At 39.7% G+C, this 288358-nt stretch overlaps 7 protein-coding genes across 9 annotated transcripts; 4 read left to right on the forward strand and 3 right to left on the reverse strand.

Annotated features, from left to right (window-relative positions):
• Positions 1 to 1478: 1478 nt before the first annotated feature.
• LOC137675977 (parvalbumin, thymic) lies at positions 1479 to 6823 on the reverse strand. Its single transcript, XM_068422366.1, has 5 exons — positions 6743 to 6823; positions 4925 to 4992; positions 4009 to 4141; positions 3671 to 3780; positions 1479 to 2366 (listed from the first exon to the last, which is right to left on the reverse strand). The coding sequence occupies exons 2-5, from the start codon at positions 4983 to 4985 to the stop codon at positions 2341 to 2343; spliced, it is 330 nt and encodes a 109-aa protein (XP_068278467.1). The 5' UTR covers positions 4986 to 4992; positions 6743 to 6823; the 3' UTR covers positions 1479 to 2340.
• Positions 6824 to 39342: 32519 nt separating this feature from the next.
• LMTK2 (lemur tyrosine kinase 2) lies at positions 39343 to 82167 on the forward strand. Its single transcript, XM_068422311.1, has 14 exons — positions 39343 to 39677; positions 53814 to 53938; positions 54764 to 54908; positions 56827 to 56900; positions 57430 to 57548; positions 58683 to 58770; positions 66616 to 66749; positions 69828 to 69912; positions 70525 to 70646; positions 71291 to 71440; positions 71701 to 74617; positions 76202 to 76337; positions 76738 to 76986; positions 78120 to 82167. Exons 1-14 carry the CDS (start codon positions 39527 to 39529, stop codon positions 78146 to 78148), a joined length of 4524 nt encoding a protein of 1507 aa, XP_068278412.1. The 5' UTR covers positions 39343 to 39526; the 3' UTR covers positions 78149 to 82167.
• Positions 82168 to 86149: 3982 nt separating this feature from the next.
• Positions 86150 to 86650, forward strand: BHLHA15 (basic helix-loop-helix family member a15). Its single transcript, XM_068422980.1, has one exon. The coding sequence runs from the start codon at positions 86150 to 86152 to the stop codon at positions 86648 to 86650; it is 501 nt and encodes a 166-aa protein (XP_068279081.1).
• A 3995-nt stretch (positions 86651 to 90645) lies between these two features.
• On the reverse strand, positions 90646 to 116289 carry TECPR1 (tectonin beta-propeller repeat containing 1). 3 transcript variants are annotated; one of them, XM_068422314.1, is made up of 25 exons: positions 116264 to 116289; positions 112813 to 113045; positions 110816 to 110998; positions 110178 to 110300; positions 109364 to 109486; positions 107675 to 107849; positions 107478 to 107578; positions 105932 to 106033; positions 105390 to 105535; positions 103998 to 104524; positions 103006 to 103106; positions 101893 to 102048; positions 101206 to 101355; positions 100416 to 100573; positions 99000 to 99127; positions 98607 to 98709; positions 97835 to 97931; positions 97353 to 97432; positions 96968 to 97024; positions 95650 to 95824; positions 94447 to 94582; positions 94001 to 94093; positions 93164 to 93270; positions 92599 to 92718; positions 90646 to 92355 (listed from the first exon to the last, which is right to left on the reverse strand). In XM_068422314.1, exons 2-25 carry the CDS (start codon positions 113041 to 113043, stop codon positions 92314 to 92316), a joined length of 3414 nt encoding a protein of 1137 aa, XP_068278415.1. In that variant the 5' UTR covers positions 113044 to 113045; positions 116264 to 116289; the 3' UTR covers positions 90646 to 92313. The 3 variants fall into 3 exon arrangements, with proteins under 3 accessions (XP_068278415.1, XP_068278413.1, XP_068278414.1); XM_068422312.1 differs by having other exon boundaries at positions 103006 to 103145; XM_068422313.1 differs by lacking the exon at positions 116264 to 116289 and adding an exon at positions 116083 to 116178 and having other exon boundaries at positions 103006 to 103145.
• A 4132-nt stretch (positions 116290 to 120421) lies between these two features.
• Positions 120422 to 135527, forward strand: BRI3 (brain protein I3). The gene is made up of 3 exons (XM_068423270.1): positions 120422 to 120743; positions 122383 to 122497; positions 135139 to 135527. Exons 1-3 carry the CDS (start codon positions 120578 to 120580, stop codon positions 135269 to 135271), a joined length of 414 nt encoding a protein of 137 aa, XP_068279371.1. The 5' UTR covers positions 120422 to 120577; the 3' UTR covers positions 135272 to 135527.
• Positions 135528 to 136938: 1411 nt separating this feature from the next.
• On the reverse strand, positions 136939 to 180009 carry BAIAP2L1 (BAR/IMD domain containing adaptor protein 2 like 1). Its single transcript, XM_068422697.1, has 14 exons — positions 179771 to 180009; positions 170868 to 170943; positions 167233 to 167319; positions 149281 to 149342; positions 149109 to 149180; positions 148638 to 148775; positions 147138 to 147290; positions 146512 to 146679; positions 145594 to 145741; positions 144200 to 144407; positions 143815 to 143892; positions 143298 to 143463; positions 138081 to 138121; positions 136939 to 137542 (listed from the first exon to the last, which is right to left on the reverse strand). Exons 1-14 carry the CDS (start codon positions 179819 to 179821, stop codon positions 137467 to 137469), a joined length of 1524 nt encoding a protein of 507 aa, XP_068278798.1. The 5' UTR covers positions 179822 to 180009; the 3' UTR covers positions 136939 to 137466.
• Positions 180010 to 227260: 47251 nt separating this feature from the next.
• On the forward strand, positions 227261 to 238278 carry NPTX2 (neuronal pentraxin 2). Its single transcript, XM_068423330.1, is given in 6 exon segments — positions 227261 to 227500; positions 227502 to 227714; positions 229175 to 229391; positions 233034 to 233278; positions 234740 to 234919; positions 236833 to 238278. Coding segments are annotated over 6 exon segments (1323 nt in total). The 3' UTR covers positions 237061 to 238278.
• Positions 238279 to 288358: the final 50080 nt, after the last annotated feature.

Raw genomic sequence — 288358 nt, forward strand, 5'->3', positions numbered from 1 at the left:
AAGGCTGCCACTGGCTGAACTTAAATTCATTGAAATGAACCTTCCAAGAAAACTTTACATGTTTGGAATTTGTTTCATTTAGGTGGAAAATATTCTCTTCTAGTTTGGTTAGCTCTAAAAATGTTGATCCTAGTGCCAGCAGAAGACTTAATAGGGACTAGGCATTGTTTTTGCTGAACAGTCTATGGGCTTTTTTTGAAAATGGGGATTTTTTTGAGTTTTATTGTAATTCCTTCTAATGAAATGGCTGGATGATTTTAATAAGATTTAAAGCTCATCTTCTTGCCACGAGTTACTGTTTAAGAAGAACAGATTTTCTTATAAACAAAATTCTCTAAGTTTTATGTAAAGTTGCAACATACACAAGAATTGCCTGATTCTCAGAAGTACTTAATCCCCCCTTGTGGCAACAGAAGGTAGTGATGCGCAGTTGTTTAGCATCTCTGGAATACAGGATAGGCTACTATGTAGTCTTGCATTTCTTGCATTCCACATGAGACTTTCAGATGTGTAAGGAATGCAGTATCAGATCTGTCACTTGTGGTATTGTGTGTGCCATCTGCTTCTAGTGACATGATATTTTAGTGATTAGCAGTGTGAAGAGCTAATGTATATATTACAACTGTATATTGCTGCAGATCTGGATTGCTCTGGATTTTTTTCTTCAGCAGATAGGAAAATGAATAAGGTAAAAGGAATCAACAGAGTCTCATCATTATGCAAAATATTTCAGTGCTGCGATTAACAGCAGCTATAGTTTAAGCCCAGATTTAACATCAAAGGCGGTGGGGATAGAATTAGGATTTATATTCATAATAATTCTGCCAAAGCTTCAGTGAGTCTGATTGCTAGAATTCCTCTTTTGCATTAGCCATCTTAAATCTGCCAAACAGCTCTCTTACATGCCTGGGTATGAGTGAGCTGTACTTGCCTCACATAATCATCTTGCAATTCATGGAAATGCCAACATTGAGTGTTACATAAAAGTTCCAGAAAGCTTTGTTTCTGCTCTTCTTTGAAACAGCTGCCAAATTATGTTATAATTATCATCCAGTTTCAGCAGGGAGTATTAAAATGACAGTCTACTTGTGAGCTGGAACCATGTCATGGTAGATGGGAAAGGAGACAATTAAATGTTGGTGGGAAATTTCCAACCCACTCAGCCAGAAATGCACAACATCTTCTCAGTCTATTGAGCTCTGCATTTAACCATGAACATTATTTACTTTGTCCATTAATGAAGACAATGCTATAACTAGCTCTATATCCTGTAAGACACTTATCAAAGGAAAGACTAGTTCTTAGTGATTTTCAGACTTAAGAAAAGTGCTAATATTATGGATTATATAAATGATTATTCATTATAATAAATGAAAGTACTGAGTAATGGCCATTATTTAGCAACATAACAGAGCCTTAAAGCAATCAAAACAGGAAGACTGGCTGTTGTTTCACCTGTAGAAAACAGAAATTCACAATTGTGGCAAAATATTATTGTTTTGTACATATTAAGAGATAATAATCAACATGTTCATGATTCACAAAAAAACCTCCAGGGCTGTTGCCCGTGTTGCCAGGGGACTGTGACTTGTGACAGTGTCAGAGCTGGGATTAGACCCTTCTCCTCTATCTCACAGCTGCCTTAGATTTCATGAAAGATAAATCTTCTTAAGGCAGAGTTACATTGTAGGCCATAAACACTTTCTGATGATACATGCTGTAGCCTAGTACTTCATTTTGTAAAATTACCCACAAACTTATTCCATACTTTGAGCAGTGTGTCAACTCCTCTTAAATTTTTTACTCTTATTCTCAGGGTTGGGACTTTATATAGATTATTTTTGCTATCTTGTTAGCACTGCTGTTCCTCAAGGATCAGAGAATTAAGCAGAAATAAAACTCCATGAAATCAGTACAATTAAGCCTTAAAAGATGTCATATTGTTTAAGATCATCAAAACTCTGTCTGGCGGGTCAGCATGGTCAAGTATGAGGATGGAAAACCTAAACAAAATTTTAAAAGCAGCTTTCCCCCCCCCCAGCTGTTTTGTTTTGTTTTTTTTTAAACTTTTGTCCTCCCCTCTTGCAGCCACAAGTTCAACATTGAGTGGTTGAAAATCACAAAGTGCCTTCTTTACAATGGAACTGTAACAATACCACATGACCAAAACATCTGTACATTGCAAGATTTCTCAGCAATCCGGTGTGTGAAGTTGATGTATGGGGAATTGTTAATGCCTGAAACAATATAAAAATGTACAAACACATGCTGAGTGCGAAGTGCTTGTTGGACGAGGTAATTGGAAGAGTCAGTCCAAGGTTGCCTTTGGTCTAACGCTGTTTATGCCTTCACCAGAGATTGGAATTCTGTCAAGGAAGAAAATGACAAAATGAGAAAACTAGATAAAAGTGGTTTTTAACATCTTTAGAAAAGACAGATAAAAATGACTTAAACTCCTAGCCATGGAGGGCTCCCAAAGTTATTATAACACTGCTCAAGCTACTGCTAAACTGAGATTCTGGAGGCGTAACAGATTTTTCACTCCTTAAAAAGAGTAAGTGCAGAGAGGAGGAGTGCATCTGTAAATTGATATTTGTGGGAAATCCTGAGTTAAAGGTAAACTGTCTTTAACCCACTACAAACTCTGATAATAGCCAAGGAAGCAGGGAGTGAATTAGGTCGAGCCTGTAGCTTTCAGTATGAGAGATTTTTTGGTTTTGTAATTCCAAAGAAAAAAATATCAGTAGAGATGTGATTTCACAATGGGAGACTCAATGGGTAAGGGCTAAGATCTGCATAATATAATGCCCTATTTGGGGCTCATAAACAGAAGCTGCAAAAGCTGCTGCTAAAGCAAATTCCTCCAACAGGGTATATCTCTCTCCTCCCAAACTCTGGCTAAGATTAGCACGTGTGTCTGTTAAAGTTATTGCCACCTGTCCTAGTTCAGCTGAGACAGCCCTGTTTTCAGTGACTTCATCTCTAATATATGATGCATAATGTCCTATTTTCCTCTGCTGCAATTTCTAAAAGAAATAGCCTGGCCAGTTCACATCATCCCTATGAGGTTTTCTTTAGGAATTTGATGTAGTTTCTCATACAAGGACTGCCCAGTGAAATTTGCACTTACCAGATAATTCTCTAGCACAAAATTCTTTGTTGCATTGCAGCAGTTCTAGCCTTGAAAAACAACACCAGTCTTACTTTATGTTACTGAATTAACCACTCAGTAACATTGGCCAACCTTTGATAGTGGTAAATGAAAAAATAAGTTTATGTAGGTGAAAGTGTGTTTAAAAATGGAAGTGTGGCCAGAAGCGCAGAGCATCCACTGCTGAAACGGAAGTTCAAAGAATGAATAGATGTTCAGGATGTTTTAAAAATATGGCACATTGAGTCTATTGATTGGACACACGGCAGAATTAACCCCAAAGCTGTTATTATTGGTTGGAAGAAGAGGCTCTACATTGGGCCTAAATATGCTGTTGCTGCAACAGAGAACAAATGGGAATAAAACCAAGAAAATAAAGGAGTATTCGCTAGTATAAAAATTGTGGCAGAAGGTACCAGGCCAAAGTACTTGGATGTTTTCTTCATGCCACAGTTTAAATGCAGCCCTAAATGCATGCATTTTAAAACACAAATTTTACGAAGTTTCCAAAAGTCTTACCTTCCACTCCAATTTTGCCATCACCATCAGTGTCACCTGCAGCCATAAAAGCCTTGGTCTCTGCGGAGGTGAGGACTCTGGCTTTCGAAGAGAAATTCTTCAGAAACAGCCTGAAACAGAACAGGGTAGAGTACTGTGCTTGAATTTTATTCTCTGAAATGTCCTTGGTATACTGCTATTTCTGTTTTTCTTAAACCCATGCCAAAAAACCCATAATGTAATGCCTGCTCTTAATATCTGAGGAAATCCACACAGATTCAAGGAAAGACAAGGAATTGTGCTTTATTTTAAAATTAACAGCAAGTTCAAAGGTTTACATTGTTTAAAGAAATACTTACTGAAGCTCCTCTTCTTCAATGAAACCACTCTTGTCCTGATCAAGGATTCCAAAAACTTTCTTTATCTGATCAGGAGTTTTGGTGGATAAACCAACCGTGGAGAAGAAAGACTTGTAGTTGAAGGAATCATCAGCTGGAAGAAACAGAAGTTGTTTAAATATTTTCCATTGAAGTTGCTACTACTGTATGTATTCCTTGGGAATATGTATGTCTGTTTTTTTTTAAGCATCAACCTCCTCTTTGTCTTGTTCCCTGGTGTAGCAAAAAAGAAGATACAGTTGATAATTTCCCTTTTTAATCACTCTGTGCCTGTGGTCATACATCACATTCTGCTAAATCAGGATTTATGCAATGTGTCACATGCAATTAATAATGAATATTTAGAGGGTGCTACTGTGGCTTATGGACCAACTCCTATAATTCTTACTTTATCTTCACTTCGTCCTTACTTTGGTGAAGAATTTGGTAGAAAAGTAAGTAATTCACAGTCTTAAACTACCTATTTGAGCATTTGGAAAATTGGCTTGATCCTGCCAAGGAACTCTAACAGAACTGAGACTGGTCATTGCTTCACAGATGACCCTTCGATTCTGCAAGCTGAGGCTTTTTTTTGACATTTTGAAGGAAAAGGCTGAATATTTAAATGCAAGTCTTTAACAGGTTTAAAAATAGACAGAGTTTAGAGTTAAGCCAGCCCTAACTAAAACTGTGGCACTTTTAATTGCTGCTCTGTATTTCAGGGGATGTTACCCACCAAATAACCACTTGTGAGACTTTCTGAATTCAAGGGGCTATACTGTAAAGTAGCTAGAAAGAGATCTCACGGGGAAGGAATCTAAGGGGAAAATGATAGGCATGTCATATTAAGACATAAAAATGATATGCATCTTCTGGCTTCAGAGAGACCATTCCTTACCCTGGCAGCTGGAGAGAGCAGATTCAATATCTTTAGCAGAAAGGATGTCAGTGATGGCCATTGTTGAACTGTAAAATAAATTAAATGTGAGCTACTTAGTCATTAAAATGACTTCTCTACCTCTTTCATGGCTCTATTTGAAGTTGCTGCTGTGACAGTATATGATAGGGGAGACATTATTCATCTAATTGTAAGCGGAGCGTACTGTAACAGATGTCTGCAGCAGGTGCTTCCACTTAAAGCTGGGTAATGAGGGAGGAATTCTGCATGCGGGAGTGTGGGGCTTCAGGAAGATCTGATGCCTGTACTGCACGGGGAGAGCGGATCCGAGGTGTCTGGCACCACAAAATTTCATGACTTTTGTGTGGGTTTTCCTGGAAGTGGATTATTACTCAATTAAAATCAGCATATATTTACAGCATACATGTCCCCTAGAACTATATCTGGAATAAAAGTAATTGGAATTGAAAAAATCTAGTATTATTATCAATAAATGTAGTGATCTTTTCAAAGAATGAAAATAATAGTGTAGAATAAGTAATAATAATTTTACTCATTTCAAGGAAATCTAAATTTGGAGAGTAAGTTCCTCCTCTGTTCAGTTGCAACAATAAATGTAACTACACTATAAATTTGGCTTGCTGGGCTGCTGCATCATTAAAAGACTACATTTCATGATAACTTTATAAAAAAGTTTTCTTCAGTATGTTGTGGGGTTTTTTTTATTCCATAAATAAACCAGATTTTTATCCAGATTCTGGCATTGCAGTATAGTGATACGCTTAGAACAGAGGTATTGAGACTTAACATTCATTCATAGTAGAGTGGAGGAGGTGTTTTCTTCTGATACACCGGCATCGGACAAAAGATACTCTTTGTCCCATTCAGCTACCAACAGCTGCAATAGTTTGCCAACGTAATATATATTGCTTAAGAAAATGCTACAAGGCCTGAATTTCTAGTCAGTTTTTTAGTGTGACCATAGCATCGATGCATTTACAGTTCGGTAAACTGCACACACCAGTGCAGACTGGTTACAATTTAAAACTTGCGACATTACTGTAAAGTAGCTTCATGTTAATGAAGGAAGGGGAACTAAGGCATAGAAAAGTTATTATTGAAAGCCACAAAAGAACAGAAATATCTTTTCGTGAATCCCTAACTGATCTTCAGCAACATCATTCTTCCTGTCTAGGCATGGAAAAAAGCATTCACGAGAAGGAAACCAACACTGGTAACCATTTATAGTCTGTGTGCTGGTTTGAGATGTACACACAGGTTTAAACTTTGCCTAAAATATGAAACGGCTGCCTCCGTACCTGTTGGTTTGCAGCAGAGGAAATTCTCAATTATTTCAGTTCCTTTCTGAATATCTCCAAAGGTGTAAGGAGACAATGGGACAAATTCATGCCGATGGCAATGGGTACTTCTCCAGCTAAAGCAGATGAGTTACTCTGGTTTTGCTAGCAATTATTTTATCCCAGTGGCTTCTTGTGCAAAGTACTTCCCCCACTCAGCACTAGGCGAGATAATTTGGAGCTCTGCCATTCACCTAATTCTCACTGCTGACAGGATTAAAAATGGGGAAGAGTTGAAGAAAAACCTAAAAATTGCAGCATTTGTTCCAAGGGGCATCATTTCTGTCTTTTTCCATCCTGTGATCTGAATGCTGATTCTATTCTATGCTAGCTTGTAAAGATCCGGCATACTGGAAGCCAATATAATCACAGATATTTTAATAGCATAGGTGCTTTTCATTTGAGGAGCATTTTGCTTTTGTGATTCTTTTTCTGAAAGCAGAGGATCTAATCAGCTTACCTTTGTGGTCTTCTTGACTGGATAAGGAAGCAGTCTGGTTGGGAGGAACGTGCTTGCTGTGTGGCTCCAGCAGAGCTGAGCTTGCATATATATACTTTAAGTTGTATACCATATACAGATTTTAGATTTCAGCGTCACGAAGGGGGAATGGTGTCAAATGAACTTGCCTAACTAATCATCTTGCACTATTTTTATCTCAAGAGAATACATATGATATTTGCAAACGAAACAAGATAAGTGGCCAGATAGGCGAAAAGGACAGAGTCCTATTAAATTTCTTCTGATTTAAGCAGAAAATACCAACTTCTCCGGCAGGAAAAAACCCCCACTATCTGATAGGCTTGATCCAAGGAGTCAGATGAAACGAAGCACTACTAACTTCTGAAGAGATGCCTTTAATAAATGTTTAAATGTGATAACTTGTTACCTTATCTGTAGACACTACATGTGATAGTTTCATCATTAGAGCACTAAACAAAAAAAAAATCCTGTTCAAATATTGTTTGTGTAGCAAACCATTTAGGGAAAATAATAGTCATGTTGTCTCTCAGAATGTCTGGTCTGTTGTTGTTCTGAAAAGAAAACCACACAGTGAATTTGTTGCTACAGGAGGTAAAATAATATTATGTCAATCCATCGGAACAGTTGGTTGGGGGAGGGTATTTCGTCTGGTATGTTTCCAGAGAAAATCTTAGAATTCTGCAAGGTTCTGACATCCTGTTTAGTCGCGTATGTATGAAGCAAAGGGGTTGTGATCTACCCAGCTGTCTCTGAGACAAAAGCCCCTGAGCCCTACATGAAAGATCTTTGCTTTCAAAATAGAGAGAAAAATTTCAATAGCAGCATCACTGCAGGGAACAATGTGTGAGGAGTGTCTTTGCAATTCTGTAGCCTACCTTCTGATGTCTTTTAGATAAGTGATTATTTTAAAATTTTTTTTGGCCAGTGCTGTTTCCAAGTGTTCCTTTGTGCTAGTTACCTTTTTTTTTTTTTAAAAAAAAGCATAGAAACAATTTGATCATCTCAGTTTTCTTTCCTGAATGTCGTAGCCTAACTGGGTGAGGAGCCTGTCAGCTTGGATCTCACTTGTGGCTTGAGGCAGCAGAACAATGAAAGACAAGTCATATGGGTGACAGCACAAGATGGCATTATGGCCTGGGGTAAGGGATGGCAAGGGATGACAGTGCAATTGGCATCACAGCTTGAGGTGGTGGCATAGTAACAGATGACAGTGCAGAGACTGTCTTAATGGGCGAACGAGTATCAATGCATCTTTTTTCAGAAGCATTTCCCTCTAAGATGGAAGGCAAACGTAGCCAAGCAGTGAAGCCAACGACTAATAAATCCTAGTGTGAGGCTGAAAAAGCAGCAAGTGGGGTACCTATGAGACCTTAGTGCATCCAACGTTTACAGCAGATGATGAAAAAGCAATGAAAGACTACTGCAAAAGATACTGTGTGTGGAGGGGGTGTTATTTCACGTACTGCATATAAACGTAAGAAAATATATTGCTACAGAGTTTTTTTCTTTTTAGAAATTCTGCATGTCTGTCCTTCGTGAAAAAGTTTCAGACACAGATAATTCTTGTGAGGGGAAGAACCATTGCTTAAGAATGGCTGTGGAAGACTTCAGCTTTCCCAGTTTTCTGAATGGGTTGTTGACCAGCTGACGCTGAAAAATTTCAAGAAGAATTTGATGGACAGATATTTAATACTGGCTCTTGTTGCCACTGGTGACATCTGGTAGAAGGGATACAAATATCACCTTCCCCTCTCAAACTCTTCTAAGAAATGACTTTTATTCTACATGGGAAAAGATTTCCTCTCCCTTGTGCACACACCACCCTTTTCTCCCCCTCCAATTCGGAAAATTGCCTACATAGTGCCAACAACTGATGTGAAGTAAGTAGGGCATCCAACATAAAAACTGATGGCATGATATGACCTAATGAAGCTAAGTTAAGAGGAAGGCCAAATTCTGTTGAAACTCTTGGACTGCAGGAGTCTACATGGGAATTTGGGCTCTGGTGTCTATTTCAGAGAATGCATTTGATTTTAGATGCAATGGCTTCTCATTTTGCCCAGAGCTAATTCCACATATGTTAACCCCTCGCCCCCACTCTTCCCTTTAAAAATAGCATTGATTGCTGTTATTTCCCTTAATGCCTGTGGACTGTTGCCATTAGTTTGAACTTTTGTATGTGAATCACATAAGGATGCAGTCTTTAAAAGTGTGCTTTGTTTTCTAAGAGGTTTCAACAAGATAATTCCTTTTGTTCTCTGAAATTCTAAGGATAAAGCATGAATGTCAAATGATTTATGGCTTTAGTCTGTTGCGCTGCATTCAGACTCCAGCGAATTTTGGAGTCACTTTTGCAGTGGGATTGGAGGCACTAGAGATCCAGAACACATGCACTGGCTGGCAGGATGAAATGCACAAGGATCATGTAACTCTATTTACAACCAGCCGCCAACAACCATTTTATTTTCAAGCCCTACATTAGAGATTGCAAAAACATCTGCCTGGTCATTTTTACTTTCTTAAATCAAACACTGTTAGTAACTTTCCAGCTGCTATCCAACTTGTCAGGGAGAGGAACTGGAGACGTATTAAAAAGTAAGGAGAAGATATCCCTTGCAGATTGTCAGGTTACCACTAAAAGCAGTTTTAAACCTCGGGACTTGAGCATTTCATTTTGCTCGAGTCTCATTGCCTTCTAGAGGACTCTTTAATGGAATGCTCCTCTCTTCTTGTTTTATTCTTCCCATTTTTGATCTTAACTCTTCTAACACCTGAAGTTACCTCCCCAGCTTGAAAAGCTGTATTTTAGGTCATCATAAGTTCTGTGATTGTTCTATAGTATGTTCTTGTCATTCTTTGAGGGCTGACGTGAATCATGTGTGCAATAGAATAACACAAATACTAAACAGTTGTGAATGCCTGCTTTAGTTTAAGTAAGTGTGGTTTGCTGCCTTTGTATATGTCTGAGATCATTTTTCCTGAATGCTTATGATAGGGATATCCATAGTCACCAGTCAAGGAATAGAAATCCCCTTATATAATGTGTTTAACCTATTGTTAAATGACATGTGAATAGTGAAAGTGGAATAGTCATTCAGCTTGTAATTTGCTTTGGGAATATATGAGATGAAAGAAATTGTATGAATGTAATTTAGTGTAATTGCATTAATGCATCATGCTTCTATCGTATGAGGAACGTAACTCTGAGTGATTTGGAAATACTTGTGAGTGGTTTTAGGTTTATATTACTTAATCTAATATCTGTAGACACCTTGTAACTACCCCCCAGTAAAATGCTGAAAAAGAAAAACACTAGAACAGTTGCTATGGGGTGAAGAAGCTGTACATGGGAAATATACCAAATAACATCTGTTTTATTTTTGCAAACTTGAATGAATCACAAAAATTAAGTAATTTATTTTTCACCAGCTATCATTCTAGTGTCAAGTGGCATCAACCTCTGAGGTAGACTTTCAGAGATTCTAAGAATTTACAATGTAACTTTTCAACTTTAAGTGACCTTTAAAGTGCTAATTTACAAAATTTCTTTAGTTGTATTTTTCTTACGTATGTAAAGCATAATTTTAAAGCCAATTGGATTGTTTCCATAAAGACAATTTCTGTCCTGCATATCTGAAATTTGCAAGTGTTCCAATTCTGATTCCAAAATTTGAAAATAATATGGTTCAGATGTGAAATCTATGTGATTTCTCAAGCTGTAGCTTGAGATTTTTGTTTCTGAATTCAAACTTTTCAGTTCACTTTTCTGTTTCTTTCTAAAAATGTTCATGCATTGATGCAGAAAGAAAAAGGCTTTTTTTTTGAAGAAAGAAATTCACATAGTATGATTTCTGAAATGATAGATTCCTGGGTCTATTAAATCTGATACAATCATTCATAAATGGACAAAACACTTGAACCTCCAGATGACTCTATCCATAGTTTAAGAATAACATGCAGCAAGTGTCAGAAAACCTATAGAATAAATAATTTTCCTGCTTTAATTCTGAAGCAATAAGCTTACTATTTTTGGAAGTATCCTAATAAAATTGCCAATAAAAAGGTATGTGTGGGATACTCATGTTTTTTGAGTAGAAAAGAAAATCAGTTCTGTCAAGGCAGTCTTCTCTAAGTTGGAAGTGAAGATATATGCTGAAAACAGTTCTATTTAATATTTCATCTACTATATTCTGTTCTTGAGCTATGTTCTTCAGCTGTCATCTGATAACATCCCTCAAGAGGGTCCTAGTTACAGGAATTGGAACTTTAGTCTGTGTATTGACACTGCGTAGCCCACTGCAGTCCTGCTTCATGGCTGTGGTTTATAAGCACTATAAATAATCATTAGTTGCAGCAGGCTTTCAAATATAGATATGTTTGAAATTAACTCAGATGTTTTTGAGCCTGTCTGTAGATTCTTGTATAGTCCTTGTCACACTGTGTAAACCGAAACAACTCCTTGCAGTTATGTGATTGCAGGAGCGTGAAATAAGAATTGGGCCATTATTCATGCGTGTACTAATGTAGTACTGATGTTGCTGAATAAAGCAGTGCTTTCTATTTTTCTGGCAGAGTTGCTTGCTAACGATATATCTATTTCAAGGCTATATAGGTTTCAAAAAACCCAAATGCTAACGGACATAAAATTGACTCTTAGAGATGTTTTTCCTGTTCACAAAGCCCATACCCAGTCTGATTTATAGGTGCCCAGTGAGGTGTGACTTAACTCCCTGCTTCTCCATTTGCTGAGACCAGGAACTGGTCAAAACTTGTCACAGCTCCAATCCAGCCTGTGTGCTTGGGCTTCTTTTCTATGGAAACTAAAGTGTAGTAAGGGGCTGGTGTGTGTTTGGGTATTGTCCAAATGGGGAGTTCATGTCTCAAGGGCACGCACCCGGACTGAGGAACTCAGAAGCATTCCTTCATCCCTCGTTAGACATTGCCAACAAACAGCAAAGCACTGACAATAATTAGAATGAGGACTATAGAAAAGTAAGCTGAATTAATATGGAAATTTATACTAGAAACATAATGGCATCGGATATGAAACCATTAAGTCTTTACAAACAAGAATTCATTGAGCATTTGAGAGCTAAGCCTGGTTTAATGAAATGGTGCATCAATAAAGTGATTCCACAGTTCAAATATTTAAAGGATCAGTGGGATGAAAAGACAGAAGCAGGCATTGTTCTTCCTATACAGTGCTGCATTTGTGCTGCATCTCCCAAGTGATACCAGTGTCCAGATAGTCCAGTAATTTCAAGCTTTATTGTATAGTATGGAACAACACAGAGAGAAAATGTGAGTTGTTGTTATTCTTTTATGGACAAACTGCATTATATTAATTATGGATCCTATTAGCAAATTGCTGCAGTCAGGTGTAAAGTATTGTATTCTAGTGATAAATTCATGTAACAGTCTTTCCTTGAATTGTAATGGCCTCCATCTAAGCTGGATTATAGCACTGATTGCACTTTACTAAAAGGATACATTTTTAAAGGATTTTTTTTTAAACTGGAAACTTCAGGAGGAAAAGACTAAATGAAGCTCTAGGGCAGGGGGCTTGTCTCCTTCTTAAGAGAAATTCAAGTCTGGCTGTGACTGGTTAGCTGTTAGAGCAGAAAATGACCTTGAACTGTTCAGAAATCGACCATGAGCTCTTGCTCACACAAGATGAGACCTGCCAGCAGTACATGGGGAGATGTTTGACTGCATCTATTATTCTCTGAGACAACTCACAGAGCACCATTATAATACATAGACAACAAACAGGCGAACAAAATTCTTGAGATTCTCAGATCAATCTTACAATTTTTGAAGGATTTGACTCATTATTTTTTAACTTTTGCATCTGGATATACTGTATAGCAACCTCTGAAAATCCAGAAGGTGAGAGCAGAAGAGATCTTGCTGATTCCTGAATTCCCCATATTGGCTTGTCCTTTTCTGAGTAGAGGTGGATGGAAGCAGGTGTTAAGTAGAATATATGCTTAAGTGCTTTGCTGAATTCAAAAAGTAAGACCATTTTGCAAATGTATTATATGTCCTACAGCTGGGCTGTACAAGCTGTAGTTCTGGGCAAAATTTGGCACTTAAATTTTTTGCTGGAATGTTAATTACTTCTGTGCACAATGTGATGTTACTGAAATTGGATTACCATATGAAATGTGAAACATTTACTAAGCAGTGCTCCAAAGCTATTATCTCAGAATACCATGGTAAGGTAATTTCAGAATACCAAATCCCAGCTATTTCCTGAAAGTTACAGCTATATGAAACTTTACTTAACAACGATGTTGAAAAATGCGTGCTAATCAGTGCAGAAGATCTTCCCCATCACAGAACCTTATAATTGATGGTGTCATCAACAGCAGAGACAGTCATTTAAATTATGAATGCTTCTGGTTATGAATGATGGAATTTTTTGGCATAGGAATTAAAGTGTATGCATTATTAGAAATAGCAGAAGAATTCGAGTCATGCTTTGGAGAAAAGTACAAAGTTAGACATGGTTTAACGTTCATGAATATTTGGATAACCAAGCATATTTTTCTATTAAATGTATAGGTATTACAAAACAGACAGAGAAGTATCCATTGAATAATATTTGAAAGTTGTTGTAAGCCTTGTTGAAGCTGGTATATAAGGCCACCACTCTGAAATTAAAATATCTATAAGCAGTGATGTCAGTGCCTTTAAGGATGCAGGCAGCTGAAATGAGCAGCTTAATCTTTGTCAATCTGTTCCGTTTTGAACTCTAGGGAGCTTTCTGATGAGCAGTGACTCTGATGGATCTGAGGGAGAGTGACTTCCTACATAGGGGTGACCTGCTCATCTGGGGCATTTGCCTGAACATCTATAATCACCTTTATTTGCAGAATACACTTCTATTTAGACCCTGGGTGTATGGACAGCATTTAGCTAAGTGTTATTAACAAAACAAAGAAAAACATGGGACCTCATCTTCTGCTGATATGGCCAGCAGGTCGCCTTCCAAAAGGAGGATTTCCTTTGGGTGAGTGGAATTGGATTTCATCCAGTTTTAAAACTAGGAGTATGAAAAACATGATCTGATAATCAGGCATCACTTTCACTGTATCTTGGTGTCCTAATTCTGCCAGTTCTTCAGCAACACCCTAGAGTTTTCCAAGGAAAACTGTGTAAACAGCAACAATGGCAAAAATAGCAAGACAGCTATTAGAGAAACAACACCAATCAGTAAAATGGAAGATAAAAGTGCAATCTTTAGAGGTTAAAATGCTGTAACTCCCTTTCCACAATTGCTTTTTTGCTACTCTGTTGAGGGAAACATCCATAAACCTCCTGGAGACTGCACTCTGGAGTATCCCCTGTGTAAGGATATTGCCTGTGAGGTGGGATTTGAGAGTGCTGACTCTGGGGTGAGGCCATGGTGCTTTGGCCATTGTTATCTCAGCTTCTCCAGTAAGCCTGGTTAGAGCCCATGGCAGCTTGTGGAGATTGCAGCTGGCTCTGGGCAGCGCAGAAGCCATCATTACACAGCCTAACTCAGCTGTGCAGTGTGCCTCTAGGAAGAAAAATAGCCTGAAATTCAGATTTCTCAAACGAGCAAAATCTGTTTTGAGATACTGTCTCATTACCTATAATCGAGGAGAGTTTGAGTTTTTTCTTGTTTATATAAAATAATCTGGGTAAGCCCCATTGAAATAGAGCAGTGATTTGTTTTGCTGAAGTGATCTTACAGTGCGTACTTGAAAGTGCAAGCAGTGGACTGTAGGCCAGTTGCTACAACAATTCTACAGCCCTGCTATAAGCAGTAGGAGTAAGACTAAATATTCTAACCTACTTGCTTGTAATAACATGGGCTTGATGTAAGAAATTCAGAAGTGAGCTAATATAGTTACTAAACTGTCTGTGTGTGTCCAGGGAATGCTGAACACATGCGGAGCAGATGGAAGAGATTAAAAAAGCATAGAATTATAGATGAGAAATGTTCACAATTAAAGTGACAAACATGAGATTTCTATGTGTGTCTCTTTCCTAATTATTTTGAAGGGTGTTAGGGTGAAAAAGGCTTAACATACAGAAATTATTGTTAACTCCACTTAGAATCAAATTAATTTGACTCAGTGCTTTTCAAAATGATCTTTGTTTCCCTGCACTCCAGCCTAGCAAAAGCAAATCAGTATGTTTAACTCCACCACTTAATTTAGGACCATTTTAAGTTGTCTGATGAATTTGATAATTCAGCTTGTCCTCTACTGTTTCAGCTACTAAGGAAATTCCAGTTAGGATCTCCTGGATCAGATATCCTGTGTCTCAGCTGACCCAAAATCCCCATGATGGCTTTAGCACCGTTCTTAAGAGAACCATGCAGACTTAGTGACTAACAGACTTGTTTACCTGATCATGGCAGAGGATTTAATTTAAAAGATAATGGCATCAATATTAGAAAACCCAGAATTAAAGGACGGTGTCTTGAATATTCTTAATTTTCACTGCTATTTAGTGCAATTCATTAATAACAATGAATTAAGTAGAAAATAAAAGAAGCTTAATGGATCCCTCTTCTTGTTGGGAAATTCTCTCCACCAAAATTTTAAGTGAAAAGCAGAAATCTTTCTAGGAGCCTTAAATGTTTTTTTTTCAAACTCTTCTCTAATGATCATGTATATTACTCCCACTGTGCTTATACTGAGCAAAGCTGAATAATACTGTAGTAAAAACTATCTAGCTTGCACTGCTGCTCACAACACTAATGGTGTGGTCTTGGTGCAAAACCAGCACAAAATTGAAAAAGACCATGAGTATTACTCCAGCCCTAGGATTTTCTAAAAGGACAGACTCTGAGCAAGCTAAACAGACCTAGTTCATGTTAAGACTGTTTTTACGGATCCCTGACAGGGTGTAAAATTACAGACTGGTCAATGCAGATAAAGCTGACACATGCTTTCAAGCATAGCGAGAGTTTAGGGCTATATTTAACAAAAACAGCGAGTTCTGTGTTTGGGTAATACACTCTGCCTCCATACCCAAAAGAGTCACTGGAATCCAAATTCTCTCTAGCTTCTCCTGTTGATTACATCCCACATACTGGTTTCAAATTTTAGCAGATTGTGCTTGTTTGGGGAAAGAGGTATGGTTTTGAAGTAAATACATGGAAGACACTTTCTTTAAATGCATCCAATTTTTAACCCTCAAGGACTTAGTCTCTTCTCTCCATACTGTTGGTAAAAATACAGCATTGTTATTTCCTTTCTTTTCATACAGGTGAAAAAGTGCAATGTTGACAAACTAGGGAGAAGGGACTTGTTTTCTGGTGATGCCTAGAGGACACCTTTGCAACAGAGCTAAAAGTGTGTCTCCTGCACAATGTGGACAAAACATCTATTTTTGCCTTTATCTCCTAGTTGATAACATGAGACTACTGGAGTTAGGTTTTCGAAAGAGCTGCGTATTGAATGCTGAGTTTTGAAAATCTGTCTGTAAATATCATAAGTAGAAGCTACTGGTACAGTGGAAAACCTGGGCAAAGTGACTCTTCTGAACCCTGAAAATTAGGCCCACTCCCCAACGAATGTAATGCACCGTCTGTATTGTGCCGGCTTTTAAATATATGCAATTAATGTTCTAAAGTCCATTTCTTTGAATCATATGTGACACGAATCTTTCCCTGGTGGTAACGGCTATTTCTGTTCTGAGGAACGCTGAGCACTTTCCAGATCTTTCTGAGACAGTTTGCATCATCTGACATTTCTGCAGGCAACGTTTGCTCAGTGGTGAATTGGATTGTAAATTCTACAGCTGTGAAGTTATAGCAAACAGGAGCCTGGGCAAATTTCTAAACAGAGCTCTGGTAAGAAGTGAGTGGGAATTTAATGAATACAGACTGTGGAATCAATATCCTAATTTGTTTTGATTAGGGTAAACTGCCTATATAATAGGGTTTTTTTGTATTGCATTAGTAAATATGACAACACTGAAATTTATTACCTGCTTCTATTTATATTATTTTTCTTTGCTTTGAGATTCTCAGCACTGGGATTGTGGCCTCTTAACTTAGTGTTTGTATTTAACTCCTTCCAGCTGAACAGCTTACAAAGAAATGATCTTTTGAAGTCAGTAGCACTTGGAAAGGATATTCCCCTGTGCATGGAAAGACAGGCTCTGTACGTGTGTGGTAGCTATGTCAGACCTTTCTTTATGATTTGTTGTATTTATAGCTTTATAAGGAAAAGACGCTCAGAGATTTGCACTTTATAGCAACTGTTAGTAATCAGGTAGTTTTATCCAGCATTAAGGAATCCCTCTGACCAGAAACAGTTTTTCTGGGTGAATGAATCTAGTTAAAATGTCAGTGCGTCTTGCCCTGGGTATCCCCATACTCTGTCTGAGACCAGCAATATGCCTGTGTCCTGCCTCTTTAGTCTTGCTGGTTCATATAGCACAGTGACAGGCACTTTGGCTGATGAGAGCTGGACATAGCTCTTTCAGAGGCTGCTGCTGTCATTTCTGTATTGGCCAGAGAACAGAAGAGATTGTGGAATGAAATTAACTTTCCTTTACAAAAATAAATACAATACACAGCCTACAGTGTTCCTGGGTCCAAGACAAGGAAATTCCATGGCTTTTTACAGGGACTGGAGTAAGATTCAGTCTTCCAAGCAGAGCAATCATTTATAAATTATAGGGACAAACATAGGGTATTTATAAATGCCTACTATACAGAGATTTCCTGTTTCCATTTAAGTCAGTGGCAGAATTCCCATTGACTTCAGTGCCAGCAGAATCTGGACTGCAGTAAGACAAATGTTTCCCATTAAAATTATGATATAATTAGCGTTGGGAAGCTGCTTAATGAGGTGGATCTGATAGCTACAGAAGCTGTGGATCGTTAGTATGAATGTAATCTTTATTTGTTTCTCTACTACTTTAATTTAAAATTAAATAGTGTCCTTGTTTTTGCCAAGCTCTATAAATTTTTCATCCTGTACCTCACCATGGTTGAAGCCATTGTAGTATTATTATCAGTACTACTTTGTGTACTCTGTCAAAACAAATGGAAGTTTCTGTTAAGGTGATGTGGTCATTATCAGTCATATTCTTCAGAATATTAGCCGTATTCTTAAAATTACTTTCCAGTCAAAAGAGGAACATTTCAACATATGGTCAAAGATGGTAATTTTCAGTGTAAGGGGGAAACAGACACTCTTGAGACAGCAGCAGTTGCAGGATCCCCAGGCATGGCAGCAGGTTGGTATTTGGCTGAACAGTTCACATGAGCTGAGCTTAGGAGTAAGGATCTACTCTGTTAGGGATGAACAAGTACACGACTGGGCCCTGCTACTGTACATTCTGTAGTTCTCCCAACAGGTAACTTCTGTCTTTATATTTAAATCATTTACACTTAGCAGAGAGACATGCCCCAAACCCAGGATGGGATATCTGAATTCTTGTTCTCATGCTGGCATTGAGCCTCCCTGTGGCCCTGGACAGTTATTATTTATTGTGCCCCTTGTGTCAGCACCTCCCTGTGCCGTCTGTCACACATGCATTTGAGTGATAGGCTTTGTCCCTAAAACAGGGTCAAAGAAAGAGGTCAAAGCCAAAAGGGCAAATTGTGATATTGCCTCAGTGTATGTTGAATAGATTCTTGTGCTACAAACTGCTTCATCGCAAGACAGGTGAACTAGGAATCAGATCCTACTCAGTGTTAAGTGTATCACAAAGTTGTTCCTATATGTTATTTAAGATTCTATTTCCCCATGGTTAATCTCTTTAATGACTTAGAAGGGTGTTGTATGAACTTGCTAGTTACCATTAATTGATTCTGGAGATGAAAAATTATACTTAAGTACAGGCCAGTCCTTTTATTTTTAGGTTTTCTGTAAGTTCTTCATTCTGGTAAAAACAGAATTCGGTTTACATTAGTCCCAAGTCCTTGTTTACCCCTGTATTGACAAAGCTTCTACTGGAAGTCAGTTGAACTTTTGCTTGAATTAGGGCTGATTTATGATGGATTTTGTCCATGTATGAGTTTTCCCAGTTATCAAGATGATAGGTGTTTTATTTTAAACTGGAATAGTCCCATCTGATCTGATATGCAAGCCAGTAACAAATAGCAAAATACTCAATTCAGAAAAATAAAATTACTGGTATTTTTTTCTGTATTTCATTTTGTGCTGTACAGTTCATCTTGGGTTGGGGAGTGAAACAAATATTGTTATGGAGAGCAAAGAAACAGTGCAAATATATTTATGTATTTCTAATTTTGTCTTTGGGTGTTGAATTGCCCTGGGTTAAGTTGCATAATGATAAGTAAAGCAACTGGACACAATCCAGTGCAAAGTGATGCATGAAACCAGCACTTTTCCCCCCTAGTGTGTGAAAATTTGTATCAGCAAGAAACAGATAGTCTAACTTGTATGTAGTTGGAGAACTGCCTGCATTTTGATACCTACGTTCTTTTAAAATGAATCATTCTTCGGTGCAGACACAAGATCCCCAGCTTGCTGAAGCTAAGAAGTGACATGCTGACACTGGGCTACATTAACCCTCCATCTTCACTAACTTCTGTGTACTAATGTGACCCTCCTAAGTGGTGACCAAAGAGGAGCTGTGGTCGACGCTGCGGCAAAAGCGGTTATTGTGCAGTGTTACAGCACAATCCCGTAATTTGCAAATCCATACTGGAGCCAGGGTTAGATCTGAAATCCGCTAACACCTTGTCACAAACCCAGTACGCTGAGCTCCTCATCGCTGGTACTTCAGCGTATCATTGCTTGGAGCGGCCTGGCTGCAAAACTCGCCATCCTGTTCAGCCACTTTTTGTCCAGAAGATGGGGCAAGGTGCTTCCTTTTTAATGAAGGGGCCAGTCATTGCTTTTCTACTGGTAATGAGATGTATCAGTCGTTACAGGCTCAACAATTATCATAAATGTAAATGCTTATGGTAGTGGTTTTGTTCTTTAAGCATCTTTCAGCCCAAAAACCTAACATGTGACTTTCTACCAACTATGTACCAGGGAACCCTCATGTATAAAAAAAGCCTTTGGTGTTAAAAGGAAATTACATTTTTTAATAAATAACTTACTTTTAAAACAACCCTCCAGCATCAGATAGAGAGTAATCAGAGAGTAATTTATCTGTTTTGCCTTTTTTTTAAAAAGTAAAAAATTTAAAGCTTTCTATTTTTAGGCAGCTGCCCAACAGCTACTTTTATACAGCATATAATAACAGTATTTGTGTGAAAGAAAGAGGGAAGGGTTCAATTCGAGAATGAAGGTCCTATTTGGATCTAGTTTTGTTTTGTTTTGTTTTTGTTTTTTTCAAAATGCACATTCTCTGGGCGGTAGCTGTTGTACTGGGATTTGGAGCAGTGAAAGAATGAATATGTAAATAAGTCAGATTAGTCTCAGGAGCAGGGAATATTTTAAGTAATGTTACAGACTAAGCCAGTGTAAAAATGTGGGTAAAGATCATGCAGATTTTGACTGTTGCTCAATCAGTCAATGAGCAATTCTGCACTTACGTTTTTCTGAGGGTGTCTCCTTTAAATAAGGCACAAACTTATAAACACATTCCAGATTTATTTTACTTTGGTAGCTGAAGATCTGGAGCCTAATTGTAATTAAAAGTAGCTGTTTGTGGCTGGTTTATAGACCTCCCAAAGCTGAAACTAGCAATGGGAAAGCGAGCACATCTTTGCTGTGATAGATACTGCTGTCTATTGAATGCATGGCAAGCCTTTTCAAAACTGCTGTGATTTATTAATAACTTTGATTGTTTTGATTGACAAAGGGGCAACTGAGCAAATGGTAAATCATCATGGATATGGTAATGCACCTCTGATCTCTGAATGGCATTTAAAGATTCAGGACTTGTTCCCAAGTGACTGAAGCAGTGGGGTGGGAATTGAGGTCTTCCAGCTTTTTGTAGCAGATGCGCAGTACTCTGCTTTTGGATGAGGTATAACTTAAACTGTGCTGTTGGAGCAGTCACCTGTGGAGTATTCTGCTCTTACAATGGTCAAAGGAATGCTGTATGTTGGATAATCATTGCTGGAGCCATAGAGGGATCAGGCTGGGCGAATTGACTGGTCTAACTCAAACCGAAGCGGAAGGATAATTACTGTCTCCTGTGGGTTAGCCGATACATTCAGCAGTGGCTCAAAGCTGTCTCACCAGGGCCAGCAGACGCTTTTTAATGGCTCTGATGTTGCTGTGGTGCTCCTGGAGGTGATGTGGAGCAACAGCAGCGGATTTTTGTTTACCCCAAACATGCACCTTGCACTCCATTACGCTTTCTAGGTATGTAACAGTCAACAACCATGGAACTAGTCTTTGCAATGGCTGTGGCCACTGTGTGTAGACTCATTAAATTCTACACCCACTTGGCAGTCAGTCCTTGCTGATTAGATTATTTTTGGAGTCTGCTGTGATCACAGAGCGGGCAGGATTTGCCTAAGAGGAAATGTCATAAGAATAGGATGGAAAAGAAGAGTGAATTCTGTTGCTTAAAGGCTGGTGCTGGAAGAATAGAAGACATAATGCACTAATCAAATTCTGACAAGGTATTAAGGAGGAAAGAAGGGAAAGCATTCTTGAGCTGCCAGCACTAAAGCTGGATGCCTGAAAAATAAAGCAGTTATTATGCATAAACGTAATTTTGATTTAGCTGGCATAACCGAGGGATAAGTCATACAACTTTAGCAGCCATAGACGTTAATGCATGCGAGAATGGGCCTCACACATGCTGGTGATGCCAAGAAATCAGGGAGACCACCTGTTCTGAGATAAAGGACAATGCAAATAAATACAGATCGCTAATCTTGCCCAGCTAGTATCAACACAGGTAGCACACGTTGCATGTGATGCACATTGACATGATTATATGAATAAAGCATGTAAAAGCAGGCCTGACCTGCTTTTATCAGAGAAATATAGGTAACGGGGTGTGATCATAATCAAGAACTGTTTAGGGACAGCTTTTCATTGTGATCAGCGAGGTCTAGTTGTCTTTCCTTCACTGTGATATTTATGTAAATATAAGTTCTTTAAACAGAAGCCGATTCTTAGACTACAGTGAAAGGCAGGTGATCCACCTCTGAATTGCACTCTGCAGTATGGCTCTGGTGCAGCCATGGTGGCAGAGATGGGGAGATCAAAGCTTTGTACATGTCAGTCAGGGACTGGCTTGCCGAGTCCTCTTCCGATATGTTTTCTGAGAGACTACAGAGTAGAAGCAGAGAATGGAGACTGAAGAGAAATAAATAGGCAGGGAGAAGGGAATGACCAAGAGACAGGAAAATAACAACGAGTGAAAATGTGAACAAGACCTTGTCTTGTACTACACATCTTAGGCGATCTTCTTTTCTCCTTTTTGCTTCCATTGTCTGAGCTTGGCAGGAAGAGTAGGACAAGTGTGGTAAGCCTGGAAATACTAAGTTACAAGCTCTAGCAGGATTGACATCAGTATGTTAAGATGTCTCTTGACTCCTCCAATTTTCTTTCCCGTCATATCTTACCTTAATATGTTTGTTATACTTCATAAGACTTCTTAAAATGTAAAGTCTTTAGATGTGTAGGATTTGCAAACATTGATGTAGAAAACACTTGTTCAAGGACCAAGTGTGTGAAGTACTGACCCGGCTTGGCTCCCAGGCACGAGACTGTCTCTAGCCCAGCTCAGCATCTCTCCCGTTTGCCATGTGCAGGCTCAGAGCATGCACAGAGGTTAATGAGCACCACCTCGTGGCTCCTTGGCTGTGGACAAGGTCCCTGGGGTTGCTGGGGAAGGGGTGATGAGTGGTTCTTCAGTGCCAGGAGGCTGCAGGATCAGGTTGAGAGTTAACTGTGTTCCCACAGAACATAATGTCCTGTTGGCATGCTGTTGGGTTCTACAATGTGTGTGCAAGCTACACAGACAAGCTGAGGCCGTAAGTACATAAAAAATCAAGCCTGTAAAAACACTTGTAATCATATTTTATGAAAAAGGCTACCCCTCTTACACTGCTGAGTTAGCTGGCAGGTTGACTATGAGGATTTATTGATAGGTGGCTAAATCCTGCCCTGCAGTGCAAAAATCGAGAGACAAAATGTCAGCAGCAAAGTCAAGGAAGTTTCCAGCGCTGCCCCTTCCAGCCCCTCTGTTGTTTTGTGTCCCCTCTGTGACTCCTCTGGTTCCCACAGGTGAGCATAGAGCTGCTCTGAGATGACCCAAACCCCTTGCATCCTGCCAGGGTATCTTGTACATGAGCCTTCATCCCGCTGCCATCTTTCCTAGTGCACTTCTCCACAGTGGAGGTTCAGTTCTCTGGAAAGATCTTCCCCTATAGTCTTAGTTACCTCATCAAGCTATGAATAGGTCCCATTGGCATCGCTGCCTGAATCATATCCACCCATGCTAAACCTTATGTAGATGCCTTCTATCATGTAGAAACCTCAGAAAGTGGATCCTCAAATGAATAAAGGATGCAATTTCAAACAAAGCAGTCCTTTGGGATTTGAAATATCCTGCAGTGCTCTATCCATTGGGACACAGGAGTCTCTAAGTGCACAGTCAGAGCCTATTAGAATTATGCTTATTCTAAGAGAATAAACCAGTTTATCCTGACAGGCTACAAGTTACAGAGGATTTTGTGACTAAATCAGAGTTATTCATACCAATTTAATATTTTCAAAAATACAGAAAAATAAGAAAAGATTTCACGTGATGGACAACCTGAGTGGGCTGTGTGAGAGCTCTAGAGACAGATTATGATACCATCGGGAAAAAGCTTAAAAGGAACATAGCAGAGTGAGTTCAAACCATGGTAAATGTGGTGGTGTTGTTACTGTTATTAATACTATTCCCACAAATGTGTGAGATGTCGTAGGTATTTCTCAGACATACAAGAAAGGATTGTATTTGGCCAGCTAGTTCACAGTGGGATATGAGCTTTTTTTCATTTTGACATGGAAACAAATAAAATAAACACAATATCGGCAATTTGTTTCCTGTTGAGAACTTGTTATGTAACTATTCTGGCTTTCTTTCCTCATAAAACAGGGTGGGGAAGATGATAGCTGTAGAGAAAAGAATAATATAAAAACATTCAGCCATCCTGCAGTAGTTCAGAGAATCACCTTCAGCAGGTACAGAAGTGACGTCCTTGAACATATATAGCGTCACAGCAAAAGTTCTTTATCACATACCATACTTTGATAAAAGAGAGAAGAATCAATAAAGCCGAGAATGTAGATGGAACAGCTGATGCTGCATAGAGTTCTTAGGAGGCAAAGGGTATTTGAAAAGAATATAATAAGCAATCCAAGTTTCCCAAGTCCTCTATAATAAGCCATGTTCAATTTCAGTTACCAAGGGTGGGCCTACAGGAGGGTTACTCCTGATTTATACCAAGATAAGTAAGAATAGAAAATGCAAGCACTTAAGGAATGAAAATTTAGCTGTAAGGTTGTAGAGGATGAAATGTCAACCAATAATTACTTTAGGCAATGGAAGAAAGTGTATTAACGTTTGAAAAGGGAGAGTCAAACTACACTATTAGGTGACGTGCTACTGCGCTGGAGCCAGTGCAGCACAAGGGGACTGGAGAGGAGGAGCTGGTCCAGTGAGGTCCCATCATGTGTGTCCTCCCACACATCAGGATGGCCAAATACAAATCACAGCTGTCTGGGATGAGAAGTAGAACATTTAGCTATGTCTCACCCAATGCAACATGCACTGCCCAGGCAGATGTCTTCTTTCAGAGGTGAAACTGAACAATTGGCAAAGCTCCAGCGTTTCACAGAATTGTAGAAAAAACCTCCGAAGCCAACTCTGTGCAGCAATGGGGATGTGCTGGGAGGAACCCACTGGTTCCCTGCTGGCGGAACCCTTTGGCAATCAGAAAGCTCTGTGAAGCATGGGATCCATACACAATAAATAGAGAGGAAGAGAGATCTAGTCTTGTTTCAAACCTCTTTAGGTATATCCAAAACATTTATTGACCACAGAATAATTTTCTTACTTAGTTATACAACTCTTCCATGGGTATATCAGTTCCATCTTAAAACTATTCAAGTTCCTTGCCCTTACTGCTCTCTTTGAAAGATCATGCCAACGTGTGATCTCCTTGTATAGTTAGAAAGATTTGCTTTAGTTTTCAGTCTAAACATAGTGCCGATCAGATTAGAAAAATTTGATCTCACAGTCATGTTAATCTTTAACTTAGTTCTCTTTCCATGCTATTTATCTCAAAATCTATGTATAAAGGACTTGCATATTGTTTCTCCACTGTCACACTGAACAAACTATGCTCTTTTTATCTCCCCCTAAGACTGATATTTCTGTAATCATTATAATAGTCAGTCTGCACTGATTCCAGTTTAAGCTAATCTTTTTTCAACACTGTTGACTGGAATTGTGTAAGTATTTCACACAAAATCCTACCAGTGCCTCATCTAAAAGTCCCAATATTTCCTTCTCTACTAAAAATCTCACCTAACCCATCTGAACATTACATTATTTGTTTCCACAGCTGTGTCTTACAGGCAGCTCAAGCACACTGACAGTCTATCAGAACACTCAGATCTTTTTCCTTCTCTGTTGCTTCCAGCCGGTGAATCCCAAGAACATGACTTTGCAGTTCATGCTATTAAATTTCTATCACTGCAGGCAAGAAGGTCATCTAATTTCAGTGTGATGAGCTGGTCCTTCTCAGTATTGGCAATCCCTTCCAGCCTTGTATCACATGTAAACTTTTTGAGGCTGGTCCTGATCATTATTTCTAGTTCATGGAAGTATACATTAAATGGTATTGCTCCAAAGGCTGATCCCTGGGGGACACCATAGGGTAATTTGCTCCATTCTTATAACTCCTTTTTTATTATAACCTGTTGATCCTTGTTCACATTGCTTTTGTATTAATCCCTATCATCTCCACTTTCAGTAATGATTTCCTATGGAGCACTGCATCAAACGATCTCTTTCAACTTCCACAGACTGAGTTCACTGCATTATTCAATTCTAAAAAGACAATTATCTTACTCAAAATATACTAGCTCAGTTTGACATCCTATACTTTGGTAAACCATGTATTTTTTCTCATATTCTCTTTGCCTCCCTACAATTAATTGTTCTTTCTTTCAAAATTTGTTCTAAGACTTAGCATTATACTCAATTTAAAAAATACATTTTAGAATATGTATACTTTCTAAAAATACATTTTAGAATATAAACATTGTATTTGCTATACTGAAGTCCTAGGCAAGCTTTCATTCAAATTCATTAAACACTGGCTGCTTTTACTTCTAATTTCATATACCAGTTATTTCAATGTGCTAGGGAAGAGATTCTATGTACCCTTCAATGGTTTTTGCATTAAGAAATACAATTTGTTTCTCCTAAGGTAGTGATATTTCTGTTATCCTACTGCTGTTATTTCCTTTATATATCATTCCCCTCTGTCATCAGCCTTATGTAAATCAAAGCAAAGGTCCTCATTGCTCACTCTGAAGTAACACCATCTCTTGTTAATTAATTGATTATTAAAGAAATCTATCTTTTACCATCTCTGTGTCTTTGATGGAGCTCTGCCATCATTGGTGGCATTTATTTTCTGCATTATGTCTGGGAAGTTAAATTTGTCCATAAAGAAGGAATTATTTTCCTGTAATTTTACATCCCTTATAATTTATTTAAAAGTTTGAATAAAGGAAGGAGGCTGTAAAAGAACTTCAGCACTATCCTTCTGGGACAGTTTGTCTCTTGTCCCAGTAATTTCCACTGAAACAGAACCTATTTCATTTGTCTGATCACAGGAGATTTCTTCACACTCAGCCATTTCTTTAAAGTTCAGTGACACCCTTCCTCCTCTGCTCTCATTTCTGTCTTTCCTAAGCAGCTCCCTACATAGTGCATTAGTGGGAATATTCTGGCCCCAGCTGAAGTGCAGGAGGCATCTCCATGCTCCAGCAGAGTTGTATATAGACCTTGGAGCTTCTGATTTCCAGTACTGCCTTTGGCATTGCCATTCTGTCCATGCAAGGCAGTTTTCTAAAGAGACGGGGCACGTCTGATGCATGCAGAAGAGAGGCTGTGTGCTGCCAGTGGTTAGCTGGTAAGTGAATACTTTTCACAGTCAAAGATGGTCAGAAACAGACATTTGATAATAATTTAGTTGTCTGTCTGAACACCCTGACTCCGTAGGTCCTCAGGCCCTGACTGTCCACTCAGGATTATCAGAGAGAAGTATTAATATGAAGTCAGAGTACAGAAACACTGTTTCATGCGTACTGATTTGTTCCCCTGTGGATGTAGTTTTTTCAGTATTTCTTTGGCACCCAGAGCCAATGAGAATAGTCAGGGCATTTCCTACACAGAGATCTGTTTGAGCTAACGAGTCATCTTCGTGTCTTATTTGCTTTTCACTTCTTCAGAGAAATTACTTTAGCCACATCATGAAGGCATTCACTGAAATTATAAATTTCAACAGGGCCAGAGGCCAGGGGAGAAATGCACTCCCACATACCTGATCCCCTGAATCCACCAGAGATTTGCTTCTCGACAGCGTGTGCAACATCAAACAAAAAATAAAGGACTTGTAGAGAAACAACATTGCTGAAGTTCTTTTCACCCCAGTCACTGGTGGCTGCACACACCCAGCTGCTGTTGTTGGGAGTGCCTCCAGACAGACCTGGATGGCGCAAAGCATTTTTCAAATGTTTGCACAATGAAGAATTGCCATCACAGGGTCAGGAGCAACTGTTTTCAGAAAGTAAATATTGTGCATTTCTGTGTTGGATAACATCTAAGGGCAACACGCATTGTAGCTGGAGCCTGAAGGGAAAGCATGGCAGTGAGTGGAAAGAGATATTCTTGTCTCCTGAATCAGGATGAGACTTCTGCCGGGCCGTTCAAGTAATGCTTTCCCTTTCATCTGTTACTACTGCTGCAATGCATCATGCTTAATTTTTCAGAGATGTAAAATTAAATTAGAAAGGGGGAGAGCAGCAAAAGGTTCAGTGAATTGGAGCAAGAGTAATAATTTTGTATCTGACTCATCTTCAAACCATTACATCAGATCAAAAATAGCTCAACTCCTCTTCAAAGATAAGTGCCAGCAACAGCATCCCAGCAGTTTCACAATGTTCACAGTTTAGCAGCTCTGGTCAAGACTTCTGCATTTCTCCAGGTAGCAAGAACAGCCTTCTTTAACTGCAATGTTATTAATTCAGATACAATAACTCTCCTGCCTGTGTCTGATAACACTTTTTGACCATGTTTCACTACCGCTGTTCTCATACCTTTCCATTGTAGTATGTTACCTACAGAAAGGACTGGCACTTACCTGGCATATTGTATCTGCAGAAGGTTTTAATAGGTCTTAATTAGTGGTTCTCAGAGCATATTAGGAGGTCATTTCTCAATAGAAAGTATAGGAACAGCAAGTTTAGTATTGGAATGTCCCACTGATATTTCTGTGGGCTCTGTTTGATGTTCAGAATGGTTTTTGAACATATGTTTGGTCAGAGTCATGTCTTTTGAGGAGTTTGGGGATTGACTACTGCAAAAGGACAGTATGGCTTAAAGACGTAGGAGCAGTGCAATAGTGTTTCTAAAACGATAGAACGGTTTGTAAAACAGTTCTGGCCTGATGGTAACAAATTTTATATGCCTTCCTCCCACTAGCTGAATGGCAGGAAACTGTCTGAAGTTTCTTGTCTTCTTGGCAAGGCACCAGATAGTCTGCATGAGGCTCTAAGAGTGAACATCTAGAATGAAGACAACAGGAAACACAGGCACAAGGACATAGAATGAGTTGAGGAGAGCTGAGCATGGAGCTAACTGGATAGTGCTAATATTTGTTACATTGCATGGTGTCATCCTTAGCTTGCTTCTGGCTGGAAGGGACAGCCAAAGGGAAATTTATACTTCCAGTGAATGAGATTGGAGGTGATGTCGATATGAAATGGTTAACTTGAGGAAGTGATGGAATCCATCTAGAATAGGACAAAGCCAGCATCCTTCCTTAACCTCAGGAGTGGCTTGACTGCTAACAGATGTGCAGCACACGTGAAGTCCTTGGTTTGCCTTCTGCCTAACTTCATTAGGAACCAAAACATCTTTTGCCTGTGGCAACTCCATTGAAGTCAACAGATTTGCATGCAAGAGTTTGGAGCAGAGTCTGGTACGCTGTCTGTTGCCATTTCTTTTTGCATGCCTCTACAGATAGGTGGGTGAGACAGGAGTGTTGTTTCACATGGGGGAAGAATTACAGGTGGGAAATGATAGCTGAAATAAACACTTGATCTTCTGCCGACAATTTTAGGATGGGGAGTGAACATGAGTCTTACCTAAGGTTGGTGAGCAGATCCAGCTTGTGTGATTCATATTGAGTAATTCCATGCAGTTTGTATAGTGCTACTTGGGTTGTAAGCTCCATTGAGTAGATAGGATTTTGCCCACAACTTCAGCTCTTAGGCAGTATGTCACTGCAAATACTACCATAATTAAATGCTGATGAAGAAAATTGGGCAAATGTGTGCTCTGTTTCTGAACATCATCTTTCAGCTCCAACTCAGGTGGAGTTTTGTACATGCAGCAGTATGTGTGATGGCTTAACTCTGACAAAACAAACCTGAAACATTTATTATTCTATGGGCACAACTACATGCTATGTATCATGTTTCTTAAAGATACCAGTGCAAGTATATGATAGTTTTAATGGTACTATCATTAATACTATTTGTATTTTAATAATACCTAACTCCCAATATATGTCCCAGGTCCAATTAGGGATGACTGAATGGTTTGGAAAAACAAGTAGTTTTGGTGCCTTCACAGTCAAGGCAGTTACCAGTTCAGCTATTTATAGCCTACAGCATCAGTCCAGGTCTTTCCAAAGCATTATACTCACATCATGTTTTCAACAAAAAACTTTGCAATGGGAACTTTCATTCTGATTTTAACTCTTTCAGGCAGTATTACCAAATCAGGACTGTGATCCTGTAAGATGCACGTAAGTCAACGTTGGGACCCATATATAGTTGAAGTTCTGACTGCAGAATCTAAGTGCAAAGACTCAATTGACTTCTGGGATAGAGAAGCCTTATTCAGTATCTCACATCTTGTTCTATAATCTGAAGATACATAATGTGAGTTTCCAGCAGATGTTTGCTTGAGGGTTGAGCAGAAGGCTAACATCCTAGCCTGTTACTTTATTTCACCATAGATTCATTAGCAGTTAGGAAAAATGTTTTATAAGTGATTTCATATTTGTTTGTTCAAAACTGTATTGTAATGTGAATTACATGCCAGTGAAAATACAGAATAATCTTTCCTGTTTACAGAACCAAAGCTGCACAGTCTAGACCTCAATGTCCCCAGAGTCTGTGGTATTTATTTAAAGCTTCAGTTTTGACCTAGATCCAGTTCTCATCTCTGAAAGCTACATAAAGTTCTGACTTGCAGCAATTTTCTTCGTAAGGTCATTAATGTATATGTATGTAAAACCAAGAATTCCAGCCTCTTATCACATGAACTATATGATCTTTTCAAGAAGAGTCATTGTTTCTGCATAAAGATATGCACAGGACATTGCATGCAGGGGAAAAAAAGTGTGTTCCATATATATTTCTTATTAACTGCTTTAACTTGACTTATCTGGTTTTATAAGCAGCATTGTCAGGAGAATTAATTGCATCAGAGTCAGTGGAGAGAAAAATCAAGGAAGAATTCTACTCACAACAAATTAAGCTTTAATACTGCAAAGTTGTCATTAAGGGTATCAAAGGCTGTTGAAAGTCATGTTGCTGGGAGTAACTAGGGGGCTTGTTAATGCCGTCATGAGCATCTTTCTGACAGAAGCTCACTTTTGGGAAATGCGATATGAACTTCTCCTTAGGTTCTCATCTCATTCCCATACTGTGTTTATTTCACTCTTAGTGTGCTTCCTCTTTAATTTCTCAGTTAGGAACTCATTTTTCAGCATCTACAAAATTATATAATGAATGATGAGCAAATCTGAAAGGAGTCTTAATTGAATGCAAGTTACATCTTCTTTTCCTATTTTTGGAAATGGTAGATTCCTCGACTAATTTGAGTTGAGGCCCTTGTATAAATAAGGTCATATTGTGCTTCTAAGCATAGTCACAACACAAGGCAGATCCCTAATTTCTGCTTCTTGTAGTTCCATTTTGAAAGACGCTGTTTTCTTCCTAGCATGTCATTTTTTAGGAGAGTAAGCCCTAAGTGGGTGTATTTCTTCCTTTCCAGTAATCTCTACAACATCTTATCAGTCTCTTAGGGGCTGACCCTTCATTCTGTGAATGGCTGGAACTGCTACTGAAGTCTGTGGCAGTTAAAAATAAGTGCAGAATCAAAGAGATATTCTGCTGGCAGCTTAAAGGCTTACAGAATTTGTAGCACTAACGTAGACATTGTTTCTTTGGGATTTTACATGCATTCGTATGTATGTCTATCACATGCAAATCTACCTGTGGAATTCCTTTTCTGTCCTTCCTCAATAATTCTTTTTTTTTTAAGATTGGGCAGGAGCCTGAGCTCTTTAGCCAAATGCAGTAACATGAAGCAAAAAGCAAAAGCATATCAATAATAATGCATTAAGCAGAACACATGAATGCCTGTTCTACTTCAAATCCATTTGACTACGTCTCATTTATGCTAAGATCGCTATACACTGATCATGCAGAAAACAATCAGACCCAGCAGAAGAGTCTCTTTTCTTTTCCAGAGTGGTGTAAATAAACCTGGCTATAAATAATAGCTGTTCCCAGTATTTCCTGGGCCAGATGATAAATTGGACTCAAAATTACATACACAAAATGCACGACCAATTGCATATTTTAATTTATAATTATCACAAGTGCATATGCTAGTTGCTTGTTAAGCAGTAGTAGTAAAATAAAAAAAACTGTTTCAGTTTTTGTTGTTCGTGCATTTGCAGCATACAACAACTAATTTATTGGTCCTCTGAATGTAATGAATATTCTTTCTCTATGTGAATGATCTATATATATCTATATCTATAAATCATTAAATGCAAGATTCTTTCCACATGGGGTCGGCAAATCCGTAAGTTATTATGTACCTGCTGTGTTCCAAACAGTGACCTTCATATCTATGTCTTACTTAGCGGGCTGAGCATTTCTCTGATACTCTGTAATGTCTTGCAATTCTATAAAGCAGTACAAAACTGCTGTATAGAAGGTAGCAAATTAAAGGTAGCAAATATTCAGAGCCATCTGGAGATGTACTTAATTTCTCAGTGGTGGACAAAACTGTATTTCAGACAAGGACAGGAATGACAGAGCAGAAAAGCAGTTAGAGCACATATGGGAAGCAATATCCACAGGCGAGCTCTTTGGGCACTAAACCAATCCATGGCAGAGCTCCTGTGTGTTTCTCACTCAGAGTTTACTCTAACTATAAGGAGAACTGTCTACATTAATTGAGCCACCTGCATAAGTGCTGCAGCACCAGAGCCTAGAGAGAAGGTTAGCCTGGGTTCAAGCTTTAACTTGTGCTGTTCAGATCTCTGTGGGAGTCACTGGCAGGTGACGGTGGGGCACAGACAGCATCGCCCCCCTTTCAGTGATCATCTTGATGTTCTAGAGACCTTCTTTCTCCACGTTCTCTCCTATTAGCACCTCCTCTACAGGATGAGGCTCCCAATAGACAAGACCAGGAATCCTCAACGTGGATATTTCCTCTCCGGTGGGTCTGTGCAGGCAGGGAATCTACATCAGCACGGAGAATGTTAATAGATTGTGGCCAGGCTTGTGTTTGCCAGCTGGAGCAAAGCACATTGCAGCAAGGACATGTGTACAAGCCTGTTCCCAGCGGTGGGACCAGCTAATTGTTCAACACTGCCAGTGAAGAGGAAAGCTCTTGTTAGGATTCTGAGCTCCAACAACTGTAATCAAATACTAGGCAGAGGAAAAATCAGACATGATACACTGATGTTTCTCCTTATGCACAAAGAGCAGTGGAAGATTTTCATATAAGACAGGAGTATTTAACATGTGTAGGAATGTAACATGAGCTGTGTTAATTTGCTTGATAAAAATAACATTTTCTGTTACCTACATTCAGTGATTCAGCATTTTTGAGACACGTCTTTGACAAAAATAAATGCATCTAGAGGTTTGTGTGGGATGAAGATTATATTTGGGTCAAATTAAAAAGTGGTTCATACTGTGTTGGATGGTTAAGCTGTAAAATTAAAGGGTAAAAGTGAAAATCTTGCTTTTACCAGCTCAGCAGTAAACAGAGCAGGTGCAAGCCATGTTTCATCCGTGACCTCTGGGAAATGGTGATGTTAATTCCTGTTGTCTTCCTGTGCCAGATGCCAGACTCTCTGAATTTCTAATTGAGAGCACTAGCTAGAAAGACTGAAAAGGCACAACTGAGCATCTGGGTCGCATCAAAATGAGAATAGCTCTGTTAACTGCTGCATATTGTAATATCTCACTGTAGGCAACACCTGTGGTATGACTTTATAAATAGATAACCTGAGCTGTGTTCACACAAGGTTAATTCAGAAGTTGTCAGCTTGTTAGGCAGCTTTCCAGCCATGTGCTGATGGCACATGCTCATACACAAGAGGAAATCATGCTTTATGTTTAATGTTTATATGGTACATTATGACATAAAGTGGTTTTTTTTCCTTATCTTTAAAATTCCTAGTCTGCTTCTGCATTAAAAGGAAGTTTCAAGTAGACGTGATTTTAACATTTTCTAGTGTCTTGGAGTAGGTATGTCACCTGCCATGTTCTACAAACATTTGGATGGTCAAAATTACTTAGCACTGGTAGCATGCACTTGCAGAAGAATTAAAATTTTGGCAAAGGTGCTGTTAGCTGTTTTCTCACCTAGTTTAATCTATTATGATGTTTTTTCTCAGTTTACAGTGATAGTCACTGTACCCCATGGAGTTTACAGTGCTGAAACAGCACATCCTTTTGGTATTGTGTATGGACCTGAGTAAGTGATCCTCTTGCTGAACATCCTACAGCCCTTGGATTTTGATTAGCTTTGGATCTTTAGATTGAATTTCCTTCATGTTCAAATAATTTACATTTGGAAATTATGAAGAAAAAAATGCAACTTGTCAGCCACCACTTCATCCTATTTACTTGGTGTATATAGAGGTTGATTCATGAGATTCATAAATAGTCAGCAGTTTATCATCAAACCCCTTGGTACTGTTCAGAAATCATTTAGATTCTGTGTTGTCTGATAGACCATTAACATCCTACTAAAGCATATTTATTGGTTTCTACATGACTTTGATAGCAAAAGAAAACACCAGTTCTCCATAAGGCTAAATGCATTTTTTTATTTGGACATATTTTTCCTTTCCTGGATTGGAGAGGAAAATTATAACTACTGACATTTATTGAATGAAATTAGACCTTTTCAGTTTAGTCAAAGGTTTGAAAAGTGGCAAAGAGGTGAGCATTTTGAAAAATGTCTTTTGTGCTCAGATAGCTACTGCTCATACAAGATGGGATTATTCCCTGCATTTTCCTAGAGTTCATCCGTAAAAATATGAGACATATTTCTGCATATCCTGGCACACGAGTGATATCAATCACATAAGCAGCCCTACTCCCTTGTAGGATATAGCCAAAACAATATAGTGCAGCATTAAAGGACATGCAATAGTTCTATGAAACTGTAATGAGGGGGGAAAAGAATATCCCACATGGTGAGTTGAGGTCATTAAGTTGTTAGTATTGAAGATGAAAAAGCAGTTGCAGTAAGTATGATCCTCACTTAAATTTCCACTATCTTTTTATCTGTCTGTATTTTATAATCCTACTAGCAAAGCAACTTCGCCGGTAAGACTCCAAACTTTCAAATAATTTTGTAAACCTGTTTTCTGTTGGATTAGTTTTATTTAAAAGATGAGGAAGGGATTGTGGAAGATAGGAGGTCTTTGATTCTTGGATGATCTTTAGACTCTCAGACTGCAAGGATAAGGCAAATAAGCTACATATTTTAGGTCTGTTTGTTTTTTGTAAGTAACCAGTTAAAATTAATAAGTAAACTTTTAAAAAGAGACACTGTCCTTGATAGTGCTGAGGTTTTTTAAAATGCGTCTGCAATTTGTAGTGAGTTGTTCCTTGTCTGCAGCATAAGCTTTGCTCATTGGTTTTCGTTGCTTTCTCTGTAACAAATTCTCATTGAGGTATTTGTCCCTGCCCATGGCAGGGGGGTTGGAACTAGATGATCTTTAAGGTCCCTTCCAACCCAAACCATTCTATGATTCTATAATTCTATAATTCTATGATTTTACACCTCTTTCCGTTCTGATTACCAAATAGTGCAGAAATTTATGTCCAGTTACTACATTTGATGAATGGTTCTTGTTCTGAATTTTGTCTTTTGAACTCATAACTATTAAAAATAAAAGTATCAAAAATTATATTTTCCAGTGTACATGTGCTGGATATATTGGTTTGTTCTCCTTGCTCAACTGGCGAGATTCTTTGTGATCCTGCTTAATTTCTCTTGATTCACCTCTCACAAAAATTCATTCTTTTGATTAGCTCCATTGATTCCATAGGATGGTTCAGTGGACTAAAGTGAAATTAATTTGATCTAATAAAGTAAAGTAAATTTAAATGAATTGAATAAGACACATTTACAATTATGATCCCTCTTCGTATTTTAATGTTAAAACCTCTTCAAAGTACACCTGTTTGAAGCCAAAGTAGGTAGTGCCCTTCCAGATCAGGCCCATCAAAATATAGTAGGTATTCCTGAGTCAACAGAAATTAAATTTGTACTAAATTTTCCAGGACATTAGGGGCAGAGGCAAATCCAAATATAAACTATTTCTCAAGAAGAATGTAATTCCTTAATGAATTTACAAAGAGTGGATTAACAAGAGCTGCTGGATCTTTATTTAACACATTTTAAAATTAATATAAACTGAATTTTCTACCAGCAATACAAAATATGCCCTGCCATATTTTTCAGAGGTTCATTTCTCCATATGCAAGCTTAAGCATTTGTGGGAAGAAGTCAGAGAGTTCTGTTCTAAGCCCATTTTAGAGTGACAGACAGAAACTAAGGGGAAAACATTTGACTCAAATAAGCAAATTTCCTTTTCTGATTGTTTTAAACCCAGTTTTCTTTAGTCAATTTTCCTTGGGAGCTATGTAAAATCATTTTGGATGCTGTAGTATTGGAACTGAGAAAGATGCCTCCAGTTATACAAAACCACTATTAGGTCACTTAGGACTGAAAGTGGAGGTTAGAATCAGTGATATTTATTTTGTCTTTATCAGGTGGAGAAGCAGATCACTTCGTTAAATATAAAAGACAACACTGAGGGGAAAGAAAAGGTTTTATATGAAAGCATGAGAGATTTTTGTTTTGGGGGGAGGGAGAGCAGGGTTGTGTGTCTCAACATTCATACATACAGAAACTAATCTTTATGTGTAAAACAGTGACCTGGAATAGAGACCTTGGTCCTATAATCAGCTCTGTTCCTGATGCTCAGTGATTCTCTGTCCTGTAGTAAGCAAATTGTGAATCTTTGGGGGCTTTATTCACAGTTACACTGAAGACCTTTAACACCCCTCTGGCAACTTGCTCAGTCTGCTAGACAATATTCCTTCCACACCAATAACATTATCAAAAATATTGAAAAAAAACAACTGAAAATAAAACTATCAACATCCTTTAGTTGATCCAATTATCTGTCTCTAAAAAAAGGTTTTAACACCTCCCACACGCAACAGCAGCTTCAGTAATTTGGCAATGATAACAGCGCATAATCAAGAAACATGAGGCTGTGATATGTGGTAATACATCCCATTTTGTGTACAGGAAGAGTTTTGTTTAAGTAAATATATTTTCTTTTTAAGTACCTTTTGGATTACTTGGTATTAGGTTGCTCATCCCATTAGTCTCATCACGTTACTACAAATGTTTAACTGCAGAAATTGTAAACAGGTGAATTGTAACATTCCTGATGATGGCAGATAGGAGATTAGGCTTTGCATCTTTGTTTTTCTGTGATGTTCGTGGTGTATTTGAAGATAGGGAGTAACTGTGACTAACATGTAGAACAAAGGATTGGAAGGTTTGGTTATTTAGCTTCTACCAGTGACTAATGCACAGCTAACCTTACATGTACCATCGTTATAAAATAGTGGTCTGACAAGTCCTTTTAATGATATGCTGCCATAACTTCCCAGATGATATTACGACATGATGTTTTATCAGCAAATTACATCAAAGGCCTAACATTCAATTATGATAGGGTGGGTTGGGAAATAAAGCAGTCTGCTGTGTTTAAAATGCAATTAATTGGTTTCACTATTGAAATGAGAACACCCTTGCATTGTAAACCGGCTGATAGGCTACAAATGAAGTTTTAAACTTTATGTCTGTAGCTGCTATGAAGCTCAAAATTATTTACATATGGAATTTGCATGAAGTCAGTGACAGATGTCAGAAGTACCTTAGACCATAGACACTGCAGTGATAGGTACACTACATTTGCCCATGGAGTTATACCACAGTATAGTGTAGTTTGAATAACCATCATTAAAAAATGTGGCTATCATGTCAACTAGAAGGAGACACATTCATATCCAGAGGCCCCAGCCCTGGTGTCTGTACTCAGTGGAGGGAGATTTGATAGAGTGAAGAATGACGGACTAGCCTTAAAGTTTCCACTGGATATTTATAATATACATAGAGAAAGACCTGGCTGCATGCTTGTCACCAGTATCAGTTTTCCATCAGTCCAGAGCTATTTAAATTGAGATGGTGGTTGTTTGTGCATGAAAAAAAATTAATGTGTTACATATCACTGATTTTAAAGGGAAAGGACCACATTTTGCCTTCCCAGTCCATAAAATCTACAGACAGCCAGACAAGGAATACTTTGGGACTATTTATTGGTTTATATTGCTTTTAAAAAATAATTCACAATAAGCAGCTTAATGCATTAATAATAGTTTACTAAAACAACAAAAGAGGAGATTGTCTTCCATATCATTGTTCAAGTAAAATATTTCCCTTGGAAGAAAAACTTAATTAGAACATTTCAAAAAATATGGGTCATTTGGTAGTAGTTAGTGTCTTCAAGCCAGAGAGAGGATATCTAGGGGGTAGACACAGACTTGGTAAGAGGAGAGAAGTTTGATTTTAAGTACATTGCTGTGGTGGGAGAAAAATTACCCCAGAAAAAATTCTTAGCGACAGAGAGGGATTTAGGTTTGTGTTGTATCTTCCTAGACATCGTGTTCCAAGTACCACTTTGAGCACAAAACTTTCCTTTTGTGAAGTCCCAGGGGTGGACTCGCTGTACATTTCTTTGGACAATCTGTGCTCCCAAAGCCATTATATAATCTTGACATAATTAGCCTTTTTGCTAAATTATTTGGAAAATGGAAATCTAGTTTATTAGTCCTATGGTATTTCTCTATTTCCTCACTACATAGAGCCCCCGATTCCTTAGAATTAACACTTCCATTTATGCTACTTAAAACTGTCACCTCCTTTCCATGTCCTCTAAATTCAGCAGAATTACAAACCTAAACCTAAACCAGAATAATCATTATTTCTGAATCCTGCTTGTATCATTGATTTAACAAGGTCATTTCTAGTCTTGGACACGCACAGGCGGCAGAGGGTAGTTTACGCCCATCCTTGGGTCTAACTTGACGCTCAGTATCTCCCCTTCTGCAGGGGAGCAGGCCCGGCCCAGGCCCGGCCCAGGCCCGCAGTCCGAGGGAGCCGTACGGAGCAGCACGGAGGGGCCGTGTGCCCGCTCCCGCAGCCCGGGGACCGTGGCTGCTCAGGGGATGCTCTGCTGGAGGGCTCCGGGGCTTCTGAAGGAACCAGGCTCTGCCTTTTACAGCTTGAGTTTCCTTGCTCGGCCCCCGGCGCAGAGCCGAGCTGCGGGTGCACCGAGGGGACAGCGGAGCACGGACTGCCCCGGCAGAGAGCGCGGCCGCGACCCAGCGCCGGCTCAGTCCCCGCGGGGGTCCCCAGGCCCAGGCTGGCCTGGCAGAGCAGGACACCGCCGGGGTCCCGGAGACGCGAGGGCCTGTGCTCCTCCGTGCGGGGGATCCCCGCTGAGGGGCCTGTGCCTGCGGAATGGCCCGCCGTGACCTGGCCGTGCCGAGGGACCCAGGGCGCGTTAAGCACGTCCTCGGCGAGGCCCCCGCGCGCACTGCGGAGGGGCGCCGCGCCTCCAGGCGGCGCTCTTCCCGCTCCTGCCGCGTGTCCTGCGCACGGGCTCACCCAAGCCCCTCCTCCTGCTCCCGCCCCCGGGAACGGCGCCGCCAGCCGGTTGGCGAAGCGCGCCTTCAATCCGGGGGAAGCTCCACCCTCCTGTCGCGGGTGTGCGGCTTGATTGGCAAACGCGCTCCGCCGTTCTCGCGCCGCAGCCTTCGCTCGCCTTGGCTCGCCCTGTGCGGAGCGACTGGCTGATCTGGCTGTCAATCACAGATTAGCCCCGTCCCAGCCAGTGGTCCCGCCTCCTGAGCGTGAGGCACCGGTTGATTGGCGCATTGGGCTATCAATCAGCGACGCGCCCCACGCCCTCCCGGTCAGGTAGCCCGGAAGATGGCGGCGGCGTCCGCAGAGGCTGGTGGGGTTCTGTGAGGGGAGCGGGGCCGCCGGGTCCGATGCCGCGGGCAGCCGCGCCGCGGAGGCGGGGGGCAGCGGCTGCCGCGGGGGCTCGCCGGAGACGCTGAGAACCTCGAGCCCCTCGTTCGGCACCGAAGCCTCGGGCCAGGAGCGGAGGGCATGCAGCAGGGCGGGGGGCTCGGCGGGGCTGCCGGGCGGCGGGGCCGTAGCCCGCTGCCCCTCGGACCCCGGTGCCCGCTCGGGCTCGTTCTCCTGCTGTCGCTTCTCTTGGGGAGCGGCGAGGCGGTTCCGCTTCCGCGAGCAGGTGCAGGTGAGGCGCGGGAGGCGGCGGAGTGAAGCGGGGCTGGGGGAGCGGCTCCGCGGGGGGGGGGGCCTGCGAGGGGCAGCCTGGGAGCGGGGCAGCGACCGGGGCCGCGGTGCGAGGTGCCGCCGGTTGGCGCCCGGGGCTGCGGAGGCGCGGTGGTGGTGGTGGAGCGAGGGGGCTGCGGGTGGCCAGCCCGCCGTCCCTCCCCCGTGCTGCGGGCAGGGCTCCCCGCCGCGCTGGGCGCTCTCCCCTCGCCGAAGCGTCGGGAAGGGCGCGGCGGGTGGATGGGGCTCCCGTCTTGTAGGTCACGTCTTGTGCTTGTGGCACTGAGCCACATCCCGCTGGAGATACCTCAGTCTATAGACTGAACTACGTGCTTGTTCTGTGTGTGTGTGTGTGTACCCACATACAGTGTTTCTATAGTGGTTACCGTTCTAGCCTATACGGACCTGAGCCTGATTTTTCTTTTTCTTTGGCTGTGAATCACCGGGGCTCCCGTTCCTGGGTGGAGGCTCTTCAGGGCAGACGGTGCTTCCCTCCTTTCCGGTCAGCTTAGACGGATCCCCCCCTGGCCCCCCCGGCCCAGTCTCTCTAAATAGTTATGTAGTTCACGTTTATTTGTCACTTATGTTAGGTAACGCTAACTTCCTCGATTTTCTTGCTTATTTTCCTGTTTGTCTTAAAAGCACAAACTAAAAAATAAGTTCTCTCAGTCGTATGAGTTACTGGTCAGAGGTTTATTACTACTGATAGGTAACAACCATCTCTCTGATTCGTGTTTTTTTTTTTTTGTATTCCATTGGGGCTTGCAAACATAACATTGTATTGGGACTGAATTTTGTTAGGTTTGGTTTGAATGTGTACTGAGATTCATTTCTAGCCATGAAGAGTTGAACAGCTGAAGTAGACAATATGTTCAGAGAGGAGGAGGAGCAGTGGGGAGGGAGAGATCTGAAACACAGAGATTAGGTAATTTGTCTGCTATTTCACAGAAAGTGTCAAAACTGGGAGTGGAACCCATACTTCCCATATTGTTGAACCTATGCCTCTTCCCAATTTTCTTCTTCCCAAGAATATTTCTGAATTGTTTATAAGTTACACCCTCCATCAGCCTTCTTTGAGGTCTTTCTTACTTTCTATAAAAATAAACTTCTGAAAAAGAGAAGGCCGTCAGTCAAATCTGTATTTCCTTTGAGACTAAATGATAGTTTTCTCATTTATGTAATACTGGAAGTTTGTCCAAATAATATTAACTTGTCATCAAGCCATAAGATAAGACAGCAGAATCGGGTCTGTGTGGAGGTCTTTTCTGCCTTTTCTGTGTCTCACTTTTCCTAAAATGTGGTTAATTTTTCTATTTAAAGGTAGATGTCAGAGTGTCTGCATCAAGTGTTCTCTTTATTTTTTTTTAAGTAAAAATTCCTCTTTACTGTCAAGACGATGCTATGTGCCTTACAAGGCTGGGAGATCAAAACATAACTTCTGTGGTACTGGTAAAAAGCTTCATTCTCAGACTGAAAAGTTGATTGGACAAAATGCAGGAGATACTATTAAAGTGTGATTTTTAAAAAAATTATTATTTTGTTTTTTTAAAAGGCTGGATCAAGTATGTTGGGTGCATTACTGCTAAGAGAAGTGCTTATGATGTTACAATATTGGACTAATTCAAAATTAATGAGATATCGTAATTTTGTATGTTGTCTTTGGTTATAATTTTAGCCCAAAGTATGTGTACATGGGGTGTTATCTGAAGTTTAGCAAAGTGTGCCAAAGCCTGCCATGGAAAACCCAATGAACTCTGGGAAATGAAACTGCTGCTCTCTACAGTATCTTTGCCCGTGTAGTAAGATGCTGTATTTGGATTGTTTTCTTGACAGATATTTAGTATTTAAACCTTTAGGGCCTCAAGAGGAACCTTTTACAGTTTCACTGGCATCACTGTTGCTGGGAAGACTGAATGAAATAATGTGTGCAAATGGGTTTGCGCGCTACAGATTCTTAGTCTGCAACACGTCCTGTATCATCACTACAGCAGTAACCAGCAGTAACCAGTTAGAGAGCTACAAGGATTTTTTTTCACCTTCCTTTGAATAGCTTTCCAGTGGATGACAATGAGACTGTTTTGTCTTGAGCCTTCTCTGTCATACTAGGCAAATTTTATAACCTGTCTAGAAGACAAACATGTGACTTTATTTTGCTGGGTTAAGAATTACGAGTTTTGTTTAAAACAACTTCAGCCTTATTGTGAACTTCTCTCACATCCCATGACAGGTTGCTCTGATTTCCTGTATTGGGACTGGCGATCACTGATGGTCTACATTCGGGGCCTTGGCAGTTTTTGAAGTTCACCCTAACGCTCACTCTGATCCATACGAGTTGTAAACTTGTGGGCTTTTCATAAAGTAATTAGTAACTGCTTTCAGGATTATTTCAGGATCCCACAATTATTCACCTAGCAAGAAGGGTTGCTGCCTTGACAATGGAGAAACATATTGATGTGTGTTGCCCTGAGCTTCTTACAGGAAAGGTGGGAATCCACAGAAAAAGGAGGAAAGTGTCTGTAGTTGTAGAGAACTTTGCAGAGTTGTTCATGGAATATACCCGTAATAACTTACTTCTCTTGGGGAGGAAGCTGGAAAGCAGGAAGTGCTGATGGACAGGTTCTAGCAAGACTCGATTGGATTCCTTGTTCAAAAATGCTCCATTTTGTGGAACTGCTGTGGAAGGACACCAGACTGTTTGGCGGGGGAACTGTCAAGTTCCCGGGGCCTTGATTGAAATGAATGATGCCACTCTTCTTAAGTACAGCTTCATAGTGTTTTCAGTTGAAGGCATGCATGGATGATGTGTTCTATATTTGTCTTGTGTTCTTGAGGTTATATTTCTAAACTCATTTAATTTTTTTTTCTTTTCAACAATAAGGAGAGGAGGTAAAGGGAATAAGGCTTTAACTGTTCCTCTGGTAGGGTTCATAGCAATTATTGTAGCATATAGGAAAAACAAGGTGTTGAAGATGCTACTAGCTAAAAATACTTTGACCAACTTAGATTTAATTTATTCTGTGAATGGAAAAAGAGGATACTGATATGTACTGCGATAGTTCTGAATTTAAGGTTTCAGTTTATACTGGAGGTGAAAGCTGCGGGCAAGTCTACTGGAAAGTAGTTCATAGGATGAAGTGCTGTAGTTGTTTTGAGCCTGTGGAGTATTAGTGATTTTGCCTGAATGCATCAGGCTAAGATGACTTCCACTTCTAGTACTGTGTGGCTGAAGTAAGGGCATTTGGGAACTACTCTTTTGCAGCAGCAGCATTTTGCAGCCAAACATAATGTGTTATAATCTGACATGTCTGCTATACTGTGCTAAAGCTTTACATTGACATTCAGACTCTCTTTCTGTTCTTCTGAATTGGATTTCCATACTTGACCTTAATTCAGCTGCCTCTCCAAGAAAGCTGAGAATCTGAATCAAGGGTATGTGTGTGATGGCAGACAAAGTATTTCTATCATCTCTGTGCTGTATGAAGTCTTTGCAAATACAAAGTAACAGGGACTCAAAAATATTCTTATTTTCCTGTAAAACTTGAATAGGTGGTAGCATCTTTAGCAGGTGTATTCAGTTTTACATTTGAGATGAATTACGTAGTTTGTTCAGTTGAATTGAGGCAGCTGGACTGGTGCCTACATGCTTTCTTGGTTTGTGCTGAGAACCTCAGCCTTGGGACTTCCCGCCTAGACCAGTTGAATGTCATGGCAGTGAGTCCTTGCTGCTGAGCTTGGTCATGTACAATCCAGGAAAAGACACTTAGAAAGTGGTGTATAGTATACAGAGACATACATCTGCAGTGTCTAGATGTTCATGCAGCTATATCTAGTATAGTCAGCTGGCTGTAGATGACAAGTTAAAATTTTGAGATTAAGTCACTTTATAAATTTGTTAGGATGAGTTCTGCAGCATATATATACTCTTGGGAAAATTGTTGCTTTTGAGTTGCCTTGGCTTGATGTTTCACTTCGAGTTCTGTCAGACTGGGGCCCCGTTGTGGTTGTGGCTAGTGGTTTGGTACAACGTAAAATGTATGTGGCACTTGCACATAATAAGAAAAGCAATTTTCTAAGCATATGCAAGTGAGTGACGCGGATCACTTGAAGTTAAAAAAATCTTGCTTGTAAAGTGGGAATTTTAATTAGTGGTATATACTTTTCTTGGGAGTGGTCTATCTTTCCTCCCCCTTTCAAGCACTAAACTTGTTTACTTCTCCCTATATTTCTTTTTCTAGCTTCTGTCTCAGACGCCTAATAATTGTAGAGCTAGAGCTGCTAAGTTTTCTTTTATCTTTTGTTTCTATCTGTGAGTTTGTGACTGAGGTAAGGAGCCAGCCCTGACTCTTTGGCCTGCAGGGATGTTCCATGCAAGGCTTAGTTCACAGGCTTGGTCTACTTTCTCTGCCTCTGGCTGTAAAGTGTCTGGACTTTGCTATGACTAAAGCAGTCCTTATAGGAGGAGGTCGTTTTCTGAGGTCGGTTCTCACATCTTGAATGCTTGGGTGTACTTGATAATTCCTCAGGTGTCGTTGCAGCATATTAAGATAGCACTTATCAGAGACAGTCTAAAGGTATGTTGTCATAGCATCAGGCACAGGTCATTGGTTTGAAAGGACCCATTAGTTAGTGACGATTTTGCCCCAGATCCTGTATAAAAAAGGAATTTGTGTTCCATGGTGAAATCCAGCATTCAATTTGAAAAGCACAAAAGACAAAGTTATATTTTGGGGGCTACTGAGCAACTGTCAGGCAAATTTGAATACAAGTAATTTTCTGGGCATTTGCTGTAGTCTGGTTTCAGTCACTATCTATGCATGGTTTACATGCACTGCATAGAGACCCTTGGTCAGTATAATGCCAGATGCTGCAAAAATCGTCATTCTCTGTTTCAGTCCTAGTGCTCCCATTCTGCAGCAGGAGGACAGCACATGGAGTACTGGAGTCTTAGATTTTACTTTGTGTCTGCCTTTCTATTTGGTGTGTGCATCTAGTATCTGGAGCTTGATATGGTTCTGGATACAATTTGCAATAGCTTCCATGCTTTTCTTGCTCTGTATAAACTCTTTATTTTCATTGTGCTTTGTTTTCACAGACACTTGTATAATCAGGAATGTACAAAGTGTGTCAGGATGGCTGTTTCGGTCTGCGTGTGTAGTCCAAGCACAACCTGTAGCAAGGTGTTGTGCCACATATAGCTTAGGCAAGGTGATGGTGTGAAGCAAGCAATGTCAGTGAATTGTCTTCAGAGGGATTTTCAGTATGAAATGCTGGTACAAAGTAACACCTTGTCCAACACTACTACACTTGGAAAAGTGTCCTTAGTGGTAAGGAAACATCACTGCAATGACTTAACAGTGACGTGACTTTTTTTAGGACTGCCTTTGCACCCTGAGACTTCTCTGGTGTGAAAGAGGTGTAGAAAATTTTAACAGTAGACTTCTGAGTGCTGGCTTTTAAGCTTTCAGCCTGTAGACCAGATCCAGTTCTCAAAAATCAGTCATTCATCTTATGGCCTGTTCTTCTTCCTAGGGATCCTTCAGCTGTAAATAGGGATGAGAAACAGAGCTTAATAAGCCCTTTTGGCAAAATGCTGCTGCTTGTTTTCTTTCCCACATTTCTTAACCCAGTCGTACATCAGAGTTGGAAATGCATCTACTGTAAAAGATACTAGAAAATCTCATCAAGATTCTAGAAAATCTCATCACATCAAAGTTGCATGTATGGATTCCTTTCACGTGAACAGAATTAAATTAGTCTCTTCAAAACCAGTATATCTTAATAGGATGTATTCCTGTCAAATGGTGGGAGAAAGAGATACTGATATTTTTGTTTTCATGCTGCTGGTACTTTTGATGGTTTGAAATACCATGATGTGTAATCTTCTTATGCTTCCTTAAGTGATTGTGGTCTACCCCGTTTAAAAAAAATCTATGGCTGCTGTGCCTCACTGTTGGAGAAATGGTATAGCAGATGAAAACATACTGTACTTGAGCAGGAGTTAATTGTCAAAACCAACATCTAGCAGTATAGAATAAAGTGCGCTCTGCAGGATTTTGAATTTATATATACACACACACACTTAAAAATAAGATGGTACCTTTGCAAGATAATGCTGCTACCCAGATTTTCCAGAAACGCTGCCACGAAGGCATAGGATACGTAATTGTTTAACATGTATATTTTTTACCTTGTCTTAAGATGCCTTTGTGCAAACATGAGATTCTAACACTGAAACTTCAAACAGATCTCGCTCTGTAAACACTTGAAGTTCTAGCCTATATTTAGTCCTTATTAAAATTGAGCAGTATGTTGTTGTGTGAGTAATTCTTTGACATTACTGGGAAGTCTTGTAGAGTAATAGAATAAGGACAGGAATGTTAAACTAACCCCAGCTCACAGTTTTACTAGTTAGTAACTGTTCAGTCAACACGCAGGCCAGGACAAGCGTTGAGGAAAAAATGAGGATTGGAGCTGTGTTGTTCGGAGGGTGCTGTACTACACGAGAATCCAGCATTGCCCCAGATAATCTTGCCTTAGGATGTGTAACCTGTGCCACCCTTACATACAAAGTGAACTTAAGCAGCTGTAGAATCTCATTTGAAGCACACTGTAAAAGTATTTAGGGGGAGCATGGGATAAAATAGTTTGAAAAACTGTTGACTTAGAATGCGGGATAGACTTCTTGTATTCTTTGTAAGGACAAATGGGAGGACTGAGATAATTTGCCAGGAGTTGTTGACATACAGAGTTACACATCCAGTTGTGATATGAAGTAGCCAGTATTTCTTGAAAGTATTGTAACTTGTTGCATAGGACAGTAATGATTTTGAGGTCACAAGTATACAAACACATTTAACTATGAAACTGGCTTTTGTCACTGTACAACAATATCCAGAACACAAGGTGGGTTGGAGGAGTGTGTCAGAGGTGGCTTTTTTATTGATTCATGGAGAAAAATTCTGTAGGAAATTGCCACTTGCTGCCTTCATTACCCTTACTTTTGATGATTAATTGTTGTAAAGAAGAAAAGCTGGTGGTTTTTAGAAAGAATTATCTGTGCACATGTATTGGCCTTTCATGCTACCCACTTCCCCCATGAGGGACTTCATGAGAGCTCTGTGATAAGATAGGGATTGGAAGGACAAGTTGAGTGGAGGGGTGAGATGTTTCAATTTCTATCTAGAATAATATAGTAACAGAGTAACCCGTACGTGGTTTTTGATTTTATTTTATCTTTTTTGTTCCACTTGCTCTGAACTCTGAGAACAAGTTGTATGAAGAGCGGCTGAGGGAACTGGGGGTGTTTATCCTGGAGAAAAGGAGGCTCAGGGGAGACCTTCTTGCTCTCTACAACTACCTGAAAAGAGGGTGTAGTGAGGAGTGTGGTAGTCTCTTCTCCCAGGTAACAAGCGATAGGATGAGAGGAAACAACCTCAAGTTGCGCCAGGGGAGGTTTAGATTAGATATCAGGAAAAATTTCTTCACACCAAGCAGTGGAACTGGGTGCCCAGGGCAGTCGTGGAGCCACCATCCCTGGAGGTATTTAAAAGATTAGCAGATGTGGTGCTGAGGGACATGGGTTAGTGGTGGGCTTGGCAGTGCTGGGTTAATGGTTGGAGTCGATCTTAAAGGACCTTTCCAACTAAAACGACTCTATGATTCTATTCTATGAATGCAGTTTTAGTATAGCATTTTAAAGCCTATTGTAATATAGCATTGCACAACTATGTGATGGTACTGCACACATTTCTGCTGAAACTTTTTCTCAAAAATGCTGCTGTTTTTTGGCTCAGTTGTTAAATGGAGCATAGCAGGAAAAAGTTGAGATGATGGGAATGCAGTAACTAATAGAATGTGCTCTTGAGGTTTTTTTTGTGAAATAGAGGAGTTGCAATGCATGTTGTGCTTTACCTTGTCATACAAATTGGGCATGACACAATAGATGTATCTAAAATTGTTTTTGATAGGCTTTTGTTTTAGTATTGTACCTGTTAACTTAGGCCTTCAGAATTTATAGGCCTGATTGTATCTGTATTGGGTTTGTGCCTATTAGTGGCAAACCTCTGAAGATTTCAGGGAGTAAATAAATACAGGAGAAACCCTTTGTGAGGAAAAGATAATGATCCGAATCTGACTTGTGAAGAGCTGGGTAGGAGTCGAATCTTTCCCACTTAATTGCTAGCATAGAAGAGAATGACAGCATTATTTAGGAAAGTCAGGATAGCTTTTAAAATAATTTCTCAAAACCACTATAAATTATGGTGATATTACACTTTTTAATCTGGTTACATTAATATCCATTAAATGCAGAGTAAGTAAACTGATCAGGTTTATGAAAGACACCATGGAAGTAGCTAGGGTGCAAAGTTAGATTTGGTCGTTCGTTAGTATTTTAAAGGCTGCTCAGTTCCGTCTTGCTGTCATAAAGTAACATCTCAGTTCATGATCATATAATTTGAGGGTGTTCAGGAGACAGTTTGTGACTGCTGTCACGCTAGATTTGTGCTGGAATTAGCTATAGCTCTTAGTGCAGAGCTGCCGTTTATATAGCTGCTCTTGAAAGAAAAGAGGCTCTTGCTTATGCGGTGGGACTGTTGTCGCATAGCAACTACTGTGCTGAAAGCTTAAAATCAGATGCTCCCTTGAAATCCACTGTGCTCTAATAATGCTTAATATATCTGGGCCTTGCACTGCCTTTATCACAGTAGCGAGTGCCTTTTATTAGTGTACTCAGTAATGTCTGTCACGCACACTTTTCTTTTTTCCCCAAGCTTAGAACTGTGCGGTGTCATGCGTTTTTTAGTCCAGTTTCCTGAAGGTTAAGACTTCAATAACATGATTAATCACATTGAACCAAATTGGAGAGAGTCAGAGTTCAAGCATCATGGCCTTTGATAATCTGGTAGAGGAAAGGCAGGCCTGCCATCCCTCGTACAGACAGGCAGTTACGTCTGCTCCTGTATCCTTCTGCGTGGTGGCCGTTGGTTGGCGAGTGAACATGGATGGACCATTTGGCTAGCTGGCATGCCTGTTGCTCCTAATTAATGGTAGCCAGGGAAGCCACAGATGGATGACATATGTGAGTATTTGAGAGTATTGTGGGCAGACTGGGAAATCGGATAGAGAAGGAAACCAGTTATAGTAAGAAACTTTTGTTTGCTTAGCTGTTGCATTTGGTAGTCAGTGAACTATCTTATGAAGAAAGTAGACTTGAAAGAAACTTAGGGAGGTATAGAGAATCCTGACCTGTATGAATTGCTTTGAAATATACTTTGTATGAAAACAACACTTTTCCACCCCTTGAAACTTGCTAATACATATTGAAGTGTATGTTCTCATGTCTATACTTGATCCTGAGAATGCCAGCATAATTTATCATCACTGTTTTTTCAGTGAGCATGTTCATGTACTTGCCTGCATACAGGGTTTGACTTCAGATGTGCTGTGCTCAAATCTAGACTTCAGTGTAAACCTTGCTTATGAAATGGCAGTCTTCAGACGTGCTGAAGAATCTGCTTCAAAAGCTCTTAATTAAATACCTGCCTCAGCCAGGGCTTTGAATTGTTTATGATACCATGTACTTTAAAAAAGTGGGTAAATAACAGCATAAAATCAGTATCTAATACTGTGAGGCTTTGAAAAAAAGACCTTATTTTCTGTGTTGATAATTTAGTATCATCTAGATGCCATTTCGAGATGGAACACCTACTAGCGCAGAGTTCTTCGTAAAGCATTATGTTGTGTTAACCTTGCAGTAACACATATAGTAACACAGGCACATTTCATCTCCTGCTTATTTTAGTATAGTAGTGATATAATCCAGACCTCTTCCTCCTGCTTAAGTAGTTGGGATATACTAGACCAAAGTAGTCTAGACTGGTTGTTTTAACTGACAGGAAGCCTTATATTGTTGGCAGTTTATATATAGTATTTTTTGGATGTGTTTTGCAGTTTCTTTCCCAAAGAACAGATTCTGACTTCTGGATAGACATTAAGATGTTACTGCGTAGAGTTACATTACCTGTGGTAGGTTTTTAAATTGAGATGATATGCTGAGGACATTTATTAAGTTCTCTTTTTAGAGATCTTTTAGAATCTGTTATGTTAAGATTCTTAACTTCTGCATTAATATGAAATTGTGAGTGATATTTATTGGATTTTATCTAGGTTTAGATTTAATTAAATTTACAATGTATTTTAACAGGTTTTATTATTAAAGAAAACTGTTTTCTGTAATGACTATATAAAATGATTCTCTGTTTAATTGAATGGTTTTTTTTCTGGTTGCTTTTTTGATCAGGATCTTAAAATAAGTAGCTGTCATTCCTTCATACTTTAACAATTTACAAACAAAAGTAAGTATTAAACATCTCCTACCTTTTCAGTTCTGAGTCATTAAGCTCCAGTGAATTAATCATTGGATGAAAATAATTGAAAAATGCGAAAGAGGTTATGCTGGAGCAGATTTTTCAGCACTTTGTCAAACACCAGTTCCAATACTTAATAAATGATTTCCATCACTGAATATGTATTTATGCAAGCTATTAAAATAACTTCACTTATAATAAATTTAGCCCAGTTATAGGTTACCATCATTTTATACTTCATTTTACTTTCATTTTTTTAAAAAGAAGTGCAAATTGAAAAATATCACTTATTAATGACTATCTGAAAGACTTCAAAGTTTATCCAAATAGAGATGGACTCTGCAAATCTTAGTAAGTAGCTCTTACTTGTATGAGTCATCTGAAATGCTCTTCTCTAAGTGTTGCAGAAACTTGCCCGTAATAATTGGCATTTTTCTTGTATTAAAGCATCTTTTTATAACTTTGTATGTGAAATTTGCCTTGTGCTTTTGGAAGTTTAGATGACTTCCATCTTTTTAATGAACTGTTAATGATTAGCTGCCTTTTCAAAGGTGATCTTTGCTTTCCTTTTTTTTTTAAACTTCATTACTTTTTCCAATTAATTGGTGTAGTTCACACACTTTCTTTTCTTGGGAATTATAAAAGGTCTGTGAGGTTGGGAAGTAACATAATGAAGAGCAGCATTTTTTTTTTCTGTATTCATTCCAGGACACTTAAAGGAGATGGTTACATTATAGGGAAGAGTGTAACTTGCGTAAAACACTTAGATTTTAGGCTTGATAAATGTGCAGTTTTCTTTACAGAAGGAATTCCAAACAAAATATGTTGTCTTTTTCATATAAAATAGCTGAATACATGTGCAGTGTATCTAATGTACAATAAATGCAGTTTATGATTGTTAGTGCTCATTATGTCTCATTTTAAGTTAAATAAACCAGAAATCTGGCATAAGACCACCAGGAGCTTGAATCCTCCTAGTTGGATTTGCTGTGATAACTTGTAACTTTTGAGGGGTCAAAAGTGGGATCCTAAGTTGGAGTGAGCATGGTACTGTTTGTGTAAACACATGTCGTGGTCATGTTGCTGTAGTTGTGATAGCCCAGGGGCATGGGTGAGAAGTTTGTAGATAGACATAACGCCTTGTACTAGACCAGGTAATATAATTACAATAGATGTACTTTCTTGGGCACAAGCCCCTTGTCAGGTCTTGAAAAGAAGCAGTAAGATTGAATGTGGTAAAGCAAATTTTGAAGCATTGAGCCAAGTTTTGGTAGAGGCTGGTCAAAAAGCCTATCTAGAAGAAGATGTGGTAGTTGGAGTAGGGGAGGATGCTGATGAGAGGTGATAATGCTCATCTCCTGTGGGGAGCAAGAAGACACTAGAATTCATGTTAGCCATGTGGGCGTCAAAAAGGAGACATAGCGTACCATAAACCCAAAATAAAAGTTTGATAGCTTTTTTTTTTAGTGTTTTATACACTTGGCAGCTGAGTTGCTTTATACTTCCCTCTTAAGGACCTGGTCTGAAGTTAGTCTCTGAGTAGCAGTCTTTTAAGACATGCTAGTAATGCATTCTGTGAATAATAAAACGTGCTCTTGGTGTTTGAGTTCATCGTGTAGTGATTTACTTTTGCTTGGCTAACTTTCCCAAATGCATCTGGTACACTGGATGAGACATTCTAGGGGGTTCAGGAGTCTTGGTCTTCTACTGGGAGGAATATCTATTGTAATTGTGGTGATGTGTTCCCGGGTGTTTATTAGTCAGGGAAAATCTGCATCTGTTCAGTAGATGGCCTGTGGTGAGTTGACTTCTCATTTCAGTGAAGTTGGTGGTGAAGGTGAGGAAGTTGTTTGGAAATTAGGTGAGATGGTTTTGGAAAAATGTCTTTAAAATAATAATTTTAATGACTAATACCTGGTAACATAAACATGTTTGTTTTTTTGTAGTAAAGCTACCTTTTATTATTTGGTTTCAGTTAGAAGTTCAAAGGACTCTCTTAAATTTTATCTAAAGCTATATTACCTCTGTGTGTGTTTGTTATGGTAATTTAGCTAATGACTTCACAAAACCCTTATATTTGTGGTTGAGGTAACTTTCAGTCTGCTTAGTAAGGTTATAGAACATCTGAAGGAAGTCAACATAAATCAGCTGTTAGCTTCCCCTTTTTTCTTGTTGATTACAAATGGAAAAATACATAGGTGTTATGTAGAAGACTTGATTTAAATGAATATAAACTGTTGTATTGAGAGCTCTCTTCAGAGATTTTTTTTTTTTCCGAATTTTGACTAAAAGGTGGTGAGTAGCCTCACATCATGGTTGATCTGTGTTTGAACAATACATAATATCTACAAGTGGAGTATTCTTGTTCCTAATGAGGTTAGAATGCCAGAGTATTGTGGAAACTAGAAACAGTATCACTTGTTTGAAAACCTTCCTTATTTGGTTAACTTTTATTGTTGTATAGATAATATTCCTTATTTATTGTACAGAAAATGTGATCCTCTGCAAGTATGCTAACACTTCTTAAAGCAGTATTTTGTCTATGTCAGTTTACTCTTTACATGTAATTAAAATAAGTAAATATTCTCATCACGTTGTGTGGAACATGATGAAGAGCTGTAGCTTTTTCTGGAAATCTCATAATTACTTTTTGTAGTTTTTTGAAGGTACAAGAGCTAGGTGGACAAGTTTGTATGTCCCTTAACTAGTGATCAGCTTCTGCTTTTCTTGATTTTTGAGGCTTCATTTATACTGTATTCTGTTGCCAGACGTTCCCATCGATACTCAGACGTTCCCATAAAATCCAGTCAGTCCAAGTCACCTGACGTTTAAATTTAACACTGATGTAATATCTAAATATATCTTAATCAGATATGGTCCAACTACTCTTCCACTCCCCGTGGCAGTATCTGTTTAAAAAGAAACAACAAAAACAAACCCTCAAGATGTGTACTGTGGTCTCCTGGGGAACTGCATACCTTTGTTTTCGACTTAAGATGAAAATAGGGATGAAGATAGGTTTAATTCCCTGGCAAAGACTTAAGATTTTTATAAAATGCCATTTGAGGCTTTTGATGCTGTGTGAGTAATAATAACCTGACTTAATAATAGAAAGTGTGTTGTAGAATGTTTATATATAAAATTTTGGAAAATTATTTGGAAGTGTTTTTGCAAAATGTTTAGGGATCATGTCTAAAATTCTTGAGGAGACAAATCAGCTAATGAATCACAAGAAATAGAAATTGGGTTGAAGCTGATCAGATCCGTTTCACTTGTGAAAGCAACTTGTGTATTTGGCAGACTGTCACGATTGCATTTGTTGAAAGAGATAGTGCTGCCTTATAGTAATGTATTTTAGATTTGTATGCAGTTTAAGTGAGGATTTATAGTTGCATTATCTGTGTTTAGATAGCTATATAAATTTGTCGACTTAAACAGAATCCTGAGGCTTGGGACTGTCACTGTTCATCACCTACTTCCATAAATCGTGCTGGCTGTGGCCTCTTAGCTTGAATCAGTAAGTCCAGAATGGTGCAGGCAGGTGATAGAGCATAGACAGATTTTACCAGTATGCCCTTTCTGTTCAGTTTCTTCTTATTTTTGATCATATCCACAGAGTTAAATGTTCAAACTCCATCTTTTAAATAAATGCAGATGGATAATATGTTTTGAAGAAACTTCTTAAAAGAATAAATGTATTTATATACTACTACATACATGTTTATTTCTAGGAGAAGGAGCTACAGCTGAAGTTTCCTCATCTTTTGTGATTCTATCTGTATGTACTCTAGTAGTACTGGTAATACTGCTTGCAAACTGTGTCTCCTGCTGTAAAGACCCTGAGATAGATTTCAAGGTAGGCATCTGAAGTTACAAATGTATGTACATGTGGTATTCTTAGCTGCATTCTGATATCTAGAATACTTACTTGATTGTTTGTGTTAATACTCTGCAGTTACTGACACTTCAGTGTCACCGTATGTCTTCTGAAATAGCCAGCAACTGTAGTTTGGCAACCATTTATTTTAAGTACTTGGTCCATGCTGCAGTAAGGATCTTTCATGTCTTTTCAAAATGATTACAGGCTATTCGGATCAGTAGTAAAAGTATACCCTTGAGACAATTTTGCTGTAGTTAAAGAACTTTTTTGTTGTTTTTCTGTGTATTCTTTTAACTTGTTTTTCTTAGTCTGCTGACAGTTTTTAAGACACTCCTGTCGAATAAGCATACTGAAGATACATATCCACTGCAGCAAAGCTCTTGGGAGAAATTGTTATCATGAGAGAACAGTTACTTTTGGAACACTGGTTATCGGTGTTCCTAAAATTGAGTTTTTCTATCATTTCTGAATGGAGAACGTTTGGCCTTGGCAGTTCATGGTAATTCATTTAAAGCCAAGGATAGCATTTGAAGTTAAAACAAACAAAAAAACCTCAACAACAAAACCCCCAAACAAACAAAAACCAAAACAGAAAACCTCTCTTTGTTAAAAGCAATACTTGATACTTTAATATCTTTAAATCAGTAATAAATTGAAAATGAGGAATAGAAGACTAAAAATCTGTCACTGTTCTTAGAAAAAAGCTAAGCCTCCTTAACATTGCTCAAACTAAAAGAAATGTATTAGTGCTAATTTTAAGATAAAGATCAGCTTGTTTACTAAGATTTCTTTTTTTTGCAGGAATTTGAAGATAACTTTGACGATGAAATAGATTTTACACCTCCAGCAGAAGATACTCCATCTGTTCAGTCTCCAGCAGAAGTGTTTACTCTTTCAGTTCCCAATATTGCATTACCAACTCCCTCCCAGTTCCCATCTCGTACAGGTAAAATACTGTTTTTTAATGAAAAACCAAAAGCAGGCGATTTCTGTGTCAAAAATGGAGTGTAGCTGGTTATGTTTGACTTTCCTGTAACAAATTAATTGTTACAAACTTATGTAAACTGAGTAAATATATTTTGTAGGGTATAGGATAAAATGTGAAATATTACTTCAAAATTGTTAACCTATGGCAGGGTGCCACATAAGGCAGCTTAAGAGCATGAAACTAGCTTAAATAAATGTGTCTAGAGTACTTCCATTATACCTCTGTATACATAAAGGGTGTGAAGTACTCTAGGGCGTTAGTGACTTCTGCTCTTTAGTGTTTTTCTTCACTAAGTTGTCGTTGGATTTTAGCCATTAGCCTTAAATGGAAGCAAGAGTGAATCTCTTATTTGACAGCAGTGCTACTGTTTCAGCCACATCGCTTTCTTAATGTCACTGTAGACTTTCCATGCTATGAATGTGATACTGGTAAGACAGAGCATTAGATTTCTTTTCCTGTGTGAAAGGTTTTTTTGGAATGTATTCTTTAAAATACAATTTTTGTAAAAGGAAACTTAAGCACCTTAAATATTACAAGCATAGTTTAGCATAAAGTAGTTGTTCTCATAATACTTCACATATAATTTATACATACATTGCTTATGTTGCTTAATTGTTAGATGTTCAGGGAAGCTTCTAGTAAAATTTCTGTACCTACAAATTTCAAGAAACTGTCAATATGCCTGTAATACAAAAGAAATGTTACTCCTCAGTGTTTAATGAGTGAGGGAGAATTATCTCTGAAAAATTTTATGTCAGCTCTTCTACTTTGCCATAATTGTCAAAACTATACTTTCTGCCACTAGAAGTTACTTTGCCAGAAGTAAGGCAGTGTACTTGAGTAAGGTACGCTGGTAAAAGTGTAGTTGTACTGATACAGCCTTCTCTGGGCTTAGGAGCATGTTGACAGTATATTATACAGCTATAGCTGTTCCAGTAAAATAATACTGGCGTAAACATGGTTTATAGAAATGAAAATGAATTCTCAGACAGACAAGTAGTAATGATGGGAAGTTTTTGTGTACATCTGTTTATTAGTATTTCTAAGCAATTAGGCAGCAGAGGGATAAACACTACTGAATCTCTTCTATAGTATAGAGTCTACCATTGTTACTGTGCATCCTCTGCCAATATCTGGGTCTTGTTTTCTATCCTTTCCCTCTCTGGGCTCTTTACGTGAAGTATTTTTAGTCTGAAAATGTCCTCCTTCCAGTTGGTAGCTATAAGTAGGGCAGTTGGGCTGAAGAGTGAAGTAGTCAAACCCTTTGTCTTAAAATGATCGCTCTCTATATAACTATAAATGTTAAGATGTACAAGCAATGAGTATTGTCTTGGGTTTTCTACTTTTATTTACATAGGAAACTTGTGTGAGTATGTTGTTTGAGGTGTAAGCTGGTGAAGGGTCCAGAGCACAAGTCTTATGAGGAGTGGCTGAGGGAACTGAGGTTGTTCAGTCTGGAGAAAAGCAGACTCAGGGGAGACCTTCTCGCTCTCTACAACTACCTGAAAGGAGGTTGTAGCGAAGTGAATGTTGGTCTCTTCTCCCAAGTAACAAGTGATAGGACGAGAGGAGACGGCCTCAAGTTGCACCAGGGGAGGTTTAGGTTGGATATTAGGAAAAAATTCTTCATGGAAAGAGTTATCGGGCAGTGGAACAGGCTGCCCAGGGAAGTGGTGGAGTCACCATCACTGGAGGTATTTAAAAGACGTGTAGATGTAGTGCTGAGGGACATGGTTTAGTGGTGGGCTTGGCAGTGCTGGGTTAATGGTTGGACTTCATGATCTTAAAGGTCTTTTCCGGCCTAAGTGCATTATTTCCTCAACAGTTGATAACTCTGGCTTGATATGTGTTACATTTGTTTCATTATGTATGACAGATGGATCAAAGTCTCAAGTTGCACGTCAGAGTCTAAACTACATCCAGGAAATTGGTAATGGCTGGTTTGGAAAGGTGAGAAGTTTTTTTTAAATATTGTGCTGCAGTTTGAGTCTTACTCCTAACTAACTAGGCTACTGTATTTCTGTTACAATGGTACTCTAAAAAAAAAAAAAAGTAATAGCATATGAAAAACTGAAGTTGAAATTAGGTGTTTCCTTGCATGCACTTTTTAGCTGTAATCACAGTACTAATCAGTGGTTCTTTAATCTTTGTGTAGTTTCTTGACATAGTTACTAGGTAGACCTTATAGTTCTGTGGATTTGAATTAATACATTCCTGTTATTATCAGTTCTTTCTAGGAGAAAAATCCTAAGTAAATAAGTGGTCTTCATGAGAAAACATGTTTTCTGAAAGTTCATGTGTAGATCAGTTGTCAAGATGTATTAAGTATGGATTTTTAATTATCAAAGCTCTGCATGCATTGACAAAAAAGCCAGAAAATCTTTCTTACAGCATGTTTTTAGCTCTTGTTTTTCTTTGCAGGGAAACTCCAAAATTTTTTTCCCTCTGGTTAAAGACACAATGGTTATCTTTTTTTCAGGTTCTGCTTGGAGAGATCTACACAGGCACTAGTGTAGCAAGGGTAATAGTGAAGGAGTTGAAGGCAAGTGCAGGTCCCAAGGAGCAAGAACAATTTTTAAGAAATGGAGAACCATATTAGTAAGTAATGTTTCACAGCTTGGTTAACTTACACACTTCATACAACTGCCTATGAATTATGAAGATTTCTTTTGTTCAGTGTTGTTGTCTCTATTTGCCCTCCCTTATAACTGAAGTGCATATCTTTAAAAAGTGAAATACAGTCCATCCAAAGTGGGCAAAAGTTAAGTTTGCTTAGAAATAAAAATAAGCTCTTTGCTTAAATGTGTTTGGTAGTTATTGTTCATGACTGGAAAACACACTTGGTTTGGTTTATGGGTTTTTCTTCTACAGGTGTTTGGAATAAACTCTTGATGTTGCAGACTCTAACCTTATGCCTAATTACTTGCCTCTGAGAACTGAGGTTTAGCTCCCGTACTTGGCTTTCCTGTTAGAATCAGGGGAACTGGTAACACTTTGTCTGCTCTCAGATACACATTAATTTCTTTGAAGTTCCCTTTTTCAAAAAATTAAATGCAACATAGATAAAACCTAATTTTGTTCAGGTAGCTTGCAAGGAGGCTTGTGTATGCAAAACCCCCCCAGAATTACACTAACTTTAGTCCAGTAGTACTCTACAATTGAGAAATCATGGATCTGTCTGGAAATGCCAATAAACCAGGTTCGTTTGGTGTTCTCTTCCTCTTAAGTTATGCTTGGAGGATACTCACTTCTAGGGGTTGAGCCTTTGTACATTGGAAAGGTATTTGGTATATTGAAGGGAGCGTTGGCACAAGTGTGTTTGAAGCAATTTAGAAAAAGTAACTGATCTGGCTGGGAACTAACCTGGCTAAAAGGAGGTTTAGCTTTTAGCCAGACCAGTTCCTCGGTGTAGTTCACGAACCAGTTGCGTGCATTTATTTTTGGTATGAGGGATGGTGGGAGGATGGGTGTGATGTTCTTGTGGCAGTGCTGGCTTTTGTGGTTTTGAGATCCTCCGAGTTTCAGCTGCTCCCAATGATATGCTGCAGCAATACAAAGGCGATATAAAGGTGCAAATGGAATCTGTGGCTTTGGATACTTGCACCTTCTGTTCGTGCCACCCCCTGCCAATGTTATGTGTTGGAACTTCTGGTGGAGATTTCAGTGTGTTGTGTTGTACTGCAAGTGATGTATATTGATCTTTTTGGCTTCAACTGTATTTTTTCACTCCAGCATTCTTCAGCATCCAAATGTTCTCCAGTGTATTGGACAATGTGTGGAAGCCATTCCTTATCTCCTAGTTTTTGAGTTCTGTGACTTGGTAAGTGCACTTACCGAAAAGGCTGTAGTTGTGTTTCTGTTGGTGTAAATTCTATGTAGTGCATTTACTGCCCTTCACTCATGAAATAATTCTTTTTCTTTCTGGGAAGTTTTTTGAATAACCAGAATTTCAGAAGAGAGACTTTTTTGATTTAGAGACAGACCACAGGTGTAATTTTTTGTCTATATTCTTTTCAATTCATCATGTAAATTCTAGGTGCTTGTGGAATGTTCTGAAGAGGAAAACAGCTGTTCATTCTTTGATAATGGAATTACTAGTCTCTTTCAGTCTGCCTACATCATGCAACAGGGAGGTTGGAGGGGGAAGGAGGTCATAGAGGGAAGCTTTTTATTGCAGTCCAGTATCACATGCACATGCTCACATCACATCCTGAATTCTATTTGCTCTCTCTGCAACCTTAATGTGCTTTTATTACCATTTCTATGAAAATGTTAATTGAGAAAAGTTGAGGAAATAATTTCCTTACTTCTGCCTCCCTACCTCCAGAGTGCCCAAATTTCACACATGCTGTGTGGCTTTGGGCTAAAATGCAATGGTTTGCTCCCTTGCAGAATCAGTAATGTGTATTCTAATAGCTACAATTTTCAGTATCATCCTGTTCTCTTCCTGATCCTTTCTGTTACTGTATTGTTCTTTTCTCTAGTTTCTTATCCTTCTTTTTTTTTTTCTTCTTCCACCCACCAAGCAACTGCCTTATCGTGCTTCCTGAACACCAAAAGAAATGCTAAGAGCACAGTGAAGGGTGTTCTCACTGCTTTCTGCTCTGCTGTTGGTGCCACAAAGGCCACTGAAGATGGAAAGGATAGTGGCACAAAAACCTTGCTCAGCCACTGCATTCCTGGGCATGTGTTGGAATTTACACGAATGTTGTGGGAAAGGGGGTAGTATGCATGTATAGAAACTTGGAACTGTGCCCAGTATACACAGAGTCTTCAGAGACTAAAATTTGGGTATGGCGACGGATCCATGGTCTGGAAAGACTTGAACTGCTTTATTGTAGCATAACACATTATTAAAAAACAAACCAACCCAGAGCTCCAGGTGGCTATCTAAAACTGACTCAATAGCTGCTTTTAAAGTTTGTGGTCTACGTATCATTTAAAGCAGAGTTCTCTGGAAAATGTCAAGACAGAAATGAACTGAGAAGTGCACATATGTTATTAAGAAATAAGTCTTTCAGAATTAAGATGGTTTGCACTTACAAAATTCAGCAAGATCCTTTTTTACCAGCTTCACTGCTACAGAATTTTCCTTTAAACTCAGGTGCACAAATATGGTTCTAGTTGCATCAGTTGCTTCAAGCAATTTAAATAAGAGTTAACATGAACTTTTGAGTTTTCTTTAGAAACATCAGTTAATCTGTGACCTTAAATAACTACATTTTTCGTTACTGCTCTTTTGCTCAAATTTATTATCTGTGGTAAATTAATGAGGCAGAAGTGCTGATAAAATAATTCTTTTCTAAATGGAAGAAATGCCTGAACTTTTTAAGGGACTGATCAAAATGAAATGTTCGGTTTTTGCTAAGAATTAAAAAGTAAGGTGTCTAAGGTTAACCAGATAATGGTTTTTACAGTTTTTCAGTATGTACAAATAGAATACTTCTTACCAATTTTTAAACCTGCTACTCAGATTGGAGGGTCTTTAAAAGGACTCTTGAAAGGGAATTGCATTTTATAGAGTCTAACAGATATACATCCAAACCAGATTTAATTGCTGGCATGTTTTTAAATAGTTATGCTATTTAATCCAGCTTTGAAGATGGAGTAACTTTTTAAGATTGCCCTACTTTAAGTATACAGGAAAAAAATAATATTCTTGTTTGATGCCTGATTATTAATGCCAGAAATTGTCATGATCCTGCAGAGTAATCTGGAAAGGATTTTACTTAAGGCGATAAAATAGATTTTCACTTTAACTGGGAGCAGTAAGCTTGACAGCCAAAGTGGTAGTTTTATAAATTCAAATGTAGTTAGGTAATTTCTTTGGAATGGAAAATAAATGTCTGTGCTGCTTTCTATTCCAAGTGAGCTAAAACTTGTTTTTGGAAAATTATATATTATAGTGAGTTAAACATGATTTTCATATTGAAAGTCTGGCTCACTTAAAGAGTTCTTACTTGGTAGAGCTGAGTATCTGCTAGACATCATAGTATTTTATTCACTGTACACACAAATACACGGGGACTAGGCAGATAAAACAGTGTTCGCTTGAATAGTTTTATGCAGAGATTGAGACGAGTGCAGTAAATTAGCTCAGTATTGCTGTATGTCACTAATTCTTGTTGTAGTCCCAGGGCCTAGTGTGGGAGGTAGCAATGTTGGAGTGAGGGGAGAGGAGAGACATGAAGAAGGGAGAAATGTGAAGGAAGCCAGACGGCACCACTTGGAATAGAAGGTATGGCTAGATAGCTTTTTTTAGTAGACAGGTTTTTAGTGGAGTGTCAGTAGGCTGATACTCTAGAAGCTGCTTTTTATCACTGGGGCTGGGATGGCATACTTGGATTTTTCAGGCTTTTAGTAAGTGATCTTGAAAGCTGGTAACTTCTTTTGTGCTCTTTTTCCTGAAATTGAGTAAATCGGGGGATATGGAGGTGTTTCTAAAACATGCAAGAGTGATTCTTCAGCTGAAAGACCGTAGGGGCAGGCACAGTTGAAGTAGTTGACTAAAGGTTCTGGTGTCTGTGGTGACTATATATTGTTCAAATGGGAAGGATGAGAAGCATGTTCCTGTTTTGCTAGCAGTAGTATAATGCTATGCTAAAGCTCTTTACCTTGTGTTACCGGTGTTGTAGATGTATATACAACAGAGAATAAACTTGTTTTAATCCCTTGTACTTCTGTGTCTAAGAATTCGATGGTTAAGAAAAAAGGTGGCAAATATGTCGGCTGTGTTGGATAGGAAGTTTAAATGTCTTCAGATGACAGGTTCTTTTGAGGCTTTTTTGGGGACCTCATTTTGCAAGTCTGGCACATTAAGTAGCGAAAAATGTGTCTATTCTACTGACCAACACAGTCTAGAGGGTACAGCAGTTGTTTTCTTCACATTACTTCAAATTTGTAGCCTATCACAGCATGTCCCCCTTTTGCAACTTCTCTTACTAGGATTGGTAGCCTTTTTAGGGCCACTTGACCTTGTCTTGGCTACTCAGGCAGCCCTGTTGGATTTTCACTTCCCAGGCTCCTTGCTACTGAAAGGTATTGGTCAGGGGCACTGGAAACTGTAGTGCAGAGATACCAGCAGTAACTGTCACAGTAGCAATGCTGAATGTCATGCAGGCTAGCTGACTTGTTTCCTTGGCCATATAAACTACTTACACGTTCCTGTTACTTGGGATTGCGTGGTTGAATATGCGGTAACTGTATTTGCTAACATTTAGCCTATTTTATAATGTAATCCAAGTTGCTCTATGTCCTTTGCTTTGCAGAGCTGGGCAAGAAGCAAGAGAGGTCAGTCACACATAAGTGATTTAAAGCTTTTACATCCTAATTTTCTTCTGCCTGTGTTAAAATTGTTTAAAAAATGGTAAATACAAAAAGAAATGCTCAATAAGTTCTTACCCCTGCCCCGTATTAATATGTTGGTGCAGTCTTCTATGAATAGTTAACTGTTCACTGTGAAACATTGTGTAATGATGCCAGGTTAAAAATAGTAGTAGCTGGCTTATTAACTTTAATATATTACTCAGCCGTGTGTGGCCAGCATTTTGTCAGCACAGCAAACCCTCTAATGGATTGGCATAATTTATGAGTAAAGGCAAGTTATTCAAATGTGGAAGTCGCATGTGTATTGTGAGGCTGATTTGCCTATCAAATTCTACAGAAATCCTTCAGGTCTTGCAATTCCCTGAGCAGATGAGAAGAGCAGGATGCAGTATTTGCCTAGAACGCCCTGTAGCTTGCTTTAAGGATGTCGCTGTTAGTGCAAGGTGTCTGCCTGCAGTGGTTGGTTCTTTCTTTTGTCCGGGCTTTTTCTAATTACTGCCACTTGAAAACATGATCTTCAAATCAAAAACAGATCTTTGCAATGAAAACTTCTTAACCAAAGAGTTTAACAAATCTGTTTAATAATCATAGTCAATATGAGGCAAACAGTAGATATATCAGTGGTGTGTGGCTTAAACTTTCATATGCTAAACAACTTTCTGTTGGTATAGGTGCTCTGTGCCATACACCACTTCCAGGCATTTTAATGGTAGTGACTGGTGGTACTTACACTGTGAAGCAATGTTGGAGAGGAGAGGCAGGGGTAGGATTTTTAGTTGTCTAAGGACTTCAAAAGGGGCGATTAGCTTTCCAATTTGGTGGAAAGTGTTCAGTAGACATAATTTGGTAACCTCTTTAGACTTTTAAAACCCTATCATCAGTACCTACTGGTGTAAAAAGTCGTGTCAGCTCTGTGGGTGTTCATATGAACCAAATGTGGAATTTGCACAAACAAGAAAATTACTGGAGAGTACTGCATGTAAATATGCCTCTGGCATCTGGCTGTTACAGAGAAAAAGCATATTAAGACTTACTTCCAAAGACAGCTGAACTGATCCTGACTAGAACTGAGAAGGATGGGAGGAAAGGCAAAACCTAGTTCTTCATGGGAGTCCCAGGAGAGGAGGGAAGAGGCAGAGCAGCAGAGGAAGTTGGAGAGGAAGTGGAGCCTTCCTCAAGCATGGTTATTGAGCTTTTTATATTTAGGTGTCTGAGCAGTGAATTTTGCAGAACTGTATTTGTTCAGATACATATAACCTTTGATATTTACTGTGTTACAAAGTCTGTCTAATAGAGGGCTGTTCTGTGGCTCATAAAGTAGTATGGGAACAGTATTGATTCATTGCTACTGTCTGCTTGCAGGCAGGGAAGCACCATAGGATGATTCAGGCTAGCAAGGAGCTAAGGAGGTCTCCACTCCAAACTCCTGCTCAAAGCCGTGTCAGCCTGGGGTCAGACCACGTTTCTCAGGGTGTTGTCCAGTTGGATCCTGAAAACCTCCAAGGACGGAAACTGTGCAGTCGCTCTGGGCAGCTGTGCTTCTGCTCCAGTGTCCTTGTGTGGAAAACAGTTTTCCTTATACTCAGTCTGAATTTCTTGTGTTTCAGCTCATGCCTATTGTCTCTCATCCTCCCTCCACACTCCATAGTGAGCAGCCTGGCTCAGTCTTTAATAACTTCATACGTACTGGTCAGCTGCTATCTGGTGCTCCCAAAGTCTTCCTTTCAGCAGGCTGAATGAGCCCAGTTGCTGCAGCCTCTCCTTGTGGTGAAATGCTCTGACCCCCTGACTCTCTTGGTGGCCACCTACTGAACTTGTTCCAGTTTGTTGACTGTCTTGTTTTGGGGCAGCCAGTACTGGACACAGGATCTAAATGTGGTCTAACAAGTGCTGAGTAGAAGGGGATAATCCCTTCCCTTGGTCTACTGGCTGTGGTCCTGTTGAGGCAACCCAGGAGGCTGCTTGCAGTCTTTGCTGCCAGGGCACACAGATGGTTGATGTTCATCTTGCTGTCTACCAAGATCCCCAGGTCTCTTCCTGCAGAGCTGCTGCCCAGCTGGTCAGTCCTCAGTGTGTGTTGTTGCAATGGGTTTTTCCTTCCCAGGTGCAAGACTTTGCATTTGTCTTTCTGGAGTTTCATAAGGTTCTTGTTGGACCCTTCTTCCAGCCTGTCCAGGTCTCTCTGGATGGCAGGCCACCACTTGAGTGTATTCATTGGTTCCCCTCAGTTTGGTATAAGCAGTGTCATTTTAAAGAAATGCCAAAAACACCTCATTTATATTTCTAACCTTGATTGTAGCCTTAATTAGAATAGAATGGGAAGATACAACTGTTATGTTTCAAGGTGCTGGATTTAATACAAGTTGTATTTCCTACAGAAATGTGTGCCTACGTGAATTATTTAGTAAATAAGGGATGCCACACAGCACTGCTGTTACTAATGCATTTAAAAATTAAGAAGTAATTACTTGGTGAGTTTCAGGCATCCTAGAAACTTAATCCACCTGGGACAAACCCTAAGTAACCAGCTGCCCTTTTAATGAATGACAACAATTTTGGAGAGTGGGACTTTCTTCAGGTGCTTGCTGCCACCTAGAGCCAGTTAAGCTCGGTATTTTGTACCTGTGTATATTCGTTAGGCTGCACGATTGGGAACCTGTGTGTTATGGACACGGTTTGTTTCGTAGTTCTTTGGAACTCTGCTCTAGTAAATCTGCTCTGGCAAGGTAGAAAGGAGTGTGTGTTTATATAGAATATTTATACATATATACATGAGCCAGTATGATATTAAAGCTGTAATTGTAAGTCAGAAGAATCTTTCAGGAAACATTTTTTAAAATATAATTCTGTAGGATGCAAGTATGTAAATGTTACCTAATTAGTAGCTAAAAACAGGATAAAGAGAATGTAATGAAGGTTTGTACAACATTAAACAGTATTAGAAGTTACGCATGTTTTCTCACAACGTGGTATAGCTACTTGCAACAGAAGTAGTACATATAAAGCAGATGAAGAATAGCTGCTTTTGTGTACTGTAGAATCTATTGAAGTTTTAAAAAATTAAAATGAAGTTGTTTTACATAGGAGCAGCGTCTGCTTTTAAGTAGACTTGTCTGTCCCATTGCTTCTTATTTCATTAAATATAACCCAAGTTTGTGACTGTCCAGCCAGACACCTCAGCTGTCGCTGTGCTGTTAGATTTTAGTGCACCGCAGACATCTACTGCTTGAACTAATAGAATTGTAAATTGCCATCCTCCATTAAGCCTGTTAAGGAGGAGTGAGGTGCTTCAGTTACAGCTCTATAATGTACGTGAGCACCAGAGAAGCAGGAAGTTTAGTGATCTTCAGTCTTTTCTGAACATCAGGGCGCCTTTTAGCCAGTGCAAAGACTGCCTTGTTGTCTGGGTAATCTCAAGACTTCCCTTCAGTCTCCTTCCTGGCCCAAGATTTAGGCAGACAATGGACATGGACAGTTAGAGCCTAGAATGTTACGCTGGTGAAACAAGTTGTGATGTATTATGTTGTGCAGTCTTAATACAAAAATACCCTCTGAAATAATTCGCTAAACTTAGAAAGTCTATATTTTAAATAACAAAAATAGAGGAGTGCTAGGTTAAAAGTCCAGTTGTGAAAGTAGGAACAATAATGGCATGAGAAACTTGTTCTGTTCCCTTGCTTGGATTCACTTACCGTAGTCTTGTTTTTCCTGAATATTTGACAACTTCAAGTTATTTTCCTTCTATTTCAAAGCCGTTCTTTTTTTATGGAATGCTTCTTTCTGTAGGCTCATTATTTATGTGTATATTGCTCAGCTTTGCATAGGTTCAGTAAAACTGCTGCCATCCTCTGAATTCTTTGACTGGAGTGGGGTGTATTACAATGCTTTTTGTATCTAAAGCTCTGGTGAGCTGGCAATGTCTGGAACCCTTTTCTCTGGTCTCTCCCTTCCATCTCCTTGCAGATTCCAGACAGTCGGCTTTGCTGGTTTGGAGCACTTGAAAACTCTCTCTCATTTAAAAACAGAAGCTCATCAAACTCTTTTTTTTTTTTTTTTTTTTTTTTTTAAACAGAAAGTATTACTGTATGACAGGTTTTATGTGGCAGTCTGATCTAGAATGTTAATTACTAATTGATTTGATTAAAAACCTTTAAAAGGACAATACCATATGCCTCAGATGACTTCTGTAAGAATCCTTATGGAGACTGGAAACTTGAGGAGATTTTTTATTAAGCACAAATGGAGTTAATAAGTAATGTAGTTAGTTGGTTCTTAATTAAATATTTTTCAGATTCAACCAACATACAAGGATGATAAGTATTTTCAACTTCTTTTACAGGGTGACCTAAAGACTTACATCTGCAATGAGCAGGAACACATTAAAGGAGATTCACAAATAATGCTGCTACAGAGAATGGCGTGCGAGATTGCTGCTGGACTTGCTGTAATGCATAAACATAATTTTGTGCATAGGTATGCTTTCTAGATAGATTGCTTTTACTTATGATGCACTCTAGAATTCATGTAGATATTTTCATTAAAATCCTTGTGTATTGAAGATTGTGTTTTAACAAACTTCTGTCTAACTTGCATATCCTAAGTCATGAAGGTGTGATGCTTACGAAGATGCTAATTTAACAGCAGCTGAAAGCTGATCACCTACTTTATAGGTTTGCAGCCCACGGAACACAACCTACTGCTAGGCCAGTCCAGAAGATGTAGCTGTTTGATTCTTGGCCAAGTTAAATTTGTTGTTTTTATTGTGGGGGGGGATGTTAGAATTTTGTTAGAAGGAATCTTACCTGCTGTGTATTTTTTTACAGATTATAGCAATTTGGAACTTCTGTTTGGTAATCTGTTACCTTTGTTACTAAAAACTGAAAAAAAAACCTAAAAAGCTGCCTTTCTAATGCAGTAAGGGAGAAGCTGACTTTAGATTAACAATCTGACTGATCAGGTGTTCTCTCACTGAATTATTGTTCATGTAACATTTAATCTTGAATAATGAGGGTAATCAGATTTAGAAGAAATAATGGGAGAACAATTTAGTTTTAATAGGAGGCAAAAATGCTAGATTTCTTTATTTTTACTTAAATTTAATGAAGTCAATATTGAAAGAATACCAGTAGTAGTAAGACTGCTGTATTCATGAAACTAATTGCTCAGAAATATGCTGAATTTTATTATTTTTGCTTTAAGTGAAAAGGTGTTAGGGAACTGTAAGACATCAATCTTAGGCTTGTAATGACTAAAATATTAGAGAGTACTTACTCCCCAAACATGGCTTACTTGATGAAATCTTGGGTACCACAAGATAGTTTACTTCATTTTGGTTTAAGTTGGATCAGTCTGTTCTTTGCTGTAGAAACAGCACTTGCATCATCCCTTTCAGCAAGTTAGGAACTTGTGCTAGAGCTTATCCATGCACATCTTGCTACTTAGAGAAGGCAGAGACCTTGTGTTCAGGGAGAAGCTGAACTATTAAACTCAAGTCTTAAAAGGTGCAGGTGTAAAGTAACAGCAAAACCCTGAGAAAACCCCAAAGCCTGGACTCGGCTGGTGGCTGGTGGGCTGAGCTGTTCTTTTAACCTGTTTAACAGTGTCAGATGACTTGAAGGTAGCACCAATTGTACCTGTCAAACCGAGTGATCACTCTTTCTTGTATTGCAGCATCATGGCTCTGTAGGTATTGAATTTTCAGTACGTTTTCAGTGAAATACAGTGAACTTGGTACATAATTATTCTGTGGATCTGCAGGATTCTCATTGTAAATGTTTACTTCTAGCAACACTATCCTGATGCTGTCAGAGTAAGTGGTAAAGCTCCAGCATCAGTGATTTTGTTGTTAGTGGTAAATTCAAGCAGCCAAAATTTTATTTTCTCTTCCAAGATATTTAAATAAACACGTTGGAAAGCTTTGAGGCGTACTTGAGGGTTACAAATGTGTTTCTGACCTATGTGGTTCAATGACTCTGGAAAGGAAAACATTTTCTTCTCTCTTTGAAGTGGGGAAACTGTGTGGCTTTCAGACTGTTTGTACTTCAGAGATTTTTTTATTAAGCCACACAGAAGCACTGGTAGAGTTCTTCCAGTGCATTTAATTGCCTGGTACCCTTCTGTGAAACTGAGGAGTGAAATATTTGAGCAATTAGTCTGCAGAGCTCTTTGCTGTCACAGCTACAGTTCCGTAGTAAGCATGCAGCTTCATTAAACTTGCATAAATTTCTGAGTTTGCATGATGGGTTTTCTAAAACAGCTTCTTGGTATTATTACAGCAGCACTGCTGGCTACAAGTACTTGTGGTCTGGTTTATGGTGAAAACTGGAAACAACTTCTGTGTGTATTCAAGAGCTTTTTGATTTGTTTATTAAAGGACTTTAATGAAATACATTACTCTTTATGATGGTCTTTTTCAAAGACTATCCATAGTTCTAGTTCACGTGTAATGTATGGCTTTGTTATTTAGAGGAACTTAACTGTAGATATAAGATATTACTAGTTGCTTAGTGTCATACTGCTAGTTGTTAAGTATTTAAACCTGATCTGAATTGTTGATAGATTTTGCTCATGACAATTAAAACTCCAGACATGCAATAACAGGTGTTGGGTAAAGAGGGACCTACACCAGTCTAGCATGTGAACAGCCTAAGTAGTCTACATCATAGGATTATTAGTAGAATGAAAGAATTGCATATAAATTCTGTGTGTAGTTTGAATGCTTAAGGGTATACTTCACTACTCCAGTTAAGTGACTACATTTTGAACTTTTTTATAAAGGACAGCATAGTGGTCTAGGGTTTTTTGTGTAAAATCTTTAAATGCTATTGCCTTGTCACTATGTTTAGTTTTATTTGGATTCCAGAACACAGATTCCGCTTGATTACGTGGCTCTAAATTGATTCTCTCTTAAAAAGGTGGAAGGGCCCTGAGGGCAGTCATATCCTTGTGGCCACAAAATAAATCTTGTCCAATAAATCTACTGTGAGGAGAGACCCTATCAGTGTGTGTTTTTTCTGAAAGTGAAGAGTGTTTATATAGAACTGTGGTGTCTGCAATATTCCAGTGAGATATGGGATCCATTGTTGGCTTATATAGGTTCAAAAACTTCACGAAAATGTAAGCAACAAAAGAACTGTCTTAACATATAGTTTGGATCAAAATTGTACTTTTGAAATTAATCTCCCCAGTTACTGTGCCTGGGTTTGCATTATGAGTTGATCTTTTGGAGTGCGTGGACTGGTTTGATTTCCTCCAAAGAGAATCAGAAAGGTAGCTCCAGGAGCACACCTTTCTTGCACCTAACTTGCTTCAGCCTTTAGTAGGATTTAGGTCTATGGGATTGGACTACAGCTCATGTGAATAAAATCGCTGAAGTATGGATGTTGAATCCTTAGCACTAGTTGGTTTGTATTACTGATCGGCACCTATTATGGCCTTCTACTTACTCTAACCTGACTGTTCTAAGAAGTGTCACTTTTGTTAACCTGCTTGTTTGATTTGCATTGAAGACTGCTTGGTTTGGTCTGATTATTTATTTGTTTGCTTTTTCAGTGACTTGGCCTTACGGAATTGCTTTCTTACATCTGATTTAAATGTCAAAGTAGGAGATTATGGTATAGGATTCAGTAGATATAAGGTAAGTTAATCTAGTCATGTACCACTTTTTAAAAGAATTTGGGGCCTGATGTTATAACAAGCATACTTTGAAGTTAAACACTGGTATGAGATTATCCTTTATTTGAGTAATGGACTTTCAGAGTATAACTGGCAAATAACCGTAGCAAGCTCATGTAACAGACTAGATGATCTTTCTAGAGATGAGTGGAGTTTATGCTTGTAAAAGGAAGCCTCTGGTTAAATCTTTTTTAGGTCGTATTTATAGTGGTCCTAAAATATGCACAAATTCATTTTAATGTTTTAAGAGAGGAAGAATTCAAATTTCTCAATGAAAATGTTCAAAGTATTTCAATATATAAAGAAAGTGAAAAATTCAAGGCATTAATTAAAAACATTTTTGGAGTACCAAGCCTTAAACAAGAAGTTGGCATTCAGTTTTTCTGCAATACAGTGAACAGTGAATGCCTTTGCTCTGTAGCATTATTCTCTGCTACTTGGGAAAAATTGGATTAATTTTTTAAATTTTTTGCATAGAGATCACATAAAACCATATTAAGGAAAGGACTGTCAACTTCTGGAAGTTGACCCAATGTTTGTTCAGTCTTTTTCTGTTTTTTTATCAATAATTTAGGAAGATTATATTGAGACAGATGAGAAGAAACTTGTTCCTCTCCGATGGACTGCACCTGAGTTAGTAACAAGTTTTCAAGACAGACTGTTATCAGCAGAGCAAAATAAATACAGTAACATATGGTATGTAGTAGGCTTTAAAATAATTTCAATGAGACATTTGTGAACATATTTTGAAATGTTACACAAAGGAGTAAATAATATTTATGGTTAAATTGAATATTGGCCTGATGCATTGCTTTTTTATTTCATCAGATGTACAGTAGGTTAATCGCTACAAACCTGAAACTGTATCTTGCTTTGGAAAGATGCTTAGATATCTGTTGAGAGAACAGTTAGATTAAGAAAAAAACTTTAGTGGAGGAATAGGTGTTCATACTAATAAAAGTAATGACTGTATATTTGCCAAATGCCTTCAAATGTTTATAAAGGAAGGAAATGGTAAATGATTTTTCCAGTAATATAATAGCTGTGGATGACAGAAAAAGTTGATCCCACTAGAGCCCGATTAAGCTCTATTGGTAGAACAGTAGCGTCTTAATTTCGTGCTGCAGCATTTGAGGGCTGCAATTAACTGTTTGTCTCTGCTACCAAAGAGCTTATAGACAAAGGCTAGTGAAAATCTTGAAGATTAACTTTGTTGAAATCGCCAAGTTCCACTTCAGTTCTCAAGTCCTAAGAAATCTGGATAATGAAAGTTGGGGCTTAGGCTCACATTTCTGAAAACATTGTAGTTAAATGCACAGTCATTTCCTGCTCTTTTTCAGGTCCCTGGGTGTCACATTATGGGAGCTGTTTGAGAATGCTGCTCAGCCTTATTCAGACTTTTCTGACAGGGAAGTCCTAACCTATGTTATAAAGGAGAAACAGGTTAAACTCTTCAAGCCACGTCTGGAGCAGCCGTACTCTGATAGATGGTAAACTTTAAATGTTCTCAGTTATTCTTACAGCTGATGAAGAAGTTTCTCAAATTTCTCAGTTCTCTTAAATATAATGAAATTGCTAGATGGAATCATGCTCCTGGCAAAGAAACCTTAGATAAAAGTAAAAGGAGTTGCTATAGATGGAAATTCCTGCCAGTGATATTAATTGTTATTCCTTAACTTGTTAGATATCTGAACTTTATAAATTCCTTTTCAATGTGAAACCTATTGAAACATGTTTCTTATTTGTATAGGTATGAAGTTCTGCAGTTCTGTTGGCTACCTCCAGAAAAGAGACCAACAGCAGAAGAAGTGCATAGACTTTTAACTTACCTTCGCATGCAAAGCCAAAGGGACTCAGAGATTGATTTTGAACAGCAGTGGAATGCTCTTAAACCAAACACCTCAAATAGAGAAACAAATAATTCTGCGTTTCCAATCTTAGATCACTTCACAGGAGACAGACTTGGCCAGGAGATGGAGGAAGTTCTTACTGTAACTGAAACAAGCCAGGGTCTCAGCTTTGAATATATCTGGGAGGCAGCTAAACATGATCATTTTGATGAATGTGGTCATGTGAATCCTGATGAAGCAATGGCATACACAAGTATTTTCTTTCCAGTGGAGGTTTTTGAGAGGTCACTTTCAGAGCAAGGATCGGGAGCACAGGATGGAAGTGGTCAAGATGCATCCCTTGCTGTCCCTGGTGTGTTACCTGTGTTTGATGCACACAAGCTTTCTGTTGGAAATGACTACTATATCCAGTTAGAGGAAAAAGGAAGTGGCTGCAGCGTGAATTTTGATAACCAATCAGTTGTACTAACTACAGAAGTTGATCATCAAGAAGCTGTTCAAGAAAAAAGTTCTCATTCTACGGTTCTCAGGGATCTCGATGTTGAAGAATCTAGCACTGACGGGGACTTCTTCCACTACAATACAGATCCTAAAGAGGAATTTTTGCCTGCTACTAGTAGTCCAGAAAGTCCTTTCCAGAATATCTTTAATGACATTGACAGATCAGAAGAACTGACAAACAGAAAAGTACCTGGTCTTGCTGAAACAAATGATCTTCCTAAAGACTTTAAACCAGCCATTTTAAACACAGATGCTAGAAAGGCAGTAGGCCTTTCTGAGAAGGAGCATTCTAGTAATGCTTCTGAAAATGAAACAGTTCCCTTATGTGAAAGTATCTCTAACCAGTCTGACTTGGTAACTTTAGAAGAACTTTCTGATAACTTCTTATTTCTTCAAGAGAAAAACTTATTAACAGGGTTATTGTCTAACAAAACCAGCAGTGATTTTGGGCAAAAAACAGAAGATGATCTAAAAAGTATATTAGAAACCTCAAACAGAAACTCTGTAGAGCCTGAGCCTGTGTTGGCTGAAAATGCACAGGTCTTTTCTTTAATCCATCAAAGTCTTAGAACAGTGAAAGATGAAAATTGTAACCCCGTGACAATGAGTAAAGATCTGAATTCTCAGTCCCAGACTACTGTAGAGATGCAGGCATTCTCTAGTCCATCTGCAGCACGTGAGTCATGTGATAAACATGCAAATCTTCCTTATTTGAAGGATGAGGGAAAAGTTTTAAATGTGGAAGTCAACAAAGTAATGTCCTGTAACACTGATATTTTCTCTCAAGAAGAGCTATCCAATAATGCCAAAAATAATAATGTTGGAAATAATCCATATTATGGTGTTGCTGTTGAAACAGATGAGTGTGAAGCACAAATAAAACAGGGAGTGCTTTTCAAGTCTGATGAAATAGGTTTTAGTAGAGAAAAATGTAGTGATCAGGAAGATATGAGAAGAAACTTGCAAGAAAAGTCTCCCATATTAAAAAAAGATGAATGTTTATTGGAGGAAAACCAAGAAACATCAAATCATTTTGAGAACTGTAAGAATGTTCCAGAAGAGGTGACCTTAATTTCTGTTGCTACTTCAGATTGTACAAGTCAGGATAGTCTTCTGGAAGACAGCCCATCTCCTATACAAACTGTAGAACAAGCCTTAGAGACACCCGATTCTTTGGATTCTTTAGATGTAAATGAGGCTTTAGAATCTTTACAGGCTCAAAGTCCTCAGAAACTTTTGCCACCTGATAAACCTGCTGACAGTGGCTATGAAACGGAGAACCTGGAATCTCCAGAATGGACTTCCCATATCACTGTTGAGGATGCTTCTAATGTAGATACTGCTCTCTGTGTTGTCGGTGAGAGCAATGTCAGTGCTTTACCTTCTAATCCAGTCATAATTGTTTCAGAAGCAGCAGCAGCTTGTTTAGATGCAGTGAACAGCAATTTTGAGATAACCCCAAAGGTTTTTCTGGGTGGATATCAAAACTCATATAGAGACTCTGCCTATTTCTCTGATAATGATTCTGAGCCAGATAAAAAAACAGAAGAGACTGTAAATCTGTCAAGAGAGACAACATGTGGTGTTTCTTCAGATAGAGGAGAGAATAATACCAAAGAGGATTACAGTTTTGAAGAGAGACAGCAAAAGTGTGATGTGAGGAATTACCAGGATACAAATAATGAAATTGTGAAACTAGAACTAAATCACAACTTAGAGATGCAAGAGATGGATGTAAGGATGCAGGGGTCTTCTGATGAGTGGGCTGAGGCAACTCTGAATTCCATGGAAATATCGATAGGAAGTAACCTAAGGGATGAAATAAAACTGTCTGAGACTTCCCATAAAACTGTCTCTTGTGTTGGCACTAATACTTCAGAACTCCTTTCACACAGAGACTTAAAGTCTGTGCATAACGTACGCAGTCCTTTAGATCTGAGTAGCAGTGAGAAGTCCTTCTATCATATTGAAGGACAAAAACTGAAAGAGCCAGATATTGAAGGAAAATACCTTGGCAAACTCAATGTTTCTGGAATGCTTGATTTAGAAGATGGTGATGATGCGGATGAGGAAGATGAAAACAGTGATTCTGAGGATGACATGAGGACTTTTCATATGCATAGTCTGAGTTCTGACAGTGAAGATGAAACTGTTCATCAAGTACCTGAGATACTTACTGACACAGATGATGGAAAACATCTGAGAAGCTTGTTGAAACTTCCAAAACCTCTTAATGAAAGGCAACATGAGCATTGGAAAAATGAGAAAAAGGCTGTAACATTTTTTGATGATGTGACAGTCTATTTGTTTGATCAGGTATTTTTTTTTTTTTTGATTACTAAGTAAAGTTTTTGTTGTTTTTTTTTAAACTAGATGTGGTAGAATAGCTTAGTAATATTTGTGGCCACATTGTTACAAGATCACCTTTCTTGTCTTGGCAGGGTTAGATCATGTTTGTGATGTGGGTTATTTTTTCTTTATAAAGGAAAAAGATTCTCTTCTTGGCTTGGTGCAGTTGTGTGCTGCTGGTAGAATAGCAGCACTAATTTGAAGTGAAGGAGGGTTTTGCTTTGGGCAGGGTTGGTTGCCAAATCCTGAATCTCCATTGCTTTTGGACCCGTGACTGCATGTGCTGAATGAAACATGGTTTTTAGTGATGCCTTTCTGATGTTTATAAGCTGTATTTAATTTGAATATGTGAGACAGCATCATTATGGACCAGATTTGATTTATTTCTTTTATCAGAATGTTGTTGTAACTTTATAGAAACAGTTTATCTGTTTAATGAGTTTGGGGACTTTAAGTTCAAATGCCTTTATAAAAGAAAAGAAGAAAAAAACCCACAACACCCCTCCCCCCTTACAAAAAAAACCAACCAACCAACCAACCAAAAACCCACAAACCACAACCTAACTCTGAATCTTGTGTTGGTTAGCATTAAGGTAAATTTACCTTAAACCATAATCAAAGATGAGCACAGTGTTTAGATGGTAATGCTACTTTTTATTAATCCAGTGTGATTCAAGTCCAGTGAAATACTGATCTGCTTGTAAAATTCAAGGTTACTTTTGTTTCCCTGTCTGCTTTATCAATTTTTAACTTCTGTAACTTGATACAGAGGGGATTTGTATTTTAAAATTATGGCAACTAAACCAGTACAGTGAGTTTAAAAAGAACAGTCACATTATCAAGCTTTGGAAATGGTACTTATGATGACGCACATAAATGTTAGAGATAATTGTGTTTTGGAATAGAAACCATAGGTGATATGTTTGTGTTTAGGCAGTCTGTAGAACAGTAGTCCTTTTGTCAGAGGGGAAGGAAAAAAATTAACTGTGTTTAAACTACCTTTAGTTATTGAACTCTTTACTTATTATTACAGTAACTGATAAAATGTTGGCCGCTTCAAATACGGGTCATACAAAGTCTGTTTCTATCCTGAAGCATGATTAAGGGGTAAAAAAAAAACCAACACATTAAAAAATGGTGGGAGATGGGATAAGGCTTTATTAAATAGAAAAAACCCTACCTGTGTCAGGCTGACAAGAGAATTGTTTTCAATTGAAAGGTGTTTTAGCTTTCTTCCTAGAAATATGAAACCTTTATATATCATAAATAATATTTAAATAGTAATTTGCTGCATGCATTTTAGTGTAGATTTGATACCACTTTCTTTAGAAATGGAAGTATGTGTATATGCTTCCTCTATAACTATAAGTTATATATAACTTCCTCTGTAAGTTTTGTTGTGTGGTAATAACTGAAGAGCTTACAGACCATTTAATCCACGGTAGATTTGATGGCCGGGGTGGGAGAGTGTATTTTTTGAATGCTTGCATCTATAGGCATGGATACGTTGTGTGTACAAGAGAGTTAAAGAAGTTATTTTGTTTGCCTTAGGAAACTCCAACTAAGGAGCTGGGAAACCGTGCAGCAGACTTGAACGGCGAAGGCTCTCGCAGCACTCCTGTTCCATCTTCGAGTTTTAGTTACTTAAACAGATTTGCAAATTCAGAAAGCTCAACAGATGAAGAAGGTACTTGAATATATTTATACACAGCAGGGGCTGAGACTGTTTTATGCATAGGTTTTAATGAAATGTCATTTAAATTATATGTGATTTGTAAATTCACTGTACCATGCCGGCTTCAGTTTTGCATCCTAAGCATACACGTCAGCTAGGCTCAGATACTAGTGCTACTGATTATCAAAGCTTGTGATGTAATACTGGTTGTTTATATATTGATGTGTCTAGGGTATCTTGAAAGGTAACCAAACTATGGGAGACAAATCTTTGTGACCCCCCAGGGCTAGAACAGAAAAGCTACAGGTTTTGTTTTGAGTTAATGCAGTCTTCCAGGGGCTTGCTTTTAAAATTGTATATGACTTTACATTACTGTAAATTGCCTCTTTTTTTCCTTTTTTTTTCCCCCAAGGTGGAGGTTTTGAATGGGATGATGACTTCTCTTCTCCAGAGCCATCCTTTATATCAAAGGCAGCTAATAGTCTTACTAGTTCTAAACCACCTCTTCAGTCGTCAAAGTACTTCTCTCCACCTCCACCTTCCCGGACTCTTGATCAGAACTGGTCACATTCATCCCCTTATTCCAGATTCTCTATCTCTCCTGCAAACATGGCAAGCTTTTCTCTTACGCATCTTACAGATTCAGACATAGAGCAAGGAGGTAAGTTATTTAGTTATAATAATTATTTTAAAGCTACAAATTAAAAACTTTATGCAAAGATATAAGTAATAGATACAACAAAACTTGTTGTATTCTAAATAGCTAATTTAGAAATGCATTTTTAACACTATAAAATTATGTCTGGTCTTGTATTTCAGTTAAGACATAGCTTTCCATTTAGATTGAGATTATTTGCATCCAAGTCGCTATAAACTTGGTGGTTCAATATTCTACAGAACATTTACAGGACAAGCTCACAATTTTTCTGCTCAAAAGACTAGTGCTATATTTATATAAATGAAATCTGTGCAGTCCTTAAGCACTTCTGTATAGCTGCCACACTATGGTAGTTAAATAATTCTCATTATTGCACTGTCATAAGTCACAATTTTATTTTCATTGCCCAAGATGAGGATGCTAGGAACATAATATTTCTGCCATTGTTGTCTAAGCTTATTTTACAGTTCAGTTTCTTTTCATATTGTTCTTTAGAAAATGCATTCTTGCCATTCTGTCAAGAATTGCAGCATGTTTTCTAGAGCTGTGAGTAGGACAGTTTCGGTTGGGAGAGCCAAACAATCTGTTCATAGCAATATTGAGTACTAGCACTATTTAGTAACAGAAGCTTTCTTGTCTTTTTTTTTTAAGCTTTGTTACATTTTCAGGGTTAAGAGAAGCAAAAATAAGCAGACTTGAATCAGTTCAGCATATTATTAATCTTGATAAAATATTGCATTATTAAAAATAAATATTACTGAGTGCTGAGCCTTGCTAATGGTCAATGTCTCTAAAATGTAATTGGTGTTTATATATAGAGTTGTATTGTTCTTGTATTGTGCTTATTGATTAGATAATGTTTGCTGCTTAGAAACTTAGAGATAAGAGAGATTATTTTGGAGATCCTACATTGCCTTACGTGTCCTAAGAAGTGACATTGAACTGTGCGATTTAAGCAGATGTCTGTGTATAAATGTACCAAGTGTTTACAGTAGTTGAAAGCTTCAGGGAAAGATTAACCAAAACTTGGAAGTGCAAAATAGCCAAGTGCCAAGTTCTAGGAAGAGTCTTGCAAAGAAGTGAGGGTTGTGCAGGAGAATCTCACTGTGCCTTCTGACCTTTCCTCTACTTAATAGGAAGCAGTGAAGATGGAGAAAAAGATTAAATGAATTAAAACTTCCTCAGACTATGTACATAAAATACACAGACTTCATCTGAAAGCTCTTTATTTAAACTTTGGATCCTCCTGGAGTTACACAGGTAATCAAGAAGTACTAAGAAATGAAAGTAAACACTGAAAGCAATGTTAAATCAGGACATTAATTTGAATGTGTATTTAACTTTGTAATGTATTTTTAAATCAGTGCAATCTTGCTTTTCATTGAAAGATGATTCTGCCGCTGTTTTCAAGTACTTGAAGTATTTTTCAGATAACTTAAGAAACAAGTAAAGCAATTACACTACAGTCTGGTTTATTGTATGAGATTGTATAATATTCTTTTTATATTTTTCCATATAGTTCATTATCTATTTGAACATACACCTGTTGTAGAATTGTGTATAACTGTCCTGTGCAACAGGTGGCTGTGTTGCTGAAACTGTATGAATGATAGTTGATCAGTAGTGAGCCATATTTATTCAAAAAGATATCACTACATATTACTTTGCTTATTACAATTGCACTATGGATTATTCTTCCTTTAGTTCCTGATGATGTACAGAAACAAAATCTTAAATCTTTCAAGGAAAATAAGACAAGTTGAATTGGCCCAGTTAATCCAGTTTAATTTGTCCTTTTTGTAGCCTTTGCTATGCACGGTACTTGTAAAACGTACATAACTTCTGAGTGTTATGTTAGACTTGCTGAAATGTTATATTCAGTACCATTTCTAAATGATAATGATTATAGATTGATTGTTAGTGTTCATGTTTTATAGGAAACTGGAAAAGAATATATCATATACTCTGGAATTTTTAGATGAAAGAGATAATGTCTCTTAATTCCTGAATATGATCCTACTGACTGCTTAAACTGTAATAGCATCTGACTATATCATAATAAAGGGCCTTCCACTTTTTACTACAATTTTTGCCTTGGAGAGAGAAGAGGAAAAATTGGCTGTACAAAACTGTGGAATTTGTGAATCTTTTTAAAAGATTAATTTCAATAGACTGGATTTGGGCACACTTGGCCCTTCAGTTGTACATTCTGTGAATTTTGAAGCTCGCTCTTCTGCTGACTGCAGATTGGGGCTGCCATTCAGGCCTGTGGTAAATCTACCTCTCAGTGATGTTATGACAATTAAGAATTAGGTTATTGGTTAATGCTCAATTTTTCACCCTTCATAAGGCCAGACCTATTTTAAGATGTCTGCAAGGCTCCGTGGTACATCTTGAAATGCATGCTGACCCAAAGATGCAGTGTGGTAAAGTTTGCTCTGAAGCTGTCTGTAGGGAAGGGAATACAATGTGGATTTTATAACCTTCATACTGTGCCATGCATTTAGCTAGTTTAATCCTTTAAACTGCTTGGGAAAAAAAAAATCCTTAATTATTACTCGAAAGTGAGTTCAGTTGAGAAACAAATCCCTGACCTCTTGGAATGCCTTATGCAGCTGTGGATCTGTAGGAAACACTGATAGGAACAGTTTACCTGGCTTTGTATTTTATATTTTGGTGTACTAAAATACAAATGTACAAAAATATGAAGTACTTTGTATTTTAGTGGCTATTTTGGCAGGGCTTCAGTATAATGATGGTCCAAATGCTCTGTGGTCAGATCCAGTCACCAGAGAATTTTCATCACATGAAGTATGGGAGGACTAGATATTTTCAGATGTGTAAAGTTCGTTTTTGTATACCTCTATATGCATTTTGATTTTTTTTTTTTAAAGTATGTTTTAAAATGACAGGAATATGTTAATTGTTTTTTTCCAGCATTATTTAGCCCTTAACCAGAATGGTTTCCATACCAATCAAAAGGGAATGATTTAGTTATAATATTATGTAAAGTTGCCAATGTGTTGTTGAGATAACTTTTTCTGATGAGGCACTCAGGTTCAGAGTTAGTCAGAACTGTTCTTCAGTATGAAGTGAGGAACTGAATTTTTCATGGACTTTTCCCAAAACATGATTTAAGAGGCAAAGCCAAGTAGTTCTTAATACAGGCTTACAGTATATACTGTAGAGGGTTTAAGGAAGCTGTGCGCTACTCTCAATATTTTAAAATATAGGTCATAGACTTTGTGAACAAATTATTGCTTAGAAATTCCATAATTACGACATTAAACTCCTCAGTACAGCTAGATTAAGGTATCTCATCTGTCTTCTGTAATTCTCACCATACTTTAAGCATGGAAAATCAAAACCAAGAGTGAAACTCCATAATGGTCTGCAAAGAATTTGCCTTGCGTGGTAAAAAAAAAAAAAAATCTTATCAGACCTGGAGTTCAGCCTTAATTTTGAATCATTTGATTTAAATACGCTCCACGGTTAAATACAAGCTTATACTCCAGAATGTTACAATTTGGTTGTGCATTTTGTTTCGTATAATTCAGGAAAATCAGATGTTTATCTTGCACATCAGGAATTCCCTTTGCTTGATTGAAATCTAAGATTTGTATTCTTTACCCGAGTTCAAAGCAAATTTTATAGAGGAAGTGAAAGTTTACTCCTTTGTCCAGATGGACTCATTGCTAATGAATTGCCAAAGGAGCATTTTTTCCAAAACAAGCTGGGTTGTGTATGGTATAAGCAAGGTATTGTCCTTTTTAGCTGTACAGTGAAGAGAAAGAAACATTTAAAGTTGACTCACCTCACTTATACATGAATTATAATTTGATTAATCCAGTGGGCTGGATTGCAATAGTATAAAAGGTCTTTTTTGGAAAAATTTATAGTTAAAAATCTGATCAACTACTAGCAATATTTAAATATCTGCTTAGCAGTCAGTGGCACAATGAAGACTAATCAGTAATTCCAACATGTTACCTTATAATAAGGGGATTCGCTACAAATCATTCATTAAACTATATGTAATTTCTTGCACTAGCTATTTAAGCATGGTTTCCGTTTTAGAAGTACATGTATCTATTTTCAATGGTTTATTATGAGGACTGGTTACATTTTAATTCCTTCTCTAGTAGAATACCGTGATTATTTGAATACTGAAGGCATTGTCTCAATTTGGCTACTAAAGTTATTTAAAAGATCTGATTTTTCCCACCTAAGGAAGCTTGTTTAAAAATGAGGATCCGTAGTGAGAAGCCAACAGAGCGAGAAGAGTGTCCAGTTTTAACGGGAACACCTGTACTCTCCCAAATCCCCAAGCTGCAGATATATTGTGTGTGTAACTGCGTTTATGGAAACTGCCATTTTCATGGAAACGAGTGAATTAAACATTTTTTCGTATCCTTGTTGATGCACTAATGTAAGCCATTTAAGCCTCATTCTTTTTATCAGTATTTTTAGCAGATTTTTATGTAGTACTCGATCTTTTTCATGAGGAGGCTGGTTGGTAGGGAGACTTTTTTTTTTTTATGATTAAGCACTATGCTAAAATGTCGGCATTGTCAGGTGTTAGTGACATGGCTATTTTTGTTGGAGTTGGTGAAAGGTGGAATCCAAGTGTATTAGCCTTATAAAAAATAGCCTTAAACAAGAATGGAGCGTACAAAATTACTTCAGCTTTAAGTCATACAGAAATATCCTTGTATGTCAATGGCCTTGGTACAAGACTGGAAAAAATCTAGAGGAGAGTCAAACATCATATAAACTTATTGAAAATAAGTATTTGTAATACCAGCAGCCTGTTTTTCAGAAACTTGAATACGACTTAGTTTTGTTTATGAAATTGTTTGAACTTGCACAGATGTAGGTGTAACTTAAATGATAAATGGTACTGATGTGTGTGTATATATAATGTTTAATTCTATTTGTAAATGAGAAACTATGTAACAAAATAATAGGTATGAGGTTTTCCTATTGTAATTTAATACAGGTATGAGGTTTATGGCAATATATCCTAGTTAATGAAATTTCAGGTCAAAATGTCTTTAAATTGTGTACATTTTTAAATTGTAATTTCTACTGTATATTGATTATCCTGCATAGTGTGATTCAAGAAACTGCTTGTAATTTAAAAATATTTAATATTAAAAATAAAATACAGTTATATATTTATAATCTCTTTGTCTCTTTGTTCATTCTTAAACAGATGCCAGCAATGGATCAGGTCCACAGTCTAGTATAGTTCTACTGTAAGATATATTTGTTAGTGTCCAGAGGTTGAGAAGGTACCAAAAGCTCAAAACTACAGCCCCAGCAGATGAGCCTACACTAAATAGCGTAGTCGCCTTTAATTTCTTCTAATATCACCCTTGTGTGAACTTCAGGTAATGTGTATACGCAGTCAGTAGAGAAGCAATACTTGAAATACAGACAGTGTAATTCTAAAAACTGAATATTGCTTTTAATCCTAGAATTAAGCATCTGTAGAAAGAATGGAGATGTCAAAATTTTTAAGTACCCTTCAGGAAACGGGTTAATGATATGTTCTCTCAGTATTTATTGAATGTATTTCTAGAAGATGATTTTGTTTGGTTTTTTTTTGTTTTTTTGTTTTTTTTTTTTTTTTTTGAATCTAAGTGCGTGTGCTGAATGGGCCTAAGATCTCCACGTGAATGTAGTACTTGTGTGTATTGGTAGCTTCTTTCACAGAGAGTGAGACTGTTTCAGCCTGGGCGCTCCGGGAGGCAGGAGGAGAATGCTGTTTTTTGCTCTTAACCTGTTAACTGTTAAGGTTGAGATGACACATCACAGCAATGTCAGGAGTTAATGGAGGCTGTTCTGGAAGCCTCCACATTGTATCGCAGCTGTTCTGAGTCCTGGCAACTGTTGAGATCTGGGAATGAGAAACTGATATCAAGATGACTTAACTTCATTAGGTAAAATATAACTACTGGCCTGAAACTTGACCAAGACACTGGTCATTACTGAGAACAGATGTAAAAGATCCCATGGCACTAAACTGGTCATCTTATATAGAACCTATTACCAAAGAATTTGAGCACTTGCAATCTTTATCATCATCAGTCTTCTTGCGAGGGATGGAAGTGCTTTTTCTGTGGGCCTTTTTCACACAGGTGGTATGATAACTTGCGTAGCCCTTGGCAGAACAGAGTTGGGACAGAGTTTTTCTTCCTCCACCCGAGGACACTCCACCTGCTGAAGCAAGTACTAGACAGTACAGTGCCGTTGATCTGCCTGGCTTAGCGGCCACCACTCTGGGGGCAGCACCTCGATAATACACACTGCTGTGGGTCCTGGCTGAGAGTGCTGCCTCCTTCCCTGCCATTTTGTTGTCACTTAGAGCCCTGTGCCCTTCCGACACCCAGGAGCCCTGTGCTGGCCGGTGTCTCCAGGCACTGTCCCCCTCCGTGGGATTAAACACGGTGATGGCAGTAGCTGGGGCCGTGTGCCTCTGCATCACCTGGCGCTGTGCCTCCGCGCAGGCCTGCCGCGTCCCGGGGCGCCCCTTCCCGCAGGCCGCCAGCCGCGGAGCCGAGCACCCGCCCGCGCCGGGCCCGCCCCCCCCGGCTAAAGCAACGTGTCGCGGCGGGGCCGCCTCTGCCGGGCGGGTTGGCCGCCGCGCCAGGCAGAGCCCCGGCAGCAGCAGCCCTTGCCTGGGAGGCTCCTGTCAGTGCTTCCCCACCTCCTCCCTGGGACTCTCCATGCCCTGGTTCCCTCAGAGGCTCCTGCTGACAGACCCTGTCCCAGCCCAGAGGACAGGCACAGCCCTGCTGCCCCCACAGACCCCCCTGCTGCTCCTGGCTTCCCACAGGCCTCTGCTATGTCACCCCTCGGGCCCTAGGCACCTTCTCCACAGCTGGTGGCAGTGGTAAGTCACAGAGGAGGGATGCTAGCCCTGATGGATGGGTGCAGAGGGTGGAAAATTCATTGGTGTTTGGCTGCTCTCTCTCTCTTTGGTTTCCCTTGACCACCGCAGTCTGTTGCTCCTGATCCCCTCTCTATCTCCTTGCACACCCATGTCATCTCCCTGGGGGTCCCGGCAGCATGGCTGTGGCTCCATGAGGTAGTTTCTCAGGGGGTTACAGCAGTGTGCAGCAGTCTGAAAGCAAACCTCGGCCAGCTAAGCACCCTCTTATCCCACGTCATCCCATTTGCTTTCCCCCAGCCTGCAGTTCTTAAGACTTCTTTGCTCCCACAGTTTGCCACAGCTTCCTTTCTCCTGGACTTTTCTTCCAGCTTTCTCTGCTGGCTGCTCCCACAAACCTCCTCTTCACCAAGTCCTGCAGGCTGTATGCCTTTCCAACAGCAGCTGCTCTTTTCTCTGCTCTCCCCAACAGTGCTTTCTGCATTGGAGTGGGGAAGTTGACTGGTCTCCTTTGTGCCTGCCTTTACTTCTCTGTCCTGCAGTTATGCCTCTTCTGCCAAGCGAGTTAGAGTCCAGAACAAACCCAGTGCTTGGCTTTAGTCCTGTTTTCTTGCTTAAGATACCCAAGTCCTGTTTTCTTGCTTAAGAGACCCAATGTGTCTCTAGCATTTCTTCTAGGCTCCTACAACACAAGCTATTTGGTGCTGTCTTTCAGCATTTGTCACCTGGGTGCTACCCTAACCAAACTGCTTTGTGAATTCCTGTCCTTTCTGGCAAAGTTGCCTCCTTGGTAGTAAGGAATCCAGGGATGGCCAGGATGCCCTCTCAGGCAGAGAACTGAGTCACTGTGAATGCCGAGCAGCTGAAGATGTCTCTAAAGAAATGAGAGAGGAAGTGATATTTACTGCCAGCACACCTGGGAACTGCTCACCAGCTGCTCCAGCTAAGGCTGATGTGCTATACTGGGACAGCCAAGCACCTGTGGCTAGTTTGTTTTCTTGTGTTGGCTCACCCACTCTCTAACCACTCCTACATAATAGCATCAGCATAAAAATATATTTTTTTTTTAAGACCGAACCTTTCTGTGACTACATGGACTGGAAGAAAGTGGAAGGAAGCATTTTGGAAACAGAGTCTCAGTAACATCCATGGTTGGTGTTGGTGGCAGGGCTGCTGTGAGGGTGCTGTCTTCAGATGTAGTGTTGGCACAGAATCTGGGCTGGGGAAGGGTAAAATTTCAGTGCTGTCATCTTCCTTGCTAAGGTGTGAGGAAGGAATATCGCTGTGTCTTTTTGGATAACCTGGAGAATAAATACTGCTCTGCTGCTGTTGAACTAGGGCAGAAACTGCACCCACTGTTATTTGATTGTTGTTGGAAGAGGGAAATGCTTGCTTCTGTTTGTGTGTGTGTGGTGGGGACTAGCCCAGAATGCAAAGGTGCTGTTGGTGAAAACATGTTGCTGGATAAGAGTTTCTGAGCCCTTACGTGAATTAGTGTGTCATGCTTCCCTCTGGTGGACTGCTCATGAATACAGTGGAAACCTATTCTTACAAAAAGGAATTACCAGGAGTTCAAGGAGAAATTACTTTGAGTAAGGGCCTGAGGGTTCTGTCTAATACCCCACACATAAGCCTGCATACGTACAATGAGGTGGTGGATGGTTTTATTATAACTTGTGGTAACAAGAGCTGGGAGAAACCAGAAGCATGTGAGATCAAAAAACAGAGGCAATGTGTTACCAAACCTAATTGATCAAACCTGATATTTTTTGACTTGTGGTTCACTCTTCCCATGGGAAGACTGGAGCAGCTTGGAGACCATTTTCTTATGTGCAGTGAGAGAAGAGAAATTCTCCAGTTCAAAATAAGGAAGTAGGAAGGAAGGTGTTTGTTTTTCGCTTGGCTTCCCATATGTGAGGACACCAGTAGGTGATTCACTGCATCTTTGTTTCAATGGTTCCACTCACTTGGCCTCTGCTCCCTCTGCAACCTCTTCCTTCCAGCTGAAAGAGGATCTGTTGTTCTCTAAAAAAGGATTTTCTCCTGTGTTCATGTGCACAGGTCATCTTGACTAATAACATTCACAACTTTTAAAATTAACATCACTAAATTAAGAGAGCCAGTGATGATTTTCCAGTAGTGAACAAGTAAACAAACGTATCAAACCTGGATCAGATAATTTGTTCAGCATGGAACTGTGCGACAGTTAAAGCTATTGGTGTCATGTTTTTACAGCACATTGATGCTTAATACCGGTACACCTACCAAAACATGAAGACTAAAACCAAAGGAAAGAAGCAAAGGCATACTGTTGACAAAGAAGCATTTTCTGAGGAGTCAGCAACGAGAAAAAAAGAACTGGTGAAATGTTTGCGACGCAAAGAAAGGAGGAATGGGGGAAAGAAGGAGAGCAGCAAGACCACTACAGCCAGAGCCAAGCATCCTTGGAGCAGTAAGGACAGGCATTTGAGGAGACTGGAGAGCAACGAGCGGGAGAGGCAGAGAATGCACAAGCTCAACAACGCGTTCCAGGCGTTGCGGGAGGTGATCCCTCATGTGAGAGCTGAGAATAAACTTTCCAAAATAGAGACTCTTACACTGGCCAAAAATTACATTAAATCCTTGACCTCCATTATACTCAATATGTCCAATGGACACTTTCCAGCAGCAGAAGGGAGGGGAGGAGCCTGGGGGCCCAAATTGTACCAGCATTATCAACAGCGACGTGGGGATGATGATCATGAGGAAGATCTACAAAAATATTCTGCGTAGGTTCATAGCTGCAGCCAAAACACCTAGAGTTAGCTGCTACCATCATTCTTTTTCCTTCTTACATGATAATTCGTGTCAGTACATAGAAGTTTTAAGAGACTATTTTTGCCTCCAGCTATCCCCAATTTTTCTTAAGATGACAAACAGGTAACGCTCATGGCTATTGCTTATACAGCACATTTAAAAATTACCTTAAATTATAAGAATTTTTCAGATCTTAACAGATATATTTGTGTGGTGCATGAGGGTCTGGAAACCTATCCTGTAACACTGTAATTGACTTGAAAGTAAAGATTTAGTAACTTCTGAAAATTACCCTCCCTGGAAGGGTTGTGAGTTGAGCATTTAAAACCCGTTGTCACCTGAGTTCACTAGAGCTTGTTGGGAATCTTGGCTGTAGTACTGTTCAGTGAATCGGTTCTTACTTATCCTGCTATGGAGGAAATTAAAATGGATGACAACATTGGACTAACTTGATGAGTGAAGTGGCACATATGGGAAACTGGCCACCAAATCTGAATATTTATCTTGAGTGTTTTGGATCTACTCTGATAATTTTGAACTTTGCAAAGCATAAAAACTTCTAAAGTACTTGTTAATGTAAACATCTACAAAGCTTTCTTAGATTGTAAGCTCTCTAGAGTAAGGACATTTTCTGGTCTGTGTTTCCAGAGCATCCAGCCTCATGGAGGTTTTATTTAGTGGGTCTCTGGGTGCCATTGTAATACAAATAATAAATAAGGAACAAAGGTCTTATTATTGCCAAAACTATGATAAAAATGCTTTAGTATAGTCATAAGTTAGACAATGATCTATACAATTACAAATCATTTGCTAATGAAGTCTGTAATGTGATCAGGATTCTTTCTGGGTTAGTGCTAGACTCTGGTATTATAAAACAATAAATGAAGCAGGATAAATAAAAAATAATTTTTTTATTTTTAAAAAATTTAAATAAATTAATTTTATTTAAATGAATAAAAAAGCTCTTCAAAAAGGGGAATGAGCTTTTTGTTTCCCCATCTTATTGTGAAAAGTTTTATGTCACTGAGAAACTCTCATTTCCTCTTGTATTCCCATACCTGAAGAACAAGCTGAGGTGCCCTCATTTGGAACTGTGTTGCCTGTGGAGCCCCTGTGTTACAGCTCTTCCTACCCACCTCCCTGAAGTCCTGTGCTGGCAGGGCGGCTGTTGCTCTGTGGTGTGGATAGCAAAGGTAGAATCTGGCATCTCGTGCACCGGTAGGATTGATAACAGTATGCGGCGTGGTCCTTCTCCCTGCAAAGCAGGGCTGTCCAAGGAGGAACGGGGGCTGAGGGAGGATTTGTCAGTTCCATCACAGAAGGGTCATGCTGCACTGCATAGTTTGTAACACAATTTATTTTGCTCCAGCAGGGCCGATAGCGTGACAATTTCATTCGGACTAAAAGGTAAGGTTTCTCAGGCTGGTAAGGGATGTGAATTATTTTTCTCCACCATAGCAATCTACAGGTATGATGTAGAATAACATAATATTTTATATGTTTTATATGTGTGGTTGCCTTGCTGGAGAGAGAAATTATTTGGATCCTGCCTTGACTTGGGCTTTTCTTAGTTTCCAAACTGTTTTCACATTAAAATAGTTGTGATTAGCCCTCCTAGTACTCAAATGTTACTGAAGTATTAACAGAGTCTCATAGATTTGACTTGCGATAACAATGCTGTATTTTATTTCATTCAACAGCTGCTCCTAATTGGTAAAGCCCTTAACATATTTATGTGTTGTCTGATTGTAATGGGAGAAATCAGTAACACCAAGGCATTTCCTTTCAGTTGTTCTACTTGGCATCTCTTCAGGTAAGAGAGCACGTTGGATGTTATTTGGTTGTTTCTCACCATATGGGTCAGTGCAAACAGGACCCGATGGGCTGTTGGTAATGGTGGGAGAGGTGTACTGTAGCATGACAGGCTGGTCCGACTGTGCCTCGGGTGGTATCTGGCCATAAACCCCTGCCAGCCGCAGGGCTGGGGGCGAACGCTGGTGTGCACTTCCACCCACCCACCCACCCACGGTGTAGGTGCCGGGAGCTCAGCGCTGAGGCTGGGTGGAGGGTGTCTCGTGTAACGGACTGTGCGTGGACTACATGGATTTGGGTATGAGGATGCTCCGGGGGTGCCGGGGAGAAGCCGGGCAGGTTGGGGTGGCCGTTCCTGGTGTGTGCGGTGCCCTCGCCCGGCCGGGAACGCCCGGAGGCTGCAGAGAGGAGCCGGACGCCGGTGCAGGCCCGGGGCTCGCGCCGCCAGCGTCCCGCCAGAAGGCGCGTGGCGCGAGGCCTGGCCCGCGAGCCGCGGGGGGTCTGCCCCGGTGTGAGGGCGCCGGCGGCTGCGGCGGTGGCGTTCGGCCGCGGAGTGAGCGAGCCGCGATGGCGAGGAGGTACCGGGAAAGGGCGCGGTGGGGCGGGGAGAGCGTCGTCCGCAGCGGTGGGTGCTTTGGAACGGCGGGGCTTTGCTGCGAGGGAGCGGGCAGCGGGCGGCGGCGCTGAGGGGCCGCGGCCGTGGGGCGTTTTGGCGGGCTCGTCGTCTCGCGAGAGGAGATGGGGCGGCGCCGCTCCTGAGGGAGCGCGGGGAGGCCGGGCCGAGCGGCGGGGAGGCCGGGCCGGTGTTCCCCGCTGCGGCTGCCACAGCAGCTGCTTTTGCTTCGGGCGCCTTCGGCTGCACCTGCTGCTGGGGGAAGGCTGGCGTCTGAGGAGGGAGGGACAGACCCACCGGGCGCTCGGGCCGGGACATAGCGGCAGGCCCCGGAGAGGCCCAGCAGCTCTGCTGAGGATCGTTTGGAGCCTGTGTGAAGGCGCTGCAGGGTGGGATACCTGGCGCTGTGTTGCGGCAGGGACCTCTGCCCCAGGGAGAAGATGCTGCTGCCCAGGTGTAGGCTGCAGAGAGGGCTTGGGGCCTCTGCCCCAGGCTGCAGCAGTGGTGGCCTCAAATACCAGCCTGATTGTATTAGCCCTAGAGGGGGTTGGACTAGATGACTTCCCCAGGAGTCTTCCAGCGGAAATTCTGTGGTCCTGTGTGCCATACAGTAAATGATGACTAAACACTTATAGATTATAGTTATTTTTTGTAGGCTTCTTTAAAGGTCAGTAGTCTGCTAGACCTGTGCGTTATAAGGGAGATCTGAAAGTTTCCAGATACTGAATGTCATCCCTGAAATGTTTGTGTGGGATAGCCATGTTTGAATTGCTATTTGGTTACTTTGGCAAAGGAAGGAAACCAATGAGTTTGAAAAACAGTATTTTAACAGTACCATTGATAAAGAATTGCACATCACTTTTAAGAACCAATTACTGATACTACTGTTATAAATAGGAGTTAAAATGCTTGTGGCAGTGTGTTTCTGACAGGACTTCCTGCAAACAAAGAGGCATTATTTCAAATATTAAGCCCCAAATGGCATGTAATATCTAGCTACAAATACAGTAGCAGAGGGGACACATGAAGGTTACCCCTTCTCTGGACACAGCCATCTCCGATGAATAGTCAGGCACAGGACATACATACACGTTTTAATGGAATGACAACTGCTAGTTCACAATGGTACTTTGCTACAAAGTGCTGCTTTCTTGGACATGTCAAAGGGATTTCATAAGAAGCTTTTTTTTCTGATAAATTACTTTCATTTTTCAAAATTGCTTCAATTTAAAGTAACTTTTCCTTATTTTAACTAGCCACAACAATGACATTATATTTTAATTTTTTTTCTAAATAATAGTTTCAGAAGGCAAATATTTAGTACTCAAACATAAACAACTTAGAATTCATCTTTTGTTCACTTAAACCCAGGTTTTTACAGTAAAGTATGTGAAACTTGGCAATGCAGGGAAAAATGCAAAGGTACATTATAAAGCTTATTGTATGAAATCAGTTCGATTGTTGGATATGTGAACACTGACTATTAAAAGAAAAAATCTTTTTGATACAATGCAGAGAAAATACAATCCTAATAATTCTCTAAAAATACATGTAATAAAGTTATTTATTTGGACAAGATACTGTGCAAGTTATGCAAAGCCTATTACGATAATTGATGCAAACATGTCAGTTATAGTACTCCCAGCAGGTATGTATAAACCAGAAATCTCTAATCACATATTAGATCAACAGGTTTTTATAAACAGCAAAGCATCTTGAATCTTCATTCACATTTGGACTTGGAAACAGTGCTTTTCTTGGCATTAAAATACCAAATATATTCTTTAAATATGTGCAAACGTAAGTTTTACTTCTACAAATACACTCCTGAGACAACACCACACTGCTCACCATATAAAAATAACTCCATCTACAGTCACACACAGAGAGGAAAAATTATTGTAAACTGCTGCCAGGGGAAAAACGGGTGCCTTCCTGAAGCTATTGGGAGAGGCTTTTTCAGCACTTCCCATGGACTGCATTTCAAATAATAATTTCACATCACAGTCCAACTATGATAAGTAAAACAGGAAAGAAAAAGCTTTTTTTGAGAATAAAAAGTGTTTTTTTGTTGGAGAAGGGATGAATCAATCACTTACTAAAAACAAAGAGCAGAGCTTCAATCTGAACTCACATTATAATATACATTGGCAGACTCCACTGATACCAGTAAAGGTGTTTTGTATTCCCACCACTGTGAAGTCAGAATCTTATTTAAGACCTCCTCTTGTAATTTGCAATGATCTGGAACGCAGCCCAACTCCTCAAGTGTCTAGTGCCTTCCAACCCCATTAGGCAGGCATCTGTATACCTCAATTGTCACAGTTCCAGTTAAGATGAAGATAAAACATGATTTACCACCATTTGGACTGACAATTTAGAGTGAGACTTTTGTCACTGAGTCAGACTGAATAGGACCGTGCTCTCTACAAAGTCTCACTGAAACCAGTGGTTCCACTTCTTGATTAAGATATTGCTCATTGTGAGCAAAGATAGTAAAAACTGGGCCTTACTGGTAACTGCACCCTAAGCTGAGTTGTACAGAATTTAATTTTACTGATGGGAGCAAGAATAGCATGACCCAAGCTACCTGCTTCTGTAAGCAGGACTCACATGAACAGAGTTACGTGCATGTATAAATGCTGGTACAATCAGGACCAGTTGTTTGCCTGTAATTCATTTAAATTGATATGACATCTTAATCTCTGCTCAAATACAAATCTGAAGAATAGCGTGCAAGGTGTGTGAATATTAGAAAAATGTAGGGAAGTGAACTGTAATATTCATAAAGTAGTAAATGTAATGATTATCTGCCAAGATATTCACATTTGGATGGTTGTGTAGCAGTTATGGTAAAGGGTCAGAAATACATGGTGGCTAAAAAGCTTGCCTGCTTTGACAAAACTATTGGCTCTATCAAGTCACATTTTACGCATGATGCAGTAGAAGAAATCAGTATTTAAAATACCCCATTGCAAATTCCAGTTCAGTATAATACCTTAGTAGCACAAAAAGGTCATGTGTTTTTCTCTAGGCAATCAACATTCAGTTTCTTTTTAAATAATACTGGCTACTGCTTGTTTGTAACATGTAGATGGCAACAATGTAACAATTAACAGCATTTCTGTCCAATTCTTGACTTTCACTGACCATCGGAGGGGTTTCAGTGTTCTGTTTTCCCTTTACTCTCCTCATCTTCTGAATTCTTTGATACTTAAGCTGCATTTCCTCTGACTGTAATGTGCTCCCATCCACCCTGTAAAAGATTGATAAAGAAATATAGAAGGAGAAACATCACCCTGCAAGTACAATATCTGATGTGATGCTTTATGTGCACTACTAGTTTTATACTATTTATTCATGAGAAAAGTAAGCCTGTTCTGGGTAGAAAGCTTTAGGAAGTTGGCCAGCTGGAGCAGGATGGCACTGTCCTTCCTAGGCGTGCCCGTGGGTATTTGGATATACAGCTTTTAGGCAGTACTATGCCGCCAGCACTTACCCCAATACCATAATCCCATGTGAGGCCTTTAGGCCTCATTGGCTGAACACCAGTCCGATGGCAGACCGTTCCACGGCTCAAACTATGCCTTCCTTGCACTTTGTCAGCTATCACCCAGACCTCAAGAAAGCAGAGAGAGGCAATAAAATGTACTCAGACGTGAAAATTGAAGTCTGTTTGACCACTTTCAGAAATTAGTCTTGATCTTGAATAGGCCAAAACTACTCTAATTTAGTCAGAGAGACACCCAAACAAACAACTAGATACAAGTGTTTTAATTAAAACATTGCCAGATAGTAAGACTTGGCAGGAAAGAGATTAAATATATAAAATAGCCTCGTTTTAAAAAAAAAATTTAATGAGGCTTTTTACAGCAAAGGGCTGGCTGTATCACTGTTTCACTGGCATGATTTTTGTCTTGCTCTCAGGATTCCAGCATTTAGACAATCACCTTGTGGAATAAATAAAGGTAAACAAAAATAATTCTGAAGAATATTTAATTACAAAAGTATGTTAAGCATAATTTTTAATAAACTAATGAGATACAAGGAAGGTTAATACACACCTGGTCCAGGGGCCCTACAGAGATTTTACAGATATTATTTGAAACATAATCCCAAGTAGATCCTTGAGGGTAGTCTGGTGTGATACCTTCCCGGTACCAAAGATTGCCTATAAAATAAATAGTCCTGGTTACAGCTCAGGATGTCTGCTTTGTACAAAGTGCTATAGTCAACAACATAACAAATCAGTAGTTAATACTTTGTGTTCTGTGGCAATGCATTATGGTTTTCACTAATGTGTTACAGTGAAGGACAATGAAGTTCCTACTTTGGAATTTGTATTTCTATAGTTATTCTTTATAACTTTTCTGGAAACCAGCAAATACTTTGTTTTGTACAATTTATTGGGGAAAAATGTTCATATGAAGAACTATGCACTACAGAAATAAACCAAATGAGATTAAGATCTCTGAAGGAGACTGGTGTTAAAGGCTTGCTTCTTTTACAAAAGGATGATTCATGATTTAACTTGCAATGATTTGCAACAGGAAGGTGGTATTCTTCAGTTTTGCATGTTCTAGGGTTTCAGACAAATCCTTCCACATAATCTCTTCTTTAAGATTCATCTATCTCTTCCCCCCACCCCGAAGTAATAGCATAGATGCTGGATTGTTGCTATCTAGGGCACTATCAGGTATAACAAAACCCAGGTCTTCAAAACCAGTAATTAAGTGGGCTGCCTACTCCATCTCTTTGAATAATGAAATATTACTCCTTTTGGAGCAACTGTAATCTGTTTGCAGCAGCTCTGACTTAGCCTCTCCTTTTTAAATCAATCTATCTGATGTATACTGATTTATTTTTTGTAACGTTGGTAAATAATTTTTAAAAATCCTTACCATTTATATCCAAAACAAACACAGACATTCGTCCTACTGAGACTTGTTTTAGCTTCCGTTTTCGAGGTGAAGGAATATGGTACCAAGAGTCACCTAAAAGTCAGAAATACTTGAGTAAACCATTGAGAAAACAGCATTATGTATGATAATATATAAAATAAGTCTTAGAAATGTCTGCAGTTGAAATACATAGCTGTGCAAGAAAGCTGTGAATGACATTACACTTAATTTTTACCAGCTTGTTTTTAGAAACAAACACTTTAAATCATGCAAGTGAAGAGCAAATTAACTGCTATAATTATCATGAGTATTATTCATATGCACTGTTTGCACAGCTATTGGAAAGGGCTCTGCTAAACAGATTTGTCTTTTTCAGACACAGCAGTGTAGTCGAGCTTACACAGTGCATAAGATGAAGACTGTACTAAAAAAGTACAAGTACTCACCTGCAGGTTTTTTTGAGGACACTGAACCCCGATAGAAGGCAGAACCATCTCTAGCAATACCCCAGACTTGGTAAAATGCTCCAATTGAGATGGAAATGAAGGGCTGATCTGCTCCCACGTGCAGCCACGATGTTCCCTAACAAATCATGAAGATGAATTGTGAAGCAATGGTTAAAAACTCCACAACAAAATATCAATTATTGCCAAATGGGAAAAAAACCTAGATAGTGAAAAAGATTCTGAAGAATAATTCTTACACAACTTTACAACTGAACAGAAAAAAGGTCCCTGATCTTCAAAGATAACTGGATATATAACTCTCTGCAAATAGCTATGTTGGACAGTAACAGGGCCTTTCTGTTGAAATCACTGGGATTTATGCACCTACGTGTCTCTCAATAGCTGGGCTAGAGCCTTTTTTTTTTTTTTTTTATAATCCCTTGGCTTTGATTACACAGAACAGTAGTCTCACAAAAATCAACTGATATGGGGCTTCAGATTCCAGACACAGTATTCTGGTTCTTGCTGTTGCAGCACCTTACAGATCTGTGCTATTGTAACTGATTGAAGGGGAAGAAAAATTTGCTGTTCAGCATGTCTCTATTACTAGGAAATAAGTATTCCTATAGAAGTTACTGGGACTATTTGTTCCTTTCTGCATACTTTACTGGACATTCCTTCATTATTTCTGTCCCAGTCCATAAAAAAGGTCAAATCTGTAGGTTAGTCCAGGCCTACCTGTCTTAAATGAGTGGAGTCAGTTCCAGGCCCAGAAAAGTCAATGACAAACTCCTACTGATATCAATGGGCATTAGATTGGGACCATACTTCAGAGATATTCTACCCCTCAGCAGTTCATTTAAATGGGATACATACATTATCAACAATTTTAAAAAAAAAAAAAAAAAAGGAACTAAGCTATCCGTGCAGAAGATGGAAGTGCTTCACAAGATATACAGGGGCTGAGAGCCTTCTGCAAGTGACATGGCACGAGCTAGATTATGCAAGAGAAGCGCTATTGTAAGAAATGTGGGCAGCAAACTGTGTTACAGTCAATGGACAAGGACTTTCAAATCTGGGACATAAAAGGGAAAAAAATAACAAGGTGCTTTGAGAGAGGGCACTGCATGATTGTGTGTATGTACTTGCATAATTACATTAAATACATCAAATAAGGCAGTAAAAACAAACAGTGAGCCTTACAGATGGGTTTTGCTGTGTCACTCCAAGCCTGCAGAGCACGTCTCCTTTGTCACTGATTGCCCACAGTGCTACTGCTTCTTCATCGTCTGCATCTGAACTGGGAATTATGGAGATGTCCCACAGGGTAACAGGAGGCACTTCCAGCCATGGCCCGGTGGTGACTATCTTACATTTTCTGAAGCAAAAAACCCCCAAAGCCGTCAGAAGTATGTACCTTCTATAACTTAATGTTTCCTGGTCCGTTGTTGACTTCAGTGCAAATAATCCTGAAGTTTTTTCATTAAGTAGGTACATTCAGTGTTAGTACTTTTAATTTGAAAGGGGTTTACAACAATCATGTTTTGTATCAGGTTTTGCATTTTGATATATTACTTGATTTCTCAAAGCTTCTGTTTTTAAAAAAAGTTACTTTATGAAACCAAGGCCACCAAAGAAGTCTGCAGCTTGTGGTAGACTGCTCCCTAGCTCTCTAAAACTCACTGGGCAACAGCTGGGTAATGAATATTTGACCCCAAGCTGAGAATCCCACTGCAGAGAGAACTGCACACCCAGTTCGTTTCTTCCTCTGTCTTGGTTAAGGGAATCATTTTACAAGTAGTTTTTTGGTGGAGACTATTAGAAAGTTATGTAGCATTCTGAGGTAGGCAGAGATAAGGCAGCTTGAAATTAAAGAGTTAGAGGTAGGTCATTCTGGGAATTTATGTTTTTTTGTGTGGAAACTTCAAAGAAGTAGTGCTATATATTAGGGGAAACCATGTTAGATTCTGTCATCCCAACAGTAGTTTCCCTGTATGAAGAATATCCTAAAAAACTCAGGACGTTCTTCCTTTCTCCAGTTCTGAAAAACTGGATCCAGCCCTTAGCTGTTCCCTATTTGTTTTCAATTTTCAATTGACAGTTAAAACCAGAGGAAATGTTTAGGCTTGAGGGTGTTGCTCAAGTTGCTTCTTTTATGTCAAGTCACCATTTTGAGTGACTGGATGGTGTTTTGTTGCACATCCTGGAGCAACAACAGTTTGATGCTTCAGGACCTTACTTCAAAGATTTTTGTCCAAGGGCCAAAACACTAGCCTTGTAGCCTCAATAACAAACAGAGCAATGTGTAACTACCTGTATCTACCTGTGAAGGCTTAAAATTAAAGCCATAATGCTAAAGATCATCAGCTTCTCTATTGGAGATGGGTTATTTACTGCAAGTTTCTTCACTATTGCATTTGTTGATTGGGTGATGAGACTCTTCCCCTCATAACTAAAGGGAGACTTTAAGGAACAGTTAGCATTCAAGTTAAAAACATTTATTTATATATTAGTTCCTCACCTTGCCCAGCGCCTCCGTCGGACAAAGTCTTTCATTGACTTGTAACCATGGTAGGACCTACCAAAACAGATTTAAATAGGTGTTCATGAGGATGTCAAAGCATCTCCAATGTCAGTGCCAGTGTGAGAGCACTGTCTACGTATCTGCCCACCAGACATGCCTGCTGAGTTTAAAATGCTTGAAACTACAGTTCGCTAAGCTCACCCTGCTGCCCTACCTCCCTGGCAAATTTCAGTGTTAGTATCCCCATACAAAGGGAGAAATCAAGGCACACCTGTCCCTGTTAAAGCACAGTTAATGTACAAAACAGCAAACAAGAAGAAATGAGGACTTAAGAATGGCCTTTCCCTGCTAGGATTTTAGGTAGAAGAAGGTGTCTCCTTACGCTGGAAAGTCTGCTGCATACTGCCAGCCTTCCTCATCAGTTCCGCCTGGAGTATTAAAATCAATATACCAATCGGATACCTATTGTCAAAAGGAGACAATAAGAATAACAAGCACAATCAAGACCTCATGTATAATAATAGTAACCTCTTCCGCTATTTCCCTTCCACCTTTTGGAGTGCAATGACTTGGCAGAAACCTAGTACTTGCAATATAAATTTATACAGAGGTTCCCAAGTCTTTTTAATTCAGTTGAAAAGGATTGGAACAGAAGTCTAAGTCCTACTAAACAAAAAATCCCGCTCAATGCTTAACATTCTTTTTTTGACTGTGGAAGATTATCGCTATGGTATAAATGGGGAAACCAAGATTAAATATTACAACAAATCTAGGAAGAAAATCTGGGTCACTTGAGCCCAAGTCTTGTGCCCTACTTGCTAAGCCTTGCCTTCTTAGTAAAAAGACTTTTAAGACAAAATTTACCCAAGACCACTGTGGAGAAGGAAGCTTGGTATTGTTTTTTGTACATTCCTGCCGGCCAGATGCATCGCTCCACATGTATCTGTCCGTGGGCAGACCTCTGTGGTGAAACAGTGTTCAAGGAATGCAAGGTCATTTACATCAGAGAATTTAAAAGGTGAGGGAAGAAAAGCCTATTTGTAGCACTTCCTACTTTCATACACGAAACAGTTTTCCATCATAAATCTCTGTATGTAGAAATACCACGTGAGTGATGAGGATAGCGGGAAAGAATCTGTACAATTGCTTCCAGTTACACCAAACCTGAGGACCATGTAAACTTTTCTCTGTAGAGTGATATTCCTCACTACTATTTAAAATTGGAAGGTGAATCCTGAGCTTCTCTGGCATAGACACCAATATATGTGAATGCTTTTTCAATACTTCTGTTCAAATATACTATTCAAGGACCCAATGTATTTAGCACAATATGTATATGAATATATAGATCCTAATAAGAACTCTGCCTTAATGAAAGATGTTGCAAGTAGGCACACTTTGTGCCCTCACAAAGCACAAATCTGTAATGTTTTGCTACAAATGCATTTTGAATGGACAATTACAAATCTAGAAAATTGAGAAACACTGCTCCTTCCATCTCAGGTTAGCAATAAATGTTGGAGGAGACTGAAGACACAATAACTAATAACTATTCTGAAAAGCTTGAGCAAACCTCATTTCATTTGACAGTAGTAAAAAATTACAGTAAAGAAATGCAATAAATTGAGTAAATAACCTGCTGCTATATCCAGTGACTGGGTTCCACCGTTGGTTCTCATAGATGTAAAGACATTTCACATCTGACTGTGTATAAATGTTATCAGCACTACTGCCCAGTCCTGTGAGAAATAAATGATTTGGATTATAGTAAAGCTAAACCTTAAAGACACTACATTTTAAATTCCAATAGCCACAGTAATATTGCTGATTATCCTATTTCTCACTCTTCAGCTGAAAATATAAATATAAAACTGCAATACCAATTCCTTCCCAATGTGTGGCCTGTTCACTGTATAACCCTACATGTTAGTTAGGCTAAAGGAAAGACAGCTGAAATAGCTTGAACAGCTGACCCAGTCAGGAAGATAAGTAAGATATGTGCACACTGCAGTAGACCAATTGTCCATACCTTGAATGAAGCCACCTCCATATCCACCAGTATAAACCCAAGCTGTGTGATCATCTCCTATGCCCCATACTACGCCTCGGTTATTGCACTCTATCAGTTGAAGATGACCTCCAACTTGACGCCAAAACCTGCCAGCAAAAGGACAACATTTTACATTTACTCTACACCGCATCCATCACGAATGCGTGCTTTCCCCTCAACAATCTTAAGGACGCGCAACTTTATATGCTTGTTTGTTCAGCCTCTGTACAACCTGTAAATGAAGGCCGTTGCCAGTTGAAAGCATTTCCCTCTGAACAACTAATGAAAAGTTAGCTGGAAGGAACCTGTCTGCCTCCACTTGGAATTTTCAGGCTTTGAAGTATTTTACTGTCCTTTTATTTTATGGCTTGTATTTTTTATATATATATTTTTTAAACACTAGTTAGGATGATCTTGCTAGAATCTTTACGTCTTAGTGCCCATGAACTGCCTCAGCTTTAACTTCATCCTCATTTTTTTTTAAAATCTGTGACTTCCCTTTATCTAACAAGAAAACAAATGATTTATACATTTGCTATGGAGCTTGGTATAAACAAGGGCTTTAATTCTTCCTATTCTCCTAATCTTTGCAGGTTAATCCTTTTCTGGGGCTTTACACAGCCAGTTGGCCATGGTACTTTTCTGGGGAAGAATGGGGAAAATAAAGAGATTGCAGAGGAGTATTTTAGTTATCAGAATGACAAGAGATCATCTAGGTCACAGATTCCCCCAAACTATGATGCAAGAGCACAGCAGCTTTGTGATTTGCCAGATGGTGAAAGTGCTCTGCCCTGAAGGAAAAGGACTAAAGGATTTCTCAGGTATTATTCAAAGACACTTTGTGCAAGTAACTTGAAACTGGGGGTATTGTTTAAATTGAAGATTGGCCTTTAACCCACACGTTCTGAGGCTGGTATTTTTTTGCTTGAAGAGTTTGCAGTACTATAGGTTCATAGTTGTAATAGAAACAGTAAAGGAACTGCTCCTGGACTGTAGTGACTATGGAGGACTGAGAATTTCACATTTCCTGACTCAGATAAAACTGAGGCTCAAATTACATTACAATTACAGTGATTAGGTTTACTTTTAGTCTAGGCCAACTCTTAATTTAAATAATTATGGCATTAAAGATGCAATAACAAAAAAATGGGATCTCAATGAGAAAGGCTTTTGAAATTGCATGAATAGCTCCAGCATCTAAGAATTAAAATATGATCTGGTAAATTTCTTCAGATGTACTTATGACTATGAAGGCAGACATTAACCTTGTCATTGACAGACACCCGCAGTGTACTATACACTCCAGCAGCCCATCAAAGCCACTGACTTGACATGAAAGACAGTCTTTGGTGGATGGCATCCCATGCAGGAAGAACAGCTTCTGAAACCTCTTACATTTGATCACATGGCATCAGGTGTGGTCTGGCCTCCAGTTCAGGACTTGGCTCACTAACAAAGATGTCTCCTTTACAAGTAACTGACCAAATGGCATGGTGAGAAGGAGGACCTTGAATCCGTCTGCTTTCACAACAGGACATGTTCAGCAAAGACAGCTACAAAACAAGAAGCAAAGCCAAAAGCTTCCGTTTACAGTGAGAACAAAAATTTCCATAGATGCTTCAGTATTACAAAATGAAGTTTTACCTTTGCAGGTTCTTGCAAATCAGCAAGTGAATTAGCAGCTTATTCTCAAAGGCACTGGAATTCAGTGTTTTAGACATTATTAACACAATCACTGGAACCAGCGTGGTTTGCAGTGTCTGATTATTATGAAGTATCTTTCAGGTTTTCCATTGCTTCAGTGTATATACGCCTGCCTGCCTACACGTAAGACTCGCTACAACAGTGAAAACAGGTTAACAGTTCTTCTGTCAGTGCAGAAGAATAGACTGAATTAAACTCCTAACTCATTTGTAGCCTGATCTATATCCAGACATAGGAAGGGAAGGAAAAGCAATACTGGTTTTAGTGTGGATAACTGCAGCATCAGAAAGCGTGCAAACTCCAAAGGACATAGGAAGCCTCGGGTACCTCTAAGTAAGTTTGAACAGACTTTTAAAATACCTAAATTGTACAATAGGTAAGTACCCTAGATACTGTAAATGTAATGCTGAGATTACAGAGACTAGCTTTGATGTTTTATTTCAGATATTGTCAACATGAAATGAAAAATTCACAGAATTACCCAGTCATGCATTTCTTGCTCTGTTGAGGCTGCTAGGCGGATTGGCCACCGCTGCTCCGTCCTTTCAGGTGTATACAGTGCAAATGAATGTTTGCCTTCATCCAGAACTTCAACTACAACAGTGACTTCATTCAGGAATATGTGGATATACTAAAACAAGAGAAAAAAAATTTGTGACTAAGGCAAACTCAGACATACTTTCCTCAGTGCCAGCATTTTTGCACTTCAGGACTATGAACGAGGCATTCCTGCCAAGGATAGGTGCATCAATTCTGCATCTGTTCTTGGTGCAGAGGGAATGGGGCTCAATTTCCAGTCCTGCAGTAGCTCTGATTCATATTGCCCATATGCATTAACCCTATTTATGAAGACCTTGGCCAGCCAAGCTTGGCTCTTTTTTTCGCAACCAAGAACATTTTGAACTTCCAAAAGAATTCCTAATTGGTGCAAAGCTGATGGTTTAAGCAATGTGGATGGTTGCTGGCTGGGTATCTCTGACATAGCGTCAACATAGCTACAGCTTAGAAAAGCTTGCAATTTGCTAGTACCCTGGGCTACATTTGAATTGGTTCCCAAAACCGAGAACAATAGTGTACCATAATTTGCCTCCCTTAAGAAAACTGTTTTCCCTTCAAAGGTTTTACTTTGCCAAATGCAACACTCTCAAGGGTCTCAAGCTGAACACACCTTTTTCTCCTCCTGATGCATGTAGTAGATGAACAGGATGCTGTCGCGCATTCCATCGCTCCCAGTGAACTGCTCAAGTGTGACTCGAACATCCATCCATTTATAAGGCTTCCAATTCCTCCACCATTGCAAGGTCCCAGTTTTAACCCAAACTGACTGCAAACACAAATTTACAGGAGTAAGGAAACTGCATGACTCTTCTTCTTTCTCCCAAATACTATTTTTTGTGACCACAAGAAATCTCTGCTGCAGGCTAGTCTGTATCATATCAGTTAATTCTGACACAGAGCATACCAGCGTGTTCAGGAAGCTCAAGACAAAATGAAAACTGACAAAACTGGATAGAAAGGTGCTGAAATAGCATGTGTACATCAGTATTAACATTTTACCTCTGCAAGAATACAGCAGCACACAGATACTAATTGACTCTAGTCTGCTCCTTGTTATAACACAATTTCTGTTTGGACTTGAAAGGCTTTTGACATAATCTTCTTAAACTCGATTAGACCCCTGGACTTCAAGTGTTTTTAATCAAATGACTTCCAGATGTCATTTGGCAATTAGCAAGGAAGGGACCAAAAATGTGAATGAATCTGAAAAGAGCCAAGGACTCATAACAAAGGGAACATCCAACAAAAGTGCTGCTGTTTAAGTGCTGCTATTGACGTTTGCATCATTGCTTTGTTTATGCAAGTTGCGTGAATCCTTTTACGGTTGCAGAGGGAAAGTTCACCTACTTGAATCACTGTTTCAATTAAGAAGCCTCATCTTGTGGTGGAATAGTTCATGCAATGTTCCACTGTTGCAAACATTTCTCTGTGGATTTGAGGTTTCAGTGTACTCAAGTAATGCTGACCAATGCTTCATTTGCTCCTATACAAAACTATTAGCTAAAGTTTTTAGATCAAGATCTCTGCTCCATGTTTGATAAGCTGCTAGTTTCCCCCAGGGAGCTTAGACAGTGATAATCCAGGAAAGTTGTCATAGACAGAAATAAGAACAAGAATATAAAGCTGACAGTAAGTTCAGATCAGTACATCGGAAATGTATTATTGATGTCCAGTATTGATAGATGGGTTTAGTAGACAAGAGAGAAGTGTCCTCCTTGCTTACCTGCTCAATAGCCTGTTCATAGTGCTCAAAATTCTCCAGTTCCCGCTTTATCCTTCCACAGAGCTGCTGAAAAATCTGCTTTCGCCACGCTGCTGTCTGTGCTGGAGTGATAGACAGAGATTGCATAAAGGACGACAAACCTAGAACAGAACCCAAACCAATAAACTCTAGTGAGCTTTGAATACAGTTCTGTGAAAGGTAAAACACAATGCTGCTTTGAACACTGGACTGGATCAACCCAGTCTAACGTAATTTTTCTAATTATTATACTTCGGCATCAATGTATTACAGCCAAACTTTGTAAATGATGCATAGAAATGGGATCACCAGGTGATTATACAGAATCTTTCAAAGCTATAACCTTTGTTGGGAGTTTTGTCACTGAACTGCAAGATAATTAGGTAATAGAATGCATTAAGAGTTATACTGTTATTAAATACTGGGATGCCACAGTTCATGGTTTATTTTGAAAATATCATTATATTCCACTGTCTGTCAAGAATCTAAATTCCAACTCCATGCAGTTATCGGCTGGGCTCGGATTCACAATGCCTCTGAGTAATTTCTCTATCTTATCCTTGTCTCAGTAGGAATGGTAGGAGCAAGGCACCTGCATCCCTCAAGAGAGCCCTTTTCACTACTTTCAGTTACTATTCACTAATATTACTGGTTTTGCCTGAAGTTGCAGTTTCAGTGCAATTAAAAATGAGATGCAGATCCAGAATAGATTATTTTACAAAATTTTTAGAGAAACTCAAGAGAAAATATCACCTTTACATTTAAATATCTCAATCCCAAAGTGCTTTACAGCTAAATACATGGAGCACTATCCTCAGACACGGAGTGTATTAACAAATGGCAATAGGAGTAAATAGGTTATCAGAAGTTTTGCGCTATGGTTTTGTTCAAAGAAACCCAAACCAACATTTTTCTTAAAGAGTATATTGAACTGTGATTGGGAATTAGCGTTTGTTGTGGTGACTGGGCAGTACCTGATGGAACAGTGAACCATTTCAATGGGCTATGCAAATGTACAAGACAGCCTCCCCCAGACACCCAGGCCCACTGTGGGTGCTCATCGGCTCCGTCCTGTTCTTCAGCTCCCTCCGAGAACATGCCAAGGGAAGACAGGATGGGTGTTTCTGCAAAGGTGCTGGTGGAGAGGACTGGATGCTTTTGGGCCTCCTTCAAGTCAACGTTTGTCCAGTGCAGTTCTGCAGAAGGATTTGGGTTTGTAGAAGATTTATGCATTTCAAGATTAGCTTTCTCATTACTAGTCGAAGCAACAGTGGTTTCTCCTTGATCTGAGTCCAGAGGATCCACAGCAAAACTTGCATGTATTTCTGCTGTCTGGTTGCCTGTGCCATTACCACTGCTGCTGGCTGCAGCTCCCATCGGGGGAGTGTTGGCAAGGTTCATGGGTACACTTGGAAGCTCTGTATCAGAGGAAGTATCCGTATCACCCTGAATGACCGCGTTCGTTTGGTTCTGAATATCATCAGTAAAGAAACAGCCAGCACTGAAGGACAAACAGATAATTCATTAACTATCATTCAAAGCATTATAAATTAGCAGAGACCTTAGACCACAGACATACAGGAATCGACCTAGCGTTTCAGCTTTAGGAGAGAAACAGCAGACTTCTTTTTTAAAGGTCAAACTCTATCGCCAGGACCAAGAGTCTAATACAAATCTGGCAGACCAGTCTAGTAAATCTGAAACATAGGAAGATATTTCATTGATCTTTTCAATCAATTGGTGGTATTTGCTGCTACAACTCTCAGGAAAACATGGACGCGACATTCACATTTTCTGGATATGAAATAATGAATAGGATTTTTTAAAGCCCATTATTAACTTTATAATTTTTGTCTTAGCCAGAGAGGGCTTCTACTCAAGAGCACACTCTGACTCAAACAAGTAGCTTCTGCAGCACTCCCAGCTTCACTGGCATGTCTTGCACAGCCAAGAGGCCAGCAGTCAGCGTGGAGTTACTGATTTAATCTCTCTAGGAAAGGAAACATACACCAACACTCAGGAGACGCATAATTCCTAAGCAGAGTTGGCACTCCTTCATGATATTTCACAGGTAATGTGTTCTCTATTAGAGACTAGTTCCACATAGTGATAGTAAAGCCCAGAGAAACACACTTCACTGCAAGCATGCAGTGAATTCCAAAGTGGGAGCTTCAGTTTCTACTCTGAGTGCAACAACTGCTGCTTACTGTTAATTTTAATGGCAAAAAACGCAAATGCTTTGTGGTATACATAATGGTTAGAGATGCTTTCCCCGCTCCTGTCTGTCCCATTTGAATGTAAAGAAATATCTCCTAGCATTGAAACTCTTGGCATACAAAGTCTCAAGCAGGTATTTTGCTAAGTACCTGACCAGACTTGTTGAGCTCCCAGTCTGAGATTTGTCACTCTCTCGGCCAGATACAATTTCTTTCCATGTCTTCCCAGTGAGCTCACTTGGTGTGACACCTTCACGAAAATAAATTGCTCTGTCATTGCGGCCGATTCCCCACACCTAGGGAAGGAAAGGGCTTGGTGAAGGAAATGACATGGAATGCAGGTAGATACCAGCTACGAAAAAGGTGCAGTGGTAGAAAATTCGTCACAAAAATCTGCTGGACACAGTATTTTCCTTTTGTGTTCTTCCTTAATGCTGATACTGTAGATGCAGTGTAAAATTCTGTACCATCAAGAGAAAACTGTTTGCACCTCAATGTGCCGTACAAGAAACATGCTGACTATTATCTTCTGGTGAAGGATTCAGCCATGCACTCCTTCCTAGCAGTCCAAGCACATGGAGCTCTTGTTCAGCTGTCCATATTGGCACTGCTGACAGTCCTTGCCACATGTAAATACTGCCTGTACAAAGGGGAACATAAATACCCTCACAAGTGGCATACAGCTGTCTTACCTGGTTATTTAAGCCTACAGTTACCATCATCATTTCTCCAACCATTTCAATCCAGCTTGTCCCACAAGGATTATGTGAGTTCACTCCTCTTCTAAACCACACCTAAAACAACAACAGCAGAAAGTCTAAATTTTTGTCCTTCTGCATTAGCAGGCAGACATCTGGAATTTAGTTTCTTTTGTGGATTAGTTTTAATCTCTAATACTGACTTGCCACATTGCCTTAATAAGTCAACTTACATCCTTGGTTCTTTTTCTTTATCAGGTGAAGAACAAATAATTCTCTTAGTAGTACCCAGACTTTGTGTCCTTGTGACCAACTACAGCCAGAACAGCCCACTGTTGTTTGTTATGACTTCCTGTGACAGAGTTTGCTTCTCTGTCACTGGAAAAATAATTTCTATTACATGTCAACTGTAGGCTATTTTTGGTGACTCTGAATGGACTTCTAAATAGTGTTCTTGTGTTCAAACCCAAGAAGCAGGGCTGATGGGGGGAACTGTCACAGGAATCTTTTCAGTGGTACAGCTCTTTAAATTGTCTCCCCTTAGGTTAGTTTTTACCAATCAGAAAGTATCTGTGGGCTAAGTACCTGGAAAAATATCCATCTGTATTTAGCATATGGTCATATAGTGGCCAGGAGCTACTTTAGAAGTTGTTGATTGAATAACATAACACAGTGTACTTGACTGTGGCAGATCTGAAGAAAACCATGCTAGCTTATCTACATTTATTAGAGAGGTTTTATTTGGCAGATGGAGCAGGCTGGACACAGTCTGTTACCATGGCTCAGCTGACAAATTACTCATTAAACAAGAGTAACTCAATTACTTAAAACTGCTATACATACACAGAATTCATCTATGTTTTTGCAGTCAGGATGAAGGGATTTGGTTGCTACCAGCACAAGAGCACTCTAGTATATTCTTTAAGACTCCCTGCGACTTGATGATCCTTATGGGTTCCTGCCAACTCACGATATTCTGTCATTCTATGATTCTAAGTTAAAACCCCAGCAAGAAAGTAATCACACATACAAATAACAGATATGTCACAATAAATACAAAAAAAGACATTAAAAGGCTGATGAAGAGAGAACGGTTACAGTAGGAAGAGAAAAAACCAGGATCATACAGAAAAACGTACATGAAAATATTCCCCATGCTGCTTTTGATGTAACCTTCAGGCCATGTGGAGACAAGACTGAGCAGCTAGAGTCCCTTCAATTTTGATGCTTAATATCCCTTAGAAGTAGGCCCCTTATTGCATCCCCACAACATCCCCACCCACCTACCACATCTGTTTGACTTGGGTTTAGAAAATTCCTTCCAAGAGAAAAGGAGAAAGTCTCCCTTAAATTAAATGCAACTATGTGTATCACAAACAACAGAGTATTCCCGTAACAGCAAGGGGGACTGGAATTCCCCAAACCATGGGGATAGCGAGTTCAAATCACTAACGTTTCCTATGAAAGTTACATGCCTGTTTGAGAAAAGCAGATACAAAAGTGGAGAAAAAAAACAGAATGAGAGCATGACACCTCTTACTTTTCTGTCTTCTGTAACACACCACACCACATCAACACCCACAGAGACGTGCATGATCCCATTTCCAAAGCTTGGAGACTCCACAATACTCCAGGAAATTCCTGCAAGAAACAAAACCCAGAAGGTATTGTAGGTTAGTTTCTTATTCAACACTATACAAATCAAAGGGGCTTCCAGCTAAATTTAACAAACTTTACCTTGAGGGTTATTCCTATCAATTCCTTCTCTCACAATAGCTTGCCCTTCCAAAAGAGTTGCCCAAAGGAGGTCACATGGTCCACAGCTGATCTGTACAACTTCACTAGGAGTGGTGATAAAGGACCACGTGGAACCTTCTGGATTGTGATGGCAGACGTTTTCTCTGTAACATACCTAGGCAAGTTTATAAAAAACAAATAAAACTTAGAAAAATATCACTACAACAATGAAACCACTGAGACAGGCATGAAGACAAACTGGAAAGAACAGTCCTCCTTTAACAACAGGATGTTTTTATGCAGTGTATGCATTCTGACATTTAAAGGTATCTTTTGGATGTTGATTATACAGTAGCAGACTATTTCCTTATGTACTAAGGGAGGAGGCTTTTCAACTGGCTAGCTTTTATCATGGAAGTGAATCTGGATTGGGTAGAGTAACCTATTGCTACAAGTTCTGTGTATATTTCAACATTTAAAAAACATTTCAGTGTATTTCAGGGCATGTTATATAAACCAAGAATGAACAAATACATAAACGAAAAATGTTACTGTTAGATGATAGCCTGACCTCACTTTCACTAAACAGAGCTTGCTGCAATATGGGTAAAAAATTCCATTCTCTGTGCAGTCTTCAGTGACATCCAGTCCATTTGCTAGTCTTGGTCGTACTGTCTGTGCACTTTTCTATAGACCACAGTCAAAATAGGAAGGTCAAACATAGAAAGCATCCTGCGGTAGTTGTATGAGTGCTCCAAAATATGACGCTGAGTGCTAACTCCTTGTATTTAGAAATACTTTATTTCTCTGGGGACTTTTACTTGGGAAATGAAAGCATTTTACAATGTCAGTCAAGTTAGCCTGTAGATTGGGATGCTTGTCACTTATTACTGGGAAGTATGAGGCACTGGGAGTTTTATTTTAAAGAGTTTAACCATGATTGGTTGCCTCTCCAGGCAGTGCCAAGTGTGACTGAAATCTCAGGCTATCTGTTAAAAGTATTAGTTTCTTCCCTGTGAGACTACAAGTTAGAAATTGTCTAGAGACAAAGGAGTGTCAGATACATGCTGTAAGGATGAAGGAAAGCAAGAATCAACTCTTTCCAGCCCTGAGCAAAGGAGGAGAGACGTTACGGTAGGCCTAAAAACAACAAAAAAAAAAGGTGTATAGTTTTCAATAGAAAATAAACTGAAAACATTCCAGAGCTGGATTCCACATTGCCAAGTAAGGAGGTTACCATTTGCTGATCAGTAAGTCTTAGAAAAACATTTTGTAAACTCTTTCTTGAATTATTCCTGACTCTCCACCACAGAGACATGGCGTAACCCCTTGCAAGAATCTTTATCAAGTTTTAAGGCTCCTTCTCTTTGTTACCAGTGCCATAGTCTGCATTCTGGGCATTCTTCAGAATATAAGACACTACTCAGCCCAAGTTTTTAAGATTCACCTATTTATAGAGGTTTGAGGCTTCCATAGAACAGCAACCCTATGAGATACTAAGCCTTTCCATTTACAACACAAGTTGTTAAATAATGTAGTCCCAAAGCAGCTTTTACATCTTCTGACAGATGCACAAACAGCGTATTTCCTTACCAGCATAAGACAGTAACAAACCTGCCTTGCTTTAAAAGCATTTAACTCCTTTTCAGTAGTAATTTGTATTAGAAAACTTAGGGAACATGCACATACCTTTCCTCGTAAAGAAACTGCCCATACTGATAAATGGCCAAGAGGCTCATCAGTGATTTCCCATCCTCCAACAGAGATGTCATTGAAACAGTTTTGCAACACATCGTAACAATCTGGTATGATCTGAAGCAAAGAGAAGGAAGATTGGGAAGAGAAGAACAAACACTGCAAATAGATAGCTGATTTGGCTGGTGGCCTAACTTCTTTCTTGCGGACTGGTGTATGTATTGCTTACTAAAGTGCCTGAGCAGGGAGATTCTTCCTCTCATTCAAGGCTGCTATATACAGAGAGAGGAGAAATGCTGCTGAAGTGGCACAAATAAGTCTGTGTTTCATCCCCTAACTAAAGGCAATTTTTACTCACAGAACAGTGCATACAGATGTTCTTTGAATTGGAAAGCTGGAACATCACAAATTACAATTTTTGTACATTCTTAGAATGAAACAACAATTATTAAAGAGCAATTATTAATACAGATAAAAGACACAGCTGGTGAACGATGCTAGACCAGTGCCACCTTGAAAGACAGTGCTTTGTCACACAACCAAAGGAAGTTAAAAGGTTTGTTTGAAATTTGCAGAGGAGCTGAGCACCTATCTCCAACTGCTTTATCACAAGATTTTCTCCTTATTACCACAGGTTTCTATGAAAAAGCCCAGCCTTCCATTTATGCTTGCAAGAATTACAAGTTGGAAGTCAAGGAATCCTACAGAGCAGTGATAAAAAAAATAATTTCCCTGCACTTATAATTGGTTATTTCAAAAAATCAATTTATTTAATATTTTAAAAATATTAAAAAAAAAAACACAAAACCTTTGCCCAAACGTCCCGTGATTTGTATCTCCTGTATCTGATCCACCTCCTGCGTCTGACATAAGAATTCCATTTCTTATCCGTTGTGTAGGTGCTGGGGAAGTCTAAGGCATAAGTCCAGCCCTGCAAACAGAGGTTTTCTTTTATGAAAATCAGGACCAAGGGGAAGCTTCAAACTGTAACTCAGAGCAATTCTGCACAAGAGTAACTCTTACAAATAGAAGTCACTGTGCATGTCTCAACAGCCCTGATTAACAGATCAGCTAATTCCATTAATGATTTACGAATAACGTCCAAATTCCTCTGCATGATACACACAGAACAAACAAGACACAGTAAAGCATTTTACTTTCTTCATAGTAAAGATCTTAAATAACAGTGTCATCCAGTTGCCAGCATTTCGTGGCCTGATCAAAAGAAAAAAAGCTTCTATAGAAGCTCCTATAGACTTCAAAAGCCTTCAAACAAGATCCTTCCTTGTGTGGTATTGTAGTTGAGCTATTTCCCAGAAAGAAGTAACTATGGGAAGTTAAGTGCCTCTTATTTTTACAGACCTTTTACACTTTTATAAAAGTGCCTTTTATTTTACAGACTAAGGATTCCCAGAATAGATCTCATTTTTGGTATTGTTCACCTACCCCTTTCTCTGTTGGTTCCCCTTCAAAATTTTCATCCACATACCAGTCAGACTCCCACTCCCAGTGTGGTGAAGGCAGTGTGAATTCATCGAGCTGCTGATGTTTCAGCCCGCTCACATCACTCCACTGCCAGCGGTCACTGGGCAGTAATTTCTCACAAAAGCCACCAACTGGATTCCAGCGCTGCCAGAAATAATAAATAAAATATTTTATATGAGATCACATTATCTCGTTGTACATCTACAGGGTCCTAGGGAGTCATAAATGATACATGTCTTTTTTTTTCCATAGTAGAAGAGGAGTAAGTTCCTGGGATGAATGAGAAAGTGTTCATACTATAAGCCCCTAGCTAACACAGGCTTCGGAGGAAGCTTTTTTTAAGTATCAAAGAAGGGCTGACCGCAGAGCTAGTCCCGACCCAGTCATTTTCAGCTACATAAATAGGAACATCTGATGATATATTTTACTACTAACAGTGCTTTTTTCTTTAGTGATGTGTGGCACCATGATACTGCAGCATTAGGATAATGCTGCATCGATGGCCTTGGGATCTCTAACCTACTCCCCGTGAGAAAGATGGCTAGCATCTTGCCTGGACTAGAAAAACAGCGTAGCTTCTGTGCCAGAAACTGTGTCAAGATAACTGCATCAGTAAATCTTCCTTGTATCTTATGTTATACCAAGAGTGGGGGTTTTTCCCAAATCTGGCTTTAATCAGTTACAGAACAAATAACTTGCTAGGGTTTTCGCCAATGCAGCTGTGATTTTTCTTTTTTTCCCCACACTCTTATGTACTATAGAAATACTGGCAAAATTTGTCATATAATACTGTCTTACATTTTAGGGCATGTGGAAAATGAGTGGTTCAAAATCATTCTATAATTTTAATGCAGAATATTACAAAAGTAATATTATTAAATAATATTACTAACTAATATTATTTATATAATAGTATTATTGTTATTATTAAATATTACTAAATAATATTACTAAAATAAAATTTACTTTTAATAGGAATCTGGCTAAATCGCTTTGCACATTAGCTGTAAACTATTGGAGTTTAATTTTGTTGTTGGTAGCTCTTGCAGAATATTTCCTTCTGTGCTTTCTAGTATTTTGTTTTCCATTTTTTCATAGCCTAGAACAAACAAACCGAAAGTTTTAAAATAACCAATGAAATAAAATTTAAAGTTTTGCATTTTTAAAGAACATGTTACCTAACAAAAGGAACATTCTTAAATGGCTGGAAAGTTGTAACAATGCTAAATAATGTATAAAATTAGTTTGTTGTATAAGTTAATGTCTTTTCTCAATTAAAATTTATTCCATTACCCATTAGAAAGTAGAGAAATGTGCTCAAGAAAATCCTTCTATTTCCTCTCTCAAATAACTTTTGGTTAACTTAAAAACAAAATAGATACATTTCCTTTAAAATACTATTTTAAAGACCTTTTTTTAAAGTATGTCACCCAGGAAGGATCATCTTAATAACTCTTCTATGCAAAAAAAGCTGGAAAAATTGTACTTCAATTAAGAGTTATGCCTTTATTAGACAATTCTTTGAAACATTAAAAAATAGCATTTTCTTAAGAATAATACATTTTTCATAATGTATCTTTGTTACCTAGAAGTTACACCAGTCATTTTCTTAAGAGGATTGTCTATTTGTCACTAAGTAAAGGAACACATCAGGTGAAAAGGCTGAATGTTCCAGTCTGAAATGTCCTGCATAAAACAGGCCGTAGTACACACTGGCGTTGCTTTTGGTGACAGCAGGGAAGTATAACCTTCCTTTGGGAACTAAAATATTAAAAGAATAACCTGCTGTTTGGCACATACGTACTCTTCAGAAACATCAGGTAAAAAATGAAAACAAATAAAACCAAACAATCTTCCTGGGAGAAGAACATGCAGAGACAGCTCATGGACGGATTTGCTATCATTCCTTTCTGACGACCGTGTGGCAGTGTCACAGAGGCACCCTTCACACGTCATACCTGATTCTCATAGGTTTCTTCCTGGTTCCTAATAGGAACGTCACCCGAGAACACGTAGGTATATACTTCGTCATCACAGGCTATTCCCCAGCAGCACTGTTTGGCAGCAGAGACCCGTTTGAATTTCAGCTGTGGGTCCTTGCAGAGCTCCCAGTACTGGCCAACAGTAGACAGAGTGTAAACTCTCCCAAAATTGTCAACAGCCCACAAAAGGGAACTGGGCATGGCCATGTCTGAAAGGCAAAAAGCAGGTATTAATGGAAATGACAGTTTTAAAAATTGGATCTTGAACCTACTGTAGATCAGTCCTGCTCTGAGCCATCATCAGTCAAATTGAATAAAGATGTAAAGAATGATTTTTTTTAAAAAGAGCCCATGCAAAGCTGGCAGCCAGATCTCTTTCAGTCAGAGCTGTGCAGTTACACCTCTTAGACAGCTCTGAAAATCCACGTGAAAAACCTTGCTACCAGCACACTATTGTCTATCCTACAAGAGCTCACAACATTAACAGGACAGCTTTGGCAGGCTGAGGACAGAAGTCAACACTGAACTGAGATGAAGGAGCACAGACCATTTTATAGCAGGCAGCTTTGCTCTGAAGAGCTGGTAATGCTGGTGGTGCTACACACACTGCTCATCTCAGTTCCACAAAGCCGTAACATCTTACAGTATCTCCTCCTCATCCTCCTCCTGGTGTATACCAACATAGCTACACAGGTACAAAGGAAAAGATGTGAAAGGGAGCTTCTCCATAAGCACACATCTAGTTTGAATCCATGGACATACTACCTGCCTCTGCCAGGAAACCTCTTTGCAAAGCATTCTGGTGACCACTTTGGGATCTGTTCCTTATTTAATATGCATAGGTGTGATACTTGTTTAGGTATACATAGAGCATGGTTTGACAGCAGAGACCTGGTTGAGTTCCATTCTAGTTTTATCACTTAGTAACCTGCCATTTTCTGGGCATTGCAGCCCTACCCTTGGAGGGGTCAGCATTTCGTGTGAGGTGGGTGAAAGCCAGTCCTTTTAGAAGTCGAGAAAAGGCCAGCATATTTCTGTTATTTGGCCTTCTGGGTGCCACTGAACTGAACAAATTTCGTTTGTTCTGTATGTCTGACAGTCAGAACTACTGATGAGTATTTTGAACTTTGCCTCCAGTTCTATTAACTGTGCAGTGGGGGACCAGGAGGGGAAAAGTAGAAAAGAGGACTCGGATCCAACACAATGAAAGAAAAGATGAATCCTTGCTTGGAGTCAGCATGGAACACTGCTGCTTCGTGGTCAAATGGCAACTGTGCTTTCAACGCAAGAGCCTAAGGAGACTTGCCTGCCTGCTTTCTGACTGATAATAAGCAGGGGCACAGAGGCACTAACTCGTACGGTGTATTTGAATGGCAGAGGTGAAACTGCGGAGAATCTAGAAACAGCTACGCCAGTTGTCAAAGAACAGCACAGTAAACTCCCAGGGGATCCCAGGGAAGATGTTTCAGAATTCTTTGATTCCTAGAACTGCTGCTGGTAAGTACCTAAAGTCCTGGACCTACCATGTGAATAACAGGCAACAGTGAGAAGAAAATTTATAGCAGCAGGGAACAAGAAAGGCCAGGGGAAGGTCACAAGCAAAATTCTATTAGTTGTGGCAGCTATAACGAATCCTCTAGTTTTGACTTTTTTTTCATTGCTGCTGGGAGTATGAAGGCATGTGTAACTGCCTTTGTCTGCTCTTGGACCAGGCATTTGTCTTCTTCATATCCTGCCTTTCTACGCCAGTAAAAGTAGGATAGTACAGAAGCACATAATATGGAAAAAAATGGAACAAAGTGAAGATGAGGTGAAAATTATAATGCGTGTACCACTGGGAAAATAAAGGCCATGGAAATAAGCCTTTCGGTATTAGCACTTGAAAAGCTGCCAAACAGCCTTTGTAACACAGGAAAATGTTATCTTAAGGAACCAGAATGCCAGCGAGTCTGGAGTAAAGGAAGCATTACGGATAATGCAAGGAGGGCGTCTACCGAGCCAGATAATAAAAACAAGTGATGCCTGGGTGTATTAAATGACAGCCAGGCAGGCAGAAAAGTACCTGAAACAGATCAAAAAAAGGTAGTGAAAGTTCCAAAGATTGTGAAGTTAGGCAAAATATAGATGGGACAGAATTAAGGTAATCCAGGCAGACACAACTGGATTAAAATACTCAAGGCAGCCAGGGTAAGTGAGAGTTTCTGCATATTCTTTCTTCTGAACTTTTGAGACAAAGTGTTTGGAGATGCATGGGAAAATCCCCAAAACATCTGGGATTATCAACTACTTTTTCAGACTTCAATTTAGGCCCTTTTGCACTGGTTGTGCCGCAGAAAATGAAGACAGATGTTGCTTGATTTTGAAGGATGCTCAGCGCTTGTGGCTCACGTGCATTTCAGTGAATGCAGAAGTTGCCTAGTATTCTCAGGGGACTGGAAAAAAAAAATCAGACCCACACCTGCTAAATTCTTCCTCATCCCTTAACTTAGCCAAGTAATTTCTGATAGAACTAAAACTAAAATGAAGATGATATGTTGTTAATTAAAATTTCCAGCTGCCTGGCGTAACACTGCTACAGAATTAAAAAAAAAAAAAATCGCAACTCCTGGCATATTATAAAAGTAATGAAGCTCCGCAGGAGAGAGGGGGCGTTCCCCTGCCTTCAGGCCGTGGCAGGATCTCGTGTGGGTGCCCGCGGGGATGAACCCCCACGGGACTCACCGTGCTCCCAGGCAAACCGCGCACACACGAGCTTTACCGCCGTGTCAGACGGACACGCCTGCCAAGCTCATCCAATACCCGCATACAGCCGCGTACGCGCTGCTTTATACCCGCGGGGACCTCGCAGCGCGTTACAAACTTAACGAAGCGTCAGAAACGCCCGGGAGCGATCCGAGGCGCAGAGAGCGGCGGGCGCACGGTGCTCCTCCGGGCGGGCGCTAAGGCCAGGTCGGCTTGAGAGCCCCTGCGGCCCGGGGACCCGCCTGCGCGGGGCCGGGGCTGGGGAGCCCCGAGGCCGACATGGCGGCCGGTCCAGGCACCCGCTTTCCCCTCCACCCCCCCCACCAAAAGAAGGTGGTCGGTTGCGGGCAGAAAACGAAAGCGGGCAGAAAACGAAAGCGGGCAGAAAACGAAAGCGGGCCTCTGGTGGCGGCGCAGCAAACCCGCTGCCCGAAAACGCCCCGCGGACCCCGCGCACACCTTCCCCGGGGGCACTGCCTAGGCGGCCCCGCTCACCCCGCTCACCCCGCTCACTCCTCCCGCCGGGGCGGCGGGGGGACAGGGACACGGCCGGGACTGCGCCGGGCCCGGCGGCGGCCCGAGCTCCGGCCCCGCTGCGCTGCCCTGGCCGCCCCACTGCCAGCAGCGGGACAGCTGACAGCAAGCGGCTCTGCCCGAGTCCGGCCCTCCAGGGCTCGCCCCTCACCTGCCGCCCGCTGGCCGCGCCTCTCCCCGCCGCCGGACGACACTTCCGGCGGAAGGAGCCGCCGCACCGCCCCCGGGCGGCTCCGCAGCGGCGCGGAGGCAGCGGCCGGCGGAAAGCGCCGCGCCGCCCCCGGGCTGCGCCGCCGCCATGGGGCGGGGAGGCGCCGCGCCGCGCGGGGGCGCTGTGTCCGCCCGGGGGAGCGGCTGCGGGGGCAGCGCGGCGGGAGCGGCGCGGGGCCGGGCCGGGCCCCGCGGGGTGCGGGCGGGCCCGCCTGGGCCCCCGGCCTTGGGGCCGCGCCGGGGCCTCTGCAGCGAGCTCCAGGGAAAGGGGCTCTCGCAGGCAGAGCCCGCCCCTGCGGCCAGCCGGCTGCGCGGGGAGGGCAGCGGTTACAGTGAGGAAAACCAGCGTTTGCCTGAAGCGACGTTTACTCGTTACATCAGGAACGTCTCGCCTGAGGCGTGAGGAAGGAGGCGGCCTTTGCTGTCACAACTTCTGGCAGTGCAGTAGTAGCACAGTAGCGGTTCTTCCCAGGAGGACACCAAAGGTGCTGCTTAATGCTTGTTGCAGGTCACCACGTACTTGCCGTGCTCCAAAATGATAACCTCCCTTTGAAAGTGCTTGCTTATAAACCTCAGGTTTTGCCATCACATTCCAGTTCATTCTGAAGCGATTCAGAAAAGCTAATGAGAGAGACAAGAACTTCCATGCCTGTCTATTCAAATAACCAAACATGAAAGAGCTTTGCAAACAAAGTATCTCAGATCTTTGTGTTATCTCAAAGGCGCAGTAAAGGAGGGTGGGAGAGCAGCCCTCCCTCACTGCAGGCCTTTTCCAACAGGAAGCGGCAGACCCATTGTGAATCCGGCCTGAGGAGTTCCTAGCTGCTGGTTAAAGAGAATACGTCTGCCTTGCTCTTGTTCTGTGGCCTGTAGGTCCAGATGGTTTTGATGAGTTGTGGTTCGGAGGGTTGATGTACACAATAAATTATCTAGAATGATGCTTGTGTCAGGCAAAACCATCCCGTCTGGGTCGTTTCCTTCTGAGCCCCAGGGACACTTGACTCACATTGCTGTAGTTGCGCAGATTGGGGCCTACCTCAACACAGAATTTTTGCTCCCTAGTTGTGTTTCAATGATTTGATCATTGTAGTAAAGTTTTTTTATAAAGACCAAGTACTGTTTAGATTCTAGGAAATTCTTTTTGCAAGATTTGTAGCAGTTGGGACTCTGATACATTTGACATGTATTCAATCCAGTTGCTATTTTAAGCAGGTGGAGACAAGACTTTAGTTGTTTTCCACAGGAATTTGATTGCAGAAGAATTTAAGGAGCATTTTCTGGGATTTTCTCACAGTTTGGATTTTGAATCACAGTCCTGTAATCTTACAGCATGGCAGCATGAATGATTATGCGAAGAGTTTGCATATGTCATTTACAACCAGTACAGTTTTCTCATGCTTATTTTAAGAAGGACCTCACATGTGAAACCAAATGAATGCTCTCCAGAACACTGGCAGCATGTAACCTTTTTGTGGTCGGTGGCTCTGCTATGTCTGTAAGTTGATGTAAAATTTAGGAATTAATTGATGCCTTATGAAAGCTCGTGCTTGCTTTGGGTGTCCGATGCTGAGCCCTGCTTTGTTCAGTTGCTGTTGTTGCAATAGAGATTTCCATTCTGTAAGGAGCTAACAAGAGAAAGGTTTTGCAAAAACAAACAGCTAAATGTAAACAGATTTTCATTTTGCCATCTATTTGAACAGTGGATTTGCTGTATAATCCCGGGGCACTGGGTTAATGTGAACCTCACGCCCAGTCTGTGGCCTGTGAAGGGTGCACCCCAGGGCTCCCCTGAACGGGGCTCTGAGGCCCTGCAAAACCAAGAGAGAAAACATCCAGGTATCCTTTCCTACTTCTGTCCTTCAGTTTTGTGGTTACTGCACGACTCAGGAGGAAGGAGTTACCTTCAGTGAACCAGGTCTCGCTCAGTTAAGGTTGCTAGGCCTTGTCGGCTGTGGAGACTTCCCTCAGTTTTGCCCATAATTGTAGCTGTCTAAATACAACCTGCAGTGTACCACAGCAAACCGCAGTTTGTATTGAAAATGCAGTTAGGGGAGGTCTTCCCCTGTGACTGGGACACATCCCTGACCTAGGCAAGGCTAGAGCCCTCCGAAATTAACTTTGCAAGCTTTTTAATATCTCGTTATTATGGAAGACTTTGCTCTGTCCAAAGCATAGTCAAGATACTTTAAATCCTGTTTCAGTGTTTTGCGGCCTTGTCCTAACACTGTCAGAGATGGTTCGTGTGGGTAGCTTCCCTGCTGTCAGCTCTTCCACACTTTCCCAAATCTCACTTCTTTAAAAGCAGGATTTTTCCTCGTCACTTGACATTCATTTTAGGGAAGTATCTTTCCCCTAATGAGGAAGTACTGTGTTGCATTTGTGCTTTAAGATTTTTCTTTCAAAAGCCTCATGTAATATTTATACCGCTCCAGTTACAGTAAGCAAAAGCTTTCCTCAGAGTAGGAGCGGTCTGTAAATGTCACTACAAACCATGAGCTGTGCTCCTTCCAGATGAGTCAGGCACTGCAAACTGGAGTGAGGAGCAGGGATCCTCTCACCATCATGTGGTGCTGGCACTGGCTTGGATTTGCGGTCGTGTAGTCGCCGTCCCTATCTGTTTCAAGAATTTGATTTTGAGGCAAACCGTTTAATCGCGTTCCTTCTTTTATGTTTTTTCCCCTCGTCCTATGAGATGGGGCTAAACCTTCCCTACTGCACAGGAGCGCTATCATGGGCGTCGCTCCGTGTTTGCCGTGGCGATAGGGGCTGTTTTTCGTACCTGTAGTGAAGGCCAAACCTGTGCATATTTCAAAAACAAAAGGTTTGGTGAATCAGACAGCTCAAGGGATGAAGGTGTGGAGGGAAGAGGCCAGAATTTTAACGGTGATAAAAGACATTTAAGATCTTTCAGCATCTGGTCTGAGCTGTCTGACCTTTGAGAACTTGGATTTCGAAGCAGCTCAGCCTGGTGAAAGTGCTGTTGAACTCGTTCCTTTAGTCTGCTACACAGGAGAAAGCAGCATCCCCCTTGCCTTCCTCTTCCTTCCTTTAATGTTTAACTTTAGTTTTCTTCAAACCACATGAGTTTTCTTCTGCTTTTTCCTCAGTCTTTCAAAAAGTCCCTCTTTTTACAGCATTCCCATTCTGTGCCACCCCCCACTCCCCAGAGCTCTTGTTTTTTTTTTTCCTTTAACACTCAAGCTCAGCTCTTCCCAGCAGGGATGTAAGAGTTTGCACAAGTCCCTGCAGAACACAGCACTATTTCTGCTGAGTTTTGATTTTCCCTCAGACCGGGGGTTCTGTTTGTAAACACAAACACAGGCACAGAATAGGTATGTACACACACACGGGGCACAGTGCCGCTCTCTCACCCCTTCCATCTTCCCAGAGCTCAGCTGAAGTCATTGGGCTACTGAACGATTCCAGGTGGCTCTTGGTGTTATCGCAGGTGCAGATTTGATAACCTGCCGCGTCCCTCTGAACGTTCTCGGGGTCACCCCGGGTTGAGCCGACCCTCCAGCTACAACCGCCTGACATGAGCTGGGACCCAGCCAACGGCGAGGCTCAGCCTCGTCCCGTTCGGGCCGCCAGTTTCCAGCACGTCGGGAGAGAAGCACTTGAAGGAAAGCGATGCTAAAAAGGGTCTCAGCGAGCATGTTAAAAATCTGTCATCGGCTTAATTAAAAAATAACGTGCGGGCCCGGTGGCTCGAGGCGGCGTGCAGCAGCCCGTCCCACCCGCGTGAACACACGGGCAACGCGGGGAGCACGGCGCGCTCACGGCCCTGCTGCGGCCGTAAGACCGGGGGCAGAAGCGGGAAGGGCAGGCGGCTCCCGGGGCACGGCCGCGCGGCGGGCAGGCGGCGGCGCGGCCCCTTTAAGGCCGAGGGTTCCCTGCGCTTCTCGGCGAGTCACCCCGCGCCGCCGGGGAGCGGCATCACGTGGGGCGCAGTCTTGTGACCGGCCGCGAGCGCAGCAGCCGGGCCGCCCGCGCCGTGCGGGGCGCTCGGGGAGGGGCCGCCCGCGCGCCAGGGGCCGCTCGGCCGCTCCCCCCGCCCGTCCCTCGTGCCCGGCCCCGAATGCGCGGGGCGCTGCCGGCGGGGCGCTCGCGCCGCCGCTGAGCTCCGGCGCCCCCGGGCGGGGCGGAGGGGCGGCGCCCGCCAAGTTGGGCACTGAGGCGAGGGCGCCGCTTCCTCTTCGCCCTCCCGGCGCTCGCCGCTCGGCTCCGCGGGCAGGCAGCGCCGCGCCCCCCCAGCATGGACAACAAGCCCCTGCTGCAGGAGCGGCCCCCCGCCTACAGCCCCGCCGCCCAGGGCGCGGGCTACGACTACGGGCAGAGCAACTACGGCGCCATCCCCGCCCCGCAACCCGGCTTCCAGCCGCCCCCGCCCTACCCCTACCCGGGCGCCGCGGCTGCCGCAGGTGGGTCTGAGGCGGCGGGGGAGGGCTGGCCGCCAACTCGGGGGGCTGGGATGCGAGGGGCCCCCGGCGTGTGGAGGGGAGAGCTTACGCCCTGCTCTCCCCTTCCCTGGGGTGGGGGCGGCTCTGGAGAGGCTCTTCCCCACCCCCGGTGACTGGAGGGGCGCTGGCGGTGCCCCGGGGGCCGCAGGCCGTGGAGAAGGGCCGTGGCCTGCGCCGCTGAGGGGCTGCCCGATGGAGCGGGAGAAACTCCTGAGCCTCTCTCGGCGTGGGGCGGGTGGATCGCCTCCGTTTCCACGCTTAAAACCAGCGCAGGGAGGGGGGTGCGCAGGGGATCCAGGTGTTTGAAAGCGCCACCTCCCTTTCCCCTCCTTCCCCAGGTGCCTCTGAGGTGTAACGTCGTGTTTGTGTTTTGCCCTCCCCAAAATGCTGACTGAGTTTGCATGCGTCCCTCAGGTGTCTGGGTTTTCTGCCTCAGAACAATGGCAAAGAGGCACAGCTGTGCTAGCAGTAAAACAGACCCCAGACTTGCACTTTTCTTTGCGTGCTCTTCACTGGACTCTGGTTAATGTTTGTTTTTTTCTGATACACTTCAGTAGTCTTGGAGAGACTTAAGCAGGTGAGTAGATACAGTACTTTTGATAACTGAATAGTAACCTCTGTCAAAGAAAGAAGTAGCCTCTCAGAAAAGACTCCGTAGAGTTAAGGGAATACTTCAAAAGTTACAAAAAATACCCTGAATAGAGCAGACACTGACCCCGGTCATCAAGCATTGGGTTGTATGCTGGAACCGTAGATTGAATTCCTGCTAATAACTTGGAGCTTATTTTGCTACAATACAAATATTGATTATTTTCAGTTTAATTTTAAGTAGCGAGGTTGATGGACTTTACAGATGCATAACTTGATTCAAGAAAATCTGAGAACTCTGTGCTGGGAGAGAAGCTCAAAATGGATTATACCTGGGCAAAGTGTACCTTGACTGTATGATTGCACTGCATACGTCTAATCATGCCTTTAAAAAGCTCTTTTTTTTAAATTTTATTTTTAATGTTAATGCAGTAGTTAAGGGCTTTTGTTTTCTGACTGCAGCTGTTAAAATGACACTTTCACTAACAACGTGGATTTTCTGAAAGGTGGTTATTCTTTTCTGTGCTATGCAACCTGCTTCCTTTCCACTTGCATCTTATCATTCCTACCTCTCTCTCCAGTTATAAACTTACTATGTGGAGGTTAAGCTGGAAATCAGAGGAAGATTGATTCTGTTTCAACTGGTTTGTCTGATGGAGTGGGACATAACCTGATACATTATGTCCAGAAGTGAAAGCTGTGATCAGTTTGTTTAAACTGTTTTTCCCTGGCGCTCAAACAGCGTTGAAACAAATTCTTAGAGTTAATTATTAGCTCAGTGTCCTTTTTAGATGGTTAAATTGTGCTAGATACTTGGGTTTATGAAGTGGCTTTGGTATTAGATGTGCCGAGTAGTGTGTTCCAACTCTGATTTTTATAGAGCTTCTTAAAATACTTAATCAAGACTACATTTCTATTTATTTTTTTCATGTTCTGTTTCCATACTTTCTAATTATTATCATTGTTCTTTGTGCCTTATGTGCAGTGACTGAGATTTTTTTTCTTATTTTAGGGTATGCTGTTCCTCCACCGACATCACAGCCAAATTATTCGAGCACGTACACCATTATTCAACAGCCTGCTACCACCACTTCTGTAGTAGTAGTCGGTGGCTGTCCTGCCTGCAGGTAAAATAGTTCTCTAGTTGAGAAATAAAATAAAACCCAAGACTGAGTTTTTAAATTACAGCTATCCATATAGTTCCTTGGTTTTCAATAGTTTCTCTTTATGTGTGTGTATTAGAATAGAATTAATTCAAAAAGCACTGAAATTTAGCAGTGGAGTGCTTTAATTTATGTCGTATGAGCTTGTCCTAGTGGACTCATGACAACTGCTATAATTCATACAGTAGACTTTATATATAAACATGAATCTGTTCTTTATGATGGAGGAAGATCTGTAAGTGGCATTTTTAATGAAAAGGCAGTTCAGTCACAGATGTAAAGGGTCAGTTCTTGGGGGAGAGCATGACAGGAAGTCCTTTCCAATGTGTTTATGCCCAGTGATAGTGAGTAACGTGATTTTATTGTGAAACTTTCTGTAATCTTTGACCATAGTCACTTCTGGTTATCTGGCAGTCGTGTGGAAGGGCTTTTGCTGCTGTCGTGTGTGTCCCCGTTCCCAACATCCAGACTGTGCAAAACCAGGCAGGGTGATTGTCAGTATTGGTTGAAAACATCACTATCTTAAGGCTTTAAAAGATCTCTTACTTTAAAAGTCCTTTTACTGCAGAAGAACAGAAAGATTAATGTATTTCATTCAAAGTGTTAATCTGATGAAGTGGTGGAAACCAGAAAAAGTGGTCAGCTATTAGTTGGAGTTGCAACAAGAGAACAACTTCCCCCTCAGAGATAACAGCCATAAAAAAGGGAAGGTGTCTCTCTGTTTCCTCATTAGTGCTGTAAGTCAGCTCTAGTCCCTTTGCACTTCTCAGTTCTTCTCATCCCAGGATATGAACTAATGGGTGAGGGCAGCCAGATCGCTACTGGTGCGCCTGGCCAGCTCTGACCCAAATGCAGAATCATTCCCCTTCTGTTAAAAGGTATGGGAGTTACCCTCCCTACCCAAGTGGTATCTTGCGAGGAGGCACTTAATATTCTGCAAGTCTGAGCCCTTGCTCACCCATTTCAAAATGTGTAGGAAACAGACTTGCTAGAATAGCTGAAACAATACCAGATTTCAGTGTGATGAATGTGATGGAGATTGTCATAGTGGCAGAGGCTGTCCCCCAGATGCCTTTTGCTTTTGTTAGAATTGGTGTTTGAGAGTCAGTACCTGCCTTCAAAGGAGGACTCAAAGAAGAAGTATCTTGTGGTGCTATGGAAAAACAGGTGCCTGCTGAAATGCCACTAGTTAAGGCTGAAAAACCTGTACCAGCTAGAGCTATTGATCTAGAAGTTGTATGTTTTGAACAGTGAGGGCAAGTAACCACTGAGCAGTCTGGAGGATGTGGTAGATCCTGCCACCTGAGTAATTACATTAAAATGCTTATGCTTTAGCTCATCACAAGATGTTACGTGTTGCTTGGTAAAAGGCAGGCAGTGTGTTTATACAGGCCTTCTGGCCCTAAACCCAATAAATCTCAAACCATTTTACTAAGGAAGTGGTCTTTGCAATGACTTAGGTTGGTAGGCTCTTGCTGCTATTCTTAGTAATTTTTTTTTTTTGTCTGGAAGTTATCCTGGGATGCTCTAGGACACACCTTTGAAACAATCATTTGCAAGTATAATATCTAACTTTTGCCAAATTCGGGAAAATGAGCAATCTTTTGTAAGGTGTTTTTAGGTGACCTCACTTGAATAGTTTTCTTAAGTCATCAGACTTGCTTTGCTGGAGGTGCCCAGTGCTCTGTACATTGTGGACTCTTTCCTAAAGCAAAGTAACCTCTGCAAAAACCTTGTTTAGCCTTAGATCCCCAGGTTTAGTCTTAGGCTGTGGGGGGAAAAAAAAGCTTTGAGGAGAACTAGAACAGATTGATTACTATGAGGCATCATAATACTGCACTGCTTAAACTGTAGAACTCTTCTCAGCGCTTCTGAAATATTCTTAATCAGGGAATCCCAAGGACAAGTAACTGTATCTAGTAATGGTGTGTCATAGTCTTCCTTGCAGTATCACTATGTTTTTTCCTAATTTTCTTTAGAGGAAGAGTCAAAGTGTCAGTGTAGGAGGGAAAAATCTCAGATTGTTTGTCTTTTGACTAGTTAGGGAATTGATAGTCTGGTACTTCAAGAGAAAGGACAGGGGGGCTGGATGGGAAGCATGATGTTAGAAATATTCATGGCAGTCTGAAGGGTCAGGGTTCATGTTCTGGAAGGTCACACTGGCTGCTTCTCTTCGAGAAAGAGCTCATAATCCCTACTTTGACTTCTCCAGACCTTAAACATAGCTCTAGTTTACTTCCTTGGCCTGGAAACCTATTTTGTGAAGCATGCAATATGCAGCTACACTCTGGATACAACACAGAACAGAAGAGTTGTTGAGAGGGCATTGATAAACATAAAAAGCTATTAATGGTACACAAAAAACTTTGTTATTAAACTGCTGAGTCAGTCATCCTGTTACTCTTCTGATTTAATGCTGTGCATGGTTGTTAGAGAAGTCCATCTGCTCTAGATCATGAGGAAAAAGCCTTGTTTGTGTCTGTGGAATAATGTAACTGATAGAGTAGGCTAAAGCCCATCGAGAGGATTTCTACCATCAGAAATACAAACCAGTCTTTTGCACTATGGTATTTATGAATGTTGCTAATTGAAATCAAAACCATTTCCAACCTAAAATATGCCATATTGGTCTGTTATTTGGGTAGGAATCTATTTTATTGCAGTCACGAATGATCTTGTGATTAATAAGTGAGCTACAGTACAGTTGATCTTTAGGCTTGATTTATGGTATGAAGTCATGAAAAGTACAAAGTATCTCCAAAAGCAGCCTCTCTACAAGTAGGTAGTATGCTCCTGGTCACTATGTAATTGCATTTTTTTTTTTCTTCTCTCTCTGAAGCATTGCTGCATTTGAGGGATGACTCTCCTGTCTTGCAAGCTGTACCTCTTCCTTAGAGTTATTAATTAGTCAGATCGTCCTCATTCATCATTGGTCAGTGTTACTTTCTAATTACAGACTTCAGTATTAATGTATGTTCCATCCTTCCTTGCATTATTAAAATATCTGGAGTGGTTGTAGTCCTGTTGTCTTAGTGTGAGTTCTCCCAACCCTGATGTACAGAGAATTAAACTGAGTTGCAGAATCTTGTCAGCTTTATTGCTTGTAGTTGACATCTAAGGATCGGCCAAGTCCTGCTTTTAAACTATTTTATGTTCCTAAGTACAGATTGAGTCATTACAGCCACTAACTTTAGAGATCCATCTGTGTAATTATCTTTTTAGCTTGGAGAATGCAATCTGGCTGCTTCTCTTGTGGTCACTTTCATTTTCTTTTTCTCCATCTTGCGTTGTTGGGTGGAACAAACTGCAAAGGAATGTTTGCTTTCCTATTACTTAACAGAAGAAAGATCCCTTTAAAATTAGTGAAAACATTCTCTTAATCTGATGTTTGCAAAAGCTGGTTCTTTTAAAATCTGGGACAGAGCCTGTGATGGGCCCTGTTGGGTTTTTATTTTCCTGTTTTAACAAGTATTCAGTTGTTTGGAAGAAAGGGTGAGGCAAAGGACATAATGCTGCTGCATTCTGGTGACTTTCTCTTCTGACAATTACAGAACATCTGCTTGAGAAGTATTGCAGTGGGTCCCAAATTATAACAATACTGAAGCTTCTTCCAGGACTGGAAGATTAGTCAAGTTTGATTAAAACTGTGTTTATTCTTAGATCTCTTACAGCCTTCTCCCTGCCACAGTTTTTTTGGGTGGTTTTTTTTTTGGTCTGTTCATTTGGGTGGTGGCGTGGTGTGAAATTTTTTTTTTTTTTGACTTGACAAAGTAGTAGTTTTCAGGTTTTGGTTTTCTTCAATTAAGTACAATTAAGTGTATTCTGAGAGAATAGACTCTGGGGAATATTGCACTTAGGTGATCAAATTCTTCAAAATTTCAGTCTTCTGGTTTTACTTCAATTATTTCAATCACAAATGATGTGTGTGGTTTGATAGAAGGCCGTTCAGGATATAGGTTTTCTATAGTGATTCACAACAACTATATTTAAACTTTATGTAAATATTCTTAATATAATTTCATAATATGTACTGGTTAAATATGCAAGGAATTTAAAAAAAAAAAAACCCTCACTATTTAGGGAGCAGGTCTGATATTCTGAGGAAAACCTGCAGATTTTCAGTTTCTGACAGCAGGCTGACATGCTGGAGATCGTTTTGAATCTTGCGATTCAAAATACCTTTTCAAGAGTGCTATGAAGAGGAATAGCTATAATAGTGCAGCAGCTCCCGACACTGGTTTTTGTTGCAAAGATGATCAGCCTGTGCTGGAAATCAGTGTAGCTCCCTTATACTACAGTTTGCAGCTTTTTGTAGCAGCTTTGCTGTTGAGGCAGTTTGGGGCGTTCATCCCTGCTGTGCTGTAATTTGGTGGCTGGAGCAGTTAGGGCATGAAATTCAGCAATGACTTATGCACGTGATTGCAAAGAAGAAAGCCTTGATACAGCAGGCTTGAGCAGATGCCGTGACTCTGCCGTTTGGAATTAGTGACTGGGATAGCTCTAACTCTTTTTTTCCCCCCAGCCTAGCAGCAGAGGCACGCAGCCTGTTAGCTAAGCCCAGAAGAGAGGAGGTGGTGAGCCTGTTAATGGGGTCCCAAGTGAGAACAGAATAGCTCTTGCTGTTTCTGAGGATTTTTGTTCTACTGGTCTGAACTGATTTTTGGACAATAATCAAAACACATTTTTCTAATAAATGAGACCTCATGCAATTAATAAGATTCAGCAGGAATATATTCCCTAATGGGACCATATAAAAATGATAATCTGGTCCCTAATGCCCAGTCTGTCACTGGCCTGAGTTGATAGCTTTTTTTTTTTTTTTTATTAGTGTCACCATTTGTCTTGGTGTCTGTATTCTGATAATTAGGATTTCTTTGTAGCAATGAGTTGTTCTGGGTGAGAGGAGGAAACTGGTCTTGTTTGTTGGTCACCAGAGGTGGTACTGATTTGGCTGTGTAAGCAGACAAGTAGGGAAGAAACACACCAGGTCTCAGCCTAGCTCACCATGGATAGGTGTCCACCATCTACAGAGAATTTTAGCTGGCGTGCTTAGCCTCGTTTGTGCAGCTAGGCTGTTGGTGTGAAGCCGTGAAGCTTGTCTCTTAATTAGTGTGTTCTCAGAACTGGAATTAAAGCAGTGGTGCTACTGCAGTAGAGAAGGCTGGTGATGTGTAAGCATTTCAAGACAAACAACAGCTAGATACAGGCTGTTCCCATTGCCAGAATTTCTCTGGCTCTGCAGCCAGCCCTCGGCATAGGAAGTGGGGCCTAAAGCATAAGGGAGTTCAGAGAAACCTGCAAGGACTGTGGTGTCCCTTACTTGAAGGTGACTTTTAAGGATAATTGCGTTTACATACATGTACAGCTTGTGTTGAAGAGGGTAAAGCCGGTGGCTGTCTACAGATTCAGGCTCCTTTCTGGGAATACGGCTCAACAACTGTGCAGTGTGCCTTCAAGCTGAGGCTAGAGGAGCTGGCACCTTTCCACCTTCATGGAAATCAAAACTGTAAACATCCCATGCTTACTCAGCAGTTACATATATAATGGTCAATTCTTTTTCTTCTGCTGCTTGCAGGTGAAATTTAAACATGCTTGACCTAGCTGCTGTTGTTGCATTAGCTAGGACAGACATAAAGAAAAGCTACCTGTGTTTGTTTTCATGTTCAAAATTAAAGATTTGGCGTGCAGCTTCCAAAGTCCGTGCTTGTCACTAGTCTGATGTTTCCATTGAAATCTAAAGCTAAAAACTCAACCAGCCTCAGTGGCAGGAGGGATGGGATACTGATTTGAAAATTCCACTCGCTTGATCAGTGAGGGAATATCTGTGTAGAAGACAGCTGGAGACACCCTTAAGTGAAGTGCAGTTTCTTTTCAGGTCTTGCAGAGCTTGTTGTACAACCAGACTGTCTCTGATTACCTGGGATGACCCTTTGACATTATTTCTAAGGGAAGAAAAATGCTGATAAGCATGCATTTTAAATGGTGTGATGTAGTGTTAAGTCTAAAAATGCACGTGTTAAATTGTACTGATGCTGTGTCTGCAGCCCTCACTATTGGCCCTCTGATCCTGAGCATTTGACTTAAGATAGTAATGTTTTAAGACTATTTTCAAGAAGGGGATTGTCTGAAAAGTAATTTGGTTTTAAATAGCTGTCAGCAGGAATAATTGACCTTACTTTATGGAGTTTGCAGCTGCAGTTGTAGCTTAAATCCAAGACACTGCTTGCAGTATAAATAAACCTTTCCACTTTATTTTTAGAGTGGGAGTGGTGCAGTTATAATCAGCTTTTATGTGGTTTGTGCTCTAGAACAAAATTTATGTTTGGTTACATTAGTGAATCTACAGTTTGAATATGGAGTCTCTAATTACTCTGCAGCTCAGGTAAGATACACAAGCAAAAATGAAAATACTCATTCTCTGTAATAAAAAGGATTTTTTTTTCTCCTAAATTTAGTAACTGGCTTAGCAGTGATCGGGTAAGTGTTCATCCAAAATTAGGTGGTGACACAAATCGACAGAAGCCAAAAAGCGTTTGTGTAGCCAGTGCTGTAGTAGTAAGCACACTGCTATAGATGTGGTAGGACCTGGCTCTGAAATAACAGGTATGTTGTGGGGGAGGTCACGTAGGTACAGTTCTGGTAGGCTTTCCAAATGAGCATCACTTGTAGCTGTCCTGGTCTGCTGCTTGGCGGTACTGTCCCTGGTCTTCCTCTGTCGCTGACCCAGCCACGCTTCCTGTGCCTTGCTTTGTCCCTTGCTGCTCCTTTTCCCTGGGTCTGGTGTTGAATATGGATGGTGATTTCCACCCCACTCCTTTATTATTTTTTTTTTTTAATTGGCATTTTGCATTAGCACAAAACACTTCTGAATAACTCTGTTTAGGGGGAAGGGAGTTTAAAATAAATTCTATTTGAAGTGTCAGGGACATCTCCTGACCAATAGACTTGGGCCTTGCAAGCTGATTAAGAGGGTTGATTGTAATGGGTTAGACAGCAGTCATCTATGTTTGTGTTTGCTGCTGCTGGGGGCTGACCAGAAGTACCCTGATTGATCCCTCCCTAATGTTTAATTAGTGCGGTGTTCTTAAAGGTCAGATCAAAATTAGGCTGCTTATACTCAACTAAACACAGTGGCTTACTTGGCACAAAGGTAGGCTTCAGGGCAGGAGCTGAATATGGAATTATTAAGAGACAAGGAGAAGATACAAAAACACTAACAAAGCACAAGTTGAATGCCTGCAGGAAGGGAATGCTCAGTGTGTGTGAATGAAAAACATGGCATTAGTGTAACAGCAGGAAATACAATAGCCTTAACGTGCTGTGTACTGCACTTAGTAATGTGATTTTTGGTGTCATGGAAATGCCTGGAAAAGGGACTTTGCCTTTCTTGGATGGATCTGTAGTACTGAAAACTGCCTAAATCTTTAATTACTCAGAAACATCTAGATTGTGTCTGAGCCTCTCAGCAGATATAGTATGTTACTGGGTTAACCTGTGGAGGGGGGAAAAGGAGAGGCCTCGCCTTCTGAGCTTCTACTGCTGCTTTTTATGTGGTCTGAGGGTGCTCGGCATTTCGTGCATTTCCACAAGTTTCAACTTCTGCATCCAGGCTTGCCATTTTCAGTTGAATGCTAGTGTCCTTTCTATCACTGTATCTGTAACCAGTCTGGCTATCTCAACAGCTCTGTATCGCTTTGCATTTCAGTCCTATTAGCAGATTCTTCCCTGGAGATGGCACTTCTAGTAGCACAACTTTTCCCTGGTGAATGAAGTTGATGGTATGAGAGCCTTGTTTACTGACTCTGTTCTTTAATTGCAGTCTAATTTTGAGGGTCATTTGCAATGTAATTGTACAGTTTTAATGTCCAGATATGCCCTAGGCAAAGAGGTTGTACAGCAAAGAAATTTTGCTAAAGCTTTCCTCTTAGCCTTGAGCTGTGCTATATAACCCCCCCACAATAATATGCTCAGGTAGGCCAGCTAGTTGGAAGTCTCTGGAAGCAAGTGTTAATAGGAGGCTCTTCAACTCTGCTTTAAAAGCGTGTCTGCTTGGGTTAGTATGCTCTGAACTTGACCTAGCAAGCAGATTTTGATGTTTCCTGGTACAGGCTAATGGTATAACAACTGGTTTGGGGTTAGGACTTGAAAGTTGAGCAGTAAGGGTAAGTTGATGGGAGCTACATTTCCTTTACTATTTTTCTTTCCTTTTGACTCTCTCGCATTAACCCACATCTTTTTTTTTCTCTTCTTTCTTCTTCTTTTTTTTTTTTTTTTTAAGTGAAGACCAAAGCTGCGTATCATGTTCTGGATGAAGCATTAACAATCCAGAGTATATGGAAAAGTTTACTTCATGATACACCCCTGTATGATATTTGCCTTTTTTCTAGTAGTGACAGTGACTGCTGTTCTGTTCATAATTTTTCAAGAACTCTTTCCATATCTTTCCTGGCAGTACTACCCCCTCTGACTGTTTCCCCCATTGGTACTTCACTTTGCTGGGGAATGCCCAGTGGTAAGAGGGGAAGGGAAGCAGACACTGCTCCTATGGTCTGATGGGAATCCTGGGCTAAAGTTCTTTGTAGCAGAGCACTAGACACAGACTAAAAATAAATATTAACCAAGCTGAGCAAGTCTAGTGCCTGTAGTTTCTGTGCTGTTTGCTGAAGTGGTGCAGGGCAGGTGCTGTGAGTCAGTGACTAACGTGCCAAGACAAGGGTGAGTTTCTGCTTTGCAGCAGAAATGGCCTGGCTCCTTGTCTGCTGGCGTATCGTGTAGCTTGTCAGCACTCTCGCTGGAGAGGTAGAAATGCTTTGCGTGCCAGGTAGGGGATACATGATGCCTTTCTGACCTTCATAAACCCACTGGTCGTACTTGTCGTCATGCCAGCAGAAGTGTAAAGGCTAGCTGATGGCACACACAACTCTGTTTGTCAGTCCCACAAGAAACACTTGCAGTATCAGTTGGACAGACATAGGCATTGCCAAACCTGACCTACAGAAGAGAGCTCTGGTAAACTGCATCACAAAGACAATCAGTAGTGCTATTTCCAAGAAACTTGCTCTTGCTGCTGCCGAGTGTGTCTGTAGTTGATGGTCAGTATTAAAACTTGTAGTAGAAATACCAGAAATGGAAGTAGGATTCTGTGTGTTAAGTCCATACATTCCGTAAGTCACCAACTCATTGTGGCAAGAATCAGGAATTTGAATCAAATACAAAACCCTGGTAGGTACGCTAGACCAGCTGTCTGGTATGGCAGTCTGTTTGTTTAGGTCCCGTCGGTGGAGACTGTCATATCCTTTTGGAGAAGATTTAAAGAAATCTATTTATAAAGAAAAAAGTTCCATTGTTACCTTATGCTTGATGCCTTAAACATCGGTTTTGCTTCAGTTGGAGAACAAGATACTACTGATACCGCAACTGTTGCACAAAGTACTTAGTAAATGTTAGGGGTTTTTTTACTACTTCTAGTATTGACAATAGTATCTGTGGGTGATGTGCCAGAACCATTGTCCTTTACAGCCTGTGCTGACTGTAGCACTGTGCTGAATATGGCGATTCCATCCTGGAGAAAGGTGGTTTTATGAATTTGGGCAGTATCATGGATACTTTTGAAGTTTTTTTGTTGTGTTTTTTTTTTTGTGTGTGTGTTTTTTTTTTGTTGTTGTTGTTTGTGGTTTTTGTTTTTTTTTTTTTTGTTTTTTTTTAAGCCAATGTTGATACCTGGATTTGTGATTTGGTGATAGAGGTGTGGGAATAGGAGGTAAAAGGGACTGGAGAGAGAGGTGAAACTTTTTCTGTGCTTGAGGAGGCTTTCCTGAAGTGCTTTAGAGCCATGGGAAAAAAAGGTTGTGCCTACATCACTGAAACCAATTCTACAAAATGTGTCCCAGCTCTGGGGAAAAATGGTAGGAGCTGAAGTCCCGGAGAGTTTGTCATAAAAGCAGAACACTTCTGCAGAGCTGATCTCTCATTGTTCTCTCTCTGGACACACAGATGTCAGTGTTGAAGAGTAATCTTACATTGTTGTGGCAAAATAAAGTGCTTGTGCTGATAGATGGAGCTCTGGTGGTGTGCATGCCTGGCTCACAAGGAACAGAGGGGTGATGTTACGCTGAGTTTGTAGGATTAGCCACAAGGAACAGCACAGGCTACAACAGTCTGAGCTTTGGGGCACTTGTGTGCTGAGCCCAGAATCTGTATGGTGATCTGAGCATTAGTCTACAGCTTCTAACTTGTTGCCTTAAAGGAGTGTTATTTGAGGATATGAAACCCTAACAATACCTTTATACCAAATATAAAGTCGAATTCTATCACAAGAACTCTGTAAACAGAAATAAAGTTAAGTTCATCAAAAGGAGGGGACTGATGTTGAAAGCTTGAGCTGAATGTGAAGTTGGTAAGCAGCAGAGTATCAAGAACACTTTGAGCAGCCTTTGGCATCTTATGATGGTTGAGGGGAAGGGGAACGGTTCTTAAGTTTAATCAAGTTGTAATGTTTTAGCTAGTTACAGTAAGGAAATGGTCTCCGAGTCTGCATCTTCCTTCCTTCACTCTATTTACATGTACAATGGGTTGTCTGTGAGTGCTCTGTAGGGAAACAACAACTTGTTGGCCTTGGCACCTTGCTGGTAGCATGTATTTCAAGGTCACTTAGCTCTGTTTTTGTTGACTTTCACTGTACCAGGGAATCTTAAGAGGACACATCTCGTTCAAGTGTTTTTCTAAACTCCAAATTTTGACTATTCAGTATAGCTGCTCAAATTTCTTAAGTCTAAATACTCAGGCTTTACTGTCTGCCTTCATTTTGGGGGAACGCTTCAGAAAGAAGCCAGGGACTGAAATTCAGGTAAACTTCTGCTGTCACAGAACTGTGCCGAAACAGGATTTCTCATGTAGGGTGGTCATGCAGTCGGGACTCAGCTGGAGCTGAATGACATCGATAGTAGGTTCTCCTACGGTTCTAAAGGGAATATCAGTTTTTGGAAGTAGAAACCGGAAACACCTACTGAGGGTTATTTTAATAGTGGTGCCTGTTTGGCCTTTGGACTTGTCTAGCTACCAGAAATAAACTTGTTAAACAGCTTATGGCAGTAGTGCTGCACCTCTGAGCTGTTCTGGTGATTTAGGAAGCCTGAATGTGAGTAGTTAGCATAGTCCTGTACACATTTAATTGGCACCTTCCACAATGCAGTGCTGACATTTGAAGTACTCTTTCACTGTAAATCTACAGCTAGAATTTTAAAGTCCTTCTTACCCTGCTAAATTCGTCAGAGCCCTAAATGCCCAGTGCACCTAGCCCTTTGTATGTTAATTACATTGACTTGTGCTTTCTGAAGAAAGATATGCCAGCACATCTGAGAGAAGGTGCTCACAACTGGAGGAACCAGACATTGCCAAGTTGTGTATTAATTTGAAGTAACAGACTGAAACAAACCTATTTGTATCTCACTGTTAGCCATGGTTTTCACTTGCTTACTGAAGGCACGAGCTGGATGTTTCACCAGAAGCCCTTAACCAGTGTTACACAACTCTCTGCCCGTGCAAACCTTTCTCTTAGGAAGAAGCTGAGAAAAAGCACCAGATCATCAGATCAAAACATTCAGAAAACAAGAATTATTTTTTTCTGAAAGAGCTCTAGTGCACATATAGTGTGGGAGACTTGAGGTGGAATGAACTGAGAGGGTTCACCCCAGGATTATTGTGGAAACTAGTTAGGCAAAGCATATGACACAAGTGTGACTGCTGACTATTGTAAAAGACCTAAAAAGCTGAGAAATGGGAGTTGTTTGGTGTGCAATAACCAGTATAATAACACTGGTACAGTTAAATCTTTAGCACGGTATCATTCCAGAAGAGTCATTAATTATTTTAAAAGCAGGCTTCTTTTCACTTTTATGAGAGTAAACTTCAGTGACACTAAGGTTTAGTTCTAGAAAACTGTATCCTCACCTATACAGAAAAACTTGAGCCCAAGAAGGGTTAGCAAGGAACAAAGTTTGATACTTGCTTACAGTCTCTGTCCTGAATCTGTGATCTTTTACTGCTGTGTAGTTACTTGGCAAGGCTAGTTGAGCTAGGATGCAAGAATACAGAAGAGCTATGAGGGACCAGAGAGGGCTGCAGAGGCACAGGCTTTGATGCTAAAGCTTTCTGAAGTGAGAGTGCTGTGACTTGTTCCCACTGTATAGGATGTGCTACACCTGTGTGTGTTCTTCAGTGTACTTGCATTAACCAATATTTGGAATTGATACAACTGCTCAGAGGTGTGGTGGCTATGTTTTGTTCTAAGTACCAGTCCTGGATTGCAGTGATAGAGAAATGGTTGCTCTCTGCAACTAAACAGCTACTTTGAGTTACACCTTTTAGACTTATCTACAGTCTGATCACCTGCAAATTTCCTGTTTTTAAGTTGTGTAATTCAAAAACCTTTTGCTGCAAGCTATGAAAATAAAAGGCTTTTAAAGGGAAAAAAACCCCCAAACTCTTTGTGCCTTATCCTGCTCTATGCAATGGTGTGGGTTTTGGTGACTGCCAGATCACAAAGTGGTAACTTTGGGGCAACGTTGGTGAGTGTCCTTGACTGAGTCTGTTTTCCATTTTTACAGGGTTGGCGTGTTGGAGGACACCTTCACCTGTCTTGGTGTTTTGTGTGCCATTGTATTCTTTCCAATTGGGATTCTGTTCTGTCTTGCACTGAGGCAGAGAAGATGCCCGAATTGTGGGGCAGCTTTTGGCTAAGGGGTTGAACGTGGACGTGCTTATGGAAGCTACAACTGTTAGCATACTCTTTCTAATGTAAATGTCATGTACAATCATTTTATTTGCTTCAGACTTGTTTTGTAAAGTGTGAAGAAATTTAGTCTCTTGCATGTAATTTAAACTTAATCTTTTATGAGCATGTGCATTGCAAAACATGAAAACCCAACTTGTTTTCCATGTTTAGTGGCACCTGTTGACAACTAAATAAAACTGCTTTTCCTTTTGCAATCCTCAACTTGTGGCTGGATTATTAAGTATGTGACTAACATGTCTGATAACATGTACTCTGAAAGTGGAGTTAGTAATCCTAGCTACAAAGAAGGATAAATATTTCCCAGAATCCTCATGATAAAAGACAGACATGGTTTAGGGCTGTACTTATTTAAGCACATCAGATGCTTTTGAGGAAAGTGTTGCAAGTTGTGTGTGTGCTACCACTATGCTAATGGGACCATCTCTGGCTTCTGAAGGCACTGGTAATAACAAACAGTAAGGTTTTGCTTATAGGGACACACAGGACATCCAAGGGCTGCAGTGTCCTACCTCGCAGAAGCTTCCTAACACTGTGAAACTGGTATTAGTTCACAGACAACAGTAAATTCTCCCTGTGGCAGGGTGCTCTTCTCTAGAAAGAGAGGCTGGGGCACTGCCACATATGAGCTGCCCTGAGTAAAGATTTTTGCATTTCAGATTATTTAATTCTGATACTGAATTATTATCTTATACAGTCTAGGCTGACTTGCCTCATATGCTTTAGAAAATGGGCTCAGGTGTAAGGTACACTTCTGCAAATTCAGTGTTTCAAAACAGGATAATGGATATTTATGGCAGCTTCCATAGCAAAGCAAGTGGCCTTAGCCTTGAACTTGAAAGGCAGTGTGAGAGGACTGAGTGGACTCTACCTCTGCAGCCATCACATGCTCGTATACTATTTTTTGATATTAAGTAACTGAAAGGCATTTCACATGACCTGAATTCACTGTTTATAGTAGTAGAAGCAGGCACAACAAAGTGAGTATCCATGGGGTGCTATAGGAAGCATATACAGAAGTAAAGTAGAATGATTTAGAGTAAGGATTAATCCCTGGGTGTAGTCAAGATACAGACTTCATACAGCAGGTGGGAAATACCACCTGAACTGTACCGTGATAAAGCACCCAATGCTGATGCAGAGTGAAGAGTCAGCTTCTCACATTCTAGGCTAATTTCAGAGATGATTATTACTGTAGGAAAAGTCTTTCAGCCAAGCTAGCTTCATTGGATGTAGAAAATCTGGGCCTGAGGTAACAAACTGTAGAACTCTGCTTGTGACTGCGGTTAAAAGCTGTGTTGCACTTAACTCTGATACTCCAACTGTGCCAATATTTATGCCATTGCTAGGCTCCTTAACCAGAAGTTACAGACTTAATCCGTTTTCCTTTTGTGGAAGGCTGCAGCAGTGGAGTAACTTCAAAGGCAGCTTTTTATATTAGAACTTGAGAAAAAAATCATGGCACTGTTTTATTACAACTTTTATAAGACTAGAGTTTGACAATGTGTTTTAAAAAGTTATTGAAGAATGTGTTGACAGTACAACATTAGACTTAAACCTATTTTAACACTTGAAAACGTGTATCTGAACATGAAGCAAAGCATTACAAACTGTCTATTCTTAAAGGATAAATATTTATTTATAACCTAGGGTGTCTTTCTTTAACAAAATAATGTTTAATCACTTTATACAGGCAATTCTCTATTCTGGAATAAGGCAGTTGTTACATTGTTCTGTTTGGAAAACAAACAAAAATAATCATCTTATTTAGTAAGTGGCATATGCAGGCTTATATTCTAGAATTTACCATTGCAGTTTCCAAATAATGAATGCCAAAGATTCAGATTTGTGAGCTATTAGTTACACTGGTTTACTAGAATATCCAAACTATCTCCAGTATTTTCACAATTCCTACTAGAAAAAAAGGCATACTGTAAAATCAAGCCAAAGTGCTCAGACATTAGCCCAAAGCAATTACCTCATTAGAAAGTATAGGTTTAAAAAAAAATCAGAAGCCATTCCAGTACGATTCTATTGTACAGTAATTACATTTAAATAAATTTTTAGAACAATTTTAGATAGTAATTGTCATTACTGAAAATGGTGTTTATAAGGAGGAAGTACATGTGTATGGACCGTATATTCATCGAATAATTGGTGCTGATCTGTCATTTGTTACTGTTGGTCTGAGTTTCACTGTTGCAAAAGGATTTTCTCCACTGAAAAGAAATGCACAAAGTTACTCAAAGGCTTGCTGCAATACCAAACCAGATTTAAGCCATGCAGTTTCCTCATCCAAGTTGTTTGAAGGCTAAGTTATGGTTTTAGACTAAGGATTCTGTGCAGCTCTTAGTTTAACTTGAATGTTTAAAACAAGCCTACATATGCAGGCTCACTTTGCAGTGATTCAAAATTTGGGAAGTTAATGCCCAGTTAAATCAGGACATTTTTTTAAAAAACTCCCAGTCTTCAAAGATTTTTGGTTTTAACCCTCAAAACATAGTTTAAGTCCTGCTCCCTGTCAAACTACTGGAGAAACACTTTTTTCCCCCCCAAGCAGGGCCTATGCATTCTATTTTACTTGATGCCACTTTTGAGAAAAGTGCAACCAGTTTTAGCCATAATATTTTACCAATTCCTAGGAAAGGTCACAGAGTAATCTGGGAAAAACATCCTTACTTCCCCTCACAATCAATACAATAATATAAGCCAATATAAAAATCAACCCAATTAGTGTAAAAGCTTTAAAAAACATACCTTAGAAAAGGTGGTTTTATAATGCCATTCATATCAGGTTTCTGTAAAAGAAAAAGAAGATATTTACATCGATCTACAAAAACATGCTACAGGCGATCTTGCTATCCTGCTAAGGAAAAGAGAGCCTATCATTCAAGCAGGCTAAAATATTTAGCTGTTTAGAATAATTATTGCGTAGTTCAGTTGCACTGTGGAGAGGTAGTTGTGGAGGGGAGAATTATCCCAGAACATCAAAATGAGAAAGTTAAAAAATGGTTTTAGCACTAGTTGGTTGGGTTTTTTTTTGGTGGTTTGGGTTTGTTTTTTTTTTTTTTTTTGTGTGTGTGTGTGTGGTGTCCATCCCCCCTCCTCCCAGGTTTAAGATCAGTGATCACCTGAGGTCTAGCTGGGAATTTTATAGGTTAAAATAGCAACTGAAATGTCACTGCAACAGCCATCAACCAAAAGAAAAAGGACAGAACTACTTGCAGCACAAACATACCATACTTTCTATAGTGTAATAATTTATAAACTGTTCCTTGTCACAGCAAAATGCCAAAACTAGGCTTGGAGCAGATATTAGAGTGAACAGTCAGTGTATCTTCATATAACTGTAAAGTCATGAAGTTAAAAAAGGCAGCAGCCAGCATAATGACATATTTAAATATTAAAAGCCTGAAGTGAGGGCAGATTTCTGATGAGTATTACGTAGATTTTTTTTTTTTTTTATACAACCTACTGTGTTTAGCTACTGTTGATTTACATAGTACAAGTTCAGGTATCGCCTGTGACTTTTGTGAGTAGTGGTGGTGAGTAAAAAAGGCAAAAAAAAACCAGCTGATGGCATGTACATACATAATTCACATTGTTTGTATGGGGGTGATACAAAAGGAGGAATAGTTTTGCACAGCTATTGCTACTACTTCATTATAATGAAACTGTCATGTTTAAGTGTACAATCTGAAGAGACTTGTTTTTATAGCTACAGTTTGCACAGTACTTCTGTGCTGTACTTCATTCTCGTGAAGTTAAGCTAACCCAAAAGCTGGCAGCGTTGCTCTGTCACAGGGCTACTACAGGATGCAGCGTTTCAGGGGTGATGACACAGAAACCTGTTGCAAAGTATGACCCGTCACAAGCCTCTTGTGCTACATGGAAGTTTGAGCAAACAGTTAATTTCTACTTCCTCCCGCCCCCTTAACTTTTAGTAATAATCATACTTAAAAATGACATCTTTCAAACTCCAAACTAATTCATTGCTTCTAATAGTTGTCAGATGAAAGTGAAAATTTGAATATACATTCTTGCATGTAGCAGCAGGAGTATGCAGTCACCTTTTATGTAGCAGCTTGACTTGTATGAACCGTTCAGTCTGTATGGGCATTTTGTTTTCAATCCTTAAAATGCCACTGCTGAACAAAGGCCTCCAAGCCTTTCCTTTTCAGGGACACCGTCAGTTGTACCAGTAGTTCCTAGCTACTGTGTTCATGATACCACAATGCAGGTGAAGAAATCTCTGTTTATTCAGGACCTAATTCAGCGTAGTTCTTCAGGATGTGCGTGACTTGTGATTCCAATGAAATTGCTCATGTGCATCAGCCAAATAGAATTAGATTGTAGAATTAGGCCTATAGCCCTTAAAATTAATTAGAATGAATGCCTGAATTACATGCTACTTCTTACTGCACACCAACCCTTATTAAATCTCCATCAACTACTAAGTCTTTTTTAGTTGATATTATTCCACGTAGTACTGTCCTACATAACCCAGCATCAACAATTTAACTTGCAAGAACCGTTCCTCATCTTTCCTCCGTGAAATCCTGAGCTATTTTTTTCTGTGTATTCTGAAACAAAAATAAGATGCCTTAATGATTAGTTTCCTGCTTCTGCATAAAGGACACTGTGAGCACACTGTTTTACATGTGTGTAAATTCCGTACAAGTCTACAAACCAGCCCAGTATCATGTTGAGCTTATTTCCAAAGCCTCGTGGTGGTGTGGGGGTTGGTGACTTGCACGGAAGCAGGAAAGAGAAGGAAGCTCTGCAACTTTCCAAAAGAAAGAAAGTAAATAGTGACTTTGGAGCAAAACACACGGGTTCAAGTGCAGCGACTCTCCTCTACAGTTCTCTTCCTTATTTTGTATGGTAACAGGTAAGAGGAATCATGGGGTCACAGTAAAAAGGTAGCCACTACGATTTATGGGGTACCTCAGCAAGAGTAGTCATTATTTTATATTCCAGAATTCCTAATTTTTTTTTTATCTTACTCTCCCTCTGGAAGTTTAGAATCTCAAAAAAGATGTATTTATTTTCCACTCCTAAGAGGCGATAAGGCCATTCTGGCCTCCAAAGAGAATATAATGTCCTAATTAGAATTCTGTCAATGAAATGATCTGCCATTCCTCTTGGTTTTTTGGTTCAACAGGAATGTTAGTCCAGTAGCCTTAAGTTTATTCCTAAACCCCCTGAACTAATGCAACAGAACAAACAAAACAACCCTTAAGGTAACTGCTCTTGAGGACTGACAGGACAGTTAGCCATACTAAAGACGTACTAAAGACAGTGATACTGAGACAGTTTAACAGATTCAGTCATTTTAAAGCTCTATAGTAAGTCACCTTTTACTTGTCACAGGGCAGAGAACTCTCTGTACCTCTTGCTTGGCAGCTTCCACGGGCTGATAAATATTTTAACTATTGCAAACATAATTACATTTGAAGGACATGTTGATCCCATAGGTCTCAACAGCTAGCCATAGAATAAATGAACCAACAGATAAATCTGACATTACATAATTGTTAAGGCTCGTTGCTTCTTTATCTAAAAATGAAAGCCACAGATGTGTCAAAATCAAGATGCTTGTCTTCATGATCATTTTAGAAGTTCCCAGGTATTTGATTTGAAAGTGACTGAACACTAAAATTTGGATCTTATTTCTTGATATTCATTCCATGCATTGCCAAAGCTTTATTCCTCATAGAAAAACATTGTCCTAGAAACATGACATCACTGCACAAAGTATATACTTCCTACACAAAAAGATTCATTACTGATAAATAAAACCACTTATTTGAATGTGGATTCAAGTATGCTATATTAAAATATTAGACTTCTGACAAAAAAAAAAATCAGCTAATCTTTTAATAGGAATATTTAGATAAAAAAATCCCAAAACATTATTAGTCTAGTCTAAATGGGGCAAGATCTCTCACTGAGAGGAGAGCTTCACAAGTCCCTGTCAAGCAACTTTCATCCTTTTTGTTACAAAAGCCTTTGAAGAACCGCCTCTAGCTCTTCATGTATTTTAAGGAACATGGATTTTTCTGTAATGGGAAGCACTAGCCTTTTTTCCCCCTCCCTGCCACAGACAAGATACTTTTTTGTTTCAATTTCTGCATCTGCAAGAGATATTTTGGCCATAGTTAGTACAAGTGTGTCTCTGTGTTCTATCTATAGCGGCTCTTCTGAAACAGATGTAGTGTGGCTTTACAAAGCCAAGTACAACTGGAGGGAACAGTTCTGCAAGGCCTGTATAGCTGAACCTCCAGCAATTTTTCACATTTTTTACATTTGTAAAGTTGAGGTGACCTGTTCTTCTTTTAAGAACTAGATACAAGTCTATGATGTGATTACAAAACTGATCTCTTTGAAGACACACTATTTACTCAAGAAAGAAAATTATATTAATTTAATTTCCTTTCTTCCCATTTGTTAAAGTTTTGTCTTTCTCCATGCTTTTGAAATGCAGACAACAGTTTAAAATTCAGATGTTGCTGACAATTGATGTAATTTGTGTCATGCTTGTGTCTTTCCAACAGTAGTTTTTTTCTAGAGTTCTAGAGTGATGTATTGGAAGTTACTTATATTTTTGCTATTATTAACTTAATGTTTCTATTTTCACTTATTTTAAACACAGTTAATTCTCTTTGCTTGTGAATATAACAAAGACCTGTTAACCCCCTCCAATGCCTAATATCTCTAAGTAAAAAATGCTGTAGATGATATACATCCTAGTAGTAGACTTAAATGAAAGAGGAGAGGAAGCTGCTTTGAAGATGACCATTGTTTCCTGATGCCTTTCCATTTTACTCGAGTACTGTTACAAATGTTCTGTCATCCTTTGACCTTAAATGGACTCTTTCACCATTAATCAAAATGTGATACAACAAACATTAATTAATTTTACTTCCATAAAGTACAAATTTACAAAGGCCACTTCAATTTCCTCTGTATGATTCAACAGATTACTTAGAAAACAAAAAAATGTGTCAAAAGGACAACCCAAAATTTGTTTCGGTGTTATATTGATATACAAAATATTTTAGTCCTACCAATAAATAATAAAATGTGAATTTTTTTAGCTACTGGCAGCCAGCTATAGGATTCCTGACTTCCGAGACGTTTACTATGGTACCTACTAACAGAACTGTGTGTCTTACTCTGGTACAGTCTCTCCATTTTAGCAGTGACAACTATATTTTTTTAATGTATATATAAAATAACAAAGTTTTTTGCCATCAAAATGTGATCCCTGCTTCAAGAGGCTTTTTGAAGAAAGTCTCAAAAACATTTATCGCTATTAATCACCTTCAGCAAAATATTTATTTAAACAAGCAGCGAGAAAAAGACTAGTAATTGCTTAATTTGATTAGTCTTTATTTTGAATCATTGTTTGAATGCTGACTTAATAGCAGAAATACTAGCTTTATATAGCATTATCTAGTCATAAAAATGTATTTCCACTCAGCTGTGGTTTTGCTGAATATAGACATCAGTTAGTACATCTATCCCTCAGCAACATACATCCACAAAAACCCCACTAACTTTCATGGGGTTGCATAAAGTATTCCTGAATACAGTTTATGCTGTTTTAAAACCCCTGTCCCACTACAGCTCTAAAATCACTTAAGATGATGGATGTGTACTACTGTCTGTGAGAATGTCTTTTCATGTTTCACAGATTCCATTCCCGAGAAGTTTGCTATGCAGAGTAAGTCTCCTAGTACTCTTAGTTATATCCCTGAACAATTCTTCTCCCTTCCTATTACTACAGATGGATTGAAATGCCAAAAACCCTGAAGACAGCTTCTGAAGACAGCTGCATCAAAGGGCTGCTGAAGTCAAGTACAAGTAGCTAAGGTAGAATATTCCAGGGCCTCATTTAAGAGCTCAGCGAAGTAGGTCAAGAAAAGTAAGCAGGGCAGAACATTTGGATCCATGCTATTGATTACTTACCAGACCTGCATTTTCTGGTCTGTCGGTTGGTGTTTTAACAGTAGTACCTTTGGAGGACTCCATTCTTTTATCTGTCTGGAAAGACCCCAGATAGTCTGGTGGTGGGAGGACAACCTCACCCTTTTCCACAAGATTTACAGAACTAATACTTCTGATTGGTGCAGGGCTGCAAGACAGAACCCAACAAATAACATTTTCAGTTCCTGTAATACATCTTTCTCACTTATCTTTAGCCCCAGGAAAGCACAAAACTGCACGAGCTGAAAGTTAATAAAGGCGTACAATCCCATTGGAGTTGGTGGGACTCTAAATTGTAAAGTTGGGGTGAAGTTAGCTCTTGGGTCTTTGTGTAACCATTACAACATGTTAATATAATCAAGGCATCATACTACAGACTGTTAGAAAGTATTTACTGTATATGTTACTGAACAACAAAGAATATGAGCAGAAAAACAACATTTTTAATAAAAGTTAGAGAAGGTGTGGGCATTTCTGTAAGTCCCACCCAAAATGTTACCTTGGCACTGGGACAAATGCTTTTTCTTCCGCTGGTTCTTCTAGTGGTCTAGTATACGATGATGGAAACCATCCTTTTCTGTAATGGGAAAGTTTTTCAATTTCATATTATATAAAATTTGAAAGATCTTTCAAAAGACAACAGTGGACAAGACAGTAGACTCAATGAACTGAGATTTAACTTCTAAAGACCCGATTTCTGGTGATACCAAATTAGTGTACAAAATTTCCCTAAAGTGCAGTGATTTACCTTAAAGGAAGACTCCAAGTGCCCAATGACAGCCAGCAAAAAAGGTGGAAAACCATTTACTAATATCTGCTAACAAAATCTGATGAGACACGTTTTTCCTTTGTGTTCAAATTGGGTAATATATTGATTATCTTACACTTTAGTTGAGTCATGTTCCCCGTAAAGCCAGCCGTCCTTTTCCTCAGCTACAAGAAGTGTGATGATATCCCCCTGTGCAAAGCTAAGCAACGTCTTGTTACTTCCAGCAGTATGTGGGAAGATTGTCTTTACTTTTTGCCTTTTCATTATATTTAGTCCTGTGGCAACAGAAGTTGAGCGCGATAAACTGGCATCATCTGAATTCTCTGTCAAAAAAAGAAAAAGCAAAAAAAGGCAAAATTAGCCACACACTAACAAAATTAAATACAATTAGTAGTCTGACAGGAAAAAAAGTAGATAAAGGAATAATCAAGTGCAGATCAGGTTCTGAGACTTTGTACTGCCTTGGTTTCAACTTAGCCACTTCTCAATTATCTGCCGATGTTTCTTATCACCATGAAGTTCTTAATAGCATGTGCATTTATATACACACCCCCATCACAATAAAGTTGAACCAACAAGCTTAAAGAGCTATGTAAGTTTTAACTTGCTACTTTCCTCTTTTGGCGTGAAAAATGCTAAATGTTCACAGCCATAAAAGACCTTTGGAAATGTTCCATTCTAAAGAAAAAAAGTAACTGTGTATAAAGTCCAAGATCCATTTTCAAATGTGCCTAGCACTCAACCTCAACTGAATCTATGAGAGCTGCAGATACTTGGCACTTTGCAGACACCAGATGTTTACTAGAAGACAACTTAAAGGAGGTCTCAAAATTGTGTGTTATTTGACCAGTACAATATATTGTAAATGCATTTTTAAGGAAGAGATGCTGGAATTGCTATTATCACATTGAAGAGTTCTGCATTTCTTATGTTGTGATCTAGGCTTAGGTTTTTTCCCTTCCTTCCCTATAGCACAGAAAGAAAAAAAAAAAGTCAATATATTAGATACTTAGAAAACACATCTTAATAGGATTTTACATGTCAGGAAAGAAGTACAAGCCTGTGCTCATTTTGTCCCATGTGCAGTCTTCCCTAACTGCTACACACCCTTAAAGGAAACCAAAGTGAGACACTAATAGTAGTTTATGTTTATTTGTGTACTGAAATAATAACTCAGATGTATCTTGTTCAAAATTATAGAACATATTCTTCTGTCGAGATTGGAAGTCATAAGAGCAGTTAAGCTGGGTTAATCAGGGACACACAGAAAGTGATTAAAATAGAATCTACCTATCCTGACCTGCATTCTACTGCAAACAATTCTTCTCTTCTTAGAACTCATATTTCTCCTGTTCAGTAACTTATATAAATACTTCGTAAAGACCATTTTCTACTCCTGTTTATGTCCTGGAATTCACATAATCATAGTGGTCAAGAAATCTGAAGATAACTTTGACCACTGTAGTATGTCATTTACACTTACATAGTTTGCAACAAAGTGACACTCACCTGCTGAATTACTTAGTTTTTCAGAAGATGTCTTTGGAGCCATCGCAGGATTGTTAAACATATCAACTAGGGGACTAGTGTACGCCCTACCTGCAGGAGCAGGGGAGACCTTTGACGCATTTTCATGAGGATAAAAATCAGTTCCAATCTAGAGTCACAAGAACAACAGTATCACAATACTGAGGAGACAGTGACAAGTTACTTGCAACATTAAATTCTAGAAAGCAATGCTTAAATATTCCCAAATGATACATATTTAGACCTGTCAAAGTCCTCATGTTCCTGTGAAATTGCTGATAGAACAGTTTGTAAGAGGCTTCTGTCCCTTGATAAACTTTTGTTAGTGGGAATGATATGGTAGCCTTTTTCCCCACCACAAATAGCACAGTTACATCTAGATAATATCCAGATTTTTTTTTTTTTTTTTAGAAGTTTACTAATATCATTTAGAAATTCAACAACTAATGGTGACACAACATACAGATAGGTAGAATTTAGAATTTAACCTGTACTCTAATACGCTAATAAGAATCATGGAGCGAAGAAGGAAAGAAAATAGAAAATAACATTGTGTTTATATTGAACTACTGAGTATGTACTTACTGTTACTTTCAGATAAGAATGTAGGAAATGGAACGGTTAGAACTAAAGTAGTCCTGAAGCTGGTCTCTGCAGAAAAAGTCTTAGGCACTCAGCTGAAAACTGAGCCTTGTCTGGATATGTGCTTCTGCCTACTCTACTGTGTATTCTTCCCATAGCAGAGCTTCAGTTTACTGATTTTGCTTTCACACCCAACCCCAGTCTATAATGAGGTACATTATAGACTTGATCCCAAATGCTGAGGTACAGAAGCAGCTAGTGAAGCCACTCTACTCCCATTTAAGAGAGAGAACCATTAACCATCAAAGAACAACATACCGTGGTATTTCTCTCTATCATTGGTGAAGGCTGTGGAGTTCCCGATATTGGAGTGGAACCCGGTGTCCTTATTTCATCTATCATCATTCTGACTTTTTCAGGCACTTTGGTGGCATCGCTACAGATTTCCTGCCACCCAGGCAGCTTGGATTTTAGGAAGTCCGCACACTGCATCCAAGTTTAAAAGGTACTTGTCAAAGATATGCTTTTTCATAACATTGCACAGACCTACTTGTTAATTTTCATTTTACCAAAATCATAACACCAGCAAAATGGAAGTCTTTGAAAAGATTTTTCTAAGTAATACCTCTTTGAAACAAATATGTTGTACAAAGAGACTGTCCTTTTTCAGGGTCAGATACTGGAAATATCTGATCATTCCATACTTTTTTTCTTAATATATTATTTTTCAAAAGTCACAGTAACCCTTTATTGTTGCTACAATACATTTAAGAGAATATTGCATTGTAAACATTTTCTACGAACTGATCACAACACTTGTCTGGCGCTACAGTGCTCCTTAGCTATTTATGGCAGTCTGATCTACATGCTGCAGGAGATACCTAAGATCTCCTATATGATTAGATTTCAGGAGTTTCATTTCTGTTTACACCCATGCCACTGACCTGAATGTGATAGAAGTGCATGTGCTGGGTAAAGCTGCAGTGCTTGTCAACCAGAAAACAGAATCTTCTTTTTTCTTCAAGGAGAGCTTCTCTACAGCCTTCTGCAATAAATCTCTGGATATCACTCTGTCGAGAGCTCACGGTTTCCAAATACTAAGGAAAAAAAAAATAATCACATACAGTCTGAGTTTTATTTGATACTATATCCAATTACTGAAGGAAACTCCAAAAGCCTTAGAAAAAGTTTTTGGAAAGGCAGGTGGAGTAGAGTGACTGCTTCCAAATCTTTCTCTTTTCATGCACACACTGAACTTCCCTGATCTCATCAGGTAAATGTATATTCTCCTTACAGGCAGTCATCTGTTTAGGGGGTGGGGGAAGTGACGCAAAACAAGAAACAGTCTTTTAGCCTCCAAATAAAGTGCTGCAGTAAATAAGAATATGGCATTAAAGCAGCAACTGTGCTGAGCAATTTTAAGGCCACAGATGTTCTAATTAAACTAATTACCTTCATCTGCTTCATAGTAGTTACATTTACTCTCAAAGCTATGATGAATCTCTGCTGGATTTTAGAGGGGAAAATGAGTCACTAAAAAGACTAAACTATATTTGTCTGAGGTTATGAGGATTCATGGCTAAACTGTGATTAAATGCTAATCCTTGAATTCTCAGTCCAATACCTTAAAAAGAAGAACTGTTATGAATGCAAGTTAAAAGATAAGGTAGTAAGAAATAGGAGCTAGTACGATTTATGTTTGCTGTACCTTGTTATAAACAAAGCTTTCTTTGAAAAAAAAATAAAATAGAACAATACAGAGAAAAAATGTTTACGCTAGCACGAAATAAAAATATTGTGCAAATAGAAATATCAACAGCAAGTATTTTCTGAGAGATACATGACAACCAGAATATGACTTACTATTTAAAATAAAGTTTTTCTTCATTGCCTTGCCATTTCTTATTTCGCCTCAAGATGGCAATGCTGTTTTAAGAGCAGTAGGAAAGGTAATAAGTGATAACAGCAGTTGGCATTTACCTACTTTCGGAAATTAATTCATGGCAAATTACTACTGAATTTGCATAGCATAGCCAACTCCCTGTGTAAACCTCTGCATAAAGGTGTAGTTACAGGGGTACTACAAAAATCAGTAGAGGTCAAGGGATGAAACCTAGAAACTGAGGCAGAGGTCTCTCAAGATGTACAGCAGAGCAGTCCAGAGCTTAATTTCAACTGGAATAAATACTCTAGGAGTGCCTTTAATATAAACCAACTTTGAGGAACCAAAAATGCATGTTCCTTGAAATTGTAGTGTTTCACTGTTGCCAAACAACTTACAGAGAAGTTGTGTGTATTAATGAATAACATTGCATATACAGAAATTGCAGTAAGCTTCAAAGTCAAGTTTTAAAAGACTCAGATGTGACCTGTAATAGCTCAACATTATCTGTTGACCAGTTCTCATACAAAGAAACAAATAACTTAAAAGACAATATACTGACCTCCATTTCTTTATGCTCGTATTTCATTACATTTCGTGCTCCTTGGCTTTTCCTTCTGATTTTTTTCAGCTCAGCCTGAGACTTCTCTAAAGAGTCTAATTTGCTTCTGTGTTCAGTTTGGTACCTCTTTAAAGTTGCCTGCAATCAAAGCATTTAAAACATCTCATAATGCACTCAGCCATGTAACTGGGTAAGTGACTAAAAAGCATTACCATAATCTATGAGGTATCGCTAATACACAACAAATGAGTTGGGCAATTGCCTTTCTCAACTTCAGTGTAAAAATGCTATTAAGCCATGCATTCGTTCCCTTTTAAACTCAAAATAAGCATGAACATTTTTGCCATGTTTATGTATCTAAAGTTCAATTCTAACATATTGATTAATTAACTGTTAGGGAACAATTTCTGAAAAATTCTTTGACTAGCAATAGATAAATTAAGTATGACTTTTAGAATTGAATGTACTTACATTCATATATTTTACATCCAGGTCTGTTTTCTTCTCCAGTTCAGATATAATTTCTTTATGAAATTTTTTGAACTTTAAAAGCAAATGAATGAAGGGTTATTAAAAATTCGCAAAAGTTAACTTATAATTTCAAAAAGAAAAATAAATTTTAAAAAGAAATTGTTTAACTTACACTCTCCTCTAGACTGTCATTAAGTTTCTTGTGTGTCCTTGAAATTTCTATGAGAACTTGGCCTGTTGATAAACATACAGCCATATTAGTTTCATAGAGTTCTGAAGTTTGTTAACAAAGAGCAGTAATAAAATATATTTAACTAACATATTTATTAACTAGAATATGTTTAAGAGGGATAGGAAATTTCTTGCTGTTGCTCATCACAGCAGTTTAAATAACTACCTAGATCTGGCCACAGACAAACTGAGAAGCTCATAAGTGATAGAATAGTTAATCATGCATTATTATGCAAAAGGGACATGGAGTGCCAGACAAAATAAACACTTCCTTCTCTCCAGAACAGCTCATATTGATTTAGTAACAGCCTCTTTTCTTGCCAAGTCAGAGAATAGCACACAAGAACTAGAGATAGTTGTTACTATCCAAATAGCTGCTATCCATCTTTTAATCTGAAAATTAAACTTTAATGTTTATTAACTAACTGCACCTTCAGAATTAACAAAGTAACCTTTCACATTCATCCCCAGCACACCTGCTAGAACAGATCTGATACCCATGCTGTTTTGTCAGCGATTACAGCCTGACTGTATGGCATTAACTAACAGCCAAGAATAGCAGATTTCTCAGCAGCTTCTCAACAGATCCTAAATATGCCCATTATGCTCTGCTGTCTTCCAGCACAAAGTTACACAGCTTACTTTTAACTGTGAGCAGTTAAAAGCTGGAGTGTTTCATTTTGCTTTAGGAGGGTATAGAGGAAAAATACCTCAGTCCTTTGGGTGTGGTTCTATGTGCAAACCAATGTAAACTGTGCCTGCTGTGGTCCTGCCCTGTATGCAGACAGCCACATCATCCTGCTCTGGATACAGATGGCCACATCATCCCCACTCCCTCTGCTCTGGCACTGACACACTGAGCGTGTGCCAGTCTTGTCTGAGAGATTGCAACATACTGCTGAGAAGAGTAGCTGGAAGTGTCCTGAAGTGCCCAGTTTGACTTCACCCAGATGAGACCTGCAGACAGTTACCAGCTCTCAACCAGGAGCTGTTACAAAAAACTGGCAGTGCTGGGGCCATGATCAGATTCCCAAATTGTCACATCTGAAAGGCTTGACTAGAGATGTGTTTTACTGTCATTTCATTTCCATGGCAAGAACAGCAGGTTGAGTTCCACAGCTGGTTCACAGGCATGCATCCTCCAGTAATCTATTCCTCAGTCACCCTTGCAGTTATCCCACCGTGAAGTATTTGCCATACAGGTGCTTGCAGTATTAAACCTGCAATAGTGCTGTCCTGAGGTACAGGCAGGCCTTATAGAGCCACACGATTCTGTAACTCTGATTACGTATCACCGGCAGAGCCACTGCATGGGACTGCTCTGTGTCCCCCCCTCCTATTTTTTACCTTATGCGATTCGCAGTTTCCTTTTTTCACAGGAGGAAAAGAAAAAAAAAAAGGATGCATGAACTGTTCAACATGCTGCTATACAAATCTTGTTTTCTACCATCCATATTCTTTGAGAAATCCTTCTGAGGTAGTCAGCAAAAACTTATCATCCTATAATGCTTCAGATCCTTCAGGTATACCAAAAAGCTCCCAAAAGGTACAGATAATTAAGAAGTTTGGCTAAATAAAATGAATGGCAGAACTTTTCATGAGATCTTTCTCATCATCTCCCCAGCCATCAAAACCTGTCTCCCTGTAGTGCGTGTTAGTGATTTGGTAACCTTCCCATATAACACAGATGCATTCCCATAGTGCCTGGGTATGTATTATCACCCTTCTCCATTCTTATCTGTCATTCTCAAGTTACAACATCTCAAAATTTTAGTTTCTTTGAAATAAGAACCATATCTCCTGTCGTGTGAAGCAGTATGACACAGCAGATCTTGAACTAAATAATGTAAAATGTGGGTCTGCATTATTGTTTATGGGGAAACATGAGGCAGTTCAGGAAGAAAACATGTGTGTCCTGACTTTTCAGGAATCCTTCTTCATGCCCCAGTCCCTACCTCTATATCTCTCCACACAACAGAATACAGGAGACTTGGAAGAAGGGATCAGAATACAATGAGACCAGTCAACTCCTTGGTTAGCAAGAAAAAGGAATTCACACTCAGATTAGTAGATGGGAGAGACAGAAGGGTGAGTTATTTTTTTAGATATATATATTGTTTTTCTGAGTCCTGTACAGCCTACAGACTGCTATGCTTTTTTTTTGTTCATATTTAAAGGTGCTAGTGAATACAGAAATACAAATACTATGAGAAGCGAGAGGTGCTATAGCAACTAGTGGCTCATATGCAATAGAAAAGTAAATACAATGTAGTTACATAAACACTTGAAGTAACAGACATGAGTAAGCCACCGTGTTATTTTAAGGCTGTAGAAGTGAATGCACTTTAGTCCATAGTGTTTCTGTTTCACCAAACAACTGAAAAGATACATTTTAGACTGTAACAGCCTTTTAAAATGAGGAGAATTTGTAAACGCTTACCTGCAACTTAAAAAGGAAAACACATGTTAAAAGAAATCAGGAAAAAAAAAAAATCTAGAAATACAAATAAAACTACAAAGTTTGTTTGGGTTTAAATATGCAGACTAGAAAGCTATTTGGGGAGTTATAGAAATTCAGGGTGAGTGTTGAAATGGCCCTCAAAATAACTGCCCTTAGAGATTTTTGTTCTTTTTAAAATGAATTTATTTTCCCTATTTGTAGAAGTACGTTCTGGGAATCTGCTCCCAAAGCAGCACACTTAGCTAATACTTGGCAACACTCACGCAGCCAACCCTGGCGTTCCAAGTCCTGACAGACATCCAACAACGTCGGGTATTGACTCAGCTCTCGCATCGCTTTTCACACTCCCTTCCTCTGGCCTGCCCTGCCACCACAGTGTAAACGCTCAATAAAACAACCCATTCACCTGGTGCGTCAAGAATGGAAAACCTGATGCTCGGAGGTTGTTATTTTTGTCTCACACAGCACTTGAACTGACTGCAGCCTTCGAGTCTTTAGGCTTTGAATGCTTGGTTAGAAACATGTTTTTTCATCTTTATTACAAAGAATACTGCCAAAACTTGTCCTGAAATGAAGAGAACTTTACACTTCCTTCTAAATGGTTTTGCTGAATTATTCTACGAGTTTATTTTAGTGTGTTCTAGAACACTTTTAAATAGTATTTTTAGATGTCAGTGGCTCTCTAATTGCATTTTCTTATTCTCTCAACCAAAGCCTCCCTGTATGCTGTGCATCGGGCAAACCCCATTTTATGCTGGAATCTCTGTACTGCCACCAGTAATCCACAGGCACCGTATGTACTGGCTCACCCATTTAACTTCCTCTTTTCATGTTCTGAGTCAACATTTTGAAAAGAACCCATAGTAAGTGCACGCTGACCTATTAAGATTTAAATTATAGTTTAAATTATAGGTCAGATTCTGCACTTAATAGAGAACATTTTTAAAGTGAACATATACCATGGTATTTTATTGCCAGTTTAAGATAATGAGTTAGCCACATTTTGATGTCCCTCCCAAACAAGTTTTATACAATGAGACAAGTTTTTGTAGAAGACTAATTCAAGGAAAGCAAAAACAACCCCTAGCCTACATACAACAGTGTCCAAGCAGAACGGAAATTGAACAATATTATATTTTGATTTTAATTACAACGGTGAATTCTAGAATAGCTCTAATAGACAATGGGTTACTCTGTATTAATAACAGCATAACCTAAGGCCAGGCTCTAGTGTTCAGTTATTATTAATCTTGTAAAAAGGCACAGAAAACTACTTAAGGTGAAGACAAACATGTATTTGTCACATCAACTAAAAATATTTTGCTATGCATTAGAGCTGCTCATGATCAGGTTTTATATATGAGAGCTCCTAATACACAATAACCAATTATTCACCTTGCCATCACTTACTGGCAAACCCCAACCCTATCAAACATAATGACATGACCAGAGTGCATGATAACAGACCACTTAAATCCAATTTGTGGCAGACATACTGTAAACTTGAACCAGTTTTAGGCATCATATTATGCAATGAATTAATAAACCAAAACCACTGGTCTTGATAATAAACATAACTATTAAAATACTTGCCTTTCAAAGCTACTTTTTTCTGCTTTCCATTCCCTCACACCCTGAAGGTGAAATCTTTGTGACTAAAAGAGTACAGGTACATTAAATATTGCCACATTTGTTTTAGAAAACAAAGACGTAGTTGTAAATGTTTATAGATACTTGTTCTGTTATTTTGCTGTTACCTTGTAAGTGCACTACAGGGAAGAGAAGAAACAATCTCTTTCAGATAGGGATTTTGGGGAAACATCTCAAATACCTTAAGTAACTTAAAATAAACCAAACATTTTCCATGTATGGTTCTTGAAACCATGCTGCATAATACAGCTATAATCTGAAATACGACCATGAACAGTAATGCCAAGTTCCATGGTAAATTTATTTGAGTTTCAAATAGGTTCAATGCACAGGTAGAAAGATCTTTTAAGCTGAAACTTCAGGAATTTGTGGAATATTTTTAGGCTTAACCAAGGCTGTTGGTTGTATCTGTATTTTCTATTGAGAAAATAAGACAGACTAGAATTCCATTAATGCTGTTGGTTTTGTTACCGAAAAAGAAAAAAAAAAATCACTAACCCAAAATGTGTAACAGTTATTTCTCCATACACAGCACCCCTGAGCAAGCAGACATCCTTAAAAGACTGTCTTCACAGTAGACGAAAAACAAGGAAAGCAATTTCTAACATAAATACTCATTGTAAGGCCAGAATACAGAACAACTGCAGCAGTTCCCCTCCAATCTCACTGCTCACACTGGGTGACTGTACTGGTTATTTATCTTTTTAGCTTATGTTGACTGTTCTTACGGATCAAAGACTAGAAGAATTAGTTCAAGTTCGAAACAAAAACGGAACTCAATCAATAGAGCTCTGTCATAAAAACAAATATTAACAGCTACCAACAAAATCACTTAAACTTTTAAAATACTAAATAGCTATATTACAATCAATAAAAGTATTAATTGCATCACCTTACTTGAAACGTACTTCAATTTTGTTTTATTTAGAGGAGGTCACTCTTGAAAAATTTCAAGTCTCTTAATAGACAGACTTTCTTAGATGTCTGGGAACGGACAAAGTGCTTAATTGTATCACTCATTTATCTCCTGTTGCCCTATTTTGCATTCAGGGTGGGTCTAGTAACTTCATGTCTTAGAGTGAAACCACATAATTATTTACATTAAACAAGGGAATGAAAGGCTGAGTCAAAGCTACAAATGGAGGCAATATAGTGCAAGTGTATTATTAGATGCCATTTCTGTCAAGATGCTCTCTTTTTTCCAAGTTACCCTCTGCCCAGAAGAAAGACATTCATGACAATGGAAAGTTAGAAACAAAGTCCTTTGAAGCCAACAGCCTCTGAAAGGTGGTAAAATAGAAAGTTTCAAAGGAATACAGTATAACAAATAAATATGATTGAACAAAACACCTGTTAAGCCTCAAATGCATTAAATTTATCATTCTTTCATAGGAAGGATTTATTGCAGAAGGATTTAATTGTGCAACAGATGCTTTAAAGAAGCAAAAAGCCTTAATGGAATTTAATGTGAAAGAATAAAATCATAAAGGACAAAGTAATGTAAAACTTCCCAAGCTCTAACTGTACATTGCTTCTAACACAATTTGTCCAGAATGCTTTAAAGCCACCCCCCCACACTTGTAGAATTAATACTAATATGCCCATAAATCAACAGGACTAGGTCGAGTCTGCCTTTCCTTACTGCATGAACGAACATGAAATACGAAGCAAGGAGTAAATCTCTCTGTAGTTAATTTTATAAAATGGCATTGACACATGACCATTCAATGCCATTTTATGAAGGTGACTGCAGAAGGTGAAGGGGAATAATAAAAAAAAAAAAGAATAAAACCTACATTAGAGAAAAGGGGAAGAGATTCCAGAGTATAAAGAAGTATTTTAAGTCCACTATACATGCTAGATGTAGTGCCCTGAAGCAGCACCTCCAAACAGATAGTTATGTTTTGCTAGAACAGCAAATAAATGAATACAATCTGTAAATAAAACAAAAATACAAGCAAGGAGAACTTCACATTCTAAATGGCATTCTCAGATCAATTCTTATTTTAAAATATGCAGAATTCTCACTAAGGCTGTGAACAAGAGATATGTTTCTGCAATATAACAAGCAAATAAGTTAATTAATTTAAAATAGATTAAACACAGGTTAGAGGAAATGAACAAAACCTCCACGACACAATGGCTGAAATTTGTGTATTCATGTACTAGTCCAGTAAAATAAAATCCAAAAGTGATATTGATTATAAACCATGAGGAATGCAACTGAACATTATGATATTATTGGACATGTAAAAATAAAATTTAAAGCTCCAACCTCATTTTGCAAAAAGTCATCTATGTCCATAACTTTGTACGCAGATAGGAGTTGCCATGAAGTCAGTGAACCTACTTCACAGCACTATACAGTTAAAGATATAAAAATGTCATCCTGTTAACAGATGTGTTGTCAAAGTTGTTTACATTAGGCTCCCACACAAAATAAACTGCAGCAATTATTCATTTAACATACAAATAGTCTCATGCTTTCAGCTCCCCTTTAACTATGTAAGCATTTTACATGAAGTTGCTTTCAAAGCATCACTTCTCATCTAAAGTTAGCTCACAATATTTCAAGTAATCATCTGAAACTGATTTAATGCTCAGAGTTAAGAAGTTTCAATTTCTCCATAGCTCATTTTTATCACTGTTTTTTTTCAGAAGTTCCATTACTTCTAAATGTTTTAAATCTTTTTAGATATTTTACAGTCTCATTGATACAGAAGAGATAAACAGTCTTCCAAAGTTCTTAAGACCCTGGAAGATGCCTAAGTCTAAGTATCTTGCCCTCATGTCCAGACAAAACCAGTAAGCAATAAATGGGATTGTACATTGTTGCTAATTTTGTGAGTTGGGCACCATGTGGTGATGAACTCAGTAGTGTTCTACTTTCTCCTTCTCACAGGGTTTCACTGCCTGCGTTACTCATAGGGCTCCCTAGTGAAAAAAAAAATATATTTAGCCCACGCACAGAGTTTTTATGTATGTTTGACAACAGTCAAAACTTCATCTGCTTGAAGTTAAAAATCAAGTGGGGGGATGGGGGGGAAAAGAGTAAAAAAAAAAAAAAAAAAAAAAAGAAAGAGTGCTACAGCCTCTGTTTTTATCCAGTCAACTAATTTCTTTCCAGCTACATCATAGCCAACATACTTTAACAGGAGTCCATAGCCATTTGAATCAGCAGAGACTACTTTCTAGGTATAACATACTTCTGTTGGAAGAAAAGGACCTTTTACCATTTTACTTTTACAGCAAATGCTGTACACTAAGTTCTATGCTTCCCAAAATATTTCCTTTGATATGTACATATTTGTATGTATATATATATATAGCATATACATACAAATATCTATCTAGCTATATCTCACCAACAGTCTGTTCCCTCTGCACCAGAGCCAAATAGCATCAGGGGCAAAACCAGAAAATAAAAATGGCAAGTAGCAGGCAGCCACTGCGATTTTCTCTTGGTCATCCTCTCTCCTAGCAAGCTTCTCAGACCCAGCCAGGAGCGTACGGCCAGCTGGATAAATTGCGCTGGTGGGACAGCTCAGCCGTGGCCACCACCTTCTCAAGGACCTCCGTCTTCTAGTCACAGGCTTATTATGTTGTGGAACTGGCTGGAAAAATGCATTCAGGACCAGTTATAAGATGATTGCTGGGATTTTACCCAAAATGAATTTGTATTTCTAAAGGGAAAAACAAAAAGCCTAACCACCAATTCTCAGCAGCTTAGCTGTATATTATTTGGAATAAAATTTGCTAGAACACATACTTGGCAATACTCTTTTTAACACTTCCCCATTGTTACGTTACACGGTGCTCTCAGCGTGAGGAATATAATCAAAGAATCCTGCTATTCAAAAATCATTTTCCTGTTTCATAATTAGACAAACAGTGAAGGGATAGAGCACAGTTCACTTCCACTGTAGTAGCCTAGCACCTCTTATTTATGATAGCATTTTCTTTTGTAGTTCAGGATCAAAATTGTGTAGTAATCTTTTCCTTGTCCTAAAACTTTGTTGATGATCATGTGAAAGAAAATAGTGTAAGACTGCATAATGAAGTACTTTTCCCAATACACAAGACAATTTAAGTTACTTGAATTGAAATTATTGTCTTTAAAACTTTGGAATATTTAAATATTAAAAGACACAAAGAACTCCTCAGCTCTTTACACCTCAGGAAGTCTATGACTGTTTATTAAAAAAGCCATATTCAGTTAAACCCAAGGATCAACTTGCTTTTTAAATATACTTTACTTTTAGACTAAAATTAATGCCAAATTCTTTCAGCTTGACACAAGTGATTTTAAAAAGTACTACAAAATTCATACCATGTACTACATACTATAAAGTGGACAAGAAACTGTTCATAAATTAGCTTTTCCCACATAAGATTTTACAAGAGTGAATACTTAAGAGATTAAGACAATTATAATTTCCAGTTACTCTGAGTCTGTTCTTGATGTGATGCTCCTATTTTACAATTTTAAGCAGAACAAAAATATTAGCTTACATTATATGTTGAAGAGGAATGTGACTTTATTATAGTTTTAGCAAAGTTCAGTCTGCTAGCCTAATTCCCCTTTCTCTCCCAAGCTGTTTTGATCTTAGTCAAAAAAATTCAGAGATTAGAATTTTTTAAACCTACTATATCATTGAACAAATGTTAATTAAGATGAAATATTCATCTTGTTTCAGATGATTGGTAAGCATAGTAACTAAATTTTAATGTTTAAACAAAGGAAAGGAAAAGCATATGCCACATAAATAATGCATGAAAAATAGTAAACTTGTTTTTCCACCTGTTACTCCATTACTAATATACATGAAGACTGCTGCGGGCATTTATTTTTTTACCCAAACACATAAAACCACAATATATTGATGTATGTATGTCAGAGACTGATCTTTCACAGGGCCTTGAAAGCCTTATATACAATAGCTTTTCATACTTGAGCTGCAATGGTGTTAAAGAAGTGACTTGTAATCCTTACACAAGTCAGGTGCAAAGAAATTCAGTTAGAATACAACCACAAGCCTGAACTTGCCTGTATGAAGCCCTGCTGGTTTTAGGCAGATTAGTTAGGGAAGATCATAGAATGCAGCTAAACTCCCGTTTTTCAGCAGGACTGGAACAAACAAATCATGCTAACAGCAAAACCTGAAGTTTTTTATGGGTTTCCAGTACTAGAGAGGATAAATATTTAAGTTATCGTTATAAATGTTACATGAAATTCACCAAAATGCAAGGAATCAATGCTATTTTTATTACAGCACTTCGGAACTGCCACCAAGTTTCCCAATGTTAGCACTGTCCCAAAAAAAAAAAAAAAAAAAAAAAAAAGAAAAGTCCACACCCAAATTGAGCCGAAAGTTTTGATAAAAGTCTTTTTCTTAGAAGTCTAAGACAACTGGTGAACTGGTGGTCCCCCTGCCCCAGCTCCTTAGGAATGTTAGTGACATCTACAACTGATACTGGATTTTTTTTTTTTTGTTTAGAAATAATTCATCAGGAAGAGCTGACTGTACACACAAAATATAGTTAGACTTTCAGTTAAAGGATTTACAATAGTTACATACATATATGATGTAATTTTCTTGCAATGTTGTAATTTACTTTCCATTTTCCATCTGTTTCTCTCACTGAAAAGACAACTAAGTATATTTTCTATAAATAGGCTCTCAGGCTTATTTCTTTGCCAACAGACATACTCAGGGTGACAGTGAAGAAAAACTGATTGCTAAGCTTCAGCTGAGAGCTAACAGCCTCCTGCCTTCTGTACCTTGTGACTGTCCTATGTTTGGGTAAGTTCAGAGAGCTGCCGGGGAACACACACCTGCCAGGCACACAGAAAGCCAGTTCTCACACTTCCAAATTACTCTTTTCTAGACAGACGCTAGCCACAACCTAGAAAACATTGCATGTACACGCAGGTGAAGTTCAGGGCATCCTTTCCAGGGTTTCCACTGCAAGATGAAAGATGTCTTTGCTACCTATGAGACTCATGTGAAAGGTAACTGTTCCAATATAGTCAGAAAGTCTTTCAGGATGCCCTTCATGGTATTTTCACTATTTCCTCAGGCCTTTGAGGCATAGCATGAAGATATCAATTAAGTACATACTCACTGTAGGCGTTTTGAATATATAATTTTTCCCTCAAGTGTGTATGGTCACATGTATCATGATGGATGTTCTGTGCTAAACTCCAGAATCATTGCACACAAGTAGGTGTGCTTACAGCAGCAAACGCACAGACACGTGCACTGGTGTCACAGCTAACTACAACTAGCGATGCATCACAAGGAACAGTCCTGCCAGTGCCACTTATGAACTGTTAAGTTAACCACCCTGAGAAATTCAGGGCTATATACTCTGAGTGTTATATCCATATCTTATCACTGACTAAAATCAGGAAAAAAAAAAAAAAATCAGCTTCCGTTTACAGGTTGCTGCAAGAAAAAAAAAAAGGAATAAAATAGTGAAATTGACTGAAAAATATGACCAATTATCTAGAATTTAATCTAAAAAATAACTGGAAAAATATCACTAAAGTCCTATGAATATCTGTCGTCTTTTCTTCCCCTGGTGCTAGTATTCTGCAACATCAGTGCCCTGCAATTGTTCTCAGAGAGCCTTGTGTATTTTCATATTCTATTCCTCTCTTCAGTCATTTCTAGAAACAGAAAATTTGCACCTTATCTGGAAGTCTTCATAACAGAAGTTACAACAACATGACTGGATACAGAACAAACTTTTTTTGGATAGTCTTGTAAGAACAAGCTGCAATATCCATTTTTAACCATTTATATTCTTTATGTTTAATAACAAACCCACCTCTTGTTCACTCCATTTCTTGGTAGGAGCATTTCTGTTTTATATTTTAGATTATAGAACTTAATAACCAAAAGATCTTAAGCTAACGACTGTTTGTTTGGCTTCATTGTATGATGCCACCTGACCCCTCATTGTCCAGGACATGCTTTGCAGCAACCTTCTCCATCCATTATTTATAGCTTTGTGATTTTTGTTTGTTAATTATGGTTCTGGATATCAACATGGTAACAGGTTTCTCTTGCCTTCCTTTTTGGTTTATTAATAGCACAGTGCCAAGTATTCCCCACCGTTCACCGTTCATGAACACTGACTCGCAGCAGCCTTTGTCAGACCATTGGCAGGGCACGTGCTTATGAATATCTGAATAGTTAAATTGATTTATAAATCGGTGAATATATACAGCTTCCCATAGCTCTGCAAGAGATGGTCAGGCAAATTATTAGATGTGGAGTTAAGTTGTTCATATTTAAGAATCTAAGACTGAAGTTTTTCCTTCTTCCAGCAGACTTTTATCAGAAGTTTACATGTAGAATACTGAACATCAGATGCCACAGTACTAATTCTAGAGAAAAAATAATTGTCAGTATGATTGTTTGGCTCACTTTAACCTTATAAATGATGTTGAAAAGTAGAACAATGAACAGCAGGAAATTTCCACTAATTCAGTTACTGTTTTCATCACTAGAAATGTATCTAGAAAGGCTGGCTTATCTCCTGGCTTTCTTATAGCGGATTGGAGGTTTATGTAGCACAAATGCAGAATGTTATTGTAAAACTAGAAGATACTAAACCTCACTCCTAAAAAACCCACACTGCTACTTTGTATTTCCTTTTCAAGGTAGCTCTCTGTGTACTTTCCTTTTAGAGGAAAAGAATGGAGTGGCTTCTTCCAATGCAATTTCATTACAAATATAGTAGAAGAGTGTTTTATTAATGCTCCATAGGAAAAGCTGGCTGGTTATACTAACTACTGAAACGGCAGTCTCTAAGCTCATTTCCCAGAAGTTTCCACCAGATGAGGTGCTAAAGGGGTTCTGTAGTTGCTGGCACACTTCACTTGCCTTTCCTATCCAACATAATCTATTCCAAAAGCTGAACATTTATAATAGAGACATGACTGATGCAGTAAGAAAGATGGGACAAGATGACAGATCTCTTTTCTTTAGTTTAAACAAGCTGGTGAAGGGAAGGGTGCTAGGTGTCATCTTCCTAAGACAAGTGAAATAGGATTCCAGCTGAAGGGGTCAATTTATATGCTGAAGTAAGCCAACAACTCTGCCCCCCTGCCTCCCCCCCGCCCCTTTTTTTTTTTGTTAATTGAAGTGCAACTAGCTACATTAATCCTAAACAATGGAATTTACTTTTTCTGCTTGGTGTTCTCAATTATGAGGGGAACACTGACATGCTGTATCACAGAAGTCGCAAGAGAGCTGTAGCTTTGAAAAGTACCCGCTCAAGTGGCAATTGTACTTATTAATCAGGAAGGAAATAGACAGTTTTGAATGACAAATGCTTGCAAGATAGTGTTTTAAAAATATGGTATTGCCTTACATTACAGTCTGATTGAAATTTTTCAGCAAGCAGGTATGTTCTTTTTAGCAAAATAAGAATTTTCCAATTCAGTTCCAAAAATTTTTCTATATGAGTCGGCCACTTAAAGCTCACAGTTTCTGATATAGAAAATCTCTCATTTCTGCAAATAGAGATGAGGAGAGAGAGAAAAGTCCATAGAGTTTCTCTTAATTGCAAATGTAAAATGAAGTATTTATCTCTGAAAGAAAAAATTCAGTTAGAACTCTCTTTAGATTGAACTTCACACTACTAATTATATTAGTATTAAATTTACATTATTATCAGATTATTGTTAGTTTGCTTTAATAAAAGCTAGAAAACAGTTACCAAAGGATCTCTATGATCCTGTTAGATGTTAACTTAAGAGCTCTAACTTACTAGCTTACTCATACAGATTCTTAAGAAATGCTAACTATTGGATAAATTGCAGGCCTATTCACTCATTAGCTTATTCTCTTAGATGACTGATGGCTTATCAACCTTGACTCTCAAACTTATAGGGCTCTCAAAAAAAGGAAACATGCACATAAAGAACCTCTGCCCCCAGTCATCCATATCATAGTATTACCTATTACACATGCTCTATTAGTATGTGTATTCCTAGATCACAAAAAATGGAGATTTTGTATTTGACAAGGCATGACAAAGTTGTGGAGACAATTACACCTCTTTATCAGTAAACCTGCGTTTTGTGAATACATTCAAAAATAGGATCTTTTAGACCCTAAGATCATCCTTTCTTTTGTGCATGAGAGGAATATCAAGTTCAGGGCTCATCCTCTGTCAGGAAAGAATTCCACTTACTATGCGCACCATTAGAAGTTTGTTTGTTTTTTTTTTTTTTTCCTCCCCACCTCTCCCTGTCTTAGGACTACCACAACACAGAGCAATCTTTTAGTTCAGCACTTGCTTCTCTAGATTACCTGTAGTTGTTTTTAACCAGAAAATTTCTCCTGAAAAGAACCCAAATTTTTCCAAATTCTTCCATTTCAGACTATAGATGAGCATAAGCTTTTGCATACCTGTTTCCAGATAAGTTTTAACAGAAGGGGACTATGAAAGAAATAAGCCTATAACACAGAGGAATCTTTAAAAAAATTATCAGTCTTGGTTAGATTAAAGAAGAGATTTTGTCTCCTCTGATCTTCCTTTTAACATGCTCAACTTCTGCAGTTTAGTTCCATTGGTCAAGATCATGCAATGTAATATTTTTCTTACAATTTGGCTTTTTATAGTTTACAAGCAGGGAATAGTTTACACTTATTAGTTCTTGAGCAAGGAGCTGTAGGTACAGTCCCATAATATAATTGTGGCGACTGCTATAGATACCGTTGCCACACAACAAACAAACTGGGAATTTACACCCACAATATAATAAATGAGTTGTAGCTGCAATAGCTGGCAGGTGCTGAAGAGGATAGTTGGGAAGATATGAGAAAGAGTATTCAGTGAGTGAGCAGGAAGTAACTTCCTGATCCCTTGAGCAAGTGAAGGCTACAAAGACAGCCTATGTTACTCGAAGAGAGAGTTTATTAAAATTATAAGCACTAAAAATCAGTAAGACAAAACCTCATACACCCATATTTTGGGCAAGACAAAAGATTAGCAACACTCTACCAGTGGTATAGTATTTACATGAAATTATTTTTAGTGGATTATTGAAACACAACATTTTATCGTGCTGATGTGGTATGTAGAAATTTGAGTAGTATGAAATCTTAACTTTTTTAAACATGCAGTTTCTTGTTTCCTATCTTTTCTTCCTAGTGGGATTTCCAAAAGGTGCCTAAGATATGCAAATTCCATATTGCAGAATAACTTGAACTACATAAATTCAGGTTATGTTCCCAAATGCTCATAGCCAAGTCTGAGGGACTACAAGCTTAGAAACTTAGGGAAATAAAAAATTAGAAAGAATGTTGACCTAAATCAACTTCTCCCTTATTCATAAGGATTGTATTATGAATGCAGTATATTCTTCTACTTCCTCAACTTTCTCATATTAAGTTATTCTGTATTAAAATAATTCAGAGTGCTTCAACCAGACTTGAAAGATACAGCTACTTAGTACAAAAGCTCTGAATCAGCTGGAATATCCAGATTTCCCTTTCATTCTCATTTCCCTCTTCTGCTCCAACCTCATTCAACAGAGCAAACCACTTTCTGGCATTTTTACTTCATTTCTTGCCCCACTTCTCTGCCCTCTATGCATTTCACCATCTACTTCCAAAATTTTCTTCCCTATTTCTTTTCCATTTCTGTTTCTACCCTGCCCGTGGGGTTGGTATCCATTTTACTGTCTCATTACAGGAAGACATGTTCAGTGTTTTCTTCTAAGAAGGAAAGACTGACTGTGTTTTTGATACAAATCTTTACATTACACTTGGCAGTAAATATGCTCTAGGTCACCCAGCAGGTTTGGGTTTGAACTGTAAAATGACTCAGTGCAATATTCCAGTAAAGATTCTCCATAAATTCGAAAGAATATTGTGTTTTAGCAGTCTGAGCCTTGTAGTCCTTTCGTAATTAAGAAGTTTAATGCAACACGACTCAATTTAGAATAAGACGTTATTTTTCATCTGCCACTACTAAAGGTGAAGTTGCTGCAGGGAACACCCGAAACCTTGGTTCCTGCCTCATTCCTCCGTTCATTATTCAGAAAACTAATTTTAATACAAACTGTATCTGCAAAAATTACAGCTTGATTTGCTAACTATTGGAGAAAGGGGGAAAGGGGGGAATCTTGTTCTAACACCTTTTACAGCAAAAACATACCTAGTGGCTGATTGGCGACACACAAGGCTAATGGAGGAGGCATGTACATTTAAGATGAGTCAAAGATAATTAATTGGCAGATATGCTTTCCCTTCATTTATGCTGTAGATGATACAATGAGGTAAAAAGTCAGCACTGTGGATTTCTGGCTACTATGAAGTCTTGCCATCCATAAGCCAGTTGTCCTGATTGTGGTCAAATTGGTAAGCCATGGTGGGGGTTGGGGCTTGTTTGTTTTTATACAAATTAGTTTCAAGCATTAGTTTAAATATTTACTTTGGATGTTTCAAATTCTTATTACTCATATGAGAACATTTACATTTTCTGGTTGTCCAAAGACCTGAACACTGGAAATCCAGACCACAGTACCTCAACTTGTGCTTAAATATTAAAGCATTCCAAAATGCTTTAGAACTTGGTCATTGTTGGTTTATCTAACTCATTGCGAAGAGCCAGGATAATGTCTTAATATTAAAAATATAATGAACTCCTACTGACATCTGTGGGAATGTTGCTACTGATTTCAGTTAATACAGGATACAGGAAGAGGCCTTATATTATAATTTTAAACAAGGGAAAAGTAAAAAGTTAGAAATATTCCAAACATCAGATTTGGTTAGGGATAACATGCACACATAAAAGGATGGAAATCGCTCCTCCCTGCTTCTTTGCCAGTCACCTTTAGACTGTTGCTCTTATAAAACAAGCTAGGGTGTCAGCTCACTTGATGCTCAAGAGAATACAGTCCAGAAAAGCAGATCACAGGCATATCACAAAACTTATCACTACTGAGCTCTTTTTTGGCAAAGATAACAGAAGTATTATGCATGATAGCACTGTTAGTGGCCAGTAACATGTCTTTTGGCAAGTCTAAAAGAACTCACAGTAGAGACAGTTCCACAGTGGGCTGGGCCTACAGTAACTCCACTGGGGTTAATCAGGTCTGCAAACGAGCAAATCACAGCAAAGTCTGATCTAGTCTTTACACATCTAATACTGCTCAGCATGCATCTTAATATTTTTAATACACTAAAAGGTGCAGTAAATTATTTTTTTTCTTTTTAAGCAAAGATACTTCTAGAGACATCTGGGGTGCATCATATTCTTTGCTAAATAGGTCCATGTTGTAGCTCAGCTTCAGAACTATTAAGACTTTTTCAAGAAAATGCAAATAATCTCTCACAGACTCCTAACCACATTATCCTGCCTTTTCCAATGTTCATTGACTTTCCTTATCTCTAAAGTAAGTATTCTATTGAGAGTATGCTGGAAGAAATCCAGAGTTGCTGTTTTCCTTAAGAAGAAAAGATTTTTCTGCAGTAACAATTTAAAATAATTATGGTTCTGTTGGTATTTTTAGAAGACTGCATGGTTACTGCTTTTAACTTTCTCATACTTTTGTGCTATAGTATGAAACTAGCAACTCTCCTTCCTGTAAACAACCTGCAAAGCAAATACAGAAAGCACTGCATTAGGACTGTTTGCTTTGTACTGTTTGCTGTTCTGCCGCTCCCAACTTTCAACACAACGTTAACACTCACACAGAAGAGGTTCCAGAACAAATCATAAAAACGTATGCAGGCACATAGAACCAGTGGTCACCATTCAAGGAAAGTCTTTCCCCTCAATTCTGCTTCAGCAGAATCATTAAAAAAACATTTACTAAAACCATCCTTTTTAATCAGCTGAATTAGCATACTATTGTGAGTTAGACAAGCAGATGCATGTTACATCATTGAAAAGTCCTACATTGCCCATAATCAGAAGTTCAGAGACAAGACACTTTATCAAGCTATTTTTGTCAAAAAGCAAATGAAGGCTTTAAACAAAGGTTTCCTCTTTACAGTAGAGTTCCTGTTTCTTTGTTTTGTAGTGATGTTAGAATCTTTTGTCAGAAATATTATAAACACGTCGATGACAACTTCACTTCTGTAGGCTGAGCAGTATCATTTCAATGCTAGCCAAAGGAGTCCAAAACTAAGTACTGATGATGCCCTTTCAAAATTATTTTCAGGAAAGTACAGAATTTGGATCATTTTACATTAACGTAAGTGTACTGCATCTTTGTCGCTACAGTTTCTCTTTCAAAAGCTCAACTAGAAAATAATGTGTCTGAGAACTTTTAGTGATATACTTGATCAAAAATAGTGAAGTAGAACTGAACTCTTCACAATGGAACTCATCCGGAAAATTGTTTTAGTTTAGAACTGCTGTCATACACTAGATTCCTCACACCAATGTTCTGTTGCAGAAATATTTCAACATTCATCTCTGTACTAAAAATCAAGCTACATCTTTTTCCATATTTATTTATTATAGAATTATGTGAACTTAAAAAAAATACATGCTTTTGAATGCATAGGCAGAAATATATTCACAAAAGTAAAAGAAAAGAAAGATTTTGTCAGAACATTATAAGTGTCTTGGGAAATAATGTACCTTAAGGAATCTAATCCCTTCCATCTATGTGTTATTTAAGAGTAAAACACACTTTTTCCAATCCTTCTCTGCTTCACATTAGTTCTGTGAACTGCCAGCAGGAAAACAAAAATAGAGTTTATATTTTGAAGTAGTTTAAAAAAAAAATGAGATTTCACTTACCTAATTCTTTAGAAACTGGAGAATCAGCCGATATATCCCCAATCTTTGCAAGGCTATCATAGTATGCTCTTCCAGCCACTACCATAGCTTGTGGGGGGGAAAGGAAGGGGGGAAAAAAAAAAGGTGTTAAAAAAAAAATCAAAGTATTTTCCACTTTCATTAATCTATCATCCTATGAAATTTAGTAATCCAGGGCATATGGTAAGAGAGGATTACATGGCAATAAGGAAATCCTGCTATCCAGGAAAGTTACACAAGTCCCTGTGCTACCTGCTAATTTGTGAAACCAAGTGATAAGACAGAACACCAGAATATATTAATGAAGTTTCAGCCTGTTATTTAGTTCCAACTTCCATGCATATCCAGAAGCAATTAGAATCCACTGGGTAGGTTTAGCCATAAGCTGTTGGTCAGGACATAACAAAATCCCTTGGTGTAGATAAAACTGCTGGAAAAAAGCAAAATGCAATCCCCAGCTTACTAGGAATGCCAAGGTCTCTGCCCTGTATTGGCCAGCCAGACCACTGGTCCAAGAAGTGGCTACTGGCCATGAGACAGTGGACCTATAGCTGAAACAAGGAGACATGGAGCCTTTCAAAAGCAAATCATCATTTGCTGTTTAGGTTAGCTGAAAAAGTAACTCGCTTCAAAAAAAGCTACGATGATGTATTTAAAAGAAAAGTGAAATGTGAAAGGTTCGATACGTCTGATACAGCCACTGCTAAAAGTTACCATCATGGATAACACCGTACAGTCACACTGCAATGACAAATATGATTTCTTGTCAAAACAATACATTGAAATCTGAGGATCCCACATATAAACATCAACTTTTCCACTTTAAGGAAATTTTAGGCTTAAATGCTAAATCTTCAAAAATTAAGTCTCTGAAAGATGATGTTCAGATTATGGAGATAATCCACTTGACAGTCTTTTCTCAATTTTCAACATACTATCAATGTTCCCGAGATTATTATAAACTACATTGTTCAGCAACTTAGTGAGCTTAAATTTTGGAAGACCTCTGGTTTATTGGACAGACATGGAAAATTAGCATTGATATATACAATTTCTGCATAGAGTTATTTTGACACTCCAGGAAAGTGTCTGTTTTTATCTTTGTCACTGAACTCAGGATGGCAGAGAAATCTGTATTCCAAATACTTTAAGCAATAAAAATCTCAGGCAACAGGCGCATCTAACGTTTAAGAAACCTGAAGGTTTAACATTCCTGACTAAAGAGACAGGACAGTTCCCACCCTTTTATTGTTTTAGCTCGATTCCAGTTTTACAGGAACCAATAAGCTTTTAATATATATCACTGCAGTTTCAGTTATTCTTAGTTAATCATTTCCTGGTTATAGCTGATTTAAACAGCAAATCCAGTTTTGCTAGAATGAACACGGAAACATCAAGATTCAAACTGCAGTGAGGCCAGTAGTGAGAAACACTGTACATATGTAGTAGATGTACACCACGCCATCGTTGCCTTGCATCTTCACAGTATCTAGAACTGATCTGCACACTACAAAAAGAAATACAAAGGACAAACTGGCAAGGTTTTATTGTAAAAGGTAGTGAAAATTACTTACTGAAGTAAGTCTTCATGATTTTTTTTGTAGTAGTACGTTTTTAACCTAAAGTAGAAGCCAAGCAGACTCGCACTGGCAATTGTCAATTATAGTATTTGAGGTCTGTATTTTGTAGTTTTTACTAGCAAAGGTGACATCTTTGGTTACCTAACAGTAGGTTCACTGAGAAGCCTGAAACTCTTCCAAATGAAACAAACATTCTTTTCAAGGCTCTTTTGCATTAGACAAGAGTAATTTCTGTCTAAGCTGCATCTCATAGTTGCTCTATATTCAAAGTTTCTGAACAGAATTATTATACTGGTGCTACTGATGGAGCAGTATGTCACCCATACGTGACGATTTTATGCTATTCCAACTCTTTCTATCTAATGTTTTCTAAAGATAGCCCCAAGTCAATCTTTATCCCAATACAGGCACTTAAAAAAAAAAAAAGGTGTGATTCAAGATAAATCAAGAAATCCACTTGTACAGTCTCTTCACCAGTCCTATAGCTAGTAAACTACTTCTGCAGAAAAGGAGTTTTGAGCTTTTATCCTCAAAATTTATAAAAATACATTATATATATGTATAAAATACATTATCAGAAGTTCTTGTAAGTTTTATGTGCTTGGTCAGCCTACTCTGACTTGTTTGGAAAGCTGCAAAGTATTTGTTTAGCAACAAAATATTTACTCCTTGTTACAGATCTATTTATACCACTCAGAATTTATGGAGAAAAGATTAACAAATTATGAGAGCCCAAAGGTTACTTTAATTGTAGGTTGTTGCAACATTGTAAGCATTTATTCATTTGAAATTAAGCATTCATGCTAGATACACTTTATCAGCCACTCTTAGAAGGCAAACGTGCTAGAATACAATACCTGTCAGCCTCTCCAGTGTTGCTGTGCACAATTATATTGTGAATTACCGATGATAAATTGAATTAAAAGAGAAGAGGCACAATGTAACGTCTCAACAGTAAAGTATGTGAAAAGCAGAACCCTCAGCAACTGGTATAAAAAGCCAAATGTGAAAACACTTGTTACTACTTCTGGTACTACCTATAATCCCTAAGGTTAGGTATTAGGTAACCACAATGTTAACCCATCAGGTTAGGCATTACTGCAAGTCAGTCAACATTTCCCTATTTTTCATCTCCAGCAGGCTTTGGTTTTATGTTTTTCTCAAGCCTGGTCTAAAATTTGCATGAAGAGAGATTTCAATGTCTGTTTGGCTACGCACTACTTCTGCAGTATCACATTTCTCAGAGTACTAGATTACATGCAGGGGAAAGATATGCCACAGACTTGAATGAGGCAAAATTAGAGAGATTTTACATTGCTTTAACATGGTATCAAGCAGCTCAACAGGTCTGCATAGGTGAAATGGAGCAAGCTCTAACAGGTCCTACAGTCTAAGCTTTGGGAATCTAGAGCACAGTCTTGGAAACACATTCTTAGATAGACAGTTTCTGTGAAGTCAATAATGGAAGTAAACAACCACATTATAAAAAGTTTGAGAGACTGGGTCTTAGATTCAAATGTATTCATTCCAATTTTGACTCCATTAAAAAGATACCATCAGGTTTAGTATGGATATGAAAAAAAAAATCCACTTCTGCAACTCTTATTCAAGTTGTTCCGTTCACAGGGTTACTTAGGTAGTGATATGTATAGGTGAGCAGGAACAGATCTAAGAACGGGAAATATCTTCAGAAGATATTTCCAGGGGAAAAAAGAGAACATCTAATTTACATAACTTTTTTTTCCATTTATATTATTATTCTAATGCAGGTTATTTACACTTTATGTTCAGTTTGTTTTGCAGTGGCTCTGTGCCTAAGTGTTTGGGATGCAACTTCCACAGGACAGTTAAAAAAAAAAAAGGGGAGAAGGTACATATGTTCGGGTGTTTGTGCTTTCTTGTTTGTTTGTTTGTTTTTCCCCTAATTAAACACAAGTTCAACTTGGAAATAAAGCTTACACACAACTCTCATATCCAATATATATATTTAAATGAAAATTAAACATTCTTTCTGAAGTTAGCACCTAGAAGACTTACCGTTAACAGCTTTTTCGTAATTCTTCCCCAGATTTATTAAATTCCTCAGTCCTGGGTTGAACTGTTCCATAACATTCTAGTGAACAGAAAACAAAATTTGTGTTATAACCAAGGCAATTCAACAGTGGATGAAAGTATTATCTCACTGTTACCTAGGTCTAGTTTTATGTTTCAGATGTACAGCATACATCTGAAAAGTCTATGGATTGATGAAAAATAGAAGACTTGGGAGGAAGAGGAGAGAAAAGGATGGAAAGGAAAAGAAACTGAACATTAAAGATCAACAAACAGGAGAAAAAAAGGTAAACTATTTCAATAGGAGTAAAAAGGAATCTGGCTGTTATATTATAAAAGGATGTCAAGTATGTGATCAAAGTTTGCACAGATCCTTCTTTTATGGTAGGTGATGGTGAAATAAGAATGAGAGAAAAACCTTTATCCCCTAATTGTTACAGACAGCTTTTAGGGAAATTAGTCGGTGTTGTTTTTTTTGTTTTGTTTTGTTTTGGGTTTGGTTTTTTTTTAAGTTTGAAAATGCTGCACTTTATTGTGCAAAGCCATAGTTCTTTCAGAAAGAAAATCAAAATGATGACCTTATTTAAATAGAAGGAGAAGAAAAAAATCCACTGCAGCTGCTTTGGCCGTTAAATACCATTACTGGCTGAAAAAAACAGAATCTGAAATCCAGCAGCACCAAGCATGACTACTCTCATACCTAGCAAATTCTATAAACTGATGAAGTGGTAGAAATTGTGACTGCCAGTTTCATAATGCAAGAAAATAGCTACACCATCCATACTACTGGAAAAATAAATGACATGCTGATATAAACGCAGTAGTTATTCACTCCTCAGAATCATGCTCTTTAAGTTGTCTCGAACACATGTGCATAAATAGCATAAATAGCAGTATTCCAAAATATTGAATGTTGCAGTTAACTTTTGAACAATGCTAAACAAGTTTGAAAGAATCCTCTGAGCTTCACTTATTTGGTGGCTTCTTGGTTTCTTCAGGTAGAATTGCTATCTGAACTAAAGCCACAGCATGTTTGTTTAACAAAACACCCTTTGTATGTATGTAAATAACTACTTCTGAACAAGTATTCTAGAATTTGCTGTACAAATTGTAAAATACAATTTCATGTAACACCAGCTGCTAAGCCTCAGGAACAATCTGCTAATGAATATTTTCTTTTTCTTTTAAAATTAAATTTAATACAAGCCCTGTATTTCCATAGAGGAGAACCTTAAAAGTTTTTGCAGATTCTAGACCTTCTTTTCCCAGAATCTTCCTAACAAAACTATAGCGTGACATTACTCTAAAATTTTATCGTCATGAAAGGAAGATAATTAGATACCTGAAGATATCATTCTGTTTTCTTACTATTTTTATGACAATATTTTTATGACACAACTCACATCTTTCTAGATACTGTTCACCCAGCAGAACTTCCAAGTTCAAGGAATTCAAAACAGACACTTTCTGTTTACAATAAATACAAGACAAGTGAAATAGTATGAAGCTTTTTGTCTGTTATACTACTAACAGAATGGAAGTATTTATATTTAGTACATACCTGGACCCAGAAAGAACAGGAATACCATCACATTTGTCTTATTTTCAGGCAAGGTCATTCAGACAGAACTTTATTATGATTTTTCAAATATAGTGCTGTACCTGAACTCCAGTTAATTTAGAAAGTGAAGAAAAGAATTAACTCCAGATTTCACCAATAATACTTTAACAGTCATATTGAGTAAAAGATATTAAAAAATAATATAAAACTATTAGGTTGATAGTGGTATAGTATATACAATATCAGAAGCAGACACAGATTAACAATACCTAGCCCCACTGCCTTTATTTGTACAAATTACATGCAACTGGGATTGCTTTCTGGTCTATACCATTAAACTCTTACCTACCCAAACACGATCACTGCAAGCAAACTACCTGTTGTCCCCAGGCCCTTGATTTGTGTTAACTCACAAACCACATCCAGAAATCATGTGGGAAAGTATGTTTCAGTTTGAGCCAACAACGCCAAGGGCTACTCTAACAGCTTAACTGTATGGATTTTCAAGCTCTGGTGTCTGGGAACATCCCTCCTCCCACCCCAGCTCTTTAATTTACTACTGTAAGTGTTGCTGCTGTGCCTTTGTTGCCCTTCCCATAGCTGAGGCAGTGCGACTGTGAGGCTTTTGTTCCAAGGGGTAAGTTGTCTCTTCCTATTCCAATTTTTTGCCATTTCTTCCCAGCAGTGTACTAAAGATGACGTCTGTTGGCATGTATGGAGTCAGTGAATCATAAGAAAAAAAATGGGTGAATTCTAAGATTGTGTTAGGATAGAGTCCTGTATTCCAAGGATATGGGGGAGAAGGGTGTGACATAGAAACTGTGTGTATGCATGCCAGGTAAGAATCCCAATGCCACATTGAATTGCTACCCTATACTGAACATAATTTTCTTGAAAAGACAGATCCTGTCCCTGCTTACCCTGCTCCTTGCAACAAGAACTTACAGAGTAAAACCCTTCCTGCCACCTACCCAAAAATTCTAATGGTAACATGATAATTATCGGTCTTGAAATACTGATTTTTGGACTGTCTTAAGGATTCAGGGGTTAAGATTTCAGTTCTCTCGACATTCAGATTTCAAACAGAAAACAGTGATTGCACCTGTGTCATTCATTGTTTTAATTTAGGAGGAAGTGAACAAAACCCAGCAAAAATGCCCTCAACAGCTCCCCTCTCGGAAGCCAGACTCCATAGCTCTTTATTTTCACTAGCCAACTTGATACGTATCAGGTATTCATGTACGGCAGATATAGACCACGCTGTGGAAACACAACAGGTCTCCTGAAACGGAGACCTCTGAGGAAGAGCTCCAGTACATCACATCTGCTCAATGTATATGTAAAACTGCTGGGAAAGATGAAGAAACAATTTATAGCTCAGTGCCTTCAGTAGCTGGAAGCCATACAACTAATGGGTCTTTTCTCCATTAGACCAAGCAGTCTCTGGAAGTTTTTCAGGCTTTGCGCTGCCACAGTGGTTGATTGTTAGCAGAAGTGTCTGCACCAGTCTTCAGATGTGAATGTCCAAGCAGCAAAAACCCTCGCAATGGAAATTCCCCTTTGGAGTTTGCTTGGTTTAACACAGGGTATGGTTAGCTGATCCTCACAGCACTGTGCGAGGCTCATCTACTTTCCTACTATGAGTTCGTATTTGATAGAAGACTTAGCTCTTTCCCCTCCACCCCAAGGTGATCTAATGAAATAATTCTTAAATGATTTTCCTCTCTTCAGCATTAGAAAGGAGCATAATATGTATTTTTTTCTTTCTGCTGAAGACCAAATTCTCAAAGCAAATGTGGCTGTGCTTCTAGTGCTCTTTTTATACAGTTAACCACTGTTGCTGTCTGTGAAGTACTGTCCAGGAAGAAATATCTACAGCACTTTTTGAAAAAGGGAGACTGTCACTGGCAACTCCCTCTTCAGGATCAGGTATAAATTTGATATTGCCAAGACATTCCAGATCAGTTAAAATGATTGTAATATTTTGTTCAACTTCAAAAGTTATAGCAGGGAAAGAAAGCCACTCAGAAATCAATTTGTATAGCTGTTTATTTGCAGATGATGTCTTACAGTTTTATAACTTCCCTTACTTGCAGTCTAAAGAGAAGGTCATGAAAATGAGTGGGACTGAACCAGTGCAAAATCGCAAGTCATCCTTTAAAGGCAGATCTGAAAACATCTAAAAAAGCAGAGACAGAGGAACGAAGAAGAATTTCTGATCAAGAGAACCACTAATTTAAAATTGTCAAAAGTCTCGGAAAATATCACATCTTGTTATCTGCCATGCTGTACAAAGTCATGGGAATAAAGCTTTTGTCTTAATCCAAATAGACATGACAAAGTAAGAAAAAAGCTGGGAGAGACAAAGTAGTTCACAACACACCATTTGCCTGACAGTGAGGAACACAAACTCGGTCTCCTAATTGTCAATCTAGTGTCCTATATTCTAGTGACACACTACCTCTCATGAACAGAATAATTAACTAGAAGAAAAGAGGAGGCACATGATCAGATCCTCCAGCTTTCTATTATTTAGGATGAATGGAAATAAAGGGAAACACTTTCAAAACAGGCAACAGGAAACATCTTTTTATGCAGAGAATTTTAGAGTTGGCAAAAGCGACCTTCCAAGAAAAAGCACACGAGAAACCTATTCTGGTCATTCAAGACATGAAATCCTCCTATAATCCAGTATGAAAGTTGCTATGTGCCTTTCACCACATGAAACCAATGTGGGTTAACCAGCCTGGCAGCAAGGAGCTGACTGAAGAGGAACAAGCCTTCTATTTCCATGTGTTGTGTATAGGTATTATATCTTCCGCAGTTCCTGATAGTCACATAAACAACGTTAATCTTCAAAACAAATGACAGCCATTGTAAAAGTGCCTTCCTGTAAATGCTCAGCTTTGCTTTTTACTTAAAGACACACCTCACAGAACAATAGCTCAGCAGGTATGAATACAACTAAACAATGCATAGACTCCCTGTAGTTTCAAGTTTACATCCTGCAGACTCTTTTGCAAGAGTGGATAACAATGTATTTGAGCAGAAGTCTGAAATTATAAAACTAGCACAGAAAAGTAGATCTAGATCTCTAACATTACTCATGTTACCATCACTATAGCTATCCATAGCTAACCTTTGTATAGCTACTAATAACTTAGTTTAAATTATTATTCTTCAATTTGGAAAACAGTAAAATTAAGTTTTTGGAAAAAAAGTCTTTACTGTTGCTACACAATGTTTGAGAACCCACTTGAGAAGATTCAAAAAGCTGTATAGAAAGTAAATCATACCGTGCTCTACTGTACTTGAAGCATTTTCTACCTTATTGCATTTCATCTCCTCCTCTAGCTTTTGAAATCCACAATACTGTTTTCAGAAGGGCACAGTTAAGCCCTCAATCCATCTCACGTTAAGATATCTCAGTTGTAAGGTAGCTTACTATTGTTTTAAAACAGGTTTAACAGAATGGAAAAAATAAATCAGGATGCCAGTATTTATTCAAAAAGACTAATTCTTATGACTAATTATTAGTCAGCTTGATGAAATATTTCTTGTTTAAGATAAACATTAATACATCATCCATCAGTGTTTCAAATACAAACTTTTTCAGGTTAAGAACACATGACCCAGGATAGACTCTAAGTAGGCATAACTAAGTAAGGTCAAAATAGATACTTTGCACTAAGATAGAACTGGACTTTATATACACACAAACTCCCAAAGGCTCCTCTTCCCCCAAATTAGATTTATATTTCAGTGATACAAAACAACAGCCTTACTGGAGCATGTGCTAGGACCATAGATGAATTTTAATTTTGGTAAGTAAGTCTGGTAGTTTATAGAATTGCAAGCCTTTTTAAAATATGGAAACACGGAATTTAGGACTTTAAACTGAATTTATCAGATATATTTCCACGATAAAACAACATAGACTACCAAAATAATTCTACACGGCCTTGTAGAGAACACATACCCCTCAGGAGAACACAGCCCTCCACTGAACAAAGTTGGGTTTTGTGTTTTGTTTGTTTTTTAAATTACACTTTGGTTGATAATCAACATTTCTGGGTAAGATTTACTTGAATACAGAGAAATATATCTTCAAAACCCAAGATTACCAACACCAATGAATTACAGCTATCATGCTATTATCAAGAGCTCCAGAAACCTCAAACCACAGGAGCAATACGCAAGCTGCCTGCCCAACCCTCAGACCATACAGACTGAATGACAGCTCTAACTCGGTACTTTCCTGGTTTGTCCCCTTTCCCCTCCATCGTGTGCATCTCAGCTGGATACCAAATAGTTTCCCCCCATATACAGCAGATAAAATGAAACTGTATGAGCTGCGGTGACACACCAACTCGTAACAACTTTCCAGGTGTTACCGACTGACATTGCTGGTGTGTGAGGGGGTCACACAGTGTCCCCTCACAGCATGGCACACCGCTGCAGTGAGCTACAAGGGCAGGGCAATGTCATACCAGTGAACCTCTCAGCAGCTCTGTGGCAAAAGGGAGGCTGTGGCACTCTTTAGTCATAGGCTCCCACACCCTTCGGCTTCATTTTGCACGTGCCATTCCTATCATGCATTAAAGTGATTCTTCAGGTATTACATAAAGAGTAAATGTCAGCTTTGATTTCTGTGTGTGCACACATGCACGTATTTGTGGATTATGTTGTTTATTTAGTCAGGTTAGCTAAAAAATGTCGAGGTATTCGCTTTCCGATGTTGTTGCCAACAAGAAAGATGAACAAGATAAAATTACAAGGGCATTACGTAGCCACCTGATGACTTCTGTAAGTATATTTTGAAGCTTTGTATAATACAGGTTACTACGTATTTAATAAATCCAATGGATTAGCATGTAAGGAAAAAAAAAAGAAACAGACTAGCAAGGCATTCAATTTCATTTTCTATTGTTTTTCCAGGTCATCCAAAAGTTGATTTTTTTTTTTTCCAGAAGTGAAAAGCCTGTGTTCAGTCCTGCAGCACACAGATGCCATCACTACACTACACTGAAGTGGTTTCCCTAGACCAAGCCTTTCTTCTTACTGGTAGGAGAAACACAAATACTGCTCCTGATTTTATCAATACCAGCACGGTGTTTTAAGCGCTGTATTGCTGGGATGGCACACAGCAAGAGCAGAAGTTACATGAGCATTATTAAACAAAGGCGAGCACACTCCCCGTGCAGACTGAAGCGCAGCACAGAGAGGCGTTCATTTGTTTTAGATCAGGGACCTGTGATTACAGTCACAGCGAACGCTGAATACACAGGCTAGTGCTCTCTGCCCTCGGGAAGTAAAGAACTATTTTCAAGATTTTAACTTTGATATAGAAATAACTGCTTTAACGTAGGCCCAGAATGCCTTCTCTGTCTGAAGCAGCCTTTATACCTTATCTGGATAAAGTTTCCATTTTTAATGAGGGCAGGGCAGGAGGGTTTCCAGGCCTGTGAGTACTAGCTATGTGATGCAACATACCAGACCTCTCAAAATACCCCCATAGAAGACACTTCATCACACTGTCAACATTAACTTTGTATTACTGTGTTTTGGTGGTTGTTTCAGTCTTAAGTATTGAAATGAGTTTAAAAAAATAAAAGGGTAAACTTTCCCAGGAAATAAGTACTGAATAACAGGGAAGGTTTTGTTTGTTTAGAGGTCTGTCATTCCTTTAAAGCCTATTTTATATTATATCCATTAAAACACACATGAGATTTTCTTCCCTCTCCTCTGTAAAACTGTTTTAGCTACATTCTGGAAGTCAATAGACAGGGTAGGACATTCCTTTGTGGGCATAGCCGTGAACAGTCAACTTCCCAGGTTTCTCTTCTGCGAGCCTGTATTTACAGGCTGCTCTTCTAAGAGGAATTTATGTTTGCTTATGGCCTTGCCATTAACGTAACTGATATCAAAAAGCACCAGACCGTTTAAGGTGACCTGCACCGATTCCAGAGGACAAAATTTATAGCCAAGTCATCTCATTTTTTCAGTAGTTTTGCATGAGTTTGATATCTAAGTCCAAAGAAAGTAAACTGCAAATACAACGTGAGCCAATATAACTGGACTACTTGAAGAAGTAAAGTTGACTTAAGTGTGTTGGAGAACAACAAAACTAAAAGCAAAATACTGCAGTAAATGTTTTTAGAGACCTTTAAGTGATAACAACATCTTAAGAAATATGTAAACATTCTATAATAAACCAGTAACATTTAGTATATAGTAAAATAGAACAATCCCCCAGAAAGCTTTCCTTTGGGCTCAAAGCTACAAATGCATTGCAGCTCTAAGTTTATTTGCAAGATTAAATGCATTTACAAATTTAAGTGCTTTTTCTAGTACAACACACTGTACAGAAGGAAAATTACGGATCCAACACTGCCATCGCTACTCAACCACAAGTATGATTCTTAAGGGAATTTTGCCCAATTAGAATTGGTGTGTTTTGGAATGGCTGAGTTTATAGAGAGAAAAAGTTCAAGACAAGTGTATAGTGCTCATGTGCTAAGTATTTCTAATTCTACAAATAATGAGGCATTTTGGAAAGTTTAAAAGTCTACGAACATAAACTGCACCACCCTCACCAGGCAGTGCTTTGAGGCAGTGGTAGGGTGTACTATCATAAATCTGATTATCAGCTCGGGACTCAGGCAAGCAACTTAATTCAGCATTAAGCCATTTTTAGGCTCTGGCCCGTATGAAGAAGCGGTTTAAGCAGAGGACCACACGCACCGACATCTCCAAACCACCTTATCATCAAAACACACTGAGGGAATTATGGCTCGCTGGAGAACTGAGCCTGCTAGAGGGAGAAGCCACTCTAAAAGCCTGCCTTGTCCCCGAGCTGTCGCTCCCAGCTGTGAAGCGGCCCAAGCCGTGCGGTCGGCGCCGCGGCCGTGCCGGCCGGGGGGGGCTGCGGGGAAGCCCCGGGGCCTCCCGGGGGAGCGCTCCGGCGGCGGAAGGAGGCAGCCGGGGCGCGGACCGCCTCAGCCGAGCCTCCCCGCTGCCTCCACCCCGAGCCCTTTCGGGCTATTTACAAGCGAGCACCGAGCAGCCTTTGACACAGTAGGACGGGCGAGATCACGCACAAGGGAGGGAAAGAGAAGAAAGAAAAAAAAAAAAAGAAGAAAAGTTTGCTCCCTTTCCGCGTGAGGAGCCGAGGCTGCCCTCAGCCCTCCCGCTGGCCTCGCCTGTGGAGAGGCGGGCAACAGCCCCCGCCTCAGCCGCCTCCGGTGCCGGCCAGCGGGGGCAAAGGTGGCCACCGTCTCTTGAGGCGAGGCGGCGGCGGGCAGCCCCCTCCCCGGCCCGTACTCACTTTGTACGTGCTCTCCGTCAGCTTGTTCACCTCCTCGGGGTCCCGAGACATGGTGCCGGCGGGGAGGCGGCCGGTGGGAAGAGCTTCGACCTCCGGAGAGCGCCTCGGCCCCAGCCCAGCACCGCCACAGCACACTCGGCTTTTCCCTCCGCCGCTAAGAAACTGTCAAAAACTTGTGGAACCAGCCGGGCGGGGCCTGCGGGGCCGCGGCTGCCTGACGCGGCAGGACTGGCTCGGCGGGCGGGCGGGGCGGCGGGGAGCGCCTCACCTCGCCTCGCCTCGCCTCAGCGGGGAGGGCGGCCGGCCCGCGCCGCCTCTACCTGAGTTGCCGCCGCCTCCTCCTCCTCCTCCTCCTCCCCGCCTCCCTCTCTGGGAGCTCCTGCCCGGCTTCTCCTGCCCAGCCTCGGGGCTCCGGTGGCCGTGGCCCCGCGGAGCAGCCCGGTGCGAAGCACAGCCCGGGCCGTGCGGAGGCCTTCTCAGGAGGCAGCTCTGCTGTGGGTGCCCAGCGAAGTCGGAGGTAAACTCTTCCTCCCAGCAATTAAGTGAGGGTTCTGCAAGAATTAATTAATTAGTTCTGTCAGAATCAATTAGCGTAGCCCTAGCAGTGCTAGTACGGCTGGGGGTGGTCCCCGTTCTCCCACAGCAGCCCCACATGAGGGAGAGGCGTAGGGGTTTCCTCAGGGCCTCTCAGGCAAGGACAAAAATGTCTTTCTCCTGAATCCTGGTCCAGCGTGCTACACGCTTAAGTTTTCTATTTCTTTTAAATATACACCAACAAAACAGTTCCCCCTGTCCCACCTTCCCTCTGTGAACTGACTCATGAGGCCTTCATGGGGGGGGTGGAAAGAAGACTGGGGTAAGCGTAAGCTATAAATTTTTGTGGACCATAAATTGTCCAGAGATTGTGAGATTAATTTAAAGTATGCTAGTTGGAATATCTTTCTGATAATGTAATACCAGCACTATCTTGAAGGACTTTGTGGGAATTTCATAATCTTGGGTATTTAAAACTCAGATGCAATGCTAGGTATTGAGAGCGTGAGGCGTAATCAACATCCTTACACATTGGACATCCTTCTCTTGGTTGCTGTCTCTCCCTCTGTTTCCCCCACTTTATTGCAGCAATAAAATCATGGCAGGCATGCAACAAAAACTGGACTTGGAACAGAACTGTAGATGTTGGACTCTGGTGTGGGAGGAGGTTGTTATCAGGTTTTGAGAGCTGTAAAAATGTTTTAATTTGAGCACGTGGAGGTGTTTATACCTTTAGAACTACAGTTTACCTTCCAGGAAAATAGTGGGCACTTGCAGCATTACCTTGACAGGCAAATCCTATTCTTAATTTACAAGTATGCAGACCTTTGCTATAAATCATAAATTTTCAAATTCACTCAGAAAAAAAGTCTGCTTGAGCTTGTAATGCAAATGCAAATACTTTGTTCTCTTAATAGGGGATTTCTGTTCTTAGATTGTGTTAAGATTAGCATTAGGTTACTGACTTAGCTGGAATTAATCCTGATGTGTGCAAAAACCATGAATTTAGAATGGTTGAATGAGATCTCATTTTGCAAGTTACTTAAGGATGCTCTTACATTTAAATGTGTGTGCGATAGTCCTCTGGTAACATACCAAAGTGTTCTGTCCGATCAGGACAGAATATTTAATAGCTTGAAAAACTGAAACCTTAATCAATACATCTTTATGCTCTGTTGCCTTCATACTACTGTAAGCATTTATAATAAACATACTAACATTAGATATATTATTTTTATTTAGAAGTTTCTGTTTTATCATATTCATCAATAGCACTGAATAGCAGCAGTGTTTGAGTACTCAGGGTGGTGCATTTGGAGTTGTTTCTTAGAGTACGTGCTAACTCTGCTCTGGGGAGGAGTTCAGAGCAGGAATCTAGCTGGGATCACCAATCATATATGCTCTCTGAACTGATTGGAACTAAAATTAATCTGATTACTTCTTTTAATGCTTACTTTTAACATATATTGTTTTGTTAGCCAGAAAGGACAAAGAAGGAAATATTCTTACTTTGGTGGGGAACCCGTCCTGTGGTATAATTATGTCTGTTGATGCTATCTTTGTACTGCGTGTCAAGCAATAACTGCATCTCAAGAATAATTCAGGTTAGAGGGAACCTGGCAGGTTAGTAGCTTACCTGGTCCAGTCTCCCATCAGAGTAGGGCTAATTTCAGCATTAGGTAGCTGAGGGCTTTGTCCAGTTGAATTTTGAAAGCCTCCAGGAAGCAAAGGTTGAGGATCAGAGCTGAAACAGTTCTATTTAAAACAACCTTTAACTCAGCAAGTAAAGAAAATCCTCTACAGTGTTATAGGAGACAATATTTATTACGTTTTAGGTGGAGCTATCCCCTGAGGTATGTTACCCATCCAGCTGAGTTGCCTATCCTTAACAGACATCCTCCGTGTTTTAACTAGTGCTTTGATATTAGACTGTAACACGTTGCCTGTTGTGAAAACAAACCTCTTCTCCTCCCTCGCTACCTGTCATTCTGCCTCACATTTCACTTCCCTGATGTCAAACAGAAATAGTTGTAGGCCTGTAAGCATGCATAATGTCCAACAGACCCCCTTGATACTGGCAGTTTAAAAGAGATGACCTGGACATCAGCATCTCCTGATCTAGTCCTTGCAATGGTTAAGATGCTTCTGGCCTTTGACAGGTACTTAGCTGGCAGGAGCAGCCAGGCACAGGGACTGGCCTGGAGCTGAGGCCGTCTGAATTGGAACCCATCTTCCTGCCTGTATTTCTGTGAAGTGCGTGCTCTGGGCCCGAATCTGGCAGTTCATTCCATGTTGTCCGAAGGCAGAATCTCATAGATTTGCTAGCAAACCTGCTGTCGAGGGACTAACTCAAAATAAGTGCTTATATGTCTTCCATACAGAAGGCCAGTTCTCCTTTGTACCATTTAAGCTTTGGAATATGAGTAGCAACAATAAAAATTTCCCCATGCATTGTCAGCTTTATAGAATTGAAGTTGTAATGAGAAAATGGTATTGTTGATATATCTTTTGAAAAAGTACATACTCGGAAATATTCCTTTGAGTAAATATATGTATTTCTTTATAACCAGTAATATTTTGATGTATGATTGTTTTTTGTGTCCTATCTGCATGTCAGCGGCATATTCAACTATTCTTTGGAAAGGATTTAAGGATGCTGTAATGACCCATTAATGTCAGCTCATCATTAGATCTTTAACATGTGTTTTAAATAGCTTAATATGACTGTAACTAATTACATAAATCGTGGCTAAACAGCAATCGCATATGCATGATAGAGCCAGCTGTGGCCTATTTAATTCCCTGTGGTCATTAGCAGACGTTTAACTCAATTAAGAAAAGGAAAATATGTACACAGCATGTTATTTAGTTGTTATATCAAACAACATGCAGAGTCAGAATAAAATTTTCTGAATAGGAAATTAAAGTGGCTCTACCAGCTTGTTTTTCTGATTGATACATATTTTTTGTCCTCTTGACACTTACAAAGAATTTTTCAAGTATGTTAATCCCCTTCTAGCAGATAATACAAAAGCACACTAAAACTGACACAAAGTATCATTCAGAAGAAGTATATAAACCTTCTGAAGGCTTACTGATTTGCTCTGATTCAGCTCTGCTTAGTTAAATGGAGTTACTCCACTTTTAAACTGATGCAAGCAAGCACAATGTCATTTTGTTCCCTGCTGTTCATAGTCCTGAGCTGGTTTCAAAGCGAATGAGCTGTAACTCAGACCCACGTGTCAGTCCAGTAAGATACTGAGCTCTCTGATCAAGGAAGACACTTAATCAAATGCTTAATTTAAACATGTAATTAATTCACTGTACTTCATGGAGGGGGGGAATCAAGGAGGTGCAAAATGCTTTTTATGAACTCTTCTTTCTCCAGACTATAAATGGGACGATGGTTTTGTCTTGGAGATGAATGCTTTGGATGTTTGTATTTTGTGCCTCGGTTGTTTCATGTTGCAAATTATTTTGGCAATATTATGAGATGAATTATACTCTGATTTCTTCATTGTGGTTTATTTTTTGAGTCTGGAAAGAATGTATGGTATAGAATTATGCATTTTTAAAAACTTTTTTTTTTTAGTTTGTCTAGGATTTAGACGAAATTTAGCATTCAGGGGAATCTGATAGGCAGTACTGTTAGAAATCCTAATCTTTTTCTGCTGCTAATTGAAATATTTAATTCAAAACTGTTATACCCACACATTTTGTGACTGCTCATTTCTTGCTGGAAGTAGATATGCTTACTTTAATTCATATACTGTGTCCACTAGATGGCAAGCAAGCTATGCATGAGGGAACAAAACAAACTTCCACAATCTTTATGCTCAGGGGCTTTGTAATGTAACAAGATAGATATTAGTGGTAAGCAAATGGAACAGCCTTTATATTGCTCATACACAGCCTTGGAATTTTTTCTCACGAGCGTAAGTGCTGTTAGGATGTTCATGTTATTAAAGTCTAAATATGCCTTGGGATCTGTAACTTTATTTTGGAAGTCAGCACTAGTAGCAAGCCAACATCCTGGTGACAGTCTTGTTATAAACTTCTAATCCATGTAGGTTCCAGCATTTTATGAGGTGATTCATGCAGAAAACACAGTATTTTAAATAACTACATATTTGTTATTCTCCTTTTGTATTTTGTCGACTGAGGATTAACTAACAACAAGTGTACTCTGTTCCAAATGGATAAACTGGTTTTGCCTGAGGCCGAGTGTAGAGTACTGCAGCCAAACATAGCATCTGCACATTGCTGATCTTAGTAACAGCAATAGATTGCATATTATAACCAGAGTAAGAATTATCAATTCAAGGTAGAACATAAAGACCTCAACTGGGATGTGATAGTATTGCTGGGCTGGGAACTAAACACGCACCAGGTGTAAAGTAGCATTTCTGTCAGTACTTTCAAAGAACTCAAACATAAATTTTGATGCTGCTGAACCTCTTTGTTCTCACAGCTAGAAAAGATAGAACAAGTCCATAATACTGGTAATTTGATTGTACTTTAAAAATGGCAAAAATCCTAGAACTGCATTTTCATATTGAAAAGAAACTTGTATCTCATTAACCCCTCTCTTTTATGCCGCCTTACTGTAATGGGGAATTACTAGAAAAATGTTCAGGGAAGGTTATATTAATAATAAACAATGCAAAGAAAATACCATTACATTCTTCCTGTAACTTATCATTTACTTGTGAACATTTTTTAGAAGCTGTACTGATACCAAAAAAGGAATCAATTTTTATTTTTTGGTAGTAAAAATATAATGATTCCAAAACCATACATGGGTATTTTTGGATTGAACCACACTGAAGTTTCTTTGTATGGCCTCCTTATGAGCCTGCCTTCTCTTCTTATGCTCAGTTGCTGTTCCAGGAAGCTGCTGAAGTAGAACATAACACTGCTGTGCCCGCCCACTCCTTGTTTCTAGACGCCCACTGGCTAGTGGCAGTACTAGCAATGCTTCCTAGAAAATGCATGGGCAGTGATGGTTGGTGCTCAACAACACAAATCTTGGGAGCAGTGCGTGCAGCCTGTGATGGATATTTATAATCATGCCTGTCACAAGCGTGTGTGCAGCCTGATGGTGTGCACTGAGTGTGTCTCCATAGCAGACTCCAAAGCAGATGTTGACAGTTACTGTTTCCATTTGAGGTCTTGCATCTGGCTTGCAAACCGCCTGAGAAGGGAGATGGTTGGAGGCAGTGGGCTGTTCTGCAAAGATGGGAAGATGATGATTAGATTAGACTGGCAAAGGCAGTCTTGGAGATTTTGATGGAGAGAATGATTAATCTGGTTGTTTGAAAGGTCAGGGTCAAACTACCTCACTTCCAGTCATGCTGAGATTGGGAAAATAGCATGGTTAGGGAAGTTAGAGTGATTACAGGTGGCTTTTCAGCTCCTGATTAACTGTCTTCATTGAAGTCAATACAGTTCCTATGGATTTGCTGAAAGAGTTTGGCTTGACATTCATCATTTCTGTTCAGCTTTCTAATTTGAAAATAAAAAATGTGGGCTATGTCACAAGGAGTGATTCCTAGCCTCAAGGCAAAGTGCTGTGGGATGGCTCAAATCCACCTGGTTCTTGGTGGTTTTGCTCTAGGGCATACTGACTGCACCCATGCCAGCCAACACTTCGTTTGGGTCACCGCTGGGCTCCACCCATAGGGCTGTAAACCCTTAACCATTGCATTACATGGTTGTATTTCTCAGTTCAAAGTGTCTGAACTAATCTGAGGGCTGTGTTGTAGCTTGCCTGAGTAACATTTGCATGGAATGATACTGCAGGTACGTGGTGCATGCCCTGGGGCTTGGCACGAGGGGTGTGAGAGTATGAGGGCAGATTGAGCTCCACAGCATTACAGCAGCATGCTGAGCAGAGGCAGCTAAATCCAATGTGGTTGTACATGTTTGGCCTTTAAGGTGAGTACTTGCAATGAGGTTTTCTCAGGGTGCAGCTCAAGTTTCATTTTAAAGGTAAGGTAGCAGCAAAAGAGATCCTGCATGTAAAGTAACGTGTTATGTAGGTGATCAGGGGACTGGGACGTAGGAGTGAACTAAGGAGCTTGTTTGTCATCCTCACCTGACAAGCGAGGAGATGCACTTGGCTTCTGATAACTGCGCAGGGGGCGCTGACTTTCAGTAGGGTTCTAAGGCATAATTCTTCCATAATATTAAGCCAGTAAATTATTAGACTTATAGATAGCTTATTAGGTAAGAATTGTTTGTGTTGTGATACAGTATAGACATTCCAGCTACTCAGTTGTATGGCTTCTGAGGAAGAAGCGTTTTACTATTTCTTTTGTCCTTTTCACGTAAGGACTATAGTTTCAGTCTCAGGGATTCCTGGGGATCTTTTAGAACTAACTGTCCTGGAACCAGAGAACCTTGTGTCTGGGTGCAGGAGATAAATGGAGTTCCTTCTATGCTGCATATTACTGCCGTTCCACCCTAGAATTCACTGAATCGAATATTGAGATTCTCATTAACTTCAGGCATTTCTAAATGGATGAGACGTTAAATTTTGAAGCTCTTTTTTCATACAGAAAGCCTGTACAATACCGCTTGTCCAAACTGGGAAAGAAGGCATGTAATAGATCTTCTTTTGACCAATCTTGTCTATGAGATTCATGTCTCTCTGTTAAATTAGGACAAAATTTTGGTTGAACTAGAATCAATGGGAGTTTTTGGTTTATTTCAGTAAGTGAAGCCCAGCTTTTATTTTTATTCTCTTGATTTGTGTTAAACTTCGAGTAATGTGAAAACAGTTCCTCAGAGACTCTTATGCTGATAGGATTTGTGAAACATAATTTGATACTATTTCCTCCTTCTTTAACTCTTAAAATATCAGGAGATAGCTGTTGTACATGCTAACATTTTTATTGCCTGCTCTTCATCAATCAGTTGGTTGTGCTGTGTATGGAGATGGAATTTCTTTGTAAAGCTGTTTTTCATTATCAAGGAATATACATACTTTGCAGCTAAAGCCTTATATAAAGTTTTATCTCTCTGCCCACATTGTTACTATTGTAATACTGCTTAGCAACTCAAAGTAAATCAAAAGAACAACAATGAAAAAACACTCAAAGCCTCTCTTTACAATAGAGAGAAGGGCTTAAGCTGCAAAATTCAGATTTCAGTTTGGATCTGAAATTTCCAGAAGTTCAGGGATCTGACATTGATTTTATGCTTTTATGTGTGAAAAGTCGTCAGTGACCTGGTTCTGCTTTTGGGTGTTCTGTATATAGCATTTACAGACCAAGACACAAGGATGAAACAAAAGTATTACCATACATAGTGATGAATTAAAAAAAGACAATTCTGATTGTCTCCTTTTTTGGAATACCCAGAGAAGATGTAATATTTTACTGGGAGCTTATTCCAGATCAGTATACTAAGTCCCTTTCCTCCCCCAGTTGACAGAACAGATGGTCTCCTACAATTTCTGAGTCTTTCAAAATCCACACTGTGATAGGTCTGTCTTTCAAGAAGTCCTATACCTCTAGTCCATTTTAATTCTCTACTTCAGGCCTAACACTTCAAGTATTAACCTGTTTTGTTGATTTTTCTGGAAATTTCTAAGGGATGAGACAATGTATAGAATTAATGCTGCTGCTGAAAGTATCAATAACAATAGTACTTCTTCAGCACTGCAGGGGAAATGTACAGGGGGAGTATCTACAACCTCTTTGCCCCAAACTTTATTATATAAGGCTATAGCCTTTCAGCAGCAGAACTACTTTACTGTGAGAGCTGCGTTCTGGGGAGTGTGACCAGTTTAGGTCTGTCTGTATCCCATGGATGGTTCTTCAGGCAAAAAAAGGATATTGCAAATTATAAAGGTAAGATAAGAGCTGTAACGGTGCAACACTAACAACATTACAAGGACTGCTAAAGGGAGGGCTGAAATCTGGGTTTATTATCGTTGCCTACGTATTCATAATGGAATAATGGTTATAAAAAGAATAAAAGCATCCTTGACAGTCAAGGACCAAAATCTGTACTCACAGAAAACAAAAAGGTGAAAGATAGGCAGCATTGTAGCAAATGGAGAGGGAGATCTTGAACACCTTCATTAGTAGCAACAATGAAACTAATTACTGGAGTAACTGCAGGCAAGGAGGGAAGAAAGGATAGTTAATTTCTTTGGATTTTCTTTCATTGTGGGGAATTTTCCAAGACTTTGGGAGAACTATGGCAACTACCTAGCATCACGTCTGGAATGATGTCAAAATGACCAAGTCAAAATGGGCTGTGTAACTGGGAATGTAAAACCGTGCATTGCTTGCATTGATGGATAACTTTTTAGAGAAATGGACATTTGTTATGGTGATTCACCAGCTAGCAGCTGGATATTTTTCCCAAAATATTCAGAAAATATTCAGCTTGCTAAGTGCAGCCAACAGTTTGTGCTGTTTGGGTAATGTTAATGGCTTAATGTAAAAAACATGTAATGTTTTGTTAGCTCTTAGCTTCTAGATGATGTGGGCCAAAATCACATCGCTTCTCCAGCAGCAGCACAAAGGAGTTGAAAAAGGCAGGACAAAGTGGCTAGGTAGGAATTCCACTTACATAGAGGAATCCCTTGGTAACAGACAACTACCATAGCAGCTTAATGTAAACTTTTTCTCCAGTGTCAATCTGTTGAAATTCCCGAGCAAAATGAGTTGGAGATTTGCTTCCGAGTTCTTCTCAGCTATCAGCACAGTCCACCAAGAAAGTGGGTAGCAGCATTTGAATTAGGGCAACCCTGTAGTTTTAATTCTCTTTGATGTTAATGCTGGTCTGACTCACACTGTGATCTAGATTTTACCACAGCTGCTGTGGAGGTGGAGGTCTGAAGATGGAGCTCCCTGGCTGCCACCCAGCCTCTAGTGTCAGATGCAGCTGGGATCAAGTACACTTCAGATTCTGAGCTCCTTTTTCTTTGCCAATTTTGAGTCAGTCTATTCTTCTATTTCTTTAATTTTCAATTTCTCCTGCCCCACTACAGGTACTATTTACCAATATAATAAAATGAAAGTGTTCTATAAAATAAACCACATACATACAAACTAACAGAAGTCCTGTTCCCCCTTTTCAGATCTCTAACATTATGTTCCCTTTCTCCTTGCCTTTCCTGCTCGTTTTATGGCTCTTTCCCATCTCAATTTCTTTCTGCAGTCATTGATTACAGATGTAGTATTTCCCATATCAAATTCAGAGCTATAAAAATAGGCCACAGTGGAGGAAATATTTTAGAGAGGGGCTGGTTTAGTTGAGTTAGTGAGGTTATGTGTTGGAGAATAGTGACACATTAATTTATTTATCTGCAGGGAATCGTTAGTGAAGTTTCTTGTTTATGCCCTTTCACTCTTTCTACTGATTCATTCTCGCCTGTTTTCCGAGACTGTGGTGACTGTGTAGAGATACAATGTGACCTAAATAGCTCAAATTCACTAGAACGTGATTATCATGTAGCAAGAGGGATAGCAGATACATTTGAGATGAGAATGTAACATAGATAGGTAGCTCTTTATTTTTATGTAAGTGTGAAAATTTGAGTTACATTGTTATTAAGGTAAGGCAACTTGGTCTCCAGCACGATTTGTGTACCTGCTGTACATACAGTGATGTGAAATGAGCCGGAAGCGGCCTCCTTCCCACTACTTCCTCCTGCTTTTATTGATTTAAGTGAGGCTCTTGGGCATCTGATCCTATCCTGATGCCTGAAGATTTATTCTTATAACTCCCCATGCATCAGCATGATATTATACCACTTGTTCTCTAGAGAAAATAATTAAATGAACTACTAACGCATAAAATGCTCAAGTTAAAATGCTTAAATATTCCATTTGATGCAGTTATATACAGCTTAATGTAATGTAATACGTGCGATGTCCTCTTAGTCAGAATGCTTTGGCTTTCATCTCCATTAAATGGAATACTAATTAACAGTTTATTCCAATTTTGTCAAGGTTACTGTGTTGTTTGTTATATTCTTAAACAAGACCAGAAGGTGAAAAAGGACTAACCTGTATATAAATTAAAAATAATCACCAGAGGTCAATGCAATAGTGTTAGTACAGTATATAAATGCAGACTTTTGGATGGCAGTTATAAATACTGTGCTGTCACACAGGGTTTCTAAAATGAGACAGGAATTTAATCTATTGACCGACTTGTAGCAGAAGTTGCTCCTGGAGAAGGCCGGTTAGTTCAGCTTAAGTACAGTTATTGCAAAGAAAGTGAGAAAAATAACCAAATTACAACCAGTGCTGGAGCAGGTAATAGAATTCAGTCTTTGTTGAAGGAACTAGCACGAAAATGCAATTCCGGAAGAGCTGCCTGTAACACTCGGGAACTAGTAGATATACACGAAGTTGCCAGTATCCTGGCCAAGAATGCCATCAAATAACTGCCAATTGTGCATAAGCTACTGATAGCTGGAACAGTTAATTCTTTTTCTGAGTGCTTTTTTTTTGTTGTTGTTAGAAAGGCTAATTAATGGAAATCGAATTTTTACATGGAAAGATGGTTTAATTTTTGAAAAAAACCCACAATTTTTTAGTCCTGAAGTGGCTTAGGTGTCATTTATTACAGTGAAACAAACTCTTTTTATGTTTGGATTTCTCCATACTGTTTAAAATAAGATGGTCTGTTCCCAACCTGAGTCTCAGTGCCATTCTCTATTCCCCACTGGTTCGCTCAAGGTGGCTTCCTGCTCAGAGCTTTACCTGGGCTCTGCATTGCTTTTCAGAAGTGACTAGGCACTGGAACTTAGGTGTCACTCAATCTACCTGAATATACTTGCCATAATAATATATTATTTTTTATTTCTTCATGAACTGATTCTGCTTTTTCCTGCGCTATTTCTCATCACCATATTAAACCTTTTCTTCACATCTTTGTGCAGCTGTTGCATGAATAGCCTTCTAGGTGGTGTAAATTCAGGGGAGTTTGGTTTGGGGAAAAGTTTCGCAAAATGAAGCTGTAAATTGTTGGGAAGCGTTTAAACGGAGAACAGTGTTGCAAGCTTTCCCGTGGAGATTTAAGTCTGATTAACTTACAGAACTGAAATACATTTTTCATTTTTATTCAATAATGGTTCATTGTTATTTCTTTATTACGGATTTTTAAGAACTCCGAGGGGAACTTTCTCTCCTGATATCTGTCCCTCTTTACAATAAGGCCCAAAGTATTGCCATTGACCTTGAATATTTCAGGAGAGGAGAGCAGGGGAGGCAAATAAGTGCAATTTCAGCCCCCATTTGCCAACCGTCTTTAGTAATGCCAAATGTCACAACTTCCAGCAACTTTGAAGAACTCTAGTCTTCAAATGATATGAAGTCTAGATATGACATTTATTTTGAATGTGTGATAAAATGACAGTTAATGCATTTCAGTTATTCAGGAATATAATGTCAGAGCCAAAAAAGATTCTAAGCTGAGTAAATTTAGCTATAGTGTAGGCTCTCCTGTCTAAAATCGTGATCTTAAAACTTCCTGAGGTCTGAGGCCTCAACTTAGGACACCTGAAGTTGCAGGAATCTTAAACCTTAAAACTTCCTGAGGTCTGAGGCCTCAACTTAGGACACCTGAAGTTGCAGTTCTTTTGGTCAGGAGTGTGCCACTATCCATGAAAAATATTTGAGATTCATGATTACTGGACATAAGGATGGGATGAACTAGATCGTAATATTGTAGTGATTCATAAAGGCAGTGTGACTGTGAGTGGAGAGCCTGCGAATCTGGACCTTGTTACTACAGCTGTTTCTGTATTTTGTCTCGTCACTTAATGCTTATCCAGTAACTATTTTACATGAAATACAGAAACACTCGATACTCTAATTGAGCATAATAATTTTCTCATGAGAGTTGTCAACTATAGCTTTGAGTTACCCTTGAGGCAGGACTTGAACCTGGTCTGTTGTTATGTTGGGTAAGAGGCTGGTAAAACTGGAGTGCAATGAGCACAGTGTTCCAACTTTTTTGGAAGAATGTAGGTAGCCCTTTTTTCTAATTTTTTTGAAGAAAACCAGCAGGATTTAGGTGGCTGGCAGTCCTTTGAAAGTATGAGAGAAGTCCCTGAGTATCTGTTCCTATTATAAATATGGTTGTGGCTGTAGTGTTTTGCAGCCCCCTTATTTAGACAGGGCTTGCACCTTTCCTTATGGATCCCAATGTTTTGTGCTAGACAAACTGCTTCAAGTGTTGACTTTAGGCATCTCTGTGGTTAGCATATTGCTGTTGTGCGTGCTATTTTGAGGAGTCTAATTTCACTCTTTTTTTTTTTTTTATATAGGACATAGGCCCCCCTGAAAGCTATTTGTGCTTAGGGTTTTATGTTCCTGAGGTCCTTAACTGCATCCTTTCTCCTTTATTGTAGCCTGTTTTGTAGAATGGCACCCTTTTATATTTTCTACTTAATGTTAGAATAATGGAGTATAGCATCTGTGATATTTGTTGTGTTCTGAGGGATCATTCCTCTAACAGGCTCTTACAGTGCTTAAAAGCCAAGTAAATGTTTTTATGGTACTGTTGGATTTATTGACGATAGTTTGTGTTTTCAGTGGATAATAATGTGTTGCCACATCAACAGAGGCAGGTAATGCAGCTGTTCTTTGGGCCAAAACTATTATAACTGCTGGTGAGAGTTTACTGTAATTTCATTACAAGTCTATATTTTAGGTAAGAAATTGTTGTCCTCATCTCATTGGAATTTGTAGAAATAGCTTTGTTCCCGATCCAGTTTATTTGTATTCGTTCAGAACAACACTCCGTTATCACCGACGGAAACAGTAAAGTGGTTCTTTACACTCCTGTAGTGTCTCTTAACTACAAATACAGATGTTTTTCAATCAAAACACTTTTTTAGGCCTTTGTGAAGATAGGAAATTTAAAGCTTATTGAAGCAACTTAAACAACTCACTCAAAGGTTTACTGCAAAGTCAAGAACAAGAAAAGGAATTTGTAAGTTCTTGATCTTTTATAATTTATTCTGTTTATGTGGGATCATCTCTTGTGTTTAGTGATGGTCAAACCCTTCAGAGTTACTTAATTCAAAATAAAATCATTTTGTAATGTTAGATTAGAAGACGCTGCATATGGTTTGGGTTGCTTTCCTTCTGTACTAAGACAACATGATTTTTTCCTTTATTAACCTGCAATACCTTTTGCTTTCCATCAAGCCATCTAATGTCTAGCAGAATACAAATAGCATTTTGCATAAGATGTATACCTATGGTTGTCTTCTGAATTGCTAGGATTTTTATCCTTCTCAGGCAGGTAATCTTTAAATAAGATTTTTTTCCAGATAAAACATTTATTGCCTCAGTACTCTGCAAGATGAAATTATTTTTAATCTTTAAAGCTCTGTATTCATTAAAGTGTTAACAATAACCACAGTATTAACTACACCAGTGATATGCTTGTTTCAAAAAATGGGTCTAATAGGCATATTTAATTTTTGTGTCTGTTTCAAGAGTGGTCAGTCGAGGCTGAGCTCAGTCATGAATATGAAGATTCTTTGCTACATCAGGTCACAGCAAATATGAAAGAAGCATGTTAAAGAGAACAAAGATGTTCTTCAAGGACAATTGTAAGAAATGTTAGTTGACATTGTCATTCATTTGGTTTGACCCCAGGAGGATAGTACTTACTCTGCTGGGAGTGAAATTGAGAAAAGAGAAAGGAGGGAAAAAGTGAAGAAATTAGGCTTCAAGTAGATATTGTGATAAATTTTCTAGTGGAAGTTTTGGTGGAATCTTACAGGACTTTTCAGAGTAACTATTATAGCAAGACTATAACTTCCTATTACCAGTTGCGTCTGTGCCAGAGATTGACGGGTACTCAGGTTTGAGACATCCTTTTAAAAGCACAACAATTCGTCTTAGAAGAATATGAAGAATTGTTGTTCAGAGCCAGGAAGGCAGTTGAGAAGGATCATAAAAGATAACAATAATCTGCCAAATATGTATTTTATGAGTGATATTATATAAAATAATTCAAAAGATAAATCCGCATAAAGTTAAACAAACTCTTTTCAACTTCTACGAATTCTGAAGGATTTAATGAAACATAGAATAAAAGAGAACTGAGAGCTAAATATTGTCCTGGTTTGGCCTAAACCAGGCCGATTTTCCTTTCAGTGATTTTTACTTTCAGCTAAGTCTCCTCTAACTAACTGCATGTTTTTGCAGACAGTGTTCTGCTTCCAGGACTGATAACGCTCGAAGTTTGTAGTTATCACTGAGCACCGGTAGGGATGTTGGCAGAAAGGCTCTTGCTGTACTTATTCTTGAGAGAAACCAAGGTCACTGGCTGAATTCCTCATTGCTTACGAGTGAAGAGGCCGAAGCGGGGGGTCGCAGCTGAGAGGGGAGCGAACAGGGCAGGTGACCCAAAATGACCAACGAGGGTATTCCATCCCATACACGTCATTCTCGGTAATAAAGTGGGGGGATCACGGAGGTCTCGCTCTCTTTCTGCTATGGCCGGTGTCCAGGGAGGACTCCGTCTGTTTTCCTGCTGCCCCCGAATCCCGAATCCGTGCGTTCCTGAATCCAGCTCTCGACCATCGCTAGGCCCAGGCTGGGCCCTTCCCGGAGCCTGCCCTGCAGTGCCGGTGGTGACGTGGCTGACTTCAGGGAGCTCAATCTTGGTTTTGTATATATATTTGTATATATTGATTATTTCTATTATTATTATTATACTTTTTTTTTCATTATTATAGTTTATTAAAACTGTTTTAATTTTCCAACCCAGAAGTCTCTCTCCCTTTTCCCTTTCCCTTTCCCTCTGGGGGGAGGGGGGGGGGATAACAGAGGGCATCTGCCGCAGGTTAAATCGCCAGCCCATCTTTAAACCGTGACAAATATATTTAGACATTTGAAAGGTTTTTGCTAAAGTAACTCATACAAATTATGAAGGAAAATTGGAGGGGCCAGAAGAAACACATTTCCTAACATTTCAAGCTATAGTGCAGCTATAGTGCATTCTGACAGGCATTGAGGAGGGCAGATTGAAGCCTTTCTGCTATACAATACTGGGCTACAAAAGCAGCATTACAGCGAGCAGCCCTTGCTAGGTGGGAGTAGCTCATCGCAGATGCATCCTGCAGCATGCAGGGCAGCACTGGCTTTCCAGAGCAGCACACATCAACGTATCTTTCAACTTTCTCTTTCTTGTGATGGCATTTCTCGTGGAGACTCGGATAGAGTGCCAAGTCCAATGGTAAAGCTGTTTTTCCATCAAAGTTGAAATGTTCGACAACATTTTGGCCCAGGAGAAAGGAAATGATGTCTAAATTTCAGAGCATCTCCTTCTGATATCTTCCAGAGTGGAGAGTTTCAATTTCATTTTGACTGGATTTTTAACAAATTGTTTCAAGGCAAATGGAAACGAGACAGCTGCTTCCAAGTCCGTTGAACAACTGCGAGTGCAAGTACTGGAGTGTACTTTTAGCTGAAAAAGTAACCAGCACCATCTCAACATTACCAGAAAGTTCATTTGGTGTTGATGTACACCTCATGGGAACTATTTTCACAGGAAATAGGAGCCTAGAAAAAAAATGGATAAAGCCAAAAGTAGGAGGCTCTACATTCCTCACGTGAACAACTCCACCACATCTTTAGCTACTTTAATAAATAGTTAGAACCAACACGATAATGATTAATACATAAGTAGAAATAATTAATAAATAATGAGAACCAACTGCTTCCCTCAGAGGAGGCTGGACAGCACACAGGGCACATGACAAGGGGGATTCCCTCTCCTCTCTCCACATGCCTGAACAGAGGGACTTAAGGGATAAGGGGCTTATCAGCTGTTAACACGAAAAATTATGTATTTTAGAGAGAGGACATTGATCACTTGACTTCTGTGTTAATAATAACTATTCTCAAATCATCAGGGATAAAGGATGTCCCTTTTTTTTCCATTGTTGGCAAGAGAAGTATGCTTAGTCACTGCAGTTAATTTTGGCTATAGTTCCAGAGCCTTATAATGAATAAGTTCAGTCTCTATTTTTGGTTGCCTCTGGATATTTGAAAAAAATTGGAAACAGTTTTTAAAGTAAGGTTTTGATGCCATCTGTCCTGGTTTCATTGGGATTTGGTTTCAGTTTGTGGCCAGCCATGATGATCAGGGCCATTAGCAGCTAAAGCCGGGGCAGCTGACCCAGGCTGGCCCACAGGTGTATTCTATACCATTGACATGAAGTTCACTATAAAAGGGAGGGAGGGCTACTCTGTTCTCCCTCTTCTTCATTCCTGGAGCAACTTGCAAGTGCTCTATAGATAAGTATAATTTTGTGTGTTTTGTATTGTTATTGGTTTCTTTATTTCATTAAATCTGTTTAACTTCTAACCCATGAGTCTCCTTCCTTTTCCTAATTCCCTTCCTTGTTTGGGGAAGGGACATTGGGTGATAGAAAAAGTGTTTATTGTTTAGCTCTGGGTGTGGGCTAAACGAAGGACACCATCTTAAATGACATTGGTTGTCTTTTCACATAATTTGATGGAATTCTTTGCTTTTGTACTTTGTTTCAACAGTACAGCTAAATCTGTCATTTCGCTCCCAAATAATACATGACCAGCTTGCTTTGCAACACAGAGGATTAATATAGACTGCTTACTGTTATATCTTTTAATACTCTCTGGGGAAAAAAGGTTTCCTCTCTATCTGTTTTCAGAAGCATTAACATGTTTTACAGTTTCAGGTCCTTATACATTGTCTTTGATAACTCTGTTGTAGAATTATGGGAGCAATAAATCCTTTCTATCTTAATTGAAATCCTTTGATATCACTCTTTAGGGTGGTCTGTGTCTTACATTTCCTACTGAATATATGCAAATAACTGTATGTTCTTGTAGTTTCTATAGTCTTTGTCCTTCAACATAGTGAATCTCATGGCCCACAAATGTTTTCCATCTTGTGTGGTCCCCATTTATGCCCTTTTTATTTGTTGCATGGAGCTCGCGTTGCACCCCTTTTATCTTTAGAGTCCGTGGAAATAATTTTTGTGCCTGCTCAAATCATGAGGGTCAAATCAGTCTTAACGCTCAGTTCCTCTTCTTGCTAATTTGAGTGTCTAGTTCTAAGCTCTGTGCAATTAAACCAGTGTTACTACTGAAGGCTACAGGCTGCATTAACTTCTGTTGTGGCTGTGCAATCCCACCTTCTTGCCTCTCCCTCCCTGGTGGTAGGGTGCAATGTTCAGGTGGTAAATTGGATCAGCGATCAGGACTTGGCTCATTAGTCCATAATCTGTTGTGTGGCTGTGTTTTATTGCTACAGATATTCATGCCAGCTCGAAGGGAGATTAGATGCACGGGGATGGAAATGAGTATTTGGGACTGGGAGGTGCTGCCTCTTTCCATTAGCATTGTAGTTTGAAATTATCAATGGATTTGTAAGGCTGGCCAGTGAAGGAGATGTTCTCCATGGAGGCTGCAGAAGTAGCCAGAGCCTGGTAGAGTGCTTGTGCCAGTGGTTGCACGTTCATCTTTCCAATGCACTGCTTCCCCACTGCCAGTCCTCCACAAACACGATCTGTGGCTGTGGGTCAATGCTTTGCATCTTTGCAGATTCAGAACAGATTCAGAGCTTTTCTGTAGGGAAGTATGGCCAGTTCAGTGTGTCTAGAAAAAATACGTGGTTTCTGAGAAACCTTGCGAGGGTTTTTTTAGATTTAAGAGTTGTTCAACATTTGTACTCAAAAAGTTTTTTGCCAATGGCAACAGTTGTCTGAAGCATTAGGCTTAAGAAGTTTCTCTTTCATATTTGGTTTTTTTTTTTCTAAATGAAGATAGGGCTGCTGTAATAAGATATGGCATGTGCATGATATCCTGCTATGGAGCCATTATAGCATGACAATGTAGGCAGGGAAGGAATTTCTTTCGCTTTGAAGTCTCTTTCAGTTTGTTTTTTTTAGGTAGCACAGAAATGTAACTCTATTCATAACCAAAACAATGTGTTGTACTGACGTTGTCTATATAGTAATTGTAATTTTGGATGTTGTATAAAAACATGAGCAATGGCTTTGCTATTCACATGCTCCTTATTCTTCGCAAGTTTCTTTTCCTGTGGAAAAAAAAAAAAAAACCCACCCAACCACCCCCCGCTAGAATATTGTAAGAAATAAAGTATAGTAAAGTAAAGTACCCAGTAACTGGGATGGATATGACTGCGCTGAGAAAAAGATGCCATGTTCATTTGGGAATTACCCTGTTTATATTGCTGTTAAGTTACTGAACATGTCCATGGTGAAATATAGACTTATATTTACAGAACTCTGAACAGTGTCTAACTGAGTTTCAGACTTATGTAGTTAATAAAAGCCAATTCTCTTCAGACAGCCTTGAATTCTTATTAGATGTATAAGTTTCATTTTAGGCAGCAGGTTTCTACATACTGGAAGCCTCAGGCTAAAGCAAAAAGAGAAGGGAACTTACGTGTATGTGTAAGTATAGTGCAGAAAGGAAAACAACTGTTTCTGCTGCCAGGGCTTCAACTAACTTAGTTGTAAGGTGGTGGTTTTCCCCTTTAAGAAAGGCAGGTAAGAAATATAACTTCAGGAGAACATAATTTTATTTCTGGTGCTCTCAAGTAGCTAATGTACTTTTAATTACAAAAAGCATTGAAGGGGGGAAAACAACTGATGTTTCTTAAAAAAAATTTTCTATGTCCTGCACAAAGAGCAATAGAAATCCACCTGAGAATTTTCACTAGAATTAATGGGGCTAGTTGTAGAAATTATGCTTACTGTAAGGAATGAAAAAACAAGGTCGAATTAATAAAGTCTTGCAGTAGCACTATATGGTAAGTGCAGAAACTTCTTGTTTCTTTCACAGCTTGAAAACTAAAGCAAAGAGAAGTCACATGACTCGAATATAGCATAGTTCTTGTGTTAGAGCGAGGAAGTGAATCCAAATTATTAATTCTTGACAATGTCTTCTATCCCACTTAGAAAACAGCTTTTTTTTAGTGCTTAGAGGCAGTGAAATCATTGACATATTTGTGATGAAAGTCCATGTAGACAACATTGTGTTATTTCAAAAGCAGAACTGAAACAAATGAAATAACACGATAAAAACCGCATTTTAAGTAGGATGCGCTTCACAGCAATACCAGTGTACTTGTAAAAACTACTAAAATCAGATTTTTGTCTTTAACTTGATTCAGATAGTTTATCACTGAAAGATATTCTCATAAATGATCTGCTGCTGTGGGCTTTGCTGTTCAACTTAATTGCTTCCATTTCCAGGCAAAGTGGCTCTCCTGAATTCTGCATTCTTTTCTAGTGCCTAAGAAAAGGCTGATAGTGCTTCCTCATGGAGGCAATCTCCTATAGCAGAAGGTAGGAGGGCATGTGGATGTGGATGTTCTAAAACTGCTCAGCTTACCTGCTTGTGGGTAGTAGAAGTGACAGCAAATTTCACGTCAAGTAAGTAGGAAATACATATGTATCACTGGCACTTTTGTCTCAGGCTGAATACAGGTGCCCAACACAACAGTAATTCTTGAAGGAGCTGCTGCTGTGAATAAACGCATGTGAGAGTATTTATCTAGAATGCAAAGCTTGAAAACTATTTTGGAACCGTATCACTCACATATGGTACAACAGTTTAAATGAGACAAGCAGAATTACTGTTCTGATACGGACTTTACAGATAACAATAGCAGAAGAAGTAAAACTATGAAAGGTGCAGAGCCTGATGGAGCAATTTACAGAGAAACTGGATGTGACAACGCTAGTCAGTCTAAAAAAAAAATAACAGCCCACAAGTTAAAACCTTGGAACAGCTTCTCAAAGTGTAATGCTGAAGACAAACAGACGAATGTAAGAGGAATAAAATAAATCAGTTGTTAACACCCTCTTTGAAAGCACTTTTAAAAGAGAATAGAATTACTTTTTAGTGCTCTTTAGAAATACTTTAATTTCTTCTTTAAAGGGATGAAAAGTTTAAAGTACCTATTGATTCTGTACATATTAAAAATGAAGTGTTGCCCAATTCTGTGAACACTTTCACATCGTAAAAAGTATTAAGTCGAAATGACAACTGTTAGTTGTGAGAACAGGTATCCTTCAACACTCTTTTTAACAGTGTGGTAACATGACTTAACTGCCATCAGCTATCATGACTTTGGCCTCCAGTCCAAATCTATTTCATGCAAAATTCTGAGGAGGAGATGGGCTTCATGCTGGGAAGAGAAAATTAAGAAATTTGTGTCAGAAAGTGTTCCAAGTTTGGTGGTTCTGTGCCAAAAACAGTCTGTAACTTTCTGCCTAGACTTTACAAATCAACAGCAGCATCTATAATTGGACTTCCGAGCAAAAAAAGAGCACAGCATAAATAGTCCTGGTATAAGATGCTCAATAATGTCAGTTCATCTAAGCAAATGATCCCGTAATCTCTTCCAAATCCTAATGAAATGTTTTCTGATGGAAACATTGCTGGTTAGACTTGGCTGAAAATCTTACCAAGATGAGGTAAAATAAAATGCCCTTGTGGTTGTGGTACATATTCTAAAATTTATGTAGATGTTTTATTTGATAACTGCCACTCTGCTTTAGCTATTTAATGGGGTTTTATTGCTTATTTTCCAGTCAAATATGGAGACCCAGATGCACCAGGGAGGCACTGAGGTGTGTTGCATATGGTTTCACAGAAGCATATTGGTGTTCCTCAATCATTAAAATATCATAAATTGTGGTCCTATATCTTTTAAAATAACACATATGATTATAGGTCAGAAATGCATTAAAAAACTTAATTAAGTGCATGAAAAAATTGGCTTAGAAAGGTCTTATAAACTCCGTTCCACTGTGAACACTCGTTATTAGTGTGGGAAAGGATAATTCTTACAATGCTTTCTGTCTGTTGGATTTAAAAAAGGGCTTTACAAAGGATTGTTGTACCTATTTGCAGATGAGAAAGACTGAGAGAGAAAAGAAGCAATTATCCAAGTCACCTGGAAGCTGATGATACGGCTGGAAGGAAAACCAATGAATTCAGAGGTCGGGCCAGCTCTCTATTCAAGTTTTTTACGGCCTCCTTTGCTGCCAACTGTTCCTAGTTCCTGAAAAAAAACAAACATCTCCACTATAGTTACCAACCAGAATGTGGTAAGTAGTCTGAGAACTTCTGCTATGAATTTCTAGTTTTAATTGTTTGCTTCTAGCAACCACTGTTAACCACATTGAGTCTATTTTTTGTTTTACTAGTTGATACCGCTGTAATTCCAATGTTGTTTTTTGAAATTGAGTTATTTTATATTTTTACCAATACAAATGAAGGTAGTTTAGTCCAAATTTTCTACATTACAATTCCTAATGTTCTGTCTTTAGAGAGATGCCTCCTGCTGCCATATATGTCATAATCTGTTTATATAAATAGAAATTACACTAAAAGAAAAATTAGGGGCAAGACCTTAACTTTACGTTAACTAAAGTTCTTATTCAGGTTTAAGTTACTAAAAAAAAAAAAGAGGGGGGAAGAAAGAAAAAAGGAAAAATGGAATTATTTTTCATATAATTCTTGACTATACATGAAACTGTTCAGTTTATGTGTGTGAATGGTATCCTGCTCCTTGTTGAGTTCCTAGAGTTGCCATTATAAGTCTTAGCTTCTGCAAGGTCTATTTCCTCAAGACAATGCTGTTCTTGCTATGACATTAACAAAAACTGCATTTATATTTAAACTTTCTGATGGAAACTTGTTGGTTAAGAGTTGGTTGAAAATCTTTTAAGAAATCATTTTCACCTATCTAGTGGAGCTGGTAACTTCTTTTCTTGTAGCTAGCCTCTCAGTCTCCAGGTCTACTGAGACTATTTAGCTATGTCACCGTGTGACTCATGAGTAGCATGTATTAACGGGCTTGCACACGACTTTCTTAGGAATAAGGTAAGGTTGTCCCTCTGCACTGACCACCCGGCTGTTGTAAGCAGTGCTAGTAAGCCACAGAGATCTGTAGACTTTCAAGCAGGATTTAATATGACTCATCATGATCCCACTGGATTTGACTGACATTTTGGTAATGGCTTCAGTGTAGCAGAAATAAGCCTTTAAGAATCAAACTTTTTCTGTAGTAAAAGGATACCCTTCATATTACTGCAGCAAGCCGCACAATGAGGAAGTGGCTGTTTTGTGCACTAAAAGAAGAGAACATGTGAAATGATGTCATACCACATCATTTTGTGGGGCCTTTCAGAGGTGCTGTTTGTTCTGCCTCAAAGTTTCTTTTTTATTGAGTACTGTTTATTATCCTGAGATCTATTTTCTACAGCAAATTGCTTTTTAGCATTCTGGTACAATATATGGCAATAAAATGAGGTGAGTTTTTTAAGTTGTGTAAGAAAATTTTTGTATTGAATAAACATTTAATTACTTTTTAAAGCTTTTTTTAGTCATCTTGGCAATGTGCAGTGTAGAGAAGCTAAGAATATGTGGCTCAGGAGAAAACGTGTTGATACTCATTTTGGAAAAAAAAAAATCCAGCTGTATTCATACAGAGCCTGAGCTGAGACCCAGGGGAGCAAACAGAACACTGTTCATTTCATACTGGAGAAAACCTGTAGTTGATGTAAATTTTCATAACTCAGTTGACTTCAGTGAAGTTACGCTGAATATTTTTTGCACAGTGGTGGTATTTTCTTTGTTTACTTAAACAGCTGTGCTTAATATTGGACGGAACAGCAAAATAATGTTCCCTGACCTGTATCCCTGCCCTCAGTGAAGTTCTGGATTTACATTAATCAAACTAGGATCAGAATCTGGTGCAATATATGCAAAATACTGAGAGGCATATCTATTTTTTTTTTTCTTATAGCTTTGAGCCACTTTGTTGGATCAAAGCTAGTTGAAAGCTGAGCTAACCAGATGGTTGGGGATTTCCCTGTGGAAGCCTATCCTGGGGAGACATAGAACTAGAACAGGGGGTTACTTGATTGGAGAGGTACTGAAAAGCATTTTGCTAGAGTATTGTTGGGCACAGGTGATTGTAAACTGCTAGAATGACCTGGGTATTGGCATAATGTAGAGCATCCCTAAAGGTGTCCTTTATTGCACTGGGTCTGGGATGGCTGTGGGATTAGTGGATAGAGGAGGGAATGTGCCCCCGCTTCTCCTAGCTATACGAGGTGCATCTCAGCTTCAATGAAAAATTTAGTCTGTGAATTATAATTTTTACTTGAGAAGCCAGAATTTTATATTTTCATTTTGAGGAGTACTGTTTTGTATGCAAACCTTCTCAAGCATCAAGATGAGAGTATTCTCTAAGGTGTGTTACTGCTGCTTCAAGTGCATGGCTTTGCAATTCATTAAACTCTGCTCTCTTGCATGAAAATGTTAGTTCATATAAAAACCCATAATGTACATTTATAAAATGGCATGTATAACCATGTTGCAGTACATCTCCATTAATTACATTTCAGTTACTATGCAATTTGCAAATTTAACAAGAGTTACAGAACAAAGAATGTCCTTTTAGTGCTATTGAAAAAAACCTAGAATGTTTCAATTTATGAATATTACTGTTTATTATAATATTGCTACCACTATTTCCAATACCAATTAAGAATTTTCAGGAGTTCTTCATATTAGTTTCTGATGGTTAAACTGGCTTACCCATTAAATCTCTGTCATGATATGAATTTAATCTATAACAACACAAAAGTCTTGACTGTATCTACCTGAGACACCTCCTTGTTCTCCAGGGAACATCATGACAGCCGAAATTTTTTAATAGTTTGAGCAAGTGGTTACCACATCCAAATGGATGGCAGCTAACTTTTCAGTCAGAAGCCCATTGCAGCTGAATTGGTGATGTATGTCATATTGTGGGATGATATAGCAAAATATATCAAACACAGATATGACATACTTACAAGAATTTCTTCTCATACCATTTGCATTGTTAAAAATTGTACCTAAATTTAGATGCAATCAGCCTGTACTTCTGTTGTTTATATGAGTGTAAATTGGCACAGATGTGATGGCCCTACCCCATGTACAATTAACAGAAGAAAGAATTGGATGTTTTGCAATTTGAGTAAATGTAACTTATAAAAGTTGCTTAAAAATGTAATCCCTTTGGATTCTGCAAATATTTAGAGTAAATCTTGGCCAAGCATCTTACTTGGTGGTGGAAGATCACTCTTAGAATAAGGATTAATGTACATTTCAATATTTATTCATATGGGTTTTTCATTTTAAGTTTCAGCACATATCCATAGTAGCTCTCAGTCAAAACATCTGTCTTAATATTAAAGGAGAGTGCTTCTGCTTGTTGAGAACAGAGTGTTATGAAATGTGAGGATAGAATAATCATCTCTAATACAGCATTAAGAAATTGCCTGCATGGAGAAAGACAGATTTACGCTTGCTTTATCTTACGTGGGTGTAAGAGATAATGGGAGTATAAATCTCCGTAGGATAATAAAATGTATAATTTAGAATCTCTTAATGAGATTAATGCCATACAGTTTTTTCCTTTTTTTTTTTTTTTTTTTGTTCATGAGATTAATATTTTCATGGGTTACAGTTTCATTATCAATCACAATAATCAACTGAAAATAATCTAATTACAGGATCTGGGAATAAAAAAAAAATCTTACGGTTATTGTTCCATAATAATTTTAGTGTAGACTTTTAAAACTTGATTTTTATTCAATTGCCAGGGACTTTTTATTCAGTATGTTTTACGATACTGTTTTTAGTTTAGGAACTGATGCTTTCTAGAAATATGGTACATTGTGATAATGAGGAAGTGGAAATACAACAAGAAAAATTAATATGTAAAGAAGGAATGCTTTCTAGTATTAATGTTAGAACTGGTTACCAACATGCAATAAAAATACAGTGATTTTGTGAGATACTTTGAACATCTGGTAATAGGCTTAATACAACATACTTCTAAAAATAAAAGCTATTGTGTTAATGAACTCTGTTCAGAGAGAGTGAACATCAGAAGCCTCTTAAAGCCCTTTGCTACTGCTTTGTAAGAAAAGTTGGAAGGCAGAGCAATTAAGGTTTGGTTACTAAACTAGAACAGAGGTCACTAGTCCTGGTTCTCCTGAGTGGTTTGGCATCTCACCTCTTTTTCTGTGTTTTAGTTCACTAAGTGTAAGTAAGTGTAGCAGTACAAAGCTGCTTGAAGGTCCCAACTGATCCTGGCAAAAATGCGTTGCAGGATGCTACTCTATAATTTTGTCGCTAGGAGTTAGTGTTCGACACACTTTTTCTAATAAAACCTCATCCTGTTCTTATTTATCTACTGTGAAATATTGCGTCTTGTTGCATGAGAATACCCTGGGACAAATGGTTCTTGTGATCATTCCATCTTTTTAAACTTTGGATTGCTAATTGTCTAATTTTTTTAATGCTTTGCAACTGGATTGGATCCATTTTCATTTTACAGATTGAAAATGGTTTCTCTTTGAGGTTAAACTTTCACATTCAGTCTATAATTATACCTATTCTGGAATTTAGTTTTTACTTCTGAGTTGAAGATCATTTCCTATGTCAGGAAACCATTTAAGAATCTCCTCCTATATGCTTTTTACATGCCTTTTATATGTTCATTTATACTACACAAATGGAAGAAATGCTTCAGTGTTTTCTGGGATTCAATGGAATTTAAACATTTGTTATTGATATCAGTGTGAAGTGTGCTGAGGTACCCTTTTCTTAAAATCTTTGGCCGTAAACTCAGGATTTAAGCTATTTATTTTTAGAACTTAGGAAAGTATTTCTTAAATATCCTTCAGCAGAAGGGGGTGTGTGAAACATGCTGCAAAACTTCAGTGATTCCAGCTGTTGGGCAGTACACTTTGCTCTGTCCAAGAAAGCATTACTCAATTGTTATTCATGCTTCCAAGCTCTACAGAGTATACTGAGCCTCACTGACAGTATCCTCTCCCATCCACTCTGCCTTGCATCATCTTTGTTCATCATGTGATAGTGACAATGCCACTATTTTAGAAATCAGTTCTTAAAAAATTAACCATTATAATCCTGTTACAGAGAAAAGAAAGAAACTGAACAGTCTGTTTTTCCACTTAACGAAGACACTCTTCCACAACCTTTGGCAGCGCTCCTAGGTGAACAGTTAGGTGTGCTATGCAGAAAACAGTCGTGGTTTGCCTTTGATCCTGAGAAACATACAGAATCAGAAAAAAGGGTGAGGTGGAATTGGGTAGAAATGATGTGCCTGGGAATATGCTTTGAAAATACCTGGCATACCTGTGTGTGCTGCGTTATTACAAAGACAAATGTTTACCCCTCATAAGAGAGCTTATGTTAAGTATAATTTCTGGCAGAGCTCAGTTAATAGAATTAGGAAAGTGGAGATGCCATCAGAGGCAAGCAAGTCCCTTTAGCCTTTTCCTAAAATGGAAGATGAGAGTAATCTGATCTGCTTTTTAAACATTACCTCTGTACATTGTATCCCATGTCCAGGAAAAAGAACAGACTTGCTTTGTATCATTGTTCCAAATATCTACTATAATACAAAATATTACCAGAAAGATGCTTCCAAACCACAGTTTTCAGGGTTTGAAAGTGCTTTTTTTTTTTCCTCTAATTATTCAGTCCATCTCTGTTTTACAATTGCAAATTGCAGAGCTTGGTCTTTTAATCTGTGTTTCTATTTATGCCACAAATGTCTCAGAAAATAGCTGTACATCCTTTCTTCAATCTGATACAAATTCTGCAACATTTTCTGCAACATTTTCTTCTTCAGTAATCTTAAAATTGAATAATAGTAATAGTTATACTTAGCTTTTATGTTGTACTTTACTGGGTAAAAAAAAAAGTGTAAAAATTCATTAGGGAAGGTTTAATGAATAGCATTGTCTTTCCTTACTTCTGCCTCTCATTGTGATAATTCAAAAGGTTTTTATTTTTGTACTGTGAGAAGCCACACTGCATCAAGGCCAACAGAGTGTTTACATGAAGTGATATAAGAGCTCTGTGTAGCCATAAAATACAGTGAAGTAAGCTGACTTTGACTTGGCTCCTATAAGTTTCCATTATTACAGTTTGTAATTTTACTTAGAAAATTGTGAAAGTTTATTTATATAAATGCTAGTGATGTTGTTAATAATTGTGTCCAGGATCAACATAGTACATCATTGATCAAAACCACTGCAGCTTTGTTTTAAATCCAATGTGAGAAATTTGACAAGCCCATAGCTGTCTACTATAGATTTTTTTCCTGATATGCTCCAGGTATCAAAGTTAGAATTGCAAAAACATTAAAGAACAAACTCCAATTTACAAATCTGTCAATAATGGCAGCAGCAGCATTATGATTGATGTAATATAAGACTACATGGGGGAAACTCAGCACAAATTATTTCTGTAGCACTTGTTACTTACAGATTTTACAAGTAGTAACATTTAGAATAATGACTATCTAATATACTTCTCTAGAAAAAACACAGATCATAAATTTCAGCTATTGGTTCAACTTGCGAATTGGTAGCTCATATTCAGATACTGTTGACAATTCTTTAGGTCCTTTTAAAAGTCAAGGATTACAGTGTTTAATTTTGACATTGCAAGCCTTATGTTTGTTTAGAAGAACACTTTGAGTACAGTTAACACAACAATACAGTTTGCTTGGTAATTGTTCACTCTTTTCCATTCTATCCATCCTTATTCCTTTTGCAAACATCAGCTTTAATTCTATATTTGTAGTAAAAGAATACATTATGTCATGGGCTGAGAATCAGTCCTCTAGGTAGCTTTTCACCCTAAAAAATTGATAATTACTAATTAAGAAATGTATTATCAAGAAAGTATTTTCTGATTTGATATTGCCATATAACTTCTGAGTATTCCTGTCTCTCAGAACCAGAAACTTGTGTAGTATTGAGTTCAAAGCTTAAAACATGTTCAGAAATATGTTGTTAAGTTTGTCATTTGTTAGTGGGAGTATTTGATCTGACAAGACTTATCTTCCCCCAAAACCTGTTGAGTACTATAAAATATAATTAATCCTTTAAGAGTAAGTAATAATCTTTAATCAGATATTGCATGATTTTCTTTGAAATCAGTATTGAGGTGGATGACTCATAGCAGTGTAAGTCACACTATTTACTCTTTTGAAATATTGACAAAACAATTAAGTTCTTTTAGTCCTATGGATTTTTCCAAGATAGATTTTTTTTTTTTAGGGAAGTGTCTTGGCTTTCTGAAATTGAATAAACAGGAAAAAATATCTTGAGACATGAGTAAGATAAAGTCTGTCTACTGATGGCATTCTGCAACAGCAGAGAGAATTGAACAGGTTTTGGCATTAGTAAGTTTGAGTAGGAAAGGATTATTGGTGCATGGGGCAAGGGCAGCACAGGACCACCTCTTCAGTGACAGTTCACTGTTAGCTTGGATTAAGCACATAAGCCCTGATCTTCATGTTGTGAACTGCCTTACCTTCGTATGGTGTGAACTGTGAACAGAACCATGATGAACCTCTTTTTTCAATTAACTGGACTGAACCATTTTTATCTGAAGTGCCTCACATCTGGTTAGGCTAGCTTTTCTGTTCTAGTGAATGGAAATCTGTGTGTGCACATACATAGATGTAGTGTGTGAGGGAGGAAGTCCATGTGCGTGGAGGGGAGTACGATCAGTGCACCGAGCGAGACCATTCCAAGCATTATCTGGCCTGGTCAGCTCTGAGGCATGATGCTACACATAGATTTGCTACACCAGAAGCAGGCTGAAGATGCAAACTTGTCTCTCGCAGTTGCAGTTCTTTGCTAGCTCACTGTTTTCTGTGGAGCAAACCAATCTGCACTGGGCCTATTCAGTGTTACACGTTAGTCCTTCATCGTAGCTTGTCTGCTGGTAATGGTGTGCTACTGATGGGATCAGGGTCCACCAACTCTCTTCCCCTGGGCTATTTCCTCCTTGCCTGCATCAGTGAGGGAGTAATGACTGTGGAAAGAGCTCCCTTTTCCTGTACTTGAGCCCTTCTAGACAAACAATGGGAGCTACAGACACCTTCTGATAGCATATTCTATTTGGAGGCAGTCTTTTTCATCCAGTGTTCATGCACGGAGGGGTAGTTTTTTCTGAGCAACTAATGAAGCCAAACACAGAGTTTTCTCTCTTTATAAACACATCCTTCTTTTTTTTTTTCCCCTAAGGAAGTATTTCAGTTACATCTTTATTTAGTCCCTGATGCCCAGTGTAGATTTGCTTTCAGCTAAGTATAATTTATATTTTGCCAGGAGCACAGACATCTGTAAAGTACAGGCGCTATCATTTTTTAAGAGATGCGTTGGATGGTGGTTTATCAGATTTGGGGAAACCATACCTTAAGTGTGTGTTTCCCGCCCCCGCCCTCCCCAGCCCCCCCCGCCCCCCGCCTGAAGGTTGAAAATTTTTTTCTGAAGTACATCAAACTAGAACATGACATGAATTACGTTTTTAAATTTACTCAGTAGTCATCAGTAAACAGATACTTTCTTGTACCCACTCAGCATGTTTTGTATATGGAATTTTGGTTTTGTGGCGGCAGATTGCTGTCAAGTTAGAAGCTTCAACACCATTAGTAGGATCTCTTCATTAGTATCTATTGACAGGAATTTGATCATATAGTGTTAGCTGAAGCTGAGACTGAGATTTGGCTCTGGCAATGTTGTTGTGAGATAGTTGCTCTGTTCCTCCAGCTGATACTAACTGGCACATAGTTTGGCTGTGCACAATAAATAGCCAATGGTAAAATAGTTTCAGATTTCAATTCAATAATTTATATGAATAATAGCATTACATTTGCTTTTTCACTTCATCTGTGAATCCCTACATCCTTTCTGTGCAGCAGAGTAATTGCTGTACAGGAAAGGAGGAGGTTGCCTGCTCTCTGGAGCAGTCACAGCCTGGAAGCTTTTCCTGGGATGGTGGGAGATGTGGTCTGCAGCCTTTCAGACTAATGAGGAGATCGAATCTAGGTTCTCCCACTACTTGGAAGAATTTTCTGATCTCCAGGCTATTATTAATATACACATCAACATAGGCACTGTATCTTAGAAGAAAAACCTTACAAAACTATATTATCCTGGCCACAGGATGTCTTGAACATACCCTGAGATTAGACCTCTCAGCAACTAGATTTTAGAACTGCTCGGAGTGGGTATTTCGAGTTATGCACAGCGGAGAAGCTGTAAGTGTGCAGGGAGCTTTAAGGTCAAAAGTAAGGTGCCTGGGAAGCAGAGGCTCATCGCTGGTTGGGAGGCAACTGTGGCAAGGCTGTTCTGGTTGTAGGTTGAGATGTGTATGCAGAAATTGTTCCAAATGGTATAAACTTCTTTTAAAGAAGTTGAGGTATTCTAGTATTGTCTTAAGGGTCACAGGAGAATTTGTGTTTTACAGTGTGAAATAAGGTGAAGACTAACTCGTTTAGATGACAAGTGCTTTTCAGCAGCCATTATCTCCACTGAGAGATAGTTGAATGGTTCTCAGCAATTGTTGAAATGTTATTTGCTGTGCATCTGAGTACATCCGTAGTTGCAGTGTGTGTATTTTATTGCTGTGTCTGATAAAAGTATAACAGTACAAATTATGCAGGCAGATTTTAAAACAACTGTGTGGCTTTCTGCAAGTCTGATAACTTTTTATACGGTTGACTTAGACAGAATGGTCCTCTGAACAGTCACTTGCCATGTGTCCACAGCCAAAAACCACAGACAGGTTTTTGTGTGAAAAATCCATCCTCTCTATGTTGGAGCAGCGGTTAAATGGATAGAAGTAAAAGGCTTTATGGTGGCTTCTCTGTTGTAGAACGCAATACATTATTCATGACACCAACCTGCCTTGGCAAGCTTAAATGCATTTCTAGAATTTAACCTCAGATATATATCCAAATCCAGAAATTATAGTGTGACATAGCATCTACCACTTTGATCCAAGCATATCTTAATAAGCCTCTCACATCTCTGTCAGTCACTAGAGAGGAAGAATGTGAATGGCTAGTGTGAATATTACTGGATTTTAAGTTTATTGGAGGAAAAAAAAATCATCTTTGGCTATTGCCTTGCTAATTTATCTTCATTCTAAATGGCAAACATGTTCATAGATGTGAATGAAAAGCCTCCAGAATATAAATAATAAATGCTCCTTCCAGCTATACAGAGAGCTTTATTTTTTTGAAATGATGCCAGTTTTTTTTTCTTTTAAATGGATTACATTGTTACATAGTACTACACTTTCTGCTAGACTCTGTGAAGGTCTTTATCTGTGTTAATAACTGTTGATTTTACATAATTACTAGCATAAAACATCATATGCTGCAAATTAAACACAAACAAATTAAATGAATATTCAGGGAATTCTTAGCAATTTGTAGTATTTTGTATGAGCTCAGTGCATTTTGTATGAGCTCAGTGCAGATGTTTAGGAGTTTCTCAGTTCTTGATAAGGAGTAGATTATTTTGTTCAAAATGTCTAAACTATGAATATATTTGTGTTTTCTTACTAGCATAATGTTTGTGAATTTATCTTACCTGAGTTATAGTTATTACATTAAATCCACACTAATAACAATAGTAAGTGAAATCAAAATGCAATCCCTTCCCTCCACCCCCAACATGTCTAACCATACAGATAATTGAAGATGTGTTGAGGCACTGACTTCTGTTCCTTTAGGAGTCCTTTATTCACTCCATTTTGGCCTCCTTAGTATATAAGGTTCATGTTAGTATATCTTGGGCACAAGACAAACATATAAATTAGCTATCCTTCATAAATTCCTTTGAAAATCACAGTATAAATCTTTATAAGGTTCCAGCTATCACTTAGGAGACAAACACTGGCTTTTCTAACAGTGGAGAAGGTAATGCCTATCAGAAAACCACAAGTGAAATCTTAGGAGCAAAGAATGAGTTAAACTTCTCAGCAGCTGTTGTAGTATACTTTCTCTGCATAGATCTGAGAGTTGGTCAACGGCGGGAGTAACTCCTCTTTATATTTCATAGTAGTGCTATCAGTACATAATAGTGAATATACATACAGAGCATTCAGATGAGATGCTACGGTGGGTCTGCAGTGTATGAAAATAAAAACATGAGCATTGCACATTTTAATAAGGGTGAAGACAATTATTTTCACAAAGTAGACAAGTTGTATGACTAGTCTTTTCAGAAGGAAGTTTCAGTTGAGGACTAGAACCTAGTATTTATTGTCTGTCAGCATCCTGTTGAGATATAGTTCAAAACAAAAAATGTAAAACCAATGATAAGTTTCTGTGCTGAATGCTCTTTATTCTTTGGATGAAGTAAAACAGAGGTAAGAGAAAAAATGCTGTGTGTTGGAGAATATTTTGTGGGAGTCATAAAGTAACTAAGTCATACCAAGCTTTAGCTTTGCATGTTTTTCCCTTTTTAATGTGAATAAATATTGCTAACCAGTGTCTGCAGTTTCTTTCCTGAATTGTCTCTGCTTTAACATATGGATGAAATTCCAGTCAGAGACAGTCGCCTTCATTTCCTGAAGGCATGGTCATGTAATATGACTCTGTATTAAATAGTATCTGCAGATAGAAATTTGATAATGGCACATTAAACATTATTGTCCCACGGAAGTAAATGGGTATTTGAGCCATCTGTATCGCTGGAAGTGTGATTAAGGCAAAAGTGCGAGAAGTTTTTCAAAGAAGGCAAAGCTTCAGTGATGAATGAAGAATCTTAGCTGTCAGAAGGCATTTCATGTACAACTGTATGGTGAATTCAGAGCAGAGATTTGATCTCGGATTTGATTAAATGTCCTTTAAAAGAAAAGGCTTCCTTCTCTCTTTTTTTAGGTACAGGAAAATCTCATGAGAATTGGTCCTACTTAGACTGCAGAATGAGGTGCTTAGCTGCTGTTCTGCTGTATTTGCTGCTCTCTGGACATGTACTGCCTCAGGCTGTTCATTCTCAGCTCACCAAGCCATTGCAGCTCTCACAATTTCTTACGCTCTTTTGAGGGCAAATGTGTTTGATCTCTACTTTGTGCAGTACAGTGGTCTGGCCCTGTTTCATCATCATGAGTTAAATCCTCTTCAGACTCCTTCAAAACTCAAAGAGTCTTGACACAGCAGAACGTTTGCAGCTGAACTGAATTGTACACCAGGAGTGCATCCCTCGCTCTCTACAGGAGCTTTCAGTTTTCTGGCATGGAGAGGTCTGGAGAAGTAGACAGCTCCTGAGCCGTATCTGAAGAGAGCTCAAGAGTAAGTGCAGGAGTTACTGGAACCAGGTGGCAATTGTGGAATAAAAACATGCAGTCAATAGACATAGACAATAAAAGAATAGTCACTGAATCTGTGAACTCATTTAGGATTTGGCTCAACAATAGCAGTAAATGGAAGCAGATGATAATCAGCTCTCCTGCACTGTTGGTGCAGAGGGTAATGAATGAACATTTACTGCCTCTGTTCTGAGAAGCCATACTGAGTTAGCAGCAGTATTTGGCCAGCTTGGCTCTTGATTTTATTGCAAGTGTCAGGCGCTTGTGTCTAGACTGGTGCTTTGGCAGCTAATTGATCTCCAGCATTTGATATGCTAATATTTATTTCATAATATGCTAATATGCGTACAGTGAAAAAACACCTTTTAAATGCCATGAGGATATCTCGGAGGCATATTTGGAAATGGAAAATAAGACCAGTAAATCTTGATTTATATCAGTATGATGTACAAGTGACTGAGTGCTTATAGTTGTAGGAAATGGGGTGGTTAAGACAGATATTGTTTAGTCATACAGTGCCTGTACAGTGTATGTGTAACAGGCTATCCTGCACAGCCCAAAAGCTAGAAAATTGGTGTGGATTAGGGAAATATACCACTCTGTTCAACACACTTAACAGACCTTGGCAGCGTTTTTTTCTGCCTCTACATGGATGTTCTTTTTTGTGATGTCAGTAATCTGGACATCATAGTTTTATCATATTTCCTGCAGTTAGAGAATGAAAAACCAATAGCAAAGAAGTATAGTTGAGTCACCTCCCAGTTCTTCTCCAGGTTAGCATGCACCTCTCTGCATTAAGACTACTTCTCCAGGTAACTGAATTACTTGCTGATTCTCTGTGAATTCCTACCATTTGATTGTTCAAATGTAGATGTTACTTGACTGTTTTCTGAGATGTGCTTGTATGCTAGATAGTCATTCCCAAATTTTTTTGTCCTTTCCCTTTTTGGATTTTCTTCACCCTCTGCGTACTTCTAAAATACAGTCTGATGTGTCTCAGTCATTAGCTTCCTGTAGCTCCACGCGGAATTATATAATTGTACATGTTCTTAAATCTGTGAAAGAAAGGTGCCATCAAGGGGAGTTTTCATGCACATTTTCCTTTGTCTGTCTCCACTCAGATATTTTTAAAAATACTTTTTTTTAAATACAAAAAAAGTAAATGTTTTTGAAAGCTATCAAAGCAAGTCTGTGTAAGGACAACTATTGAGCAGCCTTCCTAGGACCTAGGACAGAGCTGCAAGAACACATTATTAATGTAGTACAGAGCCAGAGGCAGAACCAGGATCCTTACTGACCTTTGGAGATCAGCCATGTTTGGCAATTGAACGATTTAATTTCTTTAATATTTCTAAAGGAAAACTGCTAGATTTTCTTCTATATAGACACCTTTTGCATAGACTAATAGGCTGTCCCAGTGTCATTAAGTACATATTAGTTAGATTACTAATAGGTACTTAAAGTTTTAAATAACAGGAAAATGTCTGATCTACATTTGGCTTCAGTCCCTGGCAGTGGATTAAATGAACACCCATCAAGTGTTAAAGTGCATGAGCAGATTCTACAACTGTTACTGGGAACAGATTCCATGTCTGCTGAAATAAGCTTATCTGTATGCTCAAGCCCTAATCACCCTCTTGTTAACTAGAGAGGACTTTGATTTATCCACAGGGGTATAAGAAACTGATTATTTAGCTCTGCAGGACCAAACGAACCCAAATGAAAACATCCATTCATTTTTACAGAGGAAGTTAATTGAACTGATTTCTGAAAATTAAGTCCATGGAGCTATGCTTACTGAAGACCAAAGCAGTAAGTCAAAGTGCTTTCTTATGTCAAGAGTTATTATGTACAATTAAATTCATCCAACTACAAAATCCTGCCAATGAGCGTTCTAGGCAAAGAGGGTTATATTTTTATACTGCAATTTAGTGTGTTATATATAGTTCCACTTTGGGCTTCTTCAGAACTGATGTAAAGCTGGTGACAAAGCAGAATTTCGCATCCTGGCACAAGTGTAAATGATAAAAGGATCTTGTGTCCCATAAATGACATACATTCCTTCGTGTTCTAGCTTACTTTTCAAACATTTAATTTTCTTCACTTGTAAACTGTTTTTTGGAAGCAACAAGTATCTGACATCCAGAATCTCTCTCTTAAGCTGGGGTTCTCAAGGGAATAATTTTTAACTGAAATTGAAGGATAAAATGTATTTTTGCATCAAAACAAGGACTCCTTGATGTTATTTGTGGCCCTTTACTTCTGGTTCAGGAAATAATTTTCTGGATGCACTTGAACCCCACAGCAATAGACTTGAGAATTAATACTTGGAATACATTGTGGGCTTTTTGACCTTCTAGCCCAAAGAATTACATCTGGTGGAGACCATGTAGTTATACCGTAACTGTTCCTTTGAGTCTTCATTGATGAGGCTAAACCTTTGCCATTTTCATCTATGTGCATAATATATTACAAATGCCACATAAAATAATGCCTTAATATGCTTACAGATTATTCAAACATAGCACACAGAGGTGTTACTGATACAGCTTTAACTAGGGACATACTTGCACTGGTTAGATTATTGAAATACAGCTTTAAGGGAAATAATTAAAACTTGTGATTTAAACAATGAAGTGTAGTGACTTCACTATAAAGAAATTTAACATGCTTCATAAATCTCACATGCAGCTGAGTAGACTTTAAACAAATGTGTTTTGTGACTGTTTGAATGTTGAGTTGAATTTATCTTAGCTGTGTGGTGGCTCTTGCATTTGCTTTCTGTAACAACAGGATTTCTGGACAACAAGATTTATGAGTGGGAATGCTTGCCAAAAAAATCACAGTATAACCTTTGTAAGCACAACAATGGTCTCCATAAGATACAGTATCCACATGGAAGATTTGATGTTATAAATTTCATCCTGTCAACAAGAAAAATAAAACATATCTTTGAAGAATTAAGTCAGATGAGTCAAATTTACAGTGCTAAAAATGTGGAAGAAAAGTCTAAAAATGACCCATGAATAAGTCAGTGGGGATAAGGAGAGTTGACAGACAAATGATACTGCGTGAGACCAGTGAAGTGTCAGGAAGACAGAAATCACAAGTAGAGTATGAATTCCAGATAAGACTTGTGTATAGAACAGTTAACAAATTAACAGAAGTATAAAGGGGTTTCAATTAAACGTGGAAAATTCTTTCTCCAGAAAGTTAATGTGCAAAATATGTGTCCCCTTAATATGATATATATTGGCTTTCAAATATAAATATGCCCTATTAAAATTATAGCAGGTATCTCATGCAGTCACATCATTATGCTCAAATGCAAGGTGCTGTTTCCAAAGTAAGTGTTATGCAAGCAATACACACACATCGGCAGTTGGATTAATAGTACTCAATGGATTAATTAGAGGCTGGCACTGCAGTACACTCAGTACTTCCTGACAGTTCAGTAATGCACCTAGGACACATCAGCTTGTATTCTGTGAAACAGATTATTCCAAAATAATTTTCTCGTGTAATTTTTAAATAGTACTTGAATCTTTAAATCTCTCTCAAGAAGTGCTTCCAGGTACTCCAGGCTAGCTTCAGACAAATCAGGGACTCCTTCTCTTGCCCAGTTGAGCTTGGAGCTACCCTGCTTTTCTTATGATGTGTGTTTAAGTTCATTCAATGTCTGTTGAGAAATGTATACAATATACTGAGTTATTTTTAGAAGAGGGGAGTGCTTATGAATGAACAACACTAGGTGGATAAACCATATTATAAAACAATGTATCTTACTAAAACATCTAAGCTGTGATTTCAGCTTAGGTACAAGAATTGCTGAGTTGGCCTTAGACTAGGCAGCTCTGTCCTGCGAGGTGGTGACTTACAGTGTGCTAACTCAGGGACTCATACTCACATGAGTATTCACTGAGTTTGAATGAGTACAGTTCAGAGATAAATACACCTCCCATTTTTACATAGTTCTTCTGGACATTAGTATCCCATTTGACAGTGCTCATGACTTTTGATCAAATTGAAAATAAATATTTACAATAATTATAACTGGCTCAGGAAATAATGCTGAAGTGAGAATGTACACCTGTTAGACTCTGAATTCTGAGCTGTGATATTTCCTCTGTGTTACTAAATATCTCACAATTTTGCCCAGCCTTCTTAGCAACCACAAAGACCTGTGCTGTAGATAAAAAATCATGATGGCTGTTGCTTTTAAGTGGTTCTTACTGGAATAATCTACTTGTCATAATCTGCAGCCCTCAGCAATCCTTTTTGTATCAAAGGTACACTTACTACAAAGATCAAGCCGTTTATTCAAGAGTCCCAGTGCTGCAGTCAGCGATGGTATACTCATACAAATCTTGCCTTTACTGCAATAGAAGGGAACCTGTGGAGCAAATCTGATTTTTGTAATGAACCTCACTCAGAAGAACTCCCTTCCTCTACCTTACTCTGGAGCAGTGCTTATACTTGTTCTCATTCTGTTTTACTTTATCTTTGTAGATCCTAAGCATCAAGAGCTTGTATCAAATCTATCTAGGAGAAAAAGAAAAAATGCTTACCAATAACTAATTCCACACTTGAACTATCTTTCTAACTAAGCAGAAATATTACAACCTCTAACAAGAGTTCCTTAATCATCAGAAGAGAAGACGGTTTTGTTTCCCAGCAATTAGTTTCATCACTGTTGCATTAACTCTGTCTTATAGCTTGGAAAATGGAGGAACAGGCTTGGTGATTGAGCCAATGCAGTATGTTATAAAGCACAACTCTGAGTCGTAGCACAGTGGCAAGTCAGTCAGACAAGATTTTAAGAATATTCCTGTTACTTTTCCATTTATTTTTAGAATATTCCTTTTAGGAGCTTTCATACATAAACAATATTTTATTAATATAGGATGACACTAAAAGTTAAATGTGGATGCAAATTAGTAAATATGGCAGCCTAATGTTTGTGGCACTTACTTACAAAAAGGTTAAAAATATTCTTGCCGGAAAATAAATCTTTGCCATTTCTTCATATATTAGGGAAGAGATTCTAAAATCTCCTGGTTTAAGAATTTCACTCATCTCTTCACAGCATGGAGATGGCAACATCAAGCTAGGCACATCTGTAACTTGTGGCTACTGTGCCTGGTGCCTTTGACTTCCCAGCTCAAACACCTAAGTACTCTTTTACCACTGCTCTGACGGAGTGTGCTCTTTGGCAAACGACCCAGGATCAGGATTTGAACTTATGCTTTTGGATTTGTAGCATTTCCTTGAACAGCTCTGACACTAAGCCCTTTATCAGATCAAACAACAGAAAAGAATTTCCTTGACTTATTTGACTGTAGCATCTCAATGGCTCTGTATTGAATTATTTGCTGTTGATCTAGACTAAAACAGCATCATATGTAAGCTCGCATGTGCTGGATAACTTCAGGTCATATTTTTTGGAAGGTATCTGTTTGCAGTCATTTTACAAGTAGAAAGAAGCTAAGGTGATTCTCAATCTCATCCTTACAATTTCAACAGCCTATTAATCATATTGTACTTCCATAATCACAGATAAAAATTAATTTGTTGTATGCTTAATGATTCATGGAGTTAGTGAAATAAATAGATGACTAAGTCTTAGCATTGTACAAACTGATTACATTTGATGTACAGACATCTAATTATTTTGAAAATTTGTACGTAAGTGCTCTACTTTATCTTTGTTTATCATTACTATTAAAGTTTTGGATAGTTTTCTGAGAGCTTAGATTTGATGCTTTAATCCTCAGTTGTTGTTTAATCATTTCATTTAGAAGAGTTTTAGCTTCATAAGAACTGCTGTGAAAGTGGTCTTTAGTTAAACCTGTGAAGTGTGAAAATAATATGTCAAGGCAGATGTACAACATGTCTACTGTTAATATCTCTTTGGCCTCTTAATCCTATTTTTCCGGTTTTGTGTGGGCACTGGCAGTTAACTCAAGTTTCAATCAAACCTAGGCGAATAAGATTTTTTCCTGCCCTACAGTCAGCTAGGTCAGACAATCAGTGATTTTTTCACACTATTCACAAACTCATTAGACCTTTGTTCAGACTGGCTGAGGCACAGCAAGGATATCGAACATGCTCTTTCATAGTCCAGGATATTTTTTCACAGGTTGAAGATTAAGGATTTATGGGCAAATATTTTCCATTTTATTTGAAATGAAATCTACGTAATTTGCAACTGCAAATTTGGACATGCATTGTAGAATGGAAAACATTGAAGTGGGATCTGTTTCACAAATTAATTACTTTAATGCCAGTCATTTAATAATACTTAAAATATTGCTAACCACTTAATGCAAAGTATTGAAATTATTACATTGCTTTACTGCTTATTTTGGTATGTTTTCTAATGAACATCCATCAGTCTGCAAAGAAAGAAATGTAGTCTGTGACATAATTTCATGGTGGCATACTGTGTGAAAGATACTGAACAAAGCAAATAAAAATTACCAGTGAATTCAGATCTTATATACTGAAAATATAGACAGGGTAATACCATTACAATACTGAGTATTTGTGTTTGGTGTTAGTGGGGAGTTAGCTGGGTATCATAAAACACATAGAAAATGGACATTCACTTCCCTAAAGATCTTGTCATCTTAAATGATGAAAAGATAACAGGTTAAATCAAAATGGAACGTGGCAAGCAGCAGGAAGGGTAAGGTAAATCTGTTATGAGCATTAAATCAAATACGTTTATTTAGATCTACCCCTCTGAAAATATGATTGCAGCCTGGCCAAACAGAGTTAATACAATGACAAGTAAATGCATTTTTGACAATTATAGTCTGAAAAGATTGGGGCTGGTTAACTCTTCTCACACACAGATACCTCATAGTGCAAACTAACCTTACCAGAGCCAGGGGATGAAATACCCTGTGCAGGTCAATAGTGGAGCTGCTATTGATTACAGTAAAGCCAAAATACTTCACAAATCTAACTGCCGGTGTAGATAAACCCAATCTCCAGATTCACTATCAAATCTACAGCCTGGCCCCAAGTGTTTGTCTGAAAGGTACTTGGTGCCGAATCCTTAGCTAAAATTACATAACTCTTTATTTTGTAGTTTTCTTGTGTCGATCTCCTTCCATCTGTGCGCATTCTAGTTTCTTGCAAAAAACTATCTCCACAGACAATGACTTTTTTCCTTGGCCTACCGAACTGTACGGAGCCTCTCCATGGATTGTTACTTTGTCACACTCATTAGAACTTGAGATGAAACCTATTGAGGTGACTTAACATCATCTCAGAACATCAGGTGCTTTGGCATTTCACATGTCGTGTGGGTCAAGGCATAATAGCATTTCTAATTGTCAGCCACAGAATGAGACACAAAAATAGGGGAAGGAGGAGGGAAATCCCTGTGGGAAGAGCTCAAGGTTATCACTCTGCTTCTGACAGAATTGAAAAAGTAACTCACCGACATGAAAGACTGAGCTGCTTCTATAGTAATGTTCTCTAATGGAAAGGCACTGAAAGTTGTTCTGCCTTTTTTGTCCTGGATTTCTACTCTCACATGTTCTTTTCTTCTTTCTTTGTCACAAGGTACATTACATTCTAGTCTGTCAATTCTAGCTCTAAATCCAAGTGTGTATTTCTGGCGTGGTGACTTCAAAAATACATTTGATTTAACATATATGTGAGTGTGTGCATGCATCTAGTACACACATGCAGTAATATAAATGATACAAACATGTATTTGTGGTTTATGTAACTATCACAGAAAGAAAACGGAACTTTCCAGTACTGTAATGACAGTGAACCATCTGGTCAAAGGACACAATTTCCCAAGCCAGCAACAGGGAAACTAGTCACCTGCTACTGGCCTTTAAAGTTTGTAGGACTAAAAGGATCTCAAGGGGCTCCCACCAAAGCAGGCCCAAGTTATAATAGTTATCCATACTGCAGTATTTGGAGATGCAGCAGGATGTAATTTACACTGCTCCTGTGCAAAGCACTGAGGCACCTGCAATGGAGTTAGTAACTGTGTTACTAAAGCTGCTGCACTGAAAGCTATAGTCCATGTGGGAAGTGGTGCTAATGGAGTTAGTAGAGAGGAAATGCATCTCACTTGCTTCAGAAATGAAGTGCAATATTAGCTCTTTTCACAGTAACATCTTATTTTGCAAAATACCAAGTGGACTAAGACTTTTGACAAAGAAACCTGAGCAATAAATATACAATATGAACATCGTTAAAAGCATTTTATGCATTGCAAATATTTCACATATATTGCAAATTTAAATATATTTAAATATTTAAAATATATTGACAGGTATTTTGCATATCTCTAGCCAAATTCTGTGTTCTGTATTGCGCTTGGAATTGGGCAAAATTCTTCCAGCTCAGGGAGATAAGCATTAATAAGAACTGAGTAATAAAGGTGAAGGTCTCGGGGTTTGTTCTCCATGCTACTAATCTATTTCACATCTCAAATGTATTTTCTAAGCCTGGCATTTTGGGCTAAATGTCTGTAACGTGCCAGGAAGATAATAGTCCTGCATGGGCTGACCCGCTGTTTCTTCTGGTTGGCGATTAGTATCGGGGCGACAGGCAGCTTGTGTGTATTCCTGGAGAAGTCTCCTATTCCTGTCTTTTAGTCACCTGCAGCATATGGAAATGCTTGGAGGCAGTAAATTCTCTTTTAAGTACCTGATGTTCTTGAAAGTTCCTGCAGTGAATCTCTCTGACAAAGTTAGTTGTTACAGTGAGTACCTCTACAGTAAGTTCTGTTTTCCTTCTGCTGGAAGGAAGATCATCCTAATTAACAATTCTCAGACAAGTAATGTATCATTTAGATGATCTAGAGAAATCCTGAATTTGTTCAGATCAATGGCAAAAATCCTGTTGACTTAAAAGGGAATACCTTTTTCATTTATGATTTTCATAGAACAGCCTAGGATATGGAAAGAAAAGGGAGTATGTCTCTTAACGTTGGGTTTCTTCTCATATTCTATCTGTATTTTATCCATAAAAGCTGTATAAGGTGGGAATATTAAGAACATCTAAAGTATGTTGAACTTACGTTCAATCCTTACGTTGCAATATCCCTGGATGCTGTGACTTTTAACTTCTGTAGGTAACCCAAGTTTCATATTTCTTTTTCCTGGAACTGGTTCATTGCCTCTCTTCCCGTTCCCCCCCCACCCCCCCCCCTAAATTTCCTGATACCAACACTTGCCAGATACCAAGCTTCTTGAAACAGGCTTAAAAATTTGGGAGTGCAGTTTTGTGACACATCTCTAATCAGTAGCCAGGAGACTTTTATGCAGTCAGAAGTAGATATTAAAGATTAAGTAAAGAGTTTGTTCATATCTGAGTACTTTAGCAAATGTGTTAAAAAGGGCACTGAACAAAGGTCATAATTTCAGGCTTCATTGCTGGTGAATAGTTCTATCGTTTTGCTGGACTTGTTATGATACAAGTGAAATTGGTCTTTTTTGACAAAGTGACACATTCTTAAGGAATTACTCAAATTTTTTTTTTTTTTTAACTTCTGGGAGTTGTAAATGGCAGCCCCAGTACCATTTTCATAGAAGCAAATGGGTTAAATAAACTAGTATAAGCTAGCTAATATAAACACTACTCTGATACAAATAATAAGCATCAGGTGAGACTATGTCCTATTGTGATGCACAGACATAAAGGAAGAGACAATTTCTGCCTGGTGAGAGTTTATAATCTGAGAAAGGCTAGAGAAGAGAGGGAATAATATGTTCATTTTATAAACAGAGAAATGAGGTATAGAGAAATTAAAGATAATTTTTTCAGATGTCCCTAGGGCCAGGCTGTAAAACTTAGGTACTTACTGACAAAGCTGGACAGTTAGCACTTTTGCAAATTTCACTGGGCAGATAAGTGCTTAACTTCCATTACAGTGAGACCTGAATTTCTAAGTCGCCTATAGAAACGTTCTAAACCTGGATCTGTAGGTCTAGGCTAAGTTGAGCCTTTCAGATAATTAGGCCAATATTTCACTGAATATCTGGACAACAATGACTGGAACAAAACCAAAGTACCAAAAAAAAAAGAAGCCTATCTTTGATCTAGTCACTTGTATACTGCCTTTCATGTGCTTAAGCTACGCTTCAAAAATGAGGCACAGTCTCCTAATTTATTTGTTTTTTGCAAGATTGTGTTAGTGATAGTGGCCAGACAGAAGTGTGTTAGCAAAGTTTTTTTTATGTCAGTTCTCTTGAATTCCCAGACCTTCATCCTAAACATAAGAACTTTGTATTGAGAATCCAACTGCATTTTACATATATATTGAAGTTCCAGTATAGATATTACAGTTGTGCATCAAAGATAAAGACACATAGCAGCTAGCATGCAAAATGCTGTTTCCAAAGAGAATAAAGCCCTTTTGAAGGCAGTAGAAACTGTCAAAGTTAAATTAAAAATTAAAAATCCATTCTGTGGGCTGCAGAGATGCTAGGCTGCCTGACAGCCACAGAGCCAGGAAGTTTTAAAAAACCTCTCAAATGCAATAGTAAGTCACCTGTACTGGCTGTGCTTCCCCCTCTACCCCAATCAGCTTTGATGCTACAGTGAAATGTAATCACTGTGCCTATAAACTGTTCATCTTGGTCATAAGAAAAAAACCCCTCCTTACAACTGTTTTTTAAACATCTCAAATTATCAAGTATTAAGCTTGCTTATGCCTTACCATGTGATAAATTGGTGTAAAAATGATAGACTTTCTCGATTTTTTTTAATAATTTATGATTTATTATTTATGATAATGTACTGCTGCATGTAAGTCACTCAAAATGAAGATTGACATGGCCTTCAACACGAAAAAACACTGGTTACAGGCACAAGCAGTGTTTCAATAAATTTACATGCATTAAATTTAGGTCCTAGAATCTGGAAGTGGGGTAAAGTGGGGTAATTTGGTTGGGGTTTGTTTTTTTTTTTTTTCTAGAGCTCTGAAGTACCATAGAAAAATACTGAGGATGTTAAGAAGGATGATGGATAATACCTGCCTTCCTCCATGTCTGTCCACCCTTCCTCCACATTTATGCCCCCATTGTGCAGTAACTGACATTTCTGAGTGTCTTTGTTGGGATTCCTTTCCTGTTTTACTGACCTCTCCTATCAAAAGAAACAGGATCATAATAAAGGACAATACTTTTGTTGTCATGAGCAATTTACCACCATATACCTTACAGAATTTTGGAAGTCAGATGTTTATTGCTTGCTGCTGCTTGTCTTACTTCTCAGCTTGCCTGAATAAGAGATTATGACAAAAATCTGTCTATAATTAAGCAAACCTTCAAGCTATACATTGCTTGAATTTAAAAAGGAGCAATGCCTTTATCACTGTCAAGCACTGAGTCAAAATCTGTTTGGGAACAGCTCTGAATTGTAAAGTGGGTTTTAAAATCGGGGATCAGAATTTTGAAGTTTATTTTTAAGTAATGTGAGGTTATTTTCATAGGGTACAGTCACAATTCATATTATAGGGGATAAAAATCAAGCTGTATAAAAGCAATAGACTACTGTTGCCCCACAGAGGACTGACAGGCCTTAAGGACAGGCAAAACCAGCATTTTACAATTATTTAAGTTTTTCCATACTACTTCACATGACATTCAGGAGAAATGAGCTATAATGTGATACAGATGCGACTGAATAATCTTACATGTAGAGCAAAAATTTTGGTACGTTATTGCATATAGGCTTTAATATTTTCTTGGACTTATGTGGACTGGAAAGACATTGTTGACAGACAAGATGTTCCTAGTGTACTTGCATGGTCCTCGTTGCAGCATCCAGAATTTTAATCAGCAAAATGATTAAGCAGCTACCCTGTTGATTTCAATGGGAGTCAGATGTCCTAACCAGGAATCAGTCAGAGCCCCCTCTGTACTTGAGCAGGTACTTCTTTGCCATTCAACCAGGAAGCAGTACAGTCTCTTGAGACCCAGTTTCCAGACAAAAGAGTTCAGACAGAAATCTGAGCTTCTGGTCGCCTATTGAACTCTCGTCCATCGTCTGTGTTCTCTCCCCTTCAATAAGCAATATGAGCTGCCTCTCTCACTTGTTTGGCTTAACAGTGTCTGCAGTCGGCTTTGACCAACATGACTTTCGAACAGGACATTGCTGGAGGAGTTGAACAAATAAACTGGACTTCATGAAACAATCAGATTTAACTGTCACTGTGATACACATTCCTTGAAACTTGATAACTCATTCACAAAGTAATTCACATGTTGACTGAAAAAAAAGCTAAAAATCTTTTCAATGGCATTTTTTTATTCCTTATTTTTATTCATTATTTTTAAAAAACTTATGTATTTCATAGTAATAGCTACTCCCCCTATGGCAAAATGTTTTTAATTTCCATATGTAACCTTTCTAAAAATCTGAAATTCTACTCAAAGGTTTTAGTCCCAAGAGCAGCCTCTGCTGATGCCTAAGGAAATTTTTCTCTATTTTTCCAGCCAGAGGTAACAGTTTTCACTGCATAGCTGTAAGAAGTTTGCAAGAACTGTTCAGTTGATGTTTGTATGGCACTTGGAAAAATAGACAAGCCTTCATGGATTATAAATTTAAAGTAATTGTGATCAGCGTTAAAATATTGGATACCATGGACAATATAGCTAAAACCACAATGGTCTTATGATCCAGCAATAGTCTACATAAATTTTCTGAAGCTCCTTCTTAAAATGTCCCTGTACCTTTTCCCTCCATCATAAATTTGAATACTGATCTATAAATTGAACTGTATCTTGATTTTGTGATGGCATTTTCTTTTAGCTCAAAGAGCTGGTTGGTCCAGGCCAACGGTATCCCAGGCTGCATTAGTAGGAGTGTAGCCAGGCAGTCGTGGGGAAGTGATGGTTCCCTGGTTGCATCACATCAGGATCGTGTCTTGTTTTGACACCACCCCCTCACCCCCCCAATACAAGAAAGATATCGACAAGCTGGAGCGAATTCAGCAGAGGAGATCATCGAGATGGAGCCAGGCTCTTCAGAGTGGCATGTGGTGGAAGGATGGGGGACAACGGGTGTTAGGCTGAAGCAAGAGAGGTCAGACTGGACACAGGGAGCAGCTTTTTCCCTGTGGGGACGCTGGACCAGAGGTGCAGGCTGCCCTGGGGGGCTGTGCAGCTGCCATCCTTGGAGGCTTCCAGAGCCAGCCGGCCCGACTCCGGCCGACCCTGATTTGAGCAGCGGGCTGGACTGGAGACCTCGGGGCTGCCCTCCAGCCTGGGTCACCGGCGGACGGGGCGTCACCGCGACCACCTCGCCGTCATCCGCTGCCCGCGCTGCCCCGCTGCCAGCCGGTCCCGCCGGGCCGGGTTCCCCCGCGCCGCCCCGCTGCCAGCCCGGTCCCGCCGGCCCCGCTCCCCCCGCACCGCACCGCCCTGCTGCCAGCCGGTCCCGCCGGCCGGGTCCCCCCGCACCGCCCCGCTGCCAGCCGGTCCCGCCGGCCCCGCTCCCCCGCACCGCCCCGGGCCCGCGTGGCGTCAGCGCTGGCTACAGCCAACCAGCGCGCGCGGCGCGAGCCGGGCGCCCCCCCCCACGCGCCCGCCCTGCCTATAAAAGCCGCGGGCAGGTGGCGAAGGCGGGAGCGGCGTGAGGAGCGTGGCGGGACGGGGCGGCGGGAGTGGCCTCCTGTCAGCGCGGCGGCCGGCTCGGCCCCCGCCCCAGCGTCCCCTTAGAGCCGTCGCCGCGCTCGCCAGGCAGGATGTTGCCTGTGGTCGCCGGGCTCCTGCTCGCCGTAGCCGCGGGCGGCCGGGCGTCGGCGTCGGGGGACCAGGAGAGCCCACCGGGGAGCCGCTTCGTGTGCACCTCGATGCCGCTGGACGCCGCCGGCGCGGGCTGCCCGCTGCCCCCGGTGCCTATGCAGGGCGGCGTGCTGCCCCCCGAGGAGGAGCTGAAAGCCACGGTGCTGCAGCTGCGGGAGACCGTCCTGCAGCAGAAGGAGGACCATCGGGAGCCAGCGGGAGGCCATCCGGGAGCTCACCGGCAAGCTGAGCCGCTGCGAGAGCGCCGACGGCAAGTCCGCCACGGGGACGTGGAAGAAGGAGCTGGGCAAGGGCAAGGACACTATGGGCGACCTGCCGCGGGACCCGGCGCAGGTCATCGACCAGCTGAGCCGCACCATGCAGACCCTGAAGGACCGGCTGGAGAGCCTGGAGGTAGGGCCAGGGCGCGGGGTGGGCCAGCCTCCCTGCCCGCCCGCGGAGAAACTTGGGACGAGTTAACTGTAACCGTGGCTTTGGACTGCTGGGTGGACACAACCGGTGCGCTAATCTTCACGGAGATAAAGCCAAAGTGGCCAAGCCCTGGGAGTGAGTGCTTGGTTGGCTTGTCTTGTTTTCTTGATTATTTATCTGCTCTCTTCAATGGTAAAAAACCTGAAGGGCTCCTCTGTGAATGTGTTTCTCCCACCGTGTGGGGGGAAGATTATGGTTTTCCTGGTTGTCACCAGCTTAGTTTCCTGTATTAATATGTCTGAATCTCTCTTTCTGGAAATGTGACTTAATGGGGTTTGAGGTATAAAGCTGATGTCTTGGGGCAGTAAGATGTTGGCATATGGTGCTGAACAGACCGGTGGTAATGAGGAGGTTGTGTTGGGCAGATTGTGAAGATGATGAATTTAGAGCTGACATAGAATAAAAAGAACCTGGTTCTGTATGCCTGTGAATAGAAAGGGGATTTGGTCCAAGCCCACAGTGCTTGTGTTCAGTGGCACTTGTGGAAATATTTTATAGAGAGTATTCCCACAGGAATCATGCTGGATGTTGTTTTGCTTTTCACACCCTAAGAGCTACATGCATGTCCTCCCGCTGCCCTCCAAACAGTCAGTGGTGATATGCGGATTGCGAATAACTTCCTAAAGGTTATTCTGTGAGTTCTAAACACTCTGGACTGCTTTTCAAGTACAGTTTTTGAATGATCTGGTAGTGTAACATCATTTTATTACTGTTGCTGTCTTTATGAGGCATTTTTTTTAGGGTTGTAGAAGAGAAGCTCCCCTAGAATAATATGGTAGGTAGAACTGTTGATTTCTTAGTATTCTTAAAGATACCAGTGTTATTTGAGAAAGAGTGTGGGGTTTTTTTTTCAGTTTAAATAAAAATACTTTCACTGGCTAATTGTTACAGTTGATCTAAAGAACATCTGGCTTCCTTACTCTGCAAATCAAAACTGAGAAAACTTTCATTTGGTAAATTCGCTTTTAAGTAGCCTTGATTTTTTATTTAAAAAGGAGTAATAGTTTTTATTCACGTTGGCAATGTCACTTGCAATAAGTAAAGCAAAAATTGACTGATGTGCCACGTGTACCCATACTAATGGAAGTGCATCAGACCTGGCTCCCTACATTGATTTTATAGAACTTAAATGCATGAAGACTCCTTCATATGAAACACTGAAGCCTCTAAAAAAGTGCCCTTTTGTTTCAGGACACTGTTTAGCTACAGTGCTGATAAACGTACTGAACGTGACAAGTGCTAAAAAGCAATGCCTCTTTTGTATTTGCTGGAGAAGTCAGTGATCTTGCTTCTTCCCCTTTGAATCAGAAGCATATCTGCATTTCACTGTTTCTGTTTTAGAAATGACAGCTTTTTTTTTTTCCTTTTCACATCCCCTAAAGCACCAACTCCGAGCCAATGTGTCATATGCAGCACTGCCTAACGACCTTCGAGAGATGCTTCAGCGGAGGCTTGGAGACCTGGAACGCCAGCTCCTGAGCAAAGTGGCTGAGCTTGAGGATGAAAAGTCTTTGCTTCATAATGAGACGTCAGCCCATCGGCAGAAGACCGAGACAGCCTTGAATGCGTTGCTAGAAAGAGTGTCTGAACTAGAAAAAGGTAATCTGCACAGAATCTAAACGCTTCCCCATGCTGACTGATTTTGTTTACTCCCTCCTTCTAGTGCAGTAGTCTAAATGTGGGCCTTGAGGGAAAGACAGTTAAGGTGCTGGACTAAACGGTAGGTGACAGTGCAAATACTTGGATTCCCTTTTTCCTTTTGTCACAGTCTTCCTGCTTGACAGGCCTCTGCATGCCTCATGCTCTGTCTCTTAATTTGGCATATGTGGGTGGTTAGGATGAAACTTAGTGTTTGTAGGATGGAAAGATCTATAAGGAGGCAAGTGGAAATAGGAAGAAGCATGACATTGATGTCAGGTAAATACCTAGATAATGTCAAGTACACATATACGTAGAGCTACCGTTCTTTATTTGGACTAAAAATCATATGGGCTAAATTTAATTAACATAACTGCCTTTGGTGTAATGAATGGCATTTTATACCAGAACCATTTCCTAATGCTTTGGAATTATTGCTGGTGGTCTTCCCTTTTGTTGCTGGTTGTGACTTTGGGTTACTGCAGATACTAGAATTGTGTCCTATCCCAAACATATAACCTTCAGAGTTTCCAGTAGATTACACATGGTGCCACTGGGGGACACTCTCTTAATCCTAGTCATTTATTCAGATACTGAGATTAATTATTACTGAGATCTCTATGCTTGAGTGGAGTCTGTTTGTTTGAATTGTGAATGCCCATGGAAATGAGCTAAAGAACGGAACTATCTTCCCGTATTGACTATATACACCTACAGAGTGGACTGTGTACCAGTAAATATCACTGCCCAATCTTTAAATGATTTTCCAAGGTGAACAGGCTCTCTGCTTAAAAGCAGCTTAATGGACATGCTTTCAAAATGGTGCTAACATACGTATCTCATGAATTTTAAAATGTAGCCTAATGGATCCATTTGTGTAATATTGTATCTATTTTTTTCATTTAAAAAGTGGCAAGGAGGAAGAAGAGATCTTCTTCTGATTCTGTCATCTGGTATTTCCTGAGAGCCACAATAAAGCCTAAACCGCAACTAAAGTTCTGGAGAATAAGTGGCCTGTTAATGTCTTATGTGGCAAGTATTGCTAGTCCTTGTCTCTGAAAGATGGGGCTCATATCAGCAAGTCATCAGAAAAAGAAAGGGAGTGGTGGAAGAACAAGAATGTGTAATTTAGTTAGGTTAAAAATAGCCTGTTCACACCTTTATTTTTTATGTGGCGAGAGAGGGCTGTCTCAAGTCTCTGAGGAAGTGAAGAATCAGGGCCAGGAACCAAGACACAGGCTTTCTTTTAGTTGTGTAGTTTGCTCTCTATTCCAGTGCAGCTTAGCTGTTCTGTGCCTTTGGTTCCTCTGTCAAATCAAAGTGAGGGTAATAATGATCTAAGAACTTAATGATTTTGTGGATTAAATGCAGACAATATTTGGAGTGAACTGACTTCTTGAAAATAGTATTTCTATTGTGCTTTTATTTTAAATGCCATATTGTTTAGCTTTTCTTCCTGACAACTGACTACAGTGTCATAAGCTCCTTGTTGTCCTCAGACTAAATAAATAGAGGAAAAAAATAACCTTATATGGTCACACTATGAATGTTGTTTTTTTTTGTCTGTAGTTGTGATGGCTGTCTTTAGTTACCAGTGAGGCAGAAGAGTTTGAAGTTTGTACAACTGTTGTGGTTCCCAAAGTCTTCTGGTAGTTCCTTTAATGGTTGTCTCCATCGACAGCAGTAGATGATGCATTAAAAAGCAGGACTGGGTAGAGGAATGATCCTGTACTAACAGTGCCTGGACTTAAATGTGATTCCTAGCTTTGCTGGAGACACGAACAGGTCACTTGCTATGTCTAAATCTAATTTTCTCCATCTCTCAAAGGGAATAACAATATTCTTGCCCATCTTGTAAAAAAATAATTCAGATTCTTTAGGAAAGGATTGTCTTAACCTGTGCATGTGCCCATTGCCAGAACAGGAGGATCTTCTTATCATTTGGAGTTTAGGATGTTTTCAAGTCATGAGAACAAACTGAAAAATATAAAAAAGATGAATATTGTTTGTTCTTTTCCAACCTATTATTGCTTCCTTAACTTCTTTCACAGAGTGACTAATGCTCTTAAAGGAGTATGATTCTTTTTTAATATGTAAGATGGGTTGTACCAGCCTAGTGGAGGTTGCTCAACATTAGCCCTAAGACCCTGGGGTTTTTTTTTGCTTAAAATTTAGAATATTTCAGTTTTTGGTCTGTAAGTTCCTCAAGACAGATGCAAGCATCAGACAAGCTTTTCTTCCACCCCCTCATTCTGTGAAAAATGCAGTCAAAAACACTTCAGTTGCTTCTGAGAATGGGAACTGAGAGAATGCCAATGGTTTAAAAATTACACATGAGAATTGTGGCAACCTTTTGTGACAACAGCTCCTCATTTGGATTGGAGTGTGAATTTTGGCAAGGGAATTGAATTCGTTTCAGGAATGTGAGTAAAGGAAATGAGTGGGACTCAGAAGAACAGGTTACTAAAAGGTTGAGGGTGACACTCTACTACAGAACTGTGGGGTTTTATTTTGTTGCATAATGTGGGATTTCTCTCTTCTTAATATTCAATTCTAGAAAACTACTTGTAAGCAACTACAAACTATATAACACAGAGTATTGCAACTTTAGGAAGTTTTGGTCTGGAGAGTTCTCAATTTCATAAACATTTCTGTGGAATAGCTTGCTGTTTTTTATCACATCTCTTAGAAAAAGCTAAGTAATAATTTCTGCTTTATATTAAAACAAATGTCTAATAGTTCATAACTTTATATTGCATTTTCTTCGGTCACTTTGAACTTCAGCTGTATGTTTTTGTTCAGATCTCCTGCTGATTTGTCTATGGGACAGAAATCAGTTCTACTGAATTTAACTCTGCTTTCTGGAATATGTCAGCTTTTTCTTATTTCAGATTGGCTACCCAAAATGAGAGCATCAACCTGTTTGTCAGCCTGCTATCTGTAAAATGGGTATGCTGCTGATAGCTCCCTCTATAGCAGGAGTAGGAAAAGAAATACTGTTTTTGAAGCACTGTGATCACAGAATCACAGAATCACAGAATGTTAGGCATTGGAAGGGACCTCGAAAGATCATCTAGTCCAATCCCCCTGCCGGGGCAGGATTGCCTAGACCATATCACACAGGAACGCGTCCAGGCGGGTTTTGAATGTCTCCAGAGAAGGAGACTCCACAACCTCTCTGGGCAGCCCGTTCCAGTGTTCGGTCACCCCATATAATGAGCGTACCAGAGAATCCATGTTTAGTAACAGTAAATATCTTTTAAAACAGTTTGTATTGTTTGAAATAGGCAGGCCTCCAGCCATGAACTAAGCAATGAAGAAAGAAAATATTTGACAGCCTCTTATTAGTTGTCTGCCATCTATTCTTTTGCTCTAAATGAGCAGGAAAAATTAAGTAATTAGCATGATGTGTATAAAATCTAGTTGTATTTTTCTGTGCTGCAAAATCAACATTCAGTAATACTACTTCAATATTTTTTTTGTGTACCTCTGAAGTGATTAAAATTCCAAAGATTCTCAGTATCAGTTATGTTGTTTCTCAACTTGAATTACAAATACATTTTGTTTAATGCTAAAGGTTTTTCTTCCTCCATGTAATTTTAGGTAACAGTGCATTTAAGTCACCTGATGAATTCAAAGTCTCCCTTCCTCTTCGCACAAACTACTTATACGGGAAGATCAAGAAGACTCTGCCAGAGCTGTACGCTTTTACTGTGTGCTTGTGGTTGAGATCCAGTGCTTCTCCTGGAATTGGCACTCCATTCTCATACGCTGTTCCTGGGCAGGCTAATGAAATTGTCCTCATAGAATGGGGCAATAATCCAATTGAACTGCTAATTAATGATAAGGTGAGAACTGACTAACTCTTCTTTATTGTCTACGTAATCAGAAGAAGGCCCCAAACCCTTGGTACCTCTCTAGTAACTCTTTAATTCTCTCTGAGAGAAGATAGCTCTGGGCCTTTGAGGTGGTAGCGCCTGCTTGTCTGTTGTCCATCTGTTTGTTGCAAGTTCATAAAAGTACTTGAAACAAAGTCAAACGGTACATATATTTGTGTGTTGAGACAAAGCAGCATGACGTCTAGATGTGCACGCACTTATGCACGTCCTCTGAATTTACAAGCAGATCTTGGCTTCTGTTTTTTTTTTGTTTTATGAAACAGAAGCAATATTTGAAGCCACACTATTGCAAAACCTGTGAGATTTAAGCCAGCTGCAATATTTCTTTCTAATCCTATAAGTTCAGATATGTTAAAATTAATTTTGCAGAAGAGAAGGGAGCAAAAAGCATGTAATTGTGGCTGATTTTGTTCTGCTTACTGATCAAACATCAGTTTTCCAGACTTCAGATACGAAAAGCAACAATTGCCTCACACTACCTTATACCACTATGGTTTCTGACAAGCTCAGAATGAGGCTTCAGGCAAACAACACCTGTTGAAACTTAGTATTAAACCAGATTATAAATACTTCCTTTGTCTCCACCTTCAGATAGGTTTCCTAGTAACTCACTGCTCTCTGAGGGATCAGGTGTTTACAGATCTACAACACAACTCAGGTGGTCAGGGGGTTAAGTCGTGTTGTGGCTAGTTAAGGACTTTTAAACAGTCCCTGTCACCCTCCCAAATCAATAAAAGTGAAAAGCTGATTATTTTTAGTGGCTTGTGGAAGAGAAGGAAACTTGAGTCTGCTTATCTTTAGCAATAACTTTTTCTCTTCATTATTATGTCAGTACTATTAATGTTCTATGAGGCTTTTTTTCTCCACAATCATAGCTGCTCTGTAGCTCACTGCATTTGTGTCTTTATGGTGACTTGAGTAGGTTTTCAGATCAAATTCCTAAAGGAGCATAATTCCTCCCTTATTTGGAGCCCTGCATAACAGTTCCCCACAAGTTTTACTGGAAGCAGGTAGATCTGTGTGTCAGAGGTGTTAGTGCAAATGGTGCAGGCAAACGCCCAGATTTTAAAAGAAACTTAACATGAGCACTGAATGGAAAAGTTAGGACTAAGCACCGAGATTTAAACAACAAATGCCACAGATTAATATGCAGGATCAGTGTTTGAGAGCAGCTTAGACTCTGGTACTTACGTCACTTGATTCTAGATGAACAGAGGCTCACATCTAGAATAAAAAGCGTGGCTGTATTCCTGAATACAGGAGAGCTGGGGCAAAGTAGAAAGATGTGGACTAACTTCTGCCTCTGAAGTTTTTGCTTCTGAGAATAGAGTAAATACTGTCCTTTTTTAGATGTTGTGCTTGAACTGGTAGACTTGGTTTGCAACATGCATTATTCTTTGTTTTCTGTAGGTTGCCCAGCTCCCTCTCTTCATTAGTGATGGAAAATGGCATCATATCTGTATAACATGGACAACCAGAGATGGAATGTGGGAGGCTTTTCAGGATGGAGAGAAGCTTGGCACTGGGGAGAATCTTGCTCCTTGGCACCCAATTAAACCTGGAGGTGTCTTGATCCTGGGTCAGGAACAGGTGAGTGAATGACAGTGTGTTCCAGGGTTTAATTAAAAAAAAACCAAACCTCCCCAAACAGCAGTTGTGAGAAAATAATTTTTCTTCATTAAACACTTGGTCCTGCTGTATACACAATATCAGAAAGATTAAAACAAAGCGACAAATACTTGATGCAATCACACATTGGTATATTTTCTTTCATTTATTAAATATTCAGAATATTCATGTTGCAGCTATTCCTGTTCCCATTCTTAATATTACAGTGTGCAGCTTCATCAGTGATCTGAATAACGCCTTACATTCAATCTTTTGAGCTGGATTGCTGGTAACTAGCAATGTGGCCACTGAAGTTACAGAAAAGGACAGAATTGGCCAGTGCTGTTGTCTGAGCAGTCAAAAAGGAGGTTGCTGATAAGTGGACCAAGTATAATTGCTTTGATTTGTTTTCATTTTTTTTAATTGAAGCCAAATGGTTTGTCTCCCCCAGCAGTTTACTGGTTTTCCCACTCCCTTTCCTCTTTATCCCAAGAACAGTAAGAATGTTAGTCCTCGAGCTGCAGAATAGACCAAGGAAGGTGTGTTTATGGGGGTGAGGGGACCAACAACTGTGGGCACTGGGGTGCTTGTGGGTATATTAGCATCTTTTATAATTTGACCTACTACAGAGAACTCCCTCCAGACTGAATTCTGCAGCCTTTCAGGTATGTAACACTTTTTTAAAATAGTGGAGTCTGTCACTCATTCAGGATTTAATGTCTACTTTACAGATGAGTCTGAAGTCAAAGGTATGAACTCTAAATCAGACATTTGGTTTCTCATTAAAGATGTAGGTAAATAACTCTCCTAATGCAAATGCTAATAAAGTTTGAATATTAGTACTGCCAACAGAAAGCATTCATGAGGTTAAGGATAAATCTTTTTTGAATATTGGAAAAAATCCAAAAGATTTCAAATCTCACTGTTCTAGTTAACACCTCATTAAGCTATTGCATATGAATTGTGTAGCTCTTACCATCACATTTTTCCTCTACCTGTTCTTTCTATGATTACAATTTTTTTCTTTTAGTATATGTATAATGAGTAGCAGGAAATAGCCTTTCTCCAGGATTCCCAGGTTCTCAACAGGGCAATGGAAAGATTAGTTTTGTCCTGATACTGATGTTAGTAGATACTGATCCATGACAAAAATGACAGAACGGTAAATTCACAGTCCTAGTGCATTCTGCATAGCAGATGCTCCAGCTCACTATGAAGGGGTTGGCAGCTTTTCTGTAACTCTCTCATGCCATTTGCCTATACTATGCTTGGTTCTGTCCTATGCTATCAGTTTCATGTTAGTGCCATTGCACGAGATGTGATTTCTATCCTTGAGTAGTGGATGGAGCGAGCAAACACTTCTAGGCTTATGCACTAGCAGTTTGAATTACTCATTTGGTACAACTGGAAGAAGCCTGTGTACTTGGATCCAAAGATCCCATCTTACAGGCTCTGCAGACAATTGGTCAAGGGCTGCAGTTACAACTTAATCTGTAGCCATAAAGCTTTTGGAGTAATCTTATGCATGTATGCAGTTCTTGCTGAAGTTGTCCTATGCCAAGCTTCCAAAATGGCTCCTAAATTAGCCTCAATATTTAAAGCTGCCTTCCTGCACTACTGCTTGAGGTCTGGGTTAGTTATGTACAGCCTTTGTGTGATGGTACACAGTCACTACTGTTTGCTTTGAATGGTTTTGACACATTTCAGATTGGAGCTTTTAACTGTTCCATAGGACATCTTGTTCAAAGTAGCCCTTCTAGACACTTGAAGTTGTTTGTCTCTGTGACCTAGCTCTGCACCTCCTAGCAGTGTGGCTGGGGGGAGGGTCTTCAAGTTTGGAGAAGAAAATGCTGAAATAACCTTCTCATCTAATCCTAACTCTTGTGTGCCTAAAGGACACAGTGGGAGGAAGATTTGATGCAACTCAAGCCTTCGTTGGGGAGATGAGCCAGTTCAATATATGGGACAGGGTCTTAAAAGCTGAAGACATCATCAATATTGCTAACTGCTCTACCAACATGCCTGGCAACATCATACCCTGGGTTGATAACAACGTTGATGTGTTTGGAGGTGCTACTAAATGGCCTGTGGAGACATGTGAAGAGCGTCTGCTAGATTTATAGCTGCAATTGTTTCCCATTCAAGTGCCCCCTTTAGGACAATCTTCTGTGCAATCTAAAGCACTTATTTTTCTCTCTGCCCTTCCCCAATCTTAACTCCTCAAAAGAACAAAAAAATTGAGTAAACTGCCTCAGTGCAAAGATAGCTGCTAGTTTGGGGCGTTGAGCCTGACAGTGGAAGAAGCACTTCTTGGCTAGAGCAGCCCTTGCTTTCTTACGGCCTGATCCAAAAGCATGCTTTGGCCTGCAGCAGCCTTTTGGTTAGACCTGAGTTTAGCACATCAGTTCTTCTGTCAGGGAGGGGGAACAGCCGTGCACATGTTAACTATCGTACTGCTTTTGATAATGTGCGGTGCTGACACAGCGCTGAGATTAACAGGCTAAATGTGAATCCTTCCTTCCAGTCAATCGTCTCCCCTTTGAATTGAAGCCATTCTTTTTTAGCCCTTTTTAAAGAAATCACTTAATGCTTACACTACAGTGGTTATGGTGCAACTATGGGTAGAGCAGAACAGCCACTGTCTGAGTGCAAGGGTCTTGCTTTTAATTTGCAGATTAGAAATCCTTATTTTATGATAAGGAGGCAATGTCTGGGACATGCTATTCTAGTTCAGTTTGAAGAAAGGGCTGTGTGTAATCAGCTCCATTGAAATAGAGATGCTTCAGGTAAGGTTCTGTCTCAAAGCCTGTCTTTTGCTAGCCAGGATCCCAGTGTAGATGGATGGATGAAAGATTGTATTTGTATTTTCTGTAGGCTGAATGTACTGAATTCGTAGTGACCTGGCTTGTAAACTTTTCTCTATCGTTTCTCTTGCTTTAGTCGATGTCTTTATTTTTTAAATATACAAGCTGTGATTAAGTGAATTTCCATTTTGTTTTGCTTTGAAAGGCCTTTTTATGAGCAAGTGCCAAAGTTCAGTTTCTGCTTGCTGAGAATTGCTATATATTTTTCCAACATAAGTCTTCTGCACTGTTTTCTATGTTAATTATAATGGTCCTATGTGATATGAAAATGTGCTGCTTTTTCAATTCTTGTTGACTGTCTCTTCTGTAAGCACTGGGCTGACTACTATATTTTTTTATAATTTTCTCTCAATATTTTGCAAACAATGTTGCTGTTTCCTTGGCATCGATGTGACTACTTGGTTTGTGGCTCGCAGATAGCAAATGCACTGTACCAGGAAAGAGTTAATACTTTTGTTATTTAAAAGAAAAAAGGATTTAAAGGGGGGGAAAGGGGGAATTTATAAAGCTAAATATCATATTTTATTTTTCATATGTTTGAATTGTAAGAATAATATGGTGACAGTCCCATTTGTAGGATTAAGTTACATATTTCCATTAATATGTAGTATGCTGTTCTTAAAATTCTTATAATGAACTTTTAATTAAAATGCACTGTAAAATGAGTCTCTTAATTCCTTTATAGTCACACAAGACACTGAATGTTCTCTTTCATAGCTGCTGTGAGTTGAGCAGCTGTCTCTCTAGACTGATACAGGACTGTACTGTTAAGAGCTTGCCTTTATTCCCTACATGTTTTAAAACCAAAAGGGGCTTATGTGTGCATGTAATGTAACTGGGGAGAGGGTCTCCACACTTGGATGTGGTGGGGTGTCTGAAGCTCAGGCTGAGACCTGCCTCCTACCACTACCATCTCATAGGCACTAGTCTATGGCATGGCCTGGGATGCAGCGGTTTCACTGAAGGGGGGTAGGACATAGAACATATGTTCATATTTATTTTTTCAGTCCTGAGAAACTGAAAGTATGACCCCTTCTGGGTGAAAGTACTGGTTGTAGGCAACTTAAATGGCCCAAACCAGTGTGAAAAGAACTGTTCAGCAACGAGATGACTTGTTGAAGTGTGATAGCAGAGGCACTACACCGGTGCGTGTTGTAAAGTGCAGTGTCCGTGGGGTCTGACAGTAAACCAAATGCTCTGCTGGGTAAACTAGCAAGTCGCTAGCGCTCTTAGTAAGAGAACAACCAGCTGGGGCAGATATGTTTCTCCAGCTCTGATACCCTTCTCTGGCTGTGGAGAGTTTGAGGTTTCTATGAAACATTACACAACTTGATTTCAAATGTTCTTATTCTGATTGGGCTTAAAACAGACACCCCCCCACCCCCTGACCCACAACAGTACTTTCCCTGCCCTAAGAACAAAACAGAAACCAAAAAACCCTCAATATCCAAAGAATCTGTCTCCTAAGGTTGTGGAGAGAGCTGGAGACCAGCAGAGGCATCGCCCTCTCATCAATGCACCTTTCTTTATCAGCTTATTTCAAAAGGAACTGAAGTCTGGATTATCTGTGCTGAGGTCTGCCTTGCATGAAATAGCTTTTGCAGATTTCACTTTGCTCTTAAAAGGTGCAATGGTGACAGTGTCTTGGGATGCTCTCCTGTACGCCTAGGAGCCTGCGTGTGGATGTTGTCTATCATTTTAAAACATTAATTCAGTGTTTGGATTTATTTGTTGGTTGATGGGAAGCAGGAGGGTCTTTACACTTCAATTGGCCATGTTGATCTTTATTAGAGAGTGGCTTAAACACACCCTCCATCTTAGGTCTGTCTTTAGCACTGACTTAACAATAAACACCTGAGTAGGAAGCCCCACCTACATGGAGAGGTGTTTGTGGGTGGGGGCTGCCATGGCTTGGCTTTGTGCACAGTGAGAACACCTGCTTGGGGGGCTGCTCTTCTGCTGGTGCTGCCAGTGTTTGCTGGCTGTTTTCTTCCTCAGGTTCTGTGCAGGCTGCATGAGGGAGGAGTGTAACAGAACTCTCTTCAATGTGGAAATCAATACTAAAAGTTTTTTTTTCTAAGGTATGTCAATGTGCTCGGTTGAGAGGTGTTCGGGAACATTCATCCTGTTGCAACTTGACCTAGAGCTGGGGTGGCTCTTTTCTTTTAAAGATAAACAACTTGGTCCTCTGTTTTTGGTTGGTTGTTTTTTACTGATTACATAACCAAGATAGTAGGGATTTGGGGGGAGGGTTTGGGGTTTTTTCTTTTTAAGACACTGACTCTTCAGTAAAAACCAAAACTAAGGAGTATATATTCTGTTGAAATGGTATTTTTATTTTTTACTATATATATTTTTCTTTTGTGCAATAGTACCTTTTTCACTAAAAAGGAAAGATGTGTATTGATTTTTGTGCCTTTATCTTGTGATGAAAAGCTATAGCTGTTATTCTGCTGCTCCACATTCTGGGAGTCATGTTTGATGTGCATATGTAAGCAGATGGCAAAACAGGAGTAAATACTACCATATTCCAGTATCTATGCTGTTTATGGAGTGTGGAAGTGACAAGACAACCTTCAGTTCCCAAAGTGCTCTGAATGCACAGAAGTAATAACTTAGGAAAGCTTGACTGACAGCTACAGCACTTGGAGCGTGCAGTAATGCAGACTTCTGGAAAATCTGTTTCTGTATAAAGACAGACAGAGCTCGGACTCCTAAAAGCAGTATCAGTGATCCTAACAAGTTAACCTCTTGGGAGATGTGAACTGGCTGGGTCTGCAGAGGACTTCTTGGATGTGAACGCTGTTCAGTCAGTTTCTGTATTGCACTGTTCTGTTTCTATGCACTCGATGCATTTAATGGCTGTTGAGCAACAAAGGATCTAGTATTTAGTATGTTTAAATCCAGGTTATACTTCTCCAAACACAAGTTTTTTTGAATGACTGGCTGGCCATTAGAAAATGTATATCATATCATACGTTTGATATCTGCTGAAGGCTTTAGCTACACACTTGCTGTCTAACTAGAGCCGAATGTTGCTGAGGGGAGAAGGACCACACCACCTCTGTGCCTCTGGGGTGCCGTTGTGAACAGGAGACTGACTCCCTCATGCAGGTGACTTTCTGCTGGGCTGCACTTGCTCATTAAACTGTTAGTTTAGGTCTCAGAAATGCAAGGAAGACCACAGAAATTATTGCTAATAGATCTCTACCCTTATTTTTACACACACTTCCCCGCTGTTTGTATACGTGAGGCTGCCAGGGAGAAGCTGATTCTGGTTTGCTCCAGAGAGCTGGTTTCCCTCAGGCCTTTCCTAAAGGCAAAATGCAGTTCAGTAGCAAAGCTGATGCTTTGTATTACGTGTTTAAAGCTGGCACTTTCTCAATCAGGATAACTGTTGCTCTAACAAAATGTTTATATAACTACAGAGTGGGCTGATTTCTTGTTTAGTAATGGCACCTATCTCTGTGTGTGAGGATTCTTCATCCAGCTGATGTCAGTTATCCAAGCTGGGAGGGAAGACCAACTGCCTTCTACTGCATCATCCTTGGGGGTCCTGAGTCTGGCTAGGAGTGCAGGTACAGGAGAAAACAGCCTGGCTGAGGCTTTTACCACAGATGATATTCCCTTTGCTGCTGTAGGAATCTGAGGCTAGGCACAGCAAGGACTCTGCTGAAATAGAGATCTGCTGATGGAGAGAGTCAGGTACCATCACAGTCACTGCAGAAATGAAAGATGTCTATCAGTAGCCAGGGAATGTGGGGGTTTTGAAGGTGTTGTGAGACTTTTCCAGAGATCTTTCACCAAAATGTCTTTTTTATTTTCTTTTTTTCCCCTCTGTGCACAAAGGGAAAGCTGGACCTTGATAATGTTCATGGTTCAGCTGTGAGGCTTAAATAATACATGAGTTTTACAGAGCTAAAAATCTTCTGGAAAGAATTGAATTAATTGCACCCCTGGCTATAGCAGTTTCTAAAAGGCTGCACTTAGAAAAGTATAAGTTTGTACGAGGAGTTCAAAAGTCCGTTTCTTTCTCCACAGGAGGGCTGGGCTGATGTTTTGGCAAAGCTTCAAATACAGAAGCTCCCCAATGGCTTAATGTCCCTGAGATAAATTGTTTTATTTATTAAAGCTGCTTTGGCGTTTCACCTGACATGGCTCCCAGCACGTGTTTCTCCAAGCAGTTTAGCTCGTGGCAGCGCTGTTCCCAGGTGCTCCCTACCATGTGAAGGGTGCTGAGCAGTCGTATTTGTGGTACCCACTTGTTCCCTTGTTACCGGTTAGCTTACACCGGATCACAGGGAGCACATCTTGCCTCGCAAAGGGCAGTCTCAAGTGTCAGCGGCACCGTGTGTGCTTTTTCTTCAGCACTAAAAGAGGTTTGCAAGAGTTTTGCCCTGGTTTTTAGATCACTAAGCTGTTCCCACCAGCTGTTCTGGAGTGCTTACTAAGAATAAGGATTCAAAGGTACCTGAATAACTATTCCTTAGGAGGATTTAGGTGGTTTTTAAGGTACTAGATGCTCTTTTACTTTGTATCTTTCAAAACACTTAAACCAGCTTATGAGTAACTTAAAATTCTTATGCTACTGCAACAGAGTTGGTCACCTAGGCTTATCTCAACAACAAAAGATTGCTCTCCTGACCTCACTGACAAAAGGAAACCTACTTAAAGGGCAACCTCATGTTTTAAAAAGAGTATGCTAAAACCTCCTGGGTAACAACACTAGCTAAGCAGGTGATTTATAGCTTTCCTTTTTTTTTATTATACTTGATGTTCACTGCTGATTTGCAGTGGGAAGCCTGCTGTGCCTTCGTGCTGGGGTCCCAGACATAGCTGTTTTTTCCGCAACAGGAAGCAATTAGTTTTCCTCCGGTTTCAGAGGGCACGGAGCAGGCAGTTACTTTCTGTCTGGTGCAGAGCTGGGAAGAGATTGTCCTGTGCAGCCGCCTTATCTCTCTGCAACTGCAAAAAGGTCTGGGAGAAACGATCTGCACTGACTCTTAATTTTGTGTCAGATTTCCCTGTGGGAGATACCTGTGTCTGACAAAACAGGACAGACCTAGGTTTGCTTTCCAGGGATGGTGTAGCTCACAGGAATGTGCTGTGTGTTAGGCTAAGGTTTCTCTATTCCTTTTGTGCTTTCTTTATGGCAAGTTATAAATGGTTGATAAACACCTATAATAAAATACAGATATGCATTGGCAAATCATCCTTTTTGCCGTTAAAGAAAGTTGTTACTTACTGTGCAGAGAGTACGTATCCTCCTAAGAGATCAAATTATTTATGGCAATGCATTAATTAGCTTTTTCAACTCTTCTAAGGTCTTGGAGCTACTTCCATCTCCAGGGATAACTGCAGTAGGTAAATACCTCTCTGCATCAAGTATAATTTAATGTAAGTGGAAAACAACTGTCAATATGTGCTTCGGGCTTCTGGCCTGTTGGGGGCTTTTGTCAAGTGGAAAACTAGCACCTACAAGGCTTTTGCAAGGAAGTGATCAGAACTTGCTAGTTGAGTACCTATGGTGGCCACAGATACCCAGACAATTCAGGGGGCTTCCAGAGTTTTACTTGTACATATCTGTGCTGTCATCTTAATTCTGAGGCTGTACTAGCACTCTCGCTCACCCATCGTGACTCTCATTTTGATCTGGTAAACAGCAGATCTAACTCCGCTCTCGTGTTCACCAGCAGCTCCGGTGCTTTTTCTAGTGGCTGTTCTGCTTTTTACCGAGATCCGTGCTTTGTGTGTTCCACCTCTTGAATTTTTGTGTGTCTGTTCACAAGTATTTGGCATTGTTCAAATATGCTGCTATGGTTACTCAAGCACCACTGGCTGCCCAGGTCAGCTTGGAAGAGCTTTAAACAAAGTATTTGGGACAGAACGCAGCTCTCGCTTGTTAATTTGAGAGCTGGCACGTCAGTTTGAACAAGTTACGCAGAGGATAATGTCTTTCTTTTTTCCCTACGCTTGGGATTTGGAAAAAACATAAGAAAAATATTGCTTTGACGTGAGTCCAAGCAATGACAGTGACTCCTGCTGAAAATAGAAACCAGCCTATTTGTTCTGGGAATTGCCTGAAGGCTGGCAGGGCTTTGTCCGCACAAGTGGAAGTAGGATGTACAAAACGGAGCATCCTATTGAAGAGTGCAGGCTTCCTCAGCTACGTCAGTGCAAATCAAACATAGTTCTGTTGATGTGAGTGGGGCTGACTGCAGATCTCCACCACAGCATGACACCTGTGCAAACATTCAAGGGCCAAATTTTACAGCCCTTGGGGAGTGTAAAGGGCTGTTATACGACTCTTAGACCTCAGGTTGCCATCTGATGGTTCAGTGGTAAGATGTTAGCAGCTTACTTTTGGAGACTGGGTCTGTGACTTTCGGAGTGATGAAGATACAGGATGCTGCAAGGATGACCTGTTGAGGCTGTCACCATGATTTTAATCTTCTGATCCTGAGCAAGTCTGTGAGCTGAATTGGCACGTGGTGTGTAGGTCGCAGAAATTTAGTGAGATCTGTTCTGTACTTCACCATGGGCAGAGTTTGAAAAAGGATCCCTGTAAAGTGACTTTACAGACGTGTAGTGGTGCCCGCAGTAGGCTATGCTCTTTAATGTCTTTCTGGTTACTTTACCCTGGAGAAATGAATATGACTGAATTTCCTCTTCTGATTACCAAAGGGAAAATTTCCATCGCCTTGAATGGGAGAAGAACAAGAAACTCTTTGAGACAAGTCTGAGCATGCTGGTAAAAATGGTGAAAGCAAAACAAAACAAAAAAATCTAGTGTGACTTTAAAGCTATTTTTAAAGACACAAGCTCTAGTGGGTTACTCTGAATCACTGGAGTCAGTTAGGTCCTTATTTTACTTTTTTTTTATTTCCACTCAGTAATTTTGAGGACACAGTGAGAAGATGAGTCTTTAAAGATGGATTATATGTGTTAAAGGGGGGGAATGTGCTAGCATTTGCTGAGCATGATAAATATCACTGCCAAACAGGTCCCTTTTCTGATATGGCAAAAATACTGTAGATGAGGATTTATATCAGGCCATTTCAGAAAACAAGAGAAGGTCATTGATTTATTGTTTAATTAAAAATATTAACTTTGCTTCCTTCCTTGATTGTTTCTGTGGGAAACTGGATGATGCTGGGCATTTGCTTAGTAATTCTTGGGGCAACCTCTTTGGTGGGTGGGTTGTGTTGAGGGTTTCTTTGTCTCCTCATTCTCTCCCCACCTCCACCAGCCCCTGGGGGCAAGTTCCCTGCAGCTGAGGGTGGGACTAAAAATAAAAATCTACCTTCATTGTAATAAGTAATAGCAGAGTCTTGCTAAAATCTCTTGGATTGGGTCCTGGTTTTCCATTCAGTGCTTGAATTCAAAGGCTGGTCATTCATATACTTGTTTTTCAGTTGAAGGATGCAAATTTCAATGGCATTTATTGAGCTAAGAAGCGGCAGTTCTCTTTATGTAGTTATTTTTCCCTGTTCATTGTAGCAGACTTCTTGCACTTGAAGGAGGACAGGGAGGAAGGTGAAACAACGTAAACCATTTGAGGGGAGAAGTGGAAGGAAACTGTGACCATCGCAATATGTGTGGTAAGGGGAAAGCTGTCTCTGAACTGAGCAGTAGAAGTTGGAAATAATGTCTGTTTTTTGTGATCATTGTAGATAGGGAAAGAACCATCTTCCCCTTTGGACTTTGCCTAGAAGTAAAGTTTGTATTTGAGGACGCTGGACAGCATCAGCTGGCTTCAGATATGCTCATTTTCATCCTACTGTCCTGTGGGGTGTGTGTGTATCAAATCCCTTTTCATTACTGGAAATACATTCATTTATTTTTCCAGATGCAGACAGGAGTGCTCTAGAGCAGTCTGATTTAAATGCCAAGGTGAAAACAGGTTGCTGTAGAAACTCATGTCAGACTTGCAAATGTTTCTTGTGTGCTTCTGAGGCTGTGTGAGCAATAAAGACTCTTCAGCAATTTTTATTTTTTTAGTGGTATTCAGAAAAGGTTCTTCACTACTAAAAAACAGCTGGAACTAGTAGAAGGTATATGCTACAGTTCGGAAAGGCAGGGAATTGACTGTATGATGGGCTGATCAGGAATCTGCTAAAGCTTTGGGAACCATCCATCAGCTTTGGTGGACTTTGGATATAGCGCTCCTGTTCACTGGAGTCTATGCAATATGCAACATATTGCATCCCAGTTTTTTTTAACTTCCAATAAGGGCTTGTTGATACGGGGGAAAAACTCCCAGGAAACTGTTCTACCTGCCTTCTTCTTTCCCTCCTAAGGATAAAAGGCTGTTGGTGACAACTGTATATAAATTATGTGTCTTGAAGAGCTGACAGATACTACTTATTCTGAAACATTGCTATGGTGCTTCCTCAGCATCCCTTTGATACCTCCGCATCTTCTTGGATTAGCAATGCTGTTATAATAGTGCATGGCACAAATCTAGTTACATGAGCTCTTTGTTATTTGACTGTATTCTGAGCAGCATTTCAGACATTATTAAAATATTTCTGTATGCTTTTTGGCTTTGAAAAATACAAATTTGAAACAAACCCCCATAAATCTTTGTTTAATCAAATTATACCTCTAAGAACGGTCTATATGGATATCGTATAACAAGGTGGGTGAATTCCAAATAGTGCTTTGAAAATCCAGCTGGAGCAGAAAATCAAGACTGGTGGGGGATTTTTAGAGAGCCTCGCTTTCTTCCTAGAAAAATCACTGTAATATGTTGCATTATCAATGCCTAAGTGACAACCGCAATTTGATTTAATTAAGAGCTATGCTGAGGTATATTGTATTTGCTAACGCATAGTTTATCTCTGACGATGTAAATGTTCCTGGCTCACTGAAGCTGTGTTGGTTTCACTGACTGAAACTTGGCTGTTGACAGTCTTGTCAGCTGAAAGCGTTAGAAGAGAATGAAATTACGTTCTGCGCCTTGCCCCAGATGGGAATTGCTGTAATGTTTTAAACCTCAAAAAGGATGGAAGTGTAACAGAACAACATGACCACAGTAAGATTTATTAGTGCTGCTTTTATCTTGGCTTTGGGCCATCCCCTGTCTGCAAAATTCCTGTTGATGTCCCATCTGGATTTATGTAGAAATTGATGGTAGGATAAAGCTCTCTGATCCTATCAGTTCACATTTGCATCACTTTCTGTTCTGGATGTGCTATGAAGGGCTGGAAGCACCACTTGTAAAACTCTAATTAGCAGGCAAGCAGAGGAGAATGCAAGGTCAATTTAGCACCCCTAGAATTTAAATTATTTTCTGAATTGGAAGGGTGGGGGAAAGAAATGAAAGTCCATGCCTCTGAATTCAGCTGTGTTTATGAAATAGTCCCTTAGGGGATAAAAAATACTTGAATAGAGCCATTAAGCTCCAATCTGCTCTATATTTTGTTGTCATAATTGTTGCAGAGGTCATACTTTAATGTGCACAATTTGGGTTTGATGTCTGTCTTTGTCAAAAACACATAGAGGATGGGAGAAAAGAAACTTCATTGTGACTGTTGATTGCTTCCATTAGAGCAAGTGGGTGAGGTTTCCAAATCTCGGTGTAACAGCTCATCAAAGACCAGGTTTGTCTGTCCAAAGGTTTTGTGCCTTCTGGAAGACTTCGTTACCTCGATGCTTCCTACTGGTACAAAAATTATAATAGTGGTCTCTGTTTCTGCTTTTGCCTTCCCTTCTCATTTAAGCTAGTTGTGTCATCATAGTCTTTAACTGCAGCAAGTGGTAAGAACTTGAACTAGGAGTGACTACACGCAGACTAACAGTAGGAAGGAGGAAGTCAGCAGCAGTCTTGAGCAGGACATGCTCAAGACATAGACATGCAGTCCACCCTGAAACAGATTTTTGGCACAGGTTGCAAAAGTTCACACATCGCTCCTGTTTGGAAGTTTTTTGGGCATCCTCCAGAGAGCAATAGCCAGTGAGTTTGCTGGCTGCTTTGCTCAGTCATCCTTTAGAGGGTGTCCCCTCTCTGCCCTCTGACTATTGACAGGACAAACAGCCTCATAAAGCTAAAGTGAGTTCTTATTAGCTTTAATCAGATGCTTGTCGTGGTTTAATCCCAGCTGGCAACTAAGCCCCACACAGCTGCTTGCTCACTCCCCCTCAGTGGGATGGAGGAGAGAATCAAGAGAGTAAAAGTGAAAAAACCCGTGGGTTGAGATAAAGACAGTTTAATAGGTAAAGCAAAAGCTGCGCACACAAGCAAAGCAAACCAAGGAATTCCTTCACCACTTCCCGTTGGCAGGCAGGTGGTCAGCCATCTCCAGGAAAGCAGGGCTCCATCACGTGTAACTGTTACTTGGGAAGACAAATGCCGTCGCTCTGAACATCCCCCCCTTCCTCCTTCCCCCAGCTTTATATGCTGAGCATAACATCATATGCTATGGGATATCCCTTTGGTCAGTGGGGGTCAGCTGTCCTGGCTGTGTCCCCTCCCAGCTTCTTATGCACCACCACCCTCCTCACTGGTGGGGTGGTGTGAGAAGCAGAAAAGGCCTTGATTCTGTGTAAGCACTGCTCAGCAATAATGAAAACTTCCCTGTGTTATCAGCACTGTTTCCAGCACAAATCCAAAATATAGCCCCATACAAGCTACTATGAAATAAATTAACTTTATCCCAGTCAAAACCAGCACAATGCTCCACCAAAAAAACTGGCATTTAGATAGTGTACTGCTCCATTCAGCTTCAAGTTGAATTAGTTTGCATTATTGCCCATTATTTTTGGACTTATACAAACTGTTTACGTGGATCCTGGGTCCCTGATGCAAACAGACTATTATTATAGGTCTGAATCAACATTGCGGTACAGTTGTCGGCAGTCCCGGTCTCCTTGTGCATACCAATTTATTCTCTAGATGAAGCCATAGCGAGTGAAGGCTCATTCTCCAGTGAAGGTGATTGAATGCAACTGCAGCTGGTTGATTAAACTGAATGAAGAGAAACACTCATGTGTCACTCAGCACTGTCTGCTACATGAAGCAAGGGGATTAGATACGGTGAATTTCTACTAATGAAAGCAGGAAATAGGGTTCGTCATAAAATCAGCTTAAAAGAGCTTTCTAGATTCCAGAGAGAACTAAAATAACTTGACCTACCTTGGTCCTATAATCTTTAAATGCTGCTTAACATCTGCTCATCAGCACTTGGCAATATTTATTATAAAATTTTTAATAGCAGACACTGTCTTGTGTTGAAATTAATAATGCAGAGAGGTGCACTGTAGAGGAAAAAAGGTCATTACACAAGGGTTAAAAATGAAATGGAAGTATTTGACTTCAGTTAAAAAAGGGTTTAGAAGAAAGTTGCAGCTACAAAAATCTTAGTGAGATCACCAGCCTGCCCAAGCATGGCCCAGTGGCCTGGGGCACGGTGAAGGATCCTTTTAGTCCCCTGCAGGTAGTTAGCATTAGAACCAGTTCTTCTTAAGGGATCGAAGTTAAAAATGTAGTCACCATAGAAACTTTCCTTAATGGATGGAAAAGGGAGAAGTGCTGAAGATGCCTTTAAGATTTGAGCTGTTATTTGGAAATTACTTTCTTTTCCCGAGACTGGCAATTCTGAGTATATTCTTAACTTCGGTGATACAGAAGGCGCCTAACATTAGGTGGCCTGGATTTGGGCAATTATAGGCAGAGGAAGGAGTTTGAAGGGCTACGTTCCTTATTGCACGCTCTATACTCCTGAAAGGTGTAGCACAGGAATATAAGAACTCCTTATTCTCAACAGTTACCAAAGTAAATTGCAATTCTCAGCTTGAAACATCTTCCAAGTAACAAGCTCTGTAGACCCTCGTAGGTCCCAGTTATTTCTCTGCTGAGCCCGTAATCTGCTCTATAAAACGGACTCCCTAGAAAGCGGTCTGAAGGTGTCAGCAGGCACTGAATCCACGTCTCCCTTTGCAGTGTGTTCCAGTCAGTTCTCCAGGGTTAAAACAGTAGGCCTTTTTTTCCTAATTTGATTTTGTCTGGCTTCAGGTTTACTCGTTGGTTCTTGTCGTGCTTATCTCTTAGGCACCTTTCTTCCTTGCAAGTCAACTGCAGTCATCTTCTGCCTGATGCATAAACAACTAGGAGCAATTTTGGGTATTTCTTGCAGCCATTAACACTTTGTGGCTTTTTTTCTGTGCTATCATGAGTCTGTCTTCAACATCAGGTCTGAAGCAGGAATTGGTTATTGCTAGTGCCCTGTAGAGAAGTCACGTATCACCTCCAGACGCTATTCTTGGATTCATATTCAAGGATGGTATTAGATAGCTTTGCTGCTGGGAATGCCTAACAAATTGCTTGTTCTTTATGTTGTCCAATCCTTTATTCAGTCTGCTTTCTAGGATGCAGTTCGCATGCTGAATGCTTGTTGTTCCTAGACATATAGCTTTTTGTCTTGGCTCTATTAAAGCCTATTTTGTTGGAAAGAGCCCAATCTATTAAGCCATCCAGGCCACTCTATTGGCCTCTTTCCATCCTTATTTACTATTGTGTTGTCATTTGTGTAGTCTGTAAGTTCCCTGCTAGTAGAATATATATTTATGTTGACATCATACATGACAGTGGTGAGTATGCCAGGCTTGGCATGAATCCATGTGGGACACAGTCATTTGCTGGTACTTCCCTGTAGACATCTACTTTTGGACATCTGTTGCTTGCCCCACTCTTAATTCATTTAACATGGACTTTAATTGAAACTACAAAGTGGTACAGTAAATATCTTAAACTTGAAATCCCAGTAGCCTTCAGCTGCCTAATTTGTGCATGTGGTCTTTCCTCCCAGCATTTCCCCTAGAGCTGATCAATACCTGTTCACTTTCGCCTTCTCTCCCCGCCCCATTTTATTTAGGGGCTGGATGTCTTTGACTGTTCAATAGAGCATATACTGTTTCCTTACAAATAGGTTAGTTCTTGACATTAACATTCTGTTGAGACTTCCACAGCAAGCTCAGGTTTTAGCACTGAATTCCTCTTTAATATGTCTCTGAACTTTTCTGTCCATTTTTTTAAACTCTGGTGATATACATGTTAACTTTGTCTTTTGTGGGAGTTGAAATAGAAGGATTACTTTGCATCTGTGTAAATAGCCCCAGCTTAATTCAGGGAAACACTTCAGCGTGTCCTTAACTGTAGGATTGGACTGGAGACTGGTATTTTGTTAGGGTAAATGCATAATTTCTGAGTTTTTCTTCTTCTTTTTTTTTTCCTCCTTTCTTCTGAATCACAGCAGTATGATGAGGGGGAGAAGTAAGTGAATCAAGACCGGTGTAGTTGTTTTGTTTTGTTTTGTTTTTTTTCCCTTGAAGGACCAGCCTGGGTTTTTGCTCTGCAAAACAATGCGAATTCTACGTAGAGTAACTATTCTGCAGGGTAGCTCCACTGAGGAGGACAACTTTTGGTTTTCTGCTGCATTTCCTACCCCAACAATGTGTACTATCTGGTTGTTGTCCCTTACTCCAAGAGGCAGTTGTGTTAAAGTGCTATTGTGAGTATTTATTTAAAACATAAAAACTCAGGGGTCAATAATAATGATGTTTGACTGCTAATATGGGTATGTTTTTCTTACATATGCATTTATTTGTTAAGTCTCAGATTTTCTACAAATCTCATTTATAGGATAGGGAGGGTGACTGGCCTGTTTTCCCTGTGCTGGTGTAAATCAGGGGGGACTCTGCTGTCCAAACTAAGGCCCTTGCCCCTAGTCCATAGGCAGTTCTTGCATCCTTCCTCCCTGCCAGGCCTCTCTCCATGGCTGCATTTAACCAGGACTAGCCACCCATCTCGGGGAAGATGAAAGCATGTTCAGGGAGGGAGGTGCTGCTGTATCAGGCGAAAGCTACTGTCTGCCCCTTGGACCACCACCAAGTGTATGCATCCCTGGGTTTTTACAAGAAGATACTTGACAAATCAATTATTTTACAGCTGTGCTATCTTCATTTATTACTTTATCTCTGTGTGCAGCATGTCTTGTTGTTACATTTAAGTTGCTCTAAATTCTAAATCAATAATCCTGTTAAGAAGAAAAAAGGCGTCTAGTAGCAATAAGTAAAATTGTAGAGTTAATCAGATCATCTTTATTCGAGTTGTAGATTCTGTTTCCTGAAGATGTTCTAGCTCTTCAAAATCAATATGGGCACAATGAAGTAGGTTATTTTCTGGGTATCAGCAGTACAAAAGGTGGGGGCTGGATGCTTGAAGGGAACCAAGGGATTTTGCTGCCCGTGAACACAGTAGCGGTGGAAAAGGAATGGTTGCTGCCATGGAATCAAATAACAGAAAGTAGTGTATATTTTGGGCACTCAGATGTCTGGGGGAGATACAGATCCAAAAATTTCTCCCTTCTTATTTCATCCCCACCAACTTCACAAACAAAATATGTCTAAAATAACACTGCATTTTAAATATAGCACGTTGAGTTGATAACTACTTGTTTTACAGGGTAAAACCCGCCAATTTTGCAAACAGGTTCTTCAGAAGAGATGATTATGTTTTTCTTACCTCCTCTTTTCGTCATAATTTCTAAATGTGGTCCTTACTGCTGATCTCTGTGCTGGTTTTGTGCTGCACAGACTACAAAGACTTCAGTAGAGTTGCGCTTGGCTAGGCTGGGGAGATTACAATGGGGATTTAATCTTTCCTAAACCAGGCTTTGCACAACTTCTTTCAAGTACAGCTGAACCCTGTTCTCCACAACCACTGCCCTGTAAATAGCTACTGAAAACAATAAAATTGAAGCCACAAAAATGATGGGCCTCCTTGTTGTTTCATTATTGTTAAATATGATCTCTGCCATGCTGTGGAATAAACCAGTGCCCAATAACTGCTGTATCTTGATTGTTATTCAATGATCCTTTAAGCTGCACCAAGCTGTATGTTCAACAGATTAGGGTATTGCTTTCTCTTTGCACTTTAAGCAATAGATCATGTAACTGTGCCTTAAATATTTAGTATGCTTGTGTTTGCTAATAAAGATTTTAGGAGAAATAATGTTTCAATTGACACCCGGGCTAATATCAAGTGCAACTGGCTGAAAATATACTTCACCGTGGCCTCAGTGCTGCCTATTGTTTGGAAATGTAGCTGTAGCACAGATTCAAATTGTGAGAACTGGGAGTATGGTCAGAGCTATTGGATACATGTAGAGTGTTGTCCAGTCGGTGCTGTGGAGTGAGAGGGCTTAGTGCATCCTCATGTGGAAGGAGATGAGCAAATCTTTCCAAGAGCAGGCTTAATTCAGATGGAGCTGCTGTTGTGCGTTTGGTAGTTAAGCACCTGTCTGAGCTGGCTTGTTAGCAGCTCCTTTTGTGAAGGGCTGACCTGTGTTATACATTCTCAGCTAGGCAGCCTGTACAGCCTTTATTTGTGCAGTGGGAAAACTCAAAGACATCCCTGCAGTGAGAACTAAGCTTCTTTAGGTTGGCTCAGGTCCTAAAATTGCCTCTTGGTTTCATCAAGACTTGATTTGAGTGAGATCTTCATTTACATGATTCTGAAAACCCATGCTGTCTTCGGGTTTCAAATTGTTTTTTAAATATAATTAATTTCTTAATGGTAATTTTAAACATTTGATAATGTTCAAGAAGGCATTCACTGCTGTTCTCACCAGCTGGTCTTTCTGGATTTGATGGTTTGCTTGAACATCCCCAGAGTTGATTGTCCTCCAGTTAAACTTCCTTATACTGAAATGACTTGTAGGAGCAATCAGCTGTGGCTGTTGTGTACATAAACTGCCTCTCTGTTCACATAAGAGAAAGTATCAGAAAGAAGCATGGTTAAGAATAAATGCAGTGCTTTATAAACCAATATAGTACTTTATATTATATAAAATACATACATATATTGTGTGTGTATGCATATATATATACACACACATATACTTTTATCATCCATTTGACGCTTGTAGCTGACCAAACTTGAGACTTTGGGTCAAAGCAAGCATGAAGTTCCTGAAGTTCTACTAAATTCGTTGAAAAACTGCTGTGATTAAAATGAACTTTCTGAAGCTGTAAACAGCTATTGCTGTTATACCAAGGCTTGAGGGCACACAAATAGAGTGTGCATCTCTTAAGTTTCAGTAAGGTTAAGTTGTAACGACTTAAACCTATTATTGTATAAAATTATCATAAATTTTTCAAAAATCTTAAGGGTTCCTCCTAAGCGCAAGAGAGGCTGGGTATATTTAGATGATAATATAGGCAGGATAGAAAATAAAAATGGAAGATGAGCCAGGCTGTAAATGCCAAAGAAATTGCTGGTAAATTGTGGTCATTATCTCGGAAGCTGGTGCCGTTTTGAGGAAGGGTAAACTGACTACTTTGGGCTTACAAAATGTTGTGGTTAGTTTATTTTTCTTTTATTCCTCACAATTATTTTTTTTCCCAGGGAAAATAACTTTTACGTGTATAAAAACATTGTGTATATTTGTCTTGTATGAACACATTTTATACATATATACATGTGTGTACGCACAAATATATCTAAAATTGTTTGTGTACACACAAACACGCACGTGCTTCCCCACGTGTGGGAAGAGGGAGCGACTGAAAACTGGAGATTCAGTATCTACTTTAAACCACTCTGGCAGTGCAAACCCACCCACAGAGCTGTGGCTAAACTTCACAGGAGTGTTTCCAAGTAACCACAGGAACTCTGTCCTTAGTGTGGTGCGTTATCTGATAGCGCACACACTTTGTGTCTGTGCACATGTAAATACTTCGTGTATACAGCATAAAATCTTTCCCCTTCTTTCAGATGTACAGCTGGAGCTGTACTGATTGTGTAAAGGTGTCTATGCACTACAGTCACTTGATCAGCACTGTAATATGTAGAATGAATAATGTATATTCCTGAAGAAAAAAGCACTGACTGGGATAAGAATCAAACTGAATCTTGCAAACAAGGCAGTGAATCCTTGGCTGGATCATATTTTTTCTGAAGCTCTTTGAGGCAGTCAAGCAGCTGGCACAGAAAGAGAAAGATGTCCAAATGTTGTATTTTAGAGCAATATTTAATGTGGATCTTGCCCCCAGTCGCTTCAAGCACACGGACATGTGGAGCAAAAGGAGGGTTAATCTGGTGTGGCAAAAAATTAGTAGGAGCTGTGCAAAAGATCTTTCAAAGATTTGCTTGCTAAATAAATGACTGGTCATGTTTTTTATTTAAAATGCTCGCGCTGCCAGCAGAGAACATAGCAAACAAGCACACTTTCAATTAAAGTAACAGCCAGGATTTTCCTTCTGGCGCTTCTATGACTTCTTGCACTTGTTCACCTTTATTGCGTGTCGCAAGCACTGAGGCAGAATTGCATGGACACGCATGGTTCACATGTGCACAGTGGCATCACACAATCAAGCAGTTTATCTCCTTTTACTTGCAAAATGCTTTCTGGTAAACCTAACTAGGACATCTAGCTAACCCCCGGCCTGTTTGCTTAGATCCTATAATATGGATGCCAAGCTGGGTTTGCGTTAGCGAATATTGGGCTGTGCCTGATGCTATGCATTACCCAAAATCCAGCGTGGAACAGATTGCTTGTGACATGGGGATTGGGCTGTTCCCTGTGTCTGCCCACGTGCTGGCAGGAGTTGAGGGTGGATTGGTGCCAAGCTGCAGAGTGGCAGGGGGTGGGTATGGAGGATTTACATTTCTAGCAGCACAGATTGTTTGCTTTCTCTTCTCCCAAACATCTGCTCCATGTTCTGTTTTGGGAAGTTGTGACACACTGCTTAAGGGCAAGACTGAAGTTACAGTAGGTTATCAGCATTATGCCATGAGGTAACATCATGGGATTTCTGGCTGTTGTTGGTTTAAGACTAAAGGAGGAAATAATGTGGAGATGTTTTCTGCCTCAAGGGTGCTTGAACTTTCCTGAAAAAGTTGTCCATTGCAGGACAGCCTATAGCACCCTCTGTCACCCTAGTGACACAAACCTTTTATTTGGGTGATGGTCAGGCTTTGTATTCAGAGATGGTTGCCTTGGCATGGGAGAGAGACTTAATGTTAAGGTTTTGTTCATTTATGGGTTGCTTTTTTTTACCTCAACTACTGTCATGTGACATCCAAACAGCTCACTGCCATCAATGTTGGGAAGTGTCCGTGCTGTTTTCACTAGGTTATATAGATTAGGTCTCTGACACTTTTACCTTTTACCTTGAGCATAACATTGGTTAGCTCATGTCCCAGATTCTCTCTGAAAATCAAATAGGGCTCGTGAAATGACTGTGAAGGCAGGGGATGGTGTACAGGGATTTCTTAGGAGCTGGGTGGAGAATCTAAGCGTAGCTAAATGGTGCATTCCTTTGTGCCTGAGATGCTTCTTTTTAGAAACATCTCTCAAGGGATGGACAGGAGTCCTGACAAGCTCTCCTAGGCTAATGGAACAAGTATTTTCAAAGTTTGTAAGACTTTATTTGGGACTGATAAAGAAAACCTGAATGAGCAAAAGATGAATATTTGGGGCAAAGAGTGCATGGTTCTGAACATTTGATGGGATGTTGACAGCTTCTTTCCCTAGAAACCTTTGAAGCATTTAGCATTAAATGCAATGGAAAGGAAAGCTACCTGTCTATAAACACCTTGAGATGAACAATTGCTATGCTTGTGCCTTTCTTGGGATGAAAAACAACAGATCACCGGGAAGCAGAAGGATTTATCCCTTCAGTGCCTAGGGGTGCGGAAGGTGGGAGTGATCTTTCCAGCGTGGTCCATATTCCTGTGCAGTAGGCACACTTATTTCCTTGGAAGACCAAATTTGACCTTTGGAATGGTGATCAGAATGGAGACAGTATCTGTGAGATTAGCAAAACTAGGGATATTGTGGGTGCATATCTTAATTGCACATGTTGAGCCAGATCAGAGGTACCTGACCTAGAATTACATCTGGATATTTCTCCTGGACTGATCATGTTCTGTTGATGAGCTATGTAGCGCAGATCTTTTGAACTTAATTCCTCCTTGTCCCACTGGACATATCCCTGGAGCTGGGCTCCTACTCAGGTTCATTTAACTTATAGGTGAGAATTAAGCACTCTTCCATAGGTCTGTATGCTGAGGAAAAAAACTTCTTTGTGACCCATCTCTGTTGCTATGAATATCTTATGATGCCTTTTCCAAATGTACCAGGGACCATGTTAGCATCAGTTTCCAAGTGTTTTTTCTATGTATTTCACAACCTCAAGATCTGAAAAGCATGTTGGATAGTCTGACATTATTGCCTGTAGGGTTGGGTGCAACATCCGCTCATGCTCACATTATTCAATTAGACAATCAAATCTTTGGTTACTATTTTTGCATCCTGCACAGAACAGTTGGGACCAAACTCTTAAGTTTTCAGCCTGTCAAGTGTCAATGTAATCCAGAAGAATAATGAAGTGTTTGATCTCTTTTTCCTGTGGAAAAGAATCCCAGAGAGAGGCCGTTGTAGCAACTCTGGGACTTCTGAACCACAGTAGCACCTAAAGCATATTCTTCTTCCTCTGTGTTGTGAGAGTAGTCCTGCACTTAGGGAGTTTCAAGGCAGAGAATTACAGTTCCTTTTTGCCTCTTGTGTTGGGAAGTTGCTTCACTGAGGTCAAATTCAGCCCCTTTGTTGTCTTAGTGGTAAAAGAACCCAAGTTAAGAGTATGTTGATGGGAGGCCGTTCCCTGTAAAAATGAGTATTTCTGAGCCTGTTTCCTCAAATTCAAGCTCTACCAATTGGGTGGTCATTGAAAACTAGGATAACTTAATACAGTTACTTAGCCAATAAAATAAGTGAAATGTGCATTCTTCTAAAGCTTTATTATGAATATGAAATAAAACATTTTCTGGTGTTATTAAAACAAGCCTGAACTAAAGCAATGAGAATGTTAGCATTCAGGGGTGATCTCCATGTCATCCTCTCTGCTCAAAAATAGCATTGCAATAGTGGCAGTGGTGGCAAGTAGTGCCTTTTCTTTAATGCAATAGAAGTTAGAGTCCTCTTTGGGAAAGCCCAGTCGAGATAATTAGATTTACGAGGAGTTCTGATATTGCTTGTTGTGCAGGATCTAACATATGACAGTCTCTTTCTATGCTCCTTATACTAATATCTAATCCAAAGTGATACATGAGAAGCCATATGCACAATAAGAAATCTGTGTCCAGCAGTCTGTGGTCCTGGGCATGCAGCCTTCAGCAACGTCTCTTAGTACAGGTTGAGAAAGCCTTCAAAATTGTTGGATGCTTTTGGATTCTATACAATTTTTGTGTTCTCAGCATTAGGTACTCTAAGGAAATCACAAATTGGGTTTAAAAATGCAAATATGCACATTATATATATATATAGCAATTTTACAGGGTTTCTTTTTCAGCGTTTGGCCATTATCTGAGGCCTCTTTCCAGCTAGAGATGCTTTTTTCTTTAATTGAAATTTAAAAGGAGATTTTTATATAACCACATGTGCTGTTGAGCTCGAGTCCTGGTCAAGCATTTTGGCATTAGTCTCGGTAGTAACTGAATGAAGTGTACTCAGTACTGAAGATGTCTCATATCTACAAAGTTTTTACAAACAAATATCTAACAGTCCACTAATCAAGACAAATTAATTAGACAGTACCAGTCATTTTTTCCAAGTTTGTTGTAGTTTGTGGCCTTGTTTTTATGGGGCACAGCTAATTTTAAAATGCTCCTAGAACCATTCTAAGATCATGCAGTCATTTAGAAGACAGCACATTTTTAATTACATTTCAAAAGCTTCAGTGCTTTACTCCCTCCATCCCTTCAGCAATAAGGAGATTAGGTTCATTGCCAGGGACTTGCAATCAACCCTCTGTCATGGGATGTGACTGCCTGTGTCTTAGCAATCCAACAAAGTGATTCACCAGCACAGTGTGGTTTTCCATGGGGATGCGAGTACATAATGGAACAGCCTGGCGGCAGGTAAAGGTGAAAGAGCCTTTCATAAGAGCCTTGCTAAGATTTAGGACATGCAGCTCAGGCCACTGCAGCTAATCTGTCCCCCAAAAATACCGCATAGGAATGGAAGCTGTGGTCTATGCTTGAGTTGATTGTAGAATAGCTCTGTGTATTTAGCAACATCCTGTCCAGCCTTGTTTTAAAACGCCTCTAGAAACTTTTCTACTTTTCCAGTGTTTTGAAGAGTGTGATTGTATTGTATGGACAAGATCTGGATCCTTTAGTCCAGGCAAATATTGGTAAATATTCATGGCAATTTCTGTGCATGGTTGCTTGGTCATGTGTGTGTCTGACAGACACATGCACGTTTACTAAAGAAAGTCTCAATAGTGAATCTACCCTACTTCCTACTAGATATTTTAGTCTGATATTCAGACTACTTTTTACGTATTTAAATTCAATCCTGTAAGCTTCATTATATCTAGCAAGGGTTTTCTTTCTAAGTATTTTTATATTGCAAAGCCATGTGTAGGTAGGAATACTTTACCAAAATGGAAATGTTTCTTTACCATTCCCACTGTGTTCCCGGGAACAGCTTTATACCTGCAAAGCTGCACATTGAATTCACTTGAAGACAATGCACAAATGATTTTTGGTGCACTGGCTTTAGCTGGTGCAGCTGTGCTGGTCAGGGATTCTGGAACTCACTCACTGAATCAACCCGTACAAACTGCAGGAGTTGAGATGATTCAAAAAAAAGGAAAACCACGAGAAACAAAGTAATAGAGTAGCCTACACTCAATATTTGCAGGAGAAAACATGCTTATTAGGGGGAGTAACTTCAATTTTAACTAAGAAATCAAGAGAAATCTTTGTTACACTAGTACAAAGCACCTCTAGTGTACAGCAGTATAGCAGTGTGCCACTAACACTAAAATGAACCCCCTTTGGACAGGCAAAAGGCAGATATCTCTCAAATACTGCTGTGCACAGACTTTGGTTAGAGAAACAAGTAGAGGAGTGCATTTTAAAACTTTGCTTTCATCTAATGCTGATTTAAATGCTAGTTCTAATGCTGCAGCTGTCAATCTGACTTCTACAGATGATGGAGGTGGCATATCTCACTGCTGTGTTTGGAAGGCATGACTGTTATTTGTGTAACAAAATCTGTCTGACAGGTAACCACATGTTCCAGTTAATCTTAGCTGGGATATAAGTAGATCCTGTATCAAATGTAATGACTCAGTTACTGAGCCTGATGCTAATGTCAGTGACATCTGCTTCAGCCTCTGCGTTCCTTAAAAATGGATTGGGATCAGGCTTATGAGTGAGTTTGTATTACAGTAACCCCCACTTAAATACTGTAGGTCACACCTGATCTCTGTTGCCAGTAGCGGTGCACTAGGAGAGATTTGTCCCAATGTATTTGTTGTTTGCCCATATCAAAGGACACAGCTGCAAAAGACTGGAATGGGTTTTCCAATGCATTAAGAGACTTATCTATTATTTACTCTGGGAATAGCAGTCTTATTTAATATTAAATTCTGAAATTTTCTTTAGGTGTTTACCGACCATCCAGAAGATTAGGTGCACTAAATTAGTGAATATCCCTTTCCATGAGTCGTCTTCTACCTCTCATAGTTTGTGAATAATGGAGTCAGCCCTCATCGCACTCCCTGTCCCCAGTGCTGCACTTACCCAGGGCTTGCATATTTTTCTGGTTTTTTGAATAACCTTTAAGGAATCTTCAAACCTTAGCAGATTTTAAAAGCAGGCTAAGCTTATCCAATTACGAAGAGCCAAATTCACAGGGCAGGTGGTATAGCCTAACTTTCTGCTGTGTGGAACAATGTCTTTTAGTATTACTGAACTTTTTTCAGCCAAAGGACAAAGCTGAAAGGCAAATATGCATGTCAGTCTTCAAAAATGTGCATTATTTAATTATTGACAGTGACAATGAGTCAAGATGTGATTTCAGCTGCTTCCATTTACAGGAGAGCATGGGATCTTTTCTCCGTTAACCAAATTCATGTCCTGTTTGTCTCACACCTCCCTTCGGACTATGGTCTCAGATACTAGGCTTAGTCTGTATGTGACCTGGAGGCTCTCAAGAACATACTAGGAATAAAGTTTTGATCAGGAGATTGCACATTTAGGGCTTTAGGGAGATCTAAATGAGGCACTGAAACGAGGCCACTGTCCCAGCTCTTCTCGAGCAGTAACCCAGATTGCACCATTTGCTTGGAGACTGTCAGCTGGCAGTCACATTTTAACTACGAATTATCATTGTGACTTGGTTGAAACTGGCTTTCAGAAGCTTGGGATATAAACGGGAGCAAGCCAGATGCAACCTCCCGTGCCTGGGAATCTCCTGACACCAGACGCTTGTCAGCTGTTTGTCCAAGTTTTCTGTAGCTTTCAGGTTCCCTGCCAGGCTTGTGACTAACTGTACAAGTGATGCAACCTATTCTTACCTATATGAATTATGCAAAGACAAGACATATATAGCTGCACTACTATAAGCTATGTGTTATGTGTCTAACACCATCTGTCATGTACGTGTGTGGGTTTTGTTTCAGGGAAGATCTTTAAAATCTGAATCATTCTTATCTGAAATCAACTCAAAATGTTAAAGATATTTCAACAGTGGACTTTGACTAATGATTTGGTACCTTAGGGGAAAATATAGCTTTGGACCTAGACTTTCAGTCACAGACAATGAAATTTGATTGGTATCAACATTAAGTATTAAAACATACCTTATGAAGGTTCAGAAAGGGCTATATAGCTTTAAGGGCTTTGAGAAAGTATCCCCTTGTGCTTTTGCCAAGATTCTGTTACAGATTTCTCTGCTCCCTTCATTTGTAATGATTTCAGTGGTAATTATGCCGGATAACTGAAATAAGATCATTCTATTTCCAGTGAAAGCTTTACTACATTGATTTCTTTTTTTCTGTGCTGCTGTTTGTCAAAAGCAGTCGATATACAAAATTCAGGTGTCACTGGGAGTTCAACCTGTCGCTTCTGTTAAATTTTGACTACTGCTTATAGCATGAAAAACTTAAGTACTGTAAAAGGTAATTTATTGTTACTATAATGGCTGATCATTAATGGACTCGGTAGAAAACTACACAGCATTAAAATCAAATTCTTATGTATAACTAATGACACATTACTTCTATAGTATAATGCTATGTTGTTATAGCAATACTTTGTGCTCATATGACTTTTTATTGTGGGATCTGAAGTGTTAAATGAGATTATTCATGCTTCATAACATCCCAGTAAGTGCTATCATACTGGCTTATTAGACAGGTAAGCTGGAACAAAGACAAGCAGAGATTTGCGCAGAGATTTGCACATAGATGTAAAATACTCGGCCTTGCAAAGCACTATCTACATGCATAACCTGAAGTACATGCTTAATTCTAGCCCTGTTCAGTCACTTAGATATTTTGCCAAATCTGGACCTATGTAACCAAAATTCCTGGTCAACTTTCAGATGATCCCTCCTCAAATTCCCTAGAAATGAATAGGATTTACATACCTGCTGCTTGTTCGGCTCCACATTAGCTGTTTTCCTGGATGGGGGCACTGATCAGTGCACAGATGAGGGCATGTCCTTGAAAGCAGCTTATAGTGCACTGAGCAGAATACCTGGCTAGTACCTTTGTCATTCTGTCATTTTAAACAGCGGCTTTCATGAGCTTTAAACTCACCTACTAACAGGGAAATATGTATTTGTGGACCACCTAGTGCAGCTGCTGCAGCAAGTCTACCTCTGGAGCTCCAACCTTGCCAACAAAGTAAATATTACCTGTAGGCTGCTGTTAATAAAAGAATCCTTCCCTCCGTGTTTACACTGGATATGCACACTGTAATTTGGTTGACAAGGTTTTGAATGCTCTTTATTCATTTCACTGTGAGAGCTTTAAGTGCATGGCAGCCAAGACAGTAGGGAAGATGGTAATTCATAAAGCATTGTTAATTTATTTACCTACCTTCCTGGAGTGTTGGTTTGCTGGTTTTGTTCTTAAAAAATACTGGAGATCTTGCACAATGAATTATTTATTTTGCGTGTATCACATTTCTGGGAATGCTAGCATGAAAATCGCTAAATATGCATTTAAGCTTGATTAGGCAACTGATTCTGTTCTAACACAGTCATAATTAAAATGTAGTCTTGGGAGGTTTAAGCCATTACAGGTGGTGTGTGCTCCATGTGCAGCATTGCTAATTAGGAGGGGTCCTCTTCAAGCTGGCAGGCGGGGTGCCTCTTTGCGTGAGGCAGTGACTGGGCTCCCAAGTGGGGGGCTTGGGAAGGCTGATGGGAGAGTGGTTGATCACAATGAAAGAGCTGAAATATTGCAGAGGCAAATGAGGCATCCCCTCCCATTCTGCTTATTATCCTGCAAGGGGTGCCTCAGCCTACCTATGGGTAGCGGAGTGACTGCTGCATGTCTCCCTGCGTCACTTCCCGGCTGTGTTGGGAATTTCTGCTGCCTGTTCAGACCAGGAGGATGGGGGGAAGCACGCTGGGAAGCAGCTGAAATGAACCTCAGGGTGGAGAAATCTGGTGGGTACTTCAGGCTGGATCCTCTGCAATGGCTTCAGCAGGAGCTGGGGTGTGGACCTCACTATCAGACCGGTCAGTGTTGTAAATTGAGTGCTGTTGGGAGTAGACCAAAGGAAAGCAATTTCCTAGAAGTTACTTGGGCAGAGTCATGGGATCGGTGGTGAGGTTCTCCTGTATTCAAGGGTGTTCTTGCTCTGGACCTCAGCTTACCTATGGGAAATTGTCAGTAGTATTATTTTTGATGTGAAGCTAAAATGAAGGCTGTGTCCTGCAACCCATCCTCACTTGAGATAGAAGATATGCCCTGGAAATGCAGATAATGTTGCAAAGCTGGATCACTGAGCCCCTTTTCTGGCTGGTAGAAAGGTGAGACCTGCAACCAGAGATGGCTGTGGGTGAAATCCATATGTCCTCCTCTTGCTTTGGCAGCATCTTGGAGGCTGTGTCACTGTCAAACTCCTGTTTGTTTTTTTGTTGTTTTTTTTTGTTTGCTTGTTCTTTGGAGTTTTTTTCCCCTCTTCCCTCTCTCTAATCACCACAGCTACTTGCTGACTGCAATTTGTCTGGGCAGCTCCGAGCCATGGTGAACATATCTGACAAGGCTTAAATCTTGATCTGAGCAAATCTCTTTTAGGCTTTCTCATTTCAAGAAAGCCTTTGTTCAGCTGCATTAATTCCAAGGAGTGCCAGTCCACTGCTCAGTCGATTATCTGGAGGCCTGGTTGCCTTCAGCACACATAGAGACTTTTGACATATCCCTAATTCATAATGTAAGAGCAATCTCTCTTGGGGTGAGGTGAGAAATTCAGGATGAGACCAAACAACAAATCCCTGGTGCTGCCCATGAGCAGACCCACAAACTCTGCAGGGTCCTCCTCTGTGTTTGCAGTTCAGAACCTCACCCCTTCTTTTTTGGTGCCTTGCACAACTGGGAACAGGTTGCTCGCTTCTGGTGAGCCCTGCTTTAATTGGGACAGCTGGTAATGGGACATTTTCCCTTTGCTGTTGCAGACCAACCTGATTGTAGTGCCCATGACAGCACTTAACTATTTTCTCTGTGACTGATATCACCCAAATCAGGGTAGCGGTGTTCCCCAAACAGCCTTGCTGAGCTCAGCGGGTTCCCAGAGCAAGAGATGGAGTCTGTCCCTGATACTCTCAGGGAAGGCTGAAATGAGGCAGGCTTTAGGAAACTGGGCTTGTTTCTCCTCATTCTAGTTGCTGATTTTTCCTGCTTTGTTCCATGGCCTGAAATATTATTTTCTGAGTGCTGGTGTATTTAATATGGGGTTTTAAATGCCAGTTTACTGTGAGGCTTTTGTGTGTGTATATAAAACATCAGATGAAATGATGAAAGGTGTATTTGTAATTTGAGTTTATAAGCAAAGTGGGTTGGTTTTTCTCTCCCAGTGCCTAATCTGCTCCTGCACATCCACTGCTACATCTTATACAATTTGGAAGTGATCTTTTAAAGCAAAGATGCTTTTCTTTGCAGACTGCTTATTGTAGCACGTTATATCATACAATACCGTTCTGTTCAACAACACTGTTCTGTTGTGCAAACAACACTAAAAAAGGAGGAGGGAAGGGGAATAAATAAGCAGACACACCAGCACAATTTTTCCTTTGCTGGTACCTGAATTGCTCTCAGGAAAGCTGACACATTTGTATTCTGTCACTGCTACCATGACCAAAGAGATCCCCTAATCCCAGAGCTCCAATTTATAAAAGCTTGCTGTATATTGCTTTGAACAAAAAGTGTTTCTCAAATGAAAAAAATGATGATCGTGGAAATGAATGGCTGATGCCACTGTTGGGGCTCTCTGACACCAGTATCTGAAGTGGGGTCCAGCCTTGCCCAGCTGCGTGGGAGCCCTTGGGCACTGTGGGGGCTGCCGCCGTGGGGGCTGCCTGCGGGGCAGAGGTGCAGCCTCTTCCTCCCATCCTGCGCCGCGTGCTCTCCTGCCCGCGCCATGTTTGTGCTAGCACAATGCCGTAGGCTTCAAGTGGGTTGCATTTCTGATTCACACTGGTGTCAGCTTGTGAAGAATGGGGGTGAACTCGGAGCAGGGGGAGCGTGCCAGTCATCGTGACCGGGTGGGTGCAGGCTCCAGGCTGTGCAGCTTCAGAGGTGCTTCCCTGGGCTATTGTCTTCCTCTCCACAGCTGTGTCCAGCTGAACACAGAAAAAGAGCAGGAGGAAGAAGGGCAGTAGCTGCTTTCTACAGTATAATCCTGCAGCCTCTGTAGATGTGTATTTCTACCCAGTGCAGAACTTGCTCAGTGGTACTGAACTGGGTGTCTGGAGCTGTGCCCCTGTGATCTGATATTATGCATTTGGGCATAAGTACTCCACTTCTCCACTATCCAGCATTAAAAAATCATATCTTGCTTTAAACTGAGGTTAACCTCTGTTCCCCAAGTCATCTTGTATTTCAGACTTATTATAAATTATTTAAACAAGAAGGCAACTTGAACTGTAATGTGGGCAAATGCTATTTATGCTAAAGGACTAGATGCCAGTCACGCATCCTCTAGAATTTAGAGATAGTTACATACATTGCTGCGTTATTATTTTTTTTTCTGAAAAGGTGGCATAATTGTCAGCCAGCATTGTGATATGTCTAGTCCCAAGGACCTCACATGACATGCTCTGAAAAGAGGACACTCCAGATTCATGTTTTGCCAGTGTTCCTGTGATTTTTTTAAAAGCAAACTCCCCGCCCCTTGTTTAAAAGTTTTTCTTTTAAACAAAATTATCATCCAGTTCCTTGGCTCTGTAGAAACACTTCCCAGACCTGCCCCAAAGAATGTGCCACTACTGTGTGCCAGTGTCAGGGCTGAGATTAGAGCTCGGGTGTCCTCATTGCCTGCCTCTTACTAATTGCCAGCAACTCCCTGACGTTGTGTGCATGCTAGGACACGTTTGTGCAGTGATGGATGAACAATAAGAATTCAAGAAGCCTAGCAAAAACTAAGCTATTTCCCTGAACTTTTTGTTGAATAATAGTAAAAAAGAGGCGCTAGATTCAGCAATATCAGAAAATGTGAAACCAGCCAGTAGCTGCCAGGGAGCCTGAGAATATGCAATCTCCAGTGGGTTGCAGTATAGCCAGCTTCTTTTTTTGATGGCAAAGAAAGATGAACGCTACAAAGATATTCCCAGAGAGAAAATAGATGTCATACAACATTTAAATAGATCCTTTCAAGACTGAGAGCTGCAGAAACCGTTATAACTAGCTCACAAGTGTGAACCTGCTGACTTTTTTTTTTAAAGGCTAGTAGGACAGATAGCATGCTTTAAATATACAGCTCTGTTGTCTTGATAGCTTAATTCTATTGTTCAGCTTTTGCCTGAATGTACCAGCTAATAATAAAAGCAATACAGGAAGCAGGTCCATACCTACAAAATGAATGTTTAAAAAAAACCTTTGTACTCTACAAAGCAAGACATTTTGAAATAGAGAACTGGTTAAAATGGAAATTTTAAAGACTGCGTAGGGATCCATGGCAATAGAGGAAACACAAGTGGCAAAGAAACTTGCCATGTAGTGGAACTGAAATATTGATAACAGGGAGATGGGAGGGGAATAAGAGAAATGAAGGGAAAACCTAGAAATGGTAGTTTCTTTCCCAGAAAGCTATATGCATTACGGAATGAGGGCAGTTGTCCACTTTTAAATCAGGAATGATTTAAATGTGACCTGTTTGTATCAAAAGGCAGATCGGTATCTCTCCATTAATGATCAGAAAAATATGATGACTGAAAGGACCCCCTGATCCCCAAACACATGCATCTATATTAGGAAACATAGCTCTTTTGAGTCAGGGTGTCCATTTTCTTTTGGCAGAAAACACTACCTAAGTGTATGGAAGGAGGGAGGGAACTGGCTGTAACTTCCCCTCAGTGCTTCCCACCCTGTTCGCAGTCCTGTCCCCACTGCACACGCTGCTGCTGCTGCTGCTGGCAGTTCTCTCTTTCATCTCCACGAGCCCCTGAGGGCAGCTCTGCTGCTCTGACAGTCTTTACTCTGGTGTGTGTGGTCCTGGTTCAGGGTCCTTCCCTACTCTTGCCTGCTGCAGGACCTGCTTGTTCCCTGGGACCTTTGCAGGGAGCACTGACAACTTACTGAGCCCTGTGTTTTTTCTGGTGTCTCTGTGCGAACGAGTTGCCCCGTTCCTTGCAGCACCGCTTCCACTACCGCTGAACCTGTCCCAGCCTACCTCTATGCTTCACTTTCACCTTCCTCCCTCAACTGCTGCTTGTGTTTGTTCCCTGCTGGCTGCCGGGGAATGAACACGTATTGAGGGACACCAATGAGCAAACTTAAGCTTAAGCTCGTTCTTGAAGAAAAATCCAGATGGATATCAGCTTGATGTGGAGTAGTTCCACTGGATTTAGTGTGGACTTGGAGCGAACCCTCATTCATTAGGTGTGCTGATGAAATTGGTTAGAGCTGGCCTATGTACATGAAATGCTGATATCTTCAGGCTTCAGTAGTTCTGTGAGTTACAAAGGTGATCCTTCTTTATTTATTTACTGTATTCACCTCAGGAAGAGAAGGGCCTCATCTAACGAGACTGATAACAGCTCTGTGTGTCTTAGACCGGTGGATGCGGTGGCATGATGGTACAAATGACTCATCTCCAGAGGGGCTGTCAGACTGACTTCCTTCAAGTTCCTACACAAATATCGTTATATTCTCTGTCAAGGTGATTTGAAAGTATCTGTTGGCTGCGATGGAAGCAAGGATTTGTGAATGTAGAATTTTTCTGCTGAGTGTAAGGAGGAAAAGGAAGGAGGTTTTCATGCCCAAATTATCAACAGTTATGGAGGCTTTTATACTGTTGTATAAAATGTTTTCTATACTCATAATGCAGATTTAAAAGAAAGGTATAAAACAAAACATACAAAGGAGACCTTTCCTATGAATTGTCAGTGAATGCTGTTCCTCTGCCTTTGCTGTTTCAGTCACTAGATGTGAATATTAATAACAATTCTTTAAAAACAAAATGTTAATTAATGCAACATCTATGTTGGACCCTATTTGACCCAGATAAAGCAAAGCCTCTGTCGAAGCTCATGACTGCCACTTTTTCCCATTTAATGTTTTCTGAGGATGGATTTTTCTCCAAAGCTTGCACTGACTTTGGTGCAAAAGCGTCGGACTGGCTGATCCTGCATAAGGATAAGGGGGGAATAAGAGGGTTGCTGCAGAGTTTAGGGGAGTTTAGTTGTAAGAGATGTTTGTACTGGCAGTGTGGAAAGAGGCAGCTCATGGAAGAGCTCATAGGTGCCCCTGGCCTGTGTCCCTTTTCTGCACAGAGGTCTTATTTTGCATGAAATACCCACAAAAGGAGATACAGAGCAACACCAGTGCTGAGCTTGTGATCTTCGAGCTGGCTGCAGGAGGGCTTTGCTGCTGGGGGCTCATCTTCAACCCATCCATGTGTTGTGGTGTCAGGAAGTACATGGCTGTAAGGAAGGCTGTCAGTATCTTTGCAAATCAACCCTTGGGCACTCAAAAGTTGCATGTAAAAAATCTGCAGTTGCTTTTGGAAGCAAAAAGTGCATCTTTTCTGTGAACTTAAACATGGCTCTGTTACAATCAATGGGGAAAATTTACTGTTGATGAAGGGACCTGGGTGCAGTGGCTCCATCTGAGGACAGAGAGTGACTGCTTGCTTGCTGGCACGGGTCGTACTTAAAATACATCTCTTCATATTGTAAAGCTGATAAAATTTTGAGAGGTTTCTTGTACGTACAGCCTCATCTGAGCAGATTAAACATTACATAATGTGCCTCTCAGGGGCACTACATGATTAATGAATGCTTACAAAGTGCTTTGTTAAATATGACATAGTACTAATGTCTCTCTTGTAAAAGAAAAACCGAGGAGGCGTTAGTAGAAATTGTCTTCCCTGAAAAGGCGTTCTCTAAGATTTTTTTCCTAAAGTAATCTACTGAATGAAGAAAAATAAACTGTGAATTATATGCACGATAAAGCAAAACACCAGATTTCTCTTCTTGTGTTGGAAGAGGGACTTATAGTTACTCAGGAAATCGGCCATAAAGTAATACAAAATTTAGAAAAGGCAATGTGGAGGCCAGTAATTTAACAGACAACTTTCCTGTGCCGCATGCAATAAAGAAGGAACATAACCTGAAGCTAAAAGGAGACTTTCTTGAAATGAATGCTGCTGTGATAGCCGAGCTTTGATTGATTTTCATTTTTATTTTGCATTGACAAATGAATCCAAGTGGAGCTTTGGCTTTCAAATTTCTCTTCAATAAAAAATATTACATGTATAATGATTCTAAGGTCTTGGAAAAGTGGGAACAGTTAAAGTATTCCAAGGTATATGTATCTCTCTGTATAAAGCTGGAATACAAATTATAGGTCTATTAAATTAAAAAACAATGTTTATGAAGACCCTGCTGAGTCTAATTGCATAGGGCTAGACTGATGGCTGCTGCAAATCAGCATGGATACATTGGCTTTCATTTTTGACAGCTGAAGATCTGGCCTTCAGTTTTGGTGCCTCTTATTTAAATTCTGGAGAACCTATTATTGGTGTTACATGTGTCTTTCTTTACCTTCTCCCAGAGAGAATACTCTTGGAATTGAGAGGAAAAATCAATATAGATTCATGTTTTGTATCTTCATGACACTTTCTTGCAATGTCTGTCACTGAGAGTAACGAGGGACTGAGATCAGAGGTGGAGGGATGGCAGATGAAGCTTCGTTCTGTTAAGGATTTAAAAAATTGACCCTGTCCATGTGGATTTCCAGATCTTACCCGCTTTCTTCCAAGGAGATCCTATGACTGCTCTGATTTTTCCAGCTGCTTTGTTTTTCAATTATGTTACAGATTTTTTTGTTTGTATTTTAAAATGTATTTTCTCTTTCCTTCTTAAAAACAGAAAAGGGAAAAAAGAAGTTGATGTATTTGGGAAAGAGAGGGATTTAAAATGCTGGAGTTTTTCTTTGCTTGGTAATTTTACACTGAGAGGGTAAAATTCCAGCATGGTGATGTTTTGCATCCATATTTCACTGAGATAAGTTGAGGATATAGGGCACAATGTAATGGAGAAACAAGCCTAGAGGCTGGCATCAGACTGGGCTCTGCTACTCCATTGCTTCCCTCTTGTAGACCTGTACATGTTCCAAGGCTGACTGGGACCAAAATTTGAACAGAACTAAATTTTACCACCAGCCTTTCAAGGCACTTCAAACCTGGCCGGCTGTACATGGTTTGGACAGAAGATTAAGTTACTCATTGCTGTCATACATATTGTATTCTGAAAACTAGGTGAGTGATTTTACTACTTTGAGTTTCTTCTTAGAGAAGATGGAGCATTTGCTCATGGTAAGGCTACGACTGGTGAAAGTTCATTCCTGAAAAATCAAGCTTTTCTTTTGCTAGCTGGATGGGAATAAACGGACTGGCCAGGTGCCAGGAGTTTGCAAACAGAAGAGTGGCTGATGGCAGTTTGTCTTCAGCTAGGAATTTGCCAGAAGAGTCCAGAATATGCAAACTTGGGTGTACTTCCCTTTAGATATCTGAATAAAGGAAATTACATATCTGCATACGTGATCGTAGGCCTGGAGACTCCAAGAATTCTTAAATGCTTAAAAGGACAAGCAAAACCGGCAATAATGGCAAAAATCTTCACTGGGCCACATTTCCATCCATGGTATATGAGCAACTTTTCAAGTTTGGAGTTGCTTGCAAGTTTCAGGCCATAAGTTTTCTTTATGATTTATACGCTACGAGTATAAGTTTCTACGGTACTTGTATTCATTTCATATCATATATTATTGCCCTGAATGCTAAGCAGTGTATATTTTATTGCCTGTATAAACTACGCAGCTCAATGATTTATTTTGTATGTATTTATTGGAAAAGTAGCAAAACTTGATTCAATTAAAAAAAAAACCAAACACCACAAACCCCATGAAATTATCATGTGCAGATTTTGTGGCATATTTTCCCAGAAAAACAAATTGTGAATATTTAATCTTTTAAAAGTGTCATGTACAAAGCCAAGTAGTTAACTGACATTTGGCTTATAATTATGAAATGCTGTGCAACATAAAAAAACGTGGTATAGTTTCTGGTGTACTGTATCCAGGTCCCTCAAAGACCTTACATCTGTGCATAACTGCTGTAAAACCTTGTGCCCCTGTGTAAGTCTTGTGGGACTGAAACATTAATAACTAAAAATTAGTTAGCGATTGTGTTGTTAATGCTTTCAAAATGAAAAAGGGCTTAATATTGCTTTGCTTGAAGGTATTAATGGCCACCGTTATGTATGGTGTATTTTTTGTTCATTTGCGACGCTGGTTAAAGTTGATGGATATACTAACCTCTTTCATTTACGGTAAATAGAAAGAGCAATTAAGTGCTCCTTTGTGTGGTGATAGATGAAACAACAGCAAGTTGGTACCCAAGGCAATGAGCTGTGCAAAACTAATGAGCAACTGAGCTGCATGGACAAGGATTTTCTTGCAGATTTATTGCAAACTCTGGTTTGACTGGTTGATGCTATATCCTTCCATGTTTTTGAGAAGTAAAAATTAAGGAAAAGCACTGCAAAAAGGTAGAGAGGCAGTGCTTAGCCTGGGAGAAAGCCAAGAGCAAGAACTCCTAATGGGACTCGCACTTGCTGGGAAGGCAGTCTTCGATTTCTGAACAGAAAAGAGATTCTTGTATTTTTTTTTCTTGTGTATTGAGGAAGCAGGGTTGCGTATCCCACTTTTTTTAAAAAAAAAAATAAGCAGAACTGCACCAAAGAAACACTAGATTTGTCTCAGCTTGTTTTCTTCCCATTGGGAAGCAAGTGAGCTAGCTAGACCTCCCCCTTCCTTGTGCAACCCCTTGGAGAGAAAAGGAAGCAACAACACACTGAAACGTGAAATGTTTTTTTTCTTTGTATTTCCACGTGTCACAACCTGGACCAGGTTTCTGTGATAGGCATGGTGGGAATCAGGAGGGATCATCAGAGGTGAGGGTGTTTATGGTTGGATTTAAAGTCTTATAGACAAAAATACTTATTTAGATTATTTACAGTAGTTACAAGCAACGGTGATGCACCGTGAGTGGAGCCTGAGCACAGCCGGTGGCTTGATTCATGTAGGGCTCAGTAGGTGCATTAAGAATGATATACTATAGCATTTCAATGTTATTATTTTACTGATACTGCTGAAAAATAGATGCAAGGATTTCTAGGATAAGGATGCAAAGGGTTCCCTGCAGGGGAAAAAATTCTCGAAGAACTTTTTCTGACATTGATGAGAGCAAGTTGGATGCTTGGGATTTATGGTAACCTCCTGACAACAAGACAATGCCTTGGGGAGGTGGGCTAAAATTACCAACATACTCTTTGTTAAAGAATACTGGAGTGTGTGAGTCATCGGGGATTAAGTACGGGAAAACAGTATTCATTTTCAGACAGCAACACACCACTGCCCACCAAATAGGTTTTATGTTTACCCTATTGTAAGATTTTCTTCTTTACTCATAGATTTGAGAACATCTTGTTCACTACAACTTAGTCACAGATGTGTCCTAGTACAATGAGTATAAAAGTCCAGTTGGAAGAGCTGGTGGCTGTATCTGCTGATATTCATGTTGCAACATGGTTTTTAATTTTTTGTAATAGGAGTCATTGTTATGAAGTATTAAGTACTTGTAAGTTTTAGGTTGTTCTTGTTTGTTCCTTCAAAAATGTTATTGGTGGGGAAAATTGTTTAGAAGTGTATAATATTTCTCTTTTTCTATAGAGTGGTCTGCCTTGACTGGTGTATTGTATCACCACATATAGGTGCTCAGTTCAGTTGTGACAGGGTATAGGTATACAGAGCACTATGGCAAGTTTTTCCTTCATATTTGTATGATTTCTCTTGATTTCAGTTTATATGATTTCTCTTCCACTAGTAGTGGAAGGACTCCAAAACTTTAGGATGAACAAGCCAGAAATGCCTAAACCTGGGGGTAAAACTCTCGGGAGAATATGTTGTCTTGTGGTCCTAATAATGAAACAAAGAAAGATCTGCTTTCATCTGACAACTGGTAAATATTTTTGTTTAGAATAAGGAATCTGGTGCTATACTCAAAGGCACTGCCTCTTGCCTAGTAGAAGGGAATTGTAGAATAGGACAACCTTCTTGTGTACTTCTTTGTGTACCCTTCTTGTGAATGTAAAGGAAAAGAAACTGCTGCTACGCAGCTTACGGAGCCCTCGTATGTATTGTTTGTTTAAATGCTGAAAGTTAACCTGACCAAAGTTTCAATCCACCTCCACAACAGGATTTCAGAACAAAGTGATGCAGGATACTGGTGGGAATTAGAATAAAGAGAAGGAGCAGTAATTCTGTAGTTGCTGGCTTTGTTTGAAAAGCAAACAAACGCTACTTCAAGAGAATACTGGTTTTCTTCCTTTTTAATGGAAACAATATCACCATGTCTTGCCTCCCTTTCTGTGCTTGCATTTGCCTATATTTTCCATATGAAGTCATGCTGCAGCTCTGTTCCCTGAAACCCTACAGCAGTATGTTTGTCCCAATCCTGCAGGCAAGCAGGGACGGATCCTCACGCTACTGTGCAGCCTCTCAGACACAAGCATTGACCTACAAGGAGATCAAGGCTACAGTATTCATGAAGCCCTGGGCAGTGCTGCTTTGCTTTGAGCTCTGCCACATAGTGAGATATTACAGAGCAGCAAGGGAAGAGATTTTCATTACCAGGCTACAAGAAGCCTTATGCTTGTCTTCAAGAAGAAAAGCCCTAAAGGCAGGCACTCAAAAAGGCAGTCACCTGCTGCAGAGATGCTCTTTTGGGTACTCATTCCCCTTGTACACATAAATTCTGAATAACCCCCCCCAATGTATAATATTTAGGTCTGACTTAGGTGCGCTGGAGACGAAGTCGAGGCCGTAGGCCAAAAATCCCATCTGGCCGCTTGGCTCTTGCTGGGCTGCAGGGAGGAGCTGGCAAGACTGATCTGTGAGGATCTGCAGGCTGGGTGGGTTTTACACGGAAGTGGAGCAGGTCCTGATCTCTGCTTGCGTGGCTGCAGTTTAACAGCATCGCTCGGTGGTGTAAGTGACTGCGCGGGAGGCTGTGGGGCTTCTGGGGTTGGCCTGTTTTAATGCGTTTTGGCTGTGTGGTGGCCATCCCAAGCAGAAAGCACGGGGGGAGGAAATGTTGCTGAAAAGCTAAATTGTACCTGTGCAAGCCCTAAGATTTGAGTGAGATTTTACAGCTAACAGCCATTGCTCAGTACGTATTCCTGCCTCTAGGTGCTTGAAAGACATTCTCCCAGCCTCCACAGAGCCTTGGAATAGATACGGATGCTCTCTGCTATTACAGCTAAATATTATTCCTTCAGCAAAGCATTGAGAGGGGTGAAGAACAAAAGATGTTAAATTGGAGTTAATTTTGGTGTCCTACCTTGAACTGCATCTGTTGGACCATGGAAGGTGGCCCTCTGCTCGCAGTGGTGCCACCGCACGTGGTCTGAACCTGCTTGGTGTATTACAAAGTGTTTTTTCAGAAGCGTGAAATCGAGTCAATACGTGAGAATCTCGCCTTTCATTTTGTGGGAGAGCAGAGAAGAGAGGAGGTGGGAGAGAAAAGCATGCTTTTAAACCAGCTAAAAATAACAATCAGAAAGTGAATAAAAAAAATTTCCACAAACTTAATATTTTTAAAACTACGTGACTTTTAAGCCAGCCACATGACTTCGGGGTGGTGGGGGGGCTGACTCATAATATTTGAGTACTACAGATTGGCGATACTGAGCCTCTCTGCTTTCCAGGCGGGCGTAATTACTGTTAGAGAGTGAATTGCCTCCCTCGGATCTTGGAAGGAAGTAGTAGAGCAGAGGAGGAGCCGTGACTCAGACGTGGGGATGTGTGTGAGTCATGGTGACTCTTGGGTTGGTAATAGCTTGCTTAGGGCAGCACTTAAAATCTCGGTCCGTCCCCACAGAAAGGTGGATATTTGCAGCAGATACAGATACAACTTTAAAAGCAATACCGTTGGTGGCTCAGAAAAAGAATGAGCCATGGCATTTTGCTGTCTTACAGGTGAATTAGAAATCAAATGGAAATGCTTTGATTCCTTTCCTGTCACGTAGGCTGATTTCAATATTAAATGAACTCTAACCCCTAAGTGCTTCAGAGCTCCAGTACATGGGAAATGCACACCAACATAGTCTAGCTGAGGAGGAAAGTTTGAAGAGTAATGATAGTTTGGGGAGCTTGAGATTTTTGTTGTTATTTTCATTGCTTTTACAAAGCATTTGTCAGTCATGTTTGCAGAGCGGGAATTCTAATGAGTAATTGGCGTTGCTATTGTTTATTGCTTTGGTGTGGAATCTATTTTATTTATTTGTTTGGAATTCAGCCCAGCGGTGGATTACTGTTTGATCCATGTCTGTTTAAAATATTTGATTTAAGCTTTCAACATGCAAATTAATCTTGATGTATTTGTAAATGGAGAAACTGTGCATGTTTCTATTTATATGATATTAAAGATAAGGGACGAGAAGCAATGAAAATGGAACCAAATATTTACAGCTGGGAAAAAGAGAAACAGCAACATCTAAAATTATATTCTACATGAACCAAACTAGAGGAAAAAAGGGCTGTAAGAACATAAAAGTAGTTGTCTCTGCCTGCCTCTAGGAGATATTTATAGATGTAGCAGAGTTTAAACTGAAATTCAGTTTGAATAAACTCTAGGCATAGGCTTCATGAGAATACAGATAGGAAGCTCTGTAGTCTTTACTGTATGTTGGAGATGTTTGTATATGAAACGGGTATTGTCCAGTCTGTGGTTTCCACCAGGGAGGTAGGAGAGGTGTGGGTGGGAGTGTGGCAGGGAAGGTGCTGCCTGCAGAGATCCCCCGTGAGCAGCTGCTGCAGCCGATGCATTTGCGTTGGGGCTGGGGACCAGAGCTGGGGTGAAGGGGACGTGACTGCACCTGGGAGACCCTGCCCTGTGCATGCAGCAGAAAACATTGTGCAGAGGTATCTGCACCTTGCATTGCTGGTAATCGGGGTAAAGTGATTGCTTGTTACTTTTATAGGATCTGAGTTTGTGTTGGCCCCAAAGAATCCAGAGCTGCTGCTTGGAGCATCTCGTGTGCTTATTCCTGAGCTTCCAGACAAAAATGAGCTGCTGGCTTCAAGGACATCCTATTTGGCTACAAAACTCCTAGATTAAGCCTGGCCAGCTCCCCAGGTTTTATTTCAGTGAAATTTCACATTTCACTTTTATGTGTGTGTCTGAAATGGGGTTGAAAGCCACAGACTTGAATGACATTTTGTGGAGGAAATTACACAGCTTTTAATTTGTGGAGCATTTCACGGACGCTTTCCAGAGCAAACTGGAGCCCTTGGCTGGCAGAAGCTCAGGAGTCAGGCTGCATCGCTGCAGCTTCTGCCAGTCCCGCTCCCAACACCCAACAGCAAAGTGCAGAAAAGAGAGCAGGAAGAGGTGAGGGCATCTCCTCAGCTGTATTCCCGCTCCTCGATTAGGAGTACCTCAATTGTTACAATTCCTTGTGAAATTGCTGTCATAGTCAATGAAATAATTGTCAAATTTGGTCTATCCCCAGGTGATCCAATGATGTTTCAAGACTAGAAGACAGTTGAGAGAATTTAGAGGAGAGCATTTACTGTCAGAGGGATTCTGGTCTTTTAAGGGTTTTAGTGATTTAAAAGCCATTAGAAAACAAACTGTCATCCAGATACTCTTATATGATTGCTTGTTTTAGTGGTTGAAAAGAATGAGTTGGGGAGCAAAATTTGTACATTTGGAAAATGAACAGAAGATACTGAGTGTCTTGTTCCTGGGTGATTGTACTACAGTCTATATTCTCCTATTTTTAGTAGAAATACCAGTTCTGAGGTGAGATTTCACAGTTACTGTAGTGCAAGTGACACTGGGGAGGGAAAAGGTCTCTGTTTTCTTCTACACCTTTTAATTTAGAGAGATATAAAAATATGTTGTCTCAAAAGGCTGATGTTTGGGTTGTTTCACTACTGCTCTCCTCTTCCATTTTCTCTATTTGTCTGTCCTTTGTATATTTTCATAGCATAGTATTGTACTTCTTTCTTCATGCTCAGTTCATGATGTACTCAGCATAATTAAAATGAGCTACGTAGTTATTTGGTATTACTCATACATTGGGAATCTCCTGTGTGTCTAGTTATCTGTAGCCAAATGTGCTTGCTTAGTGGCCCTAAGGTAAAATCTTGTCAGCATTAAATCTAACCAGGGTCCTTGTGGCATTCAGTGGCCCAGCATTTCATTTCACCAGGAGAAAGCTACACTGGCAACTGCTGATCCCATCAGCATTCTGCTTTTTCCCTAAATTGGTGATAACTTATGGGCTGTGGAGATCCCTTGAAACAAGAAGTCCCCAGCCCTTTGGGATCTTGCCACCAGTTAAACCTCTGATTATTAATACTGGCAGCTCTGACTGACCTCAGCCATGTCAGTAAGAGCTGACACTAGAATAGTGAGTACTGAGTGTCTCAGAAAACTGAATTTTGGGTATTATCCTGTCTTGAGGTTTTGTTCACTTCTTGACCACCCTTATCCCAGTGGGCTCCAGCTCCCATCACATCGAGTTTTGTAGGAGCTGAATGAAGGCCTTGTGTCTGGAGCCAAATTAATCTCGGAGTATGTCACTAACTGAAGTAGTTTGTAATGTCTGTTGGATTGTGCTTAACAAAAATTTGTAATGTGTTTAACAGTCCTTTGCCAAAACTTATTGTATCCAAATAATCACAGTGGTGCCCTATACAGTAATAAGTTTGGTTAAAAATTGGTGCAGTAAATACGGACTTTCCCATTAATTGCCTTTCTCCTATACACTTTAAAAGTACACTTTAAAATAAAAGTGCTTTGCTGATTGATGGCTGTCCTTTGCTATGCCATTTTGAGGGTGACCCTGGTCTGGTTTGACACTCAAACAGCTTAGATTTTGCTCTGGAGTAGAAATCAACTTTTATAGGCAATATTGTTTTAGAGTTTGCCTTTATGCGAATTGATCTAGGCTGCCTTTCCTGAGGCGGCTGCCTGATGCACAGTGAAACCACCGAGCCATTGTAAAGAGGATGAGCCTTGTCAGGAATACATCTACCAATGTCAGCTAGAGCAGAGTTAATGGCACTTCAGTTAATACAATTCCTTAATCAGTGCATACAAAATGCAATGCTGCTGGACACTGCCTTAGTTTTCTTTCTGTGTCCAGTTTACTGTATTGATGCGTTTTCACATCTAAAAATATCTGAGCTGTTTCCATGATACACTACACTTCAGTTTGCACAGAAAAACAAGTCCCTGTTTGACAAAGGAATATCTGCATTATATCCACTAGCACAGAGAGTCTATGGTGTCTTCACTGGATATTCATGACTGAGAAGGGGGTTTGGTGCGAGAGTTTCTCATCTCATATGACGAGCCACAGCCTGGGAAAAACAAGCAATGAGGGAAGTTGTGCCTGTGACATCCAGCTTGACTCCAGTTTACAGGGCTCATTCCTCACTCCTTCCAGGCTGGGACTGACTTGGCCCTATTCTGCATTCTCTGCTTTGTGCTCCCTTATTATGATTCTGTGTGGGTGCTTGACTGGAGCAGGCAAGTCAGAAAATACTCAAAAGGAAAATATATTGCTGAAGACCAAGATAAAGTTTTAAGGGTTTGGAGAATTTCCCAATGGCTTTTGCACTGATGCAGTTTGAGCTCTGGCAGGAAAGTTGGGGTATTTTTCCTCTTCCTTTGGCAGCATGCGCATTAAGGAGGTGAGCTGAATGGCTTGCACAAGGAGAGCGATTACAGTCTTCAAGATGAAATGCTTCTCTTGGGTGTCATGTAACAGGTCAATAATAAATCAGCTGTTGCTCCTCAGACGAGCCAATTTTGAAACCAGGCTCCCCTGCAGACCTGTTCTGGTAAGCCCCATCTGGAGACTCGGGAAATAGGAGGCAGAGAAGGTCTGGCAGGGCCTCCTTCTCTGAAACGACGGACAGTTCCTAGCCCCAATGTGTAGGCAAAGTGATTGTGAAGAGGTAAAGAGGCAGCTTTGACAGTTGGCAAGGAAAATGTGTGTGGGTTTTTTTTTGGTTTGCTGCCTTTTTCTTAAATATTGCCCCCTGATTACCCCAGGGAGGCGGCAAGGCTGGGAGAGCACACTTTGCTCCAAGAGCTGCTCTGCCATGCTCCCCCACCTGCTGAATCTCAGCCTTGGGTCTGTTGTGCTTGGTACGTTGTCTGCTGGTACCATGTGGCCTGTGAAACTCTCACTACACTGTCGTAGATCTGCAGAAACTCAAGCTGAGTTTAGTGGAATTAATTTGGATTTGCTCCAGGATAGTTGGCAGAATAATTTGGTCTAAAATAGCATCATTATTACCACCTATGGCACAGCTTATTGGATGCAGTGCTTAATTTTAAGAGCTTAATATGGAGCTGAGTAGGAAAGGGTTTTCCTGTCCCAAAACTTTCTGTGATTTTCACCCCTCTCCGTCTCCCAATATCCTTCTTTGATTAGACCTCCGAAAGGACTTTTCCGTGAGCAGTGGGGAGCTCTAGAGGGCAGGGGAAGAAGGGTGAGACATCTCCAAGCAGGAAAATGCAGGTGTGAGGCTCGGACACCCTGGTCCAAGTCCATGCCTTGCCCCCCTCCAATGTTGAAGCCTATTTGTTATTTCAGGGTTGGTTGCTCAGGCTCCAGCATCCCACTTGGAATTCCTGACTCATCCAGGATGAAAAAAATATTTCCTAATGGAAATTTATAAAAACTGCAATCAGTCCTACTGAAAAAATTTAGCAAGTTGATGTGTCTGATGGAGGCAAAAAGCCTCATCACAAACTTTCTGCCATCTGTGGTTTGTTATCCCTACGTAAAATGTGTATTAGCTGCTTGTTTACTTCTGCTGTTTTGGGATTTATAATGAAAAGTGATGCCAACACCTTGCCCCTTTATAAGTAGAGGTTGATTGTCAGCAGTAGCAGGTTGATCCAGGATTTCAGGTACCTTTAGTGCTACTTACAGCTGTAATTTATGACCGACATTTTTCTGTTGGTTAATACAGGGATGGAGATATAAAATACCACCTTAAATATTTATGTAGGTAGCATATCTTCACAAATATTTCTTAGTGGTAGGGAAATGCTGTTTAAAGAGCAATACATTGTAGTTCAGTGGGAATGACTATGTGAAAGTTGTCAATGTTTTGAACAAAATCTGTGGATGCCATGAAGTGGTAGAATTACTCATTTGCCAAATCTGTGCTTTGGGAGGGAGCAAAATGTGTTAGTTAATGATACTTCAGTAGCGACAAAGAATTTGTCTAGAAAATTGGCACATCAATTGAGAATATCTGGTTATTGAGATTAAGCATTTCGGGATTCAGTGTTTCTTCAGTGCATGCATTTAATTCCAGCTAAAGGGACAGAACTTGTGCATACAAGCTGAATAAAAACCAGTCAGTGATTACTTATCTTGCTATCATATATAATGTGGAGATCTGATGATGCTCAACTTTCCTCATTTGCCAAATCTGACAATTACAATTACAAATGTCTTTGCAAAAGATCCCATTTCCTTCCTACTGACTGACAGCTGTGCAGTGGATTTGCATGCATAAATCCATTTTGCATGCAAACACCTCAGATAAAAAAAGAAAGTGTTTCTGCAAAAATTTTGGATCTGCAGCATGGCAATAGTTGCAAGAACTGATTTGTATCTCTGCTCTCTTTTTCCCCACTTACCATAAAAACAGCTAACAAAAAAGAGAGGAATACAGTTTAATAAAGTCTTTTGAAAAAAATAAGAACAAAATTAATCTAGAAAATTATCTGCCTACTATAGGTTTTATTGACACTAAATTTTTTCAAAGACATTGAATTACTACATACTGATCGTATAATATTAAAGTTTAAGAATATATTAAAATTTAATGAAAATGTCTTAAATAGCACGCTGAAGAGCCAATGCTATCTAATTTTTCTGTCTTATGCATCTACAGCTGAAATCTCTGCAAGTCTTTCCCTTTAATAGATATCAGAGCAGGCTTTTAAAGGAGCAGGTCTATTTACTAAAGGTCAGACACATTTGTAATGAAAATTCCATTCATCAAGATGCATTTATATTGTGCAGACAGCTTACTACTTCCGAATGGATTTTTCTCCCTCCCTTGTCCCCCCTGGAAAAAAACAAACACCCCTGAAATGAATGACAGTAACATTTCTCATGGCACTCAAAGGTCAATTCATAATATAATAGCCCTGAGGGCTTACTCAGCTGGATGAGGAAGCTGTGCTCTTGCAAAGTGCCAATATACAGAGAGGTATGTAGGCATTAGTATCTGTTTGAAATGATCAATCAAAGCTGGTATTTATGTTTTTGATAGTAAAATGAACCTGGTGCTGAAGAACCTAGTAGAGAAAAGCTTACTCTGGTGGATTGTCTGCTTTGAGGTGTTGAGGAGGTCTGGCCTCGTCTTTCCTGGTGTCTGTAGGATCATGTAATTACTGTCGTTTTTCCTCAGAAATGGGTTTGCTTAGTTTTTAGAAATGCTTTTTTTTTCCCTTGGGAAAAAATGCTGTTATTGTGTTTTGATATAAATAAATAAAATTTTAAAAAATCAAAGCTCACAGACAACTGTCAGAGCCTGTCAGTGTTCAAGGAGCATCTGGACAACGCTCTTAGTCGTATGGTTTAGTTTTAGGTAGTCCTGTGAGGAGCAGGGAGCTGGACTCGATGATCCTTATGGGTCCCTTCCAACTGGAGATATTCTGTGATTCTAACTCTCAGAACACTTCAGCCAAAACCTGAAATCCCTCAAAGGACCTGCAGCTTTGGTATTTTTATTTATTTATTTGCTGCCCTGCCCCACTCCTCGTGTTCCCTTTGCATGCTCTCTCTCCAGCTGATGGAAATGGGGTGGACTGTGGGAGATTTAGTTAGAGGAAGGAACATGGTATTTAGAGTAGAATTAATGAGTTAAGCTCAAAGTACAGCTACTAAATGCAGTAACAGTATTTCTAAATTAATTTATTTCTGATAGCCAAAATAATTGCGTAGCCACTGTAGATGAAACAGAGGTTGTTCAGTGGTGTTTAGTACATAGCAGGGGAAAGAAGAACGCAATTTATACTTATCTCACACTAAGCTGTTATTAAGAAAGGTGAATTATTTCCAAGCTGTGCTGCTCTCCCCACTCTCCCTGTCCCCTTTGCTGCTACCAACGGTGCCCAACCCTGCTTTGGCCTTTACTAACAAACAATCTCATTCATTATAATGGTTTCAGACTTTGTACCTGCTACCAGTATTGCCCAGAGGTGTGATGCTGGGGGCAGTAAAACCGAAGCCCATCCCAAGAGGATCCTGCCTCTGCCTGGTGTGAGTGAGGTGAAGTCTGTACTATTTTTATCAACACTTATTTTGTGTCTGATTTGGAACATGCTTCCATGCACGAGCAGCTGCCCCTTTTTCCTTCAGGGGCATATCCTGCACAGCAGCAGTGAGAGCTGGTGATAAAACTGAACAGCAGTTGAAAGCAAACTCCCAGCTTGTGTCCCAGAGATGTCCCCTCCCTCCTGCCGGTGGCTCAGCTGCCAGCATCAACATTGCAGAGTCAGTCTCCTGCACGAGGGTATGTATATGCAAGGCAGGGATGCACAGCTTTCATGGGCAAAAAGAGCCACGCGTCTCCTTCCTCACGCGCGCGTGCGGCTCGTGCTTACCTGCACGGGGGAACTAGTTTCTTCTGTAACAAGTTAAATGATGCTCTAGGATATAGCTGAGCCTGCCGATGCTGCGGGCTGGGGTAGGAGGGGAGCACAGGGAAGCTGGCCACTTCAGAGCTCTCTGAGATAATGTTCCTACCAAAGGCGTTGGTGCTGGCGGTACACTGAAGCTATTTGTTTAATGCTGTGGGTCTTGAAAGGCACTCCTCCCCCTTGTAAAGAGAATATTTGTTATGCATTTTATAGTCTCAGGCATGGCCATCTGCTAATATAGTCAAGGAGACACAATAAAGGAGGTTTATATCTTTTTAGGTTCTGTTACTTCAGGTTCTATTTTTGATGCAGTAGGAGCCAGCACAGCTGAGCTGAAAGACTCTCAGGAACATGCCATGCATTTTATAGTGGATGTGACTAAAGAAAATTTGCTGAAGGACTAGAATTAAAGGCAGCACATAACAGAGAATTTGAAATTGCTATTGCCCTGCCTTTAGCCAGGGGTAGTTTAGAAGCTCTTTTTATGTAAGAGACTTGAGACACTTTTATTCTGACGTTATTTAGTCTTTGCGGTGCAAGTCTGTGTGTGTGATCTGCACTGAGGTGTGAATGGTCGATACCAGCATGTCTTTTACCAATATAGGCATGAAAAGCTTTTAACTGCAGTCTGGAGGAGGGTCTGTCATGTTCTGTTTGTCTCCTGACACATGGTAGACTCGTATCTGCATTAAATAAATACATAAAGCACACCAGTAATTTTGTGTATAGGTAAAACTTCAGCTGTCCAGAAGTTCAGTTTCTTTGCCTCTACTATTAGGCATTGCTCGTTAAAGTTGGGAGCTCGAGGCTGGAAAGGACTCCTGAGTAAATGAGCTGGGTGTGCTGCTCGGGCAAGCAACCATGCTGGTGATTCTGCATTTGTCTGAGTATAAGTTGCCCTCAAATCCGAGGTGTTTCTCGTATTCCAGAGAACTTGCAGTGGAACTTACCCCAGTTCAGCTCCCAGTGGGAGCATGGCCCCTTCCTGAGCCCAGTGGTGCATTGTGGTCGCTTGGGCTGGGCAAAGCCATGCAGCCGTCCACGTACCTCCTCAGCAGCCGGGCCAGGCAGGAGGAGGGACTCAGTGGCTAGCAGTGGATGATCTCCCATCTCTGTCTTTGCTGCCTAACATCCTTGGGGGTTTTTTGTGTTTGCTTTTTTTTTTAAATTAATTTTTTATTTTACCCTTTTAACCTGCATGCTAGAAGACTTCTAGCTGCTTGTTTTAAAGTCTCTTGCATCATCTGATTCAGCTTGACTTTTTGCAGTTCTCTTGTGTATCTCTACACTTCTTGACCTCCTGTAAGACATCTTTATCTTTGGTTGATTCTCTCTTTCCCATTCACTGTATGCACTAAGCTGTTCCTGAAATGCTTTTTTATTTTTAAATGTGATTATTCAATAGGGAAGTCAGATGTGCTCTTTTAATCCTAAGGACTCGATAGGAGTTGGGCCAAGAACAGAGTCTAAGAGCTCAAGCTGAACTTTCTAGATTGTCTGGGGAAAAGTGGTAGAGGACGAGCAAAAATTCACTGGCCGAGAGCTGTAACTTCAGAGTGCCATTTTCATTCAGCCTTGTCTTTGCCCCAAATTATCACAATTCAAAATCTTTTGCTACCTTGATGCCTCTCAAATATGTCATCCTTTTTTACAGGAGCTCTTCCAGCTTCTTTTGTTGTTAATTTGGGAGGGTAACACCACTCAGAGAGCTGCTCTTAGGCTGGCAAGCTTGCACAGAACGTGTTGTTCCTGAGATAAACTTCATCAGTGATGACAGGTTTTGTTTTTTTTTTTTCTTTTTTCACCTTTTTAACCTGCATGCCAGAAGACTTCCAGTTACTTGTTTTAAAGTCTCTTGCAAGATCTGATTCAGCTTGACTTTTTGCAGTTCTCTCCTGCAAAGAGAGAAAGGAACTGTAGTAGGATCATGCCCTCCCACTTTGATTGGTGTAAACTGAGGAGCTGTAGGACCACGACTCCTGGCTCACAGCACTCTGGTGCTATGAGTTTCAGCAAGTTAATTATGTATGACCAGCTCTCCCTGCCATGTTTCTAATTAGCTGTAGTTTATGCCCAGCCTTTCCCTGTCTTAATCCTTCTCTGCTACTGTTTTGAGACTTCTCTGATAACCAAAACAGATGTGTTGGTGTATCTTGTGATATCTGCATCGCTGTACGTTTTCTTTTCCCTGATGCCCTGAACAGCGCAGAAGGAAGCGGGGCTCTGAAACGAGGAATGGCAAAGACAAGCACAGAAAATTGCCCTCTCTTTTCTGATGCTCTTTCAGAGTTTCTGCATGCTTGGGACAGGTCCTCATTTACCTCACTTTCTTGTTTTTCTCATTGTTTTCTAGCAAGCAATTGGCCTTGGGCATTTGTCTGAATTCTACACACAACTACGTGATAGATTCGTGTGATCCTCGCTAGTATTAATATGCTGGTTTAAACTGTGTTTTTCATGTTTATGTAGCTTTTGCTTTCAGTTGTGTGCTCATCAAAATGCTCTGCAGTATTCACCTTTTTATTCCACAACAGTTACGTGATTAGATAGCAAGTGTTTAATTAGACTTTGGCTAGTTGGCTATGTATCTTGGTATCTGTAATATGTGTCTGGTCACAATTAATAAAGGGGAATACATCCATGTAATTATATAATCTTGTTTAAATATCCATGACCATGAGCAACAGTAATAAGCAGTCAAATAAGAGTATTAGGGTATTACCTTTGTGGGTAGAAGGATCTTCTTAAAATTACACAGAACAATTTGGGATGTCTAACATTAATAGCATAGCAGGTGATTTTGCAATGAAAATTTTGTGTAATAATTGGTCTATTTGTTCTTTTTACCTAATGCATTTTACAGCAAGTACAATAAATACTTGCAATTTTTAACATATGTTCAGGAGAAAATTTCTGGTAATAGAAACTGTTCCATTATCATATGCTTCAGATATTTTTAATATCCCCACGCAAGGTAAGTACATTTGCTGAAGTCACAGCATAAATGAATGATCATGGTGAAACCAAAAATAGCAGGAGTGTACTCAGGTGATGCAGTAGCCCCCGCCAATATTAGCGCATAATTCCATCAGATATTACCACGTATAGAAACAGCAGTTGGAAAAGCAAACGTATGATTCTGGCATTGGAAGAATGATACTGTAATGACAGTCTGTGGAGACATCTTGAAATTAAGCTTTCTTTGTGTTTCCCCTCTGTCCTCTGTCTCCCATTTCCTTTGAAGGCATCCCAAAGCATCCTCAGATGCAGTTATTGCTTTTTGAGTAGCATCTATGTTTTGGAAAGCTTGTAAAAATGTATGAGCCTTGATAGGAGTGTTGCTAAATGAAGGGACAATTATTTCAGCTTTTGTTCGTTCTGGTGAGAGACGTGTGAAGGTATGAATGAGAGTGGGCACTGATGGACAAGCACCTTGAAGGAAATTTTGTCTGTATCCGAATGTAGCCTGTATCCAAACCTGTCTGACCTTGTGATTTCCATTTCCCCATTACCTGAGAAAACTCCATCTGAGAATTTTACAGGTGTAGGGAGAGGGGCTTTGGAGGGCAGATAAGAACAGGGTGTGTTTAAAAGCTCTGATCTGAGATTTCATGTAGAATAAGAAAAGTGTCTGTTCCAGAAGGCTCAATTGCTTTATTATTAGGAGCACGTGATCCGAGTAAGTATAGTCTTGGCAGCAGAGCTGACTGGAAAAAGAGTTTCATTGAATCCCAAGTTGTGGGGATTTCTTCATGAGTTTAACTATTTTGACATGTTTTCCTGAGGGGAGAAAATTATCCGAACAGAACATACTTGCTTTGAAATAGCATTAAATTCTGGCTTGAAGAGTTCAGCCTGTTTTCTGTCCTGAAGATATGAGATAGCTCTGAATTCTGTTAAAAGACATCTCTGAGGAGGAAAACAGGCCCCAAATTAGTTTCCACAGATAAGAAGGAAGGATTCATTGTGAAACTGCATGATGCAGTCGGAGGGTCTATCAAGAGGAGATGGCTTTGCTGAGAGGGAGACACAGGGATCACCAGGCTGTGGGAGAGATGAGGGGGGGAAAAAAAGCAAAAATAAGACTGTAAATCACAGGAAAGTGTATGTGTGGTGGAAAAATAGAAGAGAAGAAAGTTGTGCTATTGTTTCTCTCGTAGTGATCCTCTTCATGGTAACTTTTTTCCTGTGGCATGTGCCCAGGGACAAGGGGTAGGTCTGTCATTCATCTGCACAGCCCTGGCTCTATTCTGCCATCCCTCCTCTTCAGATTTTGGTGCAATAGCATCACTCTTACATGTGTCAATTACATTTCTGTGTATCTTATATGTGTTTCTGTAAAAGTAAGCGTTAAGTACATGCAGGTAACTTTGTGCCCAATTAAAAAAAAAATCACCCTTGGATCTTTACACTGAATTTAAATTGAAAACTGTGCTGGGATATTTCAGCTTCAAAAGGAGGATGTTGACCAGGTTGTGGTGGTTTGTGTGTTTTGGTTTTGTTTTTTGTTTTTTTTTTCTTTGTGTAAGTAGCAGTACTCCAGTACTCCAGAGGGCTGAGCTGGGCTCCTGTGTCCTGGTCCTGCTCTACCACCATTGCATGGATCCTTTGCATCTTCTAAAGGAAGCAAAGGCATTTTGTGGCATGCTGAGCTCTTCCAGCTGAGGTCTCTGCCTCGTCTGCTTGACATGTCCTCTCCGGCTGTCTGAAGATCACTCTCAGCCTTGAAATCCACCTGGGCATTTTCCTCCTGCTCAGAGCTGTGCATCCTCACATCCTCTGTTTTTGTCTCATTGTTTCAGATCTTCCTGGGGGAGTTCTTAGCCTTTTTCTGTAGATGTTTTTTTCATTTTGTTTTGCATTAATAATGCTGCAAGGGGTCGGGGAGTGGGGGGAAGGAAGCTTCAATTCTGCTGGAGTTTTTCCAAATCAGTTCATCATCATTAATCTTCCAATGTTATTTCCCTCCCTTAAAGCTTCTTGGTTCATTATTGCCAGGAAAAAAGAGGAACCCTTTGTTCAGTAACAAGGGAATTTGTGTCTGTCAAGGCAGCAGCTTTTTGCTCCAAATTCCATATCTAATTTCGCAGAAAAATATTGTCAGCAAATTGCTTGAGGTATTGCAGTGAAACACAGGGCTTATGTTACCAGCAAACATTCATGCCATTATGTAAATCTTTGCAGAGCTGTATTATCAGAAAAATAAATAAGTGGACTCATCAGAAAATACACCTGAAATCAGGATGCAATGGACACAAAGAACTGGCTAGTGAC

This window comes from Nyctibius grandis, chromosome Z (assembly GCF_013368605.1).
Source record: "Nyctibius grandis isolate bNycGra1 chromosome Z, bNycGra1.pri, whole genome shotgun sequence".
Lineage (NCBI taxonomy): Eukaryota > Metazoa > Chordata > Aves > Nyctibiiformes > Nyctibiidae > Nyctibius > Nyctibius grandis.

Coding starts and splice junctions, on each gene's coding strand:
- BHLHA15 (XM_068422980.1), top strand. CDS start 86,150: ATGAAGACTAAAACCAAAGGAAAGAAGCAAAGGCATACTGTTGACAAA.
- LOC137675977 (XM_068422366.1), bottom strand. CDS start 4,985: ATGGCCATCACTGACATCCTTTCTGCTAAAGATATTGAATCTGCTCTC. Junction 4,142..4,924: donor TGCTCTCTCCAGCTGCCAGG/GTAAGGAATGGT, acceptor TGTTTCTTCCAG/CTGATGATTCCTTCAACTAC. Junction 2,367..3,670: donor TGGCAAAATTGGAGTGGAAG/GTAAGACTTTTG, acceptor CTTCCTTGACAG/AATTCCAATCTCTGGTGAAG.
- BRI3 (XM_068423270.1), top strand. CDS start 120,578: ATGGACAACAAGCCCCTGCTGCAGGAGCGGCCCCCCGCCTACAGCCCC. Junction 120,744..122,382: donor GGGCGCCGCGGCTGCCGCAG/GTGGGTCTGAGG, acceptor TTCTTATTTTAG/GGTATGCTGTTCCTCCACCG. Junction 122,498..135,138: donor GGTGGCTGTCCTGCCTGCAG/GTAAAATAGTTC, acceptor CCATTTTTACAG/GGTTGGCGTGTTGGAGGACA.
- LMTK2 (XM_068422311.1), top strand. CDS start 39,527: ATGCAGCAGGGCGGGGGGCTCGGCGGGGCTGCCGGGCGGCGGGGCCGT. Junction 57,549..58,682: donor AGAAATGGAGAACCATATTA/GTAAGTAATGTT, acceptor TTTTCACTCCAG/CATTCTTCAGCATCCAAATG. Junction 66,750..69,827: donor AAACATAATTTTGTGCATAG/GTATGCTTTCTA, acceptor TTGCTTTTTCAG/TGACTTGGCCTTACGGAATT.
- TECPR1 (XM_068422312.1), bottom strand. CDS start 113,043: ATGGCCATGCCCAGTTCCCTTTTGTGGGCTGTTGACAATTTTGGGAGA. Junction 110,301..110,815: donor GGGAACCAACAGAGAAAGGG/GTAGGTGAACAA, acceptor CTCTGTTTGCAG/GGCTGGACTTATGCCTTAGA. Junction 107,579..107,674: donor TGATAGGAATAACCCTCAAG/GTAAAGTTTGTT, acceptor TGTTTCTTGCAG/GAATTTCCTGGAGTATTGTG.
- BAIAP2L1 (XM_068422697.1), bottom strand. CDS start 179,821: ATGTCTCGGGACCCCGAGGAGGTGAACAAGCTGACGGAGAGCACGTAC. Junction 143,893..144,199: donor GAACATGACTCAACTAAAGT/GTAAGATAATCA, acceptor TTCCCATTACAG/AAAAGGATGGTTTCCATCAT. Junction 143,464..143,814: donor GCATTTGTCCCAGTGCCAAG/GTAACATTTTGG, acceptor TCTGTCTTGCAG/CCCTGCACCAATCAGAAGTA.